The 240,587-nt window shown below is 30.7% G+C and overlaps 8 protein-coding genes across 16 annotated transcripts in view; 3 read left to right on the plus strand and 5 right to left on the minus strand.

The window, feature by feature from the left end:
• LOC122271957 (ionotropic receptor 93a) overlaps positions 1–29,626 on the plus strand; it is a 43,262-nt gene extending 13,636 nt beyond the window's left edge. Inside the window, exons 5-14 of the mRNA XM_087153509.1 lie at positions 117–281; positions 2,415–2,516; positions 7,074–7,259; positions 10,331–10,437; positions 12,438–12,525; positions 12,605–12,760; positions 19,907–20,054; positions 24,719–24,936; positions 26,607–26,893; positions 28,505–29,626. Of these exons, the coding sequence (XP_087009635.1) occupies positions 117–281; positions 2,415–2,516; positions 7,074–7,259; positions 10,331–10,437; positions 12,438–12,525; positions 12,605–12,760; positions 19,907–20,054; positions 24,719–24,936; positions 26,607–26,893; positions 28,505–28,781 (1,734 nt within the window). The 3' untranslated portion in view covers positions 28,782–29,626. The remainder of the gene's footprint in view (positions 1–116; positions 282–2,414; positions 2,517–7,073; positions 7,260–10,330; positions 10,438–12,437; positions 12,526–12,604; positions 12,761–19,906; positions 20,055–24,718; positions 24,937–26,606; positions 26,894–28,504) is intronic.
• Positions 16,415–18,687, minus strand: LOC147803168 (uncharacterized). Its single transcript, XM_087153510.1, has 2 exons — positions 18,394–18,687; positions 16,415–17,277 (listed from the first exon to the last, which is right to left on the minus strand). The coding sequence occupies exons 1-2, from the start codon at positions 18,533–18,535 to the stop codon at positions 16,475–16,477; spliced, it is 945 nt and encodes a 314-aa protein (XP_087009636.1). The 5' UTR covers positions 18,536–18,687; the 3' UTR covers positions 16,415–16,474.
• Positions 29,627–38,660: 9,034 nt separating the features above from the next.
• On the plus strand, positions 38,661–66,523 carry LOC107448259 (cathepsin L-like peptidase). 3 transcript variants are annotated; one of them, XM_087153511.1, is made up of 9 exons: positions 38,661–38,821; positions 43,251–43,366; positions 48,854–49,006; positions 50,694–50,849; positions 54,670–54,793; positions 57,765–57,859; positions 62,488–62,648; positions 63,837–63,947; positions 66,396–66,523. In XM_087153511.1, the coding sequence occupies exons 1-9, from the start codon at positions 38,800–38,802 to the stop codon at positions 66,493–66,495; spliced, it is 1,038 nt and encodes a 345-aa protein (XP_087009637.1). In that variant the 5' UTR covers positions 38,661–38,799; the 3' UTR covers positions 66,496–66,523. The 3 variants fall into 3 exon arrangements, with proteins under 3 accessions (XP_087009637.1, XP_087009639.1, XP_087009640.1); XM_087153513.1 differs by having other exon boundaries at positions 38,696–38,821; positions 43,302–43,366; XM_087153514.1 differs by having other exon boundaries at positions 38,764–38,865.
• A 28,595-nt stretch (positions 66,524–95,118) lies between these two features.
• LOC107446615 (CCAAT/enhancer-binding protein gamma) lies at positions 95,119–101,576 on the minus strand. 5 transcript variants are annotated; one of them, XM_087153518.1, is made up of 3 exons: positions 101,546–101,571; positions 100,068–100,229; positions 95,760–97,829 (listed from the first exon to the last, which is right to left on the minus strand). In XM_087153518.1, the coding sequence occupies exon 3, from the start codon at positions 97,823–97,825 to the stop codon at positions 97,391–97,393; it is 435 nt and encodes a 144-aa protein (XP_087009644.1). In that variant the 5' UTR covers positions 97,826–97,829; positions 100,068–100,229; positions 101,546–101,571; the 3' UTR covers positions 95,760–97,390. The 5 variants fall into 5 exon arrangements, with proteins under 5 accessions (XP_087009643.1, XP_087009644.1, XP_087009642.1 ...); XM_087153516.1 differs by lacking the exon at positions 101,546–101,571 and adding an exon at positions 100,839–101,028; XM_087153517.1 differs by lacking the exons at positions 100,068–100,229; positions 101,546–101,571 and adding an exon at positions 100,839–100,997 and having other exon boundaries at positions 95,119–97,829.
• Positions 101,577–105,650: 4,074 nt separating this feature from the next.
• LOC107446616 (cytochrome P450 3A8) lies at positions 105,651–135,523 on the minus strand. The gene is made up of 14 exons (XM_087153520.1): positions 135,359–135,523; positions 133,266–133,362; positions 130,873–130,925; positions 129,352–129,448; positions 129,146–129,262; positions 127,700–127,788; positions 124,748–124,893; positions 122,909–123,024; positions 122,273–122,432; positions 118,901–119,064; positions 117,593–117,681; positions 111,081–111,224; positions 107,599–107,761; positions 105,651–105,858 (listed from the first exon to the last, which is right to left on the minus strand). The coding sequence occupies exons 1-14, from the start codon at positions 135,436–135,438 to the stop codon at positions 105,781–105,783; spliced, it is 1,593 nt and encodes a 530-aa protein (XP_087009646.1). The 5' UTR covers positions 135,439–135,523; the 3' UTR covers positions 105,651–105,780.
• Positions 135,524–143,228: 7,705 nt separating this feature from the next.
• On the minus strand, positions 143,229–198,442 carry Pdk (pyruvate dehydrogenase kinase). Of its 3 annotated transcripts, none has more exons than XM_071184342.2 (12): positions 197,921–198,442; positions 168,362–168,500; positions 166,710–166,778; positions 163,660–163,844; positions 162,088–162,174; positions 160,565–160,642; positions 159,227–159,303; positions 157,487–157,588; positions 155,756–155,863; positions 154,343–154,456; positions 152,931–153,109; positions 143,229–143,386 (listed from the first exon to the last, which is right to left on the minus strand). In XM_071184342.2, the coding sequence occupies exons 1-11, from the start codon at positions 198,021–198,023 to the stop codon at positions 152,933–152,935; spliced, it is 1,239 nt and encodes a 412-aa protein (XP_071040443.2). In that variant the 5' UTR covers positions 198,024–198,442; the 3' UTR covers positions 143,229–143,386; positions 152,931–152,932. The 3 variants fall into 3 exon arrangements, with proteins under 3 accessions (XP_071040443.2, XP_071040445.1, XP_071040447.1); XM_071184344.2 differs by having other exon boundaries at positions 152,986–153,109; positions 197,921–198,417; XM_071184346.2 differs by lacking the exon at positions 143,229–143,386 and adding an exon at positions 146,053–146,087 and having other exon boundaries at positions 152,986–153,109; positions 197,921–198,417.
• A 4,654-nt stretch (positions 198,443–203,096) lies between these two features.
• LOC107445212 (tetratricopeptide repeat protein 1) lies at positions 203,097–215,934 on the minus strand. Its single transcript, XM_016059559.4, has 6 exons — positions 215,442–215,934; positions 213,229–213,402; positions 211,591–211,627; positions 207,795–207,943; positions 204,962–205,016; positions 203,097–203,492 (listed from the first exon to the last, which is right to left on the minus strand). The coding sequence occupies exons 1-6, from the start codon at positions 215,679–215,681 to the stop codon at positions 203,377–203,379; spliced, it is 771 nt and encodes a 256-aa protein (XP_015915045.1). The 5' UTR covers positions 215,682–215,934; the 3' UTR covers positions 203,097–203,376.
• Positions 215,935–215,970: 36 nt separating this feature from the next.
• On the plus strand, positions 215,971–228,736 carry LOC107445213 (cytochrome c oxidase subunit 4 isoform 1, mitochondrial). The gene is made up of 4 exons (XM_016059560.4): positions 215,971–216,089; positions 220,062–220,344; positions 227,287–227,418; positions 228,479–228,736. The coding sequence occupies exons 2-4, from the start codon at positions 220,074–220,076 to the stop codon at positions 228,613–228,615; spliced, it is 540 nt and encodes a 179-aa protein (XP_015915046.1). The 5' UTR covers positions 215,971–216,089; positions 220,062–220,073; the 3' UTR covers positions 228,616–228,736.
• The last annotated feature ends 11,851 nt before the right edge of the window (positions 228,737–240,587 follow it).

Genomic DNA, 240,587 nt, shown 5'->3' on the forward strand with positions numbered 1-240,587 from the left:
ATCTTATGCACCATAAAGTTGACTTTTGTCCCAATTTATGGTTTTGTTTTTCAACTAATATTTATAACTTATGTCTCTTTGCTCAATTTTAAAATGTTAAACAAATTTTCTATCAGCTCGTACGAAGCAGCATGCATAACATTAGAACAAAACTGCTTGTGTCTGACTGCCCTCAAAAATGGCAGGAGATCTTGTTCGAAGTGAAAGCGTATGAGATTGATTTGGTGGTCATCAGCCCTCAAGTCGATGTACACCTCAAAGATTGCCCTCTTGCACTTGAAGTAAGTCTCTCGCAAACACTTTGTTTCTTAATTTTAAATATAGCTGTTTGATGCAAATTATTTGACTTGCGCAGTAAGTTGAGAATCTTTTTTAACTTCGAAACTACCCAAGTTGATTGGTTTGATGTACCTGCAAAAAATCTTGACACTATTTATAAAACTGTAAGAGTAATGAATTTATTTATTTTACACCACAATTAAAAGAAATTACGTCTTAAAAATGATCTAAACTTATATTTATTTACCTAAAACTTAAATTTTTTCTTTTTAAAATGCGATTTATGGGAAAGTACTCCCCCGTTTCAGTTCAAATTTTGTAACTCGTTAAATAAAATTACATTTTTTAAAATGATGTGAAACTTTATATGACTTACAGTTCGAAATTTTTTCAACTTTTATTAATTAAAATAATAATTAATTATTAAAATGTAATTTTTGAATTGAATTATCTTTGACAATTTTTTTAATTGTGCGTGAAAATTTTTCAATGAGCCAAAAAAATTCCCGAGATACGGCGAAATATGCAAAAAGTAAAATTAAACATTAAGGGATCCAAACCTTGGATCGCTCTCCAGACTAAACTATTAGGACCCTATTTCCTAAATTGCGGCTACCCCTCCCCCCCCCACTTTGAAGTTCAAGAGTACAAATCTGTTGAGAGGAAGATACGTTTTTGCGTCTGATTTCTTAACTTAACACGTCGTCTGCACTAATCAATTACCCTATTTGATGTCATCCCCTCGAACCAATAAGATTGAATTCTAGCATGCGAAATTCCGATCAATAGATTAAACGTTATTCAGGGTGTTTCGTCCTTTTTGTAACATTTCTGTTACATAATATAAATGTTTTTTTCGTTCATCCTTATTATTTATCAAATGTCAGTTACTCACAGGTCTAGTTTATGGGCCATTGAACTTCTAGTTTGCTAGTTTTTTTTTAATAATTCTACCTGAATATTCAGGTACTGCTGAACACTCACCCCGGTTGCTTGCCGGCATTGGCTGATCAGAGTCACATAGAAAAATCCAATACCTGATCTGCAACACTAGTACCATACAAAGGACGTTATGGACTTCCTTCAAAAGCCTAAATGATAAGATCTATAAATGTCGAAAGAGAAAGTACTTCAGGAACTCTCCATACCTGCATGAGAAGCAAATGCTTAATAGGATTGTCGATCTAAGAGGGAAGTCAAAAGTTGAATTGAATGATAATCCATGTTAAATGTAATACTCTGAAGAACAGCAGCCCTTTTCTTTGGAAATAGATCAGCCATTTTATTTCCATACATTCTACTGTACGAGGGGGTCCTTTATAAAGAAATTATATGCAATATGCCTTTAACATCATCTCTGCTCTGATTAACTTACGTTTGTACACTTGGTAATTTAAGATGGCTAGTAGTGCAGGAATTGAATCTTGGAGAAATTCTACTTTCCCTAAAGAATTTCCGAACAGTGACCCAGGAGAAACCCAGGATTCGCTTCCTGACCCCGAAGAGTCAGGCAACCAATATAGACGTGAAATAATCTTCAGCAAGAAAATGTCATTCAATGGTTTCAAGAGAAATGATTTTTAAATGTTCTAGACTCATGCCTTGCATGCTCAACCCCATCTCTATATCTAGCCTCCAATCTCAAAAAATATAATCAGCTGGATTTATCAGAAATAACGAGTTATTTTTTTCTACAATTTGCAATATTTTTGTCATTTTTCTGACTTCTTAAACTCTTTGAATTATATTTTTATAGTGTCAGAAAGTCTTGACCAGAAAAATAAAAATGGGACAAATGGTCACCATCCCAATAGTAAATCATTTAAATACATTGAATAACCTGTTTCTATCAATGTCTGATACAGCAGCAATATATCGCTCCACCCTGTTCTACTGGAACTGTTGTTGTGTCTATCTACGCAGAAAATTATGAAGAGAACAGGGTTTATTCCCCCCAAAAGTATAAACACGATTTATGAGCCAAAGTTAGGAATAAATCTTGTGAAATAAACCATATGTATGCTAATATCTGGAATTATATGACAATGACTGTTAATTTTCTTTCCTTGTTTTTTTTTTTTTTACTGTGTTTTAATTTTGATGCCAATTTCGAAAAATTTATGGTGTATAAACAGGTCTTACCAACGGGATCCCATGGCCACAAACATGAAGAAGCATGTTCTCCACTTTCAGCAAGGCAAAGAATGCTTGGACAAACCATTCTCATGGATATTGATGTATGTAATATAGTGCGCATTCTAATTTAATTGGATAATCTTCATTTAGGAGCAAAAAAAGAATTAAACTATTTAAAAACACTATTTTTGTCTGGATTAAATTCTAGTGTCGATCTTTAAAACTCATTTACTAAAAATTCTTGTGTATGGTTTTCGATTTTCGAAAACATTTCCTCCATATATACATATATAGCGCAACAAAGACAATAGAGAAAACACGAAAAATAATAAAGATTAATGAAAGGTAAATAAATTATTAAAATAATATATATATATATATATATATATATATATATATATATATATATATATATATATATATATATATATATATATATATATATATATATATATATATATATATATATATATATATATATATATATATATATATATATATATATATATATATATATATATATATATATATATATATATATATTAAAAAGCAGACAAACAAAATAAAGAAAAGATATTATCTTTTCATCAGCTCACACTATTATATTCGCAAAAAGGAGTGCTTTTTAATATTGTATCAATAAAGCAAAAGCAAAATATATCAATACAATAGTGCAAGGAGCACTCCAAAAAAATTTTTGTGACGAAAATAGAATACAATAAATAAATAAAAAAATTTTTACGTTCTATTTTAGTTTCAAAATTTTTTTTCACTAGTGTATTGACATATTTTGCTATGGCTATATTGATACATTATTAGAAAGCATTCCTTTTCGCCGATATAATCGTGTGAGGCGATGAGGAGATTATAGATTTTCGTTATTTCGTTTCCCGGCTTTTTAATTCATATATTTTTTTATATAATTTATTTTAATAATTTTTCTTCTTCTCTTTTCAATAATCTTTATAATTTTTCGTGATTTCTCGATATTTTTAACTTCTTTAAAAAAATAGCGCTCCTAGAAGGAATTGTCAAAATGAAACGAAATTTACATATGTAAGTACAACGTTGATACAAGTAAGTGATTAAAATATTATGAATGACTCCACGGTAAACGTCTTAATCCTTTCTAAGTTATACAAATCAGCACACAGCTTCTACAGCTGGTGCAACGCATGCAATGGGGTATCATCGCATACGTCCCACAATCACTTCTAAATTAGATCCACTGCACCATGACAGCCCAGTGATATCTTTTAGCCGTATATGTTGCCACTCATGGCAGAACTCCTAGGAACTATTTTTCAACTAGATAATGCTCGGTCACACGCAGGAAGAATGTCACTGGAATGCCTCTGCCAATTATTACTTTTCCTTGCTGTGCGCATTCCTAGATTTGTTACGGAGCGAATGTATAGTTCGTTCACCAGAAGTTGAGACTTGGCTCCACTTCCTGGGACGCAGAATTCATTTCAGCGCGGGAGTTAGAAGAGAAACATCTCCGCTGTTGAAATTGAGACAACCCTTAATTTGCGCCAAACACAAAAAGTGAATTCTTTTTCAGTCACTTACTTTGCTTTATCATCTGTTATTATACCTTTTGTTACACTTGCTAATTAAATATAGTTTATATTTAAAGACTGCTGTTCTCCCAGCGAAATTTCTCATAAAGGACAAACTATTCACTCAAAAGAAAGAAATATCATAAAAAAAGGGTGCAAAATATCATCCAATTTAAGAAAGTATTTATTGTTAAAAAAATGCACATAAAGTTTGCGAAATAAATATTTTTGCCAAACGATCGCCAAATAGCAACATTGTTCGGGATTGTTCACAACCTTCTCCCAAAAATAGCGAAATAGTATCGCCGTATACCACGTGATGAAGGCGGAGCCAAGTGCCAACTCCTGGTGAACGAGCTATATCTGGAATTACTTGGGGTGGTAAGTTGGGCAACCTCCAAGTGTAATCAATTTAACGGTGTTTTGACTGTGGAACGAAATGCCGCAGGGCATCATAAGGAACTCGTATGCCCTGATGCTCGAGCGAGTTGCATCCTGAATTCGAGCTAGAGGTAGATCAAGAGGGTACTAAAACCTTCCTTCATTTGTATTTTTCCTGTTCTTTGAGTCACTTATTACATGAACACTGTATTTAAGTGTGTACAATTTCGTTTCATTCTGACAAAGATGCGCTAATTTGTATGGCAATGAGCGTAAGTAAGGAGATTATCGACGAATTTATTAATGGGACAATCCTGGACCCACCAAATTCAAAGGGGCTGTAGCTGAACTTCTCATACACGTTCGGTACAAGTATAAACTTCGTAGATTAATGAGGTTTTCCGAAGTGAATATTTTTTGTGGTGTGTTCTAAAACTGAATGTCATCAATAGGGTCATTAACAAATATGGTCAGGAGATGTAGATCAATAACTGTCAGATCAACATCTCCTAGAAAAGAGAAGGCCTCAGCATGGATCAATTTAGTAGTACAAACATCAACTGCGCAGTGGATGAAAAATAAGAAAGATGCGACTACGTTCTGGCTACTTAGCTGCGCAGTGGAGGAAAATACGAAGGATGTCATTACATTTGAACTACTAAAAGATCAAATTTCTTGTTTATGGTAACCCGTGCTGAGGCCTTCTCTCTTCTAGGAGAATAATGATCTGATATATTTCGTTTTTTACTTGAGGAACTGAAACTTCTCCAGAATGTCTGCAGAGGTAGAGTTCTATCGACTGTCTATGGTTTTCGGTGGTTTAACACTAGATTGCCTAAGGATGTCATTTTGACTGCTTCTAATTTCAATTAGAAAAACAATGATGTATATAATGACACAATTTCTTAGAATTTTGTGACTTTTTGTACAAATAATTTTTTTATAGTTAATATTTACTAATCACTTGTTATATAACTGTAAAAAATTTAAAAAAATGTTAAAAAAATAATTTTAAGCAAATTTATTTACCCATTCGCAATACAGTCATTTTGACTGCTTTTGGGCAATGTAGGTATTACCAATTTTCCATCTTTCTAGTGTTAAGGAATTGTCAGAAAGAAAAGGACGTTGGAAAATGAATCATGTATCAGCGAAAATACTTTAATGGGATACTTGCAAGTGATGAAGTGTGGGTATCTCGATCCTGATTGCATGTTGAAACGTGTCATTTGTTTACGTTAGTGACTGTTCTTTTTACTCTTTCTCGAGTGAGCTAAGCTCGTCAAGTATTAATTCCCTTAAATGTCACATTTCATGTCCGTTCACAAAGCTTTCAATTCTTTGACTATATATTTCTTACTTATCACAAGGAGATGCGTGGAGACACGTGAAACATATACAAAGTAATTACGTATCGAAGTTGCCAGATGCACAAAACAAAAATATATCACGGTTACAACAAATGCATAAACAAATAACAACTCTTAAGTTAAGTAAAAGACGTAGACGATAAAGAATTATATTTCAACAAATTCGATGCGCGATACGGCGCTGTATTAAATTAACTTCACGTTAATTAACATTCTTTCTTGGGTGGAGAAACTTAGCTCACCTTTAACGCGTCATTTCGCTCACGAATGGTCATCTGGAGCTGACGTCATAGATCACGTGCTTGGGCATCAGTAATCTTCTTGAAGTGCAAGTACCCAGTCGTAAGAAGCGATAGAAATGTTGATAGAATTCGGAAACTTCTGTTTTCAGATCATTGATTGGCTGTTAGAATAATCGGTTGCCTTTGCATCACACTAACATTCATCAAATTTTGAGTAATATGAATTGTACTAGATAAAAGGATAATGTGTGTAACATTTTTTTAAATTTCTTACAGTTATATAACAAGTTATTAGTAAATATTAACAATAAAAAAATTATATGTTGTACAAAAAGTCACAAAATTCTAAGAAATTGTGTCATTATATACATCATTGTTTTTCTAATTGAAATTAGAAGCAGTCAAAATGACTTCCTTAGGCAATCTAGTGTTAACAGACACATTCTTGTGGCTCTTCAATGTTTAATCACTTGACTTGTGTCTTTTTGAAATTTTTTTCTTTCCTAGATTAAAAATTCATATGAATGGACGTCATTTTGGGGCACAAAAACACTTGAAAAGCTGACCAAATAAAGTCTGTTTCAGTTTCCAAGGCTAGTAATACCACTGAAAGTGGAAGAACCGTGTGGTTTCCCGAGTGTATAAGAGACAATCTTGAATAATAATTCTATTCGAGTAAAAAATGTTTTAAAAAAATCAGTCACATTACTTAATTTACGCACCTAGTATAATGTCGGTTTGCTAATGAGTGTTTGGTAAATAATAGATTGATTTGAGTAATTAATACAGCTCCAAGAAATGGGTTCTTGGACATGGTTAGGTGGTATTCATTTCTATTTATTGAATGAGTGTTTAGTTGGTGGTGTGTTTTTTAATTAGGGTCCTTTGTTTTTGATTAGTACGAGATTGAGTAATAAATAGTGAGCACAAAAATATACAGGGTGTTACGTCGTTACAGACCTTAATCCAGGTTTTTTAAATTCTTATCAGAAATGAAGAGTTATCACTGCGGAATATAATTTTTATCACTTTAAAATTGAACATAGTAATAGTTTATGTTATTTAAGTAAACTATAAATTCTGAAATAATTTCTTTGGTTCAGAGAACCCTTCAGAATGAGTGTTGTTCATCCGGAGTGGAAGAGTACACCGTGTGGAAGAGTTTTCCATCTGAGAACGGCACACAGAGCCTGAAGCCGGTGGCTCTCTGGGCTGATGATGCCGGTGGACTCATCAGAATGGAACCCATTGATCTACAGACAATCACAATTAGGATAGCAGTCTTGCAGGTAACTATCCTACAGTAATTGATGAAACACATTCAGTTTCTGACATTTTCTTCTCTTTTTCCCAATTTTTTTCAAGAAATATGTTGGATTATTTTAGAGGTGTTTCAGATTAAAGGTTAATAGATTTAGAGGTATTTATGTCATGCGATTTCTAATATTTATCAATAAAGTTTAAAGCTTTCAGAGGTTTAAGGGACTGGCAATATGTTACGAACGAAAAAAAATGTGTTTTTGGACACCCTATATCAGAAAATACAGTAAGAAATTTGTAATTTTTTATCGATCACTTTCGTTATTTTATTTTGCGAAATAATTGCATAAAATTTCGTAAGCCCACTTTAAGTATTTATGGAGATACAGACATATGAAACAAATAAAACATAACAAACGGACATATAAAACTTTTTACTTTGCATTTTTTTTTTGCTATAGTTTTAAAAATATTTAATGAAATGAAACAGAATTTTTGGAGCAATTTATACTTAATAACAAAATTGTCATTTTAAAGTATCAAAAGAATTCGTTAAAAATTACGCAAGATATGAGCATTTAAAAAATGTCAATCATTCATGCAAAACATTTGAAAAAAATTTTCATCATTTTGTTGCGAATCGTATTTGGTAACAGATAAAAATATTCCGATTAAATATCTAAAAATTTAAAAAGTTTCAAGCAATTTATTACGTGGTCCTTGCTGAATTTTAGGAGAAAGTTCTCAACAATAATAATCTGTGCGATCTGCCAAGAAAAAGAAAAGAGAGGGAATCACCCTGTATAACTTATGATTTAATGATCGGATTTTCACGTACTTGAACTCATACTTAGTGGCTCGAGAGGATAACCAAAAACATCCTAATTAATTACTGCAGACGGCATTTTAAGTTACGAAATCAGACACAAAAACAAAATTTCTCTAAATCAACATAACTTTTTTTTGTCTCCAACGGATTTGGATTTCTGTACCCCAAGATATAGGGGATAGCCTTCATCTGAGAAATAGTGTCCCCCATAGTTTTGGTCAGGAAACAGGTCCGAAGTTTCGACCCCTCAATGAATTTTACATTTTGCTACGTCTCACAGTGGGCCAGAAGACCTTGAATTTTGGCCAAAAGTCAAAAATTAAATTTCAACTAAAACATGTTTAGTCAGCTTTAATATCGCCCAAATTAAGTATTCATAATCATTCCAAAAATTTTAGTTTACTTTTTGGACCGACGAGAGTTCAATGTAGTGAAAAATATGTTAAAAAAAATTTTTTTTAATATAACTTTTAAATTTTTATTTCAGAAATATATATGTAAATTTCCCCTTTCTGTTACATTTTTATCAGAGTAATTAGTCTGAAAATATAGTATAATTTTTCAATTTGTTGAATTAGTTAATACTCTTGACAAACTTATAGTTTATATTTTATCATTTGACATTTTACAATGTTTGACTCACTTTCGAAACTTATCTCCAAAAAGTTCCACTAGGTAATTAGCTAAACTTTTTTTGTTGTCTTATTTGATGTTTCTTCTTTCAAAAAAACCTGCCCCATTTTGCCCGTATTGCGAAAGTGGACTAAATATATCAAAAAACAAAAATTTTCTTTTTTTCATTTTTTCGCGTTATTTTGTATAGATATTCATATAAAATATTATTATTGTTCTAAATGAAGTTTATTTATTGTGAAATTGCATCCTACAGTCTGAAATATTTGTTTTACACAATGGTTTCAAATTTTTTTTTATATAGATGGCGCTGTTTTTCAATTCCTTAACATCTTATGATAATGCAATGGAAGATATCGATTCTTCTAAACGAACTATGTTATGTTTATAGTGAAAATAAGCCATTAAATTTCGGATTTGATTATTAATTTTCGGATTTAGCATCATTTATAATTTATCGTATATAAATGTATTGAATAAATACGTTTCACAGGTGAGTTACAGGTGAAATGCATAGAAATGATGCAATATTTCCATTGGTAGATCTAAACAAACATGAACTCGGACTTGGAGGTTATAATTTTAAAACAAGAATTGGTTGATTAAGTTCACGGAAGATTCAGTTATGTGTCACAATGCACAAATTTAGCATTGAGCCATATTATGGAAAAAAGAAATGTAGATATAAAGATGGTAGAGTCTGATGACTTAAGTAGATTAATGAAGTCTGTGAATACATTGTTATGCAAATTCAAACAAAATGGGATGCATCAAATCGGATGAAAGACAGATTTCTGCTATATTTAATTATTTAAAGGTTCAATATTATTTTTTTATTTTTGCTCGCCATATTTCAGTCTCCCTTTTGTTTGTTTTTCGGGTATTTTTAGTGTATTTCAAAATTTCAACTATGAATTCAATTAACCTGCACATAAAATCCCCTAAATACAAATTTTGAAACAAATTTTATCGAAATACTAATTTTGGCCACGAAACCTTGGATGCTGGCCCACTGTGCGTCTCGATAACTTTTTAAGCAAATTGAAAATATTTTGCGCACATATTTCATAAAATTCGTTTAACCATAGATAATTTCATGCAAGAAATAACTTTAAGTTAATATTTATTAACTTTTATTATTTTTACTGCACTTTACGTGCTTTGCTTTTTACTGCACTTTACTTACTTTGCAGTTTGCACTTTACTTGATAAGCACTTGCTAAAGTGAAAATAAAATCTTTGCTGAAGCATACAGTTACTTTTCTGCCAGCTTAAGTTAACATAATGTCATTTAGTTATTTTCGCTAACTACAAAAATCAAGTGAATGCAATCAAACAAACAAAACATTAGTTAATCGAATCAATCATCAATCCATTAAATAGCTATAATATAAGGAATCAAACCGTTTAAAATAGTATTACAATTAAAGGATAATTAATTTAATTAGAATTAAATGAGAATATTATTGCATGGAAAGGCAGACTTTTGACTTTAATGATGCAGAATTCGTTAATGTGTAGATAATCCAGCTTAAATAGGGAAAGTCCTTGATTCCGTACTTGAACGAAACAAATCAATTCATCCGCTGATTATCTAAGAAATGAGCAGATGTATAATTAATGAATGTGTCTTTATAGTACCAGCCTTTCATAGCCCTGAATATAAGCGATGATGGAGAAATTGAATTGGAAGATTGTGTCCTCAAAGAAATACTTCGTTATGTCAGTGGAAGACTCAAGTTCAAGTATGTCATGGCTTTCTCATCATCTGTCTTCCCTACCTGCAAAATCCTTCCTTCTAAAAACAGAAATTCTTTTCGATTCAAAATAAAAAATATACAAAACGTTAACTTTCATTTATAACATTTTAAAAAATATTTCTACTCTGTTTTCTTAGTGCTTCAACTTTCTTCTTTTCCATTTTAAAAAATATTCTTAGCTTTCATTTTACTGGATTTAGTGCATACACGCAATTCCCACTTTTTTTAGTAAATTTCAAACGAGTTATTCTAGAAACTGTGTTTTATATTTAGTAAAAATTAAATATGATTTGTTTATCTACATTAAGAAATTAGCTTGGCTTATAAATAAAGGCAAAGCAATCTTATAAATACCACATTAGACACAGAATGTTTTTGCGATACTATTTCTGTTTTTTTAGCAGTGTCTTAACTTTTATTATTTTCTTTTTATTCAAAAAATAAAGTGTGTCCTTCGAATTGCTCTTGATGAACAAGAAACTGATTTTTACTTTTCTACTACTGCTAAGACACCTGAGACTGTTACACAAACTTTTCTTATCATTCAATATTTTATTATATTCAATTCAATAGTCTATTCAATATTATACGAACCATAATAAACTAATTTAAATTTTTCAGGCTTTGATTGAATTAATTCCATTCTTTAAATGCAGTTAAGCTTATTAATGAATCAAATGCTTTTCCTTTTGTAAAAACGATTGTCCCCCCCCCCGCAACAGAACATTGCTTTCCTTTCATAACAGGCGTTAAAAAGCCGACTTCTTTAGGAATATCACTGTTCGGTTTCGTACCCTTTGAACTCGACCCAGAAGACAAGAGAACTTCTGGATCAAACATTGATAAAAACTAACCTTCATGAAGAAGTTTTTGATAAAACTGACCGGCCTTTGCGTTACATGGAGAGGGAAAAAAACCTCATAATTTGCACAAAGATCTTCTGATTACATTTTACTTCGTTGTATTTGGTGCAAGTCGGGAGCAAGCCCACAACTATCGCTGGATTCGAACCTTCGGAGGCTCTATCCATTGATCCACCGTGGATCTACTTCTTTTCCTTGTAGTTATTACACACACTTTTTGGCATTTTATTAAAAAAATGAGCTATGAATTAGAATGCTCGAAATATACTCAAAAGTCAGTAAACATATTAAGAGTGCCCAACAGCGTGGTGTTCCTTTATGACTACCTTTATTATGGACTTTATAATCTCTTTAAAAAAATATGAACTCAACTTTTTGCAATGAGGGGACATAAATTATATTTAAATGCGAGAAAAATCACTATCCATCTCGGAATTATCATTAGCGCGATCAATCAATGAGAAAATGCTTGATTAATTTACTCAAAAGTCTCTATCACTCTCAACAATGAGAGGTGATAGTTCTCAAAGTTTTGTTTTCGGTTCTCAATTAAATAGTCATTTGCCTCAATATTTTTCATTAAAAAATATAACATTGAGGGCAGTTTGTACAAAACACCTTGCATATATTAAATTCTTTTTCAATCTGTATTTCATTCCCGACTGTTTAATATTATAGAAACAAAATCATAAACTTTTTATAATGACCAGTTGCCAGTTGTAGCTTTTTTGACCGGTGAAAACTTTTAAAAACTGTTTTAAATTGAAAATTTTAAATGATTAAAAAATGCTGATATTAATAAAGTAAGTCATTTATTTGAAAGCCTTTCTCAAAATAGGGTAAACATTAAGAGGTTTATTTCTTAAATGCAGAAAATGTAGAGAAACAAAAGTGAAATAAAGTAATTTTCAAAAGTAAATGTTCATAATAATCCCATATTAATTTTAAAAAATAATATAATGTACTACACAGGGTGCGGATTAAATGAAAAAAAAATTTGCCATTGAGCGGTGATTGGCAGAAATTTTTTAAATCGCCATTAGTCGCCTTGTGGTCAGTGACAAGAGTCGTTTTTGCTCAGTATTTAATGGGGAATTAATATTACACTATTGGCTTTTGCAGATATCGCTTGGTATTAGCTCCATCGAATGATTGGGGGACCAAAGTAGATAAAGTATGGAGGGGAGCCATTGGAATGGTCATCAGAGGAGTGAGTGACACTATTTTTTATTCTTTTTTTTAATTTGAATTTTTACTTAGAATGACTTGATTTTTCTTTTGGTTATTAGGAGGCTGACGCCATTCCTTACCTGACCGTAACGCCGAACCGCTTCGAAGTCATCGAGTACACAAAGCCACTGTCCTCCGTCTATTATGGTTTACTGATAGCTTTTCCAGAAGAACCTCCGAGAGTTCTCATCTTTCTCCGGCTCTATGCCAAGGAAGTAATATTTTAAAGCTGATTTTCGATGGATCACATGAAATGATGCTCTTTTTTTGTGAATAATAGGCTATTTTTAAAAATTCGGTGAATTTTTAACTGTTAGGTCAAGTTTAGCCTATCGAAAGCCAGCGCTGTCTACGCCTATTTTGAAAATGGCGCGAAACGTCGAAGAGAAAAGTCACACTTTAGTAAATAGTGAAAGCATTTGCAGTCTAATTTTTTAATATTTAAAAGCTTACTCCGATGCTGCATTACCTGGATCATAATAATTTGCAAAAATTGAGAATACGACAGTGATTTTGATAATTTTTATCTAGAGGGGAGGGGGGGGGGAATGTCGCCAACTTGGTAATTTTTAAAAAAGCCTAGTAACATTTAAACTATTTAAGTTATTTGTCTGTTCTAAAGCCCAGATAATTATTATACGGCAAGATTATGTATGCAGTTTAAAATCATCGCATTGCTGCAAGTGTTAGGCACTTAAACTGTGTTTTTTTTATTTTCCTATGCGACCGAAAACAGCGAAGGATGTTTTTTTAGTAACTGTTTCGCCAAGGAACATAAAAAAAATTGATTTCCATACACTCGAAGCAAGGCTAAAATTTGTCAGTTAGATGTGTTATTAGTAGCATTGAGTCGCAAAGAACTATTTGGGCGTTAGAACAGACTAATCGCTTAAATAGTGGAAAAACAGTTATAATTCTTTCAAAATTATCAATTTTGCGAGATTTTTCCATTTAGATTAAAATCATGAAAATCACCTAATCATTTTCCACTTTTGAAAATTTTAATGATTCCAGACAATACAGTGTTGAATTAAATTTTAAAAATAAACAATTATATCACGCAAGCTTTTTATTTTTATGGAATTATGGATATTTTTCATGGTGATATTCCGCCCCATTTCGGTAATTGCCACAGAAAGCACTCGCAAAACATAACCTAACAGTCAGGAACAACTATTACAAACTCACGATAGTTATATTACATATTATTCAGAAAAATGTTATATCATGTAATGATAGGGCCTACGAAACACAGATTTAACATTCATTTATTATTTCACATTACAGATTTAACATTCATTATTTCTATCGATTTTGAATCTATAATTTTTTTAAAAAAGGCTTTTTTTTAAATCTTCTTTTTTAAAAAAAAGCCTTTAAAATAATACACATCTTTTCATATAATCCTATATCGTGCACGCTAAAAAATGTTCAAACACATGGTTGATTCAGTTACCATGAAATGTATCTTGAAACGTGAGAATTTCTCTTTTGTCTCACTGAAATATATATTCTCTCAATAATATAATCTCACCTATACTTACTTTCTTACTTATCCTCTACGTGCCTTGGGAACTTAAGGCCTCCAACGCCTCCTGTCTCTAGCAATAGATCTTGCTTCCTCCCTGCCAGATATTTTACATTCTTTCAATTGGCCCAAAAACATGCACTGGATGGTAAGCCTGGGTCTTCCTCTTGTTCTTTTACCATCATGGGCCCATGTAAGCGTAAAAGATTTAATTTTTTCTTTGGGCATTCTAAGGATATGTCCGAGCCAGCTCCATCTTTGTTTTTTAATTTCATCTTCTATCGTTTTTATTTTAGCTTTCTTTAATAGATTTTGACTTGATACTTTGTAAGGCCAGAAATTTTTTTAAAAAAATCTTAAACATTTGTTTTGAAAGGTTTCTAATTTTTGTATTTCAATCTTAGTCTGTTTCCAGATTTCTGCGCCATATAATAGTACTGCTCTAACAATAGCTTTGTAAATAACTATTTTTGTCTTTATTTCAATATTTGACTCTCTCCAAAATTTATGTAATCCCTTAAAACATGTTCTTGCTTTGATTATTCTCTGTCTAATATCTTCACTATTTCCACCTTTTTTTATCTACAATAGAACCTAAATAGCTAAATGACTGTATGTCATCTATTTCGTGATTTTCGATTTTAATTTTGTCATTTTTCTTTTGATTTATTCTCATTACTTTAGTTTTCTTCTTGTTTATGAATAAACCTACACTATTTGAATACTTGTTGAATTTGTTTTAAGCTGAAGGTCTGTACATTTGAATGAAATAAGCACGATGTCATCAGCAAAATCAAGGTCTTCTAAACTAGTTGTGAAGTTCAACCTTATTCCTCTTTTTTCATCTCTCAAACTGTTTCGCATAATCCAGCCTATCACCAGTATAAATAAAAATCTTGATAAAACACATCCCTGTCTCACGCCAGTTTTTACCGAAAATAAATCAGTTAATTCTCCATTTACTTCTATACATGCTTTGCTGTTATCTTACATATCTTTGATTATGTTAACATATTTCTCTGGTATATTATAAAGTGATAAAATTTCTCATAATTTCTCTCTCTTAACTGAATCAAAGGCTTTACTGAAATCAATAAAGTTTAAATATAAAGATGTGTTAAATTCTAAACTTTACTCAATGATATTTCTAAGTGTGAAGATTTGCTGCATTGTTCCATTTCCACTGCGGAAACCTGCTTGTTCTTCTCTTAAAATTCCATAAATTTCATGTTTTAGTCTATTCAAAATTATCCTTCCAAATATTTTTCCCGGTATGGAAAGTAGGCTAATGCCCCTCCAATTTTCGCATTTTGTTAGATCGCCTTTCTTGGGAATTTTCACTATTACTGCTTCTTTCCATTGTTCTGGTATTCTTTCATTCCTCCAGATTTCATTGAAGAGCTTTTGCAACTGTCTTGTAGCGGTTTCAAAATCCACCTTAAGGCTGGGACACACCTGTCATGCAGCGTTCCGATCCGACTCATACCCGATTTTCTTTAAAAAGTGTGACCGGTGCGGGATCGGAAAGGAATGAGCACATGTTTCATGTTCACAACCTGCTTCTTTCCGATTTTACGTTAGTTCAACTCGAGATCGCAAACAACCGTGGAACTGTGCAATAATGTTGAAGCATTTTAGCAATCGTGATTTAGCTATTGTGGCTATTTGTTTGGACGAAGAAGATCGAAATAATGAAAAGAGTAGTGGGAAACGTGAATATTGGGTACATGATGCATGGAAAAGAAGACACGAAGAAGGGGAGTTTACCACACTTTTACCTCATCTGTTGGACGACGAGACGAAATTTTTTCATTACTTCAGAATGCCTATGCACACCTTCAATCAATTGGAACTTAAACTCAAAGAACATTTAACCAAGCAAAACACGTATTTTAGAAAAGCGATTACTCCTAGACACCGCTTGGCAGTATTTGTAAGGTAAGATACCATTTCATTTACACTGTGGTCTCTTGTCAAAAAACATCAGACATAATTTATTAGATAATGCATTGTAGTTGTGAAACAAGACTTTGTTCATAAGTCTTCATTAAGCAGTTTAACTACCTACATATATATTGTGAAACAAATAAAAAAAGACAATAAATAACTATTATAAATGTAGGCCTATATACATATATAATATGTATGATTATAAAACATAATTTTCCTAACCATGATGCAAATTGCTACGTCAAATAAATTGTCAAAATTATTTTTTTCAAATAGTTTAAGAAAAGTTCAGAATATATTAGTTAAACCTTGTTTTATGACAATTATATTTCCAGATAAATTTGAAATCTTTAGTTCGATTTTAAAAAGGCATAACATGTACAAGAAAATTACCAAAAGAAATGTATTATCATTTAATTACAATTTCACAGTCCAAATATGAAATATGTTGTTAAAGCTGTAAAAAATCTACGTTAGTGCAGTAAGTTTCTTCAGTGTCAGCGGGATGTGTTGGTGTATGTTGAATACTTCTGGAGAAATGTGCGGGTCTATTTGAATGTGCATACAATCCCTCTTCTTCCGACATTGTAATAGACGTTTCAGAGGAAACATTGTTTGTATGAATCATTTCAGTTTGTTGGTTTTCAAGAAGCTGCTGTAATTCGTACTCTTGGACAATATTGAAGATCTTCCCTTTAGCTGAATGAAAACGAACTGGATGCAGTGATTTCAGACTTGTAGCGATTCCAGCCAAAAAAGCATCAACAGGGTGCTGTCCATGATTTTTACGTGACTCTTTTTTCTTCTCAGCTTCTTTCTCAGCCAATAAGTATGCCATTAGCTGAGATGATGGAGACTCTTGAGGTTTCACTTCAAGCTTCCTTTTGCGTTTTACAGATAGAGGTCTATGGTCGATGGAAACTCGACTGGCTGGAGTTGTAGGTGTTAGCAACGACACGGATTCTGCAGTCTCTTGAGATTCATTCTCATTTATAATATTTAGTGTCTCCTTGGTGGAGTTCTGCTGATGAGAATCATTGAGTTGAGTTTCATCAGTATCGTCCTCTTCATCAGGAACATTACTTAGACCTTTACGTTCGGCGAGATGAGGAATCAAAAATTCAAGGATAGACTCAAATTTGTATCTATTGATTGATGTTGCCGACTGTCCAGATTTGGTTTTTCTTTTCTGTCTAGCTCTTCGCAGACTGTCTCGTATTCCGTTCCACTTCTTTTTACATTCCTCTTCTTGCCCTAAAAATGATAGAAAGTTATTAATATAAGTTGTTTATTACAGGTTTCTTGCTACAGGAGATTCTTTCAAAACCATATCATTCAGTTACAGAATGGGAAGAAGTACAGTTGGTTCCATTATTCATCACACAAGCAGAGTGGTAATTCAAGTACTTATGAACGAAGTAATGCCGAATGAGGACAGGTGGAATGAAATAGCGATAGAATTTTGGAAAAAGTGGCAGTTTCCCAATTGTATTGGTGCAATGGATGGGAAACATGTGACGCTCCAAAATCGTCAGGAAGTCTCTATTGGAACTACAAACTCCATTGTTCTTTTAGCTCTAGTTGATGCTCGTTACAATTTCATATTTCTAGACGTGGGAAGCTACGGAAGAAACTCTGATGGTGGTGTTTTGTCTAATTCTAATTTTGGTAAAAAGCTATCTCGAAACCAACTTAACATCCCTGACAAAAAGTGTCTCCCAGGAACAGACACTAAACTTCCTATGGTTATAGTTGCAGATGAAGCTTTTCCCCTTACTGAAAACATTATGAGACCATTTCCTGGAAAGAACTTGTCTAACGAGCAGAGAATTTTCAACTACAGATTGAGTAGAGCAAGAAGAATATCGGAAAACGTTTTTGGCATTTTGGTGCAAAAATTTCGAATGTTCATGAGACCTCTCCAGGGAAGTCCTGACAACATAACGAGTCTTGTACTCGCAGCATGCATCTTGCACAACTTCATTCGAAATGACGAAAACTAACCAAGTGCCTGAACTAACTCATGGTGCTGACATAACTCCAGTGGAGAAATCTCGCCTCCAGCACTTTCTACGTCGCAGAGGAGGGGAAAATCGTGAAGCATTTAATGTAAGAGAGCAGTTTAAACAATTCTTCAACTCTGAAGAGGGTAGTGTGGAGTGGCAAGAACGTCGGGCCCTCATAAGTTTATAAGTTTATTGTTTTCCAAGCTATGCATTTTTTCAAATTTGTATAATCTAGTATAATTATTAATAATATAATAATAATAAATGATATAATAAATAATAATATAATAATAATAATGATAATAAATAATAATATAATAATAATAAATAATAATATAATAATAATAATAATAAATGTTCTTACCTTCTACATTCAATTCCTTCGCAACTTTTTTCCAGATAATGTCCTTGTAGTCAGAGTTTCTATACTGTTCTTGAGTTTGATCATACAAAACTGGAAAATTTCTTACACTTTCGATCAGTTCCTCCGGTTTTATAGCCGCCATTTTTCGCCAAGCGATGTCAGAAAACCATAGAACACAGAAAACTATACAAAAACAGCTAACGACAAGCGTCCCGCATCAAGTAAACGAATGGTCTGCACTGTCTGAGCGTGATCGGACAACGAATCGGAGACGGGTGGGAGTAGAACAGGTCACGTGACGGACAGGTGTGGCTTGCTGCATTCAAGGCCGTTGACTATTCTCCTCTCATACAGTCGTCCGGCCGTATGACCGTAGTCGGATCGGAACGCTGCATGACAGGTGTGTCCCAGCCTTTAAGCGTCTCTGCCACGATTCCAGCTCTCCCTGCAGCCTTCTTTGGTTTTGTGGCCTTCAGGGCATTCTGTACCTCATCCAGCGAGATATCTCCCAAAGAAAAATCTACAGTAGATGCTACATTTAATGTAACATTTGGAAGTTGCTCAGAATTTTCAACATGGTCAAAATATTTTCTCCATCTTTCTTCGATCCTCTTATCCGTAGTAAGTAACTTATTGTTGTTTTTGTCTCGTATTGCACATTGCGAATTTCGTTTATTTCCTTTTATTTGTTTCACTTTCTGATAGAAAGTACTTATTTGTCTTTTTTGCCCTACATCTTGAGCTTCAGTGGCAAGGTCTGTGAAATAAATCTCACCTTTATCTCACTAAAACTTCATCTAAGGTAACGTCATCTACATATAATCGTACTTTATATCACACTTTAATCATGAGAATTAAAGTTTTTAGCTTATTATGCTACAATGTTTAAGCTTAAAATCTAGTTAACTACGCCACTTGAACAAGTTTTAAAGGAAGTATTGTTAAAGATTTATGTGGTATCTAATATGTATTTTTAACAAATTTTCAAAATCTAAAAAAGTGCAAAATTTCTAGTTTTATTTAAAGTTAAATCAACTATGTAAAACAACGAAAAATAATCAATGGAAGCTTTCACACAATTCACACTTTGTTTTCGATATTTATGACCCCTCCTTCCCTTTGTTTGAAGTGTCATACTTCACCTTGTCACAGATCATCCTAACTCCCTCACGTCATATGTCACGCTATATTAGATAAACATGCACTAACAGTTCGAATACAAAACACGTATTATAGACATATTTAATCTGCTGATTTTACATGCTTTAATTTTAACCAAAATGTGCAATGTTACACTTAATGTGTAATGCCACATTGTGTAAACACCCTCCCCTCCAGTCGTGACATAATTTATGGGGGGCTCAAACAAATTACCCCCTTTGAATTAAATCTTTTTTTTAAAAAAAATGAAAGATGGCTGCGCAGCTCAAAATATTTTTTCACCAACTTACTGTTTTTCATATGGCGTCCAGACATCAAATAAGAAGCCAAAATTTCCTTCTTTTTTTTCCAGGTTTGGCTTTTATTAGTGGGTGTTGGATTGTTGCTCAGCATTCTGTTGAGCTGGATGCAAAAAACAGATACAACAGCCAGGGAATCTAGAATTCTCTCCTCATTCTCGAGGTGCTCCTGGGTCATCTTTGGTGCTCTCTTACAACAAGGTAGTCACAAATATTTCATTTGGTTGATTCAGTACTGTGGTTACAAACTTGGAAGGGAGTCGAGTATCGCAAAGTAACAACCCAATGCAGGAATTGCCATCGCACTAGAATCACGTCCCCATTGTGGACGGGCTCTTGACTGTTCATGTAATTGATCTTCATTTCATGTTTCTGGCCCGCAGTGGACTGATCGCAAAAACAGGTTCCTAGTTGAACACCAAAGTCAAGCATCACTGGCTACGGTCAGTAAGTGGGTGTTTGACCTCTTTGATCAGCCTGCGTAGGGGAGGGAGCGCGATATCGGTCCTCTTTAAACTGTTCTACCGTAAAGTGTTCTACTTCGAGGGCAGGTAGTCGGGATACCAAAGCAGGGGAGCCATCCCCTCTACAGAGGATCAAAATTGCGATGAGATGTCTTCAGATCATCCTCAGTGATGTTCCTCAGACCGTCGCCAGTTGTGCGGCTCTAGTGTGACATAAATAAAGCACCTACCTACCTCATTTCATGTTTCGATTCACTATTGTCGAAAATAACATTCAAACAGCCCCAGAAATAGCTGCTTTACAGTTATTTATTGTTTCAGCTATGGAGTAGGCGAGACTTGCAAGTGAGACGCCAAATAAGTAAATTAGAATAATGCAGCTAAATCTGAGTCTATTTGAATGCAATATTTCACAATAGTTATTAGAAAACATAAAATTGATGTCATTTAAATAAATAAAATTATTGGTTCAAATGTGCACGAGAAGCCAATTCATATAAAAGAAGCCCCTCTAGTAGGTAATTTGGAGACTGTAGGGCTGGGGGTGGCGTTTTCATCAAGCAACTTCAAAGAGGAAATTCAATTTAGTAACCGAAACCCTGACCTTTGCTCTGTTTTTAGATCAGAAATTATTGCTATTAGGAGGGCTCTTGAGTTTGCCCTTCCTACTGATTATAGTTGCATTTGGATTTTGACTGACTCTGAGTTAGGCTTAAGAGAATCTGTATGCCTCCAGTGGATTAATTCACACGTTAAAGTGTACGATAAAGAGATTGCAGATACTCTTGCTAGAAATGGTTGTGATCTTCCAATCGCCCACTCTGTTGAGACAACTCCTTCGGAAGTCCTCTCGCTCCACAAAAGTAATTCACTTTCAACCAGCTCATAACTAGTACGCTGCAAAGGGTCCACTGTTATGCGGCGGCCAACAATCGGCCTTGGCAAGATCCAGGGGTGGTCGCTTAAAATTCATGAAATTTTATGGAATGGGGAAAAAGATTTCTTTCTCCCTGCTTCCTTTTCGTTAGTCCTGTTCACCTCCTTCGTTGTTTAGGAGCCTTCTGGATGCAGCTGTTGGATGAGCAGGAAAGAATTTTCCATGTCATAAAGCAACAGGGTCTTTTGGACATGGTGCAGACTTTCCTATACAAGGGGGATGAGTACCAACAACATTAACTTCTAATACACATGATGACACTTTCGTATAGGGTGCTATTCGATTCTTAATTCTCATGATGTTCCGTCAAAATTTATAACCGCTATACTGAATTGACCATCAGGCCACATTTGACCTTCTAAAACATTTCATTTTAAAAGCTTTATACGAGAAATAAATAAAAACAAATTTGGAATAAAATTTAGAAAGAAAGAAATACAAATCAGAAAATTTGCCATAAAAAGCAAATTACAAATACTATTAGTTAAATAAAAGGGAAACAGGAAACATATCATGTAAATATCCTCTTCCCTGTCCATCTTGGAATGTAGTTTACATTTTTGAATTTCATTTTCCAGAATATTTTTTCCTTAACAAATTTTTTATGATAAATTATCATATGGTAGCACAATACATTTCGATTGAAAAGGAACGAAATGTCAATTTACAGAAATCTTAAAAATTGATAATATGCGGATGGTCCCCCAAAAAAAGAAGGTTGTTTGTAATATTGTGGATGACCCCTTTACTGTTCACAAGAAAATAGTAATGTGTGAACGACCCCTAGTATTGGTCGAACCAAAATTCAATTTGGGGCTGTTCCCCTGGAACAACGATCTTCGGCCAACAACAAAATGGCGAAATCACAATCGGGTGCGAAAAACACAATAAAAGCAAGTTAACACTCACTTATTTATATGCGCAATCCAGGGATTGTCTTTTTACGCACTGAATTCTTGATCACAGAACAGATCGCAACACTATTTGATGTTTAACTTAGAACATAAACATCAAAACATCACGATGATGTCCGCCGCCATCTTGACAAGATATGAGATAATGTAAATAGAACACCAAATATTTATCACAACGCAACCAAATCAACTGTGTATCTTTATGTCACCACTATTTAAGTAAATATCGCAAAAACAATCTTGAATTCACAAAAATAACACTATTTTACACTTGTAAAATCGCTCATCAAAACAAAGACAACCAACAACCTAAAAATAGTCTGCTATCTGGTTTTAAAACACACCAAACACCCGGAAATATCGGCAGTCAACAACTTACAGCGATCCCTAGTGTTGAAAACACCATTTGTTTATCTAAAAACAACTGCATAAAAAAAGCTTTTTAATAATTATTTGATATTTTATTTAACACTAGCCGCCTAAGGCGGTCAACTGTCCGCCACGCTGAAGGTTTTCACAAATAAAGTTTTTTAAAACATAGCAGGAAATCTGAAGATTAGTGGACAATTAAAGTGTTCCTGTCCTGCAATTTTGTCTTCATATCCAGTTCTGCTGCAGATGTGTTATAGCTCTTGAGGATGTTTGAAATTATATAGCTACAACGCTTAAGAAAAAGAAAACTAAAATGCCAAATACATGAAAAGAACACGAAAACGAATAAATTTTTTACGGTATCAATTTTTATTTCTATATAATTTTTTATGGTATCAAATTCTATTTCTATATCTGTTACGTCAAGCACCCAGGTATTATAATTTGATCTAGTTGTGCTTGTATAATTTTGATCTAGTTGCGCTTTCTACGTCATTTTGTTAACATCGTTTGGTTTGTTATTTAACATAGTTTGGTTTGTTATTTCTAAGTTAACTTTCAAAACATTGGCTGGCATCAGCATTTTTATTCTTTAAGTTGTTTATTTTTTCTTTTGGAATTCGTTCCTTTTTAGCGAAATGTTTTTCAACCTAATCGAATTCTTTGCCGACTGTTCTCTGTATATATAAAGAAAATAAAGTAAAAATTTTTAAAGTGTTGTGAAAAGAATTTTTAGTTGTACAAAGTACTACAATATCGCTACAAAAATTATCGTCTTCGCTTAAGAAAAAAAATAGAGCGTGGAAAGAAGAAGAAAAACTTATTATAACAATTATAAACAGCGACAAATATATCAAAGCGAAGCGTTCTATTTACGTATCGAATATGTTGCCACATTTTTAATACAAAAGTTAAACTTTTCTCCACTTTAATAAATGTAAACTAATGCGAACTTTACAATTAAATTATTAATTCCCTCGTATATTATTGGTTTAAGTTGTCGAAAATTAATATTTCAATTGTAAGGTTCGCATTAGCATACATTTATAAGAGTGGGGAAAAGTATATGCATTTTTTAATAGTTTTTTGAATATGGCTCTTTGAAGACGAAAAAGCAGACGAAAAGCATAGACTTACAAAATGACTGATAACTAAATAACTAATCCAAATTTTTGAAAAAGAAAAAAAATACTTCTTCATTATGTCAAAACACAATTATGTGCCGAGTTTCGTGCCTGGGCGAGGCTTCTGGGGCGATATATTGTGATTACAGACACACACACACACAGCCGCTTTTATTATTATGTATAGATGTATAGATTAGAAAGAATTTCGATAATTTCTTTACATAATTTTAAATATTGTTATTTTTTATAGCAATATGCAAAGTTTGAGCATAATTGATACATTACGGTCTTAAGAAATAGAATTTTAAATCAATTTTTTTTAAAAATCAATTTCTCAGGAGCTATTTGACCGTTTCACACGATTAGAATCACAACAGTTTCTACCAAAAGCATTTGCTTTGTTTTTTATTCAAGACGTTCAAAAATGCCAAAGGTGATTTTCTATATTCAAATCTGGTACTTTAAATAATTTCTGTCTTGTATCTATCTGGAAGACATTGGATATAAAGTACTGAACTAAGGTATACATGCTGGGAAATCCATTAGCATTTGAGGATGAACGAGTAAAGTTTCTGATGTTTGTATTTGAAACCCAACATTTTGCCCTCATGCCGAATAATGTAATTATGTGGCATAATTATTTGGCTTTATCATTCCCCAACTATGGCAATCACTAGTTCACCTTTGTACTGAGAGTTCATTCCTTCCATGGTACTTTATTAGCCTTTTGCCTAGTTGTTAAACTCAAGTAATATAGAAAAAAATCTTGTTCCACTTAAAATTTAATTTCGAAAAACATCCTCCCACCCAAGAAATAAAAATATATTAAATAAATTCTGTTGCTCATTTAAGTATAAAATTCAATGATACAATTTGAAATTATAACAGCCTCCCTCCCCACCCAAATCTTTAAAATACAGTTTTTTGTTTCTATCACTTAGACTATTAGATTTTCAGCAACCATTAGAAGCTACGCAATGCGACTCTTAATTACCCCCCATGTTCCCATAGCATTATTCCAAAGCAATGTAATTTCTAATGACTTACCCAGGTAGTACATGCCTTCCTGTGACAACATCAGGACGTGTTCTGATGTCCACTTGGTGGCTGGCAGTCTTGATCCTTACAACCACTTACAGTGCCAATCTGATTGCTGTACTCGCATTTCCCGGCATCAAGTTTGTCGTGAAATCTCTGGAGGACATGGTCAACCACGACTCCATTAAACTCGTCATCAAGGAAGGCTGTCCTGTACTTGAAGATTTACAGGTAAACTCCAGTATTTTTAACAATCTGTTTTTAAATTAAGAAATATTCAGTTACGAGTTGTGCGATTTCCTGTTACATATATTGATTCTTCATGTGAAATTGTGACAATTTTTCAGTCAGTAAAATGATCAAAGCTTAACCCCTCTAAGTGCGTGCCCATTGACCTCTCAGCAAGAGAAAAAGAGTATTCAAAAAGGTAGGCTTGGTGGCGATCCATGGCAACACGTCGGAAAAATGGGCAAGGGAGGCAGAAGCAATTCCAGGGAAAACCCTGGTTGATGTAGGTTGGGAGTCAATAAAATTGTAGGAATATGCATTTTAAATTGCAAGGAATCACAAAAGAGCGTCATGCATTCATAAGCGATATAAAGGATAATTTAAAATAAAGCGTGGCTCTCAGAAAGCTGAGAAATAGAGCCACTATAGTCAGGATCTGAAATGAGTCCTGAGTATTGAAGAAGAAAGAGATAAACAAAAAAGACAATGACATTGATTAAGCTGCTTAAGCTGCATTTTTGGAAATGATCGAGTTATCAGTCTTCACTTTTTAGCAGACTTGCCATCAACACCAACTGATTTTAATCCATTTGATACTGGCTGTATGAATATTCAGGTCAAGAGTCAGGGGAGAAAAAGAAGAAAATTAAAGAGATAGGTATCTGTTTTCCCTGAGTAAAAATCACTTTGCGGGAGGGACCGACGGTACGTGGTATTGGTCTGTCTTAAAGTACTCGATTTCACGCAGGTCGTCGATCTACCAATGTGCAGCTCTAGTCAGTGATCGGAAAACTACATTATTTTTGTAGTTTACTACAATTACTTTGTTACAAATGTAGTAAGCTACAACTACATTTTTAAAATGTAGTGACTACAAATTACTTTGTAATTGTAGTAACTACTTCACTATTTTGAGAAGACAAACTTTGTTAAGGAACTCAATTTACATTTAAGTGAAAAATGACTTTGAATAAGAAATTGGTTTACATTAATTCATCATGTTTAATTAATTATTCATGTTTATATGAGCCAATTTTGTTATTCCAAGAAAGTTTTTCGAATGTGCTTACTTAAACCTTCAACTTTTCATTTCTTTTCCGACAGCGATTATTTATGAAATCCTAAAATTATCACATACTTTTTCTTTGTTAATTGTTTAATGTTCTTTTATTTACTCTAAGAACGTCGAAAATGCATTCCCTTTCTTTTAATTAACATCAATGTTTCACGAATGTGCATGCACATGTAAAAATGGGACCAACGTGTTACATTATCTATTTTTCGTCATGGCTAGTTTAAATATTAGTTATACGTGATTGTGAATACGTCATTTCTGTCCACGCTCAGTTGCAGTCACAGGGTCATTTTCATTGCATCTATAGACAGATTTGTACCCATCCAATTCGAAAAATTAGTTTCGTTACATCCGTGTTTCTTTTCTAAACTAACGATCAAATTAGTTGTCAGGAATCGCCGCTACTAAGTACTGTTTTTTATGTATCGCTCTACTCACTACATTACTTTTTCAAAAAAAAAGTAGCACACTATGAACAAAAAGTAGCGGTTGTTTCACTTCTGGTGGTGTGCTACTTCCAACTCTAGTACAACGTAAACAAAATGCTACAACTTCTTCTCTAAGTAAAAATTTTTTAAGTCTTAGTTTTCCATTGCAGGAATCCGACATAGAGTTGTACGAGAGAGTTAGGAAAACATTTCTGGAGAATCCCCGGAGGAGCAAGATAATGGATACTGTGGAGGAGCGGTGTTGTGCCATCGACGATGTCATTGCCAAGAAGAGTGTCTACATAGATGATTACAACTATCTGCAGTGGATGGTGGATGAGGATTACAAGAAGGAGAATCGGTGTCGAATCACCATACCCCCTTACGAGTTTTCTAGAATGGATCTGGCTGTTGGACTGCGGCGGGGATCTTTCCTCTTACCTTTACTCAACCAAGAGTACGTGTTTGTACTGGGTTTTCTTCTTTATAACAGCCGACTAGTTTATGACTACTAAAGTAGCCTTGAGCTTAATCACGATGACAAGGGAACTCCTGTGAAAATTTGCCTCCGTGGAGGACATTTCGATGAATCTAACTCGCATTTGCTTTTAATAAAGAGGAAGACCACGAAAATTTTTCATGGTTAGCCTGTCGGCAAAGGTACTCTAACCCATGATCGATCTACGAGTAAGGATATTTTACATCAGGTAGCATTTTATGTAAGCGTTATCATTATTATCCATTGGGAAAATAGATGTACTTCTCTAGGTTTTTCTGACCGTAACATTTTTCACCCCCCCCCCTTTATAATTCTAGGTATTTTGAAAAACTAATCTTACGTATTTTTAGATTCCTCTGAGAAACGATACACATTTTTAAATTCCTTTACATCAACGGTTCCCAATTTTTTTCGACTTGGGAGTCATAAATAATAGAGTTTGTTTCGGTGGAACCCCGATTTGATAATAATAGCAAATGAAGATTATTATGTAAGTATTAACTATTAAAAGACCACTTTATTTAGCACTTTTATATTTAATAAAATGAATGAAATCTTTTTCATCGTTTAATCTTTAATAATCTTAAATTACGTTTCATGTTCTGCAGTTGACTTCGCAGTCTTGGAGATGAATCTAGTCTAGCTAAAAATTATATTTTATATTGCTATAAAAAAGAACTGGTATTAAATGTTTAAAATGATTATTGGGGAAACATATTTCTTTATTAAAGAATTCAGATAATTTATTTTGATTTAAAAAGCGCTATGTGTAATATTATTGCAGTTTTTTTTTTATAAATTCGTGTCCTTATTTTAATTTTTTATAATTGTTGCTAGAAAAACTTCGAGAAAAAATAAAAAATTCAAATTTAGAAATTTTAAAGAGTTCTATAATTAGCTTTTTTTACAATGTGTGTTAGTGTAAAAGGATTTTCTCAAAATCAACGTTTTTCAGAAAATGCATTTAAAGTGCGTAATTTCAAAAAAATGCTGAAACAATTTAATTTGAATAAAGTTATTAGTAATCATAACAACTCAGTTTTACAGATTCAAAGATTTATTACTTTAAGTGTTCTTATTTAATTGTTCTGGTGACATTTTTAACTATGCATCTGTTATCGTGAATGATCGAAATCAAGAGAATGTCGACTTTCACCGGTGAATGTCAACAATCGCATAGTCGCTTTGGTAAATGTCCGAAATATTTGTTATATCCGATTTGATATTAATTTAATCGTTGATATTATTATGTTTCTTCGATGTTTTAATATCTGCTGAGGATAGATTAGGCGAAACATCAGTACCGGTTAAACGCATACTGGGCAGTGGCACTGAACCTTAAAAAAACATTGATGTAAGGCGTACCGATCAGTGGCACTTAACTGGACCTAGTATATATTTCGGACATATACCAAAGTGGCTATGTGATTGTCAACATTCACCGGTGGAAGTCAACAACCACCCATTTCTGTCCTTCGCAGTAACATACCTACAGTGTCGTTTTCAGTTGTCAAAATTGCACCAGCTGGATACTTTAAATTCCTCTAAATAGAAATGAATTGTTTTTAGGATCCAGTTGATGAAAGAGAATGGTGTCCTGGATCACTGGTACAGCAAGTACACGCCCAACAGAGAGGAATGTTATCAAATGGAACAAGTACTTCCGGGGCAGAGGGAGGTGAGGGTGGAAGATTTACAGGGACCCTTCTTCCTCCTCCTCTTCAGTTTCATTGCCGGTCTCCTGACGCTCATAGCAGAGACACTCTACAAGAAGTACTCGGCCAGATGCAAGAGACAAATATCTGACCGTTACTCTCAGAGTTTCAGAAATACCAATCCATTCTGACCAAACACATTCCTATACAGTGCTTCAAGACTAAATTATTCCTTTTACGCAGATTATTGAAATAAAAGCACTATTCAATAGGAAATGATTACACTACAGAAGAGAGTGAATGAAATTTCTAAAAGGAACATTTCTGAAAAATTGATTTTTGGATAAATATTCTATCTTAGTCTCATTTAATCATACAGCATTGATTTATGATACACCGAGTCTTTAAATTTTGTATACATTAGTAGAGGAAGGTTCCAAATGCAAGTGGCATCAAAAGAGTTACCATAAAAACCTGCTTTTCAGCTACAAGTTAAAGTGCAAACATTATGACACGAGCAGTTAAAATGAGTGTTAAGAATTTACCGTTATCGCTAAATGTAAACATGTGTATAAGAAAGAAGGAAATTAAATACGAACACTATATCACGAGCAAACTAAACTTTTTCCACCAAGCTAAACTGCGAACGCTATGACGGGAACAGTTGTAGACTTATAGATTTAATCAACTATGCGGCAAGAAATAGAGCTAAATCATAGTCTTTATTTCCTATTTTCAAAGTTTGATCTTTAAAACTAATTTATTTAAATTCACATAAGTATCACTTCATCTTCGCAACTTTTCAAGTATTAAAAAAATATCTTTCAGAGTTCCAAAAAGTGCTTTTGTCCATATCGGTCAAATGCAAACTTGATTTGTTTCGCTGAACATTCTTCATTCTAAATCTCCTGCGTCAACCATCAACAAAGTTGAAGGTAGATGAAGGAGACAAGTAATATGAAAATAGTTTAGAAATTATTGAGTATAAGGTCTTTCATAATACTGATTGTAATAAAGCTCTTTCATTGTGATCATATCTCTGTCTGAAGCTATACTTCACATGTCAAAATGTTTGATGGTTTTCCGTTGATGAACCAACATAATCTTGATGGTAACCATCAATAATTTCATTATGAACCCTTATCTTTTTGATTGTTACCAACATAAGTAACTATCAATGTAGGACTGATTTATGATGGTCCAACATAAGAATAGTTTTGATGGTTAGTTCATGTTGAACCATCAGAAATTTCCATCATAGTTTCCTAGAAATCAATTGTTGGAACAATCATGAACAAGCCTCACACCAATGTAGGAATTTGGCCAGATTTATGATGGTCCACCGAATTGTTTTGGTGGTATATTCCATCAAAGCAATTTGGTTTTTCTCATAAAATTATCATAGATATGTGCAGTTGGAACCATCATGGACCATCATGAATTGTTGGTTCATGAGAATCAATCTTCTCTTGTTGGTTAACCATCATAGTATTAAAGTAGCATTTTCCATCATAGAATGATGGAAGTTTGCTGTCATATCAAAAAACCATGAGCTCATAATGGAAAATGTTGGATGATGGTGACCATTAAATGATGCTGCACCCCCACGAATCGCTTTGAAACCAACATAATCCATCAAAATGCTTTGATGGGACCATCAAGAATTTTGACGTAGGTAGAGAGATTTAGCACATTCAAGTAGCATCCTTTCATGTTCATGGGGTATAGTGGGGTAGGAAACTGCCGGCTTGACGCTCCGGAACTTTCTAGGGAAGCTTCTAGGGAACTTTCTAGAAATGTAGTTCCAGGACGAAAATATTACAATTTTCATTTTATTATCTTAACTTCTTTTTAATTATAAAAAAAAGCTTTAGTACAATCCGCTAATACTAGAAAATATGTGGCTATTTGTAAATTACAGTTATAAAACTTTTTCCCTTGTATTGTTTCTAGAAATGAGTGTTGATAAGGAAGAAAAAAACAACTCAATATGCAAATAGTTCAAAGCAGTTCGATCAATAAGTTTCATTTATGTATAATTCATAAGTCTGTAAGTTTTATTCTATACATTATTAAAAAAAAAATTTAAAATGTGAAATTAAATATTCAAAAAAAATATATTTAAAATTGTTTATCGGTATACGGGGAGAAAAATTTTAGGGTTTACAATAAAATTGAAGTAAGAAAATTTAAGAAAATAAAACTTTGATAACTTCAGATGACTTGATAATTGTTGATCAAAAATTATCTTTCATAATATTAAGTTCCACCCTCCCTCCCTCTGGTGCCGTGACTTGCTAGCCCTAAAACACTGCTCGTATGATTTTGTTCTAAGTACGTATGTACTGATTCCCCTGCATTTACTCTCTTATTTTAGAACATAGATGCAGGATGATACGCAGAAGTGCTGAATCCATCGATTATTTAAGGGTTTTTTTTTCCAGCCAACCACCAACCAACATTATTAATAATATTATTGATAACTAAATGAAGATTGCCCTGATTTCCTATATTAAACCTGAAAAAGTATTCTGAGTGAGAAATAATTTTCACGGCACAAATCAAAACATCTAACGAATCAAATTTGAATCATCATCCAAAGGTAGGGGACAAATCAAATGATTTGTAGGGACAAATCAAATTCATAGAACATATACACTTAATCGACCGATACACTTAAACTAGGGACTAAAATCATTATGTTTTTTTAACTAACTTTATGTTGCTTAAATTAAAATTGATTTTTTCAAAATGGTATTTTTTTAAAAAATAGAATAAATCCTTGCACAATTCCAGTCTGTAATCAAGTAATAGGTATTTTTTTTAAACTTTTCGTTCTTTTCAATTTTCTTTAAACTCTTTTATTTTTCTCCTTTTTTTTTCCATTTTTATTGAAAACAAGTTTAGACATGTTTTAAAAGCGAAGGGCAGCATTCCCATAATTTTTTCATTACTTTTTTAAAACTAAAAAGAAAACTTGGATAAATTTGCAGATGCAATCATAATCTGGAGCGGTTCTCCAGACCTTTCCTTTCAAGAAAAAAAACTGTATTCTTTCAAAATAAAGATAAATATATTTGATATCGTTCGGCATAAATGTTATTGTTCGATGTCCACTCCTGATTGTCAAAATAAACCAAAATCAACAATTTTTTCTCTTACATAATCCCTTTGAGTGGGTCGTAAACTTTTATTTCCGGATATCAACTGTTGTATTTTTAGCTCTTACTGAAAAACACTCATTAGCATAATAGCTGCAGTACCTTACTTATTACTGAGATTAACTAAGCAACATAAAGATTTTCTTTATTGTTTTCCTAGATGAATTAGCATTTTTTTCATTCATTTAGTTTTTTAGTACAAAACTTTTTTTTTTCATTTCATTTTGTACTTATTACCAAAATGAAGCATCGTTGACATCAGTAACAATATGGTATTTTTTTTACTGTTTATGTATTAGAATAAGTAACTTTTTTCCATTAGCATTTCGATAACTCTTAAGTGAATTTTGTATCCATTACCAAAATGAATGAATTGTAATTCTCGAAAATAATGAATATCAATACTAATATTTTTAAAATCCTTTTTAACGAACAACATAATATCGGTACTTATTTCAAATGCCGTAAAAAGTCTAATTACTTTTAACGCCTGTAATGCTTAATTAAATCCGGTATTAAATACTTCTGATATTGCCGTTATATGTACTGAGGTAATGAGAAGATATTATACCAAGGTGCACAAAATAGGTACTGTGGTAATAGATTTTTTCATATACCGCCTTCCAAAACGGATAAATACCCTAATATCACCATCCTAAACTAGTATGCAACTGATATACGGTCTGAGTTCAACTTAAAGAAAGTACTATACGGTCTGAGTTCAACTTAAGGAAAGTACTATACGATCTGAGTTCAACTTAAAGAAAGTACTATATAGTTAGAGGAGGTGTGGTGGCTCAGGGGAGAGTGCGTTCGACTTCCCATGAGGTCGGAGGACAGCAGTGGCAGGTCGATACGAGTTAAGCAACCAGCTCGCTTACGTAAAATATCTTCAGTTCTAGACAGATCATGGGTTAGAGTCTCCTTACCGTCCGGATAACCATGTAAGATTTTCGTGGTTTTTTTTTTCATGTAAAGCAAATTTCTCCCAATATTTGATCCAGGAGTTCCCTTGTCTTCTGGATGGGGTTCAAAATGACAAGGCTACGGAGTTGAACATTAATAGTCGTAAACTCAGAAAATCGGTTCTGTTGTTCAACGACGGTTATAAATATAGTAACAGATACTATATGTATAATACTTTCTTTCAGTGAGTTAAACTCAGATTATAGTAAATCTAATATTATGAAACTGAGCCGAAATATGCAACAAATGATAAAAAATAAAAATTAAAAATTTTACTGAAAGGTTGTATATTAGCATAACTATATTGTAATAGAGACCTTTGAGGGCTCAGGGGATAGAGCTTTCACCTTCCAATGAGGTGAACTAGGTTCGAATCCCAGTGATGGCTGGACGATACGAACTTTGCATCCGGCTCGCACCGAGCACAGAGCTTAAGTCAAATATCCGCAGTAATAGGTGGATCATGGGTTAGAGTCCCCTTGCCCTCAGGAAAGTTTTCGCGGTTTTACTCTCCACGTAACGCAAATGCAGGTTAGTTCCATTAAAGGTCCTCCACGAAGACAGATTTCTCCCAATGCTTGATCCTTGTCTTCTGGATTGGGCTCAAAATGACAAGGCTACGGAGTTGAAAATCAGTAGTCGTCAACCCAAAATTGGATCGTCTGTTCAACGACGGTTATAAAATATTGTAATAGAATACCTAAACATACAGTATCATTTAAAATGTGTTGTTCAGAATTTGCCACAATCTTTCGATGGCTTAATAGATAACTTCACTTCTATTTCATTCTTTCGTGTCGAGTTACCATTATTTAAGTTTGTAGATATAGGCTATAATCCTTTGAAGCAAACATTTTTATTAAACATATTTTTCATACTTTTTTCCTTATTTTGTATTAATTCAGGTCAAAATAAGTGAAAAATATTATATTTAGAACTTTAATAATGTATGGTTACGGTATGCAACATGAAACACCAGTGTCAAACACTGCTCACATTCAAACAAAAAAATTTTTTTAGTTTGTACTCATTTTAAGTTATTTAGATCAAAAAATAACAGTTATTCATCTTCTAAATTTCTTTAATTGGCACCATTTATTATTGATACATTTTTGATAGTGAATGGAGAAAAAAAACTACTTTTTTGGATTTTCTATTTTAATACAAATATAATTTTGATAATCTGACTGATATTTATAGTAATTATTAGACTGCTTTTTATAACCAAAAAAATACCTAAATATATTTTTGCTTGCAATTAGATAATCTGAAAAAAAAATATATATATATATATCATATACATCTCATCTGTATCAAAAGATTAAAATCACATATATCAATAAAAGTAACGCGAGGTATAACCTATCACAGATAACCAAAAGCTTAATATTTTATAAAACTAATTTTTGATTCACTAAAGCTAAGCTAATTGCTTTATTATAAAATATTTATCGAATCTTATGGAAAACTCATTCTTTGGGATGTAGCGCTTGGTCAGAAGTAGTTTTAAAAATAGACAGTTAGGTCCACCGTGTCTTCAAATGTATTTACATCAAATTTAGTGCACATTCGTGCAGAATTGTATTTGTATATTAAATTTGAAAATACAAACAGACAAACATTCTGCTTTATCGATATAAATAATATATTATACGAGGCATAATATATAATTTCATTGCAAATATATATCTTTGTTAATTAATTGGAAATTTTATAACAAAATGAAGAATGTTGACTCATTATTTTTTATGCTTTTTCTTGCATCAACTGATTTATTTAATAATTATGTAATTTACAAAATGACATTTCGTGACCAGTTACTTACACAAACATATCTTAACAACTAATTGCAATGTCAATAATACAAAGGCGTCTAATATTTTAGTTTTCATCACTTAAGTTTGATATGTTTAGAAATGAATATTTTTTTTAGTATTATTCGGAGAAACGTAATATAAGATTATTGAATCACTTTTTTTTTTCTAAATAATGAATGAAATCAATAATGTTTTTTTTTTCTATCAAGTGGTTGAAACCGTAATTCTGATTTTAGGATTATTTAAATCGTTGATACCCTGGTTGACTATAAATCAAAACAATGATTTCTCTAAATGACACAAGCCTTGGGAATGACAGGTGAATTAATTTCACATAGAAGAGGACATATTTGATAGGCATTTTGATGACATCTTCTGCTTTATGAAATAATAATTATTTCTCTGACACGTGTCATACAAGTTGTAATAGAGTTAAAATGCATTTTAATTTTTGATATTTTAGTTCAATTAGCGCATCACATTACATCAAAGTTTAATTACATAATAAAAAATTTAGTGCATGAAAATTTTGATTGAAAATAAATTTTCTAGTATAAATATTATTATTTTTATCTGCTTTTCTATGCTTAATCAGTCTTAGAAAAATTAAGATTTTCAAAAACCATTCTCTTTTCACGAAAAGCGAAAATCTGCGAAAAAACGAAAATGATCTATTACGCTTTGACTGTTTTGTGTGTAAAAAACTTATAATAAAAATTACATTTTATTTTATTTTATTTTATTTTATTTTATTTTATTTTATTTTATTTTATTTTATTTTATTTTATTTTATTTTATTTTATTTTATTTTATTTTATTTTATTTTATTTTATTTTATTTTATTTTATTTTATTTTATTTTATTTTATAACCATCGTTGAACAAACGAACGAATTTTTAGGATTTTCGACTTCAAATGGTCAACTCCAAAGCCTTGTAATTTTGAATTCAATCCAGAAGACAAGGAAACTCCTTTATCAAGTATTAGGAGGAATTTGCCTTTGTGGGGGACTTTTTGATATTCTAATATGCTATTCTGACAAACCCAGGGTTCGCGCTAAGCGTTCGACTCCTCGCCAAATGCGATAAAATCGTAAATTTAGGAATCAAATTGTATTTTGGCGAAAGTATTGGCGAATGGTTTTTTTTCCACTGGAAAGAAAAATATAATATATAAAAAATTGTGAAGATTTGCATTTGGCAAAGACTTTCGAAAATTGGTGAATACTTTTGATATTTGGTTAATTTACTGGCTAATAATTTGAAATCCTTAGCGTGGGTCCTATATACCTTATTTTAAAAATTCTCAAGAGTGAGTCTTTCTAGTGTACCAGTAGATTATTTCTCTGCTGTGTGTGAATAGTGATAGACGTTACAAACATATATAGTCAAGTGTTTGGATATATCATATCACCAGTCAAATAAATGCTGTTGTTGCATATCTCAGCTGTTAAGCAACGCTAAACCAGATCTCTGAAATTTGTCACTTTAAGAAAGTCTAATACTAGAATTGGGTTTGTGAAAAGATCTTGTCTGGACCAAAGAAGCCCCAGACAATCTAGTATTTGGTCAGGGGTGGCCTGATGGTCCGTACACTTCACACAGCTTTGGACATCTTTTTTTCCAATGAAATAAGATAGAGATCTCAAATGTCTTCAGAGAAGCCTGGTGATGGCCGTCTGGTCCCGCCTACAAAACTTGAGTCATAAACTTTCCATGTTACCATTGGTGAACAGGAAAGATGGTCCAAGAAGCATTTTCAGCTTTTGAGAGCAGTTCTCCAAATAAGTTATTGAATGTGCGTCCAATTATCTACCAGCAGTCTCTTTAGCCAAAATATCTGCCATCTCATTACCATCAACGTGGGATGGTTGAAAGTGCACTTCATAAAAGATGCTTGTTAATAATCACCTTCTTTATGACCTTTAGAAAGGTGCTGAATAGAAGATGTAATTCATATTTTTAACGAATTAAAATCAATCAATCAATAAATAAATGAGAATTGTTGGTAGTAATTATAGTTACATATATAAAAATTATGCTTAAATATACGACTTTTTCGAAATTTGATTTCTCAGGAACTATTCAACCGATTTCAATCAAATTTTGTATTTTGCCATGTAAAATGACATACATTTAAATGACGTAAAATATTGTATACTTTACAACTCGAAATCTTTTCGACTATTATTAAATAAAGTAATAAAAAATAATAAATTATTACTAAAATTTATTTCTTGCATGGAATTAATTTTGGACAAACGAATTTTATAATGGTGTACAAAAATTTTTCAATTCGTGTAAAAAGCTCTCGAAATTGACGAAATTCTCAAAAAGTAAAATGATCATTAAAGGTCCAAATTCTGGATCGCTCTCCAGACCAAACTATGGAGACTCTATTTCCCAGATTACGGATAACCCCCCCCCCCCTATATTTTGGGGGGTTGGAAATCTAAATCCGTTGAAGAGTAGGCATGTTTATTCAGAGAAAGTACGTTTTTGTGCCTGGTTTCGTAACTTAAAATATCGTCTGAACTAATAAATTAATATGTTTGAGGTTACCTCCTCAAACCATTAGGGCTGAATCCTAGAACGTGAACATCCGATCATTAGATCAAAATGTATTTAAGGTGGTCAGTTTTTGTAGAGCTTTTTTCCTAATTAAATATCGACATAAAATCATCATTAAAAATAAATACATTTTTGATATCATATAACATGAAAAAGCCGTGGTGGTTCAGGGGATAAAGCCCTCCAATGGGGTCAACTGGGTTTGAAAGCGGCGATAGCTGGTCGGTTAAAATTCCGCACCCGGCTCGCACCGATCTCAGTGATTAGCGTAGAATATCCTCAGTGGCAGACGTATCGTTGGTTAGAGTATTTGGGTCCTTGACTCTCAAGCCAACCGTGTTAGGTTTCCGCGGTTTTCCTCTCCATGTGACGCAAATGCGAGTTAGTTTCATCAAAAAGTCCTCCGGGAAAGCGAATTTCACCCAATACTTGATTCGGGAGTTGCCTTGTCTTCTGGATTGGGTTCAAAATGTCAAGGATACGTAGTTGAACTGTAGTAATCGTAGTAGTAAATCCAAAAAACTGAGTCGGCTTTTTAAGCGATGGTTGTAAAATAAAATAAAAATGCATGCTTCGTGACATTTTATGCTCGAATTCCGATGATAAAAAATGACCAATCTACCTAATAAAAAAAGCAATAGTCAAATAATTTTTGATGTCGGATTTCTTTTTAGAGTTATTGATATTTTGTGATTTAATGTAATCGGAACATTCGAAAAAGTTTTGTTAAGCATACAAATTGGTATCCTATTTTCCAGATTGCGACTCTCATTTTGACGATCATAACTGAAAGTCCGATGACAGACATTCATGTTTATTTAAAGAAAGTACGTTTTTGTTTCTCATTTTGTTATCTTAAATTTTCAAAACGAACGTATGAGCATTATTTAAAATTATCTCTTTAAACCATAAGGATGATACTATCTTAAAAGGTGAAAATTGGTCAATTAGATTAAAAATCTTAAAGATCTTCCAACATCAAGTTGGGCACTGAAATGTTTTGTCCCAACCTTTAATCGCATATAAGTAATAAAATTTCAAAAGGTCATGTTGTTAAATTTTTATTCATCAAGAAATACTTGACTCATTTTACTCAAATTTCGTATCTTATTATTTAAAATTGTATAATTCAAAATGATGTAAAAAATATATTCAAAATTGTTCGGACATTCCCTTTAAATTAAGTTAAAAAATTAAAAGATTATCAACAATTAACTTTCTTCCTCTAATCTCTCCAGATTTGATTGGCTTAAGTCTAATCCCAGCTCCAGTTAATAACATAATCCACAGACATAAGTTACTATTCATTCATTTTCAATATTAATTATTAATTTAGAAAACAAGCTTCTCTGAGATGAGATTCTCATTTACCAAAGAATTGCGTAAACATTATTTTCAGAATAAGAGGTGATAAATGAGGCTATTAAGTAATCTGGTCAATGACGGAACACACTAATAATGGTTATAAAAGACAATTTTATGACATCGGTGGCACGTGTGACATCACTTGTGAAAGAGTTTAGCTCTACATGAAATAATTATTCGTTTGATGGTTGTAAATATTTGTTTGCATGGCAATCAATGCATTCATTTTATGATAACCCTCAAGAAAATACAAAAATATAAAACGATTGTACAGTAGCTTTTAAGTCATTACAATTTGAAAGGATCCTTGGCAGAGAACTTTGAAAAGCAATGGATTATTTTTATTATAAAAGTAAGTCTTCGGAAGGGACACAACTTTCTATGATGAACATTTAAGCAAGTATTATGATGAATTTTTATGTAAACTAATTAAAAGTTTCATTATAAAACTAATTAAATATATTTGCAAGTACCAGATAAATTAACCTACAATAAACTTTTTCTGCATTATATCTTCGGAGATATTTAAGACAATAAAAAAATGTTTGACAATACTGCAAAACTCGTTTATTCAAAGATAATTCAATGTTATTCAACAATTCAATAAATTCGTTTATTCAAAGATGTAGAAAAAGAATTTTTGAAGAAGTTTACTAAATTATTTTTATAGCTTTTAAACTATTTTTAAAAAATTTTAGAGTCTTTTTTATAAATTATTTGAAAGAACGAAAAGTTCTCGAAATGAAAATCTGCAGATATTTATATAATTTTTACTGTGTCATTTTAACTGAGACGTAATTTAAATTAAAATAAAAATTTATATACCTCACAATTAAAAACATTTTTGGCCATCATTAAATAAAATATTAAAAGAAAGTTAAAAATTATATTTTGCATAAAATTATTTTGAAATAAGCGAGTTTAACAAATTTGTATAAATAGCTTTTGAGAGATTTAGAGAAACATACTAAAGATAAATTAGCATGTGAGAACTAAAACTTTCCAAATCTCCTCTGCCTAAAAAACTATATTTTCCAAATTGGAGTTAAAACCCTTTCCTTTTGTGAGAAAAAAACGTTTTAGAGACAGATTTTAAGTCTTAAATTATCGAAAAGGGAGAAAAAATAAAGGCACATTTAAGTTAAGTCCCTCGAAATATTAAGATTGAGTTGTAGCTCATGAAAAGCAGATCAAAAGTTATTAATATTCTGTTTTTCTTTCCACTACACACACACGTCATAGTAGTCTGTCTGTACACTTTAAGAAAAGGGTTGAAGGCCAAATGAAATGATTGAACAAATCCATTAATTATTATGAAATCTTAATTTAATTAGATTCCATAATAATTAAGAGATTTGTACATTATTAGATTAGCAGATATATTAGATTTGGAATTAATAACTGTAGTTATTAATAGATTTGTTAATTAATTATTACCTAACTCTTATGGAAAAAAGAATAAAGATTTTTGAAGGAGAAGGAAAAAAATTGTTGAGAAGTGTTTTTAAAAAATATTAACAAATTTAAAAATTTAAAAAAAAAGCCGAAAAAATATCTCATCATCAGCTTATGCGATTATATCAGAAAAATAGTACTTTTTAATATTGTATTAATATATCCAAATCAAAATATGTTAATACAATAGTGTGAAGAGCACCAAACAAAATTGAAACGAAAATAGAATTTATTAAGCAAAAAATGTAAAATAAAACAATAAAACGAAAAAAAATTCAAGAAAATGCGGAATAAAACTCAAAATGTCATAAATAAAGTGAGTAGTAAATTCAAATGTACTTACACAAACAAGCATTCTACAAAAGTGATTTAAAATGTTTTCCTAATAAGTTTGCCAGATTACAAAATATGAAAATTGAAGCCTCAACTTATCCATAAGGACTCAACTTATCGCGCGTTCTTACTGAAGAACAGAAATCCGTTTGTTTTGTTAGTTACCGTGGATTAGTACAAATCTGGATGTGCACAAGGTAATAATTATACTGGATAATTCAAAGTTTATAATTAATGAAATTGAATTTTAATTATCAAATTTCTAGTATTAATAAGGTTGAATTTAGAGAAATGATTTGAAAAAAATAATTAGTTTAAAAAACTCTTTGTTAAATATTAAAAGATTTTTAGTCACGTATTTGAACTTGGTAATAACATAAATTTAGTTAACAAAGAAATTTTTTTATTATAATATTCAATTCACTCAATGATATTGTATAGAATTCAATTACATCAGCTGATTTTATTGAATTTTGGAAGAGTTCTTCTATTTATTTTTTAAATGAATAATTATTACTACAAATTCTTTAAATTCTATTCATTTGATAAAAAAATGGTTCTTAAATAATTGTTTTTAGAAAGATTAGAATTCCATGTAACTAGTTTATTCAAGTTCAACTCAAAATCATTTCTTTTATCGTATAAATCAACAATGCAGATATTTTTTTCCTTTTTAATACTTTAAGTCCAAGAATCTAAAATTAATATTATCGTCATGATTAAGAAGCAATAGTAATTCCATGGGGTAAATACTACTTAACAAAATTGAATAATTTTGAAAATATTATAAATTATATAGAAATTATAATTATATATATATATATATATATATATATATATATATATATATATATATATATATATATATATATATATATATATATATATATATATATATATATATATATATATATATATATATATATATATATATATATATATATATATATATATATATATATATATATATATATATATATATATATATATATATATAATTTCAAAATGATGATAAAACAAAGGTAAGTTACAAACGAAAAAAGGGGGAAAAAGAAAAAGAAACATAATAATAATAAAAATAACAAACAACTGGGGGAAGAAGAAAAAGATTAATTGAAACAAAAAATGAAATAAAAATCTTCTTCTTTTTTATATTTTGTATATTCAAAGTATGCCGGCCAGGTGGTCGAGTAGTTAGCGCGTCTGACTGCGAAGCCAATGGCTGCGGGTTCGAATCCCGCTCTGGGCATTGATGTTTCTCTCTCTTTCTCTGTTGTCTTCTGATGTATGAATGTGGCCCACCCTATGAACGGGTATTTGTGGCGTGGGTAATGTTGCCGTGACTTTGATTCACAGGGGCCCACTGGGTAACGATAAATAGGCAACACTCCCGGTCTAAGGCGAAAAACGAAAGTTCAGTGCCTGCCGTTATTAAAAATTAAAAAAAATAAAAAAATATTCAAAGTATATTCTCCCCCCCCCCTTTTTTTATGTGTCTGTAATTTACCTTTGCTTTATCTTCATTTTAAATTTATCTTATGAGTTCTATTTACTTGCAGCTTATGCGCAATAAATTATACTTATTGTTTTCCTTAATTTTTTTCGTGTTTTTTTGTATTTATTTATTTTGCTGTATGTATATATATATATATATATATATATATATATATATATATATATATATATATATATATATATATATATATATTGTATATGTTGTTACCGGCAAAGTATGAAAATGTGAGAAGTATTACATACTTTGCCTAAGCATTGTATAGAATGCCCAGGCATTCTATACAATGCAGGATGCTATTTAGGCAAAGTATGAAATAAACGTCCTGATGAGGTTATTATGTAAATGATGTGTATGTTACTGCGAATGAGCGAAATCGGTGATTGTTGACTTTCAACGGTGAATGTTAACAATCACATAGTCGCTTTGGTGAATGTCCGAAATATTTATTACATCCGGTTTGATATTAATTTATTCGTGGATATAATTACATGTATTCGATATTTTAATACTTACTGACGATAGATTAGAAGAAACATCAGTGTTTGCAGTATCGGGCAAATGTATACCGGCAGTGACCCTTGACTTTAAAAAAAACATCAGTGTAGGGTATACCGGGCAATGGCACTTAGCTAGACCTAGTATATATTTCGGACATTTACCAAAGATCCAGTCATACTAGTTCTAGTTAAGTGCCATTGCCCGGTATACATTTGTCCGGTATACACTACACAGATGTTTCTTCTAATCTATCGTCAGTAAGTATAAAAATATTGAATAAATGTAAAACTACCGATTTCGATCATTCACAGTAACATGCATTTCTCAAAAATAAAAATGTTATTCTGAAAAAATACTGAGAGTGCCATTGAAAAGCACTTATTCAAAATGTGGAAAGAAAATTAAAAAGTTATGCAAAGCAAAGTTTTAGCCTTTCGTATTAAGGGAAACAAAATTTTCTTATAAAAAATATGAAATTAACCTACTTGTTGCAACATGGCAGGCTTGATTGACATTTTGAATTATATTTCATTTTATTTTTACATTTAAATTTCATTAAATTCTTCCCTTTCCGTGTAGCACAGTAAAAAAATAATTTTTGTTATTAGTCAAAAGTCACGAGCCACGCGTTGAAAGTCACGCGTTAAAAGTCACGAGCCTCGCCAAGTGATATTTGAAACGAATCGGAGATGTATTTTGTACTTTGCCGGTTTCTCATTTGGCGATCTATAGAATGCCTAGGAAATGTGTGAAATATAAATCATTTCATACTTTGCCGGCTAATTTTAGACATTCTATACAATGCCTAATCATTCTATACAATGCCGGATTTCATACTTTGCCGGTAACATATATATAATGAAACTGTGCCTATCTTTTGTAATCAAAAAGTTAACAAAGTATTTCTTGTTACAATTAGCCCCATTTTTAGTTTAAAGAAAAGCTTTTATGAAAATATCTCTTATTACACATTTTTCAGTTTGCTCTGTTTTCTTTTGGCAAATTCTTTCTTTTATTCACTTTCTACCAGAATTTGAAGGATGCAAGACTTCCAAGTTTAACCCCCAACTGGATGACATTTGGAAACTCTACAAGGTATGCCAGGACAATATTTACGTGTATCATTCACAGTCAGAAACTTCATTAAAATAAAATTATTTTTCATCTGTCATATTGCCTTATAAAAGCAAATTAGTTTTAATTCATATTGTTAGTTATTATTTGTATAATATTCTCAGTTCATCTCTTCATTTTTTTTAATTATTTTAATAACAACTGTTAGCTTTAAATAAATCTCTTAAGCATATTTCATTTCTTGAACCATTTCTACATTAACAATTTTGCTACAAGCCGAATAAAATTGGAGAAAATAAATATCTGCATCCTCACTATAAAGTTGCTTTAAACTTCTGTAACATCTAATTGTATCTGTGGACTTCGGTATTTTATTCACTGCTAGGCAATTTCTAAGGGAGGATGATAATAGCAATCACAAAATTGAAGGTTAAGAAATGGAAAAATTAACATAAATGCGAAATACTGTAAGACTTGTAATGCTTATACAAATTTTGGGCTGTCAAACTGTTTTGTCACATGACAGCGCTGATAAGAACTAGACGCGTATTGAGCGTTGTTGTTCAAAATCAAAATTTTGTTTTTTTTTTCTAATGGCAGATTAAAGACAGTAACAGCATACATAAACATCGAATAAAAATAAGAACAAAAGATGCTGCAACAGTGTCTATTAATCACAACATGTCTCTAGCTTCCCAATAGCGTTCAGTGATAGAATTCTTGAAAAATGCAGGGGGCAGCGGAGAAGTCCATGTCCTCACCAGAACTGCAAAGGGTGCATACCGGGGAAGGAACGATATCATATCTAGACAGATGTTTCCGCAGACAGAATCAAAATTTAAAAGGAAACAATCAATTGACGAACTTGCAATTTTCGATTTGTCATCCCGACTTCATTTAGATAATTTCAGATACCAAAGATTTCGACGTCAGCCGCAGTATTGTTTTAAGGCTTTGGAAATCATTTCAAACAATTGGAATGTGAAGCAGACGTCACGGGGGTGTCGTGTTCCATGTACGATGCCTGCAGAAGACAGGCACATAGTGCTATCTGCAAAAAAGAAACGGCGCGGTACAGTCAGTTAGGTAGCAAATCAGCTTCAAGCTGCTACTGGCAAGCGAATCTCCCAAAAAACTGTAGCCAGACGCTTGCAAGCAGGAGGATTACACCCCCACCGGCCTGTGGTGTGCGTACCATTGTCCAGACGTTACCGTTGCCCCCATTTGTAATGGTGTCTGAACTTACATACTATTCTCAGGTGAGAGTAGATGATCTGAAGTGAGATTGGTACTACGTATAGTCGAGTACACATACATAAAATGTATCCAGCATGAAGTATCATGGTATGAGCTGGCATTATGATTAATGACCCCTCTATGCGCTTCCAACTGGGACTATGATTGGCCAACGCTAGATGAATGTTATTCTGCTGCCTAATGTTCGTTTGTTTCGAGGTGCTGTCGATGATAAATTTGTTTTCATGGACAACAACGCAACATGTCACATCGCACAGTCGCTGGTCGAGGAGCGCGTACAGAGCGAGAATATTCAACTCCTCGTATAGCCAGTAGGTTCTCCAGATCTGAACCCCATTCAAAATATGTGGGATTCTTTGAAAAGGAGTGTTACTTGTCCATAATTCCCTGAAATAAACAAGAACCCCCTCATCCATACACTGACAGAGGAATGGGACAAATCGCTCCAACGGCTGCTAAATTGTGTAGTGCAGAGCATGCCACGACGTCTGGAAAATTGCATCGCTCTCCGTAAGTGGTCATACCCTCTATTGACATCTTATTCCGGGATGCCTACAAGTGGCATTTCAATTTTTCCTTTTCACTTATTCAGTACTAAACGATTATTTTGTGTCTTGAACACATTTCAAATCTTCCAGGTTTCAGAGAACAGTAAGTTATCTTTTTTTTTAATGTCCTAACACTCTGGTACTCTTTCAATTTTTTTATTTGGCCTTTAACCATGATTAATTTATTACTTGCTATGCGACCATTTGTGGTCCGCCTTTAGAAATTATCCAGAAGTGTATTTACTGAGACCAAACACCGTTTACCAAACCCTTTTTCAAATCTTCATGTTACACCGACTGGACATTAACATCTTATATAAAACATGCTAAAAATCAACGAAATTTCCTTTTCGTGTTGTTAACAAAAAAAAATTAAATATCAAGCAACATTTAATTTTGATATTCAAGTGACTGAGCAATCATACGCATGAGCGCTTAATCATGCCTACATTTTTTCAAATATCAGAGGGAAAATACCGCTCTCGCGTGGGAAGCGAAAATCTGAAACAAACTGAACTAAAAGTTGAACAAAAATGAAAGATTAAAAGCTAATAGTTCATATCAGTTAGCAAACTGTTCCATAGTTTGGGTTTAATTTTACTTATCAATTTTCTCAGTTTTAACAACATTGAATTTCGAGCTATTAGGAGGCTCCAAAACCTGCTCGCTTTGTTGACCAACTCATGTGGTTACCTCTTATTCATCACTGAAAACCAAGCCACGGTCTAATTTTATTTTTTTAAAAACTTAGATTGGATTGCACTCTCTTGCATTAGGGGGAGTACTAAATTTTAGCCACCCAATAACACAGAAAAATGGGTCCCTCCCGAGAGTTATTACTCGGCGAAGATGGGCCGGACTGTGAAAAAGCAGTTGCTGCTTGTGCGCAGATTTTTTCCGAATTTGCTTTCATAAACATAAACCGTTCTTCCCTCTTGAACTTCCCAAAAGTTTTTTTTTCATAAATTGACTAAAAAAAGATCATTTTGTTCTTAAATTATGTAATAATTATACTCATATGTCAGCACATTTTATATCTATATTAATTGTTACGAAATAAAAGAATAGCTGATTTTGAAAGAAAATAAAATGAACTGTGGGAAAAAATTAAACTCAAGAGCACAGAATGTGCGGCACAATACGAAGTAAAAAATGAGAAGTTATTTTACTTGTAAATAATAACGATAGCCTTATATGCTATAACAGTTGGCATAGTTCCTATCTTCTTCCTCAATTTTTAAGAATTTCGATATAAATGTTTAAGATTTATATTTGCAACTTCTAATCGCTCTCTCATTTTTTTAATTTATTCATTATTTGTCACTTTTGACATAAGTCAAACGCGAGTTTATAAAATAAAAATCACTAGAAATATACATTTTTCTACTGAAATAAATAAAACATTAGTACTTAAAATAAAAAAAAATGCTTAAAATTGCATTAACTTTCGAACAAATACGATTTTCGAAAAAAAAAACTCTTTAATTTTGCATTTCAAAATGATCCTATAAACACGTCCAATTTCAACTCTGTTTTTTCTTTAAACGGACAGTAGATCGAGCAATATAGTTTTTTTTTATTAAAAATTTAACAGTTGAAATTTCTCGAACTAATATTTGAATCGCAATTTTTGTTTACTCGTTGTACATTTTTCTAAACACCTTCGTAATTTCAAGTTAAGCCTCCATTCTGAGCAGCAAAGCAAAATGAGATACATTTCGTAGAAAAGCAATCGAAATTGAAATAATTCACAAGCAAACGGGAATTTCGAGCAAAAAACTCATAAACTAAGCAAATAAGGCTAAAATGGCCTTTTTAGCAGGTCAAATTCCAGCACTGTGCATGCATTCCTGTGGTTTGGAGAGTGGTACGCATGGTATTTTTTCTTATAATTTTAACAGTTAATAGTTCTCGGACATATCGAATATTATTTCGATTTATCATATTATTAAAAAAAGAAAACTGTGTTAAGTTCATAAATTAAAATGGCCTTTTCAGCATGACAAATTCCAGCATTGTGCTTGCATTCTTGCGGTCTGTAGAGCGGACCGTATGGTATTTTTTCTTACAAATTTAACAGTTAATAATTCTCGAGCTAATTATTTAGTTTTTTTTACTCCATCGCAATCCTTATATACTTTTCAACATATCTTAGCAATTTCAAGTTTCTAAGTCTGATAGTTTCAGCGCAACGGATCAAAATGTAATGTAAAGTTGGACATCCAAAACCAATCAACGAAGAGACTTAATATAGAGAGAACATCTGAAACATTCATAACTATATTATTAATTTTAACTTTATATAAATTTATATAATAAATTTATTTAATAATTTTTTTATTTATAATCTCGACTTTTTTTATTAAAAAAAAGTTCCATAATTAAAACTTTGACAACTTCTGATGGTTTTATTATTAAAAAAAAGTAACCTTTCATAAGTTTAAACTCCACCCTCCCTCTCCCGAGAGGGCGGTAACTTGCTTTTAGGGAAAAAAAAACCTTTTTATTACTACACGAACTATATTTAAGTTTAAAGAATATTTCATAGTAAAGAATATTTCATAATTCATAGAGAGAAGTGCGTTTGATGTACGAAAATCGATCAGCTATTTCATTTTAAATTCTTCCTTTGATTTTTATTCATTTTGCGAGTGTCATATTTGAAAGAATGTGTTATGAGTTTATTTTAAAATAACTGTGCCTCCAAACACTTGAATTTACAATTTTGTACTTATAAATTGAATACATAAAAAGTTTGATGCGATGTATTTATAATTATGAAGCTAATAAAATTACCTTATATGTGACATCCTATAGGCTATGTTGATGGGCGCTCTGTTAGCGAAGTCGACAGAGGCGCAGCTCACATCACCAGAGGTTGTGAGTTCGACCCAGGCCTCCGATTAAACAACCGTGGCTTGATCCGTGGTGACTCAGGGGATAGAGCGTTCGCTTTCTGGTGACGTCGAATTGCAGCGATGGCTGGTCGATACGAATTGAGCACACGGCTCGAACCGACCACAGTGCTGGCGTAAAACATCCTCAGTGGTAGACGGATCGTGGGTTAGAGCCTCCTATCCATCAAGTGAGCCGTAGGGGTTTTATGCAGTTTTCTTCGACATGTGATGCAATTGCAAGTTAGTTCCATGGAAAAAGTCCTCCATGAAGGCAAATTTCTCCCCATACTTGATCCAGGAGGCTCTCTTGACTTCTGGATTGGGTTGAAAATTACGAGGCTGCGGAGTTAGGCAAAGGAATTACAAGGCTAACATTAATAGTCGTAAAACCAAAAATTAGGTCGGCTTTTCAACGACAGTTTTGAAACAAAAAACAAAAAAAAAACATGGCTTGCATCCGCAGCAACGTACACGTAAGACCTACAATGGCTGTAGCCCATCTCGTTGGTTTCTGCTGTGAAAGTTTGGAGAGAGAAGTAGAAGATCAGATGTTGTGCGAATGGTCTGTCCGAGATCTAAATGACATGATATTCCTGGCTGTTAAGAGACCTGGAAAGGTGCTGTGTGCGACACAGATTGATTTTGGCCTTGCCTCTGTTAAAGCGATTCTAGAAAAATTCACAAAATCTTAATTCTAAAAAAAACTTTTCATTTTGTAAACATTTTTATCGATGTACATGTTAATTTACATGTCTTTTTTTAATGAACTGCATATTTAATTGTTTTTGTTCATTCTTTTTTTACAGAAATTGTATTTGAAACATTACAAGGACAAAGCCGAAGACGATCTCCGAAGAGGAAACTTGGAAAAAATAGTCAACGAGATATCGCATCATAACTTATTGGCAGATTTAGGAATGACTAAATTTACTAGAGGCCTCAATAAATACTCTGACTTGGTAAATATTCTTTTAAATACTTCATTAGAATTCCCTCATTTCTACTTTTTGCCATTAGTCTTTCCATCATTCCGTCCATCATCATTTTTTTTTTTACTTCTTTTCATTTTCCCTTATGTTCTTCATTTCTTCTTTACTTCTTGCCTTTTCTAACGAACTTTGTCCATTATTTTATTCCTCCATTATTCTTTTCCTCCATTCATCTTTTCTTCCGTCTCCTTGCTTCCTTTCATACCCCTTCATTTTCCTCTTTCCTGCCTTACTTCCTGCTTTTTTTAATAAACTTTTACTATATCTTGCTTACTTTATTCATTCATTCAATTATTCTTACATTCTTCCATATTTCTGTTTACTCCTCCTTCATTTCTTCGCTCCATCTTCTCTTCCTTCTAATTCGTTTCCTTGCTTCTTTTTTTTTTTTTTTTTAACTACGTCATATTTCTCTCTCTTTTCTTATTTCCTGCCTTTTCTAATGCACTCTTTCTTTCTTCCTTACTTCATTCATCCATTTATTTGTTATTTCTACCACCATCCATTCCCTCCATTCAAATTTTCAGAGCATTATTAAATTTAATAATAAAATTATTATATAACATGACATATGAAAATAAATATATAACAAATATATAAAAATATATATAATCATAAATATAAAATAAAATTTTATTAAATATATAGCGTGATTGATGATTCTCGGGGAGAAATTTTAAAAAGATAAAGTGTTTATAACAGTGATTTCTAGATTTTTTTCGCCCAACTCTAAGTACCTACAGTCTCATTCAGCATTAATTGTATTCTATTAATAAAATAAAAAAAAATTTTATGGCGATAGTATAGCGATTTTATTCATTTTCAAAAATTTCAAATTGTGCTGTTAGGAGGCGCATAGCTGGTGTGACTAGTTAAATTCTCGTCTTCCAGTGTTTCGATTCCTTCAATTCCCCGTGCTTAAGGCTAAAACACTTATCGTATTGTATTATCTCCGATCAAGCCTTAGTAGAACCACTACTGTAATGCCATGGTTTCAAGGCCGGTAAAGTACCAGCAAGTGAGTAGTGTGGTACGGAGATCGGGTTACAACTACCAGCCTCTGCCTTCCGATGAAAGCTGGAGTAACGTAAGGCATGCATCAGCATTTACTTCGGATCTTATTAAGGATGAATTCCAAACCATCACCAATAGCTCTAAATGTGGCTAATGGCCTATATTCACAGATGTCTCAAAAATGCGAAAAGAGAAACAGATTAAAATTGAAATGTATGTTTTACTCCATTCGTATGAGGAAACTTGAAAATTTATTCTTCCCAAGTTTCAAAACTAATAACAATGCTTTTCGATAGATGGCGCTGCTGACTGCTATACTCTATAATATTTTCTTCCGCATGACAGACTATTTCAAAGTAAATATTTATTAAGTCGTAAATTATCAGTACACCATAGTGTTGCTGCAATAAGGGGCGGCTATGTTTTACAGTTTTTCGTGGTTAACAGCCTCACATGTTAATCATTTTTTAATTATTTTTGTCACTTGTTGCCAAACTCTTCAGGCTACCTTAGAGGAACGCAACAGACCTTTTATCTCTTTCCGCTTTCCTTTAATTGAATTTTTAAATCATCGGTCATTTTGTGTTACCCCATCAAGCACTATTTATTACGATTTATTGATTGGGTTTATTTTTTTTTTCAGACCAAAGAAGAGTTCCAGAAATATTTAACTGGTTACAGACCAGAAATTGATACAAAACAGAATAAAACACATCAGAGGTCAAAGAGAGCTAATACATCGTTGCCAAAGAATATTGATTGGGTAAAAAAGGGAGCTGTCACACCTGTACCGGATCAGGTAAGCGTAAATGTTTAATACCAAGCTCCATGTATCGTTTAAGGCCGTGATAGCCTGGTCGGTAGGGCACTGGGCCCATGTCCGAGTGTTCGTGGGTTCGAACCCCACCGGTCGAAGACTCCCCGCGTAGTAAAGTGAATGATGCACGTTAAATCTGTCGAGTCGCAAAAGTCCTCCATAACAAATCAAAACCTCTGGGAGTACTGGATTGGAGATCGATCGTTCTCTGATTCAGGTCAAAATTACGATCTCTGGATGAATGAATGGGTGTATGAATGGGTTCGCCCTATAAGCGGGTGCGACGCATCGTGTGGCAGAAGTCAAATTCTTGGCCATAGATGGCTCCACTGGAAAACAAGAGCAATCGCACCCCCTCTGCCTAAACAGTCAACAATGTATCGATTCTTGTTGTGATGGCCTCTAATGAGCACAGTTCTATAGAGAAATACAGAGATAGTTTTATAGAACGACGATTATAGCCACTTTGATATTTAAAACCATTTGCACTCAATGTCTCAGATAATTGTTCCTAGATGGCGCTTGAGTTGTATGGCAGCAGAAGTTTTAGGAATCATACCCACTGCATGTGAATCACTCACTTACTATTGTCGAGGGTACTGAGAACTGATTTGTGAGTTTTCGCAGGAGAATATCTTTCACTCATCAGGTTCTCATTCTCCCTCGGCAGTGATAGGAAATACGCAGATATCATGAATTATATTTACTTAATATATTTTCATTTTCAATGAAATAAAAAAAATAATCGTGTTTAATTTTTTTCATAACTGTTACATCTCAAAAAAAAATATTAAACCTGCTTTTCTATCAATAAAATCAATAAGGGCATCTTCGGATAATTATTTTTTGTTTTTCTTAGTTCTGCATGGAGTATTCTTTTAATTTCATTCTAATCGACGAGTGGAACAAAGAGGACCACATCTTCATAAATCACAACGAAGCGATATTATATTAAATAATCATATGAAATATTTAATTTTACATAAAGGGTTTAAACTAGAGTAGTATAATAATTATTTAAAAGGTCAAAGTGGAAAAAAAAATTTTAATCGTTTTATTTCTTTTACTTTTTTTTCTACTAATAACGTTTCATTTCATTTTTTTCTTGTTTGAAAATAGTTTTAACATAATTTTATTTTATTTAGTGCATTAAGCTATTGATATTTAAATTACAGTAATAATATAGTGTTTTAAGAAAAATAATTTTAATAAATAGTACTCATAATAATCAAATTTATGAATTTTCGTTCATTAACTTCATATTTTGTTACTTAACTTGTTTTATAAACAAATTCAAACTGTAGTTATCATGAAAATATTTTTTAAAAAATTTTTTTCGGCATCTTGCACAGATTGCTAACATGAACAACGGTTTTAAAATTAATCTACCAAAAGCATTCTGCGTTAACATTCGAAAAGATTTCTCAATCTTTTCTAAATTTAGAAGCATGCTAGCCCTATTTTATATCTTTTTAGAAAATTGGCTTTAGGAATTGACGACCCACTCTTGTTTTTATTTTATAGTTTTGATGAGAATTTATGCTTCGATTTTGCTCAATAAATTATGCGAAATTCTGTAAACACCTCACTGAATTTTTTTTCCTTTCCACTTTTTAATTATTATATCTCCCCTATTTTGAATTGGCCGTTCATGCGTCATTTCATCGTTAGTTTTATGCATTCAAATCAAGTTAATTTTATGTTATCTGATAATTTCTGTTGAAAATTTTTAATTCAAACATCTGTTGTTGTTTCGTTGCTGTTTCTAATCCCTAAGAAATCCATCCTAATTAGACCAATTCCATAAGTCCAAAAATGTCAAGAAAGTCTGAAAACAGATGAGGTTCTGAAAAAACCTCGTCGATCTGAACTAGACTCATGGTACAGGGGAAAGTGTTCTGTTGGCCTAAAGTGACCTGGAGCACCAAAGGTAGAAGACTGATTTAGCTCCATAGTTTCACCTGCTAGCATTAGCTGGGCATAATGGAATGGCCTTCACGCCTAGGGTGGCCCTACCAGGAGCTAAGCTCCCGACGTACTTCGCCCATTCCGCCCAGTGGCACCCCCTCGCCCCGGTGAGGCAGCTAGCAGGATTTGAGGGGGATTCAAACATCTGTTTTATCGTAATTCGGTGATTTGGTAACTAACTCAGTAAATTACGATAAAGCAGCTATTTCTGATCCTATTTCAATGCAATTTAAAACAATAATTATTCAAAGCCTTCAAATTACCATAATTTAGATTAATTAGTGGTTGAAATGCGCATGGAAAGTCATTCCGTAATAAGGATATATAATATTTCTCATATAATATCTATACATAATAATAAACGCGGCTGTCTGTCTGTCTGTCTGTAATCACAATATATCGCCCCCAGAAGCCTCGCCCAGGCACGAAACTCGGCACATAATTGTGTTTTGACATAATGAAGAAGTATTTTTTTTCTTTTTCAAAAATTTGGATTAGTTTTTTTAGTTATCAATCATTTTGTAAGAAAATCTATGCCTTTTCGTCTTCAAAGAACCATACTCAAAAAACTATTAAAAAAATGCATATACTTTTCTCCACTCTTATAAATGTATGCTAATGCGAACCTTACAATTGGAATATTAATTTTCGACAACTTAAACCAATAATATACGAAGGAATTAATAACTTAATTGGGTATACTATAGCCTACGTCACGGATCGTGTTATTCCTACTAAATTTAACTAGTAAACAGCATTTTCTGCGAACCTCATTTCTAGCAACAAGTAAAAGCATCAAACGAAGTGTCTTGTTATAAGTCGCTACTCGCCAGGTTGGAATTGTATTAGTCTAGTTCCTTTGGAAATAATTTACATTGTTGTTTTACCGAAGTTTATGAATTTAGTAAACATATTTAAAACTCAGTTTATTAATTAAATTAAAAGGTAAATGTTATTCCTAGTAAGTGGAAGTAGTTGTGCTTTTTTCATATTATACCCAATTGTAATTTTCGCATTAGTTTACATTTATCAAAGTGGAGAAAAGTTTAACTTTTGTATTAAAAATGTGGCAACATATTCGATACGCAAATAGAACGCTTCGCTTTCATATATTTGTCGCTGTTCATAATTGTTATAATAAGTTTTTCTTCTTCTTTCCACGCTCTATTTTTTTTTCTTAAGTTTTATTTTATTGCTGTTTCTTAAATATGTTATTAACTGCGCTTTAATTTTCAGCTATTGGCCAATGATGATTTCGAAAGCAACTTTTGTGTTCTTTTACAATTTCTGATGCCTTTTTTTTTAAAAAAAAAAAGCAAGTCTCCACCTAATAGTTATATTATAGGTTAGGTTACCATAGGCCTTAGGTTACCATAGCAAAGTTACATCTTCAAACATCCTCAAGAGCTATAACACATCTGCAGCAGAACTGGATATGAAGACAAAATTGCAGGACAGGAACACTTTAATTGTCCACTAATCTTCAGATTTCCTGCTATGTTTTAAAAAACTTTATTTGTGAAAACCATTAGCGTGGCGGACAGCTGGCCGCCTTAGGCGGCTAGTTAATAATATTTCTCAATGTAAATAGTAAAAATTTCTAAATTACAACAGATAGCTCTCAGCGCAGCAATGTAAAAGGATTAATTGTATTCAGTTTTCTCTATGGCACTGTAAAATGAACATCATTCTTTGTTTTTGCTATTAAATATATTGTGTTAAAGGCGTTTGTAATAATTTAAAATCCCGAGAGCATCGTATTTTAACAGCCACTTTGACTCTAAAATCACTGTTCTTATATCACTCATAATATAATTTCATTCATCTCCATTAGGGTCATTGTGCCAGTTGCTGGGCTTTCGTTGCTCTGGGATCGCTGGAGGCTCAACAGTATTTCAAAACTGGAACTCTCAAAAGTCTCAGCGTTCAAAATATCATTGACTGTGCTACAGAAAAGGGTAAGAAGAGATCATTAACAGTGATGTTCAAAATGAATTCAATACAGTAGGGGGGGGATTCATTTGGGACGTTCTTAAATGAGTCGCCGCATTATCAAAGATTTTTAATTTTTGATTAAGGAGAAATGTGTTGCTATAATATTCATTTCTTTAAAAAAATTAATTCGATTTTTTTAAAGTTAAGTCATCGATACAGAATATCCCCTTAATTCAAGACCCATATTTTCTTCTAAAACAAATGCCTAATTATAGAAAATGCCAATAATTTACAATTCAGAATCGCTTACAACGCCATCTGAAGGAAAGCTGCAGAGATAAGTGTTCGTTTCTCGAAAATGATACGAAATAGGGGGGAAAAGTTATTGGCGATCGAAATGAACTACAGATGGCGCAAAGCAGAACTCTCTACCTATGGCAACACTTCGTATGGTATCACCATGAGCGTGTAGTCATTGGAGAATGATGTACGTCAGATTCTGTCTCAATTTTCAAACTTTTAAAGTTTTGATGCTGTATGGAACTCAAAATTGCATTAAGCATAGTTCGGAAAGAAAGCTGTGGGGAAATTTTGGAAAATATTTTTGAGAGTTAAGTATGAAAAATAATATGGTAAGACAAAATTTTGAAGTACATTCGCAAGCAGAGAGAAATGTCAAGATATAGGACCGGTCTTCTGTATTCAAGTCTTGCGATCACGAATATCGCTTGAGTACGAACACACACCTAGCGAGCATTAATGCTAAGAAGGAAAGAAAAAATGTTCACAGCGTGTATTCGTTGGTTCGGGATTTCATATACTGTGAATCTTTGAAAACAAACACTTTATATAAACTACTAAATACAAAACACCTTTATTTTCAAATTTCTCTTTAGCTTTGCAACCAGGCAACCATTATTATACCTATGTATGCTAAACTGAATAAAGTTAAATGCAGGTGGAGCTATTTGTAAGACAATCAATGAGGCTTCTCGGTTACTTTCTCCAAATAATTTTCACGCTAAAACCCGGAGTTTTTTTTTTTTCTTCAAATTTTCAAGAATTGTATTGAGAATTTATTCCATCGCCGACTTTGGTATTTCTTACCAATTTTTTTGTTTAATATTTAGAATGATATTGAAGAGAAGAGGAAATAATCTATTAAATTTTGAACAAATAAATAGTCAATATGGCCGATAACACTCTAAATACACCAATTCACTCATTTCAATATTTTTAATTCACGATAAACACTGCGCTCTGTTCAAAAACGTATCATACCAAAATCTTATGAGTGGCGATGGCGAAAGAAAATTTAATCCGTTACTGTTGTTACCAATGCCACTGTCGTCCAATGCCAGCCCTCCTGCTTGAAATCAAGCGAAATTATAAGGCAGAGAGTGCTTTTCTTGTTTTTTTTAGTGACCAATAATATGACTTCAGTCACACACAGGTAACAGCCCGTTTCACAAGGTGGACTGAGATGGCACCCTTAGCATTTTTTTTCATTCATCCACAAATCGAAGTTTTGACATGAACCACTAAACGATTTATCTCCAATTCAGAATTCCAGAAGTATTTATTTGTTATGGAAACTTAAGGGCTTTATGAGCCCTAAAGACTTCGGCCGGTGGGATTTGAACTCCCGTTCTCCCGAACACGAGTCCAACGTCCTACCAACCAGGATATCCCGGCCCCTAAATTTAATTATAATCATAATAATGAAACTCCTTACGTTAAACGAGCCGGTTCAGCCTTAAAAATCCAATCCAATATCGCTGGATAAATACGCTAGAACTTTTTTAAGGTCCGTTTCGGTGCTAGAAAACTTGTCGTTTGCATTCAGTAAATCGTCCATGGCTGCAGGTCACTCGAAATTTACGGGACTGTTCACGATTCATACAAAAAAACAATTGCTGAGGTGACTTTGGAGATGCGAATGGGCTCACGATTGGTGACTCGAAATCAAAGTTTTTGTTTACCTCTCTGAATCAGCGTGAGTGATTTTATCACATGCAGTGAGAATGGACCAATGGACTCGAGTGGACTCCCAATAACACATAAATCTGCACCAATCTTTATCATGGATCACATGCAGGGTGAGTAAATGCAGTGATTTTAAACTTGGAGAGAAGATAGAGTGCATCATAATGATTGATAATTGCATAGAAACCCATGGCCATAAACGTCATTGTACGCCACTAAGGGTGCTCTCCTATTATGGAGCGTCTATTCATGTGTATCTAATGTTATTTTTATCCTATTATGGAGCGTCTATTCATGTGTATCTAATGTTATTTTTCTAAATTATCTTAATTTAGGTTGTTTTGATAAAAATTACATAGAAATAATCTCAAAAATAGCTCTTATATCGTAATTTAATAATTTTGAGGCCGATTTGGCGAGTAGTTTATGTTGGAGAACTTGATTAAAGTGAAGCCATCTTAGAGTTAAGTTGACCATTTTGCTTCTAAGCCTATTTAAATGCAATTTTCGACAATAATTACTTTAAAGCATAAAACTATGAGAAGTATTTTATATAAATAAAAGTTCAAAGGCTCTTGAATAGGAAGTTTATTGTCTCTAGCGGTAAACAATGACACTTTTGGATTGCTTAGCAATTCTGAAGCTCTGCTCCAAATACTCATCCAAGCTTGTTATCTCCTTGGAGTGCTGAACCGAGTACTCATGTTTAACATGCTTGCTTTAATATGCTATTCAATACATTTATATTTTAACAGATTATGTACGTAATTATTTTTAAACAAACTCTAATCAATTTTCGGTACATTGTTTCAAAAAATACATAGCCGAATCGATTGATAAAATTTTTACAATTCCAGCTAATTAAAAAAAAAAAAATTCAAAAGTTAATTGAAAAAATATGGGAATACTGTAGCATTTTCATCAATTTCTGAAAAAAAATGTAAAAAAAATTATTTTTTGAAATTTTAAGATAAAAGTTTCTAAAACTGTTTTCTAATACATATTTAGGTCATGGTTGTGATGCAGGATTAATGATTACAGCGTATAAATATGCAAAGAAAAATGGCGTCGATACACGTGATGTTTATCCTTATAAAGAAAAGGTAAATATTTATTTAATAGGGGTTCACTTGGAAAAGCAAATCATAGTTAAAAACGTAGCATTTAAGTAAATTTACAAATGTAAAGTGCGCGAAATAAAAAACGGACCACCCTGAATAATTTTTAATCTACTGATCGGATCTTCCCGTTCTAGGACTTAATCTAAATGGCTCGAAGAGGCGACCTCAAATATTCTAATTAATTAGTGCTGACGATATTTTAAGTAACGAAATCAGACGTAGATACGTACTTTCTCTGGATAAACATACCTTTTTTTTTAGATGGATTCGGATATCTGACCCCCAAAATATAGGGGGCAGTCCCAATCTGGGAAATATGTTCCCCAAAGTTTGGATCTCCTAAGATTAATTTTATTTTTTGCGAATTTCGAAATATCTCGAAAACTTTTTAAGCGAATTAAAAAAAAATTGCAGACAACTATAAAATTCGTTTGGATGGAGATAATGGCAAGCAAAAATCAAATTTTTGTAAGTATTTATTAATTTTTATAATTTTATTTAGTAATAATCGAAAAAAAAATTTGAGTTGTAAGGTATAAAATTTTTTGCATCCTATTAAAGTTTATAATTTTATATGTCGAAATACAAAATTTGAGCTACAGTGGTCAAATAGTTATTGAAAAATCAAATTTTTAAAAAGTCGTATATTTAAAATTCGATTTCTCAAGAGGCATCCAACAGATTTCAGTCAAATTTTATATTTTACCATTTAAAATTACGCACTTTAAGATTATGCAAAAAAAAAAAAAAACAATACCTTACCATTCAAAATTTTCTTCAATCTAAATAAAATAATAAAAAATAATAAATATTTACTAAAATTTATTTTTTGCATGAAATTATATTTGAACAAATGGATTTTATAGTTTTTCAATTAGATTAAAAAGATCTCGAGATTTAGAAAAAAATCAAATTAATATTAAAAGGGTCCAAACTTGTTATCCTTCTCCTGAGCAAACTAAACTGAGCTAACATCAGCCTGAGGAAATATTAGGGAGAGTAATTACGCATGCGCACTTCGAGTACGCGTGCGTCAGTCCTGATAAGATGCGCATGCTCCCGGAAAAAATATCATACTTATGTAAGTGAAAATAATACTGAAAGAAAACACAAATAATTAAATTCGAAAAGGATAACTTCTTTGAAAAAAACGCGCTAAGAAGCAGCAGAAATTTCATAAAAAGTATCAATACAGGAAACGAAAGAAATAAAAACAAAAACATGACCACCGAAGCCGACGTCTTCAGGGGATACCGGCCCCGGTTGACCACCGAAGCCGACGTCTTCAGGGGGTACCGGCTCCAGTTTTTAATGGCTACCGGGGCCGGTAGGCCGGTACCCCCTGAAGACGTCGGCTTCGGTGGTCATGTTTTTGTTTTATTTCTTTCGTTTCCTGTAAGTGAAAATAAGAGATTTTGCAAAAAAAACGCAAGTTAAAAACGCTAACATAGTGGAATATCATTTTAACTTACAAAATAATATAATCAAAAATAATCACAAAATCAGAACAAACATTTACAATAGATGTAGACTACTTTTTTAAAGATGCGATTCATGCTTTGCTTTACGTGAAACTGTGACTCTGTGAACAGAAAAATTGGGTAGATTTTGATGAATTCCGCCATAAAGAATGCAACTTCTTCCTTTTCTGCTTAGTATTATTAAAAAAAATATTATAGAACTTCTATTGATTATTTAATTTCTTTGAACTAAATTATATAGTTGAAATAAATATAAATTATAATTTTGAAATAGCTAAAGTATATCTAGTTTCTTATGGAACTAAGACAATTAAACAATCATAATGTTAAACAAAAACCAATAAAAATATTTTTTTATTGAATGAATCAATGGTTGAAAGATCACACGATTCATTTCTGAATTTCATCAAATTCGCATTTCGTGTCCATATTTTTTAGTTCGAAGGTAGACTTAAACAAAAAACAGCATTTAACAGCTATAAACGGCGTTGTAGTTTTATCTTTGTAGAGTAAATCCCACCAATATAACATAAGTATAAAAACGAGGATCACGGGAGAGAACATGGAAGTTGACGTAAAAGTGCCAAATCTCCCTTTATTCAAAACAGAGTAACTTTGTTAATCTTTCAACTACTGTTGACTGCCACGTTGCCACCAAGTTCTTCTATAAAATATTTAGGATTGTTTTACAGTGTGAATATTATCTGAAAAGTTTGAAATACAACATTCTATAGAATGCCAAATGAGAAACCGGCAAAGTATGAATCTCCTATTCGTTTCAAATGTAATTCAAAATGCCATGAATGCAAAAGTTGTATTTAAAATATACATCCGTCTGTTTGGTAAGCAAAAATATAAAATTACAGCTCACCAATTTTGTTGTAACAATATACTTTTAGTTGTAAATGTTATTTCCGAGAATTATTGCTTAGAAAAATGATTTATGTTCACTTGTAGTTGTAGATCTTAATAAGGGAAATTATTTGGATGTGGGAAGTGGTGGCTCAAGTGTTCGTTTTAGTACATATATTTTTCATTGTATAATTTCACCTGTTTTATGCCAAGAAACAGCAATTATTGCATAGGAATCATCGAGGTTAGTGAGTGTCAGCGAACCTAGTTATATATACAACTATAGTGAACTTAGATATTGTATATGTAAAAACAGATATTCAAAATAGTTGATAAGAGTAAAAACAGTGCCAGGTGTATAATTACGCTTAAAGAAAATTAAATTATATTTATGAAAAGTAACTTCTATAGAGTTTTGACTTAATTCATAGTTCGCTTGTTTTGTTTGATAATGTTCGCCTTTCATAAATCAATTAAATATTCCTCCTTGGTTAGAGAGTAATATTAAATTTAGAGGTAGAAATAAAAATTTTATTAAAAATTCACTAAACACTACCTGAGCAACAATAAATTCTGTTTAAATACAGGAGGAAACAGAGTAGTTAAATGGCGATTCATTAGAAACAGCGACGAGCTTCATCGGGTAACCAGACTGTTTTTGATGTTTCCATCTTGTTTTTCTCACTAAAATGTTGCTTAATCTAAATAACGTGAAGTCACCAGGAAGAACAACGTATGATAAATAAAATAAAAAAGTATTTTAGCTTGTGTCAGATTAGTTTCTTTGGATTATGCTCTGTTTAATCTTATAACGTAAAATCTCCGAGAAATGTTTGCATCAGAAAATAATAAATAGAAAAAATGGTAATGTTTTATCTTTATTAATTTTATTAAAATATACATTTCGGTTTAATGCATTACTTTTTTAGTATTAGTACCTATTCGTTATTTACTTTTTTTACGCTGTACGTAGGGTATTTAGCTAGCAATATATTAAAATTATGAATCTTGGAACTAAGGTTGGAAGCTAAGGTTTATTATTCCATCCATATTTATCAAGAATTATCATCCATTGAAATCATCAAAGAAAAATTGGTAACTCCAAAAAAAATAACTAATTGGCAGCGAAAAGAAGGATAGCTCATATAATAACGATATCTCAAAAAATCGATAAGTTTTCGCTGTAAAAAAATAATTCTCGTTGCTATCTTAAAACTCAATATGCATTATTTATATGCATTATTTCGTTTTTTTTTTAAATTTATAAAATAAGTTTTGTATAAACGAACAGTTGTGGCCCCTGGCTGGTAGGGTGTTGAACCCATGTCGGAAATATCGTGAGTTTGATCCCCTCACGCCGAACACTCCACGTGTACAAAAGGGTCATGAGTGCCAGCTAAATCAGTCGGGGTCACAAAGTCCTCAAAGTTCCCATAACAAATCAATACCTCTGAGAGTACTGGATTGGAATTGCTGAGTCGATGGTGTGTAAATGTGTCCTCATTGTAAAACGGGATGTGAAGTATGTATGTTGTCTTCGGATCCTCTTCAGGGATACTTCCCGTGCAGCTCTAGTAAAGAATCTAGAAAGAAGCCCAGTTCTTAGAATACGCAACAAATAAGGTGAACTGCTCAGTTCAGTATGAGATACCAGAAAAAAAAACTTACAGTTTGAGCAACATACTCAAATTGAACAGAGCATCCTATTTACTAAGATCCAGCTCTTCAGAAGAAAAGTGACTGTCACGGGTATGTCATCTGTCTGGCGATTCTACGTGTATGGTTGTGTTCCTTCTTTCTCAAAATATGTTAGCAGATTTAATCAACATAAATTATATTAATGTATTTCAAAGGAATATATTTATTACAGTACCGTTTATCAATAATGTGAAATACAGAACAAACCAATGATAAATAAAAAGAGAAACATTTTGTTCTCCTCTCCAAATGGGCTTGGGAGGACAGAAGGGTTCAAGAACTTCTGCCCGTAAATGTTATTTCTTCTTTTATACGCATGGAACACACCCAAACTTTATAGGGTTGGTTTACATTATGCCCACGGAAGCTAGCCTTCTTCCTTTATGTTTATTGTTTGGCTTTAATGCGACGTAAATAAAAGTACCGTACCGTATAAACGGACACATAAATAAATTGGTGAAACGGAAAAATATAGTTTTTTTTTCAATCTTAATCAACGTTACTAGCTGAAAAATGAAGGGAAAAAAACTATTTTCTTGAAGTTTTCTGAATCCATTGCAGAGTAATTGTTATTTTCAGGAAGGGAAGTGCATGTTTGATGATTCAAAAGTGGGGGCTACTTGTTCTGGATATAAAATCCTGCCCAAGGGAGATGTGGAAGAACTGAAAAAGACGGTGGCAACTATTGGTCCTGTAGCAGCGGCATTCAACGGACACTTGGACAGTTTTCATGACTACAAGTAAGGATTTTAATTTAAAGAAGACATACAATCTCTGTTCAAAGGCTGAAGTAAAGGGAAGCAAATGAGTTAATGTGGTTACATTTTTACTATGTTAACAATTTTTTTAAAAAAAATAGTTTATAACTTATTTTTAAAAACTAAAGAATACAGGTTTAATACTCATATTTTGAGAGTCAAAAATATAGTGTGAAAGATAATAAAATTACATTTTTTCCGAGAAGTACGCTTCTGTGTATAATTTTGTAAATTAAAATATTTTCTGCACTAATTAATTATGTAATATATTTTTTTGACCGCCGACCCAATTTCTTGGGTTTACGACAACTAATGTTCAACTCCTTAGCCTTGTAATTTTGAACACTAACCAAGAGGACAAGGGAATTAACTCCAGAATCAAGTACAGGGAGAAATTTGCCTTCTTGGATGACTTATGGATGGAAGTGATCCGCATTTGCGTTACATGGAGAGGAAAACCACGAAATCCTCCCACGGTTAGCCTAATGGCAAAGGGACTTTAACCCATGACCCGTCTACCACTAAGAATATTTTACGTCAGTACTGCGGTCGGTGCGACCCGGGTACTGAATTCGAATCGACCAGGAATTCGAACCTGGGTCACCTCATTGTTAGGCGAGCGCTCCATTCCGTGAGCCGGCAGGATTACAGATTTTTGTTTTATTTTATAACTGTCGTTGAAACAGTAAACCCAATGTTTTGTGCTTACGACTACTATGGTTATAATTTTTTCTACTCGTTGTAATTTTTAACCCAACCGAGAAGAAAAGGAACTTCTGGATAAAGTAATGGGAGATTTTTGCCTTCGTGAGGACTCGCATTTGCGTTGCATGGAGAAGAAAATCGTGAAAACCTGACAGCAAGAAGAATCTAATCTACCAGGATATTTTACGCCAGCATTGTAATCAATGCAACCCGGATGCGGAATTCGTATCTACCAGCCATCGTTGGGATTCGAACCCGGTTGACCTCATTGGCAGGCGAGCGATCTTCCCCCTGAGCCATCACGACTCATTGAGATTATTTGTAGCTCAATGCGCGAAAATCCAATCAATAAATCAAAAATAATTTGTTTGCTTTTTTTTTCTTTTGCGGTTAAATAGAATAAGAGCGTGCAAAGTTCTGAAGACAAGTCATAAAAGAAGAATGTGATTTCTTTTGTGATTACAGAAGGGGAATCTACGACGATAAAGATTGTAAGAGCGACGACTTGAATCACGCAGTTCTCGTAGTTGGTTATGGAACTGAAGACGATACAGACTACTGGCTCATAAGGAATAGGTAATGAATAGTTTCTTTCTTTTCTTTAAAGAGATACCTGCAATAATCTCGATTCTGACGGGTTGTTGAAACGTGACTTTTGTCTACGTTAGCAACTGATCTTCCCATTCTATTTCGAGAAAGCCCAGCCCGTCCAGTATTCATTCTCTTAAGTGACACATTCTAAATTCTTTTACGAAGATTATTTCTCAAAGATTTCCATTCTTACACTCTGTATTTACACAAAAACAGGCACGAAGCCACGTGGAACATAAACGAACTTAGGTACGAAAAAGAAAATATATCCCAGTTGCAATAAAATACAATAATAAATCTAAGATAAGTAGAGGAGAAAGAATTAGATGGGGCTCTGTACTTAAATTAACTTATCGTTCATCAACATAGTAATGTATGTAGAAAAACTTTACTCAACTTTAATTCGCTATTTTAAGATGAAGTGGCTGGGTGGCGCAGTTGGTTTGTCGTCGGCCTTCTGAGCTCAAGTCTGCGGGTTCGATCCCTGGCCCAGACACCGGATTTTCGGGATGCAGAAAATCCTCAGAGGCCATGTCGTATGATTATGCGGCATGTAAAAGATCCCTGGAGTGCCTTATTGGCTCTTGGCATTTCCGGCAAAATTAAATTCCTAGTGCACTTTAGCATCCAAATAGAGTCTCGGTGCTGCCATCTAGTGTGGCAGAAACTAGACGTCCAAATTAACATGACTAACGGTATCTCACCCATTGTGGTGGTCCTGAAAGAGTGAATACCACCTCTGGAGAACGCACTAGTTCTGCTCATCGGCAAGACCGATTGTGCAGCTCATTGGAAATAAAAAAAAAGATGAACTGACGCTGACGTCATAGGTCACATGTGTGGGTATGGGAGCTCTTCTTCTTCTTGAGGTGCAAGTACCCTGTTAACAAGTTTAAATATTGGACTATAGAAAGTTTAAAAAATTAGGCTTATTTTTTATTTAATTACTATCCAACATGGATCTTATAGTATAGTTCGTTCACCAGGAGTTGGCACTTGGCTTGGCCTTCGTCACGTGGTATCCGACGATACTATTTTGCTATTTTTAGGAGTAGGATGTAAACGATCCGGAACAAGGTTGCTTTTGGAGATCGTATGTCAAAAATATTAATTTTTCAATTTTTATGTGCATTTTTTGACATTAAATATTTCATAAATTTAATGATATTTCTTTCTTTTGAGTGAATAGGTTGTCCTTTTTGAGACATTTTGCTGCAATGTATTTAATTAGCTGTAGTAACGAAAGTAATAGCAGAAGATCAAGCGAAGTAAGTGACTGAAAAAGAATCCACTGTTTACGTTTGGCGAGCAGTAAGGGTTGTCTCAATTTCAAGCGCGGGGACGTTTCTCCCTATACTCCCTGTCCTTAAATGAACTCTTCGTCCAAGTGCCAACTCCTGATGTACGAACTATACTTAAAATTTTTCACGCTCCAAAAATATTACGTAAAAAGAGGATCTGCTGAGCACATAACTGAAATTTTCAATCGCATCCAGAAATTTGAATATATAAAATGATTCAAAATGATACATCCTAATAACTTTTAGGCAGTATCATTCGTTCACTAAATATTAATATCATAACAGAGAGTAGCTCACGAGAAAAATTGTAGCATCATTGGACGAAAAAGTGGGGAAAAGATAAACCTTTTGGATGATCTATATTTTGTGAGGCAATGGACAACTAGTCATATTTTTATGATGTAGTGAATTATTCGAGTTTATACTCAAAATGTAAATATTCGCCAAATAGTCATTTTGGAGTGTGCTTCTCCTCCTCACAGGGAAAGAGAATTTTCTATCGCCTTCATTACTAATTTAAAATTTAAAGTGTAGAAAAAAGTGAGTTCAGACATACCATGAAGTTTCAAATACTGATAAGAAAATTTTAAAATGAAAATAATTATGAGCTTACGCAAAGGAGAAGTTCTCTTCCAATAATTTGTTTGCATTTTGAAGTATTTTTTACAGCACTTCATGACAGATTTGCCTGAGCTTATTTTTTCTTTCCTTTAAATCTTAAATTATTAATGAAGGAGAATTTTCTTCTGCTGTCCTCCTAACAAATCCCCTTTTTGTAGCTTTCAATAGCAACAATGTTGAGGTAAATATTTACTGAGAAAACAGTTAAGAGCCATAAAAAAGTTTCTGAAAATACAATTCAAAAATCGCATTAAAAAAATGGAATTTCCAGTAAATTAAAAGTAATGGATATAATTTCGCTGCACTTTTAGGGGCTTACTATAAAGTGCAGCATTTCTAGTTATATGTGCGTAGTTAAATATTTAGGAGTGGTTCATAAGGTAAGTGTAGAAACATTTTAATATTTGTTTTTGATCTCGATATTGCGCTGAATCCAATGCAATGAATAAAATTTTAGGTCCACGTGAATTCATTAAATTAGGATCAACTGTATTTTTTTTTTCTTTTTTAGTTGGGGAAAGTCATGGGGTGACAATGGATACATGAAACTGCTGAGAAACTCAGAAAACTTATGTGGAATTGCTACCAGGGCATCGTATCCTATGGTTTGAGAGTTAATAAAAAAAATTTCTGCAGCAACGTTTTGCAGTTTATTTTTAATTTGCAAAATTACTAACGTATATCTTTTTTTGATTTACAAAATATTTTTTTGGAAACAATGAAACAGCAAAAAAAAAAACTTTAAAATAATTTGAACATTAAAAATTCTTATGAACTTTTAAAAAAAAACGTTTATTTATTTATTTATTTTTGCAAATAATTTTATTCGCGGTCGTTAGTTTGAATTTTCGAGAAAATAAAAAATTGGGCTGGTATTTATTTCTTTGCAATCTATAGTTCAATGAGTTATTCATACAAGACAACGGAATTTTTTATGATAAATACTTTCTATTCGTGTTCATCTGTAAAATGTATCTTGTTTTCGAGTTATAACTTTTTCTTAAAACGACAATCAAGGATCGCTGTTTAAACTGATGTGAAAATAACCTTATATATAATAGATTGAACAACAATTTTAATGATCAATTATATCTTGATTCTGAATAATAACTTTTTCTAAAAATGAAAATCAAAGAGAGGTTTTTTATTTATACAAAAAGTATCATTATATAAAACAGCAGGTCCTTCCCCTGCACGAAATGGCCGTTTCGAGTATCACTGCTTAGAGCAATGCTGCCTTTGGCAATATTGCTCTAAATCTTCAGCATTAATATTTAATAAATCCGTTAAAAAATCTTCCTCAGACTCATCTACAGTTACCAGGTCTACTCATCACTTGGCGATTCCATATAGTCTTCGATCTGCAGGAATTCACCTATTCGTGACCTTAAGGGCACGAAAGCCGTAATCGGCTATGCTGCACTAAACAGGGTGATAATTCGTGGGAGCATGTTATTTGGCAAAACTGTTAATTAGAACAATACTTCCTCATCAATCCATTAGTTTCAAAATATCGAAGTTTTTTTCTTTTTAGTGTTTTAAGTTGGCGCAACCAAAGCAAATGGATTCAATTTAAACTTTTTGTCTTGATAGAAATGTGATATTTAGCATAACAGTCAATTTTCGAATAATTACTAATATCAAAATAAAAATTTGTTACGTTCTTTTATTTTATCTATTAAAGAAACGTGATCCCAATTTGAGACATCCTGATAAAAACGTGTTAGTTAGCATTACGGTCAGTTAAACCCTGATTAATTATAAAATATCTAAATGATTCTTTTTTATTATCATTATCGCATAAAGAACACATTGGTGACTTGGTAAAAACGTTTTAATTAGCTTTACGATCCATAATAGCACAGATAACTGCATAGGATCGAAAAGAAACTTTTTTAGTTTTTATTTTTATCACATAAAGAACACAGGGTCAGAATTCGGTAGAAACGTGTTATTTAGCATTACTGACAGTTCTCAACTCATTACCCCTAATGAACGCCGATAATTACACATACCGAAATGAAACTTTTTTTTTAGTTTTTTATATCTTATAAGGAACACAAGGTCCAATTTTAAGACTTTTGTATTCGCAAAAATGTGTTAAAACATTATTATCGATTTGGCTAATTACCCCTAATTACTCAGATCATCATAATTGCAAGAGATATCCTCATAATTTCAAAATATCGAAATGAAACTTTTTTTTTATTTTTTCGATTTATTTTGTAAAGAGCACGTGATCCAAACGGACGCTTCCGTCTTTTTAAAACATATTATTCAGCATTACTATAATTAGTTCAATGATTACGATAATTGCGAAATATCTATCTCTTGTAGTTTTTCTCATAATGTCATAAGGAACACATGATCCAAATTTAAGACTCCTATTATCACAAAAACATGTTATTCAGCATTACAGTTACATTCCTCCGATAATTATCAACTATTATAAACAATTGTAAATGAACGCATCATTTACAACTGTCCGCATAATCACCTATTTTCATTTTTCGGCAAAATGCCTTTATTCAAAAGATAAACTTGTCGTTCAGGATTTTCGTTCTCATGCAACCACACCATTTTCAATTCTAAGAATGTTTTTTATAACTTAACCTCCATTGTTCTAGATACAGTGTACTAGATAAAAAAAATTTAAAAAAGGAACACCCTGAATAATTTTTGGTTAAATGATCGGATTTTCACGTACTAGGACACAATCTTGATGGTTCGGGAGCCTAACCTTAAATATAGTAACTAGTTAGAGCAGACGATATTTTAAGTTACGAAATCAAACACCTTAAAAAGTTTTTGTTTTTTTTTCATTTTGAAAAATATTTTTTTTGTGGATTTAAATTTAGAAGTCACATGGAACATGGCAGCAATCTGGAATTTTTTTTAATTCTATTTATTGTATATTTCACCTTAACTCACACTTTATTATTATTCATCATTTTACTTAACAATATTGAAAATTTTAAAAATTCGAATTGTAAGATAAGCATTTTTGTTATATTATTTTAAAAAATGCCTTTGTAAATGACAAAACACAAAGTTTAAATGTAATCGATCGAATAGTTTCTGAGTGATCAATTTAATAAAAACCGCACATTTGAAAACTTGATGTGGCGAATACTATTTGAATGATTCCATTCAAATTTTGTCACTTGAAACTGCACTTTTTAAAATGTGAAAATTCACAGTTAAATTTTTTTCGACTATAATGAAATTACGAAATAGGAATTTAATATTAAAGATCATTTCTTACATGGAATTATCTTAAGATAGAAAACTTTTATAACTGTGTGCTAAGATTTGCTCGAAAAGTCAAATTAACATTAAAGAGTCCAAACTTTAGACTTTTTTCCCGCCTAAATTATTGGGACTCTCTTTTACAAATTGAGGGTGTGCCCAACACCCTTCCAATATTTTGACAATCAGGAATCCAAATCTGACAAAAAATAATACTTGTGTTTATTCATAGAAAGTACCATTTTTCGTCTGATTTCGTGACTTGAATTATTGTCTGTTCTTTAACCAGAGTCGTAAAATTTTCCAACCATAAAGAATGAGTATACAAAAATTCGATCACTACATCTATTAAAAGTTCATCGGAGTGTTCAGTTTCTTATTTTGCATATACTGTACAGTCCGCAAAAAAAAAAGATATCACCCTGAATAACTTTCGTTCTAATGATCGGATTTTCACGAACTAAGTGTTAATCTTAATGGTTCCCGGGGGTGACCTCAAATATGCTAATTAATTAGTGCTAACTATTAATTAAGTTACGAAATCAGACACAAAAACGTGCTTTCTCTGAATAAACATGTATTTTTTTTACATATTTGGAATCCTGACCCTTAAAATAGGGGGGTAGACAAAATTTCGAAAAAAATGGGTTGTAAATTAGGTCGCAATAGGGATTTATATATCTGGCGATGGTTTAAAAATATGCCAAATTACCTCGCCATAGAAGGGGAAATAATTTATAACAATCATAAAGAAACTGAATGAATGACAAGATGGGAAAAGATAGTGCTTCTCGTTGCTAAGCAACCAAAAGAATTTTTCACGTTGCTTTGGCTTTTTTTTTTTTTTTTTAAATCTCCTCTAAAAAGGAAATTTAAATAAATTAATAAATTATTTTTGATTCTCCAAGATTATAGAATCTTTGAATTTTTATCTGACATTATTTATTTTTGTAAAGCTGTTTTAATGTAATTTGTATGACAGTTTTGAATTAAAACCAAATTTTCATAAGTTATCATAAATTTATGAAGAGTTGTAGGGTTAAATGCTTTTGCCCCGCACTTCGAGTTTCTTAGGAAAGGAAAAAAAAGTGATCTAGCAAAGGTGGACCTGAAAAAAGATAGCTATTCTGATGCATAATCGCAAAATTTTATAGAAATCACGGTATTTATTTTCGATAAAATTGTAAAACTTAATAAATGTTATAAGGCATTTTAAAAGCATTTTGATATATATATATATATATATATATATATATATATATATATATATATATATATATATATATATATATATATATATATATATATATATATATATATATATATATATATATATATATATATATATATATATATATATATATATATATATATATATATATATATATATATATATATATATATCATAATAAATAAAAACAAAAAAAACACGAAGAAAATTACGAAAAATAATAAGTTTTATTTATTGCGCATAAGCTGCAAGTAAATAGAACTCATAAAATAAGTAAATAAGTTCAAAATGTAGAAAAAACTTGGGAAAAATTACGGAACAATAAAAAAGGGGAGAAGAAAAATAATAATAAAAATAAAACAGCAATAAACCGGAAAAAAAATTCTAAAAATATCCGGAAAATAAAAGATATAATCTTTTCATCAGCTTACACGATTATATCAGCAAAAAATAGTACTTTCTATTATTGTATCAATATAGCCAAAGTAAAATATATCAATGCAATAGTTTGAGAAGCACTCAAAAAAATTTTACAAAAAAATTACAAACATAATGGAACACAATGTAAAAATATCAAGCGATATCAGAAAATTAAGTATAAAGAAGAAACAGAATAAAACATGAAACGAAATCTATAAAGCGAGCTGTGAATTCAAATGAACTTATTACATGAACGTGAAATTTTTAAAGAATTATTTAAAATATTTTCGAAAAAGATTGCCACATTACAAAATATGAAACCAAAAGCGGAAATTGAGCTAAAAGCTTAAATAGAGGGGTTTTGTATTAAAGTGCGTTCTTACTGCAGTGTTTTGGTTATACCTATTTTATATAATGTGATTATAATGCTTTTTGAATTTATTATTCTGTTTTTATCGGAGAAAATAGTAACTTCGTTAAATCATGAAAATTCTTGGAATTAGACATGAAAAGTTATGAATTTGAAAATCTAAAATGTAACAGATACCCTGTATTAAGGAAAATAAAATATTTCATTTGAAATCTATTTTTTTATTCAACATTATTTCATTTTATGCTTTACAGAATATTAAAACGGTGCGGAGATCAAGGAGGTATGTAAATAGGAAAATATATTAAAATCCATATCTTAAGTTCAGAACCTTTTTTCATGGCACTTGTTAACCAAAATGCTGTAATGATATTGTCAGCATTTCAATTAAAAGAACTAATTCGTTCTGTTTAAAACTATCTCTATCACACGACTTTTTTTTTCCCGAATGTCGCATACCTCCCTTAACTATATCCGTACTTTTTCAACTACGATTAAAATAAAACTTTATTTTAAGGAGCAAGTCAAGAATTTGTACTTCTTAATATTTGCAAATGATATTAAGTAAACTTAGTTTGCAGTAAAAAGAGTTGATGTTATTTACACACTCCTTTCGTTAGTTCTTTAAAAAACATGATTAAACGAAAATTAGGTTTATAATACCCTTAATTAAACAAGAGTAACAATTGTTACAGTTTTTACAATAATTTTTCAACTCTGACACTCTTTTCATGAGATAACTTCTTTTGCCAACGATTTTGTCCCTTTTTTTTTTTGTTAGTTGAAACCAGCTTACGCATTCTTGTAATTTTTACATTTTATCTTTGAAATTTCAATCTCGAAAAACATGCATGAAGTGACGCCTAGTCCAAAGAATCTAAGTTAAATAGTTGTAAGGCCGATTATTACGAAAACAATTAACTACTCTGGTTCAATGAAACAATTACAGTAAAACTTGGGTAAGTTGACCACTTCATGTGCATTGTTTTAGTGGTCAACGTAGACAAGTGGTCTACTTATAGAAGGGGTGGGACATTGTTTACTTTTTCGTTTCCTACATGTTGCTATACATTAAAAATTTTTTTTTACTTGACTTAAAAATTTGATTTAGCAAATGGCCAAATGAATATCTCAAGAAATGTGTTTAAACCTAAACGAACTTCAATTTGTTACACAGAAATAATTTTAATATTTAACTAACTTTTAAAAAAAAATTATTTTGTTAGTTATGCATGTGAAGTGCTTAATAAAAATAATTTCTTAAAATATCAGAACACGAAAACATTGAAAACTTTAACAAAACAAAATTATTTTAACACTTTAAAATTTATTCTGTTATTACTACGCATACAAGCCTATTTGCTCACTATTGCAACTGGAAGAGCAACTTTTCAACTAACACACCTGTTTTCAATGAATGAATGAAAGAAATGGTCAAAAGCTGACTCCCTACAGTTTCCCCAGATGGTCAACTCACAAAAAGGTTTAGATTAGCTTTTTACACTATTTCACCAAACAAGTGAAATATTAACATACATTGCGAAATGACAGAAAATTTTCTGAATTTTTTTTCTGGTCAATTTATGAGGGTTTTAGAATAGAATTTCATAATACTCCTAGACAAAATTAACTTATTTCAGTGGTCAACATACAAGATAGACAGGTGGTCAAGTTACAAAGGTTTTGCTTCTTTATTATGTAGGAAAATTTCCGTTCTTGATAATTGAGGTCAACTTATTCAGGTGTAAAACTTACAAGTGTGGTCAACTTGGCAGGTTTCACTGTATAAATAAATCATTAATATTCTTGTTTTTTTTATTACGAAATATTAGGAGAAATTTGTATACATAATTTCTTCAAAACGTGTGTTAAAACTATGATTATAAGTTATTTAAGAAGAAAAAAGTCAAATGGAGTAAAAGAACAATTTTTGAGATGATGATTCTAAAAATAGCACATTTTTCAAATCTTTTTGCAATTTTTTATTTTAGTAGTTGTTTAACAAAACAAGGCATATCGAACATTTTCCTGATATAGCAATATTTTTTTGAACTGTGCAAAAGTTGAGAAATTATACAAACAACTTTTAAAGAAAATATTTTCCACTTTTTAAGACAAAAGGGTAACTTAAAAGGGTTAGCGCACAAGATTAACTTTGAATGTTGAATTAAAATTGCATGCCCATAGTTTTTTGTTCATTTAAAAAACAAAACAATCTGTTAAATTTTTCCCCTGTGCGCACATACGCATTTACTTTTCATTACTCGAATAAATAAGAAGTAATAAAAAAAATAAAATTAATAATTTATCTTCATTTTTCGTAAACAATAGTATTTTTAGTAAATACTCAGCTGTTCTGCTTCGAATTATATTGAGTGTGATCAGTAGAATATTTTTAATTTCTTAACAAGATTTAATTCTCAGATAGCTGGCAATAATTTTAAGTTTTCTTTCAATAAGAACTTAGCAATAAATTAAAAAGTAATTTTATTTTAAAGAAAAACATAAATTAAAGTACTTAAACAATTGATTAGTATATTATTGGAAAAAAATAAACATAATAGAATTTAAAAAAAAATTGCATTAAAATTCAATAAAAAAGTTAGAAAAATAATTCTGCGAAACACGCATAGACAGGTAATTTACAAATTTATTTTAAGATTAAGGCGATATATAAGATGTAAAGAAGTTTTAAAAAACTCTACTCTAAACTCAGCTGCACGACAGCTCATGGAGGGCCAAGGCCTACTATGCCCATCTCAGTTTTCTGGACCTAGGGCTCTGGGGTGCAGGAGCAGATGTTCCGGTCAGGTGGTCAGCCGAACGCGGAACCCCCAGTGTTTAGTTCCCAATCATGCTTGGTACTTATTTATCGACCCACTGAAGGGATGAAAGGCTGAGTCAGCCTTGCCCGGCCCGAAGAACGACAGGGCGAAGCGCTACCGCTCAGCCACCGGGGGAAGTTTTAAGATGATTAAAAATGTTGACTACGCATTCGTATTAATAATTATAAAATATGTATATATTCAAGAAATTGATAAATATATTATTCCAAATCTATGCATACGTGTGTATATTATTGAAATTGTATCAGTTATTGAAAAAGAAAATCAAAAATTAAAAAATAATCACATTAAGTAAGCACAATCTGGTGCAAAATCATATTCTATCAGAAGCACGCCTTTATAAAACTAGACATTCGTTGAATAAAGTGTTTTTTATTCAAAATGTTTTATTCATAATTTCTTTACTAAATTACAAATACATTATTAAATGACTAAAAAGAAACATCGTATTTTATAGTTTGAAAGAAATAAAAATAAAAAGATTAGCAAACGATTATTAGCGAAAAAAATATGAATGAAATTTTACACTACGCGCGCGAAGTCAAGTTCCTCGCAAGTTTATCACATTTTAATATTAATCGCCCCATTTAATCATTTTTTTATTGTCGCCAAATTATTTTCTTAAAAATAATTAATTTTAATTTTTTTCAGCTTCTAATAAATAAAAACAGTTGAAACTTTAGATTTTTCTATTGAAAAATATGTAGATTATTATGGTACAAAAAAATTCATACCTTATAATTCAAAATTTTTTCATCCTCAATTTAATTAAATAATAAAAAATAATTAATAATTATTAAAAATTATTTTTTTCATGAAATTATCTTTGGGTAAATGAGTTTTATGAGTGGGTGCAATTTTTTTTGAATTGCTTCATTAGTTTTGAAAATATGACTGAAAACGCAAAAAGCGAAATTAACATTAAGGGGTACGAACTTTGGATCGCTCTCCTGACCAAACTATGGGGACCACATTTCCCAGATTGCGGCTACCCCCTATATTTTGAAGGTTAGAAATCCAAATATGTAAAAAAAAATACATGTTTATTCAGAGAAAGTACGTTTTTGTGTCAGATTTCGTAACTTAATTAATAGTTAGCACTAATTAATTAGCATATTTGAGGTCACCCCCGGGAACCATTAAGATTGACACTTAGATCGTGAAAATCCGATCATTATAACAAAAGTTATTCAGGGTGATATCTTTTTTTTTTTGCTGACTGTACATTCGGACTCTCACCAGTGTATGTCGACAATCACAGATATGCTTTGGTGAATGTCCGAAATATTTATTACATTCGATTTGATATGAATTTATTCGTGGATATAATTACATTTATTCGATATTTTAACCCTACACTGATGTTTTTTTAAGGTTAAGTGCCACTGCCCGGTATACCCTACACTGAAGTTTTTTTAAGGTTAAGTGACACTGCCCGGCATACCCTACACTGATGTTTTTTTAAGGTCAAGTGCCATTGCCCGGTATATATTTGCCCGATACTCCAAACACTGATGTTTCTTCTAATCTATCGTCAGTAAGTATTAAAATATAGAATAAATATAAATATATCAAATAAATATAATAGTATTAACGAATAAATTAATATAAAATTGGATATAACAAATACTTCGGACATTCACCAAGCGACTAATTGAATGTTGACATTCACCGGTGAATGTCGACATTCTCCAGATTTCGGTGTTTTACCGTAACATATATATATATATATCTGATACGATGCTCTCTTTTTAAGCAGACTTCATAAGATCCTTAAGATACGGAAAAGGTAGCACAAAAACTTAAAATATTCAATTTCATTAACTCAAAATATCGGGTCTAAATTTTCATTTTAAAGTTAAGGATAACTACATAGTTATAATATTGATACTACAGTTCTCTTACTCTTTTAAGGACCACATGAATCCTGTTACAATATTAAAATACATATGTTTACTTTTACGAGCATAAAACCCTCAAGAAAATACTGATCAAGACCCAAAATGTAAAACAGTATAACTGATGATAAAAATTTTATTAGCTTCAAAAAATATGAAGAGGGAAATAAAACTCGACATGTTTCGAGCATTCAAAAATAGGTACTCATTCTCTAGACTCGCCAGACTTGAATGACTAGTTACGTCAATTTTTGGACGCGCAAAACATGTTTACTTTTATTATCATCTATTTTTAAATCAATGAAGTTCTTATCTTTTCTATTTTGTTTCAAGGGTTTATTCATTTAGCAACAGAGTATATTTAATTACTTCACGCGATATTGAAATAAGTTTTACGTACGATAAAGGTATAGGTTCTTAGATTGAAAAAGTAATAGTTAGTCACTACTTTCTAAAAATATCGATGCAGTACAATTTCTTTTTTACTGCTGACCTTAATAACATTTTTCAAGGACATAAAAAAATTATGTTTGCAGTTTCAAAAGTTGAATGTGAAAATGAAATATCTCCTAGCACCAGGAATTGAAAGTAAATAGTTACAAGGACAGCTATGTCAAACAAGTTACCGTTTCCATCCTACTCTAAGTTGCTTGAAAATGGATTTTTTATTTATCTATTCCAAAGTTTATTCTAGATATATTTTAAGGTATACTTTAGGCATACTTCGATCGAATTTATTTTCACACCCTTACTTGCTTAAAATTGTTAAAGAATTTGCTTAAAATAAGTTATTCAAGCTACGTGATTTAATGCATTTATAGTATAATAGTAAACGCGGCATCCATCGCATATCCTTAACTTTGATACCGCTATCATTAAATTAATCGAATGAACTTAGATAAATGATAATAGTTAATTTTTTTCTCGTTTTAGCTTTTAAGTAATAATATGTTTCGTCCAAACAAATTTCAATCCTGGATATAACGAAATTAATGAGAAGGTTCCTTGGAGCAATGTCATTCTTATCCTCCTCTTATGACGAAATATAGGAAAAATTGGTATTCACACTTTCTGTAAAAAAAAAAAAAAAAAAAAAAAAAAAAAAAAAAAGTATGTTAACCTTTTTGGTATGTTTTTTTTTCTTTAATCAAAATAGGTTCGATATATAATTCCGAATACATTTTCTTAAATCAGATTCCAAAATTGGCACGGCTTCGGAATCGTTTTACAATTTTAAATTTTCAGTATTTGCTGTTTTACAAAATAAGGCATTTTCCGAATAACAAATTGTGCTATAATAATATCTTGGGAATTGCGATAAAGTTGAAAAATAATTTTAACAAAGGTAAATTTTTTCAACATCTTTTTTTGAAAAGAGCAGCTTTCTTAAAGTTAACGGTGTAATATATAAGTTTAAACGTCAAAATAAAATTGCGGTTCGAGTTAGTTCATTTAAAAAACAAATCAAATAGTTGTGGTTTTTTGAGTTGTACTAATATGTATTTTCTTTTCACAAACCAAACAAACAAGAAACAATAAAGTAAATAAATAATATGTTTTCTCAATCTTATAGAAAAGGGTGGATTTATTTGCTATGATCAGTCAGACATTTTGCACTGAGAAAAGAACATGCACATAGAAAATCTTCTTAAAATCTTATCAGCTAACTGGTTATAGTTCTGAGACTCGAAAAAGAAAAACTTAGCGATTACTTAAAACGAGTGTTAATTTGAAGAAAAACTTTAAGTACCAATAAAAATGAAACAAAATAGTGTAATATAATATCGAAAAAAAATCTACTTGGTAGCATAGAGAAAGGGTAAAAAATTAATCTGTTAAAGTTCTTTGAATCACACGTAATTAAAAATTCAATTTCAAAATTAAGATATTAGGACGATACCTAAGATACTGAGATATTTCAAGATGCTCAAAAATTTTGGCCACGTAATTGACAGCAGAGTTGGCCGTTGATTACAGTAATCGATTACAACTGTAATTGATTATAGATAATTACAGCTATGTAATCAATTACTTATAATCACGATTACAAGTAATCAATTACTTGTAATCGTGATTACAACTTTCAAAAAATTTTGATTACAGCTGTAATCATAATTACAATTTTGATTACAGTAATCAATTACTTGTAACCACGATTACAAGTAATCAATTACTTGTAATCGTGATTACAACTTTCAAAAAATTCTGATTACAGCTGTAATCATGATTACAATTTTGATTACAGTAATCAATTACTTGTAATCATGATTACAAGTAATTGCGATTACAAGTAATCACAACAAAAACGATTACAAGTAATTATGATTACAAGTAATCAAAATATATGATTACATGTAATCATGATTACATGTAATTTGATTACATGTAATTTGATTACATGTAATTGTGATTACTTGTAATCAAACTATACGATTACAAGTTATTACGATTGTATACTATAGTCAAATTTTTTATGTAAGTATTCATGTGTTTACATATTTTTATGTACATAGAATGTACGCACGCATGAACGTACAATTTGCGATTCCTATACATACAATGTATGCACAAACGTTGTTTGTACGTACAATATTCATTATTATATTGTAATATACTTAATGCAATGCGCATATGCTTAGTACATATAATTATGCATTTATGATACATGTACGCATGTATGTTAGTTTGTACAAAAAGGTAATGTTTTGTATCTTTGTATACATAGACAATGTATGTATGAACGTATATGAAAATAATGTTTATGCGTTTGCATGCTTTTATGTACTTAAATGCATATATTGTATAAATTTACGATAATAGCACGTATATACAATGTACGTTTGTATATAAAATTGTACGTATTTGTGTACAATATGTAAAAATGTTATTTAAAGGTACAATATATGCACATAGTTGCGTAAATAAAATGCGTACATGTATACATGCATATTTATATGTACATCGATATATGTGCACGCGAAGTATGTACTTATGTACAACTTACGTATGTACTTGCATAACTGAATACTTTCTTAATACTTATGCGCATGTAATGCATGGATGTACAAAAAAATAGTTATATGCACAATGTATGCATGTGCATACAACGTATACATATACATAATTACAAGTAATGTACAAATACGTGCGTACATTTAAATATATGTCATTACAATATACACATACATTGTGCATACATTAAAAAAATTTATATGAGTAAAGTTATTAAAATTTGTTTTAAAATTATTCTAAGGTATATGAAACTCGATCTCATATTTTTTAGAAAGCAAACGATAATTTTATTTGGAATCTCTAAATATTAATTCCACACATAAAATTTACCGTTTTTCTTACCATTAAAAAAATTTCTATGAATCATGCGTTATGTTATAAAAAAAATAAATCTGTATTGTCAAACATTTCATGAAAATAATTTTTTATTCAGAGAATTTCAAAATGATATAGAACAATTAAAGCTGAAAACTAAATTTAAATATCGTTTGATTTTGTCATTTAAATTGCTTGAGTCATTAAAAGTTAACTTACATGCATTTTATTTATTGCATTGTACACATATTTAGACATAAATGTAATGTATATATGTATACGTGTAATGTATGTACGCATGTACAATGTATGTACATACATTCATGTATTGTACGTACATATATAGTACATATGGATATGCATACATGGAACATACGTGTATTGTACATGTGTGGATACATTCATTGTACATATATACATTGCACCATATGCATAGATAGGGATAGCATGCATGTACACATGGAAAATTTGTACGAAAGAATTATGCCCAATATATTTATGCACATACGTACTGTATATGTACACACATATGTACATTACATGAACATTATATGTTCATTTCATCATATGTACATTATATGAATATACATCTGCACGCTATATGTATATACATCTGTACGCTATATGTATATATATCTGCACAATATATGCATCTCAAATGTGTGTATGTATGTACGTTATGCATGTCGAATGCATGCATGAATATATGTGAGATATAAATACGCCCAATGTACGTACAATATTGTACGTACATTGAGCATGAACATATTATGTACATATACATAAATACACTGGACATGCATATCATGTACATGTATACATACATATATTGTACATCCTTCAGATATACCTATATTGTACATGCATACATATATTGTACTGTTCATAAATAAATTGCACATGCATACATGAGACATACATTGTACAGACAATGTATGTATGTTCGTACAAACACAAGTACTTGTATATACATGCGTACATGAACATAGATATACATTTTACATACACAAATATTTGCATAAAATGCATATATTCATTGTGTATAAATGTACATGCCTACATTGTTTGCACATACATACGTAATTATTATCTATATACATACGTACATATATTTTATACCTACAATATAAGTGTATGTACATGTGTGTGATACTAAAATGTCTGAACATATGCTAGATAAAATCATATGTACATACATTTCAGTTACATTCATTTGCACGTATACAAATACATACAAAATGCAGTACATGTTAATACGTGCAAAATGTATCATTATAAAATACATTCTACTATCTACTGTAAAATATAATCATTTATAAGAATACAATAGTCTTGTAATCGTGTAATTAGATTACATGTAATCATAATTACATGTAATCAAATTACATGCAATCAAATTACATGTAATCATATATTTTGATTACTTGTAATCATAATTACTTGTAATCGTTTTTGTTGTGATTACTTGTAATCGCAATTACTTGGAATCATGATTACAAGTAATTGATTACTGTAATCAAAATTGTAATCATGATTACAGCTGTAATCAAATTTTTTTGAAAATTGTAATCATGATTACAAGTAATTGATTACTGTAATCGACTATGTAATCATGATTACAGCTGTAATCAAACTTTGTAATCACGATTACAAGTAATTGATTACTGTAATCAATATTGTAATCATAATTACAGCTGTAATCAAAATTTTTGAAAATTGCAATCATGATTACAAGTAATTGATTATTGTAATCAAAAAATGTAATCGATTACATTTTTGGCCAACTCTAATTGACAGCTCTTTATGTTCGGTATTGTTATATTTGCTTTATGGAGACATATAACAGTACCTAAAAATGTGTCTCTCATTAATTTGAATTGCGTTGTGAATTTGAATAACTAGTTAGTGGAGAAAAATAATTAATATTCCTTGATAATTACTCATCACTATCGAACCGTTTCATTAATTTAATTATGAAATTAATTAAGAAAAATTAGAATTAACAATTTACTATTCTAGTTCAAGTCTAAATCAACACGTGTGGATCGACACGTGCTTCACTAATACTTAAATCTAATTGCATCTAGGCTTAGATTTCTTAATAAAATTATTTATCTTGATTTAATATTTTATTATTTTTATGCAATCAAAGTAATTCAAGCATTTTCCTCCAAATAAATTATTTAAGCTAATCTAAAATCAGGTTCGAGCCTGTCAGGAAAATATCCAAATATATAACTAAAAGCTACTAAAATCACAATAACTGCCTAAAGTGAATCAATTAATAACTGCTAATAAATGAGAGTTAAGTTTATATAAAATTACAATATTTATTGAAAATCATATTAATCATGTTCAGCTCAAACAATTAAGTATAACATTACTCATGTGGTTTAACATTCTAAAACAGCTAAGTATAACATTCCTCATGTGGTTTAACATTCTAATTTAAACATGACAATGAAAATCATTACTAATCATTTTAATACAATAAAAAAAAGATTCTCTGGAGCAGGGAAAGATAAAAAAAAATATTAAGTTAAATTAGCAGGAGCACGTGGCACAGCTACCACGAAGTTAAGTTTAATTATTAGAATTACTTATTTGATAGGATCCTACGGATTTAATAAATAAAAAAAATAAATTAGTTTATTTGAATTTAGCGTTAAACGAAGCAATATGAAAAGAAATAGGAAAACTTATCGTGATGTCCATCGGGAGATAGGGACGCGTCCGTCCCGTCGCGTTAACTTGATTCGGACCCTGCAGGCGCCAGTCACGACCATCACCTCGTGAAGCTAAGAGAGAAAAAAAAAAAAAACTCTCCCTTCGTAGATCGCGCGCCACACCGTCCACGCTGCACAGGTTCGATGACGACATTATTTCGTCACAGCTATAGCTACTACCTATTGGTGGTTCGCTCGTACGTCAGAGAGGGAAAAAGAGAACTTGAAAACAGGGAATAAATAATTAATGAAAGGGATTTAGGGAAAACAAACATTACCTGCTCCAGGTTGAAATAATACCTTAACCTGCTTCCAGAGATTTAATACCCTAATATAATACATAGTTTTTCTTCATTTCCAAAATACTTGATTATACATTCACATACTTTATGATGTCTGGCTTTTAAAGCAAAGCCCAGCGATATAACATACCAACCGGGTAAGGGAAAAAATATATATATTATGTACATAGACATACATATATATATTTTTAAGCAAAAGAAGACTTTTTCAAAAAAAAATTTTTTTTTTTTTTAAACTTTCAGACTGACGTCACATATTATAATTTGAATCTGCCTTATTACCAAACATCATAGACAACATATCATAACAAATACAGTAAATATGACATAACCTTAGAGAGGGGAGTTCGGGGATCTGAGGGGAGGAATTGCACCCAAGAGGACAAATTCTGGAAATTGTCTTAGCTAACGAAACTTTGTCATTGAGGATGAATTTTTTTATTAAGTGTTCACAAAAGATCCTCTTCTGTTTAGCATTTCACCTGCTTGGAATGTATCTGTCATCTTTCGAGGATTCACTGAGGGTTCCTGGATTTAATGGTTTTTCAGGAAAGGAAAAAAAAAAATCCGGGATTCAGAGTCAAATACGTCTGCCAATCTTCCATCATGTTTTTGGTTTTTGAGTACTAGTTCGGTGTGTGTTGAGGGTTCCAGGCGCCATGGAAGCCTTTTTCCATCATCATTGCTTTGGTAATCAACTATTTATTCCTCGAGTGGCCAATCCGGGGATTTCAACATTTCATCACGTTTAGCACTGAAGGGGAAGTTGTCTTGTAAGGTAAATTCTCTCCTTTGCCTCACAGTTGATCAGGCTACGAGAGCAGTAGATAGGAATTTCCTTTCGTTTCAGGTCTCTGTCTGGTCTTACTTCTTTTGCAGTTGGACCACAAAATAGTCAACTAGATTATCTGAGGTAAAGTTTATGTTATGAAGAATTTCTTAAGGTGATTCATCATGTTTGACAGTCCTATCAAGAGTTCTTTCTATTTGGAGCTTTCAACAAGATTTCTCAAGAATTTCTGTTGAGAAGGGAACGGTGAGGGGAAAATGGAAGAACTTATCCTCAAAAGATACAATTCCAAGCTCAGAAAAACCCAAACACCCAAATTAACATTTTTAACACATATACATAAAAACATTCGTACAAAAATTTATGTTATTTTTTTTTTTTTTTTTTTTTTTTTTTTTAAAAAAAACCTTATTTGTTTTGTTTTGACCTTACGTTATAACCATGCGTGTTGTCTTTTTTCTAGTTAGTTTAAATCTTTGTTTTTCTTAAAACAATTCTCTACTGAATGACCTATACGTTTGCAGTAATTACAATATGGAACTGGGCAATTCTTTGCTAAATGTCCCAATTTTTTACAGTTAAAACATTTCTTTTCAGACTGATTCTGATGACGATTTCTAGCACTATGTGTTTGACGCGGCTTCTCTCTATATTCCCGATTGTTTTGTTCGGTATCGAGTTTTGTTTGCATTTTAGAAATTGTTAGTGTAAGCTGTTCGATTTTTGTATTTAGATCATCTATTTTGGCTGCTGTATTATCTTCCGATTTAGCTTGAATTGCTGCCGCTAATTGCATTGGCTCAATTAACTTAAAATTTTCCTCAAACGTAAGAGTATGTTTTTTAAATTCATTATAACTATCTAGTGCGGTCGATGCAATTCCTCTTAACAATTCAACCCTTAAACCTTGCTTAGCAGCGGATAACAAAAGTTGTTCTCTATAACTTTCAAACTCTTCACCGCCATTACTTGGAATACAGTTATATGATATCCCTTCTAAACGGCTGAAAAACTGGCATGCATTTTCACAAGGCAGCTGATATGCCTGTGTTAATTTGGTTATAAACGAAGCCATATTCGATTTAGTTTCAAATCTTTCCCTTAACGATTTAACTAACAATTTAAAATCCTTAGTGTACCTTAACTCTCGCTGAGTGGATACGAATTCCTGAGCTTCGCCGATAAGGCGTAACGAAAGAGCCAAAATTTTGTCATTATCATCCCATTTACAATAGTCAGCAATCGAATTAAATTTATTTATAAAAGCAGAGAAATTAGAATTTCCGTCAAACGATGGGATCACGGGTAAGAACTCAGAAACTGTGTGACTTTTAACTACTGGAATAATGTCTATTGTTTTTACTCCCGTAGAGTTTGTAGAAAGACCTTCTAACTGGTTATCGGTCATTTCTAGTTAAAGAACGGAAAAACCAACACTCAAAAAAAAATATATAAACTAAAATTTTTGTCTTAGTGAAAGTTTACCTAAAAATAATTGCTATTTCGAAAGCATTAATCTAATTAGCTTTGTAACCACTAATATCAATCTCATCAGGGGAATATATCACACATTCACATAAATATACCTTAATACCAGTAATACTAATAACAAAATAACACACAAATGAAAATAATATGCATCAAATTCAAAATCATTTGCTGAACATGACGTTAAAAGAATGTTTTTTTTTTTTTCTAAATATTACTATTTACTGAAATAAAATTTTTCCTAACAGGTGTCTCGGCACCATTTGTTATATTTGCTTTATGGAGACATATAACAGTACCTAAAAATGTGTCTCTCATTAATTTGAATTGCGTTGTGAATTTGAATAACTAGTTAGTGGAGAAAAATAATTAATATTCCTTGATAATTACTCATCACTATCGAACCGTTTCATTAATTTAATTATGAAATTAATTAAGAAAAATTAGAATTAACAATTTACTATTCTAGTTCAAGTCTAAATCAACACGTGTGGATCGACACGTGCTTCACTAATACTTAAATCTAATTGCATCTAGGCTTAGATTTCTTAATAAAATTATTTATCTTGATTTAATATTTTATTATTTTTATGCAATCAAAGTAATTCAAGCATTTTCCTCCAAATAAATTATTTAAGCTAATCTAAAATCAGGTTCGAGCCTGTCAGGAAAATATCCAAATATATAACTAAAAGCTACTAAAATCACAATAACTGCCTAAAGTGAATCAATTAATAACTGCTAATAAATGAGAGTTAAGTTTATATAAAATTACAATATTTATTGAAAATCATATTAATCATGTTCAGCTCAAACAATTAAGTATAACATTACTCATGTGGTTTAACATTCTAAAACAGCTAAGTATAACATTCCTCATGTGGTTTAACATTCTAATTTAAACATGACAATGAAAATCATTACTAATCATTTTAATACAATAAAAAAAAGATTCTCTGGAGCAGGGAAAGATAAAAAAAAATATTAAGTTAAATTAGCAGGAGCACGTGGCACAGCTACCACGAAGTTAAGTTTAATTATTAGAATTACTTATTTGATAGGATCCTACGGATTTAATAAATAAAAAAAATAAATTAGTTTATTTGAATTTAGCGTTAAACGAAGCAATATGAAAAGAAATAGGAAAACTTATCGTGATGTCCATCGGGAGATAGGGACGCGTCCGTCCCGTCGCGTTAACTTGATTCGGACCCTGCAGGCGCCAGTCACGACCATCACCTCGTGAAGCTAAGAGAGAAAAAAAAAAAAAACTCTCCCTTCGTAGATCGCGCGCCACACCGTCCACGCTGCACAGGTTCGATGACGACATTATTTCGTCACAGCTATAGCTACTACCTATTGGTGGTTCGCTCGTACGTCAGAGAGGGAAAAAGAGAACTTGAAAACAGGGAATAAATAATTAATGAAAGGGATTTAGGGAAAACAAACATTACCTGCTCCAGGTTGAAATAATACCTTAACCTGCTTCCAGAGATTTAATACCCTAATATAATACATAGTTTTTCTTCATTTCCAAAATACTTGATTATACATTCACATACTTTATGATGTCTGGCTTTTAAAGCAAAGCCCAGCGATATAACAGTATCTTAATGTTCGTTGCAGTGACTTGTAACACATCAGACTTATAAATAGTCAGCTGTTTTGCATCAAATAATTTTGAACAACAGAATGCTTTTAATTTCTGAACAAGATTTAATTCTCAGCTAGCTGTTAAATAATTCTAAGTTCTTTTTCAATAAAAACTAGACAATAATTTAAACAGGAATTTCACTTTAAAAGAAAACCTAAATTAAAGTAGTAAAGAAATTAATTAATGAAAAAAATGAATTATTATTGAAAAAATATACATTTTAGATGAAAGAATAAGATTTTGAGAAATGTTAAAATTTAATTGAATAGTTAGTAAAATAGTTCTGCAAAAGACGCTCGGACAGGTAATTAAAAAATTTGATTTAAGATTAGGACGATTTATAAGATGTTGAGAAATTTTAAGATGACTAAAAATGTTGACTACGTATTCGTAGTAATAATACGTATTCGTAACTATAGATAGAAAAAATTTATAAATATATTATTCCCAATTTATGCATACATATTTATATTATTGAAATTGTATCAATTATCGAAAAAACAAACTAAAAAATAAAATATTATTACATTAAATATAATAATCATCTGATGTATAATCACATTCTATGAGAAAAATGCTTTTATGAAACTGGACGTTCGTATAAAATATTTTAAAATATTAAATTATCCGTCTAAATAACGTCGAATAAAATATTTTATTGAATAAAAAGCATTTTATTCAGAGTTCTTTACTAAATTACGAATAAATTTTTTGGACCACTAAAATAGAAACATCATATTTTATAATTAAAAAAAAATATATTAGCGAAAAAAATTTACGAATGAAATTTTACTCTATGCTCGCGTAAGTCAAGTTCTTCGGAAATTTACCACATTTAAATATTTCTTCAGTGCCGCCAAATTATTATTTTCAAAATAATTAATTTCAACTTTTTTTTGCTTCTTCTAAATAAAAACAGTTTACATTTTAGATTTTTACCTCATAATTCAAATTTTTTTTATCCTCAATTAAATGAAATAAATAATTATAAAAAAAAATATTTTTTGCATGAAATTATCCTTGAGTAAACGAGTTTAATGAGCGGGTGAATTTCTTTTTAATCGCTTAATTAGTTTTAAAAATATGACTAAAAATTCAAAAAGTGGTTTTGCATTAAGGGGTTCGAACGTAGGACTCCTGACCAAACTATGAGGACCCTATTTCCCAAATTGCGGTTATCCCCTATATTTTGAAGGTTAAGAATCCAAATATGTTTTTAAAAAAATTATTCAGTGAAAGTACATTTTTGTGTCCGTTTTCATACCTTAATTAATAATTAGCACTAAATAATTAGCATATTTGAGGTCATCCACAAGATTGACAAAGTGTTACAACAAACAAGTTGAAACGTGGCATTTGTTTACGTTAGCAGCTGTTCTTTCCATTCTGTATCCATTGTCTTAAGTCCCGCAGTGGACTGATCGTTAAGACACGGTTCCCAGCAAATCACCGAAGTCAAGCATCACTGGCTGCGGCCAGTGTGCGGGTGGGTGATCACTTGGATCAGTCTGCGTAGGGACCGAGGGTGTGCGGTATTGGTCCTCGTTAAACTGTGCTACCGTAAAGTGCTCGACTTCGCGTGCAGGTCGTCGGGCTACCGAAGCAGGGGTCCCATCCCCTCTGCAGAGGATCAAAATTGTGATGGCATGTCTTCGGATCATCCTCCGGGATGCTTCCCAGACCGTCGCCAATAGCCAATTGTGCAGCTCTAGTGCGACGTAAATAAACAACAACAACATCCATTCTCTTAAATGACACATTCTAAATTCTTTCCAAAGATTCCAATTCTTTCACTATATATTTGTACAAAATCTTAACACGAAGCCATTTGGAACATAAACTAATTATGGATCGAAGTTACCAGGTACACAAAACAAAAATATATCACGGTTACAATAAACAAATTGTAAATATAAGTTAAGTAAAAGAAGTAGACGAGAATATTTCAACTCATTCTATGTTCCGATACGGTTCTGTATTTAATTAACTTAACGTTAATCAACATTTCTACTAGGAGGAACTTAGCTCAACTTTAATACACCGTTTTGCTGATAAAGATTAGCTGGCACTGACGTCACATGTGTGGATAGGGGAGACTTACTTCTACTTGAAGTGCAAGTAATGAATTATCAAACTTATAAAAAATAAAGCCAATATCATTCACGAATCTATAAAAATTTTCCTACAATTAATTGTTGTAGTGGCTTATCCTCCAACTGCCTGACGAAATAAGAGACAAGATCCAATAGACCAGGGGTGGCGAACCTTTATACACCAACGTGCCATTTTCTCTAAAAAAATTTCTTAATGAGGTCATAGACGTGCCGTCAAATAATTTTGACTTCGTGATTATTGAAAAAATAATAATACTAAATACTATCAACTCAAAACTCTTTATTTACATTGAAAAAAATACATTTTGCAATGTCTCAGTTATACGCGCAATTCAACTTAAAGTAACATCAGTGTGACTTCTGTTGTTGCAGATTAGATGACAAATAACTTATATTAGGTTGTAAGATGTTAGTTTAAGCAGGACTGTTGATTTTTTTGCTAGTTATTTATTGTTAGCTTGGTTTTTACGGTAATTAATTGTTTTTTTTAGTATTAATTTTTTTATTAATAATTGTTTATTATTTTGTTTGTTTTTTGTGAATTTTAATTTAATTGTTACATATGCTTCAGAGCGTAATAAAATTTGTGTAATAACAATTCATAGTGTAACAACAATTGTGATCGGTGAAGTGCCCAGAATATTGTGTCGCGTGCCATAAATGGCACGCGTGCCATTGGTTCGCCATCCCTGCAATAGACCGTTCATCCCCAGAAGATGCAGTCTGATATCTACAATAGATTATGAAAAGAATCGTGTCACATTAAGTAAAGAAATAAGACAGCGTGCATCCATTTTCAGAATTTATATTTATTTCACCATCAAAAAAATTTTTTTTTTCATTTTTATTATTCCTGGGGGTGACAAATTGAATGATTTCAGGAATGCCAACTTCTGGTAATATTTTTCCAAAATCACTTCAAAAAATTTATTTTTTTAAGTTTAGGGAAAGAAAAATAAATGATGGAGATAAGTAATTAAGTGGAATATATAATAAAAATATAAGAAAACTAATTATATATCATTTCTCGTAGCAGTGCAATCTAATGCATTATTTTTCTCTTAAATGACACTAGCTAGTTAAGCATGACGTTCACTCCCATCCGAATTCAATGCCTTAAAATTTAAACTAACTAGTTACTATGATATAGTATAAAAAACCTAATAATGAAAATATAAATGTAATGATGTAAATACGAAATAAAGTAATGTGTATACGTGTATAATGTAAATACGTTATAAAGTAAAAAACATTTCTTTTTACGAGGTGGCGTTACTTTTCAAAAATAAATAGTTGATTTCAACAATTTTATAAGGATCAATGCTCAAAAGTACATTTTAAGAATTAATCATCATGTACAGACATTAATATTGCCCCCCCCCCCAGCACTGAAACAAAACAAAATATTGTAATTATGTATATATTGTAATTTATATATATTGTAATTATGTATATATTAATAAACTTGTAATTATGCTAGTTGACAACACACGATTATTAGAAGTTTCAAATCACCTATTTAATTGATGGAGAACACCATTTATGGATGTCACTCTAAAAAAAATTTAAGACTGAACTTATTTTTTGACCCATTAACACGATCTGACGCACGAAACTGGAATTTTCAGAAATTTATAGCTCACCGACTCGAAACTGTACCTTTGTAAATGTAATGGCACATATATTAAATCAAGGATTTGATTATTTTTCTAAAAAATATTTTTCACTTTATTGATTTTTTTTACAGCAATCAAGATAAAGAAATAACAGCTAACTCTATACATCTTTTTACACCAAACACTGAATAATAAACAGTAATTTTTTCATGAAGCTATTCATATCTAGGTACTTTTTGCTTCATCCTTATTTTTTGATCAACATTTCAAAGCTTAGGGGTAAAATGAAAAGTGAAGCAACACTATTACAAATTTTGTGTAAGCAAGCACTGTTTACAGACCCTCATTTTTGGCATAACTTTTATGTCTTTGAATACTTGTGTAGTAGAAGCCTCAATTCCATTTTGGTGTGATATTATTATTTGATCATTTCGCGATAATTCGGAAAAATAACAATGTTTTCATTAAAATGTATAATTTTATTTTAACAGAAAATATTTACTAAATTTTTAAGGAAGAAAGGTTATTTTAATTTAAAAAACAAATGGAAAAAGGTTATTAATTCATGAAATTTAGTCTATTGATTTTTCTCAAGACTGATTTGAGTCCCTGGTACAGAAGAGTGTCATCCTTTAATGATTCCTCAATTCTGGACTTTTTATCAATTTTTCATCTTTCATAGTTTTTTTAATTGATTCATCAATATTCCAACTAGTTATAAAACAAATTGTCCAACATTTGAATTAAAATTTTATAATGTAGTGTAAGTCCTACATTAAAAATTTAATGAAAAATTAGAAGAAAAATATTGAATATTAAAAAAATATTAGAGGTCTTAAAAAAAAATAAAAGGTCTGATAGAAATTTTAGAAAAAACCTCAGTAGTTGGCAATCCTGTAACACCAGATGGACTTTTAACTATACATAATAAGGATGAAAAAGGTTTATGTACAAAGAAAAGAAAATGAACATTTTTGATGCACATATATAATACACACCTAAGTATTGTTATTTAAAACTCTTATCTAAGACAGAAATCAATAAATAAAAATGCTTGAACCAAATCACAAAACATAGACACACTTTCATTAAAAAGTACAACAATAACTCTATGCAGATGTATAGAATACAGCAACACTTTTTTACAACTTAATGAGAAGAGAAATGATAATTTGTAGATTTTTACAAACTACAGAAGGCAAATTTTAAATTCCATCCATTTTTATTTGTTTAAATTATGTGTGACCATCAGACATGGCTCGAAATTAACGAAGGTCTGTTGGTTCTGCGCCACTAAAATTCGACTTGAACCATGATACAATTATTCAAGGTGGTCCGTTTTTTATTTTGCGCACAGCCTACCTTTATTTCTCAGACAGGCTGGTACCCATTGAAGTTGGGATAAGCTTCAACAGGATACAACTCTTGTCTTGACAGGTTTCACCTACTGTGCCATATCATTTTATTACTAAAGTAAATAAAAAATGAAATTTTTAATTGCAATAGAATAATAATTCTCTCTGTTAATGTCTAAACACAGCTCATAAAATTTTAATATTTGAATAGAATAATAGTTGTGTAAACCTAAGTCGGATTATGTGTTAATCACAGAGAATAAAAATTTTAGTCTTTACAATCATAATAATCTAAACCTCAGTAATTCAGTCGGATTATGTCATATCATACAATATAAACATAGAGAGTGGAACCATAATTATTTAAACCCAAGTCAAATTATATCTTCAATAATAGAATTTCAGATAACCTGAAGTAGGTTTGAACCCAAGATTTTCCAGAGTTGAGGTCTAATGTAGTTGGAATTATTAACATAACAAACTACTAGAAAAAGAAACAGTGTTTAAAGTGGGAGGCTAATTTAATACAAAATAATCAATTATTTTTCCAATACCATCAAGCACTGTCATTGCAAACAAAAACTTGAATTGTAATATAATTTTTCATGAATACAGACGAAAAATTTAGTGTTGCTGTTGACTAATCCAACTTTTTTTTTGTAAAATTTTAAATAAATTAATTACAGCTACAGCCTATTTCACTGCCTACGTTACCTGGTACAAACTTAGTAATTTTATAAAATAAATTTTGGCGTAACTGTTACAAAAGGGTACCCACTCAATTTCAGAAAAAAAAATCCCTGACTTTCTCAGGTAAACTCGAATGAAAATAGAGACCCTGTTTTCATCCAAAAACTTTGATTCTTTTATTTATAATGAAAAATATTTAATTTTCTGCTTAAAAAAATATCATTAAATGAGGAAGGAAACATTTCAGATTGACTAAACTTACTACAAATAATTGTAATAGATGTTAGAATCATTTAACTCAAACCTCAATAACAGATTGCTATTACTGACAATTTTAAGACTGGTTATTTTCCAGGTATGATATAGGAATATTTCAGGCTTTTCAAAAAAAAAAAAAATGCAACTTTCCCTGACTTTTAGAGTTAAAATTCCCTAACAATTTCAGGTTTTCCTTGTTCTCCCTGACCCGTGGGAACCCCGTTATATGTTTTAGTTTAATTTATTGCATCTGACGAGTTATACATCCCAAAAGACTTATAATAGGTCAATTCTGATATTTAAAACTCCGCACAGAATAAAATTTAAGTGAAAATAGCACCACTGATAAAAAAAATAAAGTTAAGAAGCAATGAAAAAAGCATAAAAAGAAAAGTTTCTCTCTTAACTATAATCTGAATACTTTTAATGTCATTCAGTAAGATCTATAGAAATTGATCTAAAACTCAACAATGAATAGTGTTGAATTTCCAACTCTATTTAAAATGGAAATATTTATATGGCAGTAAAATGTTGTCAAGAGTTTCAAGAAAATATTAAATTTCCACAGCCTAAAAATTTTTATAATTTAAAAGTCTAAGGTCACTCATTTTTTTATGTTATACAAATTGCTTACATAAAATTTGTTTTTACTCTGTAAGTAATTTTACAAAGATTAACATTTTTAAAATTTTCATTAAAAAAAATTTTTTTAAGATAAGCAATGTAGCCAGTTTTTGTTTAAAATTGAAATTACTGAAAGTGCATATAGATAGAATGTATACCTTTTCTAACACACATAGAACATGAAAAACATGACAACTAGTACACTTAACTATCAAGAGAAAATGTAGGTTAGATACAATTACAATTATAATTTTAATATTTTTATAACAAAAGAAGAAATAAGGAAAAAAATTTATTATATATATATATATATATATATATATATATATATATATATATATATATATATAAATATATATATATATATAAGAATTAGATAAATTTCTAAAAAAAATTAGGTTATATTTTTTTTAGGTGATAGCAATAGTTTGTGTCAAATTTAAATTGCATTAAGAAATAAATAAAGTGCTGAACGTATGTAGTGGTGCAATTGTAGAGGAACCTCACCAACAATTAATAGTGAAAAACCGATGATTTAAAAGTTGAAATTTAAGCAAAACATCCACACTTTGCCAATCAAAAATGTTTCCTCAAAGCAAAAAAATTAGAAAAATCCTCCAATATTAATTTCACCCAAACACTGTCAATTCAGATTTTTATACCTTCTGTTATCTTTAAAATAGTTTTAATCACAAAAATATTGTGAAAGTGGAAAAAACCAGAACTGTCTTTAATGATGAAAAGTCATGCAATTTCTATGCAAAAATTAAATCAAAAATGCGCTAATTAGTGTGACAGTAATAGAAATACGTATAATGAAAAATAAATAATTGACAAATAAATAATTTTATGAAAATAAATTATACTTTCTTAGGTTCCAAATAGCACAAACTTTTACAATCACCTGATATAAATTATTTAAAATTGTACATTTGCAGATGTTTTGAGAATAGTTTTCAATTTAGATTTTGCATTAAAAATATATGAAAATAAAGTACAATTATACAACAAAACAAATAATCACTAAATTAATTACAAAAAAGTTAAATCATACATAATAGAAATTTAAAACAGTAAAGATGACACTAAGCCAATCAAAAAATGCATTAACCAACATTACCTTACATTGACAAGCAACACAAGTGTGGTTAAAATGTAAAGAATATGAGAAAAGCAATTCGGAAAGAAAAAACTTTTCTATTTTTCATGACTTAAAGAGTCGTTCCACAGTACTTCAATATTGGGAACTCAACATTTTGAAAATCTTGAATTGCCACATTTATTATAAAAAAACATTTTTTTTTAGTAGCATAAGAGGCCTAAAAATAATCAAACTAAAACTAATCAATAGTTAAAGCTCAAACGCGGTTCGAGCGCCAACTATTAATCAATAAGAATTATTAAATCAACAAAAATTGGATGAAAATTAAAAACATTTTTAGAGGAACAAATATCCAATATACAGTAATATGCTGCTGTGAACTCTACATATTTGACTGATTAACTTCGTATCAATAATTATTTTCACAAATAGAAAGAATGAATAAGTCAGTAAAGAAATTTATTCTGCATTTCCTTCTAAATAGCAAGTTTTTTTCTTGTATCAATAAGTGAAATGAATAACCAAAGTGCAGAAAGTCTACACATTAGTAGAGTCATTTGGAGGGTGCAATCATGTGATTAACTCTACAGAAGTATAGTAGTAGTTCATTTTATTTAGAGTGGACAATACACTAACTTCAAATTGCTCAACTTTAGAGTTTAATTAAAAAGCGCTTCAACAGCCTACAATTGCGAGACATAAAAACTGCCATTTATTTTTAATAAGCCATCAATCTGTGTCTCCACTGAGGATTGAATGCTTCAAATAAAATTCAGAGACCATTCAATTTTATTTTATAGGCCATTATTTAGTTTAAAGGGTTGTGTTTAAGAAAAATTTTGTTAAATAATCCACAGTTCATGAGAAGTTTTTCTTCCTAGGCAAAAGGAAAGACTTTTTCCCAGTTAACAGTAGATTTGTTCCTATTGTTAAGAAACACCACCTGCTTTTCTTTTTAGATTAAAGACTTTTTTTCTCCTATTCTTTAAAAGTACATACTATGGAGTTTTAACACTGAAATATTTTAAAGACAAATACAAAAGCATATTTTACATTCAAAAAGGATATGAGAATTGCTTCTCTATGCCATTAAATGAGATTATTTATAGGATCCTAAACAAAAATTTCAAGGATTTTTCACTTAATTTTTTCCTCTCGAGTAATTACACACTCCTCGAGTATACATACTAATACGAAATTTAATATTCTAGAATACCAGATTGAGATTATGTCCGTGTAATTCTAGGCAGCTAGAGTAAGAAATGTCTGTTTCATAACTGGGTCGTAAAAGGATAATCTCGCAGTTATTTAACCTTGATCAATACCTTCCTTAATAACTACAAATATTTGCTTTTAAATATTTATCAAAAAAATTATAATTGATAAAAACTATGGACAACTGACATTGTTTTGGACAAAATGTGGTGGAAAGGACAAAAATTAAACACTTTTGATAGAGAGTTTGGCATCTTGAAAAAAAAAACTTATGAATGAAAAGTATTTTTAAGAAAATATGGCATTCATTCGGAGAAATATTGTGGAACGACCAGAAATCAGCTTAGTTAGTAGAGCAACTTTTTATTTCCCACTCGTTGATGTTTTCAGTGGGGAAATAAAGTTGTCAGGTTTTTCCACAAATCGAGCAGTTAAAATTGTAAATTGCTCTGCAAAAAAACAACAGCTAAAAGACAGCAAACAGTTTTGGCATTATGCTTTTTTAATGATTATTTATTACGTAAAAAATTCTGATCGAGATAGACTCGTGTAAGTCAAACACACTAAAATGTGATTTGATAAGGCAACAGAAGCAGTAACCAAAGCATACATTAGTATTTATTGAAATGAATAGGTATTCTCTAGAAAACTGAAACAAAAACTATACTTGAAAGAATATAAACTCTCTTTGCTTCATAGTGGGAAACAGTGACATGCTTCAATCAATCTAATTCCTTCATTAGGACAATAATACCTGCAGGATGAAATGATGAAAGTGCAGCAGTTGCCAACAAAAAGAAAATGGAGGGGGAAATAATGGGAGTTAAAAAAAAAAAGCAGCCTTACATCCATTTCAACTATGAAGCAAAAGAATTTTTTTTAAATTTTCGTTTTCAAACAAATTAGCATTTATTATTAATTAAAACGGTAGATGGATTTCACAACTTAGTTCTAAAAACATTTAACCTTTATCTAAATTTAAACTAATAGGTTAAAACTATGAATATCTTTTCCGGTGAGTAATTTCTAGTGGTATACAATGTATCGTTAAAGCCACTAGAAAAGACTTACAGTTGAAAACTAATACAGACACAAAGGCGTGCATAAGATATTTTCAAAGAGGATTAAGGATAACATGCTGAATTTTCATAGCATGTGTACAAAATTCAAATACTTATATATTAATAAAGATATGTTATTAATGTGTTGAAATGTGTTGTTTTTCTTTCAGTTTGTTTTGGTTAGCATAAACAAAGAACTCCTTTTTAAACATTAATTTTTATATAAAATATTATGTAAAGTGAAAGTAACTATAACAAAATATTAATATACCAACATTTAATTTGGTTAAAATCCTGTTATCACCATGTTTAATGTGTGTTTTTAGAATACTTGCAAAAAATAAACACAAAAGAATATTTTTGAGTACAAATATTTAAGTGAGGAAAATTTAAAATATCATAATTTGAGGAATCATTATTAAGGTCAATTACAGTAAAAACAATATTAAAAGTATCAAAACCAGTTTGAAGAATGGAAGGTATAATGAAAAGCAGTTTTAATAATGGAATAATTAGTATCCAGCCAGTTTTAATGCTTTTAACCTAGCCTACATGAATACAATAGCCTATGTCACAAGATTTATTTTTCGACTAGATTTACCGGGCAAGCTGTAAGGGAAGCACAGACAGTCTATCTGTTAATGATGTCTGTTGTTACTGGTGGGATTAATAGAATATTTGAAAAATATATGATTCTTCTCAAATGAATCATATTTTTTCTCATTACAATAACTCAAGCATTGTTGATTTCATTAAATTTAAGAATAATGAAATATTATTCATTAAGCATACTGTTTTATATAGAATTATCATTACCATATTCTGTTTGTACTTCCAAGTAAAGCTTTGTATATAAAGGGTTGTATTTTACATCATATTTTTCATTGCAATTGACCTTAATATTCTTTAAATTTAGAAGAAAAAAAATAATGTTAATTTGCAACCCTTTAACTTTTTTTTAATAAGAAATCTAAAAAAAAAAAATTCAATGGGACAATACCTTAGAAACTATCTTACTTTTTACATTAGTTAGGAAACAAAATATCTCAATGTTACGCTCTTCTTATGCACGCCCATGGTAATACATATACATAAAACTCACACAGAGAAGAAGTAGATAACCAACTATATTAAATAATAAGAAGTGAATTGGTTAAAAAGGAATGACACTTAAAGAGATCCATTTGAATGGTTGGCATTGGCAATAATGGTGGTGTGGTCTACTTCATCCTTTAAATAACTTAATTCTGCGTCAGTCAAGTTCTGGCCGTGAGCACTGCCTGCGTGAGCCAGGAACAGATCTTTGAGAAAACTCAATTCTTTAGTCAATATTTTAATTTTAGCCTCCAACATTTCATTCTCTTCTCTCAGCTGATTAACACGCTCCACAGTTTGCTGTGTTTTTAGTTTCGTTTTGGAGCGAGATTTCTTCACGGCTAGATTGTTTCTTTCACGACGTTTCTTGTATTCCTCACTGTCTTTGTCTAAGCCGGCACGCTTACTCGACTTTCGGAATGAGTCGGAGGAACAGTCGGAGGAGAGGTCATCCATTTCTCGTTTAATTGAATTTCTCGGAGCCATCACGTCTAAGACATCAACAATCATTCACCTAAAAAGAAGTTACACATTTTATTTATTTTGATAATAAAAAACAACTTTCTTTAATGAGTAAAATTTTAATATTTGTGGGTTTAATTTTGTATTTTTTTAACGCCAGGGTCTGGTGAGCTTATAATATATTTTTGGGAATGAGGAATTCTTAATTTAGTTGAATGAAATTCCAGTTTTACTAATGCATAATACATGTTTATAAAATGTACTGTCCCTGATTTCACATAATTATATGTGCAACATTTTAACAGTTCAAATAATCTCTTTGGAAATAGGTCACTGTTGCTACTTTTAATGTTGATGAAAAAATCATACTTCTAAAAGAAATATTAACAAAATAGATTTCTGTTAATTAAAATAACACAATAATTATAAATTCATGCTCTTATCCTTAAAAAAAAATATTTTTTTCAAATGCTCAATAAAAATAATGAAATATTTATAATGTTGTTTGAATCAAGACTATTTACAACATTAATATAATATAATACAGTTTAAATTATAATATGAAATTATCTAATTAGATAAAAAGATACGATGGAATAAGGAATTATTTTAGTTGAATTTAATATATTTTGTATTGTTACAAAAGTAATCATTCATCAAATGATACTCTCACTTTAAAAATTTTTAAATAACTGGACCAAAATCACCAAATTCAAAAAATTTGAAAAAAAAGGCAAACTCGTTAAAAAGGGGAAGAAATCATCAGTTTAATATTGAACAAAATTTTTATGCTTTCCCCGCAGAAATTTTCCTTATTTTAGGAAAGATCAAAGACTTTTAAAAAGTATATAAGGAAAAATATTCTCCAAAGTTCTTTTATTTGTGAAATTGTCAGTACAATAAATATGAAAGTATATGTATTAAGGGTCCCCTTCAGACAGAAGAGAAATTTTAACTCCTACAGAGAATTATAAGTCTGAAACTTCCTTATTAATAATTAATATTTTTCAATAATTTTTGTTTCATCTTATTCATCGAAATATATTTTACAAGGATCTTAACAGCCTGGTAGGTAGGGCGTTGGGCTAGTGTTTGCAAGAAGGGCGTTGTACCACCCCCTTCTTGCGATCACTAGCCCCATCGTCAAAAGAACCTCTGTGGCGACTGGTGCACGTTAAATCTGTCAGTATCCCTAAATCCAAAAAGTTCCCATAACAAATCCCATAAGTTGTGATATGTGATTCTTAAATCGTGTGAATAGGAACAAAAATAGGTTGGGTCATTAAATTTGCACATGTTCATGGAACTTATAAATATGCACGTATATGGAATTATTTTTCTGCAAAAGGTACACAAATTTAATAAAGGTTTACAGATCCCATTATTTTATTTTTTCTGGGAAGATTTCAATTTTGCTAAGATAATTAAAATTCTTTTAAAAGTATCGAATTCACAGTGATGATTTTTGTGAAGGCAATTGACGATTTTTGCGCTTTTGCACAGGCGATTTATGTGAAAATACAGAATAACGGTCGTAAAATCTGTTTGTATTAGGCAATGTAGAAAAAATAATAGTCTTCAATTTCTCTACAAAAGAGTTTCTTAAAAAATTTTCTTTTGCTTTTTACACAATTTCAGGCAGATTGAAGTCTAGACTTACTTTTCATTTTTTTAACTTATTAGGGATTCACATGGCCTAGCAAATTAGCATTACTTTGGAGGTTACTATTTATTATTAAAAAAATAATATAAATGGAATATACTTAGCTCCTTTTTTTCATATTGTGAAATATTTAGTAAATGTGTATAAAATGAAACACTTGGAGCAATACAATGAAAAACCACACTTTTTATCTCTGACATTTTTAAATTCAAACTGTTCCTTAATATTATTTCCAAAAAAGCACTTCAGAAGTTTCTCGAATTTCCTCAAAGAACAGCATATTATATAGATTATTGACTACATTAAAATTGTAGAGTTTATAATGAAAAAAAATTTAATTATTTCCTGGACAGTTGAAAAATGTGGCTTATTATATAGACCTAAGCCTTTCACATAATGGAAACACAATAATATTTAATATTAAGCAATTTTGATAAAATAAAAGAAATAATGATTACATAGAGAACGAAATGAAACAATTGCTTTCAAGAAATGAAATTCATATCATTTATGGATTGGTATACTAAAATTTCTAAATTAAGAGCAAAAATAACACTGAGTATAATATATCAATAAAAGAAACAGTAACAGTCTACAACTAATTTATTATTTTTTTAAAAAACTTACCATACACATTTGTGATTTAAATTTTCAAACTTAGAGATATCTTAATTTTAGGAACCAGCATATGGTTCATACCAGCTGAATACAATCAGTGTTAATAATATAACATTTTGAAATAATACATGGTTAATTAAATTTTTCCATAGACATTCAATTGTCATAAACCTAGAAAAAGTAAAATTAAATGTATTTATGGACCATTCAATGAAATATGCAAAAAATAAATTTGATATAACTTTAAAGTTTAATTCTTTAAATATAATAAAAATAGAATTACATTGGAAAAAAAATTAATATAGCGTTAAAGAGAAGACAAAAACTTAAAATATGCGCATATTATTTTAAACGTTACGTCATCAATTTGCTTTAAATCCCCAAAGCGAGAAACAGAATCACATAAATTTTTTTACATTACAGTTATAAACAAACTTAAATAAGTACAATATGCAATTAAATAGCAACATAAGTTCAAGTCGAACATTGCATCACAGGGTTAACCACCTTTTGATGACATGAGGATTTTTATTTATATTTACGACAAAACTTTAATAAAAAGACACTTCTTTAATAATAAATTGTTATAGACAGAAAATTATAGATATAATCAAAGATCTTAAATAATCTAAAATAATATGACGAATATTTATATATACGGCGTGAACCTGCCAAATGCCACAATTGCATCACCGCTCCTATTAACAATGAAACTAGTTTCTTCTAAAATATTTTCGCACACGAAATAAGAATACGTAATTAAAGAGGAAATAGAAATACCTTTACGAAAGTACGGAAGATCAAGCAAATTTATTGCATATAAAATTTATTTCTAAACTGGTCTTACAATATAAAATCAAATTGAATTCAATCAACTATTGCAGTATTTCATTTCTTCTATTTTTCTTTTCTTTTTTTACTCTTTGATTTTTTTACTCTTTTTCATTCAATCAATTCACATGCGTTGCCATCTTTGGTTAACAATGGATTATACAGTAAAAACCGAAAATATCGTATCATTTTTCGGACTTACGACGTTGTGAACCAACCGATTTTGTCTTTGCATTATGTAGCAGTACTTAACGTCTAATTTTAAAGCTGATATACCCATACATAATATAAAAAATGTCACAACATTTTTTTCTTTATTCATGAAAGCCTAAACCGCGCATGCAGTACACACTGCCCGGTTTAATAGCAAGACAACCGCATACGCAGTTTTCTCGGTTTATCTGCTTTTTTGCAACAAACGACATCGTTTCTGGGGAGAGACCGGTTTCATGCCTTTAGTCCTTCTCCCTTCCCTCTCCTTCTCTTTTCAGTAGTCTTTTCTTAAATAATTTTCCTTTTTATTTAATAAAAATATTTTTTTAAATCTCCGTGATGCTTTTCTGTAGAACTATGTTTAATGTAGTTTTCAGTTCCATGTAATTTTCTAACTTAAAATATTTTAAATTATATGAAAATCAAGAGAGAAACTAACTTACTTCCTACCTCTATGACTCTCCACACACTCATGGAGAACGCATGCGAAGTGCTGCCATAGGTAGAGAGTTCTGCTCTACGCCACCTGCAGCCCATTTCGATCGCCAATAATATTTTATTATATCGCATTAGAGCTTCAGAATAAGCAATTGGCGATCGAAATGGGCTGCAGGTAGCGTAGAGCAGAAATCTCTACCTAGCAACACTTCGCATTCTTTTACCATTAGCATGTGGAGAATTGGCGATCGCAACACGCGAATACGCCATCTGGGGAGAGACCAGTTTCATGACTTTAGTCCTTCTCCCTTCCCTCTCCTCCTCTTTTCAGTTGTATAGGAATGTACTACGATATTTCTCCTTTTCTTAATATTTTTCCTTTTTATTTAATAAAAATATTTTTTTAAAATTTCCATGATACTTTTCTTTAGAACTGTGTTTAATATAGTTTTCAGTTCCGTATAGTTTTCCAACTTAAAATATTTTAATCTATATGAAAATCAAGAAAGAAACTAACGTACTTCCTTCCTCTATGACTTTCCACACGCTAATGGGAAAAGCATGTGAAGTGTTGCCATAGGAAAAGAGTTCTGCTCAACGCCACCTGCAGCCCATTTCGATCTCCAATTATAGGAGAAGGAAGAATTTTTGTTTCATTATTGGTTTTCAAATAGATTAAAAATTATTAAGTTAGGAAACTATATGGAACTGGAAAAAAAAATGAGCATAGTTCCAAATGAAAGATCTGGCTAGATTTTACAATGAATCAAAACTTTTGTCAACTAAATATTCAAAAAGACTATATTGTCTTTTTGATAGTTTTACTCTATAGAGTAAAACTATCACCGTGTTGAAATCACAAATCTCTGAGCTTGAAAAACTCTTTTCCAAGACAAAAAACTATTAGAGTGAATTATCGATCCAGAGAACTTTACCGATGAAAACATTAAGTTAAGTGCGTGTGTATTAGCGTAACTGATACTAATATTAAGTACTTTTTGTACCAAGTTCAAGATCGATGGTATTAAATAAAAGTACTTAATGTGATATATTATTCAAATTTGTGTATAATTTTAACATTAAATTTTATAAATAAATATAATAAGTAAATCAATCCTATTATGTATAATTATTTTTAACGACTTCCTATTATCTACGTCCAATGACCATTAACCCTTCCGACTGTCACAAATACATACCAAATGAAAGGCTATAAATCAGGGTAAAAAACTGGCAACCAAACTAATTCTTTGAGGTACAGAACGCAAAAAAGTAAACGAACCACCCTGAATAACTTTTGATCTAATTATCGTATTTACACGTTCTAGGACTCGATCTTCATGGTTCGAAGAGGTGACCTCAAATATGCTAATTAAATAGTACAGACGTTATTTTAAGTTACGAAATTGGATTTCTGACCCCTAAAATATGGGAGTAGACCAAATATTAAATTATAAAAGTTGACCAAATATTGGACACCTGAACGTTAATTTCACTCCTTGTGCATTTTACCGTATCTCCTGAAATTTTTAAGCGAGTTGAAGCAAATTTGCACACAATCATTAAGTTTGTTCAGCCAAAGATAATTCCATGCAAAAAATAAATCGTAGTAGTTATTTATTATTTTTTTTAACAATAGTCGAGAAACTTTAAATTGTAATGTATAAAATTTTTTAAATCATTTAAAAAAATGTGCTCTAACTTGGCAAAATTCAAAATTTCAACAAGGTCGATCTAAGTGCCTGTTAAATTACGACCTTTTCAAAATTCGATTTCTTAGAAAATATTGGACAAATTTTGCTCAAATTTCATATATTGCCATTTAAAACTGCATTCTTCGAAATGATGTAGAAAAAAACTATTTATCTTACAATTTAAAATTGCTTCGTTTATTATTAAATAAAATAATTAATATTTACTAAAAGTTATATTTTATATGGAATTACATTTGGATAAATGGATTCTATAATTGTGTGCAAGAGTTTTCAATTCGCTTTAAATGTTCACGAGATATAGTGAAATGGGCAAGAAGTAAAATAACATTACGGGGTCCAAAGTTTGGACCGCTATCCTGCTCCTGACCAAACTATTGCGGTTATATTTTGGAGGTCAGAAATTCGAATTCGCCCGAAAAAAAGGTATGTTTATTGAGAAAAAGTACGTTTTTTTTTTTTTTTTTTTAAACTTAGATTATTGTCTGCACTAATCAAATATTATATTTGAGGTCACCCCCTCAATCCATTAAGATTGAGTCCTAGGATGTGAAGATCCGATTATTTAATCAAAAGTTATTCAGGCTGGTCTGCTTATTATTTTGCGCTCTGTACCTTTTAATTTTATTAAGCTGACTTTTGATTATCCTGCTAGTGAAAACTAATGTCTTACAGGTTGGTCTGGTTTGACTCACAAGGGAAACTAGGGAAGTGTGACTCGCCAACTTTGAAATAAACTAGAGGGGTGTATGCCTTATGAGGAATAATTTTAGGGGGCAACATTCGTTTCGGTCCATAGAAGGTCCTATAACAGATAAAAAATAATTCAATGTAAAGAAAAATCGGTATTTTATTACTACAATGCAGATTATTAGTTATTGTAATTATCTCATACTTCAATTAATTTTGTAGTACTTTCATGTACTATATAATGCATATTTATTGTCCAAATTTATTTCGAAAATTTTGTATGTCTGTAGTTTTTCAGAAAAACCTGTTAGGTTAATTTTAAGAAAAAATTTGGCATCAATTTTTTAAAAAAAAAATTTTTTTTTTTTAATTCTCCAATATAAAAACAAGTGAACAGTGATAAATTTCATTTATATGAGAGTCGAAATATAATGCGCATTCTCCCAAACTGGTGGATTTTTTTGTGAGTATAGCTTATGTTACATCCAAAAATGTGATTTATAAAAAAATCAATATTTTTCATATTGTTAGATCTTTCAAAAAAATCTGAAATAATTTATGTGATTGCCTGAAATTAAATTGCATTTTTAAAAATATTTTAAAATTTTTTCGGCGGGAAATTTGAACTTAAAAAAATTTTTAATATTTCAATTCGATTTTTATTTCATAAAAGATCAACTCAACTGTACTGTATACTCAAAATTTGAGATGATTTGTCACTTTAAGGTGGAAAATCCGTTGATACCTATGTCCTGTGAATTGTTCAATACTTTGTCAAAACATTGCTATTTTTATAATATTATTCATGCAATTATTTTTATATCTGATATCCTAGCTAATTTTTGAAATATTCAACTTTTAAAATTGGCATTCTCCAATCTTGACGCATAGGTTAGAATAGCGCCGCCATATGGAATAGCACAGACCTAAAACGGGTAGTCTCTTTTTATATGGCTGCTCTTCTCTAAACTATGTTTCAAGATAGGAGGATGCCAACTTCTAAAGTTAAATATTTGACAATAAATATGCATTATATAGTACGTGAAAGTACCACAAAATTAATTGGAGTATGAGATAATTACAATAACTAATAATCTGCATTGTAGTAATAAAATACCGATTTTTCTATACATTGAATTATTTTTATCTGTCATAGGACCTTCTATGGGCCGAAACAAATGTTGCCCCTAAAATTATTCCTCAAAAGGCATACATCCCACTAGTTTATTTCAAAATTGGCGAGTCACACTTCCCTAGTTTCCCTTGTCAGTTCCACTCGAACTCCTGAAATCCTTGAAATCCGCAACTCCTTGAAATTAAGATTCATTCTGCCTTAACTTTCAATATTTTACATTCACATATTTTTTCTAGATTATTGTGTCTGTTAGATTGTTTTACCTCATTTTATAGCTAAAGAAAATGGTTTTAGAACGCAATAATGATCAGTTAATTGAAACTGCAGCAATTTATGATTTATCTTTATTATTAAAGACTGCCAAATTGATTATGATAAATATACTTTTTTGAAAACTTTTCAAACTAATTTAAGATTATAATTTGGTCCGACGTCCGGAAAGATTTGTTACACGAAGTGCGTTGTCAGCAAATGACATTGTTTTTTACATTGGTTGGCTTTTGATGCAAAGAAATCCGAAACTTTAGGATAAATGTGTTTGTAAAATGCATTTAAAACAATGAATACTACAACTTTTAAAAGTAATAAATAATTTACTCCATTTTTATTACAATTGCAACGTAACGTCTTAAATACTCAAGAGGCAATTTCTCACAACCTACAAAAAGGGTAGCCTCTTTTTTGTGAGTTTCAATTCGAAGATTTAATTTCTTAGTTTCAGCTTCAAAATTATTTCCTTTGGCTGGAGCATCGGTTGTCGCATTTGAAACTCTAATTTCTCCTAAAATTAAAAAAGAGAAGAAAAAAGTTGACCAAAATTGTTATTAAAATACAGGTTTAGCACACATGAAAGGCCGAATTGATTGGTTTTGCTTCTTTTCTCTCAAAAAAAGCTACATAATTGTCTCTCAAATAAAAATAACATTTTCTTTATTCAATATAATAATTCTTTTATGAAAAGGCAATTTCTTTTTAAGGACCCTTAGGAATATTCGCCATAAAAAAATGACATAGGATATTCCTATGGGGTTTTGCCTATGGTAAAATTTTGCCATACACTTTTCCCATATACGTATGGCAAAACCCCATAGGAATATCCTATGAGATTTTTTTATATGGCGAAAGTGTATGGCAAAATTTTACCATAGGCAAAACCCCATAGGAATATCCTATGGCATTTTTCATACGGCAAATTTTTGCCATAAAACTAAGATGTGCTACAGTTTATGAAGAAATATTTTTCCATAGGCTATGGTACACCTTTGCCATACAGCATATGGCAACATTTCTCGTTGATATTTTACCATACATCAAAAAATAATTACTTACAAAAATCTTTTGCAATGGATATTATTGAAAATGCAAAACTTAATAATTGTAGAATAAATATATATCCAGAAAGCTTTTTTTTTAAATTTCTTTCATAAACTTCCCCTGTTTTACTTGAAGAATCCTTTCTGAATGCTGCTCTTATTCAAATAAAATTTAAACGGTTAGTACTAACCGTTAGAAAATGGGTCCGGTGATCAGAGCAAGTGGGCAAAATATTGGTTATGTTGATTAGGAACAAAATATATTGAGTACAGGCCAATGGTGACGTGCCATACAAATCCTTATGGTTACCATTGGTCTATGGTATACTGCCATTCAAATCTTTATGGTTACCATTGGCCTATGGTATCTTGCCATACAAATTTCTATGCTAGCCATAGGCTTTTGGGGTTTTGCCATACAAATCTCTATGGTAACCATAGGCGTATGGTATCATCTTGCCATATAAATTTCTATGATAGCCATAGACTTATGGGGTTACGCCATACAAATCTCTATGGTAACCGTAGGCGTATGGTATCTTGCCATACAAATTTCTATGGTAGCCATAGGTTGCCATAGATTACCATAGGCTTCTCTATGGCAAATTTTCCTTAGGGCAACACATGTGACTATCATTAATAATCAATAATTGGGTATCTGCGACTTAAGTAGATGAATATACCCTTGAAATCAGCTGGTTGTGTTTAAACAAAATGGAATAGATAAATGGAAAGAACAGTTGCTTACTACAGGATTCAGCAGCCTAGTTAGGTTCAAGCAAACAAACTTCCAGCCAATCAAGTCCGACACCCACGCTTAACGTCGCTTACAGGTACCCAGTTATTGTTATATCAATATCCGATTAAGGTATAGCATAAAAAATATTAAAGCAGGAAATACCGATAAAGTGTATGCCTGGCACTTGATCTTAAAGTACCTAAATGTAGTAAATACCGAGCTAATTACGTATATATATATATATATATATATATATATATATATATATATATATATATATATATATATATATATATATATATATATATATATATATATATATATATATATATATATATATATATATATATATATTAGGTGTGATAATTACAGACTAATTTATTTATAGGGCACATATTGAAAGAAAACTATAATAAGAACAACAAAAATTATTATAGATCAACTTTTGTCTTTTTTAAGACTGACTTACCTTTGTCTGAGCGCATGTCTTTACTTCAAATTTTCTGAGCAAATGAGCGAGACATATCTTCATTTCCAATAGTGCAAATCGCATAGCTACGCAATTTCTCGGACCCGCTGAGAATGGAATGTATACCAAACTGTCGCGATCCGATCGTTCTTTGCTAGAAAACCTTAGAAAAAAGAAACAGGACGAGTTAGAGATATAAACAACAACTGCCATATTCCAAATTCTATTCACAACTTCGTGAAAATATAATGCTTGTACTTCTGATATAGCATTTTTTGAAAACTCGTGAAACGATTAAAAATATTGAAAAAACTTTTAAATTGTGAGGATAGAAAAATAATTGAATAAATAAGTATTGTGTTGTACAATGCGCAAGAAAATATATGTAAAAAAAGGCACCATCCTGAATTACTTTTGAACTAGTGATCGGATCCTCACGTTCTAGGACTCAATCTTAATAGTTGGATGCTTCACCTCAAATATGCTAATTAATTAGTGGGGCAGACGACATTTTAAGTTAAGAAATCAACCACAAAAATGTACTTTCTCTGAATAAACCTGCTATTTGTTTCGTTGAAATTGAAATTTAAAAAACGCGTTGTATTGTATAAACATTACAAGTATTATAATATTTAAAAATAAATTATATACTTGTATTGTAAACATTACATAAATATTATAATACTTATAATTGTAAACATAACAAGTATTATAATATTTAAATAAATACCTCTGGGGGTGCTGGATCGGAGATCGATCATTCTCTTCAGGTCAAAATTACGATTCGTGGATGAATGAATGGATCCGCCTTTTAAACGGGTGTGACGTATGGTGTGACAGAAGTCGAATTCTTGGCCATAGATGGCGCCACTGGAAAACAAGAACAATCGCACCCCCTCTGCCTGAACAGTCACACGTCAACAACAACATTATAATATTTGATGGTTTCCTTTTTCAAATTTAGGCGTAAAAATCAATCTGAAATAGTAACTCGGAAATATTCCGACGAATTTTAACCCCTAGCGCCATCTGTGCTTAGCTTTACACGGTCAACCATATTTATCTTGCAATTTTACACGCTATGCAAAAAAAATAATGAGAAATTATCATGACAAAGTAGAGTTAGTTTCGAAGTTAGATAAGGGTAAAAGTAAAAAAAATTAAAAGTCAAATTCATAATTTTCATACACCGTTTAAACTGTAATTCTTTTATGAAAATAAAGGACAAAAGTATCACACGTTTTTATACACAAAATGTGATTTAATACTTACAGTTCTAAACTACAGACCAGGATCAGATGAATCAGCTGAAGAATGGTCATTCGCTATACTGTGGTCAGTATTCGCTAATGTCAAGCGTGATGGGTGTAAGCATGATCGCCAATTCCTCCTACGACCCTACTAAAAATGTATTTCTGAGGGTTCAAGTGATAGAATGAAATGATTCATTCCGAATGAAATGATTCATATTTCCAATGAAATGATTCAATGGGAGGTTCTAATCCAAGCGATAGCTGGCTGATTGGAATTCTGCTCATGGCTCACACCGACTAAAATGCTGACGTAAAATATCATCAGTGGTATACGGTTGGAATCCCCTTGTCATCGGGTTAACCTTGTGAGGTTTTTGTCTATGCAAATGTGGATTAGTTACATAAAAAATCTACTTTGCCCCAATGCTTATAGAAGGAGTTTTGGGTTGGATTCAAAGTTGCTAGGCTGTGGAATATAGCATCAATACTTGTAAATATGGTTAGGCTGCTCAACGTCAGTTGTAAAAAAAACATGTATTACAGTTATTTGTTGCAAATTTTGAACATTTATTGGGAATCCTGTGTTGCTGCAAAAAAAAAATCACTACTTAGTATTGATTTTGTAATTGTTCCTCCCGTACCATATGCATTCGTGCTTTAGCATGTCACTAAAGAGCCTACGTTCTCATAGAAAAAGTGCATGTTTTAGTACACTCCTCCAAGTTTGTAGAATCATCCTGCTAGTGAGAGTTCAAGTGACTTACGCCAAAAATATTATTTCAAGTTATTTCAAAACTCAACTCCTCAGACAATCTGTTTAACATAATACTATTTTCGTTAAATTTTCTTTTATAGACATAGTAAATTTCTGGAAGACGAGAAAATTAGCAGAGGAAAAACTCCTAAAAAATGAGTTAACTGGTATTTAATATTGTTTATATTAGACTATGTTTTAAAAATCCTATTATATATGCAGAATTTTAGTTAATTCAAGATTGATTAATATCCTGAAGTATACATTACATTCATTCGAAGATGTCCACATAATTCAGCTGAGTGTCACATTCTTACAAACCAACTCATATCCAATAGCTATGGATTAACTCACTTCTACCAGACAACGAATGAATTAATAAATCTTCAACGGTAGTGTCTCAGGGGATTGAGCGTTCACCTCCCAATGGGGTGACCCAGGTTTAAAGCCCAGCGGTGGTTGGTTAGTATGAATCCAGCCCCATCTTGCACTGACCGCAGTTCATACATAAAAGATTCTTAGTGCTGGACGTATCGTGGCTCAGAATATTCCTTCCGTCGCACTAACTGTGGATGATTTTCGTGTTTTTTTCTCCATATAGCGCAATGCGAGTTAGTTCCATCAAAAAGACTTCAACGAAAGCTAGTAGGTCCCAATGGTTGATCCAGGAATTGCCTAGTCTTCATGGTTGGGTACAAAATTTCAAGGCTACGGAATTTAACATTGATAGTCGTAAACTCAGAATCAGGTCGACTGCTCAACGTTGGTTATAAAATAAAATAAAAATCTTCAGAATTAGCAGCGAAGACAAAGCGATGTGGTTTCCCGCAAGTCTAATGCTATTTGAGTTTTACTGCACATGCACAAAAGTTTTTTCGTTAAAGAGATGAAACTAAGGTTAACGTAAGACTGGTAAGACTTTTCGTGGACCTTGGGAAGATTACTTCCCATCTAGATGATCTTGCAAAATACATTATCAGGAAGAGAGTGCATAACTCATTATAATAGTATATTATAATGAGCCTTTCTATTATTACAATGGGAACACTAATTCGAGTATCAGTTTAGTGCTGTCATCTATGATGTACGATCAGCCAGTGTGCCAAAGATGGTTTCCAACAATAAATAATGTATGAAATGCAGCACAATTGGACAATAAGAGAGAAACCGCTATAGGTGGGCAGCACCCTCTTGCATTGTTAACATGCTTCTCATCTTTTCCTGGAAAATAATCACCATTAAATTTAATTTTCTTTGCGACTGTAAATGGTTTCTTGGGAAATATACTTACCACCCTTTTAATTGTTAATAAAATACGAGTAAAAAAATTTAAAAAATGGGATAAATTCAAAAGAGAAATATATGACCCACGATAGGTTGAATAAAATTTTTGTGTTTCCTAAAAATAAATATTAAAGGGGGCTGTCCCTATATTATATTTTATCTTACCATTGTATTAATAAATTTTCCATTACCTATCAGGATCGAACTTATATGGGTTTGGAAAGTATCGAGGATCTCTGTGTAACGCATAGATTGGTATAGTCACAATGGTTCCCTTTGAGATGGTTATTCCTGTATCCCCCAGAGTGTAATCAGCTTCTGCCATCCTCTCAATCCTACAAAATAAAGAGAGAGAAAAAAAAGACTAATTTATGTCCAAAAAAATTTCACAGTTAAAAACGTCTTTACGTCTTAGCAGATCACTTTGGAAATAAGCCGCTCTAAGAGGCTATAACGAAGGCTACAATGAATCATCGTCTTCTTTAAATATAACAAGCATCACTGGCCATTTAATGGTATTTGTGTGTCTTTTTAATCTGGAAGGCGTTCCCGGATTCGGTCAACACATTCAGAGGAGAGATGAAAGACTTCAAGAGGAGGAAAATTTACCATACTACATGAGGTCACAAACAACGTTCAAAATTTAAAAATCACAGAAAAAAGCATTGAATCTAGGAGAGTTGAGATTTATAATACCTCACGTAAGCACTTGTGTGCTATTTGTCTTCGCTTGAAGGAATCGTTTTTGGGACGTTTGTGGTGATTAGATTAAATAATATTAAATAAATTGATTCAATAAAACTAATAATCACAACAGTTTAATAATAATTAAAAAAAGAAGAAATCATATTAAGTTACAATGTAAAAGACTGACAAGATTAACGACAGCAGCATTTTAAGAGAGGTGAATGTTCACCGGCTAGCAAGCCCGAATGAATGTTTATATTCAGCTGTTGCCAGATTCTGGAAACTAAAGTTTGAACACAAGAGATGTTGCCATCACATAAAAAGGTTGAGGGAAATGTTTTGCACTGCCATCTGGCGAGCAGAGTTCATCGCCATTTGGTGAGAAGGTGGTTCACCACAGTACTCCCCCCCAAGTGCCTTGGCACTGAGGTCACAGATATTTGGAGTTGAAACGGACCCTCCTCCCAGATCGAGTCACGTTTGTCTTTGGCAGAACAGTGTTCGTTTCAGCATTTACCATGCTGGAAGTTGACTCTGGGGAAGTAGGTCTGGAGATAGGAACGGATGCTTTGGAAACACTTTTTGTTGAGCTGGTTTTGTCGAAGTTCACAGAAAAACTGGGTTTTAAACGGTCAACACTAATAGTTGTCGGTTTGTTGTTGATGGAGATGGTTAAGAATTTTTCAGCTCTTTCTATGACTTGAAAGGGCCCGTCATAGGGAGTTTGGAGTGGTTTCTTAACACCACCATGACGGACAAAAACATGGGTGCAGCTCGCAAGGGAAGGGTGGACAAAAGAGCCTGGCTCGCTGTGTGAAGATGCTGGGGTTGGAGCTAGAGACTGCATCATGTTCTTCAGTTGTTTAACAAACTCGGACGGGTGAGGTTCGTCGCTATTTGATGTAGGAGCAAGGAATTCACCTGGGAGACGAAGTGTCATACCGTAGACAAGTTCGGCAGAAGTGCACTTTAGGTCCTCTTTAAATGCAGAGCGTAGTCCAAGGAGAACAATGGGTAGGGATTCAGTCCATTTAAGTTTGTTGTGGCACTTGAGAGATTGCTTGAGCGAGCGATGAAAACGCTCTACCATGCCATTGCTGACAGGGTGGTAGGGGGTAGTTCTAATATTTTTAACCCCAAGCAATCTTGTCAAAGATGTAAAAAGGGAAGACTGGAATTGTCTCCCTTGGTCCGTCGTGATGATGGAGGGAACACCAAATCTGGACACCCACTGTGACACAAATGCGCGTGCCACAGTCTCAGCTGTTATGTCACCCAAAGGAATGGCTTCTGCCCACCTTGAAAAACGGTCGATGCAGGTAAGAAGATAGGAGAATCCTTCAGAAGGTGGCAGGGGTCCAACGAGGTCTACGTGGACGTGGTCGAATCGACGAGATGGCTGAACAAAAGGTTGTATCGGACTACGGGTGTGTTTAACGACTTTAGATTTCTGGCAGTCCACACAAGCCCGAGTCCAAGTGACAACATCTTTTGCAACTGATGGCCACACGTAGCGATCTAGAATTAGCTTCTTGGTAGCTCGTATGAAAGGGTGAGACAGGTTATGCAGCTGGTCGAAGACTAATTTTCTGAAGGCAACAGGAACGAAGGGACGCAGCTTGTCTTTTTCAATGTTGCACCAAAGTTTCAATTGACTTGGTATGGTGACGACTTTCAGCTGAAGCGAGTTCTCGTTGTTTTTCAACAAGTTTTGCAGCTCGGTGTCAGTTTCCTGCGCTATAGCTAGATCCTCAAATGTCAGGACTTTTAATTCATTGATTCGCGATAAGGCATCAGCAACGACATTTTCAGAACCGGATATATGCCGAATGTCTGTACAGAATTGAGAAATGAAATCGAGGTGTCTGAGCTGTCGTGGGGAGCAAGAATCTGAATTTTTTGTAAATGCAAAAGTTAAGGGACGATGATCGGTAAATATAATAAAATTTTGTCCTTCTAGCTGGTGCCGAAAATGTTTAATTGAAATGTAGATAGCTAGAAGTTCCCTATCGTACGTGCTGTATTTCATTTCCGCTGCACTCAGTTTACGAGAAAAGAAGGCCAATGGTTTCAGACCATCGATAGTTAAGCAATTTAAAACAGCGCCGACCGCGGAATTTGAAGCATCTACATATAAATGCAGATGTTGGTCGGGGGCGTGGTAAACAAGAGTCGCAGCGTCAGCCAGAGCGGATTTACATTTTTGAAATGCAAGATCTGTTTCCTGAGTTCAGAAAACTGGCCGTTTGTCGTTCTTTTTACAATTAGTTAGAAGATTATTTAAAGGCGCCTGTGTTTCAGCTGCATGGGGCAAAAAGCGTCTATAAAAATTTAACATGGCTAAAAATCGCCTGAGCTGAGAAATTGTCTCAGGTTTTGGGAATTCTGAGATTGCGATAACTTTTTCGGGAAGAGTTTTAACTCCTTCGGATGTTATAAGGCAGCCTAAAAACCTTACAGAAGATTTACCGAGGACACATTTGTCAGGATTTAATTTAAGACCATATTTAACGAGGCGCGAGAACACTTGATGGAGGTGCTCTACGTGTTCTGTTTCAGACGAGGAGGCAATTAAAATATCGTCGAAATATGGTACGCAAAATTCGAGGTTAGATAAAACTTGATGGATATGTCGTTGAAAGGTTTGACCTGCATTTCGAAGGCCAAATGGCATAGTGGTGTACTCGAATAAGCCAAATGGAGTGGTTACAGCAGTCTTTGGAATGTCCGCAGGGTGAATAGCAATTTGGTGATAAGCTCTTGCTAAATCAATAGTAGAGAATATCGTTTTTCCATGTAGGTTTTGTGTACAATCGTGAATGTGGGGAATTGGGTACTTATCGGGAACAGTAATTGAGTTTAGTTTGCGGTAGTCACCACAAGGACGAAAGTCACCATTCGCTTTTTTCACGACGTGAAGAGGGCTTGCCCACGGACTTTTTGATGGTCGAATTATACCTTGAGAAATTAAATATTCGAATTCTTTCTTTACAGCATTTTGGACATTCGGCGCGAGTCTGCGGGGTTTTGAAGAAACTGGAGGGCCTTTCGTTTCGATATGGTGAAATACCTGAGTTGTTTGGTTATTAGTAATAGGTTGGGAAGGGTTGATCAACTCAGGATATTGACTTAAGATCTTATCAAATTGAGTATTTCCGACTAAAATAGCTATATTAGATGATTCGGAGTTGATATTTATAAGTTGACCGTTAGACGAAAGTTTAGTATTTGCATCAATAACTCTATGGTTTTTAGCATCAACAAGTAAGTCAAAATGTTTTAAGAAATCAATTCCTATGATAGGTTGTCGCACGTCAGCAATAACAAAAGGCCAATTGAACTGGCGTCGCAGGTTTAAATCAAGCATAATACGTTTAGTTCCATACGTTGGTATTTTCGTGCCGTTGGCGGCATACAAAGTTAAATTGTTTAAGGATTTCGAGTTAGAGGCATAGGTTTTTGGAATTACAGAAACGTCTGCACCAGTGTCAATTAAAAAAGTCATTTTAGAGGAGGAATCGGCCAATAAGACACGGTTGACGAGGCGGTCGTTGTTTTGGCCAGGAGACGATCGCCGATTTAGTTTTCCGAAACAAAACAGCACGGCGGCGTACATTTCTTTGCCCTATTACCGAAGTTTGTGTGGTAAAAACATTGACCATTAATTGGTTCTTTAAATTGCCGGTACTTTTGCGAATTACTGCGTCGTCTAAAATGTTTGGCTGGTTGATTTCGAGACTCAGCCATTTGCTTGTGAACCAACGTAGTTAACTCACTAACTTGCTTAGATAATTGAGCTATCTGAGCTTCCATTTCGCCTGAGGTTTGTTGTTTATCTGTTGTTGCAGCGTTAATCGAATGCGGATTCCAAGTTTCATGAATTTTGTCTGCGACGATAGCTAATTGGTTTAGCTCTTGATTTAGGGCTGCCAAAATGGATTGCGTATTGTTTGGCAATCTACCCAACCATAGTGATTTAAGCAGCGCTTCTCCTACGGACGAGCCAGCTAAGGAACGCATGCGCGCAAGTAACTGTGAGGGACGCTGATCGCCCAATTCCAAACCTTGGAGTAATGTGCGAATTTTCGAAGATTCGCTCTCGGAATGCGAATCTATTAAGCGCTTTTTAATAGCAGAATACGGAAGATTGTCAGGTGGAGTAATTAGTATGTCACTGACAGAGGTTAGTACGTCAGCGTCAAGAGCTGCTACCACGTGATTAAATTTTGTTAGTTCAGTAGTTATATTAGCTAATGAAAATTGAGCCTCCAACCTAACAAACCATAGCGTAGGATTTGATTTCCAGAAGGGGGGTGGTTTTACAGAGACATGTGCAATTTGTGCCTCTGGGGTGATGGGGCCATCATCACCAGCCATTATTACAAAATCAAAATTTGCCAAAAACAAATGAAAAAGAAATTTAGAATGTTTTTTAAGGGTGAAAATGAAGAATTACGATCCGGAAATATTTTACGTGAATTTTGTACACATTTTTAAGCTAAATTCAGAATTTTACAGATAACACGGTAAGTAAACAATTATGCGTGAACTGAGTGCAAGAGGAAACACAAATACACAGTATTTCTTAAAAAAAAAATCAAAGAGTAAAAATTAATTAAACATACCATTTTGAAGCAGCTCGAGGATCGATTTCACGTGCACATACGATACATGAAAAAAAAAAAAGAATGCTTGCATCTTTATAAAAAAAATTATTGTTAACCTTAATTTTTAAGAAAAAATTTAGAAATATTTAAGGTCCAGAGCAATCGGCATAAAATTTGAGCCGATGATTAAAGATTTAGAAAGTTACGCGTTATATTCATTGAGGGTCACCAATCTGTGGTGATTAGATTAAATAATATTAAATAAATTGATTCAATAAAATTAATAATCACAACAGTTTAATAATAATTAAAAAAAGAAGAAATCATATTAAGTTACAATGTAAAAGACTGACAAGATTAACGACAGCAGCATTTTAAGAGAGGTGAATGTTCACCGGCTAGCAAGCCCGAATGAATGTTTATATTCAGCTGTTGCCAGATTCTGGAAACTAAAGTTTGAACACAAGAGATGTTGCCATCACATAAAAAGGTTGAGGGAAATGTTTTGCACTGCCATCTGGCGAGCAGAATTCATCGCCATCTGGTGAGAAGGTGGTTCACCACACGTTGTAAACAAGAAAATAGATCTTTTGTTATTAGGAAGTAAAAAGTATCTTTTGTTGCTGTTTTCCAGCTTCCAAAACCTGGCTGAGGTTTTCGCGATTTCCCCCACCTCTCTCAACTTTGTCTGTGATCTAATCTACCTCTTGATGCCTTCTATCAACCGCCAAAATTTGTCATTCGAATTGTAGAACACACTGTTTTGGTTAGATACGAAGGATATTGAATTTTTTCCAGATACATTATGTGTAAATCCTTTACAGAACAGGAAAAAATTATGAATATTAAAAACACAATCACTTAACCTTGTCATGATTTGTTCTTTCTCACGGAAATATTGTAAATAATAAATTAAGATCTCTCAAAAAAATATCTACTTCAATAAATTTTTAGTGAGATGAATTGTAATACAATCATCAGTTAAATCTGTTATAAATTGCCAGAAAAACGAATTGCGCTGATACAGCGAACTAAGACCCCATACGACACCAGAATTTTATGTGTTTTGGACAGCGTTATGAACAGACTTAAACCTTGCCTAGAAAAAAAAAAACACATTTTTTTCGAACAAAACTTCTCAAAAAATCACTTTTTTTTCATTTAATATTGTTGAAGGAGTGTCTGACTATTTTTTTAATTCATTATGATTAATCCATCATTTGTATATTTTTTGATTCTTATAAACAAAAAAATTGTTTTGAAACTTTTGTTTATAAAGCAACGCTAACAGTAGGGGGTGCTATTATTTTTTTCAACCCACAAGTTACATAAAATATTTCAATTACGACCTTTCGAATTTATTCCCCAAACTAGCAAATAAAATTCATATTTGAAATGTAAAATCGAACCTGAATGCAGGAGGATAGAGTCTCAGAGTTTCAGCAATGATGCTGTCCAGATATTTCATCTTCTGTACAGATTCATAAGAGATAACATCCTGGGGGGGGGGGGAAATATCAACTCACATAAAATAAAATAAAGTAAAATAACATGTAGGAGCACAAATATTGCATAATCAACAGGAGCAAATGATCACTACGTTGCGAAGACTATCATCAGTGCCTATGTACGACACTGATACATATATATATATATATATATATATATATATATATATATATATATATATATATATATATATATATATATAAATTGCCACTGGCACTGATATATATATATATATATATATATATATATATATATATATATATATATATATATATATATATATATATATATATATATAAACGCCGAAGAGCCATTACATTATGACCGCCCTCCATCCATAACAATGGGCTCGCCGAGGTTTTCATGGTTTCTCGCCCAGGAGCAATGTTTTCACCCATAATCCTCATAGAACAATCCCTGACGTCTCTAAGCTACTTGAACATAGTTGCAGACCAGGTCCACCCATTCATGGCAACAGTTTTTCCTGCGGGGGATGGTGTTTACCAACAGGATAATGCACCATGTCATACGGGTCGAATTGTCATGGATTGGTTCGAGGAACATTCCAGTGACTTTCAAGTCATGTCTTGGCCCCCAAATTCACCTGACCTTAATCCAATAGAGCATTTGTGGTCCTACTTTGAAAACCAAATTCGTGCTCCCACGCTACCCCCTCGCAATGTGAGGGAATTGCAGGACCAGTTGGTGCGCACCAGATACCTCAGACTACCTATCAGCACCTTGTGAAATCAATGCCATGACGGATAATGATTAGATATTTTTGGACTAATTCGAGGACATATCATTAAGAATTTAGGACATTTCCTGTCCTGAAAGAATTTCACAGCTTTTTAGAACAACTATTAAAATTCGAGTACTATCCTCAAGATTTGAGAACGTCTGGTTAGCTTGTCTTAGAAGCGAGAAGACCTTCACTTGGGTCACTTCAGTAATCCTTAGGAGCGAACCCAACAGAAGCAGAGGAGGTAAATAAGAAAAATGTTACAACCGTCCGCCTACTAAACAGTGATAAGGGGGGAAAATAAGAAAAATCTCACAACGTTCGTGCTACTGAAAGATCGGATTTATCGTTTATGGTAACTCATGCTAAGGCTTAAGGAGATGTGAGCCTATCACGGAGTAATAAATTTTTGTCACGATTTCTGTTATTTATATTTTTTGCCAGACTCTCTTGCCAAATAACTTACACCGCTATCCTGGAGGAGTTGTTTTACTTCTGCATATGCCTGTTCTTGAATGTCCGGGTGCAGTGCCATGAAATAGCAAGCGATGGAAAGAGTGGTGGAGGTAGATTCGTAACCAGCTAGAAAAAATACCACGCATTGCGATACCATTTCATCCGTAGACAAACCTAAAATAGATTGAGCAGCAACATTAATGTGGAACTTCCCGTTTCCTCTTTTAGCTATATGTTTATAACTCACACATAACAGGTGATTGCTAAATCCGCGCCTGATTTTAATACAATACATTCTCATAAAAAATTGTATTTGTGAACTCATGAGGGACACTCATACCGCATACGAATTTGAAGATGCGAACGAGAACCTGATAGGCAAATTTTTCGAGGGTAAAAATATTTCACCCATCAAGTTCTCGTTAACATCTCTGATGTCACACACGCGAATTTTTCGCATGCAATGTGATGAGGCTTTATGATTAGGGTTCTATAAATTATGGAGAAATATTTTTAAATGAAAGCAGAAATATTTTAAGAGCATGTGAACAAATTGTTAATGACTTAGAAATCAATTAAAGTTTCATTTGGAAAATGTAAGTTCTTCATTTTCTGCCTTGTTTCAGTCACACAATAATTTCAATTACATGTAAAGATATTAACAGGTAACTTTATATCCATTTTCAATATCACAGCGATTTCATTGAATTGAATTGAAAATTAGTTCAGAAGCTGAATGCTATAAAACTTGACTAGTGAAAATTTGGCCGTAGCAGGATACATGTCTTTCACGGTATTAAACAACACAGATGGCATTTCCTTTGCTTTTCTTGGAAGCTTTAGTTGAGTTTCTTGTAATTCCAGGTTAAAATATTTTCAACGCATTCTTCGCAGACCGCATATTCGAGTTTTATATGCTGATCACTATCACTCATTCCTGAAATATTTTTGACCTACACTGTTCTTCCTTGTCATTTAAATTGCCTATTTGTTCTGGATCGAAATCTTCAAGAGCGAAGTTTAACCCCTTCCAGACCTGCGAAAGAAACTCATCCCCGCATTATCCGAGATTATGCGTACTAAAGAGTACGCATACGTATAATAAGAGAGCACTGCATTGAGATCGCATCCATGTGATCTTGGGCCACTAGAATCACAGAGTCTCGTTTCTTATATGATACCGTGGGTCATAAAAAGACAATCGTGCAATGTGATTACAATCCTGAAGCGGTTAATGATGTTTGGCGAAATCTGGGTCCTCGTTTTTTTAATTATTTCAATTTTTACGAATAAATTGCTCAAATGTTTTTGGAATTCAAAAAAAGAAGTGAAAATTGCAAGGGGAGAAAATCGTAAACACAAGTAAAAAGCGGCTTTCAAGAGAACACCCGTCTCGCTTCGTGGCAGGTACTATGGTTACGAGGAAAGGATACTTCGAATGATGGTGTGAGGTGAATAGTTTTGTCTTAATATTGGCATAAGTTGTCGTGAATAAACCAATCGGCACCTTCTTTCCTCTATTTCACTCCCATTAGAAATGTGCTCTCGCTTGTTACCATAGTAGCAGAAAGCCCCAGACCTATAGTCTGCAGGAGCTCTCATCAAAGCCGCACTATACACGGATAGCGTTTTCATTATTATTAGCGTAAACAGCAACAATCTCAATTCATTATTATTAGCGTAAACAACAGCAATCTCAAACACTTGACCTGCTGTACTTCCTGTTAGGAACTTTACAGCTGCTTACTACAGCTTATTTTGGGAGGTGATATTTTCGAACAGATAATTTTGTTTTTAATAAAGGAATAAGTTATATAATTTCTGACTTTAAATCTGTTGCATTTCATGAGATATTAAGTAATTCTGATGAGTTTGAAGCAAAAAACTGCTTTAGTTAATAGATGTTTACTAGTTTAGTTACTAGATGTACTGTTGAAAAGGGTGACCCGATAGCGAGATTTAGAAAGAATTCGCTTTTTTTTTTATCAGTCCTGGTTTGGCCTCTTTTTATTATTACTTATTAGTCTTCTAGTTGCAAGCCGTGCACCCCCTTACGTTAGTGTAAGCATATTATTCAAGTTTATTTTACAAATTATCATTTAAGTTTAAATTTCGAAGCTGGTATATTGTTGATAAGGTAATAAGTGTTTTATAACGATTCCTCTTTTTTTTCAAATCACGATTCTTACGCCTAGAAAAGACAGGACTTCTTCAACTGACGTTTCCCTTTTTAAACACACATAATAAATAAAGTAAAAAATACACGTATACAAAAAACACAAGAATCACGTTGCGAGCCAAATGGCTTCAAAATACACCTGTATTAGTAACCCGGAAGTAAAAGCAGTAAGGGATTATAACACAACCTAGTTGAAAAAGTAAAACATATGAGGATATTCAGCAATCATTATGTGGATGATTGTACAGTGGACGTCTTTCTGTATTTTTCACGCCTTTGCACTACTTATAGAGTCCTAATAGAATGACTTTCCATAACTATCATTCACCGTTTTACCTATTCGCAATCGCAATGCTGGAATACGCCATCTGGGGAGAAAACCGATTCCATGTCTTAACCCCCCCTTCCTTCATTCTCTCCTCCTCTTCTCAGCTGTATAGGAATGTACTACGATATTTCCCCCTTTCTTAATATTTTTCGTATTTACTTGTAACAAATATTATTTTTAATTTTCACGTCGCTTTCTTTTAGATTTACGTTCAATGTAGTTTTCAGTTCTATATAGTTTCCTAAATTGAATATTTTTAATCAATCTGAAAATCGAGAGAGAAACTGGCGTACTTTCTTACTCTTCACACGCTAATGGTGAAAGGATGTGAAGTGTTGGCATAGATCTTCTCTACGCCACCTGCAACCCATTTCGATTGCCAATTTCTAATTTGCCCTTCATGTAGGAATAACAAATCTGAATTAACAAAGTCGAATGGATATTAAGGGTCTTCAAGGGCCCTGAGTTTCCACAGTGTTTGTTGAGTGAGATTTTGAGAAAGAAAGTGATCACTCACTTGAATAATAATTGAGATCATTTTGTTTGGATTTCAACATTTAGTTAATGTGAATTACTCACAATAATTTCCTCAATTGTTTGTGGATAGCATTCATCTGTATTCGGCATAATTTTTTTTAACGTAATTCTATTATTTTTTTTTAATGTAACTTTGACAGGACGCAAATTTTTTCCTCGAATGGCCATTCTCACTGCATGCTGTTCATGAGCTTCTAAATATTTCTAAGAAGAATAGAGTTTCTGATTAGTGATATTTTCATGAAAATATTTTTTTCACCAATCACGTTCTCAATCTCTCTCAACGGCGTTTGGAACCGCATTTGCAGTGTGAATGACCTTTGTTATTTGTAACCTACTTTTTGTAACAGGATTTTGAAGTAGGGCTTGATTATCCTCCATTCCTGCACCATAATTTGTCGTTAAATCGTCCACTTCCTCAAACGATTGCTTTAACTGCCCGTTGCTTTCTACCTCTTTACAGGTGTCTAGCAGAAGTTGAAGAAAATCATTTGCTGTCTGTTTGGAAAGAAAAAATGGTTTTGTTTATATAAGTTGAAATGTAGTATATTAAAATAGAACTTTTTATGTCTCCCCCAAATCTATATTAATGTAAACTTCGCATCTTCCCAAATTGAAAGCAAAACTTAAACTAAATGTATTCTCCCAAAGACGTGAAAGAATTTTCTCGCATTAAAAAAAGTAAAAAGACGTCTAACAGTTTTTGTTTATATGAGCAGTTCAGTTTGACTTAATTTCTCATTTCTGGCCAGCTTATTGCCCAGTTTGCTCCATCAATTTCATTGCCAATGGAAAAAGAATAAATAAATAAGCTCCAGCAATTTTGTAATAAGAATGTTGTATAAAATGGATCCAGCAACATAAAAAAAAAGACTATCGCAATAAGTTAAGTATAAAAAGGTTCCCAATAAGTTACAATTTTTTGAGCGTGGTCAGTTCTAAGCATAAAAATTTAAAGAGAAAATCCAACTTACTTTTCCAGTTTTCCTTCTTTCATCAATTATTTGATACGTTACTCGAGAAAAGAAATTCAAGCTCTCCGAAGAAAAGAAAGACTCGCCCATCAACTTCATGAGTTTCGGAAAAAGAACTAAAGATAGGAAAACAATGTTTCTGCAACAGTACACGAAGAAGATTTTATTAAAAAATACAAATTGATGTTAGTCTGTCGAAGTAAAAATAGACTCCTTTTCTTCATTCTATGCTACACTTAAAATTGTAAGGGAGTATGAATGTAACGACTAAAGCATACATTTAAAAAAAAAATTATTATAATATCACATACTTTTTTTCATTGAAACGCGTGACTCATAGTAAAATTACTTAAAACATATAATGACTTGAATTTTTAGCATGGAAAATGGTGGGTCAAAGAAGAGATGAAAAAAAGTGTTATTTACAATGTTGCCATGCCAGTGATTCAGCTTTTCTGAACTCAGTGCTGAAACAAAAAGAAAAGGAAGAGAATGTGGCAAGTGTGATATCTCTAGCTTTTATCGCGGTAGTGTTGCAACTTGCCTTCGCTATTGAAGTGGGTGCTCCTAATTAAAAATTTCCAAATAAACTGTAACTGTTACCATGGTAACCGTGACTGTTAACATCGTTTCACTGTAACTATTATCATGGAAGCTCTATAATCTTTTTAACACTAGTGTTAGGCAGGCGCATTTCTATAATCTTTATATAAAATTTTATTCAGTTTTTCCTGATTCATCGCCATGCTTTACGAGGAACTACGCAGCACATTTTACAGGTCGAAAAATGAATCTCATGGAATTTGGTTTTATTTTTACCTCATTCATAAAAATTGATTACATGATTTTTTTTTTCCTTCTTTTTTTCGAATTTCATTCCTAAGCTCAACAAGGCAAGTGATTAATAGGGAAAACCTCCACTCAGATGGTTTGATGACACACAAAAAAAAAAGATTTAAAAGCATTTAAAGTAAATAATTTGAAAAAAATGAAGCCTTAAGGCTTGATTTTAATAGGATAGACTCCATAGAAGATAGAAATTTGATACATAAAAAAAAAACTAGTTGGAGTTGCCCTGATCTTCTCTGGGTTGTAGTGCCAAGAAGAAGATTTTTAAGCGGGCGTTTTTCGATCCTTTTCCTACAAAATTTTCGATTATCGTTTATTAATGAACAAAGTTATTTTATAACCACCCTGTACCCAGCATACTTCCATTAATGCATTCAGAGCTATCATATTTGGTGAGGTTTTATGTACGAGGTTGCCTTATATGTCACTGGTATTTTATTTTATAGCAACCGTTGAATAGCCGACCCGAGGTGTACGTTCAATTGTAGTTCAACATTAGTAGAGCTAGTAATTGGTCCCTGTAGTTTTGAACCCAATCCAGAAGACAAAGGAACTCCTGGATTAAGTTTTGGGAGAAATTTGCCTTAGTGCAGGAATTCTGATGGAACTAACCAGCATTTGCGTTGCAAGGAGAGAAGAACCACGAAAATCTCCCACAGTTAGCCTTGTGGCAAGCGGACTTTAGGCCATGATCCGTCTGTCACAAAGGATCATTTACGTCGGCACTATGATCGGTGTAAGCCAGGTGCGGAATTCGTATCGACCAGTCATCGCTGGGATTCGAACTCGGTTTACCTTATTGGAAGGCGAACGCTCTATCCCCTGAGCAACCACGGCTATTGTTGTCACTAGTGCTAAAATATTTTTTAAAAAATAATATATATATATTAAAACTTTTTTCTCTAGTATTAAAAAAATAATAAGTGCATAAAAATAAATAAAAACATTATATTAATATGATAGGAATCAGGAAAAATGAATGAAACTTACCGACTCCTACCAGTCTCCAGTTAAATCCGGGTGAGAAGAGCTTACTGGCCATTCGGACGAATTTATTGTTGGGATCCTGTTGCGAATCCAACTTCGTAGAGAATGCAGAACTGGCGATGACATCCAGTGTAAAAGCACCAAATACTCTGAAATTATTGGAAACGCACATCAGGACTCTTTCTTATAAAACATCTGCTTCTTATTGAAAACGTCACATATTTAAATATTAATCAAAGCAAGATGAAAAGGAAGGATCAAATGAATGATCAATATGCCAATAAACATTCTTTCTATGGGGTAGCAAAGTTAAGAGTCAACTAACCCTACTGCCAAAACGCAAATATTTGTCTCTCTCTTTGCCCATCACCAAGAGGAACAAGAATATTGGAGCAAGAACTCATTCCGTAATAAAAACCGTCGATAGGATTGGAGAATTTTTACAGAAGAATATACTTTACAAATCTGGTTCTCATTCTTCATTGACGGCAATGGGAGGTGCGAGAAACGCATGCAATGAGAATGGTCTTTAAAAAGATTGTTGTTGTACTTCACACTAGAGCTGCACAATGATCTATTGGCGACGGTCTACGAAACATCCCTGAGGATGATCCGAAGACATGCCATCACAATTTTGATCCTCGGTAGCCCGACGACCAAGATTGAGTTGCTTACAATGAATGGATGGTTGACTGAATGAAAACAATTACAAGCGTCCTAAAACTGGGTCCGCAGTAGACTGATAGTAAAAACATGGTTCCGAGTTGAACATCAAAGTCAAGCATCACTGGCTGCCGTCAGTAAGCGGCTGGTGATCACTTTGATCAGCCTGTGTAACAACCGAGGGTGTGTGGTACTGATCTTCGCTAAACTGCCCTACCGTTAAGTGCTCGCAGGTCGTCAGGGTACCAAAGCAGGGGAGCCATCTCCTCCGCAGGGCATAAAAATTACATGTCTTCGGGTCATGTTTCCAAGAACGTCTGCAATAGCCCATTGTTCAGCTCTAGTGTGACGTACCTACCAAACTAACTACCCTAAAACCGAAAGAAGCTTAGAAAACTTCCGGTGTATCCCTCCGCTTCTGTTATGCTTACGAGGCACACATGTGAGCAGGTTTAATATTCTAGGAAGTTTCATTATTGTAATTTGTGTCTAAATTTACGCTTTATCTAATCACTCATAAGAGTTTTCGGCAATTTATAAATTCTAACAGGCCAAGAGCCTAAAACAAATATAAACAAAATTAATATCACAGCATAAATAAAATGTAAGGTTAGCCATATTATGAGTATTATCCCTTATTTAGCTATACTTATGTAAAATAGCATCATTGGTTATTTTTTGGATAACATCTTTGCAAGCTTGCGGAGTCTTCCATTTATTGTTTGTTTCGCTGAAAGAACGCGTTACATTGTAAACACTACAAGTATAATCCTATTCGATGGAGGGTTTTTTTCAAGCTTAGGCGCAAAAATTAGTCGAAAGTAGTAATCTGAGAGTTTTACGACGAATTTTAATCCTTTGAGTGACATCTGCGCTTAGCTTTACACAATCAACCATCCATAAGAATAACGTCCAAGCACTGCGCGTTCTCTGTAAAGATAAAAACATCGAAACGAACATTAACACGAAGGTTCTCCTTCTTCTTCTTGAGCACTACAACCTATGATAGGCCAAGGCCATCCCAATAAGTTTTTGCCATCTTGATCTATTCTGTGCCATGGCCTTCCAGTTAGTTATTGCTATCATCTTCAGGTCCCTCTCAACTGCGTACAGCCATTTAGTCAGTGGACGACCCCTTTTTCTTGTACCTCCTGATTTAAAAAAAGTTACTTTTTTGCGGGGTCTTCAGATCTATAAAGGTATTGCAAAGGTAGACAGAATTGTGTAGGGAATGCTTGAAAAATATGTGTTGACCACAGGCTCAGGTCCAACCTGTTCAGTAACCGGAAGATTTAACCAAGATGAAAAAGACGTGTACACCTTCGACTGGGGAAAGCAGGGAAGCTCCCCCCTCACATAGTAGTAGCCTTCCAGTGAACGAGAAAATCCGATTCGAAGTCCGTCGTGAGCGTATCACGATGTTGAGAGGTCACGTGGGAAGTTGCCATTGTAGTGTAGTTTAAGCCTTAATACTGTTTGCGATAAAGACGATTTGTTTGTCGAATTCAGACGAACTCAGGAAGTGCTGCCATATACGATGAAGTCTCGTAGCATGGGGTTCACCAATGTAAAGAAATGTGAGAGCGCATTCGTCAGCGGCATCGAATCAAGGACTTCTTAGGCAGTCATCGGGTGCTTTAACCACAATGAATAGGATGATCAGACAAAAGTGAGTCTGTCAACGTCAAGTTGAAAATACCGGTTCTCGCCCGATCTCCGTAGACGAGCATATCAGTCAGGACCACTTGGGAACACCGATAATCGTTACCTCGAACGCTCTATCCCCTACGGTTTAGGGGATAGAGTATTTCGCTCTTATGAGGTAACCCGGGCTCGAATCCCAATAAGGGCTGAATGATATGAATTTTGCACCAGACTCGCATCAAGCAAAGTATTGACATAAAATATCCTCAATGGTAGAAGGATCATGAGTTGGAATCCTCTTACCATTGGGCTAACAGTGAGGGGTTTTCGTGGTTTTCATCCCCATGTAACGCAAATGCGGGATAGCTCCTTAAAAAAGCTCTCCATGATGCTTGATCCAGGAGTTTCTTCGTCTTCTGGATTGGGTTCAAAATGGCAAGACTATGGAGTTGAACACTGATAGTCGTAAACTCAGAAATGACAGGCTGTTCAACGCCGGTAATAAAATAAAATAAAGATGAGTTAGAAAACTTTATTCTCCCTCTCGTAAAAGTCGTCGAAGATTTCACTAGAGATATTCTCTCAATATCGATGACACGTTATTTTAATACAAAACGTGTTTTGATAATGCAAAATTCTAAAACTCACCTTTTCGCGTCGAAAGTTTCACCCTGTTCCGCAACTTTTGCAAGGTTGTTCATCAGAGTTTCGCAGCAATCTCTGAAAATTCCCATCATCTGAAAAAGTAAAAATTACGGGTTACAGATGTTCTTTTAATTTCAACTTAAGCAAGCTATTGCGCCATTTGAAATAAGATGGATAAAACGCAAACTTCTGAACAATTAAGTTTACTTGAAAATCGATCCACTGGCATGAAAAACATCAGGCTAACTGAATAACATAAAATATTACATGAAAATTGATCACTTGGCACTATAAACCTTAGTCGAACTATGAGTTAGCATTGAAACATACAATTTGAAAAATGTTGAACTGATTGAAATGATTACTCAATATAATTCTTGTTTTATGCAGAAAGTGACGTAGATTAATAAAATCACTTTAGGGGAAGTCTAAACTGTTTAGCCGATCCTAGAGTCAAGAATGTATTTCTGATCAAGGAAACAAACAACTTTTGATATCATATAATGACTCCCAATGTTTAGGATAGATTAGCTAACAGAAAACCCCTTCCGTTTGCGATTCCATAAATCTTAATAGTGTTAAAAAATAAAAAATCATTGAAATAGTAAATTTGAAAGAATCTTATGAGCTCTACGCTGAGCTTGAATAACTTCTAAATAAATACAAAAATATTAAATGGGTAGATTTCATATATTCGCCCTAGATGCAGCATAAAGACTGTAGTAGATTTTTAAAAAAAATTCTAGTTCCAGCCCCCCCTCTCCCTCAGTTGCGTTGTTGTGATCTATTAATCAAACTTTAACACTTACTGATATTTGAGCTAATTGTTAAACTATATTGATATAGAGTAAAACCTCCAGGAAAAAACCATCTCTGTGTATAGCGACATCCTCTATTTACGACTATTTTGGGGAGCTCTGAATTTTTTCCATAGATTTTGTATTGATTTGTTGTTGTTGTTCATTTACGTCGCTCTAGAGCTGCACAATGGGCTATTGGCGACGGTCTGGGAAACATCCCTGAGGATGATCCGAAGATATGTCATCACGATTTTGATCCTCTGCAGAGGGGATGGTACCCCTACTACGGTAGCCCGACGACCTGCACGCGAAGTCGAGCACTTTACGGTAGAACAGTTTAACTAGGACCAATACCGCACACAAATCAACGAAAAATCATGTACCCTCTATAACATTTTGAAGACAATGGAGGTAACCCAAAAAAACGACAAAAACCTCTATTAACGACTGTATTTTGTTTCACTATATTTTGTTATTGCCCTACATTGTTACATAGTATTTAAATTATAGTGTCAAATTGCATTTATCTGACATTGTTTAATTAACTATATTGCTTAATTATATATGGTTAATTGTTTAACTGCAATAGCCCTCATCTGTTTTCCAAACTATATTTAATCATAAATCCAATAGATATAAATTCACTTACTCTTTTCATTTTTCCAGTAGAGAACGTGGGTGAAATGATTGTTCGAATCCTTTTCCAGTTTTCTCCCTTTGCCATGGTTATCATATTATCCAATTCTTTATTGCCTGTTTCACTGAACTTTAAAAAAAAAAGAAAAAAAAAAAAGAGCAAGATTTTTATGAACTTCCTATCTCTCATAAATAAATAAATAATTTATAGTGACTTACCCTGTTCCCTTGAAATACTTGGATATCCTTCACTAAGATATTTCTTAAAATGGATGGATCTCCAACTGAGAGCATGGGTTTGTTAGTTTCGAAATGCCTGTTAAAAAATTAAAAAATATATCACCCTGAATAATAACTTTCACAAACTGATTTCCAAACTTAATAGTTTAAAAAGATGTCCTCAAATATGCTAAGCTAATTAGTGCTAACTGTTAATTATGTTGCAAAATTAAACGCAAAAACGTATTAATTTCTTAATGAACATGAATTCCTTTCGACGGATTTGGATATTTGACAATTTGAATAAATGGAGTCGCAAGTCTGGAACATATATTCCCAACCTTGGTCGACACAAAACTGTACATTTCCGAACACAAAAGTACAGTTTTGTACTATGTATTACCAATATAAACGTCTGACATTACTATGGATGATTGACTGAATGTAAACAATAAAAAAGAACTTAAAACCGGAGGAAATTTAGAAAACTTCTGGTGTATCCCTCCGCTTATGTTATTCTTACGAGGCGGTCTGTGAACAGGTTTAATATTCTATGAAAATTTATTAATGTAATTTATGATTAAATTTGCGCGTAATTTCACCATTCAAATAGACTTTCCTGTAGAACAAATTAAATAAAGAAGAAATATATGAAAACGAAGTAGAGTTAGTTTCGAAGTCTTAAGGGTTTTAAAAGTAAAAAAAAATTAAGAATCAAATCACAGGTGGCGCTATGTTTAATTTTCGCCAAGGTAAGACTTCCGGTTTACTACTTCCGATTGTTTTTCACGTATAAGATTGAAAAATCGTTCCATTCAATGTTGTTATACTTGTAGTGTTCACACTATAACTAATTTTCTCAATTAACCTCAGATAAAAAGAAATAACAATAATTTTGGAAGAACTCACAACCACGCTATGATGCTACCCAAACAATAACTACAGGCGATAGCCACAATTTTCTTAAAATTTTTTTTCGGCTGTTATAATTTATAAATTACAGAAAACTCTTACAAATGGTAAAATTTCACGTAAATTTGATTAAAAAAAATCGTAATAATAAAACTTCCTGCAATATCAAGCCTCGTAAGCATAAAATAAGCTCAGGAACACTATTTCCAGTAGAAAACCGAAATAAAGCATCACTGGCTGCGATCAGTAAGCGGGTGGGTCACCACTTTGATTAGTCTGCGTAGGGACCGAGGGTTGCCGGTATCGATCATTATTAAACTATTCTACCCTAACTTCTTGAGCAGGTCGTTGGCCCACCAAAGCGAAGGAGTCAACCGCTCTGCAGAGAATCAAAATTGTGTCTTCGGATCCTCCTCAGGGGTGTTTTCCAGTAATAAAATACCTACCTACCTGAAAATGGATACAGTTCAAAATGCGTGTTTACGAAAGCTCATCAATGATATGTTATAATAAAAAGTAATGATCAGGCACATGCTTTACTTTTAAATAAATATAAACTTTTCCTCAGAAAAATAATTATAATAAATTAATTAATTAATGGATGCTCACCCATATATGGGTCCATATTTTAAATATCTTTCCAATTCAACTTCATGCCCCGGCTAAAAACAAAAATGTATTTGAAAAAAAAATCATGCAGCATTTTGAAACAGTAAAAAACATGATAAATAATTTCACAAAAATACTTTATTTTCAAAGTATTTTCAAATATAGTTTTATCTTTGTTCTTCTCAGAGTCTTCAAACTTGTTTTCAATGTTTAGGTTTTTAATATCTTTGTTGGAAACGGAGTAAAAATTATATACACATTGAGTATCGCACATTAATATTTAAACTAAAAAAAAAAAATATTGAGTATGGGGAGATTAAAAAAAATCAAAATGATTTTGATCATTGTCCAACTGAGAGAAAATGAGAGGTAATTGTTAGAAATACATTAAAATTCATCTGATATTCAAACTGGTTTTGGCGGATTTAATCAAACTTTCTAGAATGAAGACTCATGATAACACTCCTGTTAGATTTCGATAATATTTTTCGTCTCCTATCTGCATACTTTTTTTTAACTTCGCTTTTTTTAAAGGATTCTAAATAAAGGCTGCCTCTAAAGCTTTTAATAGGAACATTACCTAGTTAAGCTGCAGATTTACTAGTGCATGATTCGTTAAAATACGGAATCAAGAATTCTTAGCGATTTACTTGGTAATGTGCGCCTCAAAGCTCTCCGTATCGTTAAAGTTCGAATGTTTTTCTCGCATTCTATTAACTAATTTATTGATTGTATTCGTTTCAATTGATTCTTCAGATAAATAAGTTAAAATTACGTTATTTCCTTAATTGTAATAACATTCTAAACCGTTCGAGTCTTTACATTATAGTCTATAGCAGGGGGGGGGGGAGACAACCTGTGGCTCTTTGAAGGATTATTAGTGGCTTTCGATAAACATACCCGAGTTCCCTTTTTGTGCTAATATATTTAAAAAAATTATTATCGTTCCGTATGTGTTTCAAAATGTCTTTTAAATGACTGACAACAAATATGAAAGACTAAGTGCAACGTTATAACAAATTTCATTTCCGACCAAGTTAAGAATGATCTGACTCATCGAAAACTGCGAAATAGATTTCAAAATAGATTTCAAGACTTGAAATATTTTAAATCGTCTCTTGATTTCTTTTCTGAATCCATTTGAAAAAAGCAAAATTCAAGGTGAATTTAGCATTTCCAATATAATTATGACTCAAAAAGTATCTGGAGAATTAGAATTTATAGAGATGCAAGAAGATCAAGGTCTACAATTAAAATATAAGTCGACGTCGATTACTGAATTTTGGAAATTTGTACCAGAATCGAAGTATCCTGAATTAAAAAAGGCTGCTTGTCTAATTATTTCAATATTCGGGACCACGTACTTATGTGAATCATTTTATTCCTCTTTAAAATTCGTGAAATCCAAACACCGATCAGTATTAACTAAAGCATCTCAAAGAATTACTGAGAAGTGCTATCACCCATTATTTACCAATTTTAAAGAATTATCAAGAGAAGTAAAATAAATGTGTTTAATTTTTAATATTTAAATTCAATACACATATTTTGTACTTTTATATATATATTTTCAATAAATATAATTTCTGTAAAAAAAAAATTAATACCTTTTTTGCATACCTTTTACAGAGCTATATACTACCTATTTAATTGCGGATCGCGAAAAATTTCAAATTTTAAAAATGGCTCGACTATTAATGAGTTTGGCCACCCCTGATCTATAGGTTGATGATTGATTTTTCATCTACTGTATTGATTGTAGCAACTTCGTTTTTCAGATAGCGAAAAATAAATAACACTATTTTAGTTTAAGAGTACACAGAAACGTTTCTGCTATTTCAACAAAGATCTTTATTTTCACTTTAACGAGTGCTTAATGAGCAGATGATCTGGTTAGTTTGTTTTGTTGATTATCAAGGTAATTATAGAACTATTATTTTGTCATTTTTACGGATCATCCTACTTAATCTGAAGAGTAGCTAGTTAATCTGTAAGTTGGTGGGTGGTTGTTGACAATCACATGGTCGCTTTGGAAAATGTCCGAACTATATACTAGGTCTAGTTAAGGGACACTGCCCTGTATACATTTGCCTGGTATGTCCTACATCAATTTTTTTTTTAAGGTCAAGTGCCACTGCCCAGTATGCATTTCACCGGTACTTCCAACACTGATGTTTCTCCTCTAATCTATGCTCAGCAAATATTAAACTATCGAATAATTATAATAATCTCAACGAATCAAATGAGTATCAATATCAAATATTTCGAACATTCACCAAAGCAACTATGTGATTGTTGACATTCACCAGTGAATGTTGACATTCTCTTGATTTTAGTCATTCGCGGTAACATATTCTTTGTTTTATATTATCTAAGGTCAAGGTCCACCATACCTTGGTTACGATGTCCAGAAGTGTTCCAATGAAGGGGTAAGGCTTTACAAAAGGAACATTTCTTTCCTTCCAATAATTGTGGCTTCGAATAGAGTACCTTAAAAGTAATGGTCAATATTCAAAATTTATCATCATTATAAGAATTTTTTTTTTTGTTCTACAAGAGCGAAGATGAATTTTTAAACAACTTAGCGCCCCCTCCTCTGCTCGTTCCGCTCGCCAATCCCCATAATTGCTTCTCATTAATCATTTTTTCCCCTTAAACGTCAATTTTTTCTAAAAAAAACACACAGTTATTGTAGAATGAAGAGGAAAAACAATTTCGCAAATTAATCGTAATGAAATTAACGATTACTTATATTTGAAAATATTCATCTGCACTTAAAGAGAAATAATGATAATAATAAAAATAACGAAATAGCACTTGAAATTGCAATTACTTTTAATGAATTTAAATTATGATGAAAACTCTAGCTAAAATTATATTAAAAAATCGTCCCATCAGCAGTTCGGATTTAACTCTGTAGTTACATTATAGGTGATCACAGATCAAACCAATGTTTTTTTTTCCCCTCAAAGCTTAACGCTTAATAATTCTCGAATGTCAGTTTTTTTTTTATTCCATCGCACTTCCTTTGCATTTTTCTACAACCCATCACACGTTCAAATTTTTAAATCTTATAGTTATTGCTTAGAAAGACAAAATGTAACGTTAAATTAGAGATCCCCCTTTTTTTAATATTCAACATTATTACGGAGCAAAACAAAATGAAACGTATAGAAAAAATATTCGCGACAAACCGCTTAAAATTGCAATAACTTTCACACAAACTGGAATTTTGAAAGAAACTCTGTGTTAAGTTCATAAACAAATAGGACCCTTCCCCTAAGCCAAATGTCATTCCAGTGGCCTGCAGAGCCGGCCGAATGGTATTTTTTTCGTCAAATTTAACAACATATAATTCTCGAATCAATTTTTATTCCATCGTACTCCTTGTATACATTTTCTGCAATCCATCAGAATTTCAAGCTTCTAAGTCTAACAGTTTTTGTTTAGACAGACAAAATGTAACGCTAAGTTAGACATCCAAACAACGATTTTTAACATCGAGAGAAAGTTCTTACGAAGGGTAAATAGAATATTAATTTTTTGTAGTTTTTATTTTTTAAGTTAGGTGCGCCAAAAATAATCGAATTTTCGCGTACTAAAATGTAATCTTTAAAGCTTTGGAAGTCATTAGTTTTGCTAATATGAGGCTCATTAAGTATCGATATTATAAGACACAAAAATGTACTTTATCTGATTATCGTAAATGATGTCACACTAGGAGGGGCTGCTTCTAAAATCGAGACAATTCTTGAGAAAAAGGAGGGTGGGAACCTGCTCTAAGAATATCACACATGTTGATTAAAATTAAACGTTTCGAATCAATAGCTTAGTTAATTTATTTAATTAGTTTTCGTTATTTTTTTGCGTGCAAATAAGTACACTTCGAATCTTTACAGTTGGGATCACAAAGGTTAAACACATAAAGTTTAAAAATAAAATTTGAAATGTGATATATATCGTGTATTTTGTTTATGAGCTGCTATTTAGTATATATGTTTATAGAATATAGCGTGACATGTGACAGGGAGGGGAAAACGGTGAAGTGTCACACTTGGTGATAAAGGGTAAGAAAGGGGTTAAAAATATTGATAGAAAGTGTGATATGGTGTATGGAAACATATTCACATTTCTGATCCTCATTCTGAGTGTGGTTAGAAAATATAGCTCCAACAGTTCTATCGGAGGACAAACATTTAAGTGCCATTGTGAAATTTACTTTTTGCTTATTCCCTGTATTTTTTTAAACTATTTTAGAGAATGAAAAATATTTGTAATATAAAGACATAATTTTTACACTATTTTGAAAAATTCAATTTTAAAGGACAATAATCAAAATTTGAACAAAATCGGTTTCTTAGCAATAAAATTTTACGAAAATAGAATTTTTTTAAAAATTGTATGAACTGTATTAGAAATGTTTTATAAGTTAAGTACTTTTGTCATAAAAGGTTACTAATAGTATCGTTAAAACAAAAAGTTTTACCTGTAAAGAAATATAATAATCAAGAATGATATCAAAACAGTGCTAAATGATAATTCTCCGAATATTGAAAACATATTCATATTCAGGGAGGGATTTGAAACTAAACGAATAAGAGCTTTGAGACTAAAGAATCACGATTTCTATTCAGTTGGTTTCCTTATTAAAGCAATAGAGATAACAACAGCGATAAATGTTCAAGGTCTTATTCATAAGTTTTCGTAAACATTAATGTCGTTCATCTTAGATTAAAGTTAAGGATTTCTGATTTCATTTATATTAAATTTGAATTTAAAAAAAAAAAGCTGAAAGATATTTTGAATGGTAGGCATGTCAACAGTAACTGTGAACCACAAAATTTTTATGAGTAGGAAAACAGGAAAATTTTCTTTAAACAAAAAAAAACAAAAAATAAATAAAAAAGGGAAAGGGAAAAAATTACAGAAGTCATCACCGCCGGGATTTCAAAAAATTGTCCCTGAGAACATGCTCTTACTGTTCCTCATAAAAAAAAAAACTTTTTATAACCGTTACATTAACACGACAATCAACCTACTACAGAGAAAAAAAAATCAAAAGCAAGCAAATGTTTTTTTAATTGCATAGCAACATCATAAAAAGAAATTAAAAAATTAGAAGTAGAGACAGCTATTTCGATACTATTAGCAAGCACTAGCATCAAAGTTGAGCCCCGAATATTTTTTTTATTATTAAATCAATTAAATCCAGTAGCCTTAAAAAAGTACTATGCTTTTGTGTGTGCAGGCTAACCCACAAAAGATTTGCAGTACTTAGACAACCACCAGTTGCCTCAGTGATTGACAGTAGACAACCACCAGTTGGTTGCCTGAACCTAAGTGACCGAACACCCCTTTCAATAGTGATTTTTTATATCGTTGAACAGTCGACCCAATTTTTTGGGTTTACGACAACTCATATTCAACTCCGAAGCCTTTTAATTTTGAACCCGATCCAAAAAACAAGGGAACTCCTGGATCAAGTATAGGGAGAAATTTGCCTTCTTGGAGAACTTTTTGATGAAACTTACCCGCATTTGCGTTACGTAAAGAGGACACTATAAAAAAACCTCTCACGGTCAGCCTGACGATAAGGGGTCTAACCCATCTACCACTAAGGATATATCACGTCAGCACTGTGGTCGGTGCCAGCCGGATGTGGAATTCGTATCGATCGGTCATTGCTGAGATTCGAACCCGATTCACCTCATTGGAAAGCGAACGCTCTATCCCCTGAGCCACCACGGCTCCCAACAGTGATTTTATATTTGATAAACTTTGCAGATCAAAATCAATGAACGAGAACTGACGGTCTTCCATATGCATACTTTTTTTTGGACTTATTAGAAAGCGTCCAGCAAGCTGTCCTTGTATTCTTTAATATTGCATGGAAGGGCAATACAAATGGAGAAAAAAAAGCTATCACCATTCCATTTCAACTAACTGAGAACCTTTCCAATTACAGACTTATTTACCTGGCCGCAGTGTCAAAATGGATGGAGAGAATCAGAGAATGATGGTCAAAAGATCTTGACGAGAAAAAACTTTTATCGGATTACAAGGTAAGCCTCAGACGGAAAAGAAGTACCATCGAGCTTTCTTGTCCTCTCCAGTGCAAGTATGGATTTCATAGGCTGTTGTTGTTAATTTACGTCGCACTAGAGCTGCACAATGGGCTATTGGCGACGGTCTGGGAAGCATCCCGGAAGATGATCCGAAGACATGCCATCACAATTTTGATCCTCTGCGGAGGGGATGGCACCCCCGCTTCGGTAGCCCGACGACCTGCGCGCAAAGTCGAGCACAGTTTAACGAGAACCAATACCGCACACCCTCGGTCCCTACGAAGACTGATCCAAGTGGTCCGCACACTGACAGCAGCCAGTGATGCTTGACTTCGGTGATCTGCTGGGAACCGTGTCCTAACGATCAGTCCACTGCGGGATGGATTTCATAGGCGGTTTATGTGGATATTAAAAATGCTATTAATATAGGGTACGGAGAAAAAAGGGTTGTTTCCCTCACTGTTTGGGATTTAATTGAATGGTTGTTCCATTCAATTATTTGGTTTGCTTGGTTGTTAACTTTGCACTAAGAGACACACTAATGAGCTATAGACGATGGTTTGAGGTTCATATTTATAAATATGATCAAGAGACAAAACTAAGGCACTCTTATCACATTTCAGATTAGAGGTCAAATGGTGATAGTTAGCAGTCTCCGCACCATACAATGAAGAGCCGTGGTGGGTCAAGGGTTAGAACTCCCAAACCTGGGTTCGAATCTCAGTGATGGCTAGTTCTATACGAATCGACCGCTGTTCTCACCTAAAATATCCTCCGTGGTACACGGACCATGGGTTAGAGTCCTCTTGCCATCAGGCTAACCATGGGAAGTTTTCGTTATTTTCCTTTCCATGTTACGCAAATGCGGGATAGTTCCATTAAAACGTCCTACACTAAGGCAAATTTCTTCCAACACTTGATCCAGTAATTCCATTATCTTCTGGATTGGGTTCAAAATGACAAGGCTACGGAGTTGAACAATAGTAGTCGTAAACTTAAAAATCGAGTCGGCTGTTCAACAGCGATTATAAAATAAAATTAGATAATATTAAATTGGACCCATAGTGGCTCAAGGAATAGATCACTCGGCCTCCCGCTCAGGTTAGGTTTAGGGTTCGAATGCCAGAGTTGGCATAGCAGTTCGATACGATACCCGGCTCGAATCACCCACAGCACTGACACATAATATTCTCAGGGGTAGACGGTTACATTCCCCTTGCCGTTGGGCTAAACATAAGAATTTTTTTTTCTTTTTATATAATGCAAATGCAAGCTACTTCCATCAAAAAATCCTCCACGTAGGCTAGTCTGTCCACAAGAGTTCCTTTGTCTTTTGGATTGGGTTAAAAATTATAAGAATATGGAGTTGAATATTGACAGTAGTAAACCCATTTTATTTATAACTGTCCAACGCCTGTTACAAAATAGCCTATAATTTTGGAATGCATTTTGCAAACTATCCTTTTTATTTACAATGCAAAGTATTGAAAGCAAAGGTGATTCTGAGCCCTACTGAAAAATCCTGAAAATTTTTTGAGTAAAATCATTAATAATGCAATTCAAAAATTAATATCTTTATAATTCGCGATCGCAACACTCGAATACGCCATCTGGGGAGAGACCGGTTTCATGCCTTTAGCCCTTCTCCCTTCCCTCTCCTCTTCTTTTCAGTTGTATAGGAATGTACTACGATATTTTCCCTTTTCTTAATATTTTTCCTTTTTATTTAATAAAAATATTTTTTAAAATTTCCATGTTACTTTTCTTTAGAGCTATGTTTAATGTAGTTTTCAGTTCCATATAGTTTTTCAAGTTAAAAGATTTTAATCTATATGAAAATCAAGAGAGAAACTAGCGTACTTCCTTCCTCTATGACTTTCCACACGCTAATGGGGAAAGCATGTGAAGTGTTGCCATAGGAAAAGAGTTCTGCTCTACGCCACCTGCAGCCCATTTCGATCGCCAATATAAATCATAAATATTTTCAAAACAAGAAATTCTAAATAAATTATATGCAGCATAATTTAAATAAATAATTATGTATAAGTTAATATTTTTAAATAAAATATACAAGAATTTCTATACATAAATGTGATCGATGATTCCTTGAAAACTTCTGAACCTTGGATTTCCGGAAAGTTTCGGATCGCGGTTAGTGAAAAATCCGGATTTTTTCCGAAGCATAATCATCTCTGTGAAAAGTTAAAACTTGGATACTTTTAGAAAACAATGAACTGCTTCAAATATATAAAAAAAAAAACAAATACCTCATCAATAATTTTATTAACAGAACAATAACAAAACATACATAAAAATGCTTTTTATTATAATACACGTATAATACATTACTTCATACACGCATTTACACTAAATACAGAGAGTTGCTAAAAATAAAACTTAAATATAAAGCACTAACATAGCTAAATACATCTCTACATAAATAAAACGATAACTGTGATTACAAAACAGACTAGTACAAATCTAACTTGCAAAGTTACACATTTGAAAAGAAAAAAAAATTCATAACATAATTTACTCGTATTATAATTTCCTACTGGAACCTAATCCCTTTTTGTTAACTGTTTAGTTTATATGAGTTTTGAGACTAACGTTAAGTTTTATAGAAGTGGATGTATCAAGATTTATTTTGTTTTTAATATTTTAACATTGTGCAGAGATTAACCAGGCTGCACTGAATGGATTAATCGGGTTTAGAGTATAACAAGATGCCACTGCATTAAGTGAAAGAAATAAAATATCACAATCATATCACAATTTTATACAAAATTAAAATAAATAATTTCAGACATGCAATTAAATAATTTCAAACTGAAACGTTAATTTCCTAACATAAATGCAATTGGGAACTACAAATTGTTACATAATATTTAGTACAAAAAATATTGCTTTAGTTATTTTGGGTACTGCATCATTTTTATTATTGTTAAATTTAACAATATTGCATTTACATTGCAACATGTTATAACATAATAAAACTGTTAGGAAATAGATTTGGTTTCTTTTAATCATATTCTAATCTAAATCAGCAGCGTGTTACTAGTTAAGAAATTAAACAAAAAAAATATACAGTATTAATTATGAGTTCCATATCCAATTATCTTTTGAGAAATTTCAAACTCTTTAGCCAATTAAAATTCGAAATTATTTTTTTTCTACTTAAAAGAGTAATTCTCAACAAGCTTTAGTTGCAAATCAGTAGGTATTTTTTAAAGAATTGAAGAAAAAACTCAAATCAATATAGGTTCCTAATTGATATATTTTTCTTTGATAGAGAGAAATAAAATCAGCAGGCATTATCAAAAGAATTGAGAAAAATATAAAAGTAAAAACTTAAGAGAATTTTATACAACAAACATCAGAAAATTTAATAATACAATAAATATATATATATACACAAAACAGATAGATTATCATTATTCCTTCCATAAAAGCTGATAACTTTTTAAACAAAATCACCAGTACATTGTAAAGAGCGTCAGAGGCAGACCATAATCAAACAATACTATCTCACATTTATTACACGGGGTGTGTGTGCAAATTGGAAAATTAAACATACGTCAATAGCAGCAGAATGCAAATTTTTTTTCGCCCTGTGTAGACAGTTGTATCAGGTCCACAGGGACTCGGAGTGGACCGGAGCTGTGCTCTCCTTGAAACTGGAGCTGAAACTCTACATTTTCCCAGGAATTTCATTATGTTCTACAGATAGTCCACCACTTCTTTAACTGCATTTTTTGTTAGCCAAGTTGTTGTAGAAAGATTATTCCCAGCATTAAAATGTATTTATAAAGATGCAAAATCAAATAGGATGGAGAATTTAAAAGACTAAATTGTTTTGAGAATAAACAAATAACTCAACTATGAATTAAATTAAATTTGTTATTAAATTATTTATTTTTTGAGTTAACTTAAGATTGCTTTTTTTAAAGTTAATTTATATAATAAAAATTTCAAACTGAAATCTGATACTAAAAAGTGCACATAAATATATAATAAAATGGATAAGCTTTATTAGAGCCAGAGCGGAGCGGGAGCGTCGAAAATGTTTAGACTCCAGGTCCCTGAAGGACTATTATTGTTTTCTTACGCAAACTAAACACTTGTAGTATCTGAACCAGATCACAATTAACAAATAAATCAAGTAATGCAGAATTTTAAAAACTATATCTTTTGATTTAACATCGATCAATCAACACAAATGGATTAAAAAAAATTCAATTCCTCTTTCAGTCTCATAAAAAAAATCAACGAATGTTTTATCACCTCTTTAAATTTCTTTAAAAAAACTTTTTTTATAAATAATATCACAGACACTTTAAATCTATAATAAAAAAAGATTTTAAAAACATACAATTCCTTTTGTAACGTTATCATCTTTTAAATTTAAGGAAAGAAACAAAAATACATAATTCTGTCACAAACATTTTTTAAGCACAATTAGAACCTATTAAAAAAACCATTTATTATGTATAACTCAAATAAATACCTAAAAAAGATATTTTTAGTAGTTATATACTTACAAATAAAATAAATAGATGTTGAAAAACTTAGAATACAATTTAAAGATCGAATTAAAATTGAATACTATTGAATTAATACACTCAAAAATTTATTAGATATATTTGTGGCAGAATTTTATGTGTATGAATATTAAGAAATTGCTCAGTCATAAGAAATTCAATAGCTTTTTTTTAAAATATTGGTTTTACCAAAAAACAAAATAATAATAAATCATAAAAAATAGTAACTTTATTGAATTGAAATTGATTCAAAATTCATTATTTCATCAGAATTTTAAAATTTTTTCAAAATTAAGAATAGACATTCAAAACAAGAAGCATGCAGAATTTTGGAACTTAAAATTATAAAACAAATCTTACACACATTGAATAACGATGTAAGTTTTACATACATTATTCAATATATAAAATTAATCCCTACTTATGAGATTATCGGCAAAAAAAGTTCATAATAATAAGCGTTTGCTTACAATCTAAGATTTTAGAAAAAAATATTCCAAAAAATAAAGAACCATTCAGGATAGTTGACTTTGTTATTTCCATAAACAGAACTAAAATCAAAGAAAATTATGGAAAATCAGCAGTATTATACAAATTGAATCCTACATAGCTACTATATAAGTTTTACTTATATTATCTATACAATAACAAAGGTTTTCTCCAAATTTTCAACAAAAAAAAATTATAAAAACAAGCAATTGATAATCATTAGAAAATAAAATTTTTAAAAAAATCTTACATAATTACATAAGTTTTATTTATGCACTAATAAAACTTTTCTCCCCATTTTCAAAAAAATTATAAAAATAAGCAACTGATAATTAAAAGAAAAAAAATAAAAATAAAAAAGAATCGGGAACCATTAAGAATTTGGACTTGCACATAATTTCCATGATCGGAACTGAAATTTGGGAAAAGTATAGAAAATCAGCAGTACTGAACTCAAATCTTATACACATTTAACAACAACATATTATTATAAGTTCATTTTTATTTAAATAATCAAATAAAGTTCATCTATGCACAAACAATAAAATATTTATAAAAATAAGGAATTGCTGAGATTTTGAAGAAAAATATTGCAAAAAACTCAAGAATGAGAAATAGGATCATGTTATTTATATAATCAGAGAAACTTAAGCGAAATCTACAGAGTAATAAACAACTCAAATGTTGCACACATTTGACAATCACACATTATAAATCTTATTTATATTAAATAAAGTTCACCCATGAATCCCTAATTTGTAAAGAAATTCTAAAAATAAGGAATTGCTGATAGTTTCAAAAATAAATAATAATCTTAGTACACTGAGGAACCATTGAGAATCAGAACTGAAATCAGGCAAAATCTACAAAACGGTTAGAAAAAATAAACAGAGAGAAGGATTAAAACAGTGTGAACTGATCAAAATTTGATAAATATAAACATTCATCCAGACCTAGTTTAGTAACAGCATATACAGTACTACACCAAGCATATTTTTTTATCAAATGGGAATAAATATTAAACAACATAATTTATCTTTCAACAAAAATAGGTTGTACGATTTGTATAGTAAAGTCTATCTCTAAAACTCCCAGAAATTGTAAAAGTCTGAGTAGAAACAATCTTTTAATGTCCATTAAAAACTGTTGGATTTTCTGCAATCTCAATTTTAAAATATTGGCAAAACGGCTTCACAGTTCACATCACATCAAAGTTAACCTCTTTTTTTAAACACACTTAAGAAGTGATACAAATTCCTTATTTTTCTTTTTGTACAAAATATATCACTTATGGTTTGTAGGTGAAACAAAACAAAAATTAGCACAATCTCAACAGTTAAGAGTACATTCATATTTTAGGAGAACAGAAAACTGATGCTAATCACTGTGTGCTATTCTCAGACAGAAAACTAAAGTGCCCTGGAAAAAAAAGCAATCATTATTTTCTATAACTAAAGTTTCTTATTTTCTTTAAAAAATAATAATAATTATTAACCATAAAAATACACAAGTCTTAAAGAGGTGAAAAAAGTGTTTACTTTGCATTCCAAAAATGACAGAAGATTTGAAAAACCATTCAAAGACAAACAGAAGGAGACAAAAACATGGTTTGCTCAGGAGGCTACTATTTATGTTCACCCAGTTTCAAACTTGGTTAAAACTAAACTCTTGTTAACACCTTTGGATTTAAATCGAATATGTAAATTTGTAATACGGCAAGGCTTGGAAAGAACATTGGAGTAAACAAAGAAACTTTCCCCTCCCAAGAAAACCACCCATTAGTATCCGTTGACCGTAAAACCAAAGTTATACTTAATAGACAGCGTATTTGTTATACCCATTACACCCATTTACTGACTACTGATCCTGCACCTAGTTGTTCTTTATGTTGTGTCGACAAAACTATTAACCAACTGCAAACGATTCAACCATTTGAGAAACAAACTCTTTGGCAGCCCTGATCTTAAATCCTTGCTCGGGGACACTATTATCATGATATGACCTAGATCATTCCAATGATTAGTATATGACATTTGTTCTAAAACTGTGCCTGGTTGGTGTATCACACACAATTTTAAAAGCATTATTTTATAGTTTTTGCCTCCTTTTTAAGGACTTTGTAACTCATTTTAAAACTTGATTTGAAGTCTGCATATCAAACATACTATACATTTATATCCGTTCTGCTTTTCTTTACTTGATCTTTCTTTTTAAATGCTCAAGCATTTTCAGGACACTTGAAATACAGGATTTTTAAAGTAGAAGGATCTTCATACTCTGCCTCTATTTTTCAACATAAACTTTAGAGGGCGCATTTCAAATTGTGTGGACTGTACGAAGCAACACTATTTTAAGATCCAATAAAACATTTAAATTGTGTCAATGAAATTGAGCAGCACTTCAGTCAACAAGAAAAATCACACTAAAAAAAATAGTTTTTGAGATAAATGGGCGGATGTTTTCCTCTCCTTTAAGAACTTCACTACTGATGACGCTGTAAAAGTAAAAATAAATTTCATATGCTAATACATTTATCACAATGATGCAACTCATTTTCTCAACTTGAAAGTTGTATTTTTATAATCCCTCCTAAAAGGTACATTCTTTATTAAATAAGCAAATAGTATCATACTTGTGGTCATTCACTAAAACAATTTGATGCTAAAAGATTACTATTTATAGATATACAACACAATTCGCTTTACACATTTAGTGAAAATGAAAGAAGCACAACAGAAGGTTTATAGAAACAGGCAAATATATCAAGAAGTATACATCACTCCCCACTAGTGGTCATCACATGGAGGGTAGAGTTTGATGTGAAAAGATAGGTTTCTATAAATATTTTTAAAAAATCAATCTTAATTTTTGCAATATGACAAGTATTTCTCAAGGTATCTCTATTTTAAACAATCTTGCAAAACAGCATCACCAATGTAGCAAAATGCTGAAAACAACCCTATCAAATTTGGGTACTTTTTTCTGAAAAACTCAATAGAAATAGGGATTCGATAATACTCACTGATCTCAGTTTGGCCTCAATGACTGCATTTTTTTAAAATATTTCACTGGCAGAGTTTTTGACTTTTGAACTGATATTAGTTCTTGAGCTCATATATTTCGATACTCTCCTTATCAGGACGAGAGGAAAAACTAGCCATTTTACACCTTTTTGAAATTTCATAAGTTTTTTAAAGAAAGTTGCCAAGCTAAACCCTTTAAAACAATACACAAAAACAAACTACAATTATTTTAATGCTGAGCATTGAAAAAAGTGGCCTGACCATCAAAACTGTTATAGATCAAATAATTACTTTTAATTATATATTGAGCTGCTTTTCAAAAGCAGTTTACTTCCACAATAAATACTGTTTCTGAATTATTGGTTTACAACTGAAAACATGTGAAGCTGATGCTTAAAACTGCCATATATTTGGTATGAAACAGACAAAAATGGTCAAATGAATAAGAGCTAGTTCGATTATGAAATATGTTAGCTATTATTTAATAAATATTTTCTAAATTTTGCTAAATATTTTCAGAGGTTAAATTTAATAATTAAAAAATATATGAAAACATTATTTTTGAAAGTTGTTTTCCAGAAATCGTAATTTTTTCTGATTTGAGAAACTTGATTTTTATTCCAAAGAGGGAAAAATTAACCTAAAATGATATTTTTAAAAAATATGTAAGTTAAAAATTTTTTTTAAACAATAAAACCTTTTTTTCGGATGTTGGGGGTATAGAAATTGAGTTTTTTGTAAGTACAAAAATTGCTTTTTTACACTAAAAACTGAAAATTTTCAAGCGTGATTAGAAAATCTATTTATTTTTTTCTTCTGTAAAGATATTTGATCGTAAGACTAGACAACGCATCATAAAGTAAATAAACATAGAGTTAAAATTGTTGAAATGGTCTTCGTATACCTAAAACAGAATTAACACCTCCACAGTTTAAATTCATATGAAACCTAAAATTAATTGAAAATGTGTCTAACTGTGCAGTTCAATTAATGTATCTAACCTTACAAAACAATTGATAACACAAATTTCACAACAAATACTAACTAAATCTGTGCGTACAATAAGCAAAACGTACCTTAATACCTTCGTTTAACAGCTAAGAATTAAACAAAAGTAATACATATTAGACAAGTGAATCAAAATGATTTTGACAACAAAGACCAACATAATATTAATACTAGTCATAGGTTCAGACAAATTTTTAAATGATTCATTGTTAAAATTAATCAAATTGGATCATAAAGAATCGAATGTAATCACTAATCATAGATTAGACAAGTATTTTAATTAAATTAATGCATCACTACTCAGACATTTAATAATTTAAGACAAGAAGAGAATATTGTTTTATCTTTGAGTTGGAAAATAAATTTCACACCAGAAAAAAATTGGATTTTTTGACTCTATTATAAAATTAAGAATTTATTCTGCTCATAGCTAACCGAAGCTGCAATTTCAGAAGTTTTTTTTAAAACTAAATTACACATAATTTGATGGAAAATCTTTGATCCTTCATACTATTAGGGTTTCCACTTAATTTAAGAAATAGTACTCTGGGTCTAATTTAGGTTCTCTAGGAAACTTTCAACATAATTACAAACAAGAGTTTAGCCATACACAGCAATTTTTCATTAGAAAAAAAAAACATACATATGTTTTTAATTTTATATTTCAAAAATAAATTTTGCAAGAAATAAATTCCAGTCCAGGTTGTAGATATTCAGGGTTTTCATTAGAAAAACAGGATTTTTTTTTTCTTCTTAAGTTAAAAAAAAAAAAATTGCGAGAATTTTTTTTTTTTATATACACTGGTTATCATAAATTAAGGAAAATTCACAAAAATCGCGATAACTCAAGAAATTACACATGGAATTTTATGAAACTTACCCACAATATACAACACATAGTAAGGTATTAAACAACATAAAAAGAAATTATCAGACATTAATAGTAGTATAGAAATTAGCACATGTATAAAATAAACAAATTGGAAGTATCGGTTTGCAATAGAAAAAGTACCTTTAATATGGAATATGATTGCCTCTAGAAGCAATACAGCACAAACAGCGATGTGTGATGCTTTCAATTATGCGGTCTATCAGTTCAATAGGAAGTGAGAGCCATTGCTCTTGTAAAGCAGTTGCAAGCGTGGCAAGGGTCTGAGGGGGCGGATTGATGGCAGATACACGCCTCCCTAGAGCATCCCAAACGTGCTCGATAGGATTCAAGTCCGGGGATCGAGCTGGCCACTCCATGCGAGTAATTGTTTCCTGTTGAAGATAATCATCAACAATGCGAGCTCTGTGTGGTCTTGCATTATCGTCCTGTAACAGGAAGCAATCACCAATTGCCCCGGCATATGGGCGCACATAAGCATCAAGGATGTTGTCTCGATAAACCTGAGCATTCACGGTTCCCCTTGGAAAGACATGGAGGTATGTGCGCCCTCCTAAGGATATGCCTCCCCAAACACAGACACTGCCTCTTCCGTATGCATCTCTTTCACGGATGTTTGATGGATGATAACGGGTCCCAGGTTCTCTCCATATCAAATAACGTCTACTGTCACTTTCTAGACTAAACCTGGACTCATCCGTAAAGAGAACAGGCCTCCATTGATCTGACGTCCAGTGGACATGTTGTCGGGCCCACTGCAAACGGTCTCTCCTATGGCGTGATGTGAGCGGCACGCAAATGGCTGGTCATCTCGCATACAGACCACCTTCGTGGAGCCTTCTGCGCACAGTTGACGTTGACACCAACCTTCCGGTGGCTGCAGCAAGAGAGGATCTAAGATGTGTCGGAGTAGCGGTTCTATTCCTGCGTGCACTTAATGTCAAATATCGGTCATGGGCACTGGTCGTAACAGTTGGCCGTCCTTGACTGAACCTCCTAGATGCCGAATCTGTGGTTTGAAATTGCCTCCAAAGTCTATGAACCACAGATGGACTCACATTTAGCCATCTGGCCACTTCTGATTGACTCTGCCCTGCCTCTAGTCTCCCGATGGCTCTCCATCGTAGTTCTTCAGGCAAATGATGCCTAGAGGTCATTATTACGAATTGGCTATCTCAGATTTTCAATGTCGCAATCACAGTAAAATTTGTGTGCTTTCTCTCAAACTTGGACTTTTATGCTCCAGGCAGATGACGTAAGCCGAGTGCAGCGCCACTAATTTGCATATTGCAATTTTACTCAGCTACTCTTAGTGGACAACATATGCAAATTTTGCACGGTTTGGCTTACTTTTGAAAGAGTTATCGCTATTTTTGTGATTTTTCCTTAATTTATGATAACCAGTGTACTTTGGAATATTGAAAGAAATAATTTTATTTGATGTTAAAATTATTTAACTTGAATTTTAATAGTTGCTTACTAATATTGATATTTTCTAGGATTTTTGCAGAATTTTCTAGGCTTTGTAAAAAAATTTCCATCCAGTTTTGGTAAAAAATTTCTTTCCTCTACCAGATCAGAAGAAACACTGAACTATTGAGTTTCGAAAAAAACTTGTAAATAACATAGCTTTTTCAACTACATATAATTATTATATTTCTTATTATTATTACATTTGCTCATTAATATGTATGTTTTTGTAAATTAGAAAAACAGTGGAACTTGGCACCTAAAGGAGAAAATTACTGAATTTCAATTTTTAAAAAATTCATATTATGAAATTTATTAAAAAACTAATATATTAAAATAAAGTTAAGAAATATATGCATATTTTAACACCATTTAAAAAAATAGCAAAAAATAAATTATCTGTAAAAGAATTTTTCAAAATAAATTCATAAAATTTTATTGATAAATTTATAAAATTAATCAGAAAAAGTTTACACTTAAGAAATGTATCCATCTTAAAAGGAACAAAATAATAAGTAAATGAATGTGTGAGGATAAGAAATACTTAAAAAGCTATACTATAAAGAATGAAGTAAATTATATTCATATGAAAATACATGGTATTTAACTAGACATGATGTTGAACACATAATATTTAGGTAGGTGAAGGTACATCTTGTTTTGTTTCAACTCAATCAAATAGTAATTATTGAAATAATTTACAATAAGCAATTAAAAAATGATATGTGCAGTGAAAAAAATGACATGCAACTATTTTTAAAGATAAAGACGGATTTCAGAAAAAACAAATAGTTCAATACAAGATTTAGTTTCAAATTTTAATTAACAAACTGCATTCAGAAGAAGCATCATGCTTTTTAAAATAATAAACTAGTTTTAACTTTTACAAAAAATAAAATTATTTGTCAGAAAGTCACCTTAAAACGTCACCTTAGACAGAAATTATAGTGCCATACCAAACATAAAGAAGATAAGAAAAAATATTCTGGATAAATTTAAATGTTATACCCTAAAAGAACAAATTCATTTACCCCTGAAAAAGTAATTAACCAAATAACAGAAATTCGAAAAATATTCAAAATCAATATTTTTTTATTTAATAAAAACCATAACTATTCAGCATTTATAACAAAAACTAAATATCACTAAAAAAAAAAAAAAAATTTTTTTTTCATCATTTATAAAAATTTTAACAAATTAAGAATTTTTGAAAACAAAGAATAATAATTTAAATTTTTCTTTTCATTGCATTTTAGTTTTTTTAGTTTGCATATATATATTAAGTTTCTTCGAGAAATTCATAACCATACAAACAATGATTGTCTGATCTCTATTGTTCTTTTATTTTCTCTCAGAAATTTTTTAATAATTCTATTTTTTAATCAACTTCATTAATCTTCACAAAAATCTGAAACTTGCTTACAAGGTAAAATTTAATAGAAAAACATAGCTCTTTTATTTTGATTTAGAAATATACTATTAATCTGAAAAATTTAATATTAATTTTATCAACATTTCTGTAGCTGTAATAAAGGACAAAATAATTTTTTTTCTTTCTCTAAATTGATTTTTTTTCCTGAAACTATGCCCAAATATAATTTGAAACAAGCTTTCAGAAGAGGTCTTGGTATTCAAAATATTATCCAATATTTATAATGGGATAGAAGTTCATGCAGAATAATAAATATTCTAAAATTATTTTTTTACAAAAAGCAAAAAAAAGTAATGCATAAATAAATTACAAAGGAATTCTTCCATAGTCTCACTTCAAAATACTCATTTCAACTTGCGTGTTTTTCCATGTAACAAATAAATGTTTTTTTATCTAAACTTATTTTCGCTGCTAAATACGTACTGTAAAAATTTTGGTATGATTAAAAATAGCACTAATTATGTAAGCTTTGATACTGAAAAGACAAAATTTACAAAAAGGGACATATAGGTTAGAGATCATAATATTCTTTATTTGCACATACAGTCATATACAAAATCATCCAAAAAGTACTAGGAGGTATTTTTAGCCTCGTTGTTCGAAAAATATATAGTAAAATACATTGGAAATTTTGTAACCAAATATTTGGGGGGAAAAAAGATGATTTAAATACTTTATGAAAGTAAATATAAGTAAAAAATATTTAAACAAGTAAAATTGGAGATTAGTACTAGTAATAAGTTACTTTTAAGGCCAAACAAGAATGATTCTAATGATTTAAATAAGAATTGGAAATTTCAAAAAGAAATTTAACAGAAAACCTTTTTTTATAATATATTTTTTATTATATAAACTAAAAAAATATTAATTAGTTCTCTAGATAAATTATTTAAAACCTCTTATTACTTTTGGCATGCCCTATATATTGCTGTAATTCAAAGTCATAATGGGAAAAAAATTTTACTAATAAAACAAAGAAGAAACAATATATATATATATATATATATATATATATATATATATATATATATATATATATATATATATATATATATATATATATATATATATATATATATATATATATAATATATATATATATACATTGCAATAATAAATCAGTTGCTTAAATACTTTAATAGTCAAATTTTGATATTTAAAAACGAAAATTGAATAAGAATGATTAAAAGTACTTTTCAAGAAAGAACCATTCTCAAGTTTTTGAGAGAAAAAATCCAATGCATGCCCATTACATTATGTCAAGATTATTTTCATGCATAAATTGCAATAGTTAACATTTGTGTAGACTTTAAAAAAATATATGTAGCATGCAAAAATAATAATAACCTTTTCATTAACATTATGAGTAACTTCAGCAAGAAAAAAATATTTATGAATAATGCAAATCAAATTAAGAAATTAGTCATGCTATAGAATTAAAAAAAAGGCTTCCTGATTTTGAAAGTTTGAAAACAAATCATTTAAGATACCTCTGCCAGTATACATTTTTTTTTATAAATGAAAAAGGAAAATTCTCTTTTAATTAAGAAATTAATTCGACTGCCACTTGCTATGTGACAGGTTTGTAAAAAAATACTCTGATAAATCGTTTTTAATAGATAAACTAGTTCATATGTGCAGGAAAGCAAACAGGTTCTACTCAGAGCTTTGTATATCAACAATTAAAGAAGTGCAAATGTTATTTTTGAAAATAAGGTAAAGGACATTCAATACTGGAGGTGCCTATAGAATGGGTCCTTTCAAAATATCTGATCATTAAAATAGGGTGTGCTTCAAATAAACATCATGTAACACTAATGCACATAATTTCATCCAACCGTTGAGATTTCACGTTAGTATGTGAAAATCTGATTATTAAACCATATGTAATAAACAACACTATTTTTGAATTTTTTTTTTTTTTGTGACATTGGAAAATCTTTTGAAATCCTGTGACCACTAAAGTCAGAAAAATGAGCGACTTTAATGACCACTGCCCTTTTGTACAATAATTTTGAATTTTAGAAATGCTATGGGTAATATTTTAACTCTGATAGAATTTTAATTGGAAATCAAATATTATTTTGATGCAACATAAATATATTTAACTGATACTAACATTTTTTAAAAAAAATTTTGTATGATTCTGAGAAAAATTACAAACACACTGAAATTTCGAAAAAAATCTTCTCGTTAAGATTTATTGTTGCACAGTTACGGAGAAATTGCGATAGACCTGATCAGTGGTCGGAAATAACAGACTACAAAAATTGAAACTACTGTAGTCGCTACCCTTTTTTCAAAGTTTGTAGTGTAGTGTGCTACTTTTTTAAAAAAATAGTGTAGGGAGTAGTGCAATACAAGAAAAAAAACAGTGGCTTATAGCGATTCCAGGCAACTACTTTTTTAGTTTAGAAAAAAAATAGGGTTCTAACTAAACTATAGATGGGTACAAATCTTCGCAGGTCTGCCTATGAAATGACCCTGTAGCGGAGCATTAACAAAAATTACGTATTTAAATTTACATACAATAAATACTTAAACTAGCCATTATAAAAAATAGATAATGAATCACTTTAGTCACATTTTCACATGCAAATGCACAATCGTGAAACATTGACCTTATTTTAAAATAAAGGAACATATTTCCAATAAACTTAATTTCTAAGAGGAAATAATCAAAAAATTGCATGCATTTGATAATTTTCCAGTTCTTGAATTAAATATTCGCTGTCAAAAAAAAGCATAAAAAGTGGAAGATTGAATGAAAAAATTCTAAAAAAATGATTTGGAATAACAAACTGGCTCATATAAACATGTATTAATATTTCTTAATTATCCCCTCCTATTTAATGTAAGCTAATTTCGTATTCAAAACCATTTTGAACATGGGTGTAAAGTTCATCTCCTTAAAGTAGTGAAGTACTTACTACAATTCCAAAGCAGTTTTTAGTCACTACATTTAAAAAAAAAAGTAATTTGCAACTAAGTAGTTGAAGAAAACTACAAAAATAATGCAGTTTTTTTCGACCATCGGACCTGACAGATATGAAGCAATCGGGATAAGTTATTTGTCTGATAATATATTGGAAGGTCAAACTTTCAAGTTTCAGGAAGAAGGGAAGAGTGGAATATCCATACCTTCACCTAGCTGATATCCTTCTCTTATCATTGAAGGTAGTAAATTGTCGCATACCCATGGTCTGGTTCACTGGGTGAAGTGATGTGCTCCAATCATGGGTTCCCACAGAAGCCCTGTAGTGCTTGGAGGATGTTTTGTTGAACACTGGTAACAGCTCATTCGCTTCATCCGATAAAGCCTGCAAAAAGATAGTTTATAGTCACAAATCTTATGGATTGTTTTTTTTTATATATACAACAAAATCAAGTTTGCTGATCATAAAGGAAGGAGAACATTAAATGTAAACCTCTCATAATATCAAAAGGAATCAATATATAAAAATAGAAGGGAAGTTCAAAACGAATAAAACTATCACAAGGGTGTTTTGGATTGTGAAATATATTTTTCATATTTATTGCTTTAAAAAAGAGAAATCAATTCATAAGGCTGAGAGAAGAGTACCTTCCGCCAACTTTATAAATGTAGATGGGAAGCTATGATGTGTGCGTTCATCTGTTAACTTCAGAATATATTAAAAAAATAAGGACTCTGTTAAGTTAGATGAGTGTTACAGTAAAACTTACGTGAGGTCAAGAAGAAATGCCAACTTTTGAAAAGCTATTTCCTGTTGTGTACTATGAGTTTCAATCCTTTCTCTTCAAGTTTCTTTGTAGTTCTTATAAATTAGGTTGTTTATAAGCACAGAAGTTTAAGTTTATGGCTAACTCTTTACAACAAGTAAAATTTTGGATATACTACTCACCTTTCCACCAAATACTGTATCCCAAAAAAAATTTTAACATAACATTACTGGGAAAACATGACACTATAAGGAACATAATAAATGAAAGAAATTTCTATTTGCTGATATATATGTACGGCGCAAAAAGCAAGGCGTGACAAAGTGAAAAAACCCTTAGAATTTTACGTGCAAAAAATAGATATTAAGAAATCAGTTTATATACCATACATGTTTCATATTTAACACAATTTTTTAAGTAAAATTTATAACTAAATTTCTACATATGATGAATATCACACCTTTATGGTAACAAATTTAAGAAAAATCTTAGTTCTTACAAGAGTCCCGATATTGGATTTCTAAACCATGCAAATACAAATCGAAATCTGTAACTTAAACTAGGCAAATACGATAATCAATGCATGATATTCAAACCGCGTGAATGGGAATCTCAATGTTAGCGGATCCCGGAGCAGTTTCAAACATTGAAAATGGTGAAAATCTTCCAAACTAAAAGAATAAGATGGTGGATTTCTGCCCATTAGTAGGAGAGTCATGTGCATGTAAGCATCTCGTTAACGGGTTGTTCAAAATTGTTACGACATTGATTTTTAGTTTTGTTTCATTTCTGACAAAATTGCCTTAACTAAATAAAAAAATTTAAAATAAAAATTTTTTTTGTCAGCTTACTTTTAAATATATTATGGCATCTGTACCATAACCTTCTGCTGATGTGATTATAAGATCTCCTTGAAAGTACCTAGCATAGAGTCTCGATAAAGGAAGTCCATAACCATAGCCAGCCTACAATACAAATGTCATATTGAGTCACATCTATGCTATGTTATTAAGTAAAATCTGTTGATAGTGAAACTGTGTTTAAAGTAGGAGCTAATTACTTACTTGCACTAAATTTGAGTTTACTTTATGCTTTTTTTTCAGTGAAAACAAAAAAAACTCATGCAAGTGATTTTTTTAAAAAACATTTCTTAATCTGGCAGTTAAAAGTAAAACAATTTATGCTCAACTATAAAAATTTCAAAATCATATTTTTAAAGATATTGTTTAAAAAGTGCATAACTCTTTTTTCCTTCAACTGGAAAGTACAGTGGTTCACTTTTTTATGCATAGTTGTGAAGTAAACTCAAGACTATTTCAAAAAATTTAATGAGCTTACAAACTCCATCGGTGTGAAGTTAAGTTACTTGGTTATTAAATTATGTCTGTTAAGCCATGTGGTAAGATTATGTTGTTAAATTATGTACTTATAACAAATATAAAAACACAAAATAAAATAAAGTTTAAAATAAAACACATAATAAAATATATGAAACAAAAAAAGTGCAAAGGTAAACTGATCAATGTATGCAAATGAAATATGTGTCTTCTTTTTTGTTTCTTAAATTGGATATATTTACTGTTAAAATACATTTGCATGATAGATCTTAAGCAATATGCATTTTTAAAAAATGCCTTTTTAGAACTTAAAAGAAAAAATTCACAAAAATGTGGTGTAATGTGGATATAATTTTTTGTACTCATATATTATTACTTTATGAAATAAGAGTGACAAAAAATTATTTTGCATTTAAAACAACTATAGTTTAAGATATCGATTTTAAGTTGAAATACCATAAGATATTTTATAACTAGATATTTTATACCATATATATTTTTTAACAAGAAAATAAAGGTGCACTTTGCTTTTAGCTGGAAGTGGGCTGGGTGTAGTAACTAAGCACTTTGTTTATTTACAGAAATTATTCTCCAAACTCTGGTATTTCAATTGCAATATTTATTAAATCTACATATGATATTAAGATAAAACTCCAGCAAAGAAAGTATTTTAACTGAGTTTTATCCCCTTCTACTGCAATATCTGGAAGAAAAAAAATTCTGAATGGCAAGAAACAACATCAATTTTAACCTTTTCTACGCAATGCTTCATTTCCAACATCACAACAAAATTTCTTTATTTTCTTGGCATTCTTCATTTAGTTTTATAAATCCTGATTGAAGCTGTATTTTAGGTACATAATTAAACCACTCACAAATACTATAATACTAATGACAGTTTATACACAAAATCTTCAAGAATCATACCAAAGGTGTAGATTCAACAGATGATGAAGGTTTAGGAGCAGTAGAATACATGTAATGAAAGAGGGTTTCTGTGAGGGAACGAGGAATCCCACCTCCCCTGTCAGACATCTGTAATACAAAAAACAAAATTTTGATTATTAAAAGAGAGACAAAAACGTAAGACTTGTGCTCATTAAACGGCATGGCATTTTGGAGATGCAAATCAGACTAAAATTTTTACACCTCACTATTTAACATTCTCGAAAAAAAATTTTTAACTGACACAGTATGAAGAGCCTTTCACGGAACCGAAACTATAAAAGAATGTAAAATTTTTTAACTCGAAATAGATTTATAGGAAGAATACTAAATCAAAATTAATTTCTCTTGAGATTTCAATGTAGTGACACCTCCATTAAAGACCACTTTTATTTACGAACACTTCTAGGAGGCACGGAATTTTTTCTGTTAATTTTGAATGGAGATTGTTCGCCCTTGCGAGGTTTTACTCTATTTCCAAAAGTAATGATTTTGGAGGTTAAAATAGGGATGGCCCAGCATTATTTATTCTAAATTGAAGAAAAATGCAATTCCTCAATATCAAAACACTTCCACTCACTGTTTTTAGAGAGGCTCAATAATCTAAGAGTATAAAGCCGAATTAAAAACTCGACATGATTAGCCGTATTACATAACATGAGTAGCCATAAAACATTATATAACATGAGTAGCCGTAAATATTTGACCACAAATTTTGCAAGAGGAAATTTCATGCCCTGCAGGGATTAGTAGGACTGATACATGTGGCAAATTTAATCATTAAGCATTATTTATGTAATGTTCAATCAGTATCGAATAATTGGCATTCATATTGTTGATAATCTTAATAAAAGAGGAATCAACAAATTTATTCTATTGAAAAGAATAATAGCTGTTAAGAATGAACATAAAATTCATACAAGTTACAAAAAAAATTAAAAAATGCAAGCTCGCAAAAATAAAAACCAGCTTGGCTCACTTATTGTGCACATGTTATTTCGGAGCCATTTTACAGTAATAGTCTTTTAATTGTTCAGTCCAGATTTCTACTTTTTTTACAAATTAAAGATACAGGGGAAATATAAACATACTTGAAAGCTACAGAGAACTTCTTTGCAGCTTAATACCTCACTCCTGTTACTAATGCCACTTGAAATCTAGCAAATTTTTGAGCCAGAGGGTGAGCTTCTTGTCTTTCAGTGGCACCATCTATGGCCACGATTTTAGACACATGCACATCACAGCATGTTTTTTACAGGAAGAACTTAATCACACTCTATTCATCCATCTGCAGATTATAATTTTGGCCTAAACCAGTGAACGATCCATCTCCACTTTAGTACCCCCCCATTGGAATTGATTTTTTATGGGAACTTGGACGACTTAGTGACGACTAATTTAACGAGCACCCATCACTATTTAATACACGGAGACTCTTCAGCTGGCTGGATTTAAACCCCCGTTTTCACAAACAAGTCCAACGTCCTGTCAGCCAAGCTATCCATTCCCGCCTCACTCATAAATTTTTGATACATGAAATTTTAAAGTTTTTCATAATCCATACTAATAGTAGTAGAAAATGTAGAAAACCTGAAGTAGTTAACATCTTCATGAGCATACAAAATAAATTTTTCTTTTTTAATATGCATAACTCCATTCTGGTAACTACAAAAATAAATAATGTTATTCAAGATAAGTAAATAATGTACTTACTTTGATAGTGAGATCTTCTTTACCAAGAGATACAAGCACTTTAATGGGAGGCAACTTGTCTGCATCACTCCCATGATATTCAACAACAGCACGCATAGCATTCTGTCAACAAAATATCCAGACATTATACATCAAATTTAGTATTAAAAAAACTGTCAGTAATTCTTATTAAATTATTGCTTAACAAACGCTAACAAATATTCACACAAAACAAAATATAATTTGAACAAGTTAGAATGATGCAATCGCACAAGCAAAACAATTGCTTTAAAAAATGAAAAATATTTATTACCCTCTTAATTTTGTAAATTGTGCAAGAAAATTTAATTTTTACTTCAAAATTTAAATGATTTTTAGATTAACTTTTAAAAGTAAAATTTAAATCATTTTCAGATTAACTTTTCCATGCAATTTAACTCCCATATAAATAATTTTAATCTAATGTTCTCAATAAAAAATGGTATTCTTAATCAGAACAGAAACTGATATCTAGAAAAGAAACAATTTCTAAAATACTATGTTTAAGATGTGCAACTATTTATTCAACATGCATTTAAAATAAATATGTAATGATATTTTAATTATTTAATCATACAGGAAAAACAGGTTAGTTTCAAACTTCTAAGAACAAAATATGTTTACAAACAAGAAATAACCAAATGCATAAGTCAATATTCAATCAAGAAAAAAACAATGTGTATTGTTTACTTATTTTCATTAAAACTGCAACTTGTAACTTTAGTACCATTCATTCTAGTGATTCAATGTAAAAAAATGCATAGAAAATAATGTGTCCCTTGTTTAGATAGCAATATCAGAATTGCATACAAGTACAAATTTGTATTTTTCATATGTAAGACCAGAGATGCCAACTTGCTCCGGACAGCAAATATTTATTTTAAAGTGGTAGTTTATCAATTGTGATTCTTGGTTTAATAAATTCAATTTAGTAGATTTTTATCCACTACTATTTCTAAATAATTCGTAGGCTTATATAATTCACCACTTTATAGTACTTTTGTCGTGTTACCTGTTAAAAAGCAAACAAAAATAGTCAAATATTGGCAAAATTTACTTCGTAGTTATCTACCGATTTACTAATGATTTCGGCCTGTCCGGAGCAGTTGGCATCTCTGTAAGACCCTTATAACTTCTAAACTATTGGTCTGATCGTTTTGGGATTGGTGTAATTCAATTCAGCATGAAAAAACTCTAAAGAAATATCCTTTATTTACTATAATTACTGGGCGACAATTTATGTATGAAAATGTTATATAAGCTTGTTTAAAAATTTTACTTCATTGCATTAGAACAAATCTACCTTTTGCTCTCACTCCTTTATTAAAAATGAATGAGAAATTATCATACTGGTTTTTTTCTTAATTTGATTAAGATCAAAGATCACTTTTTTTAAAAATCAAATAATTAAAATTACTGATTGAATGATTATTTCATTTCAATTGCTGGCCTTTTGCATCATTTACATTAAAAGTATTAAAAAAAAATTGTACTAAGATTGTCAAAATAAAGTGTTCAGTCTTGTCATGATGATGCTTATCTATAATTAAACCATTTAACTTTCTAAATTAAACTCTTTACGATTTTCTGTCTTAACTTTAGAATAAGATCCACTCAAATGCTTCTCCAAATTAAAAAATATAATTAGGATGGTTTAAAATCAAACTAATAAATAAAATTCAGAAAAGAACTATGGAAGAAAATTTTATAATTCATACTCACCTTAAAAAGTTCAAACAACATATGATATAAATGTGATGGTACATATACAACTGATATAGGCACGCCAGGATCAACAGCTAAAATAAGTATGAAGTTATTAGAACAAAAGAAACATAATGAGAATTTCTTTCATGTCTAAAAAGAAAAACTACAAATTTTTAATAAGATAATGAAATTGCAGTAAGAGCTCAAAATAACAAATATGACATATTACGAGAAATTTGTTATCATGGCAAGTTAGACTCATCACCAGAATGTTAATGTTAAAGATACAAAAATTTTATTTATAACAAGTTAACAGTTTCTTTTACTCTAATACTTTCTTTTTTTTTTCTTTAAAGAAAAAAAATTTTTTTTTTCATTTTATACAAATAATCCCAAGAAACAGAAGCAAAGAGGTATTACTAGAAAAAAAACTTCATTCGCTTAAAAAAAAAGCGATGCTCGAAGCGAATAAGTTTTTAATCAAGTAACATTTCCATGCTGTTTAGGTGAACAGTATTACACAAAAGAGGACAAAACAAAAGATACTTTTATTCAAATCTAGCATTACTACAAGAAAAATAAAAACCAACATTATTTCATATTAGTTACTTCATGCAATCTAAACGTTTTATGTTTAAAAAGCATACATGTATGGACAACTATCAGCAGAATTATATTCTGCCACTTTTATATTTATATTCTGCTGTGCACTTAAAAAAAAAAACTAGATAACTACCATGACATACATCTGCTGACTAGATAACTATCTTGTCCCTTATTTCCCTTCTCTCAACATTCAGTGATATCAAGACATCAATAACTATTGCACGCTATTACACTAAGGTACTTTTAATTACCATTTTAACCCTTTGAGCGTTAGTCTCAGCTTTTTTTCAAACTTTTAGCTCCAAACTTTCCTGCAAACATGGTTTCCCCCATATTATTCAATGGGAGAGTAGTGCATAGCATGGAAATTTTTTATACAATTTTACGAAGGGGGCTCAATGATAACATTAAATGTGTTTATTAGGACCACATTTTAACTAACCAGAGTTGATCAATTTCTTTTAACTCTTAAGCCCCAGTCATGAAGTGAGTGAAATCCTTATCATGGCTAAATTAAAGTTTCAATACTCATGTTATCAGTGACAGTATGGTGAGGAAAAATAAAAATAAATCTAATTACAATGTATAAACATAGCACATTATTATTTATGTAAGGAGGAGAAAAAAATCTAAGAAAAAAAAGCTTTTAAATTGACTAAAGTCGACAGAGGTGTCAAATGAAAGCGTTCCGATAATCAAAATTTCATTATACCATGCATAAAGGTTATCTATTTTAAAAATGCATACCACAAATTTCTTCAATTTCAAGGCTAGGAGAAGCCATATAATACTGGTCACAAAGGAACTGGGCATTTTCATAAGCATCTATAAATAAACAAACAAAGTAGTATTCAGCATGTGAGAGCTTCAATTATGCATAGTTACTTTGTTTTAAGAGAAAAGTTTCACTTCATATTTTAAAAAGTAACAAGTAATAAATTGAAACAAAATATTTCCTTTATTAAAAATTCTATATTATCTTCTAAAAACAGGCAATTAAGGTGTTATTACTTTTATAAACTTAACAACTATTTTTTTATGAATCTACTCTTTAAGAGAGAAAAAGTTAAAATCAAAGAAAAAAAAGTTTGTCAGATGCAAATAAAATATATATATGGGTGACTGTGAATGATAGAAATGGGTAGTTGTTGACTTCCACCGGTGAATGTTGACAATCACATAGTCGCTTTGGTATATGTCTGAAATATATTACTAGGTCTAGTTAAGTCTCTGGTACATCCTACACTTATGTTTTTTTAGGTTCAGTGCCCCTACCTGGTATACATTTGCCCGGGATGCCCTACATCAGGGGTGGCGAACCTTTATACACCAACGTGCCATTTTCTCTAAAAAATTGCTTAATGAGGTCGTAGACGTGCCGTCAAATAATTTTGACTTCGTGATTAATGGGCAAAGAATAATACTAATTACTATCAACTCAAAACTCTTTATTTACATTGAAAAAAAATACATTTTGCAATGTCTCAGTTATACAAGTAATTCAACTTAAAGTAACATCAGTGTGACTTCTGTTGTTGCAGATTAGATGACCAATAACTTATATTAGGTTGTAAGATGTTAGTTTAAGCAGGACTGTTGATTTTTTTTGCTAGTTATTTACTGTTAGCTTGTTTTTTACTCTTAATAATTGTTATTTAGAATTAATTTTAAATTTTTTTATTAATAATTGCTTATTATTTTGTTTGTTTTTTGTGAATTTTAATTTAATTGTTACATATGCTTCATAGCGTAATAACATTTGTGTAATAACAATTCATAGTGTAACAACAATTGTGATCGGTGGAGTGCCCAAAATATTGTGTCGCGTGCCATTGGTTCGCCATCCCTGCCCTACATCAATGTTTTAAGGTCAAGTGCCACTGCGCAGTATGCATTTAACTGGTACTGGGAACACTGATGATTCTCCTAATCTATCCTCAGCAGATATTAAAATATCGAATAAATAGAACAATATCAATGAATAAATTCATATCAAATAGGATATAACACATATTTCAGACATTCACCAAAGAGACTATGTGATGGTTGACATTTACCGGTGAAAGTCGACATTTTCTTTCTTTCATTCATTCACGGTAACATACATGTACATATTTAAAAATTGGTGTGCCATAATTAATAAAGGAGCTTCTTTATTAAAACTTAATAAATCAAATATTTTATTTACTTTGAAAATATATGCATAAAAATTAAGTACTTACTAGAATAAATAAAGATTAAACATTAGTTTATTTATTTCAGTAACTTACCTCTTAAGACAGATGTAACATTACAGTTAGGATCAATGCAGCCAATATGTCGAGGATGGCCATTTAAATTAGTGCCAAACAGAGATGCTGCAAAAATATTTATATTAAATTTCAACATAGGCATCCACCAACTAAGTATTTGATATTCTTAAGAAATGTTTTAAGAATGAAGTGCATATCATACATACATATAATTCCATGTCAGGAAAAGAAATTATAATTTTTACAAGTCTTATTTATAAATAGGAATAAAATTATAATACTCACATTTTGTACAAAAAGGTTTCAGAAAAATATGTTTTTGACTAAATATATTAATTATTCAAATGTTTTACAATTATGAAACTTAAAAATCAAAACCATTTAGTACTTAACATTTAATATTATCAGAAGTACCAAAAAAATTCTGCCAGAAAATGAATATTCTATTGAGATATATGAGCGATGAAATCTTAAACGTTAAATAGGATGCCAATTGCAATACTAATGGCATATTACTTGAGTGAGGAATAGAAATGAATTTGCTATCCTTCAGTTGATTGTTTTGGATTTTATAAAAAATATAGCTGGTTGAGAAAAGATGGGGCAAAATGATTTAAACAAAATGGGTTTTTAAAATCTTTTTTTTTTTTTGGAAATAGCAAGTATTGAGAGAAATGAGGAGTGAAACTCTGACTAGATTTGAAAGAAGGCTGTTGCTCTGTGGTATCTTTAGTTACAGACAATCTAAATTAGATAACATTCTGCTTTTGCAATTAAATAAATCAAATTAAACATATTTTTAATTTGTCACTTCATTATTTATTACATACAGTGGTCATCAAAAGGCCTTTAAATGTTTATTGAGATCATTAGAAACTGAAAATATCACAGAGCAGCAACCTTCTTTCAAATCTAGTCAGAGATTCCTTCCTCAACAATCGTTGTTCCAAAAAAAACATATGATCTCTCAAGAGACAATTTTGTTTCACAGCAATGAATCATTTCTCTCCCCCCCCCCCATCTTTTAGACAACCAGCATAAGTATTGCATTTATCTGAGATAGTGAGCTAGTTCAGCTCCTTACAAACTATAAAAAGCATACAGTATTAATTGAAAAAAAATACCTGAAATTTGGATTGGCTGTAACATCTAAAAAACATTTTTTGTAAATCAGCAGCTAAATAATACATCGAATTTTAAATAAACTTCTTTAATATTCGACTCCTCAAGAACTATTCAACCGATTTCGTTCCTCAAATTTTGTATTTTTAAGAAATATAAAATTATATTCTACAAATTGACACAAGAAATTGTACACTTTAGAAACCAAACTTTTTTTTACAGGAATGTTTGTTCGGAGAAAGCTTATTTTCATATCTGATTCAGTAGCTTAAAATATGTTCAGCACTAACTGATTAGCATATTTAAGACTACCCCCTTGGACCATAAAAATCGAGCCCTTGTTTGTGCTAATCCGATCATTAGATCAAAAGTTATTCAGGAGTGTTTAGTTTTTCACAAGGGACGGGGCACACAGTCTTTAAAATAAATATATAGAAAGAAAACAAAATAAACATCATGGAAACTTACTATGTTGATTAATCAACATGCGTATGGAGATGCGGCTCATATAGAATCGATCTAAGAAATACTGTATGCTGTGCTCAGTTTGTTGATCCAGTGGGCATACCTCTTTCAGCTCAATCACACCCTGAGCCATAGTTGGAACAACATCATTGTGGCGGTTGTGAATTTTCAAAAGGCGATCACAGAAACTGTAAAAGAATCACTTTTTAAAAAAAAAAAATTATTAATTCATGTGCCTTAAGTAAACTGTAATTTGAGGGTATTTTTCTTTGTAGGAAAATAAAAAGAAGCAACAGCCTTGCCTTAAAATCAAAGTAAATCTATTATTTTAAAATACCATGTAGCTACCAAATAATTTAAAAATTAAACAGTTTTTAAGTACTGCCAAATTGAAAAGATTCTTTCACCAAAACGAAAATTAAAACAAATGAATAATTCTCAATTGCAGTGTCCAAACAATTCAGCGTTAGAGTAATGTTTCAAATATTAAAAATAAGATCACTAACACAACTTTTGACAAAACTGTGGCTTTTCATCACATTAATATTTTGCACAATTTTTATAATTGACAAAGAGGGAACTGACTTCAAACAGATTAAACAGAACTTAAAGACACACAAAACAGTTAAGTTATTAAAATAGTTTATAATCTATCAAGTGTTAGGAAATATTATTTAATATGATGACAGAGCTTTCAAAGAACAGCCTAAAATATTTTAGAATTAGAAAAAAATCTCAAAACAAGTCTTTCTTCATGTCAATCTGTGTGCCTGATAATAGATTGAAAATGTTAATTTTTAACAATCATCAAATGAATCAGATACTCTATAAAATAAAATAAAAACTTGGATATTGTGTTTAATATTTGCTTATGAAACATGAGGACATATGGGCAATTACACCATTAACGAATGTTGTATCTGCAGGCCTTAAATGCATATAATTCAGTTTTTAAAAAAAATTGGGAAGATGAAAATTAAAAACTCAAATTTTTTAGAGACTTTTATAAGTTTAAAAAAATTTTAAATATTAAAAACTAATTGTTATGTTTGCAACAAAAAGATTTCAATTTTAAAAAAAATTCACATTTCTAAAAACTATAACAAGTGTAAATGATACCAAGATTTATCTTTTCAAAAAATTAATAGAATATAAATTGTTTTAACTAAGTTATACGCTTTTAAATTTAGCAAACACGAAACATGCAAATAGTGGAATTGCCCAAAGGTAAATAACGTACCAAAATTAGAAAAAATAGGAACAAAAATCTAAGCCTAATTGACATCCTTCAAAATAAAACTTTCCATTTTTCACAATAACATATATTTACACTAAATAATATAAATATGAAATTAAATAACTTTCTTAAAAATAGAACTGTAAAAAAAGTTTTTACAGTTTTTCAATTTGTGTAGTATACTTATATCTTGAACCATAGAAAGAAATTACATAATACTCACTTTCAAAACATGTGGAATGAGAATTATAAAATGAAAAACTAATTAACAACTAATTAATAATAAAAACATACCTTGTCTCCACTTAATATTAAAGTGTGAAAAAATACTCTGCATTCATAGTTTTATAGCAAATAAAATAAAATGTAATAAAAATGCAAACAAGTTATTATTTCTATGGAAAAACTTATAACTCCAAAAGTTGTATGAGCCTTATTTCATTAAAAATAATCCTAAAAATTGAAAACATAATCTAATTTTTATTGACAAACATTTCTATAAATAGCAGATTTTCTGAACCTCTTTCCAATTTACAAATTTAAACTATTATTTTGGAATAACATGAACTTCAGCTTATCAAGGTACTTTTTAGGCAATAATTAGCAGAAGCAATAGAGACCAATAATTTGAACCTAATTTTACTGGCTTGACTTAGTAATTCTGTGTAAATAGTATAAATATATGTATTCTGTGTATATAGTATAAATATGTATTCTGTGTATATATTATAAATATGTATTCTGTGTATATAATATATATATGCATTCTGAGTGTCAAATACACCAAAAATCCTAGAAGGGAAGTGTAATTCTCTAGTGAGGAAAATAAAAGCCTGAAAACAGATTAATGTAGGTAAAATTGAAACTAAATTTTAAATATAAAAAAAATCCTTTATTATTATTGGTTGAGAGAGAAAATTCACTACTTTACCTTCGATTAGCCCTATTTAAAAGCTTTGATAGTTAAAATATATGATTTGAAATTCTTTCTTTTGTCCAATGGATAAAATATTAGGAATTTAAATGATAATAGATGAATAAAGAAGTAGAAAAGTGGTAAAAAGGGACCCAGAAATATTGAAATCCTGAGTTTCTAACAATCCGTTTAGTGGAATCACTGTTACCCCCTAGTTTGTCTAATTATATATCTTGAATTGTAACCGTTTTATTAGAGTAAACAATGCAAAATAAATCGTAAAAAAATTTATTGCCGGCAGATCCTTTGTCCTCGTCCTAGCGATTAATGCTTTAGGCTTCAGCCAGGATAATGAATTTTACCATATTTTTAAAGGAAACACATAAGATGAGTTTTCTTAAATACTACAAGACTATAAACTTCAATAATGTTTTTTTTACTATAAGTATAACTATATTTCCCCTAAAAAAAATATGAAAAAAGAGGTTCTCTATATTTGAACATCAGTGACTAAGAATTTGAATAATTAACACTTCCTTTACTACACTAATTTATAACTATTTTTACTACACTAACTGCTTTTCTGTTCTGTACTAAATTTTATCAAAGATAAATTCACACAGAAAATATGAAAGCAAAATTTTCTTCTGTTTAACATCAGATTATAACAAATTTAATTTACATTGTTTTATACCATAAGAAAATACAAAAGCTAAGATAGATTTACAATGATAATAGACAAAAATAATTAACTGATCTATAGGATAGACTAACACATTATTTAAATATTAAAAACAATTGTAAAAATTTAAAATTTTATATATTTTTTTGCTTCTAAGTATAGTTTAAGTAGGGCACTAAATATTGCGAACTTCATTAGAAACACCTGCTGGCCAATACCTTTCTAAAGTCTTCTTATTAGATTCTGAAGTTTCATAGACTAAGATTTCTTCAAAACTTCTTTCATACCTATGAAATAAAGAATATACGTACTATGAATAAACATATCTGTACAATAAAATTAATCCTATATAAACATATATGTACAATAATTTTAATCTGATTACTTAAATTAATGATTATAATCCTGTAACTGGGCCCCTTTAATTCAAGGGCTTCAAAATTCTTAAGGTTTTGAAGACTTACCAATAACATTTAAAGCATGTAAAAAAAACTACATATACACTATTTTTTTTTCTAACCTTTCAATATTGTAAAAAAAAATTAAAGCAAATATTTGTAGTATATTAAAATTTCATATTTTGGCATTTATATAAATATTTCGAAAAAGTATTAATATATTTGATATTATTTTTGAACTATGAAATTGAAATGTGTTAATTTGGGGTCAATCTTTTAAATTTCTGATCCTGATTTTAAAGTACTATTGAATTAGTTTGAATTTTAAAGAAACTAGGCAGTGTATTCATTGCAGAAAAAAAATGGGTGAGAATTTCTCACCCTTTCTCAAAAACAGGGTGAGATTTCAAAAAGTTAAGTGAGATTTCTAAAAATTAAAGAAACACGAATAGACTTGGAAAAAAATTATTTCTTTAATTATGATACATTTTTCACATCTTCTAATTGAATATTTTTGCTGCATCATCATATGGAAAATGTCCTATATCTACTTTTTCATCGGCTATTATATTTATTTGGCTGAAAAATATCCGTATTTGTTTCGTTTTGACCGTTTCTATCGACATTTGTTTCATTTTCATTTGTCCGTTACGGAGTAGAAGATGTCGCCTTAACAAGGTATTTGTCCATCTTACATTCATGCATAAAAAAATGCAAACGTCTTACACGAAGAAACCTTACCTACGGTGAACACGTGGTTGCAGAGAAATGTGTTCTGAAAGGGATTCGGTGGTTCGGGGGGGGGGGTGTTCTGCTGTTCGCTCGCACCGGTTCTGAACAATACTGATAAATAGGGAAGCTAGATAACAAAGACCGATGTTCAAAATAATGAAAGATCAAGGAAGAAAAGTGAAACGGATTTTATTCAAAAAGGCAAAAGACGAAATTTTTTCCAAAATTCGTGCATTTTGAAATTGATTATTAGAGTGCGCGAACTTCTCGCGTTAATCATTTTTTATTGCGAGAAAGGACAAAAATATGCGAGATTCTCGCGTTCTCGCGCTGTAGTGAAAACACTGCTAGGTATTACATATTAAATATTTTAATAGTTAAGAATATTACAATGCATTGAATGGTTTCATGCTAGTTAGAAAACTTTTTTTTAAACCTACATAAAGTGTAATACAGTAACTAGTTTCCACTTTTTCTTAAATCTTCGTTTTTATAAATAAACTCCATGACTAATTAAAAAAAAAAAAACATAAAAATACTAAGCAAAAAGAGTGTTTGGTAAATGACCTAATTTTTTCTGTTTAAAAATTTTTTTTGCACAATACAATTTTCACTATTATTTGAATATTATTATTGTTTATTTAATCACATTTATATTATATATAGCATCTATAAATACAATTACAGCTTAATACGTGGTTTTATAGTAAGGCAATAAAAAAATGAAAAACTGTTGTTACCAGCTTTGCACTAAAGCTACAGATGGCATTCGAAGTAAACGTTCTGGAAGTAGATGGATTTCTTTCATTATGTTGGCTAAGCGAACAGGAAGCTCCTTACGCAAAAATACAAAAGATGTTCTTTCACAAGCTTTGCTTCCTGTAAAAAAAAACATGAATACCTATTATTATCGATCAAAAGGTTAATGTAATTTTGCATACTCATTACAATTCCCAGGAATTTAAAAAAAAAAAAAATTTAAAATTAAAATATTCTGGTAAAAGAATAAATTTTAAATTTGCAATTAAAGTGAAAGAGAGATAGTTGAAAAATATTCATTCTGTTTTCAAAGATCTACTCATTGTTAAGTTCATGCATCAAAATCTATGCAGTCAAAATCTAGCACTTGTCTTTCTTTGGATACAAGAAAAATAGTAATAAAATAACCATAACAACTTTTTCACCCTAACCAACCAAAACAATCATGTAGGTTCCTTTAGAAAAAAAGACAGAAAATTTTAAAAACGTGTGTAATATAAACTAGTATAACGCATCAAAAATATCGAAAACGTGATTTAATATAAATACAGTAAAAAAAAATGATAAAAAGATTAATCACCATAGAAACGAGAAATATAAAAGTACTCGCACCATTATGCGACGCAAAGGAAAGTTTTTTTCCCTGCAATATATCTCTATTTATGTGTATCATAGGTGTTGCAGGGGCCAAATTTTTGAAGGGGGACAAAATAAAATTAGAAAGTCACAATAGTTTTCTAAATTTCACACACAGGAAAAATTTAAAAGTGCTAAATGCCTGCAAAAAGATTAATTATTTTTATCTCTTTCTTGCTTTTTAACTTTAAGGAGTTTAAATCGATGATAATTCGAGAAAAAAAAATTTATTTATCTGAAATACTGAGTGAGACTCAGATATTTTTAATTATTGAGGGGGGGGGGGGAATAACCATCGCCAAACAAGCCCATGAGTCTATAGTTGTCTTGTTACATTTTTTTTCGATAACTTTGGTAAAACATTATAAAAGAACAGCAATAATAAAATTTTACATTAATCTTTCATAATTAAATAAAATAAATTCAACTGTAATATTTATACAAATTTTACATTATTTATGTTATTCATACTTAACATTGATTATATTAAGTATGCATATCATATACAAATTTCACATTTATACATATTTAATACAAATTTTTCTTTCAAAAAAATAATAAATAAAATGAAATAATTTTAGCAATATTCCAAGAAAAAGAAAACATTTTTATGGTTTACAAAATCAAGAAATGAATGGGAAAATTTCGAAAAAAACAGCATTTTTTGGAATAGAAATTAGCAAAACAGAATTTTTTCTTTTAAGTTATAAATATTTTACTAAATCAATATATCAATTCAAACTATAGTTTTTTCGGTACAGTAATAACAAGGTGCTTGGGATTTGTAGAGTAAATAATGTTTGTAGTATTCGTAAATAATAGACTTATGTTATGCTAATAGTAAATATAAGTGCCAATCAATGGGTAAATAAATAATTAAAAGGCTTGGATCAATATAGTGAGGAACTACTTTGTTGTTTTTTTCCTTGATAACATTTTTATTCTAATTGTTCATTTAAGAATTTATTGACGGGTAACTCACAAGTTTTTCGAACTTGCATAAATTAACATCACAATATTCCCCAAGATCTTATTGTTTACTTGGAAGAGTATTTTTTTTCTCACCAAAAACACTTTCGCGAACGAATTATAAATGTAGCTTATCATTCTATTGTCTCTTTACTTAACAAATCAATACTACAAAATACTTTCGAAGAAAAGAAAAAAAAAAGGCTAACTTATCGATTTAAAATCCTTTAAAAATAAATAAGCATTTAGAAAAGTTGAATTTATGGGCGGGGCAGAAACAAAGTTCTTTTATGAATAATCGTTGTATAGAAGATATTCGAAACTGTTGTCCCCCTACAGCGTGCTAATTTATACTAATTAATTTAAAGTGAAATTTAGAAATGAAATTAGAAAATTTAAAGTGTTTTAATCTATTTTTTAATAAATGGAAACTTTCTGCATTATTATTTATTATTCTACTATAAGCGAACGCTGCATTATTTGCCCACAAAATATGAAAAAAATTTAAAATTAATCACGGAATGTATAATGATTCCAAGTAGATACAATTTTTAAAAAGTTCAATATTTTTTTTTGTAAATATTTAATTTTTTCTGTCCGATTTAAAGCCCAGATAATTCTTTTCACCAAAACAGATACATAATTTAAAAATATGAGTTAGCTTCAAATGTGAAACAGTGTAATCGTGTTTTTATTTTATTTTTGGTGAAAAATCTTTTTTATTCTTTGAATACCCCTTCTTCATAGACTTATTACTAATAAGAGATCATTTATGGGCATAAGGAAAATTTATTTGAATTCTATAAGTTTCGGTGGGTCCTAAAATCAATGAAAGTATGCAGTTATTCTGGAAATCGTAAATATTTAGTGCAGCATCTGACGCACGCAAGCTTTCAGATGGAAATTGAGTGTTTTATGTTGAATTGTATAATATTAGTACGTTTTATTAAGAACCTTGAAATGACTTTCGATGTCAAAAGGGAAATAACACAGAGGTGATATGACGTCATAGTCACTGAAATGGATGTCACTTATGTTCCTTTCTGAATGCTTTGATTGATGAGTGCTACGAATATTTACATAAATACTTAGTTGCCATTCGTAGCACAACTGGCAGTTGTACGAAGTAAAGAAATTCTCAGAAAAGAAAAATCTTTATACTTCGTAGAGAGATTTAAAAAATAATAATAACTATTTCATTTCTGCTTTAATTATAGTATTACTTAAATATTACTACTTAACTTTCAAGAAACTAAACTTTTTCAACGGTTTTGAAGTCATTTATTTATGAATAATGACACACCATTTCAACTTCAAAATTAAACTTTTCAAATGTGATAAACGATGTTTCTACTACATTGATATTAAAACAATTATTTCAACTTTTATCACGAAACATTTGTAAAAAAGAATAATAATGACATTTCTGGGTCTTTAACAAGTAGAAATGATTTATTAAAAAAAAAAAATTAGAAATTGAAAAAAAAAATAACGTTTAAAACAAAGAAAAAATTATTAACTCCAAAAAGAGTGTTTATGAAATCAAATTTTAAAAATAGAAAAATCTACCATTTAAAAGGAACAAAATTTCGCTCCTTCAAACATTTTAAACTTGCTATTCCAATTCCAAATTGAGTCGTCTATTAAACTTCGTTCCTAAAAATAGAACTATTTCAAGAACTCATCAGAACTAGAAGATTCCATTAAATGAAGTTATTTTTAAATACTCGTCTATTTTAAAACCTTTAATGCAAAATGAAAATTCTTCTTTCTATTTCTAACACGGTGAATGTCTATGAAGTTAATATTAACGTAGCTTAGCAAGACATTAAACGTAGTTAAAGTATATGGACCGATGATAAATATTTTTTTTAATTGTGACAAGTGAATGGAATGGCGAAAATTTGTACAAAAAAATCTTTTTTTTTTATATTTATAAACACTAACTTTAATCAACAATTATTAAAAGTACAATGTATGTTTATATTACACCACACCAGGGTTGAGAAGCTTTTGACAAGTGAAGAAAAGGATGAGACCCTGGATAATCAGTCAATACGAAACACACGGGTCATAGAAACAGAATACACTCTAATTCAATTTTTTAATAATAATTGGGGAAGAAATGTGTGTTCATCTCAGACTCAATTCAATATTGTTAGAATGAAGTGGTCCGTTTTCGATTATGCAATTAATAGAAAGTCTGTTTACTTAAGCTTGGGAATCACTGCAGGTTTTAGAAGCCTGTAAAAGTTGTTTTTCTGCAAAAGCTATTGACGCCCAAAGAAAAACAACTATCGAACACCCTAAGGGTCACCAGATTTGAAAATTTTTGGGTATCTTAAATTCAAATTACTATACGGAATCATACGCTTAATAGATTGTTTATGGGTAAAAAAAAAAATTATTTAGTTTTTTAGGCATACTAAATTGCAAGCGGCAAGATAAAAATTAAAGCTAAAATAAAATAACTAATACATAGGAGAAAACAACATTTCTCATAGAATGCAAAAAAAATTAAATGAACTGTTATATCACCTTTTCATTAAAAAATAGTAATACACTAACACTATTGTAAATTAATGAGAGATTTATAAATTTGGAAATAGTGTCTGAAATTTACATTTATAGCTCTTATATTTTACGATCTTGTCTGACTGTTTACACCAATTTATTCAACGGATATTTACTTTTTTTAATTGCATTCTAGTATAACGAGTTTGCTTTTTCGATTTCATTAACCTACTTTATCTTTTTGGAATAAATAACCTCACTTAAAAGCTAGTATATCTAAACTTGAATTTCATTTTAAAAATAGTATTAGTGTGAAAATAATCCACCAATATACTTGATTAATCTCCTGGCGATCAAATAAGCAGATCTTTTTTTTTAAAAAAAATTACAAGGCTACTTACTTGAAGAAAACTAGCGAAATTATCAATAAATTTCTATATCATCAGATTAAAAACAAAGCGCCCTTGAGACAAGCTTTCAAGTGATAGTTCAAGTTCGATAGTCTTACAGCGGTTTTGCTTTTACAAATTAAGTATAATGATTAATTGCTTAAAAGACATAAATTCTACTTTACTTTTAAAACGTATTTAGGGCTCCGATAATAATTAACGAGAGTCATCTTATTAGAATACATTTCAAAGGAACAAAAACTAGAGACGGTAGCCAAGGGCGCCGGCAGCGGGGTGCAAGGGGGTGCACTTGCACCCCCCTGCCTTTTTTTAAACAATTAAAGAGATACAGAAAAAAAAATTTAATAAATTTTTTTATTAAACATATTTTTATTGAAAAACAAATAATTTAGTAATTATTGATGCATAACAATTAAAAAATTATTTAATCAAATAAGAACTGTAATCGTCTTGTTTGTTGTCCAAATCAGTTTATAACTTTTTCAATGAGTCATCTTTGATTCTTTTCTTATGCACACTGAGCATGCACAAACTTGATAGATATCTAAGCTATATTTTTAAATTTCATTTCATAAAATATAAGAAATATTATATTTTCTATTAGTTATTTAATTTAGCAAAGGTGTGTAACACAAACTGACTTCTCACAACTGTGAAACTTCATCAACACAATAAATACCAATGTTAATCGTGCGCAAACACATTAGTATACGAAACTACTGTTTGTAGTTATTTTTGTTTCAAAGTCAGTAGCTATACCAACGCCATCAATGCAGTTTCTCGTGGCAAAATTTGCAAGTACACGAAATTCGTACTTTTTTGAAAAATATCTTGTTAATAATGAGGAAATGTATATTGAAAAAATTAACAAATGAAAGTATATGTAATAACAAAACAAAATGTAATAACAGAATATTTAAAAAAAAAAAAAAAATTTCGGGGGGGGGGGGGGTAGTTTGTCAGAGGGTTGCACCCCCTTTTATATTATTCTGCCGGCGCCCTTGACGGTAGCGGAAATGTTCAATTCTGATTCCGAACTTAGGTTCGTACTGACTTAGTTTTTATGTCATATAAGTTAAAAATACATTTTTATATCAAAATTAGTATTCAGAAGACCTTGATAATTTACACTAATTAAAGGAACTTTGAAACTTTTCTTTAAAATTGTGAAAAATCTTATTTTGTTAATGTGTAAAAAATAGAATCTAGTTTTTGTGATTTATCTCATAAGTCAGACATCAGTTCAAACTTTCTGTGAAAGGTCCATATTTAAGAATTGCAAAAAATCCTGCAAACGAAACACAAAAAAACATGTCTTTCAAGGAATTTTTGCTTTAAAATCACGAATTTAAGACACTATTGATTTTGTTTTCCAAAATCCAATTTAAGTAAAACATCTATTTTCGTCATAAAATATTTTGTGACAGGATCCGTTTTTACAATAGAATATTTTATGAAGGTTCCGTTTTCACGATAAAATATTTTGTGAAGGGGTCCGTTTTTACGATAAAATATTTTGTGATGGGACCGGTTTAGCATCCTTAAATTAGAACAGACGAAAATAATAGAAACTTGTGACAGAAATTTGCGTGAATATAAATGAATGTCAATTTTGGGGGCAAGTCAATGTCAAATTCAGTAATTTATTCATAATATAAATCGAATAAAACATTTCCGATCCAACATTAGTCTTATAATCAAAGATCATTACATTGTAAATCCAGTCTAGATGCAAAAACAGATGTGTAAATATTTTATTCAAAAACATTGTTGTTATTTTTAACCTTGAACTGACAGATTATGAAGTCAACCAGTTTTCTCCAGACGAATTGGATAAGTGCCAAAACAAGCGACACACAAACAAAATAAAATTATCAACAGTTTGCAAGATACGTAAAGATAAGAAGTAGAGTAATTCAGTCAATTCATTATTATTTCAAAATTCAACAGAGGTTCGTTAAAACTAATATAGCGCTTCCGAGTAACAAAAATATTTATCCATATAGTTATTATGACTACAGAGGATGTTCCGCAATCTCCAATAATTACAATCCTTAATAATCGTGCCGTCGTGGATAAAGTGTTCACCCTCCAATGAGGCGAACCGGGTTCGATTCGAATCCCAGCGATGGCTGGTCGATACAAATTCCGCACCCGGCTCGCACCGATCACAGTGCTGACGTAAAATATCCTCAGTGGATGACGGATTATGGGTTAGAGTTCCCTAGTAGTCAGGCTAACCGTGGGAGATTTTTTGCGGTTTTCCTCTCCATGTAAAGCAAATGCGGTTTAGTTCCATCAAAAGGTCCCCCACGAAGGCAAATTTCTCCAAATACTTGATACTACAGGAGTTCCCTTCTCTTCTGAATTGGGTTCAAAATGACAAGGCTACGGAGTTGAACATTAGTAGACGTAAACCCAAAATTGGGTAAGCTGTTCAACGACAGTTATAAAATAAAATAAAATCCTTAATAATCACAATCCTTAATGAATATTTTTAAAATCCTGGTCAAAAATAAAGTTTAAAAAAATAGGCACATTAGAAATCAGGGCTCGAAAAACCGCCCGTCCTCGGCGGTCAAAAATACCCTGCGGACAACAAATTTCTCGAATCCAACGTCCGCGCGGACGGCCATTTTTCCGTTAATGTTCGTGATATATTTTCAATTTTTGTTATCTTACAAGAGTCTAGCTCAGGGATGGGCAAACTTTTTTGATCGAGGGCCAAAAATCAAGAAAAAAAAATTTGGTGGGCCAAGTAAGATCTTCAAAATTTAAGAAAGAAAAAAAAAGTGATGTACAAGTTTTAATTTAAATATTTAGTGGGATGAAGGAAATTGCGATTTCATTTCTAAAAGTTCCTTATATTAAGGTTCGAAGTGAGATGTGCTTATTTTAAGGAACAAGGCTAAATCCTTTTCTGTTAGTCTACTTCTGAAATAATTTTTTCTAAGGTTCTTAATTGAAAACTCTTGTCCACGTATATAAGATTAAGCAAACATAGCACTGATTTTCTGGGCGTGAAATTTTAAATTTTGGAAACTAGCTTTTGGTAATGATTTGTCAAACTTAGGCATATTTAGAAACAACTGCTTCAGATGATTGTTAGATTGCCCGCGCTTTGGAGCGTAAAATGCGCAGTCTGCCAAATGTGAAGCACAATTTACCTATATTAGATTCCATAAGTCAGCTCCTCGAGAAAGACAAACTCTAGTTGGAGCCAATCTCCGGCTATTCTATAAAGAACTTCTGCTTTCAACATTTTACCAATTGAAGCTGTCTGTACTAACTATTTCCATCAATTTATGTTTTGTAGAACAAAAATAGAAAAAGTAAAAATGTCATCAGTACTTTGTTAAAAAAGGAAAAACAGAAATAATTTTAAACATACTCGACAATAAAATGGATGTATATTGTTTATATTTGCTGCTGATCGGCAAATAAAAATTCTATCCGCGGACCGGATAAAATCTTCCGGTGGGCCACAGTTGGCCCGCGGGCCGTAGTTTCCCCATCCCTGGTCTAGCTCCTCACTTCTAAAATGGCCCTCTAATCTCGAAATACAGCAACATACTGCGCATGGTGGAATGGATGTTTTCTCTGTCTGGGAGTACTGCAGCGGTTGAAAAGGGCTTTTCAGCAATTTAAAAAAAAAAAAAAAAAAAAAAACACATTACGTATTGGTCTTAAACAACAAGCTTCAACCGCAATTATGAACATCTACCTAAATGGAAAACCTCTTTCAGATTTTCGTGCAGAAACCTCTGTAAATCATTGGCTTCATTGTGGAACTGGCAAACGTCATATTTGATTCATTTAAAAAACGCAGTACCATCGGATAAATTGACATGATAATTGACAGATAACTTGACCTTTGTTATTTAAATTATTTCATTAAAGAAATACTAGGTTTTACTATTAGTAACCTAGTAGGTATTTCTTTTATTACTGTATAATGTTATCCTAGTATTTGTAATCCTAGTAACTACTAATTTATTGTGCAATTTATATAAATTTTAGTAATAAATAAGAGAAAATTATATTTTTATTTATTTAGAAGCGACGGGTTAGTTCCAAAGGAGGACGGGTACATTGTTGGACAAGCCGTCCTCGGGGACGGGTAAAATTTCTGAGTTTTTTCGAGCCCTATTAGAAATCATAAATTAATAATTTGATCCATGATGACACACAGTGATTAAAGCCGTTTTTGCGAAGAACAACGGTTCGATTATCGATTAGATTAACAAATTTAAAAATAAAAAGTCTATATTTCAAAGCTTAACAGACTAATATCACCATATAATCTGCATGGTACCCTTAGTTACAGGGTTCAAAGCCGAGTATATCCGAGACAAAAGTCAATTTATTACTCTCATTGTTGCCATATATACAATTAATTTAATAATGATTCATATATATATTTATAATCCAATACATCATTAAAGTTTTAATTAATTATTACTTATTGATAATGATATAGGAATAATTTCTCCTTAAAATAAAATGCATTTGTCGTATGAAAATATCTTGGACAGGGTAGGAAGTAAACTTGAAATATTTCTGGTTCCTTATAGGTTAACATTATATAAAATAATCTCAAATCATTTGTTTTATCAGATAATAAAATTTTAAGCATACTTATATATTATCCTTGATTCAAATTCATATGAATTATTTTCAAAAATTGAAACCATTCGTTGTTAAGGATAACTTGATTACATGTTTCTGTACCTTGAAATACATCTACCAAAATTAAAATAAAAAACCTATTAAATTATCTTAGTATTCAAAAGTAAGATACTACAAAAAGAAACAAAAGCCATGACGAACACAAAGAAAAAATATATAATTAACGAAGAAAGAAAAGGGGGGATACAATAGAAAGCGGACAATAAATAAGTACCTAAATTTCGCAAACATATTTCAAAGCTAAATATTCACAGTCACACGGTATACGTCGAGATTACTTATTTGATGTGTTTATGACTTATAGAGATATATTAAATAAATAATAACAAGCAAAGTTTTTTTTTTAAAGTAAACAAGATCTTCAAAATTAGTTTTCATATATTAAAGCAATAATATCAAGAAGTCTAAAAACATGTTGATCAAAAAAATCGTGGATTTCTTGCTAAAAAGTTAGGACGATCTCTCACGAACAGGGTGATTTAAAATTGCGATCCGCAGTTTCATCTCTTGACGGAAAAAAATTTTCTGTAATCAATAATATGTTCAACGGGCTTTCATATATAATAAAAAAAAATTCTCTCATATGTAATAAAAATATTTAATCGTTATATTGGAAGAAAAAAAATTAATAAAATGGCAATCTTGCAAACTTTTTGTATAGCTAGAAGTTTAAATTCATTTTAAGTATTACTTTTTCACCCTATTTGGTCTCTGATTGGCTGAAAAATTGAATTTAAATTGGAATTTAAAAAAACGTCAAATATTGCTGAATATAATGAAATTAAAAAAAAATATCAATAAATACATAAATCATAAACTAAGCAAATTTTGTCAAATGAAAGTTCCGAAATTCAAACTAACTAATTAAAATCGTACACTAAAAATTTCTTTAAATGTTATATTATAAACTTAATCATGAAGTTCAACTCAGTTTAAGTTAGTATTGTACAGGTAAAAAATTGCTAGAATCTGTCAGACTATGGATTTCAATGAACAAGGTTCGAGTAAGAGTCAGAGATCACGAGTTTGAAAAACCTCTGAAAGAGGGAGTTCGAACATTTAAAAATAATTCAAAGACAGAATTTGCATAGTATTAATTTTGAGTGTGTAAGTACCCTCATTATGCAAGTGTTACTTTGTATATATATAGATATAACAAATCAAGATTGGATTTGGAGTTTTGTTTCTTTTGATTTTCATGACTGTATGTTATTGGATTCGTTGCCTCATGTTATGGAGAGGATTGTTTTCCTTTATGATGTTTAAGTTAAGTTATGATTTTTCTTGCTTAATAAAATTTATGATTAGTTAAAAGATGACTTTTTCATTATGCTTGCTGGGCATTTTCCACAACGCACTAAACTCTGCCAGCAAGGTTATGGGCCATGCCTGCCCAGCTTAGTTAAGCTTTTGTCGTCTTTAGAAGCAAGTTTATTATAACGCTACTGGGGCCGTTTAGATAGATTGGAGATGGCCGAAAATGACAGCAGCTCCATATTGGGATTTCCAAAGCTAAATAATTTCAATTACAGTAGTTGGAAAATAAATATGAAAGTATTACTCATCGATAAAGGCTCTTGGGAATTTGTTGGTGGTACAGAGAAGCCATTACCAACTGATGCAACAGACAGAGACTTACGCTCTTATGAAATGCGAAAAGCTAGAAGTTACTCTACTATATTCCAAGGAATTGATGAGCAGTTTCAACCGCTGATAGCCGACACAGAGGACGGAAAAACAGCGTGGACTATTTTGAAGGAAAACTTTGAACCTACCTCCCGAGCACGGTTAGCCGGACTTATTGATGAATTCTTTGAATTGAAGTTTGATCCGGACAAGGAGACTATTGGAATTTTTTGCAAGTTAGTTAATGAAAAAAAGAAACAGATTCATGACGCAGGTTTTGTAATGCCAGAAAAGCTCACATGTTTCCAATTAATTAGAAGATTGCCAGCAGATTATGACAACTTAGTTCAAATGCTTTATCGACTAGAAGATAAAGATTTTTCGATTTCTAATGTTGAAAAGGAGCTCCTAATCGAATCTGGAAGGATACAACAAAAGCAGAAAGACAGAGGAGAGGACATAGTCGCCGATGCTTATACTACTTCATCTACTAGAAAGCAAGCCTATCGGAAGTTGAATGGAAATAAAAGCAGTGGTCGCGTCCTGGGCAATGATACAACAACAACAATTATGTGTTCCTACTGCAATAAGAAAGGACATAGTGCGGAAAGATGTTTCCTGAAGAAGAAAACCACGAAACGGAATTCTAAAACTCAAGATTCCAAGGAAACTTTTTACAGTGATTTGACTACGATAAGAGATGCTGAAATTCGCCGAAGGAAAGACAAGCAGTTTGTTGAATTCCTGATTGACACTGCCAGCACAGCTCACTTCTGTACACAAAGAGACTAGTAACTTCAAGACTTTGAATCCTAGTCAAGTACTTGTTGGAGATAAAAATAGTAAGTCTGATATTTTTGGTATTGGTGATATACATTTTAATGTTAAAGATAGAGATAAATTTGTTCCCATAAAATTAGAAAATGTATATTTTGCACCCAATATGCGTAGAAATTTAATAAGCGGTTCGAATATGGATTTAGCAGGGATTACTGTAAAATGGGGTAACAACAAAATGACTGTATTTGGTAAAAACCATAATTATTTATTTACTGTACCTAGAATTGATAAGTTGTATATACTTAAAGGCTATGTTGAAAAAGTGGTAGTAACTAAAGAATTAGCATTTAGTACAGGTCTAGATAGGGAATTGGTTCATAGACGATTTTGCCATTTAAATGTTGCAATGCTAAATCATATGAGTCAAAACAATGTTTTGAATGGTTTAGATAATTTGTGTGGTAAATTTGATACTTGTAATACTTGTAAAATAACTAAATCGACTAGAACTAGTTTTAAAGTATATCACGGTATAATGACTAAAAGTGTATTAGAGAAAGTACATATGGATGTTTGGGGTAAAAGTCCAGTAAATTCAGTTGACGGAGCTGAATATTTCGTATCTGTAATAGATGATTTTTCTCGTTATGTTGAAATTTTTACTATAAAACATAAACATAAAGTTTTTAATTGCTTTAAACTGTATTTAGCAAAATATGAAAGACAGTTAAATGTTAAACTTAAATCTGTAAGGTGTGATAACGGCATGGAATTTTGTAATGTAAAATTTCAAGATTTTCTTAGTGAATTAGGTATACGTATGGAGAGAACTTCAGTATACACTCCAGAACAAAATGGGGTAGCCGAATCTTATAACAGAGTAGCTGGAGAGGGAATACGCTCAATGTTAGCCGATAGTGGTTTAAAAGGTAGATTTTGGTCAGAAGCACTGCATTGTTTTGTTCACGTAAAGAATCGTAGTGAACACAAACTACTGGAAGGTAAAACACCGTTTGAAATTTTCTATGGTTATAAACCGTCAGTTAAACATTTCAAAGTATTTGGATCTTTAGCGTATGCTCATATCCCTAAAGTTCAGAGAAACAAACTACAACCAAATGCAAAAGTAGGAATTGTAACTGGATATGCAGTCAATACTAAAGGTTATAGAATTTACTTGCCTAAAGATAGGAAAACTATAGAAACTATACACGTAAAAATTGATGAAAGTAAAAACGGAGTTAAAACACTATTTGGTAAACCTAGTAATGAAAACTTTTTATTTATAAATCTGAATTCAGACATCAATTTTGATGATAACAATGAAAATGAAATAGATAAGGTTCATGCTAAATCTCCAAATTTAAAATTAAAACCTTTAAAAATAACAGAATGGACTAGAGTTGAGAGACCGCGTAATAAAAGTAGCAGAATAGATGTTTACTATTACCCTCCAGGCGATAAAACTAGATTAAGATCAAACAACCAAGCTAAAGAATATTGCGATAAAAACCAAATTGAGTATGATCATTCTAAATTTAATTTTAAAGCTTTAAGCAAAACTCAAAATTTAACTTCTTCCCATAGTGACACTGATAGCGAAAGTGAAGATTCGCCATATAATTCTTTTGTAGATAATCAAATAAGTGATATATTTGAAGGTGAGGTATATAATATACTATAGTGTTCGAATTAATTGGGACAAGCAAGATTTTCTCATTCGAGTTGGTATGGGATTGCCAATGATGCCTTGAACCGCTTCAAACCAGTTATATCTGCCTTGAGCTGCGGTGACGGATGGACCTTCACTATAATTTACTCGTCTGACTGGTTTTAGAGTATTTGTAGTTCAGTTGTGAGCATTTCAGTGTGGAAACTGGTGGTTACAATTTTGAGTTTAGTCTAACACAAGTTATGTGCTTATAAAAGATGGATATTAGTCCGAGGAAGTGCTCTAAAATTATCACTCTTAATGAACACACTTCTATGACTGTAAGAGACATCGCTACAGCAGTTGGTGTAAAGAAATCTAGTGTTTCCAGAATTCTTAGAACATTTCAAAATTCCGGCTCATCCTCTCCAAAAAGAAAAGGAAAATGTGGACGCAAACGGAAAACTACTCCAAGAACTGATAAAAGTCTAATAAGAAATAGTAAAATTAATCCAAGAAAGACGAGCACAGACCTCCGAAGGGATTTATTGGATTGTGGTGTTGATGTGAGTACTTCAACTGTGCGAAAAAGTCTTCTAGAAGTTGGACGTAAGGTGAGAAGACCAAGGAAAAAACAATTTCTAACTCAGAAAATGATGAAAAAACGTTTAGCATGGGCCAGAAAATGCCAAAAATGGACTGTAAATGACTGGAAGAAAGTGGTTTTCAGTGAAGAAACACATTTATTTGTGCAGGGATACAAATCAATTGTAGTTAGACGAAGTGAAGGCGAAAGTCTGAGACCAGATCATATCCAACAGACTGTAAAACACCCTTCTAAACAAATGTTTTGAGGTTTCTTCACAACAAATAGCACTGGAAGCTTAGTGCCTCCAAAAGGCATGATGAATTCAGCCAAATACATCAATATATTAGATAGTAGGATTGTTCCATTCATGGAAACATTCGACTGAACATTTCAACATGATTTGGCCCCTTGTCACAATTCCAAACTGGTTCAGAATTTTATACGAGAAAACAAAATACAAGTGCTTGATTGGCTTGGTAATACACCAGACCTAAATCCCATTGAGAACCTGTGGCATATTCTAAAGAATCGCTTAGCCAAGAGGAATTGCACGACAGGAGAACAAATGATAAAAAGTGCTATTCAAGTGTGGTTCCACGACGATGAAGTCAAGAACATGTGCGCTACACTAGTGGAATCAATGCCAAAACGTTGTTCTTGAAGTCATATCTCTTAAAGGAGGACATACTTCATATTAATACAGACATGTATCAATGTAACTTAAGGTATGTAATGATTAAAAGCTAAAGTTTCAATAAATCACTTTTTTTTCATCTGTCCTAATTAATTCGAACAGTATAGTAGAAATACCGAAAAACTTTTCTGATGTACAAAAACTACCAGAAAGAAATCAGTGGAATAAGGCAATGGAAAAAGAGTTAAATATTATGAACGAAAGAAAGGTATGGGAATAAAAACCCACCTATTTCCTATTACTTTAGCATTGGGAGGTTGATAAACCTCCCAATGCTAAAGTAATAGGAAATAGGTGGGTTTATGCAGTCAAAAGAGATGAAAACAATAATGTTAAACAATACAAAGCTAGACTTGTAGCTAGGACTGGGCGATATTAGAAATTATATATCGTGATATATCGTCAGTTTTGCATCGCGATATAGCGATGTATCGCGATATAGCATTTTTGAATTTCATTTACTTTAAGGCACAGAAAGTCAGATTTCTATCAAGACTTCATACGCATATTGATTTAAATCAATTTATAAATTTGAAAATATATATGTTTTGCTAAAGAAAGATATTAAATAAATTGACTAAGATGTACAAATCTTACTTAAAATATTTATTGAAAAAATGTGTGTAGATACAGAATGAAATATTTGCACTTCTTTATCGTTTATAAGGTATAAGCAGTCTTAATTTAAGTTAACCCCTAAAACACCCTTAATGAAAAAAAATATTGTTATTAAACAAAAGCTGATTTTAAAATTTCAAAATATATTTTAATTAAAATAAAAGTTAGATTGACTAAAAGCCTAAGTTAAAAATTAAAAATGTTCGAATTTTAAACTAAAAAGTAAACATAAGATTTGTAATAATTTCTTAAAATTTTCGTTCTCTGAAAGATTTCTCAGTTTAAAAATAAAAAGGGAATTTATAAAGATATCTAGCTGAAATTATTGAAAGAAAATTTAAAAAATTAAAAAAAAAGTTTGTTAAGAAATTCATTATACACTTAAAACAAAGTGTTAAAAATATTTTTTTTTTTAAAAAAAGAAACTTTTTTCAACAAATCAATATTTGCTTGTACTATTATGCGTAAATAATTACAGAATTATTAAATTCGATCGTAATGTTCAAATTCTTAATGAAGAAGTAAACACAAGTTTTGTTATATTTTCTAAAAATGATCACGCAAATAACAAAAGATTTCTTAGTTTAAAAATAAAAAAATAAATAAAAGTGAAATTTATCAATATATTTACCCAACAGCATAGGAACAAAATTTAAAAAATAAGTTCGTTAAAAAATTATTTGTATGCTTAAAACAAAGAGCTAAATAAATTTTAGAAAAAAAATGCTTCTTAAACACTATTTTTATTATTATTTCATATAAATAATTAAATTAAATAATGACCGAATTATGAACAAAAACAAAGTATGGCAAAGTTTCTTAATTAAATTCTTAAAAATAAAAACAAAAGAATTGTGATATTCGGTAATATATTTAGCTAATTAACTAATAATATAAAACAAAAATTAAAAAAAAATAATGATTTTACTCTCTAATAAAACGAAGTAGTAATTGATAAAAAAAAAAAAAAAAGAAATGAATAAAATTCGCAAACTTTTCAAATTCTTTTGAACAAATAAAGTTTATTGACTTATGTCCAAAAAATAAGTTTTGTTTTAACTTTATTTCTAAAAATAAAAACAACTCAAGATTTATAAATTTAAAATCAGTAATAGAAGCCCATTAAATTATTAGAAGTTTTATCCGAAAGGTTTTTAATAAATTAAAAGAAAGTAAAAAAATAACCTAACAAATTTATTTACTTTGTAATTTAATTCCTTATGGGTGCCTTAAATTAGATTTCCGATAATTTTCACATTTAAAAATATAAAAAAAGTTTTGTCAGAAAATAAATAAAAAACTTGCCTAATTAATGAAGAAACTTTTCTTTATAAATTCTTTTCAATAATAGATTGCGTTCAGAACAAGGTTACGACGGCGATCACGAAGTTAATCCCATTGAAAATAATCTACAAGAAACGATTTCAAATCGCGAAGGTGCGAAAACGAACATGTGATATAACGATATAAGGTCTCAAAAGTGATTCTGATTCTACCGCTCATCAGTCAAGGCCGTCTCAACATAACGAAACAATATCGTCTTCCACAGCACGAGTTGGCATCGGAACGTAAGAGAAAGTCCTTGCGTGTATCGCTATATCGTTATATCGTCTTCTTCACTCGACGGCTTAAATCAGATTTCTGATGCATCGCTTGGAATGAAAGTTGCTGTATCGGTTTGCCGATATAGGCGTTAAATCGATATGTCGCGATATATCGATTTATAGCCCAGTCCTACTTGTAGCACAAGGTCTTAGACAACAGCATGGTGTTGACTTTCTTGATGTATTTTCACCAGTTGTGAATTTTTCAGTAATTAGATTGCTATTTATTATTCTTGTGTCTATGTTATGTTGGAAATATGCACAGCTAGATGTGAAAGCTGCATATTTGTATGGACATCTTAGTGAGGTAATTTATATGAAGCAACCTCCAGGTTTTGAAATTGAAGGTGAAATGAATAAAGTATGTTTACTTAAAAAGTCGATATATGGACTTAAACAATCAGGTAGAGAATGGAATGCTGAGTTAGATACTATACTAAAATCGATTGGTTTCGAAAAATTCAATTGTTGTAATTGTGTGTATAAAATGAAAAATATTATTTTATTAGTATACGTTGATGACATGGTGTTATATTGTAAGACTAAAACTATTTTAGATGAAACTATTAAATTGATTAAGAGTAAACTTGATATTCAAAATTTAGGAAAAGTCAAATATTTGTTAGGTGTTAACTTTGAGAACAAAAACGGTAGTTTGTATTTACATCAAAAAACTTAGATTGAAAAATTATGTAAACGATTTAATGAATTACCTAAAACTCATGTTACGTTACCAATTAAAGTAGGTTTTAAATTGCCAAATAAAGTAAATGAAATTGTTGAAAATAAAATAATGAAGAAATTTCCTTATCGTACATTGATAGGGTGCTTATCTTTTATAGCAAATCGTAGCAGACCAGATATTTCATATGCTGTGAACGTTATGTCACAATTCTTGAATTGCTATAATTACCAACATTGGACTGTAGTTGTAGATTTAATGAATTATGTAATAAATACTAAAGAACATAAACTTTGTTTATCAAATCTTAATAATTCTTCTTTGATAGCTTATTCAGATGCAAATTGGGGTTGTCATTTAACAAACAGATTTTCTACATCAGGTTATTTGATATGCTTAGCAGGTATTCCTTTTAGTTGGAAATGTAGCAAACAAAAATGTATTGCATTAAGTAGCATGGAATCAGAATTTATAGCTTTAACAGATACGGTTAAAGAACTTTTATGGTTTACAAACATATGTAATGAGTTAAACATAATATCAAAAATTGAAAAACCTGTTTTGCATTGTGACAATCAATCTGCAATTTATTATTGTAAAAATAATGTTGAAAATTTAAAGACGAAGCATATTGATATAAGATTTCATTTCGTGAGAAATTTGCTTAATGAGGGAAAATTCGAAATTAGGTATATTAAAAGTAATTTGGCTGATTTTTTGACTAAGGCTTTAACTAAGACTGAATTAAATAAAATTAAAGGAATTTATTTTGAAATGTTCGATAGGGCCGCATGTCAGACTATGGATTTCAATGAACAAGGTTCGAGTAAGAGTCAGAGATCACGAGTTTGAAAAACCTCTGAAAGAGGGAGTTCGAACATTTAAAAATAATTCAAAGACAGAATTTGCATAGTATTAATTTTGAGTGTGTAAGTACCCTCATTATGCAAGTGTTACTTTGTATATATATAGATATAACAAATCAAGATTGGATTTGGAGTTTTGTTTCTTTTGATTTTCATGACTGTATGTTATTGGATTCGTTGCCTCATGTTATGGAGAGGATTGTTTTCCTTTATGATGTTTAAGTTAAGTTATGATTTTTCTTGCTTAATAAAATTTATGATTAGTTAAAAGATGACTTTTTCATTATGCTTGCTGGGCATTTTCCACAACGCACTAAACTCTGCCAGCAGAATCTAAAAACATTTTGTGTTTCTCTCCCCCTTCCGATTTATCCTTTTTATCACACAAAAATATCAAAACCATTTTAATTTGAATTTTTTTTTTTTTAATATATATACAGGTAAATGGTTGCTCTTGAGATAAATGGTTGCTTCATTGGATGAATGTTGTAAGACAGAAGTAATAACAGTGGCTATTCATTCTAGAACAAATGATGAATAGAATTTCGTAAGAGAACAGCGTAACTTTTTTATACTTATCGATCTTCCTTAATCTATGTTTTGATCTATCTATGAGATAGTGTGATTGAGTAAATAGTTTAGAGTTTTCATAAAAATAACGATCATAACCTCACGGTTTATGATATTCAAATCCGTAATAATAGCTTCTTTTAATTGCATCATTTAGAACGGAACTAAAAACATCAACATCTGTTTGATTCTGGAAGATTTGCGGGATTTTAACGGCGATTATTAAAAACACCTTCAAGTTTCACAAGGCTTCTTTTTATTTCAATTCCACTTTCCTCACTCATGACTTCATAGATTTCGCTAGCGTTTTTGTTTCTTCCTCACTTTAAAATATTAATTTGTGAATCCAAATGCGCACACCTTTTAGGCTTCATTTTTAAAGTGGATTCTAAAAATATATATATTTTGAAGTGATAAATGGTAAGTTAACAAAATATCAAAGATAATAAATCACGATTACTTCAAAATGTTTAACAAAGCGTTATAATTTAAATAAACCTTTCATTACATTTATTTAAAGTTAGGGGGAAAAAAACAATATTTTAACAACCACTCTCATACAAAAAGCATAATTTTTATCCACTATAATAATGATTTGAAAAGTCTAAGAATATCTATCATACCTCTAACTAGTTAACTATTTCACAGACAAATGCAAAAAGAAGGCAAAAATAGAGTCGAGGTTAGATGCTCACAGGGGAGAGATTGACCAGTGTCAATATTTTCGATAGTTGTCAATATATATTTCAGCAGATGCAGTTTCGCAGGAAGCAGTTTAACTTGTTTGTCCATTCAGACAACGCGTTGTTTTTTGTGGCAGCAAAAAATATGTTCAATTTTTAATGTTTCTTTTATTCAGGTAGTGCAATATTTATTTGTACATGAAGTAATTTGTTATTTTTTAATACGTAGGTAATGTTCTTTTTTCTTCCCTACTAGCTAGACCTTTATGGCACGGATATAGTCTAATGTTTGTTTTCAGTAAAACGCAAAAAGGAATATAATGGCGGAGTGACGAATAAATTCGGTGGCCATCTCATCTTGAACTTCAGTAGATGGTCATCGAGGAGTGAAGGCCTCTTTTTCTTATGCGCATAGATATAGCAGAGATCGTAGGGTCATTTAAAAGAAAATAGAAGAAAAAGTAAGAAAGGAAGATATACTTCAGTTAATGCATATTTACTACCACGCTTAATCCAAGTAAATCGTAAAAAATACGAAATAGATAGAATCTTTGGTTTCGTTAATGGTTGTCGTTTGGTTTCAAAATTTTAAGATGGAAGCAAATAAAAAGAAATCCTTTAAATTGGAAAATTAGCATTTTTCATTCAATATTAAAATTAATTTTTTCTTAAAAATAAAATTTTTTTAAGGATCGTTGCAAACCCTACTTATTACATTCCTATTCATCCGATAAAACACTAAACTCCTGAACAGAACCTTTATTCTATTTTACAGATTCATTATTTGATGAACATCAAGTGGAGAAGATTAACTGAAAATGATGACTGGATAAGATGTGCATGCAGTGGCTCATTGAAAAACAGTTCAAACTTTTAAAACCAAAAATGTATTAAAAGTTGTTTTGAAAACTGACGGTTTAAATTGTAACATAAGCTATTGTTTATTAGATTCTTTTCACTAATTTTCCATGATTCAATTCATTCTTTACAACTTATCAGCATCGTTAACTGTATGAAATGTGTTCTTTTCCATATTTCAACTTCACTTTTTCGCAACAGTATTGAGTGGCCAACTCCGGGGCTAAAGAGAATAGAAGGGCTGGTTCACTCCTTTGAAGAAACTCTCGCCGTGCCAATCCTCCGATTTCCTCTAGTAACGCCACTTTGGCCCAAAGCTCGCACTTTTACTTCAAGAACAGAGCGTTCGGTCTCTAACTAATATTGGAGCATTTCTTTTTGTGACACATTCTAAGACATTTGTTATTTTCTACAATGACTTTCCTCAGCTTTTGCCGTGAATTTACAAAATTTTAAAACTATTAACGAAATGCCAGTTTGCGCGATTGCAACTTGCAAAAATTCTGATAGAGAAACAAAAGAAAAAAATATAATTTTCCGCGTGTTCCCTAAAGTAAATGAACAACTATGTAAAGAATGGATTCCGAAATGACACAGTTAATATAAAACAGCAATACGTCTTTTCTATCGTTAAGAACTTTTATAAAAATTCGTTATCTAAATAGAAACCGCCTCGTTACTTCAAAGAGAAAGAAATGTCAAAAAAATTAAAAAATGGATAAAGTCAAAGAAAATTAAAACGTAAGTAAAAAGTATAAATAAAATATATAGTGTACAGTTGAAATTCTCCTAATTTCATAACATATTTTTTAATGTAGTTATTCTAAATATTTATGATTTTTTTTTAAAAATTATATTCTCTTGAATTTAAATATCTATTAACTATATCGTCGTAAATTTAAATATCTATAAACAATTGTAAATGTAAATTTAAATATCTATAAACAATTGTAAATTGTAACAAAATGTCATTATGAACCTAAATTATTATTTTGCTTCAGTAATTAGCGTTTAAGGTTGATGTTTCCTAATGATTAAGTATGAACAAATTGCTACTAACGGGATATTTTAAAATCGGGGATTCTAAATTTAACTCAACTTATTATTATAAAAGAATATGTAGATAAAAAAGTGTCCATATATGCTTTCATTTTTCTTAATAATTAAAGTTAAAACTGAACTTTTTAAAATAAAGTATTTATAGTGTCATTTTCGCCAACTAGTAAAATATTATTATAAGTTTAAAATGATATTTTTTTAATATAATGGCCAAGAAAGTTTTTTTAAACTATGTTTATGAATGGAAATAATGTGTTAATCACGTACAGTTTGAAAGCTAATAACCAGAAAAAGTCTAACTTATTTTTACAAAGAGAAAGATGCAAAGTTATCATTATATCTTTCGAGATCTGTGGACACAGTGACGTCATGAGGAGGGAAATCGTAGCTTCAGCTCTAAGAGCGGAGTGAACTAGCCCTTCTATTCTCTTTATTCTGGCCGGTTACATAGAAACTTGTTTCGAAAGGGTTATCAAAATAAACTCCAGACCTTTTGAATTAATGGACTCAAGTTACTGTATTATGTTTACCATCTTTTATTGTATTTCACTTTTCTTATTGTGATGTAACTACTGTCCAATAAATTTGCCATTGGAAATTTAAAAAAATAACAAAATATTTTGTTCTCAATATTTCATTATTTTCTGCTCAAAATATATGTTGAGGGATGTATGAGAATTTAAAATGGGAATAAACATTTCTTGTATTGCTATTCTAAGAACTTTTATCTCGATTTGAAAAAACTATGACCATCTTTCCTAGATTTACCCTATGTTTGTGACAGGTTTTCTTCTCTTGTTCATTTAAATAAGACATGGTTTGACACATATAATTTAAAGTTCATCACAAGGTTAAGAATTACTCTATATTCATTTAACATTACCATAAAAAAGTATTTTTTATTTAAATCTACACAATTGATTATTAATTATTGTGTAATTGTATGTCATTAATTGAATGTTCGACCAAACGTACTATCGGGTACGGACAACCAGTAAAAACTGAATCTTTTACCTGGCTAGTTTCGAGTACCCAGCAAAAGCACTATTTATTGCTTGTTTACCTGGTGAAAATTCGATTTATTACTACGTCAGTTACATAAATAATTAACTGATGGACTACCTGAATATCAAAAACTATTATTTTTACACATAATTAAAGTTGACTATAAGTTTTAATGTGGACGTACCTAAAATACGTCAGTGTTACGCTGAATTGGATACCGAGAAAAATTAGCCAGATCCGGGTATCCGGTGTTGGATATCGATTCTATCGATTCGATATCTTAACAATTCATTCTGTAATATCGATTTTTCCATAGTTTCAATAATACTATTCCTTTTCAATCAAACATAGGGTCAAAAACTTCAATACAAATAAATAAGTTTTATAATATTTATTTGAGAGATGTCTTCGAATATAATTGTCAAAATAATTTTCATAAGGACTAGCTTTATACTAACCGAGAAACACAGTGGTATCAATTTTTCCGACTTCACTCATTTTCCGGAGGATAAAATCTAAAATGGTCTTGATCAACAATCATCTGCAGCTTTTAAAATTTCAGTTTTCCTTTATTTTTATATAGTCTCTGTTATTTGAGTCTTCATTTACCGAAAAAATACTTTTATTTGCATTACTTTTAATAAAATCAATTTACAACATGTAGGAACAGGCAGATTTATAAGAGAGTTGTTTATTAAGTAAGGGCAGTTAAGTTGTGTACACTAATAGGTGAAGAGTGCGTCTCAACGACCCTTGGGAATATACTGGGCTCAGTTGCAACTGTGTAGGTCAGGGATCGCCAAACTTTTTTGATCATCGACCCCTATATAATTTTTCGAAATCTCCATCGACCCCCACAAAAGTAATTTTCTGTTAATTAAAATAAAACTCTATTAGATACTGTGTTTGCACATTTATTTTATGATTTTAAACATTTATTAAAGTAATAGTACATTGTGTAACAATAGTTTTATAAAAAATATATTAATATTGAAATTTAAATACCTTATTATTAAATAATAAGTAACTATGCATAAGTAGATATAATAAGTAAAGTAACTAAAGATTTGCTGCTTCTTGATAAATGAGATGGGTGTGCCTTGGTAAATTTTAATTTTCGTCAAAATTGGTCAATTTTATAATTTTCGTAAAAAAATACTAAGTGTGCTATAGTTTTGTCGCGGGCTGTACTAATCCATATTATTAACGCTTACCTTCTTTTTTGTGCATTGATAATTGAAATTGATACCTTAACTAAACGAATGGTTTTATCGAAACAATAACTAATTATCCATAACTATAAAAGTTTTAATAATGACACTGCAAATATTCACCACAGTTTGCAAAGATAGCTGAAACTGCGTATGATATTTGCATTTGTAACGTCAATGCTCGTCACACGTGACATTTGGACAAGCGCACATATGCATATGACTTATAAAATGCGCTGAGTTCGTGCCACTGCGCGGTGGTACGTAAATACTTGTTTCACCCCAATAAATATACGTATATTAATTTATGTTTTATAAAGAAACTGGTATTGAGTCAATTATAAAAAAAATTCACAAATTTTACATACTTAATTAGGTATATGTGATTTGCGTATTGAGAACTGTTTTTTTTTTTCGACCCACAATCGACCCTTCCGATTTGGATCGACCCCCATTCGCCCCCCTGTCTCAGATCGACCACCGCTTTTGTTAAATAGACCCCTGGGGGTCTATATAGACCACTTTGGCGACCTCTGGTGTAGGTAAACTGTACAATCAGTTCTGTGTCTTTAGAATGTTCAAATTTAATAAATCGCCGAGAACGGTCAGTAACATGATTTTAGTAGGCAAAAAAACGTGTCTGCTGCATACATTAACCGGCAGATTCGTGAAGTAGCAAAATTCCCTGCCACGCTGACAGGGAATTTTGCTGTTCTATGACAATGACTCTCTCCGCAACTCAGATCCCAGCTTTATTGAACTCTTTTGGTTAGGAAGTTTTGGATCACCCCTCCTTACAGCCCAGACCTTGCGCTGGGTGGTTTTCACCTTTTCGAACATTTGAAACATCATTTTGGTGGCAATCACTGCAGCGATGACGAAGACGTGAAAATTGCCGTGACCTCTTGGTTAACGGCGAAGGCGGCTAGTTTGTATGGAGAGGGTATTTTAAATGTAGTTGTAAGGTATGATACGAGTTTAAACAAACCTGACAACTATGCTGGGGGGAAAAAAGAGAAACGTATGTAGACTCTAAAAATAAATTTGCTTCTTTAAAATTTTCTTACGTTTGGTTTTTAGTCTCAAAAGCCGGTACTTAAACAACCCTCATATATTACTGATGGATCGAACCGATTTAAACAACTAAAAATAATAACATGTTACATTATTATTTTCCTCTTTGTCAACCACTATTTCTAGAAACAGCTACAATGAGAAATAAATGTGAAATTGCTGTTTAAAAGTAGACATGTAGAGTTATATTGATGACTCATTTCGCAACTCATTGTTTTCATAGCACATTAGCAAAGTTAACTTCCATTAGTTAGTATTATGAAGGGATTATACTTAAAAAAAAAATTTTATAGAAAAATGTAAAGGTTACTTATAAAATGAAAATTAGTAACCGACCCTACTACATCACTGCTTTACAGCAATAGCTAGTTTTATCATGAAAAACTAGTCAATTCCATTACAAATAAATAAGTAAATAGCAAAATAAAAATATGTTACGTTATGAATGATGTCAACGTAATAGCGTCGTTTACGAAAGCAAAGTATTTATAGAGATTCTAGTTATATTTTTATCCTATAAGTTGGGCGAAAGCAGGATTATTTGATACACAGCCAAACAACACTCTTTTGAGAAGGAAAGCTTTCTCTAATTACTCTCTCTCTCTCTCTGAGAATGATTTAATGTCACAAAAAAAATTTTTTAAATTTAAAAATGAAAAAACAAGAATAATCAAAAAGTCATTGGCCTATTATGTTGCGTGTTACAATTCTGTACATTAGAATTCTGCAATATAAAGTAATCACACTGGTTGGCTTACCTTAATTTTTTTTATACCTCATTGCATGCCTGCTGATTAAAAAAAATAATAATAGTCAAGCATTTTTATTCTAAATACAAACTATTTTTATTAAGTGCTGTTTAAAGTCTTTTCATGAAAAATAAATAATTTGACATCTATTGCTTGCAAACTAAACCAAATTTTAAATCTCAGTTAACTTATTTATTTCCTAACAAAATATAGAAACAAAATGTTTTTTTAACATTATTTTGGGTTAAAGCTGTGTTTAAATGAAAAGATTAAAATATAACGACCCTTCCTCCAATAATTTCATCTAAGAGTGACGAAAAATTAACAAATTTTACAATCTTAATAATTTAAGTTAAACAAAATTTCTTCCACAACTAAACATCATTTAATAAAACTATGTTCCAATAGTTACCATGGAGAAATTTAAACGGAAAATGGTAAAAACTATAAATCTAAATCGAATATTTGTTAATCGAATAATTGAATATTTGAAAAAGGTTATATAACAGATATTTATTGTTGATAAAAAAATTTTTTTATTTTAAATAATGTTTGCATAAAGCTTGAATATTTATATTTTTCAAAACAATTGGTACACATGGTATTTTATAAATGATAAAAAAATATAAAAAAAATTGTAAAAAAAAAGAAAGAAAAATTAGGTTTCTAGTGCAAAAAAAGTTTGTTAAGTTTTTCACTAATATAATGTTAATAGGAAATAAACTTAACGGATGGCTTGTAACTATAAAATTTACTTCGATACATGAAGCTGTTTAAAAAATTTCCAAAATATATTTTTAATAAGTCGTACACATTCTACTTGTCTTTAATCTATTAATTGTTAATAAAATAAATAAATAGAATGTACGCGCTGTTTCAACTCCGAGTCTAAATTTAGAACATTTATCTGATAATTTGGAAATAAACGCCAAAACGAATCATCTGGCGTATAAATAAAATGAAATATCATTGGCGCATGTAAGTGTTTTGAAATGACTGAATCAACAGCGATTAAGTTACGACATTCTGTTGTTAACGCGTATTTAACCTCTGAACACACCTCTGCCTTTCCTCCACTTTGACCAATCAGAGGCCGGGATTTGCTGTTTGGAATTGAGACTTCGCTCAGTGACAGTAGAGGAAGGGGAGTGTTATAACTGGAAACGACTGATGAAATGAAAAAAACTTGTCTTCGTAAACTATTCTACTTGCTCTGTTATTTATTGCATCATACATAACAAATTTTATCAGTAGTAAGATAATAACACACGTTTTCTTAAATGTCAGAAGAAAAGAAAAAACATTGTTAAATTAAGTCAGTGATGATAATAGGGGAAAAAATATATATAAATCACCTAGATTTCATGAGAGTACAATTTGAGATAATCTGACACAATTTAATATGACTTGGATCGAAAAACTAGGTTGATTCGACATACAATCCCGACGGAGTGATATGCCATTATGTGGCCTATATCTGCCTAGGGGGCAGGGTGGTACTAAAATGCCCTGCTCATCTTGTGCTTCATTAAAAATTATATTATTTAATACAAAGTTTCACCAGATACTAAATTAAATCAGAATAAAAATTTACCACCCTAAATAGGTTTTACCATCAAGTTTTTGAGAATCATTGCAGACAATTAATTAGGTCAAGAAATCAGAAATAAAAGGGTCCTATTTGCGAATTAATGTACCCTTTTTTAGAGATCTTCTCTATAAAGCGCAATCTAAAAAATACTGAATTTTAAACAGTTGAAATATTGGGCCCGTTATTATTTTTATATTTTACGCATGTTTTCACTCACATATAAAAATCTTTAACCTACAGATAATTTCAAGCAAACAAAAATAACATTAAAAATTAATATTAATAAAAAAAATTAAAAAGATTCTGAATTTAAGCATACTAAGATTCCGAATAGAGTGGATAAACAGTACCAAAGGGGAAGAAGGAAAAAAAATCCTCCATAAGAGGACACTATACTGCAGAAGAAACTTTTTATCACAAATTCTGTTTTGTTTGCTGAACTAACTTTTTCTATAGTTCACTTATTAGTTACTAGAGTAGAGGTGAAACAGAAATTGCGATAAGTTAATCACATGGTAAAGCGTCCTCTTATATCCCTACCTTATAAGACCTAATTGTTATTCAATTTAGTTATGTAAATAAGAACTTTCGAAACTTAGCTAGTTTATTGTTTTTTCTACCGAGTTATGCTTATTTTTGTTTAAATATAATACTGATAATTAACAGATCAGTCATTAAAACATGCATATTGCATTAGAATGCATTTGAAAATGTTTGGACAAAAAGTTTCATTAGGGGATGCATTTTCAATTTTACATGCTCGACATAACAAATAAAAGTTTGGAGATTTTTTTTTAGCCCTGGTTCATGCAATTTAAATACAAACTCAAAACTTACTGAACAACAAAAAAATTATTAATTAAAAATATATATTTTTTTACAAACATTTAAACTTCATGATCTAAAAATATGTATTATTTTCCCCTTAATTATAAAGTTATTTTCCTCCCCACCATTAAGTTAGAAGTTTAACGCCATAAAATTTTAAGCTCAGAAATAAACACTACACTAAGGGCTGCTACTGAAAACCAGAGATTTTGTTGAAGAAAATCTCCTCTACTCAAGATCAGGTACACAGAATATGTCTGATCAGATGAAAGAGATTTGAAGGAAATTCATTCAGTCACAGAAAATAAAAAACAAAACAAAAATTAAACTAAATAAAAACAATATATCTAAAAAAACAAAAATTGTTGAAAACTTTTTTCCCTTCAAAAATTTTAGATATGCATTTTTTACAGTATTTTTTAACATATTTTTAATTTCGTAAGCCACATTAGCTGTTCAAAAAGAAAATTTTTGTTAAGGTAATTATAACACACGTGGAAAATATGTTAATTTGTGAATCTTTTATTTTATACAACTAAAATAAATAAATAAGAAATTAACGGGGGGGGGGGGGGAAACGAATATGTTAACTACTTTATTTATTATTATAAATTTCTTATGTTTATAAGTATGACTTTAAACTTATAACTATTACAATTTGAATATATTTGAACTATTACAATTTGAATATATTTTCAGTTTGATTATTTTTGACGTATTAAATTATTCAAGAATTGGGTAAAATTAAAATGATTTTGTTTCTTTGTTACAAAAATTATAAAAAAGTTCCAAAACATAAGCTTTACTTTTTGAAAAGTTTTGAAAAAGTTAATGAAACTGATAACAAACAGCAACAACAAAAAACTATAATTTTAGAAGAAATTTCAAATCAAGAAAACTATGCTCTAGAGAAATAGTGGGCTCTGAGAATTTTTGTACCCCTCTTAGAGATTACATGTAATAATGTAATGATAGCCTGTCACATATATTATTAAGCAAAGAAACCTTAAATTTATTGCGTTCAGTATTTTAGTCAAATTTCCTACTTTTTGTCAAGAAATGATTTTTCCCCCCTCCTTAAACTTAAGATTAATCAGCAGTGTGATAAAATCAGTTTTATAAACTAACTCATGCTTAAAAAATGAAAAAGAGCACATGTTACAGTTTTGGAGTAATAATATTACTTTGCCTGCAACAAAAATAAGGAAACAAGTTTATCTTTTCCTTCAAAAATAAATATAAATGTCTTTCCATATAAAAAAAGCTTACTAACAGACTGAATTAAATATCATTAATACTTGCAGAATTTATATACACAAATCGTGCATAAATATCTAGGTTTTGGATTCAAATGCTTTTATCCCTCATCTGAATACAAAGATGCGCTAATAAGTAATTCGTGTTAAAAAAACACATAACAATAAGCTTCATAATTGTTTTGCACAATGTATACCTAATAATATAAGTAGAATATACCTAATCTACAGAATTTCAAAAAATACATACAGAATTGTTCAGTTAAAAAATGCGTTAAACAATATTGCTATACCCGAAAAAAAAGTTTCAAGAAAATTATTAACTTACCAAAATCAATAAATTGCTTTATTGAAAGAGGAGATGGGTTGAATTGAGAATAAAAGTCTATCATTTTAGATAAATCTTTAAACAATTTCATCGAAGTCTTCATTTTGAATTTCAATAAGTTCGTTCAACGAAAAGAAAATTAATAAATAAAACACGGTAGTAATATTTTTTCGAAGTACAATTCAAATGTCGCACTTCATAAAAATGCTTTTAAGAAACCAGATAAAAATTCATTAAAAAAAAATTAACAGAATTTCAAACAAATGAAATATTTGCAAAGAAATTTACAACAAACAGATAGATTCAGTACTACACAAAGCAAGCAAAATAAGTACAGTTAAGTTAACGTCACCCATACGTTCCGCACATCAAATATACAGCTTAACGAACCCTTGCCTAAATATCAAAACATAACATTACATGTCCTTCAGATTTCAAAGCAATAAGAGCCAATAAAGATTTATTAAAGTATTTTGTTTTTTCTTTACTTTTTTTTCGATATTTAGTTTCGTTCTTCTTTTCACTTCAGTTCACATCTGTCGAAAATGCAGACGATAGTTAGAAACGCAATGACTAAGGGCTTATTCTCACTACCTTTGATCATCCATCACGCAAGTGAGATTGCTTAGAAACTGCATGCATGTGATCGCCTGTGCGAGATAAGGAATATTCTCACTTGCGAAAAACTCCATGATCAAGTTATCGCTCGCATAACCAGCATATTTAATATCAATTAAGTTCTAAAATAGCCAAAACTTAATAACATCTAAATGAAAGCAACAGAAACGTTTATATCCAGTAATTAGTTCGACTTGAACTATTACCAACAATCAGTTTTGAGTAGTACCGAATTCAAAATAGCTGATACATTTAGACATGAATAATGATATTAATGTATTTTAAAAGTTTAATTAAAAAGTTAAGGAGCATTCACACCAAATGCGGTTGCCGTATCTCCGATCACAGTCGAGAAAATATCGGAGAGACTGATTAATAAGACATATTTTCCGCGAAAAACTCTCCCAATTTCAAGATATTTGTAATCATAATCTAATTAGGAGGGGGGGGTTAAATGATTAAAATGTGCAGTCACTTAACCAGGGCCCGACTTAGCCTAATTGGGGCCTGGGGCAAATACTTCCTTGGGGGCCCCCTGCTGCTTCAGGACTTTAGCAATGAAGAACCGAACTTAATGGAGGCATTTAAATTTTTCACTTCGTTATAGATAACATAACAAGATTATCGATTAGAACCTAAAATAGCTGTAAAGTCCCTCCCTCCTCCGATGGTCAGACGAAATATCGTTCGTCCATTTTATTGACTGACAATTCCATGTCCATCATGACGACTGCTGTTTCTTGATTGTCATCTAGCTATTAAAAATTCATATCCTTGGATTAAGACGGAATTCAGCAAAATGTTCGCAATTACAATGGCCCAATTAAGCCAATCAAAAGTCCGTATTTTTGCAAACATATCGCATTTTGCAAAAATACAAGCTTTTGATTAAAAATACAAGCTTTTCATTGGTTTCGATTTTGAAAATTAAGCTGAATTACGTCCTAGAAGGCCATGGATTTACGAAATAGAGATTTTTTGTGTTCATACGATAGATTAATGAAGAAGCAAATATAAAACTGACTGATTTTGCACTGTACTGATATTTCGTTTAAAAAAAAAGGTTCATTAAAGAAGAAAACAAAAATAAACTTTCTATTCGATTTAGGGGCCCCCTCTAACGTGGGGGCCCAGGGCAACAGCCCCGTATGTCCCTGCCTTAGTCAGGCTCTGCACTTAACAGAAAACCCACACAATTATTCCTTTTTTTTTAAAAAATGTCAGTCGATTTTATCCCGCACAGTCACAAATATTCCCAAAACATCTTTGAGATAACTCTTGATCAAAAAAACAGGATATTCCCAAATCCAACGGAGATCTCAAAGTTATCTGAACATCCAGGGGCCCAACAGGTATTTGATCAGCATCTGATAGATATATGTGGCTTATCACAGATGTCCATGAGATAGCCTGTCATTAACAGTGATATCTAAGTGACTTATTCCAGGTATCAATTGTATACAATATGGAAACTTCAGAGATGTTCTTATTTGATATTTGAAATATCTTAATCTTTCAAAATCTTGATTCTACTAAATTTAATAATTTTATGAATAAAATTACATCTTTCACTACAAAATGTAGAATATAAATAAAATCCTGTTAAATCTTTTAATTTTACAGAACAAATTTATGAAATTTCAATTTTTTGAAAACAATTTTTAACTAAAAATTAAAATTTTCACAAATTATTCATAATTTATAAATAAAAAAAAATATCAGAGAAATATGGAAGTGTAAAATAAAAAAGTGTTGATGATAGAAATTCTTAATATTGAAATCAAGATCCTTCATTAAAAAATTGATTTTTGAAGTTTTTATTCAATTTTGAAAAATAAAAGTTCAATATCTTTAAAGTTCAATATTCGGCTTGGTGCATTGGTTAACTGAATGTTTGTTACAGGCCTATTACCAAATTACATAGTTAGCAAATGATAAAGAAATCTATGATGTACAGATCAACAGTCATAAATGCACAGAGGCACATAAATATAAAGATTTTGAGGAACAAAGGAATACTCATGTTTTATTAATAACCTACAAAAAATGACATTTCAAGTAGCTGCAAATAATAATACCAGGGGTCTGTCTAGGTTTTTCTGAGAGGTACCTATTTTGTGAAAATTTAGACATAATTTGTGAAAAATGAAAAATTATATTTAAAAATCCAACACAAAAATATGGATTTATCATTTCTTAAGGAATACAAAAATACAATTTTAAGAAAAAGTATTTTGTGAAACTACCGTTTTTCCTAAAATTAAATTTGTGAAACTACCTTTTTTCCTAAAGTTGAATTTGTGAAGGTACCGCTAAACGGTAGTAAATTCGGTCTGGACAGACCCCTGATATACACTTAAAAACTATTTTAATATAAGCTTTTCATAAACAGCTAAAAATTTATTTTTACAACGTAATATACTAACATATGTAATATATTTTTGAAACAAAAAGAAGCAGAATTACAGTCAAACGTTTTAATCTACTTCTGATGACTGCTCAATGTTTACTACTATATCATACGGTCTGTTGGGATAAAGTGGGTACATGGGGTAATGTTAAAAACATCTAAAGAACAAATCTACATAGAAATCTAAGAATAAATTTCAAAATTCTCAATATTATGAATTGTTTTCTGAAGATGGGGTAAAGTGGGTATGTGGTTAGGCTTAGGTAAATGTTGCATGATAGGAATATTTTTTTCTCTCTCTGTGTTCGCTTTAGTAAGTATATGTTCGGTATTTATAATGAAATAGCTAAAAAATAATTTGTTTGTTCGGTTATAGCCCTACAAATTAATTTTAATACTGAAAACAATTCTTTTCAAATTACATTTTTTAGAGAGAAGTAATAATAATAAAACAGACACATTACACAGTTAAAAAAATTACCTAAACAGCATAATGGTACAACTTAGTGAACACATTTAAAGATATATATGAGTTTGAGTTTTCACATAAGTTTCTGTCTTCACAAAGCAGTTTTTTCATAAGAAAAAATTTATTTTTAAATAACTAAATTGAATAAAAATAAAAGACTGTTATAAATAGTAAAAAATAATTTAAAATACCCCGATAGATATAAATTTTTACACTCTCATTTATATTTCAAATATACCAAAAACTATTACACTTTTAATGCTTTTTGTATAGAGTTCAACAAAATATACTGCATCCGAAGAGAAACCTAATTTTGATAGCCATGAACATTAATTCTTTAATTTAATAATGCAAAAAATTTTTTTTAGCATTTATTTTTTTAAAAATATAATCAAACATAATTATCAAGTATCAACTAATATAATTTGTTAAATAACAAATATTAATAATTTTTAAGCCGGAATCTGAAACAATTAACTCTATGATGAGAAAAGATATCAAGAAAACCAAAGAAAAAACAATGGGAACAATCAATGAATTACTAAGTTAACCTGACTGATGGAAAATAAGAAGGGCTGTCACTCTAGATTCGTATACCTACAACTCTTGAGGTTTTTATTTTTATACTATCTTAACATCGATTTAATCCGAGTATTTTAAAACAATATCATCGAAAATAATCACTCCAAACACACCAAAATTGTCTTGCCACAAAATTTTCAAGTTAGTTAGTAACAATCGCTCAAATAAAAAGACCTAATATGAAGAAAATCCATTCTTTTGGGCACAAGAGATTTGGCAAAAAAAAAAAAAAAATCGAATTACAAAACGTGACCGCCAATAACCTCATCTTATTTTCTTTGCTCAATAGCGGAGACCATTCATAATACGGCCATTTTAAGGAAAAAAACTCTTATGTTCCCCCTCATATTTTAATTCAATTTACTCCACTGTATTGGTATATAAAACACTAGTCCTTTTTTTTTTTTTTTTTTTTTTTTGTAAATTAGAAAAAATGACAAAGCATCAAAAAACTGATCACTTATTTTGTTATACACCACAATATATGAAGAAATAGTTGCTTAAATCTTTAAAAAGTTATAAGTTTTTTAAAAATATTTGCTTTTGGATGCTTTTTTTCTCACAAGTCTCCATATCTAAGGTTAAAAAATAAGTTGTTTTACCCTTGGAATTCCTAAAATTATTAAAATTATTTTTGACCATAAATAAAAAATAATAATATAAAATAGTTTTTTACATGAAATTATCTTTGGATGAAGTTTTTATAATCGAGTGCAAAAATACTTTGATTCACTTCATTAGTTCCACGATATAAAAAAAAGTGAAAGCATGTTTTATTTTAAACCAATAAGAGGTTTAAACTTTTTACCACTATCTTGACCAAACTATTGGAATCCTATTTGCAGCTTAATCCAATTTTCTGAAAATTCAAAATCCAAATTCGTAGAAAAAAAGAAAATAATGTTCATAAAGAAAAATTGCATTTTTGTGTCGTCTGATTTAGCAGCTTAAAGTAACAACTGCATAACTTAATTAGAATATTTAAGGTTAGGCCCTCGAGGTTAGATCCAAGCATGTAAAAATCAGATCATCAGATGCAAACTTGAAAAAGTTTTGACTTTTTTTCCCTTTACTGAATAAAAACAATCCAAAATTACTTAACTTTTATTCTCAAGTTTTATTCACAAATAGCTACAAATCATAAAATGCAAGGAAAAATATATACATTCAACATTAATCAATAATTAAGAATGTGAGTTTAACTCTGAGATGATTTTACAAACAAAAATCAGTTTATTAATGGTCCAGAGACCAATGCTTCTGCCACTCTAAATAATTGAAACAGATTTTTATAGATATGACTAACAGAGAGTTAAAACCATTTAATTTGAAGAAAATATATGTTGTAGTAAATAAATCAAAATTTATGTATCATGGTTATTTCTGAAAGTTTATACTGTATCCACCAGAATTCGGATCTTGAACCATTTTAAAATTATTGGTTGAAAGCCCAAATGGTTTTAAGCAAATATTTCCAAGGTCTTTGAGCTTTCCTGAAAGAAAAAAAAATGCAAATAAACACTCATAAATTAAAAATAAATAAACAAATAACCAAAAACAATATTCATCGATTAACGCTACCTAAAAAATATTTACGAATAATCCATGTTATATTTTCAACAATTTCAAACTTTTTTTATAAAAATTATGTTAGTCATTTAGATATGAAAAAGTAGAGAAACACCGGCAATCATTTTGTAATTGATTCATGGTCAAGTTTGACTTTTAAATAGCATTATTTTTAATTTGATAAGCTAACAGTGATTAAATCATGCTAAAACTTCCACATGGACTATCATGGATAACATGTATCTCAGGGAACTGATTTCAGAAACTTGCAACAAAATTTTCACAGCAAAAAACCATGAGACAAGGTAAAATCAGGAATGATTTTAACAACTGTGTCCCATACCCACCTGATCATGTTGGGCAGAAATTTGATGCATCCAGTATTTTTAATAATATTTAATTTACACTGTTTTGAACCACTCTTAGCGTTCATATTTTGCTGTTACTGGACAGCTAATTAGCAGTCCAGAGGCTGGTTGATGTGAAAATATAAACAAATGCCATCAATTTTGGTTGAACCCTAAAGCACATGCCATCAACCGAGACTGAGCCGCATTTTGCAGGAAGGAACATAGAAGTTGGTGCTTGTCTAGTAATTTACGGCTCGTGACAAACCAACAGACATGTTATTAGAATTAAAATTCTGAAGAAAGATTCGGATTCCCTTGCAAATTTCAAAATGTCAGCTATCTTGTTCTTAATAAAGAACTGCAGAAAATGAATTGTTTCTTTAAGTATCAAACAATGTATTAGTGTCAAAAACAATCATTATAAATGTTTTGTGACAGGCATTGCTAAAAGGTCCCATCTTAAGAAGAACTCTTTTTTATATAACTGAACAAGACATTCCAATGGTAATTCAATTAGCTTAATTTTAAAGGTTAAAATATTACTTAAGAAGAAATATAACAAAAATTTAACCAGCTACATCAAATAAAAAGAATATAAATACCTTCATTATTAAGGCGGCACATGTTTCTTTTTTTTTTTTTTTCAAATATTTCAAGCAAACTTTTTCAAATCTTAGTGTTAGTTAATTTTAAATTTCAGTCAATTATTTTTCATATGAAATCTAAAGCAGGTTGCAATAGCACAGAACAAACTTACATATAACGATACATAAAGTTAAGGAAACATTTGGTTTTAATATTTTTTACAGATTCATTTTTTTCCTGATTATGCAATTTAAATCCATACATTTTTAACTATAAAAATTTCAATCTTTTCCTCAGTCAATTAAAATGTCCCTAATATTTTCACAAATTAAACAATATATCCAGACATTTATATATTTTTAGTTATCTGAAAAATTTTGCTGACTTTTCAAGGTTATCCAGGCAAATAAACACTCTGTTAAAAATAAAAAAACAAGGTAATAAATTTAAATATGTACCAAACATTTCTTGTTTTAATTTCTCATTTCTTTCAGCAATTTCAGCAGGAAGAGTCTAAAACATAGAAGGATACACAGAATGTTATTTTACATTAATGCATTGAACATATAAATCAATGCCTACGGAGTCACAGCAGGAATTGAAACATTTTTGATTTCAGACAAAGTATTAAATCAGCTCAGAGAGTCAATTATTAAAACTCAGTTCAAATTTTAACTTTAATGTGATTTTATGAACATATTATTGCCATATTTGGTGTATTTTTGATCTAAGTTATTTACTAAGAGGGATAAAATTGTCCGCTTATGAGAGTGGTCCATTTAAGGGAAGGGTACACTAATAATTGCAATGATGTAGAAAAAGTTGAATAATCTTAAATAACTATTTACAATAATATTTATTTAAACTTTAAAAAATACTTTTTTCAGTAAAATATATGAATTTTTTTTTTATATATGTATACATAATTCTGGATGTAGCTCCAGCTTATATAAACAGACATTCAAGTTAGTTATATGATACGGAATAGGATCATTTAGTCCTATGTCACTTCCTTAGACAGTTTGACTATCAGGTTTACCCCCCTAACACCCCACCATCACTTGATAGGAAAAATGGTCTTTGAAAGTGCACCTCCCACTATGCACAGAAGCAGCAATGCATACTTGTAAGGCAGGAGGCTCTAGAGAGTTGTCTTATTCCCAATTGATCATCTGCCAAGTGTCTACATTAATGTTTCATTTATATGAACACCTCAATGACGAGATTTCTGCTCTCTTTTTTAACCCAGCAATGTGTTAAACATAGTCTCAGAAATGATAATAAGTATAAAGGCATTTTTAGTGGGGAAGAGAAATTGGGAGCATTTAAGACATCATATCAGCTATCAGCTTGTGGGGTCTTATAACCAGTATCCTCCAGATCAAAAGATGACACTTTCTAAAATATTTCACATTTTCTCACCCTTTCTTTGCAAAGGTAAAGGAAGGTGAAAAGAGAATTTATAGTTGTAAGATAGCTTAATACTTTCAGTTCTGGATAAGATTACATGCCGTCATGTGGGACTACTTTGTGCAGGATTTCGCAGTTTTTGAACTTTAGTAGAATTATCGATATTATATTCATAACTGGACTCAGACGAGTGAATTTGATCAATATTTGGCATTATTTGTATGTAATATTTACAAATAATAAGCCAAAACTTACCTTGCACAAAGTAGCCCCCAATTGGGGTACTTTGTGCAGTGATAGGAATTCAGTTTAATAATCATGTTTTTAGTAAAGTATTGATATAAAATTGTTAAAAAAGTTAATTGTTGACATTTTTAGTGACAAAAACATCAAGATATGTAACGATATTAGTTTGAAAATAATTTGCAGCGTTAAAAAACCATTTTTTATGAAGAATTTATTCTTAAAAAGAATGTTTATTTCAAAACATATGAGTTTAAACAAAAGGAAACCATATGCATTTTTGAACATTGAAATGGATGAAATTTCAAAAATAATAATTATTACATATTCATTAACATTTATAATATTGATAAATTTGAACATAACGTGCTTGAATGAACACGACAGAACTTGCTCTTCAGTTTCTGTCAAAATCACCTGATGTCCTATAAAACATATTTTTATGTGTTAAATCATTTGATTAATTCATTAGAAAACCTTTGTAGAAGAAAAATAATAGTTTACCAGCACGTTTCATGTGTTTCTTGTGAATTTCATTAGAGATAGTATTTCTGTGGATTTTGTACTTCCGAGAAGCTTCTGCAATCGACATACCACCAGCAACTGCTTGCAAACATTGTTGCAGCTTTTCTAAAGTGTAATAACGGTAATTTCTCGTTCGAGGTATTTTTTTATAACGGTTGACAATTTTTCTGTCGGAAAAATAAAAATGAATGAAACTTCGCACAAAGTAGCCCCACAGTGCATTCATTTTCATTTTCCGCTTATTTGTTAATAATTTTAAATTTTTTTTAACGCTAACATGATATAATTGTTTATTAATGTATAAATAAAAAATTTGCACTTACGACAATTGTTTTATCAACGTCTTTGCATTTCACAGCTAAAGTTTCCACGCACACTTTTCGACGTCCGACGTTCTCGGAAAGGTGTTGACATTGGATAAACAAAACACACTCTGAGATTGTTTTAAAATTCGAAAAAATGTTTGTAGTAATAGAGGAGACTTCTATCTTCAAATTCCACACATTTTTAACGTGAAAAAAAAACATAATACTGAATAACAGCACTTGAAAAGTGCCAAATTCAAATTTGCACAAAGTAGCCCCAAATGATGGTGCTTTAAAAATGGTTGCATATTTTTTGTCTTTAGAATTTAAAGCAGAAACAGTTTTTTTTCTAATTTAGAAAAATTGGCGTCCGGTTTGTAGAGATAGAAAATAACGTTTTAGAGAATAAATGACTGTCTGTGTCCAGTTACTGAAGCGTCTGTTTTGAGGAGAAGGTACATAATGGTTGATGCATAGAAGATACACAGGGAATTAAAAATATGTACATAATGAGAGGCATCTGCTTTGTAGGAGTGTTCATAATAGGAGGTTTCACTGTATAATGTACGTATATATATTAAAATATAAGTGGAAAAAAGTCTCGAAATTTCGTTTAGTTTTTTAACATTCAATGTTGGAATCAAAAAATTTAGGTCTTTTTCCTTTTGGTTGCGGACATAAGTATTTTATAAAATGCCTTATGAAATTCATTGCATCAAAATATGAAAAGCTTAATACTTTCAAAATTATACAGAAATTATTGAATGTTACTCTTTATGGAGTAATAAAATAAATAAAAAATACTTACAGCACATGCTTGCCTTGCTTCTGAATTATTTTTATCCAACTCAAGAACTTTTTTATAGTCCTCTAAACACCGATCCAAATTGTCCATCTTTTTATGAAGTTGAGCTCTTCTTAAAATGGCTCGCAGGTAATCCGGGTTTAGTTCAATTGCTACATAATTCCGATAAAAAAATAAATAAAATTGGAATGAAATACAAAAACATATAGAAAAACTTAGAAGTTCAAAAATTCTATGAGACTATATTTTAAAAGTTCACAGTTCAGGATTTTGTAAGGAAATACAATTAAAATTAATAAATCATTTTCACTAAACCATAACCAAGGTAAAATGTAGTTGTAGTATACCCCCCCCCCCATGTATCCAACTGAATATTACAGCACCGAATTTTAAATCATGTCATAAAAAATCATCTTGATTTTACTTCTGTAGGCAACTAATATTTTTAGTCCAACATGCTAGACACTGACATGACAACAGTGAGACTATATAGAGATACAAGAGTGACTGAAATTTATGTAAGATTTGATGATAAACAAAGGAATGTAGAATTAGAAATAACACCAAAGAATATGCAATTAGTGAAAGTTGTTGAATATTATGCATTTTGTATCTTAAAAACGAGAGTGGCGGTTCTGACCCAAAGTGAAAAATTATAGAAAAGACTATGCACATGCAGAAAAATAAAAATATATATCTACAACACATTTCAGGAAATTCAGAATTCAGCACAACATTTTTATTAAAAAAGAGAAATATAATTGGCATAAAATTACTTATTAATTGCTTTTATCTGCAAAAATAGTTTTAAAAGAATTTAAAACCCTTTACAAAAGCTTTTTTTATCGATTAATAATTTAAACATTTACGCACAAGATTTTAGTTTTTCTTATAAATAAATTGTTTTTTTAATAATTTTATGAAAAAACTCTATTATTACAGCAGAAATCATTTATAAATATCATGCATTTAACAAGAAAATAGATTTAATGAGTGAAATGGGATGTATTGCTTGGTACAATTTTATAAATGTATTAGAATATACTCTTTTAGTAAGCAACTTTTTCACCTTTTACTTTTTTTCATATTCAATCTTTTAAATTATTGAATCATAGTTCAAAAATTATTGACAACAAGTGCAGCCTTCAGAGAAAGAGAGAATGCCAGCCAATCAATCTCATTTCCAGAAGATAAAGAATTTTTTTTAAAAGGGTTTGTATATCCCAAGGGTAGAACCTAATTGGCTGCAAAAGCATATCTAGAAAATGCCCAAAGTAAACAGACACTTTCAGTAAATCTTCGCATGTGCAACAAAATGAGTATTCTCAATTACATTCCCACTTGTAGAAAATTATATATACTTTTCTATCCAAAATAAGTAGTGTGTCAAATTTTCTGATTTATGAAATTTAAAAAATTATGTAAATTTAAGATAGTCTCTCTCTCTCGTTTTATTCTTAAAAAAAGGATATCGAAAATTAAAAATAATTCGCAGATAGCATGATAATCTGTAATGCCTGCTGCTATGCTGTGAATGTTTGGCTGTCAGGCTTGGAACTAGTATTAACCTCTTAAAACACGAGCTTTTTTCGAAAAAACTGGCAAAAAAAAAAAAAAAAACGATTTAGTTCATTTTTGATCACAGAAAATGAATTTATGGGTCTGGGTGTGTAGCCAAATCTTTCGATAAAAAATAAACACATTTCAGGTATTCTTTAAGCACTGAAAAAATATTTTTAATTCCTATATACATTAACAAACTGCAAAATAATTTTCAAAGACTTTACATGATCATGATAAATCACTAGTTTCTGACAAAGAACTATTTTCTTAATTATATTAGCCACCATAAAAATATCGAGATTTTTCAGTTCGATTTCAGAGGGTGTAAAATGCAGCAGAATTGTACATGAGAATGCAAGAATCCTTCCCACTGAATACAACTCAGTATACGCACATGCGGACCTGCAAGTATTTAATCAAACTTGTAAAATGATTGGCACTTTCATATGCTACAGACCAATGGTACGGCAAAATGGATTGTGTGTGAATGAATTGTGAAACCGTTAAATAGAACAATGTGAAATCCAAGATTTTGCATAATGTGCAGCGAAAATCTCGTTTTCGAAAAGGGAAAATTAAGCACTTTTTAAAAACACTTAATAATAAAAGCACCTTTAAGGGCTTTTAAAAATGTAAAGCCAAAATAAGCACCTTTAAGCACTTTTTAAAAACGCTGCTATGCACTATGATGGGTATACTGTAAATTATTTCTAGCAATTTCATTTGTGTGTGTGGGGGGGGGGAACTAAGGAGCGGGGGTTGGTGTAAAAGTTGTAAAAAAATTACTGTTCAAAGTTTCAACAATTTTATTAGAGGTTCACTTTGAATTTCAAGATATTAAAATCAATTAAATCAACTCAAGGATCACCACTTTCATAGCAGAACTTTCTGATAAATTGGCATATTCAAAATCGTCAGAGTCACTCATTATCGGATAACTTTTTCAAAACAAGTAACAAAAACACTTCAATTTATGGTTAACTGTTTACTTTTATGATATTTAACACAATAAAAATGGATATATTACCTTTTTCAGACCAAACAAAGAATTCCCAACAAACTTATAGCTAATTATCAAATGCACCACACAAGAAAAATACTGTATAGCAGTGTCTTTAATGGTGAATAAATTTAATTATAAACTAACATATCCATTTTTACTAGAACGGATCTCAGATGGGCATTAGAAATAAAATAACATGAGATACAAGATAGCCGTGTGAGACATGGGCAAATGCATTACAGGTTCATTTTGCATTGAGATTGCACTGGTGAAGCAAAATTTTGAATTTGTTTGACGGATTTAATTTTCATTTGTTGCAGAGCATACTATTTTATGACTCACTCGTTAATTTTCAAAATAAGCTTAAAACATGATTTAATAAAATAAAAATATATGTTTCAGTATAAAAATAGCAAATTGAAGAAAAATTTAAATAATAAATTTTGAATTTTGCTTGAATGTTGTTCTTTACATCTATTTAAGTGCCTTAGTATGAAATTTTTTCTAGATAAAAATATTGTTAAATGTTCTTCAATGAAATATTTACAATAAATGTATCTAAATATTTCTTTTGAATTTGCATTCACAAAATAATAATAATAAATTCCCTATATAAAATGCAGATTCTTAATAAATATTTTTCTTCAAATCAATCGGACAAAATATACAAGATATAGTTTTAAAATAATAATAATAAAAAAGATGTTCTAGAAAACAAACATTTAAATTAATAAACAATAATTTTAAAACATCCTTTACTTTACCTTCCTTTACATATTGCTTCATCCAAACTTTAAGGATCATACTCAAAATTTTTTCCTTCCTAAAGTATTTGACTTCAAGATTTTAAATTTAATATGCAGCCAAAGTGATATTTTAAAAAAAATAAAAATAAAACATTTTAATAAAAATTCTTTGAGTCTTAATTTTATGTCAGTTTTTCATTTTGAAAAAAAAAATTAAGAAAATTTGTTTAACTTTTCATTAATTATATGTAAGGACAGAAAATGTTTGTAAACAAAATTATATTACTCAAGATTAATTTAATTAAAAAATTAATTTCTAAATATTTCTATGAATAGCGACTTTTTTAAAATAATGATTATACACTTTCATAAACTTATAACTTATAACTAGTATGAACTTTTATAAACATTTTCATCATACAATTTTCGATACAAAATATGAAAATATTTTATAGACACATACTAGAATGTATATTAAAAAAATTACCTTTATTACAATCTAATAGAGCAGCATCTTTATCGTCCTAAAATTAAATACAAAAAATTTTTTATCTATTTTTAATAAATTAAAAAGACATTTAAGATAATGCTAAACTCATAAAAAGGGGAAAAGAATTCCCTATCCTAAACATCATAAGGGCATAATATTTTTTTCAAACATACTCTGATTTTCAGCCATTAAAAATATTATAAAAATTAGATATAGTTTTTAAAATTAAAAATGTTGTTTAAAAACATACTTTTGAAAATGCAACTTATCAGCAAATCTCATAACAAGTGTTTAGTAAAAATTAATTATTGCAGAACTTATTTGGTATATTGAAATTTATTGTAGATTTTAAAATATTTCTTGACCTATAATGCCAGTAAATGCAAAGGTAATTTCAATAAACTAGTCTGTATACATATTTTTTCTAGAGAGGGGGTAGATAATATTTCTAAACACATCACCTTTTTCCTCAATTTAACTAATATTTAAGATTTACTATTATAATAATAAAATTTTATTTCAATAAAAAAAAACTTTTAAAGAAATAACTTTAAATTGAATACCAATTTTCAGAATTTGAAAATCAGTCAAACCTTTTTAATAATCTCATAATTACATAACACCATTGTCAACTGGACATTGGATACTGGAATAATAGGTGAATGTGGTTTTATTCAGGAAGTAGTTTTATTTACACTCATTGAAATTCAGAAGTAACTAGTTACCACATTAAAAACCTCTCAAAATACATTATACACTTTTACATTCTAACAACTAAATATAATTTAATTTGCCTCTGTCATGAAGAGGAGAAGCAATTATTTTGAGCTAAAATTTCAATCTTCAATAAGGTTTAAATCATGTCTAAATAATGATACATTTGAAAACCATTAAAATATTTGAAATTTTGCGTGACATTGTTTCTTTTATTTTAAAGATTTGGTTTCAGTTGAGTATCTGTTTTTAATGGTGAAAATTTAAAGGTTTACAATGCTTTCACTTTAACAAGGTTCCACACCTCAGGGGTCGGAAAACAATTTCCACATTTGACGAGGGGTGGCTCATTCTTCTTAAAATGTGTAGCTGTATTTTTCTGTATAGAAGTTCAAGAAGTTTTAACTATAATACTACACCATTCAAATTTAAAAAAATAATTTTTGGCATCATTTGATGGAAAGAAGGCACAAAAACTGTAAGCATAAAAATACTCTTGTACAGTCAAAATCAAGAAAAAATTATTAATTTTCAAATTATATAAATTCAAATAATTAATGACTTTTAAAAAATACTTAATGCTTAATAGTTATTAAATAAAATTTGAAACAAAACATAAAAAGATAGGTAATTATTTTTCAAAATAATTTTTTTTTCTACACGCATTCTTTCTTAATTATATTTACTTGGTAATATGTGATAAATATTTTATCAATACAGTAAAGACATAGAAAGAAATTATGAAAAGTTCTTAATGTATTGTAACTAAAATAGGAAGAAAAAAATTAATATCTGTTCAAATTATAAATTCTTATCTTAAATTTGTAAAATGAAAACATTTAGCAAAAAAAATAAATTATATGACAACTTTTTCTTTAAATTATACCTGTTTAGGTCAACATAAATAAATGAAAGACTTACAAGACCAATTCTTGCAGCAGCTCTGTTTGAATAAAGTATTGAGCGTTCATTCTGGCACTTTAGAGGACACAAAGTCAAAGCTCCTGTATAAAGAACCATAGCTTCTTTGAAATCCCCAGCTTTGAAGCACTCATTTCCAGACTTCTTCAGATTTAAAGCTTCAATTTTTTGTTTCTAGTGAAATATAAATATATTACAAAACAGAAGTCAATAGTATTTAATAATTTTATCGTGAAAAACAGTCTCTACAAACTGATTAAGAGTAATGAAAGCGAGATTTTACGGAAGGAGACGACATAGTGAAACTGATAAATGTTGTATTCAAATTTTCACGTGATTTAATAAAAAGTTCTTTATTCTTAAAAAAACTTAATTGCTATAACATATTTTCCTCTAATAAGTTATAAGATTCAGTATTAGAACATTTTGACAACAGGTCATTGTGAGCCAGGGGGTCATGGAGATCGAGCAACCATTGAGGGTGTTTCACAATAACAGCTGAGGGTTGGCATATACGTCAAAATATTCCTCAAGTTTTGCTGACTTCCAGGCAGGGGCCCACAGGGAACCAACTCAACAATTATAACTCATAACTAGGGCTGCAGCAAGAATATCCGCAAAATTATAATCCTTTTTTTTTTTATAAAATCCGTGAAATTCTCGATATGTTTTGATTTGTGCGAAAATTGCTTAAAATGTGAATTTTTTCTTTTATTTTTAATTTTTTTTTTAATTTAGCATAATTTTTTACTTTCTTGAAGCCTTAAATTGAACATGGAAAATTGATTTGATATTTAGGGGAGTAAATCAATAGCAAAATGACAAGAAAATAGTTCAGCGATAACCACCATCTTGTCAAGTAAGGTGGTCTTTCTACACTTAGGGAGGGTAATAGACTGATAGGATTACCTTCCTGAAGTCAGTAAGAGTAGAAAAGAAATTGGAATCACAAAAGAAGGAAAATGTTATAAATCAAATCTTTGACATAAAAATTATTACACAGGCTATTGCAATATGCAATGAAATTTCTACTGCCTTCTTACATATCCAGAAAATTTTTTCTGGGTGGCTCCTTGTGATTTCTTAAATAGGGATCAGTTTCTTAGATGAGAGGGAGATAATGCTTTTGTAACTAGCAGTTTAAATGTAGAATGTTTGTGTTTTCACAGCAATTACTTCTTACAAAGCAACGGTCAAGGAATTGTGCATTGATGAAGGAAAATTGATAAAATTTTGGAAATCAAGGACTAAACGCTATCCAAAATTGGTAATTTAATGTTTGTCGGTGCCTACAAACAGTGTGGACGCAGAAAGATCGTTTTCTAAGTATAAAAATGTATTAAGTGATGAAGGACGAAGCATAAATGAGAATAATCTGACAATATACAACATTTCTTACCAAAATTTTGTTAACTTAAATAAAAATATAAATATTGCTTGAAATTAAATGAAATACTTTTGTTCTGTATTTTTTAAGCTTTCTTTATTATTTGCACAATTTCTGTCTTTTGCATCATTTTTATCGTAAATTTTTTATATTTAGAATCTGTGCAATTTTCCTTGAATTTTGGGTCTTTTTTCCAGCAACAAACTTGCAACCCTACTCCTGACCACCCATGGACAACCTATAAATATATTTTATAAATTTCTGCAAGTTAAAAAACCCTTTGGCGCCTTGTCAAAGATAGTAGGCATGAAAAGATACTGATACAGAAATATCTCCCAACCGAGTTTCTGAACCATCGAGTCATCGCCACATTTAATCAATGTGGCGACGCCTAGATGATTAAGAAACTCAAGGTATATTTCTGTATCGTGATCTACCAACTACAATCGCCAAGGCGCCATATAGATTTTAAACTTGCAGGTTTTTTTAAAAAAAACATGTAGATGTTTGCCCGGGAGTAGTTACGAATTGGTCCCTTTCAGTGGTGTTTTTTTTTTTTTAAGTTTCTTGCAGGCCGCTGCATGAAAGTTGCCATGACTTGGCGATTATTCTGCCACAGATCACGATACGGAAATATCCCCTGGTTGCTGCTAAGAGTTTTTCACGAAGGCACCAATATGGAATTCTTCCTCCAGACTTGGACGACTCGTGTGCCATTAAGAATGAAGTGCATAGGTTTATGAAATAAGTAAATTAATAATTTATTATCACCAATACCAACCAAAAGTACACATAAACTTATATCTAAACTCATTTAAACAGCTACCTCTAGTTCATCTTCAGACATGTCCTTCTGAGCTTTCAACAACTCCTCTTCGTCTACTTCAAAATCGTCCTCACTTTCAGATTCACTCTCATTAGCATCGAAAAATTCTTCATTAGTTTCAGTTTCTTGATGTGAATCAAGAATTTGATTGTCATTAGGAATACACTCTTCAACGCTACTCATGTTAAACGAATCTTTATCAACAGTATTTGAAGCAGTCGAATTACTATTGTTTTCCATAATTCTAATTAAAAACTTCCGAATACCGTAAGAGTAATTAATAAGAAAATATTTCAGCTAAATAATTGTATAATTTTTTTCAATAACCAGGGCCTTCGTTTTCAAGAAATAGAATTAATATTCTGTAAGAAATCTTTAGTCACTGCTGTTTTATTATTGGTGTTAGGCAAGCATTCTCGAAGTTTTTACTTATCTTATTATTAGCTTATAGCTAGCATCGATATGATCACAAGCAACATCCCATCTCAGTCTAATTGTTTTTCATGCAAGCTATAAGCAAAGCAATGAAGCAAAACGTAACCATCATCGCAAACACGGGAACTTCGCAAAAGTAAACAAACTACGTAAATAATCTAAATAAGATTAGTTTTACAATTTGAATTTGTGATTATATTGTGGCGCATTTATGTAAGAACCCTTTGCTAATTTCATATCTCTTTTTCATCTATAATGAGTATATGGTTTCGATTTAACATCCGATATTAAACATTTTGTGAAAACTTAGCGTTGAACTGGAAAGTTTTAATATTAGAAGAAGCTATCTTCAATAAAAGCATATGGTTTAATCCCGTGCTTTTGATGTTAGTTAGTTAAATGTAGCTAAGTTTTAAGCGTAAAAAAAATTTTTTTTTCGGAATAAGCTTACGATAGGGAGCTCCTCTTATTTTGGAAAATTTTTATGATCTTTCATGAAAGAGAAAATAACTTAAAAGTGAAATTTTCTCATTTTCTCTTAATACAAAATCACGATAAAAGAAATAATAATAAAAGAATGACACATCCCATACACAGTAAACCTCAAATTTATTATGCCGAATTTAAGGGACACCCTATTGAATGCTAACTTTTTTTCTCCCATTTTTACGAAGGAATTAATTTGTAATTATCTTCCTACTTAAAAACTGTAATTAATTTGAAAAAGCCTTAAAAAAGACAGAGGATACAAAATCAATGTTGTTACATAAATATGCCTTAAAAAAAACTAGATCACTCTTAAAATAACACACAATGTAGTTTTTTTATATGATTGGTCTCTGTTAAACTAAAAAAAATTTTTTTTCTCTTTATAATCCTATTGGACTACTATATTAAAATTTTGCACAAACATTGCTAAAAGGACTACCATATATTTGAACTACTACAACGCATGATTTATTTTAAGAAGCTCGTCTCTTTTTCATTGTATAAAACATTTCAAGCAGATTAGCCATACTTTAAAATAAGATGTATCATTAATAATAAAATCATGTTATAAGGAATGCACAACGTTTGTTTGATAGTGGGACACAAAAAATAAAAAATGTAAAATTTACTTAAATTCTAATTAAAAGTAGCATGTATGAAGCACATAGTGAAGTGTAAAAGTTGTAAGAAATTACATTTTCCTGCAAGTATAGAACTCATAAATATAATTATAACTTGAAAAATGAAATAGTTATTCTGAATGGTTCAAGCTTGCTGTATCTTAAGTAAATAAAAGAGCAGGATGAAGAGAATTTCTAATACATTGATTTTTTTTCGAGGCTGAAGAAAAAAGACTTTTAATTTTTACATTTTTGTTCATAAAAATGCTTTCCTTTATATTTTTTTAATAATATTAAAAATTTGTAATAAGCAAACAGGTCTGCAGACCTTAGGTTGTGCATACCTCAGTAATTCTGTGAGAATAATTGTTAAATATGAATGAATGTTAAATCTGAGTTGAAATTTGATTATTAATTGATTATTCAAATAATTAAAACCAAATTAATACATCAATCTAGCTCAGAATTATTTTCATTTTCTCTTTCTGTTATAAACACAGAAAGATAAAGTTTTGTTCAATTTTGCCCATGAAAGTTTTGGTGTGCCATTTTTGTATTTCCCTCTTCTATTTTTTATGATGGAGTATTGTGCACCCTCTTATGGGTTTTGGCATATTTAATGCTCTACTTCTACTGTGTTCAGCAGATAGGCTGAATTGTTGCATCCCTAATATTATTGTAGGTTTAGTTTTATTTATGTATTTCATTAATTGTAAAATTCAATTATAAAGCAAAGCACCTTCCTCATCTAAAGTATCAAAAGCAACTTGCAAAAAGATTTTCTCTGGAAGATCTTAATGATGCATTTGTTTAAAAATGTTTATCCTCTCACTGAGAACAAAAAAGATAGTTTTGTTCTATCAAGTGTTGTACAAAATACAGACCATTAACAGATTCAGTGGAAAAAGGATCAACTGTAACATTTGTAGAACTTCAATTCTCTGTGAAGAAATGACTATTTAAATTTGAAATTAGTTTTTATGTTACTAGAAAAATGGTTTATGAAGTTGTTTAAAAAATATTATTTTCGTTATTTATGTATATTGTGTAAGGTTGGGAAACACTGCAGATAATTATACACATAATCACTGAATGTCCCCAGGGCTAAAGAGAATACAAGGGCTAGTTCACTCCGCTCTTAGAGCTGAAGCTACGATTTCACTCCTCATGACGTCACTGTGTCTACAGATCTCGGAGATCGCAAGCAAAGATATGATAACTCTGCATCTTTCTCTTGTAAAAATAAGTTAGACTTTTTCTGGTTATTAGCCTTCAAACTTTACGTAATTAACACATTGTTTCCGTTCATAAACATAGTTCAAAATAAAAATTTCTTGGTTATTATATTAAAAAAAATACCATTTTAAACTTATAAAAATGTTTTGCTAGTTGGTGAAAATGACACGACAAATACTTTATTTTAAAAAGTTCAGTTTTAACTTTAACTATTAAGAAAAATGAAGGCATATATCGACACTTTTTTTTATCTACATATTCTTTTATAAAGATAAGTTAAATTTAGAATCCCTGATTTTAAAATATGTCGTTAATAGCAATTTGTTCATACTTAATCATTAGGAAACATCAACCTTAAACGCTAATTACTGAAACAAAATAATAATTTAGGTTCATAATGACATCAGAAATTTTACAATTGCTTATAGACATTTAAATTTACGATGATATAATACATAGATATTTAAATTGAAGAGAATATAATTTTTAAAAAAAATCATAAATAATTAGAATAACTACATTAAAAAATATGTTATGAAATTAGGAGAATTTCAACTATATACTATACATTTTATTTATACTTTTGACTTACATTTTAATTTTCTTTGACTTTATCTATTTTTTAATTCTTTTCACCTGCCTTTCTTTATGAAGTAGCGAGGCGGTTTCTATTTAGATAATGAATTTTTATAAAAGTTCTTTACGACAGAATAAACGTATTGTGGTTTTATATTAACTGTGTCATTTCGGAATCCATTCTTTACATAGTTGTTCATTTACTTTAGGGAACACGCGAAAAATTATACTTTTTCCTTTTGTTTTTATATCAGAATTTTTGCAAGTTGCAATCGCGCAAACTGGCATTTAGATAATAGTTTTAAATTCTTGTAAATTCACTGCAAAAACTGAGGAAAGTCATTATAGAAAATAACAAATGTCTTAGAATATCTCGCAAAAAGAAATGATCCAATATTAGTTAGAGCTAGTAAGGCCAAACGCTCCGTTCTTGAAGTAAAAGTGCGAGCTTTGCGCCAAAGTGACGTCACTAGAGTGACGTCAGAGGATCGGCGCGGCAAGAGATACTTCAAAGGAGTGAACCAGCCCTTCTATTCTCTTTAGCCCTGGAATGTCCCTGTCTGATAAATCTTATGCAACTCTCCATCGATTGCAATTCTAAGATTCCTCTTTTAGCAAATTTACCCTGCTTATCCAATTCAGTAGACTGAGAAAGAGCTGTATCCTAATAGGGCTAAATTTTTGTAAGACAGGGACATTTTTTGAAAGAATGTTTAGTTTTTGGACTTTACTTAAATAATCAGTGTGATCTGACTAATAGATTTTATATGATAACTTAGTTGTAACATTTAAAACTGCAATATTCAAAAAAAATTTTACTGAGACAGGGGAAAAAAACTATAGGTGTTTATTTTTGTTTAAAGCGTTTATTGTAAATATTATTATTATTGTTTTTTTTTGTTGTTATTTTTTGTTTTGTTATAAAGAATAAACTAACATATGTTTCAAAAATAAGAAAAGTCAAAACTTATTGAACTAGTTTGTAACAATTTATAAAATTAAATTTAAGGTTCCACTCATTAACTTAAGAAATTCAAACTAATAAATAAACAAATGGCTATGTTAGCGTCAAATTTTATCATAACAGAAAATATTTCACAATTTTAATAAATTGCCACAGCCTTGTCGCATAATTTTAAAAATATTTTCACATTTCTATTTATGTGCTTCTTTAATGACTACTAATGTGTCTAAATTTTGTTTCAGCATTAGTAATTGAATATTATGCTTGAAATGTGTACTAATTATTTCTTTGCTATTCCAGATAGTCTTTGATATGGGGTTTACCCTTGCTAACATCCTGAGCAGGCGTTTAATGAGGAATGTTCCCAATTCTGTGCAATCTCTTGCAGCATTTCATGGAAAATCAAGAATTGGTGACAGGGATATTGTGGGATTTGGAATGAATGGTTCTTACACTTACATTGATAGAGTGGATTATCCCATGCCTGCTATACGTTTTAGGGAAAATACTCCCGAATCAAAAGCATTGAGGGAAAAAGAAAAAGAAGATTGGAAGAAATTGACTCTTGAAGAGAAAAAAGCACGTAAGAAATTATCCCTTCTTATGAAAATTTCTATTAAGTGTGAATTCTATTTAGTTAGAAATCTTTAGGGAAAAAATCAGAAGACTGTCAAATTTGAAAAATATCTCCCCAACTCCTGAAAAATAATAAAATCTGCTGAATTTTAAAAACATTTCAAATATAAGAAAATTTTGTAAAATTTTGCTGTTTAAATTTTTTTAAACGTTCACACTCATAATTTCTATTCTTATTTGATAAGGTGGGGGAGAATAGAAGAAAAAAAAAAGAACTTGTTAAGTACATCTACTATTAAAATGTCTAGTTATGGGGAGAACTGAAACAACAATTATAATGCCTAGTAATTTGCTTATGTAATATTGTAGCTTCAAAATCATCCTTTTACAGTTGCTACAGCATTATGAACTCTAAAATGTATCCAATTGTGACATTTTAATGAAATAATTTCCCAAATTAAAAATGGATTGTTATGCACTCCAATTTCTCTTAATTTGTTTTCAATGAAACCTTATTGTAATCAATACATTTTTGAAGCATCAGATCTAAAATGCTTTATTATGATAAGTAAAAATTTGGCTCTTCTAGCTGGCTAAAAAATTTGTGTACATATAGTAAATGCATGAACCTGTGCTTATAAAATTCTAATGCAGCTAGAATTTAATGTTACCAGAATTGTAATTCAATGACAGTCATTTGCTACTTTTCTGATTTAATTCGCAATAAGAAGGAAAAGTTCCTAACTACTGCATAATTTCCTATTTATGTCACAAATAGTGATGTATACTCAAAATTTCTATTCTCCAATGTGACTGTCTGATACTAATATCTAAGAAAAGATGAAAATAGTTCATGATCTTTGTTTGCGCCAAAACTTTCTATCTGTAATTCTTTGCGAGCAACCTGAAACAACAGAAAAAACTAATAATATTTTTTTAATACTTTATTTAGTGAATTAGTAATGGGAAGTCAAGTGAGCCATCTATTAAATAAAAACTAGTTTACGGACATCCTTTGAAAAATCAGGAGAAATGCCATGGAATTTAAATTTTTTGAAGAAAAATAAACTAAAAGATCTATATTATCGAAAATATAATCTAGCATGCTATATTAAGAACCTGTGACAAAATAATTAGGTATCTGAAATAAGAATAAGAACAATTATTAGCTATCTGAAATGTTTCCTGGCATTTCAAGGTTTATATGAATTTACTTTGTCTTTGCAATTTTTACCGCACAACTTGGGGTTTTCAAAAATGACTTTTTATCAATCTATATAAATTTTTTCATATCAATCTGACCAACACTTCACTCTCTCAACGCAGCACTTCCATTTCACTCTGTCAGCAAAATTTTACTATTTGTCTTCATTTATTTTAGGCATATTGAATTTGGCATAAACTTAATACAGATATCTGCAGTTGTTTTTTAAATTTTGCAGCTAAGTGTTTTTGAAAAGTTTTATTTTTATTTCAGATAGCTAATAATTGTTACCCTATATGCCATTTATATTTAGACATTCTATGTAGAACAAAGCTTAAAATAGTAAAATTAGTAGTAAAGTGTTACATAGGGATGCAGTTATTGCTACGGCAGTTATTGCTACGTATTTCCGCGTGGCTTTTAAAATTTCGATGTTTTTAGCACAATATTATTATGGATCGCGAGTAACGAATCGCTCATTTAGCTAACCATTTTTTGACGTGGTGTATTTGTGCCGATTTTATCGCAAATCAAATTATTTAGGAATCGATATTTTGGCAATTATTGCTACACATTTCTACAAGGTTTTGAAAGTCTTAAATATTTCACTTTTTGACGTGCTTTACTTATGCTGATTTCATCCTAAATATAAAAGGATTTTAATAGTTAATACTACGCTTTTCCACGCAATTTAAAAAATCTTGTTATTTTTATTTTATTACTGTAGTTTCACGGCACGTAAGTTTTGAATCGCGCATTAAAATAATAAATAATTATGTGCTCTGTGCCGATTTTAATATGCATATAAAAAAAATTCTAGCTCTTTTTTCTTCTTTTTTTGCCGTTAATTCTACTTGCAATTTAAGAGTCGCACATCATAATTCGTATTAACATTAACAAGATTTAAAAATCATCCATCACGATTGGTATTCACTAGATTTAAAAACACAAATCGCGATTCGTATTTTGGCGTTTAAAAATAATATATTGTAATTCTTTTCACAATTCAAAAATCATGCACCGCGATTCATATTCTCATGACTTAAAAATCACATATAGTGATCATATTCACGCGTCTTAAAAATCACACATCTCGATTCGTATTCCAATTTAAAAACCGCGCTTAGCGTTTTTTATTCACGCAATTTAAAAACCACCCATAGCAATTCGTATTCAAGCGATTTAAAAAGCTGGAAAGAAAGAGCACCATTTGGGACAAATTCCCAAACTGATTAAGTTATTTTCCCAAAGTTTAATATTGCCCACAACAACAGCTTCTGTCGAAAGACTGTTTTTCAAAATGAATTTGGCATGTTCATGAGCAGTGTTTAAACAGAAGCAGTCTACAGAGCAGTGTTTAAACAAAATCATTAAATTTTCATTTAATCGCTAGAAAAAGTTAACACATGATCAAGTAAATATAACTATCACTATGTTCGAAAATTTTGCAAATTGAAGGATAACCATTAAGAAATTTTTTAATCCATTTTCTAAAAACACGGACCATTTTATATCATTTATGATCAAATACTGGGAAATGATTTGTATGTCATTAAATCTTAACAGTAAAAAAGTGTAATCAAGATAAGTATCATAAAGTAATGTAAATTTTAATTAATTGTTAATATATGTATATTAATTGTAAATAGAGTTATATGTTAAAAAAAGTATCGTATTAGTTTTTTATTATTAAGGAAAATAGTTCCTTCAAAATGAATGTTTTCTTTCTTTCTTTTTCTTTCCTCTCTCAGCCACTGCCTCTTATAATTTATTTAAAATAAATATTTTAAAGTTGGAGTACTAAATGTTGAAACTTATTTTGAGCTGAAAGGGTTCTGTTTTAATTCTAATCATTTTTGACCCTATATAAACTTTCTTTAAATCAAAGTATTTAATTTGCATTTATTTTAATAATTAAAATATTTATTTATTTTTAAAAATTTAATTTTTTGAGCAAATTTTTTAATGTTAGAATTTTGCTCTTTTTATCATGTAATGTGATAAAAAGAGCATAAATTTTCCCATTGTTTTTAATGATTTCAATTTATCTGAATTCTGATAAATTAATTCTGATTCTGTTTTATTTTCTAAGTAATCAGTTTTGCAGTTTCTAATTTTAACATTTAAAAGTATTTAATTTTATGCTAACATTTTACAAGGTTAACTGATAAAAAGAATTAGTGCCTGAAACAATGATATTTATATAACAATTACTACCTACAATTGCTGTCAACATGTTTGTCTAAATACTTTGGTATGCAGCCCATCGTTGGTCAATCTCCTGTGCATGTGGCCCTTCACTCAAAAAGGATGTGAACCTCTTGTGTAACATAATATCTTTGTTTCGTTTTCCATAAAAGTATTGTTGAACATTAGAGGAGAAATAATAGTATTTTTATGTTAGTAATCTTTTACTTCTGTTGTGTATATATATGTACATACACAGTGGAGCGTGGGTTTTACATTGTACGTCAAACACTTTGTATAATATCCTGCTTTCTGCATCATTTTTGCTGGCCTGGGAAAATAATTGCCGATAGCCATAATCTTAAGTTATCCTGGATTTCATATTTATATGCCTTTCTAACTGATCAATTTTTTTTTTAAAAAAAAGGAGAGACATGTTTAATAGCTATGTAAAGATGTTCTAATATTTTTTCGATTCTATCTTATTTTCCTTTTGTCTATAAAGGGGGATTTCACCTTGAGTCACAATCAGAAGTGTCAGGACATAGGCGAAACATAAGGAAAGTGGTAAAAGGAAGCATGGGAGCTTAAGTTGTAAAATTTGCGGGTGGAAATTTTTCCAGCAAATTTCAATCTTTAAATCGTTGAACAATTAAATCTTTTTAAGAACCTTACACTAAACAACTATTTAGGTAATCATTTCATTTTCTTAATTCCAGTTACTACTAAAGCAAAAATAAATATTCTAGAAGTCCTGAATTCCATTTCTTCAGCATTACATAATGTCGACTAAAATGCATTTTAAATTAATGTAATGAAGCAGACTTCTCGCTATTTAAAGGGAACATCTGACCTTTGGAAGATCTTCCGAAGTAGGTGACACGACTGCAACACCTTCAATATCTGATTTAATACTTGCTCCCAATGATAGTAATAAAAATGATGAAGATTAGTAAATACTGGAGGATATACTCACAACTTTTTATGCTTTGAAACTCTTGATCAGAAATTGTGAAACAATATTTATTAGTGAATGTAAACAAAAAAGGCCAATTCGCAAACAATGGGGAGTATTACGAGGTATAGTGTTAAAATTTTATCTAAGCCGAAAATGAGTAAAGATTACACATTTTGTCTATAGTTTGTCTCATAAGTGCCAATTTTTGAAAAATACGCTTGGATTTTTCCCACACCCCGATTATATGTTTTCATGCGTTTTTAACATCTAGACAGACAGAAAACGTAAAATCGGGGTTTCACTGTGTGTATATATATATACACCGAAAAGCCATTACATTATGACCACCCTCCATCCATAACAATGGGCTAGACCAGGTTTTCATAGTTTTTCGCCCAGGAACAATGTTTTCATGGGGCACATTAGGACCCATAATCCTTATAGAACAATCCCTGACGTCTGTAAGCTACTTGAACATAGTTGCAGACCAGGTTCATCCATTCATGGCAACAGTTTTTCCTGCGGGGGATGGTGTTTACCAACAGGATAATGCACCATGTCATAAGGATCGAATCGTCATGGATTGGTTCGAGGAACATTCCAGTGACTTTCAAGTCATGCCTTGGCCCCCAAATTCACCTGACCTTAATCCAATAGAGCATTTGTGGTCCTACTTGGAAAACCAAATTCGTGCTGCCGCGCTACCCCCTCCCAATGTGAGGGAATTGCAGGACCAGTCGGTGAGCGCTTGGTACCAGATACCTCAGACTACCTTTCAGCACCTTGTGGAATCGATGCCACGGCGGATGCTAGCAGTCTTGAGGGCTAAAGGTGGTCCTACATGTTATTTGCAGGGTGGTCATAATGTAATGGCTCTTCGGTGTGTATATATATATATATATATATATATATATATATATATATATATATATATATATATATATATATATATATATATATATATATATATATATATATATATATATATATATATATATATATATATCAGTGGTTCCCAAACTTTTTGACCCATGGAACTCTTTTTATAGTCAAACTTGCTTGCGTATACTTGCCGGGCGGACCCCCAAGGGAAAAACTGCTTACCTATACGGTATAAAAATTACAAATAAAAAAAAAGCATTTTGTTGAACTATTTATTGAACTATCTTTTGTTTAAAATAAAATAAGAAAAATTAATGACTTAGATGAACATGATGAGATTTTAAGAGTGTATTTATGTCAGGCTCAATATTTGTGAGCACTAATTTCTAATCATTTATTATTATTATTTATTTGTGATGAGGTTCATTACGGCACTGAAACTGAGAGAACAATATCCTCTTCCCAAGTTTTGTTTATACAGAAAAAGTTTTGCAACAAACGCAGTTTTACGACTTTAGTTTTGATTAAATTTAATTGGTCATCTTGTAGTTTCAAATTAGTTTCGTTAAGTTTGGCAAATGTACTGAAAATACATTCGCTGCAGCTTGTTTTAAGTTAGCCAGAAAACCTCGGTATCTTCCTCCCATTGCCGGAGCACCGTCAGTAGCTACGGAAATGATATTAGTCAAGGGTATAGCATTTAATTCAGTCAATAACGTTTCACCTTTCGTATCGCTTTCCAAACATTTAACAAATAACAATTCTTGGTAAAATTTTTATTCTTTTACAAATTTTATATAAGCTAAAAGTAAAAGCTTCGTTTCTTGGATAAGTAGACTCGTCAATATGTATAGAAAATTCAGATATTTTTAAGTACTCACATAAAGAATTTTCTATGCACTGAGATATTTTGTCAATCCTTCTTTGTACATTATTATTACTCCGTTGAATTCTTTTTACAATGTTAAAAGCTGGTTTGAGCAACCCGGTGAGTATTATCTCACTTACAGCTAGTAAAATAAGTTCTTCAATAGTGTGAGGCTTTACGGTCTTTGCAATCATGTAATATTTAGAAACATGCAATCCATCGTCACCTCGCTTTGATGTTGTCCTCATAAGTTGTTGCAGTGACAGTGTTTTCAGTTATTTTTCCTTGACTGTTTGAAAAATAGTTAAATCTTTATCTTTTTTGTCACTATGGATTTTTATCAATTGTTCGTTAAGCTTGGAATGTGTCATTGAATCACTTGCTATAGTTTTATTACATAGAAGACGCACAGGTAAAGTACTATTTCCTGGTGAAGAAATAAAGACATACTTCAAATATTCAACACTGTATTTTCAGCGTTGTTTCTTCGACTCATTCATACTGTTATCTCTTAAAAAGGAAACAAAAGATATAAGAAAATTTGTAAATCAACTGTTTAATTTGTAACAAACCACTGTTAATAATTGTAAGCAATCACTTTTATTTGTAGTTTACTTAGCACGTAAAAATCGCTACTATTTAATTTATTTTAATTTCGATAATAATAAAAACCAATCACAATTTTATTATTTTATATTAAACCTCACACGGACCCCCTGACGTTGTCCAGGGACCCCCTGAATGGTACCACGGACCCCTGGGGGTCCATATGGACCACTTTGGGAAACACTGATATATATATATATATATACATATATAAAATTTTCTAAATTTTTCTTTTTTACTCCAGTATACAGGCACAGCTTTTGTTTGACTTTTTCGGAACAAAGAGCTCCTAATGGTGATTGGAAGTACATGATCGGCGGAACTTTTGCTTTTATGGGACTCATGTTATGGGCTTATTATCTTATGAAAATTTATGGTAAGAGTTTTGAATTTTTCATAATCATTCCAAGAAAGAAACTGCTCCAATTTTCTATATTTTTTTTAAAGTTTAAACTTGCATGTCATGCAATATTTTGACACTTGATCTAGATAAATGTTAAAATTTTTTAATGAGTTTGAAGATTATTAGGTAACAGTCAGATCCACACACACTTAAATGTTTAATAATTAGTGATTCATTATGTATATGCATGCATTGCATTACATTACAGTACATTTACTTTTCTCAATTCTTTATTCTTCTTCATTGTTAGCATCTACAGTTACTGCTTTTCTTCTCTAAGCATTCAAATGTTTGCTTCATGTATTTAAATTTTTTTAATTTTCAGGCATTAATTAAAGTATGCATGTTATGGCCTAAATGATCAATCAACGATTATGAATTATCACTAAGCAATTACGCATAGTTACCATTTCTCAGTCTAGCCTTTATAATGACTAATTTTTTTGACATCTCGTCATTATGAATGAAACGGCAATTCCACAGTAGAAAGAGCGTTGTAACAAAAAATAAACATTTAATAGAATCCCTCCATTAATAAACTTTTTGTTTTTCTATTAACTGTTTTAGATATAAAAACAAATATTTTATTTTTTATGTATTTTGTTATGGTAATAAAAAAAGTGAATTAAATTTTGATATACTTTGTATTTGTGACATCAGTCAAAGACAATTGTTCCTCTCTTTTCCCTCTTAAGTATGGCCATTCCAATTTCTCTGTGCAAATTTCACCTGAATTTTCATTTCAGTGTAAAACTTACATTTAAAAAGCAGTTTACGCATTATCATTAATTTCCATTACAAATCACAATTTCTTATTTTAATATTTTATTTTACAGCAAATCATTTGTTTACATAAAAAAGGGGAAAAGAGACATTTCCTATCTTTAACATTTAAACTAATTGTATTTTCTTTAATGTTTAAGAAGAAGAAAAAAACGATTTAAAGGAGTTTGGAGGACTCTACACTTATTCCATGTCGCGAAACTCGCTTTATGTTGTTCTTAGTGATTGAAATCATTCTTTGTTTGTTTAGTTTACCCACCTCTGCCTTATTCAATGACTCCAGAGCATCAATCGAAAATGTTGGAAAGAATGATTCAGCTTAGAGTAGATCCAATTGATGGCCTAACTTCTAAGTATGATTATGAGAACAACAAGTGGAAGGATTAAACCTCTTCTCCTTGTATTATAAGGATTTAAAAATTTTGTAAAGGAATATTTTTTCAAAAATTATGTTGATGAACATGATGTAAAATTTTATATACTTTATAAATAAATAATTAAATAATAATTACTGAAGTTGCATTCTCAGTACTAATTAAGAGCATAAAATTATTTAACCGAACTGCTTAATGCATAGATTTGAAAAAACAATAAAAGCAAAAGAAGATAGAAATTCATAGTTTGTCGTACTATGTTCAAATTATATCCAAGAAAATGTGTACTCCTTTTTGCGCTTATAATTGTGTGAGCTTATCAAGAGATTATATCTTTTCATTTTTTTTGTTTTCCGGTTTTTTAGTTTATATTTTTTTTACTAATTTTTCTTATCTTTTCACTAATCTTTATTATTTTCCATGTTTTCCTTATATTTTTAACTTATTTTATGAGTCCTATATACTTGCAGCTTATGCGCAGTCAATAAAACTTATTAATTTTCTTCTTTTTTCTTCTTATCCTTTTTGTCTTTATTGTGCTATATATATATTTAAGGAAATTCCTTTTTTGTTAAAGGACAGATCTTTAATATTACACAGTAAGTGTTTGGCATTTTGGTTTATAATACTTTCGTTACTTTAAAGATAATTTTGTACTAGCTAAACATTTGAACTTTATTGACGTTTAAAAAAGAAAGAAAGTTTCATTTGTATTGACAGGGTCCGAATTATCTAAACTTATCAAATTCTCAATCAAGAATTTGAACCTGCGAGTTTAACATCATAATTCAAGTTGTATTTTGAATCATGATTCGAATTGAATTCATGATTTGATTTGGAACTAAAATAAATTCAAAAGTAATGACTGCTAGGTGTATTCTCAGTGGACAGGTGCATCACATGGTTCGATTCAGTTTTTACTTTTATATTTTTTCACAATTTTTTGGTTGTCATCAGCATGAAATAAACAAAAGAAATTGTTTGCCTGTAAATTATTTAACTCTAGTTTAACAATATTTTGTTTCATTAAAATTATTGATATTGATGATAGACTTAAATCTTTTATTATATTAAAAAGTATTTGAGTAATAATACAGCATTTTACAATAAAGATATTAAGTCACTCTTTTTCTTATTGTAAATAATATTTCTTTTTTATTCACTTTTAATTAAATTGTGTTTGCTCACTATTTGCAATTAAAATAATAAATATAAAATAATGATTGAAAATTCTAAAACAATATTAAGAATGAACTTTCCACACTATTGCTAAAATGAACTATTCACCTTTTTGGCAAAAGATATTAAATAAGTTTTTTTTAATTAATTTAAAAATTAAATGAGAACTTCAAAAAACAATTTTACAGATGAAAATTACCATGATAGCTATGAAAAATAATCAGGTTCAAAAGTTTTACTTATAGAATCATAAATTAAACATGTGGTACTCAGTATGATCCTGTATTAATACAAAAATTATTTTGGAGTCTTTTAATTGAATAATTTTTAATTTGAATGTTGCAATCATCTTTCGGAAGCAATCGGGGGGAGGAGCGCGTGAGAAGAGCTGTGGCTTGTATTTACATAAATATTAATAAATAATACTAATTATAACTTCAAATTTGTAAATCTTTGATATTTTTTTTTCTTCTAAATTGAAAATTCATTTTGAAAATAAAAAATATACATTTGAAAGATCTGATTTTAAAAAAAAATGACAACATAAAAAATCTCGCTCTCTCTTAACTCTCTTACTACTGGTCTAAAAAAAGTTAAAATTATTTCTGTTCAAATTTACTGGTCTTTAAATCTATGTTAAAAGTTACTATTAATAAGGGTTAATAGGATCGTTTTACTTAAAACACATGACCAGTTTTAAACATGCCTTGCCTATCCGTGAGATCTCTTTTTTAATTTGCCCCTTTTCTTTTTAAACGTTTATCTGCTGGTTGCAAAAAAGTCCGTTTATAAAGAAAGAGATGTTTGGAGGCAAACTGTTAAATCAACCAAAAGAAATTGCTTACAGAACGACAATTCGTTACACTTTTGATTAAATAGCTTTTGGACTAGTAAAACGTATGGCTATGTTCCTTCGATTACTTACCAAATTGCAAATTGAAGTTCACTCAGAGTTGAGTAACGTAAAACTTCGTTAAAAATTAGACTTCTTGTTTTTTTTTTTTTTTAAAGTTTTCCTCGCGAAAGGGTTTTTCAGTCATTGGTGTTTACATTTGCATGATAATCAATCACTAAGAAAAACCAAATACGCTCTATTCAATATAATATATTGATTTTAAAAAAATTATATAGCAATGCTGTTTTTTTGTGCATTTTTTAATGCAATTTATTGAAAATATGATTGTCAAGGTCCCCCGAGTGCCTGAAACAAAACTTCATAACTCTCTCTCGTAATTATATTCTATTAGTTAAAATTCATATATGCGAGAGAGAGAGATGAGATAGGTTCGTTTACTGAGAAAAAGTTTGGGGTGGGCTCGACCGCATAACTTTTTATAAACTTTATTTTATAAAAGTTTTACTTCTTTTCTACAAACATTTGGTTCAATTATCGAGTATAAATAATTTAGAATGTATAAGGTAAAAAAAATTGCAGCGATCTTCTGTGATTTTGTTTGTGAGTCTAACAGTAATTGTCAAACAACTTTTATTTAGCGTAAGATTTCGATTTTTTTTTAAATTTTTGCTTTAGAAATCTTTGAGTTACAGTTTTTCTCTTAGCTTTCTGTTTTACAAGTTAGTGATAAAAAAGTTTTAATGACTAATTTTCTTGTTTAGAAATCAAAGGTCGAGCTCTAAGACTAAATATTAGGCCTTTATTTTGAGCTCGGGCGTGTTCGGACCTGCAAAAGCGAGCTCGAACCCACCTCGAATGAAAGATCAGCATCCACTCCCGGATATGTTACTCGTTTTTTCTCTTCGCTGTTTTTTTTTTTTTTTTTCTCATCTTTTTCATTATGACATTTGAAACTAAGAATTTTCCCATCGGTCACCTCTGTGGGGCATGAATTGGTAGTTGTTTGTCATGAACTGGTAGTTGGCCAAGGAAATGTTTAAAGATATCTTGAAATCGTGTCATTTTTTCTTTTCTTTTTCTTTTTTTTAGAATTAAAACAAAAATAAAATAAAATTTTTTAGAAAATTCTACAAAAATTATATATTTAATTAGATGCAAATATATATTGAAAAATTGTAATCTTATAAGGGGATAAGCCTCTTTATTCTTAAAATGTGAGTTGGCTCCCTCTGCCCTTTCCTTCCTAGTCCGCAATCCCTGGGCTGTCTGAGACACAACAGAAAACATTGTTTTATAGTTTTTCCAGTTTAGTTAGCAGTGCCATCTGTTTACAAACTTTTTAAGAAACTTTAAAATTTGGTGGGAATGATTAAGTTTGTTTTGTAAGCAGTATGCAGAAATCTGTATTCCATTTCCTTTGTTGTTTTTCAAGTAGTCGGTAATTTTTGGAACACTTGGTGTATCAAAAAGGGGGTTACCTATTGTAAGCTATTTTTAGCAACTGTTTCGTTTCCCCCTCCCCATTGTCAAATTTGCGTTGTTGTATCTGAAACAATTACAAAAATGGTAAATTAAAAAAAAGAAAAAGGAATTTTGCAAATGTTGCTGCATTGTGGGAAGATGCGATTTATAAATTCATTCACTTACAAAATTTCTACCTCAGGCTTCAAAATTTTCACAATAACATGTAATTTATTTTTGTTCAAAACAAGTTTTTTTAAAAGTAAGTTAATTACGATCGACGTGATTTTGTTCTATTGGCTCGTAACGAAAGCAATTTTTGTCTGCGCAAAGATTACTTTCAGTGATTGTAGAAAAATTAATTTACTGGATAGTGGTAGCAGATTGTTCTTAAAAGTAATAACTCATTTGTTATAACCACAAATGATTCCTATTTTCAGAAATTCAATAATTGAAAGTTTTTGATTCAAGTTCTAGCTGTAGCGAAAGTTTTCACCAGCTTTTCTTTTCAGCCACCACTTTTTTATTGTTTTCTAAAACAACAATATTATTTCAGGGCTCACACGGGTCAGGGAGAGCAAAGGAATCCTGAAATTATCAGAAAATTTTATTTTAACTCTAAAATGCAGGGAAAGTTGCAATTTAAAAAAAAAGAACTGGGAAATAACCATCAGTCTTAGAAAGTCAATAACAATAATCAGTTATTGAGATCCGATTTAAATAATTCTAACATCCATTACAGTTATTTTATAAAATTCCACTTTTTTAGTGAAACTTTTCTGTGTTTCCATTCCCTTCTTATTATTTGTTATTACAAATATGCTCACAAAATCTAATATTTGATATTACAAATAAAAAAATTAAAGTTTTCTGATAAAAAATAGCATGGTATAGATAAAATACGGTGTGGATTTTCATTAAAATTTATCTCATATACCTGGAAATGTCGGGGAACTTTTTTTCTGAAATTGAGTGGGAACCCTGTTATTGTGTAAGCACGGATCACTTTTTTGTAATTATGTCCTAAGTTACAAGAAAAAAGTATGTGTTAACTTAAAAAAGAAAAGAAAAAGCATTCATCTTATAGCTGAAATATTAAATAATCAAAACAAAGTTTTTTTTTTTTTTTTTTTAAGATTTATGAGCTAGCTACTTCTGACTTTCGATTTAGGTTCAAATCTAAGCTATAGCTGGTCGATTTCTATTTTACTATTAGGTGCCAATATAAACTATTCCAATTTATCAACACAGACCAAGAGTATTTATGTATTATACCGACGACCATTTTCGATAGATCTCAAAATGACCGCTAAAACATATCTTTGGTGCCTATTATGTATAAAGCCGGTACTGTGCGAACTTATCCTGGAAGAGAGGAGGCCTCGGCACGTATCAATTTACTAGTCTGACTGTAACGAACATGAACTGCGCAGTGGAGGAAATATGTCATTAGGTTTGGGATTACTAAACAATCAAATTTCTTGTTCCGTGCTGAGGCATTCTATTTTCTAAGAGGTATTGACTTAGCCAGCTTAAGACTTGTTTTATAGTTTATTTTTTGTAAAACGAATGTTAAAGCGTGTTCCCCCCCCCCCCCCCCGATAGAATGATCAAAATTTGGGATCTACCGACCACAGAAGATGATGCTGTGGCTGATTTCAATCCTGCCTTTTTCAGCAGTGATTCATTATATTTCAATAGCGTTTTTGTTTCATCCTAACTTCGCATGTTATTTGCAAGCTCTAAAGTGTACACTTTCCCCCCCCCTCACTTTTGACAAGGATTCTATATATATATATAATACAAAAATTAAATACTTTTATATTAATAAAAGAATTAAAACTCTTTCGTTTTCATAAAATGTCTTTGTTAAAGAATAAGCGTAGAGAGATTCTATTTTGGGAATTCAAGACTGAAAACATACCATTGAAATATAAATAGATTTAAATTTCAAAGGAAGAGTTATTTTTAGTATCGTTCCCTCTTTCACTTCCATATAAGGAAGCAGTAAATGATTTTCCTTAATGCGTAAGGTTACAAGGAATGTACGAAGTGTGCCTTTTTACCTCAAATCTGTGTTTGGTATAAAACGTAAGAACACTAGTTTTTGCGTGTCCTTTTCATCATGATGTGATCCTGATAAGCTGTTCCGGAATTGTCCGGAGTCTTGTCCACTCCCCCTCCTTTGCAGGAGTGGGGACGTGAACTGTTATCAATACCAGCCTACCTTTAAATAAACCTGTTTAGAACGTCTGATGGCTTACGACTGCATTATTTCAAGCTAAATACAACACTGATAACAGGGTTGTAGCCCTGTTATTACATATATATATATATATATATATATATATATATATATATATATATATATATATATATATATATATATATATATATATATATATATATATATATATATATATATATATATATATATATATATTAGGGCGGCAGTGATTAAGGAATACAATTATTATCTATTCATTCCTGTACATTGTTTAATGTGCAAAATTGATAAGTAGAAAAAGGAACACTTTGACTTTTTATTTATTTATCGGATTTTGACATCGTGTGGCTCGATCGTAATGGTCCGAAAGCCATTACGATTGAGTTAAAGTTACAAAGCCGATATTTCAAATAACAAAAACATACTTTCTCTGAAAAGAACGTATGTTTTTGTGTTTTTTTTTTTTGTTTTTTTTGTTTGTATATGGGAGGTAACCACAATCTAGAAAATATGATCCTATATGTATCCGGCATTAATAGAGCGAGTAATTTTGTTTTTGGACATTGGCTAAAGATAATTACGCTTAAATTATTAATTATTGTCTTTTATTATGGTAAAAATGAAATGTATATGGTATGCAACTTTTTATCCAATTTAAATCTTGATAATTTTAAAATTATCTCTCAATTTATAAATTTTTTAAAAATTATTAATTTTTTTAAAAAAATACGAAATTTTAAGGTAATCAGTCGAATACTTTTTGAGATATAAAAATTTTATAAACATGATTTATTCGAAATGGCAATAAGTAAAATTGACATAACAATGACTAAACTTTCGATTGCTTTCCTGCTTAAGCTGTTGAACCCTATTTTCTAGATCTCGGTTACCCCCTATATTTTCAGAGTATTCGAATCGGTTAGAAAAAAAGTAGAGATTTTAATAACGTATGAAAAATAAAATATGTGAGAGGGTAGAATGAATAGCAAATGATCCAGTGTTGCATGTTTATTATTATTCTACATCACATTGTGTCAACAAATGAAAGACTAAAAACTTCATTTCTCAAGTTCTTATTATGCACACAAACATCAGTTTGAAAAAAATTAACTGGCTAATAAGTATTTAAGAAATGTTAACATTTATTTTCAACACCAACCATTCATAATTTCTAATTTACATTATGTACAAAAAATATATCTTATGCCATTTCAAATAACATAACAAACAGTATTTTAAAGGTTCAGGTGGTGTAAACTGATCATACTTCAAAATTAAAGATATGACTTTTTTTTTGACGATTTTTTAGTTAGCTTTTAATGGCTATGAAGTAAGTTTAATTTTACAAAAATAATACAATAATATTTTAATAATAGAAAACAGTTTTTATTTTTATTTCGTATGGCAGTTTCATATTGAAACCCTTAATAAAGTCCCCTATTTTGTAGATAATCTTTTCTACACTGTGCATGCTTACTTCGTTAAGTTATTATTATATTTTAGCACGTCTCACAAACAGCCGACATTTATTTGTTCTAAATACTTTTGGTGCAGTAATTTAAGGTTATATCACGTCATAGCATTAAGCTTAATTCATGCAAGTATTTTTTATTTACTTTAGGAGAGTTACACTATTTACGAATGTCGTATTTGCTGACTTTAAAAGCATGTAACTCAGTTAAAATTCAAGCAATTCTAATAATTTCTTTGAAAATAAGTCTCAGTGTCATGAGCTTGAAAAAATTTTAAAAATTAGAAACTAGCTATTACAGACTAACACATTTGTTGCACTCGTAGCAGCCGGTTTTTATTTTCATTAATTAAATTTTTATTAATTTTCCACAAATTGGAGTGAGTGTAAATGACACCAAGACTTATTTTCACAAAAATTATTAGAACTGTTTTAATATTTTAACTGATTTATATGCTTTTAAAGTTTGAAATTCATAGATGACGGAATTGCCATGTCTGATTGTGAAGATGAATGTTATCTAATAAATATTGTACATATATTAATGACGCAATACATTTGAACTGAACTGCGCTTTTTATGCAACTATTATTAAGTAGAATTGTATTACAAACTTAAAATTCCATTTAGTTATTTTTTCTGATGTTAAAACCTACGCAATTTCCTTTGATTATTTATGCTATTTTACTTCAAATAATTTCATTAAAAAGTATATTCCGTAAGCAATTTAGATATTGAATTAAGTCTATTCAATCAGTCCAGTCATTTAGTATCAAATGAAAAAAAAACTATGATTTCTGGATAAATTTTAAAAAAATGATAAAATTTCTGGTTAAAAATGTGTTCTTTTTCTTCGATTTTAATCTGGAGCATTAATTAAAAATGTCATTAATTTTTGTAAAACTGTTTAGTTGTGTAGAGTAGTTGCTTAAATTTAGCTTATAACATGAAAATAATACTAATTTCAGATTTAAATATAGGTTCGAGAGGTTCAAATTTAATGAAACAGATTTAGGAACTGATATTGAGAGTATAAATGTTGAATTATAAGAAATACATTTTCTGTCAACAGTTGCTATGTTTGGCTTTATTTATTTTTTAAAATTAATTAATCGAAAGTCAAAAAAAATTTCCAAAACGAAGTTTTGTTGAATATCTATGATTAATAAAAAAATTAGTCTGCCAAAAATTTTTGTTTTAATTATTTTTATTATGTTTGTTTTATTAAAGTATGCTATACAGAATGTGTTATGAAATAATTATTTATCTTTTAATGATTTATAAAAAGCATGTTATATAAAATTGTGATAATTTTCCTTAAAAAAACATTTTCATAATCAAAAATCTAAAAAGTATGACCAAATTATACCACCTGATCTTAGATTGACTCTTTTTTCAAACCTTAGATAATTAATTTGTTTATTTAGTATAACAACATCTTAAACATTATACGTGCTGAGTAAGAAAACAACACAATGATGGATATACATCATTCCTTCTTAATATTTTAAAGACCCATTTTTAACAATTATATGTAAAAAAAGAAAAAACTGTATGTTTGATATTGAATATGTACACACAACATTTATAACTTGAAAATAATTATGGCAGGATGTTTCATAAAACTCTTTAAAATGGATGAATTGAAATATGTCTGGAAGCCACTTTACATTATAATTATTAGTACTTATTTAAGAAATTGCAATGATGGAAAAACCTCGACTGATATTTTAAATCAGGGATCTACAAAATATTTTAGCCTTAGCCTCCTCCTAGAAGTCTCAACCTGGTAGGCAGAAAAAAAAGCACCTCATCCAGGGGCGAATCCAGAAATTTTTCCTGGGGGGGGGGGTCATGGAGTCAGACCCTATTAATTTTTTTTATAAAGCACATTTAATTTTACCCCCGCAATTATTTTTTTTTATACTTTTTTTTAAAAATATTTTTTTTGAAAAAAAAACTGGTGTTTTTAATGTTAGTCTGCTCATTTATTTTTTTCTTAATGAGCAATAGAACAATACATAAATAGTTCAAGTATTCAAAATCTTTAAATAATAAGTGTAATGCGTTTTTTAGAAACTTTGGCAAATCTGTCAATGACTTTTTCAGCATTCAAATCAATTTCTCGATGAATGTTTAATAATGCGAGTCCATTTAATCTTTCTTGATTTTGAGTTGCTCTGAGCCAAGTTTTGAGACGTCGAAGAATCGCGCTTCAACATTATTAATGTTTACAATGAAACTATGACGAATTTCGTTTTAATCTTTTGGATTATGTTTCTTGAAACAGTAAAGAACATAATTAGATGAAGGAAAAAAAATCGATTTTTCCGACCTACCTAGGTGTATATGCCCCCTAAAATAATTTTTAAAATATTTTATTTATTTTGAAAACTATTAAAAAAATTATTATTCTTATTTTATTTTTAAATTTTTTTTTTTTTGGGGGGGGGGGGGGGTCCTGACCCCTATGACCCTCCCGCTGGATCCTCCACTGACCTCATCATTAATTATCATAAAATGCAACGATCGATTCGAAATGGACAGTTTAACCTGAATTTACTGTACTTAAATAACTATTCGAACGGAGTTAGATATTTCTTAAAAAATTAATATGTAAGGATTAGTTTAAAATTTGCTCAAAGGATCGTTAACCACTACATTCTATTTAACAAATTGATTGGAACTCTTCAACAATTTTAAAATTGTTCTAATTTTTTCTAATTACACTTATGGCATTGTAATATAATATCATGCGAATATCTTTTTTCAATTAGTTATTTTTTTAAATTGACATACTTCGTCACTTACTTGAATCATTTTTATCAACATTTTTAATTCATCAAAAGATTAACCCCTTGAGAGAGTACTGTTAATTTATAAACTATTGATAGTATTCTATTATACATTATATAATTGTATTTACAAATAAAAAAGAAGTATTAAAAGTTCCTTTCCGCCAATTTCAAATTAAACTTTGAATCATTAATATTTTAAAAAAATCTATTTATAATGGAATAATTATTTAATTACTTTAAATTCGGGTTCCGAATCAAATTGGACATAACAGATATATAATATTTAAGGAGCTTTTTCTGGTGCTCTTTTTGTCACTGCTTTTTTTCCCGGGTTTGTTTTTCCTGTGATTCTTTGACTTCACCAGCAAATGCGTTATTCAGGGCGGAAGCTAGATCATATCTGCCCTCTGGTTGAAGAGCTGCTCATTTTTCATAGTTTTGAGACCGTTATAAGCATTTTCCAATCCCTTTTGATATCCTAGGCTTCAGCCTGGTAGGACATTTTGACTCGTTGCATAACTCGTCATACCAACTTGCTGAAGTTAAGAAATGTGAAGCATCTTTTGATGTGACAGTACACCCATTATTGTTAAATCCTTTCTTTTATTACCATAAAAATGCATTATGTATGTTAGCCATTTTGTTACTTCTGATTATTATTTTGTTAAATTTAAGAGACAGGCTGTGAATAAAGGAATGTCCTAGTTTCGAATAATTTAATTCAGAATATTTATAACAAATAATACATCAAAATGAAGTTGAACGAACCTAATTTTTTTGACGAATGATCAATAGGTGAACTGTTACTTATATGGCACACATTCAACTCAAAGTCTAATTCTTCCATTGCCTTGATTAACAAGTTCGGAATATTCAAACTTTGATTAACAGGTGGAGGAAAAATGAAACTTTGGGTTGCAGGTGTGCCATGTAACTATAGGACACACGTGGAGAAGAACGAGGCTAGTTTGCCTTCATTTTGATGCATTTGTTATAATGCGGGCACACCATTGAAATTGAGACTTAATTATAGTATAGACACCTTGTATAATCAAGACCTGGCATGTCTGCTGACGAAGGCTGTAGTTTGGAGACCCCTGTATCAATTGGTCTTTTGAAACACCCTGCATCTGAGAGCAATAATGACACCATTACAGAGGAATGTTCGTTGTGCTGTCTCTCTCTCTCTCTAAAAGATCGAAAAACGACATTTTTAAGGCCACAAAAATATCAGAAGTGTTGTGATCTGTGATTGATTTTAAAAAGAAGGTCCAAAGGTGCAATAATAATGAAAGAACAACAACAATATGGAATCTTGATATGAGACTACAAAAAAGCCTTCTGACTTCTATAGAACAATTACAACTAAAGTTGTCTTTATTAGTCAGCTTAATAACTATGTTGATTTCAAAACGGTATATCACAATTAGTGCTGTTCAGAATAAAATAGTTTTTTTTTTTTCATTTGAAAAATTTGAAAATTCGGGTAAGTATCTTTAATTTTAGGCATATACTGCTGCATAAATACAAAATAATTCAAAATCACTTATAAAGTTGATCTCATTTATTGCAAACCCTTATTTAAACAAAAAGAAAGCAAGAAAAAAAAAACAGACTAAACGGGAAAATTATAATATAGGGTCGGTTTAATGTTAAAAAGCCTAGATGAACGTTTGTTTTCACCAATATAGCTTGGATTTTTAGCGAGAAAATTTTCATAAAATTCTTGAAAACAGTTCATAAGAAATTATATGTGGTCTTAGCAATAATTAACAAAACTATATAACCAATGAATAAGTTATTTATCTCTAGCTGTTGTCGTTTACCTTGAGTTAAGCTCGAATGTTCTTTATGCAGAATCTGTAAGTGCTAATAAAGACCACCGAAGACATGGAGTGTAGCTGAGAAATTTGAGACTGTCCTAGAGTTGCTGGGTTATAGCCAAAACATAGCGTTTATCAGGCCATGTTTAATGAAAGTCAAACAGCAATCA

Source organism: Parasteatoda tepidariorum, chromosome 10, assembly GCF_982258835.1.
Source record: "Parasteatoda tepidariorum strain Cologne lab strain chromosome 10, Ptep-v5.0, whole genome shotgun sequence".
Classification (NCBI taxonomy): domain Eukaryota; kingdom Metazoa; phylum Arthropoda; class Arachnida; order Araneae; family Theridiidae; genus Parasteatoda; species Parasteatoda tepidariorum.

Excerpts from the sequence above, each read along its gene's own strand:
- LOC147803168 (XM_087153510.1), bottom strand. The coding sequence starts at position 18,535 with ATGGCGGCTATAAAACCGGAGGAACTGATCGAAAGTGTAAGAAATTTT. Across the intron at positions 17,278-18,393 it reads GAAGGAATTGAATGTAGAAG|GGCAAGAAGAGGAATGTAAA; the intron begins GTAAGAACATTT and ends TATCATTTTTAG.
- LOC107448259 (XM_087153511.1), top strand. The coding sequence starts at position 38,800 with ATGGATTATTTTTATTATAAAA. Across the intron at positions 50,850-54,669 it reads TCACACCTGTACCGGATCAG|GGTCATTGTGCCAGTTGCTG; the intron begins GTAAGCGTAAAT and ends CATCTCCATTAG. Across the intron at positions 57,860-62,487 it reads TTTATCCTTATAAAGAAAAG|GAAGGGAAGTGCATGTTTGA; the intron begins GTAAATATTTAT and ends TGTTATTTTCAG.
- LOC107446615 (XM_087153517.1), bottom strand. The coding sequence starts at position 97,825 with ATGATTGTTGATGTCTTAGACGTGATGGCTCCGAGAAATTCAATTAAA.
- LOC107445213 (XM_016059560.4), top strand. The coding sequence starts at position 220,074 with ATGGGGTTTACCCTTGCTAACATCCTGAGCAGGCGTTTAATGAGGAAT. Across the intron at positions 220,345-227,286 it reads TCTTGAAGAGAAAAAAGCAC|TATACAGGCACAGCTTTTGT; the intron begins GTAAGAAATTAT and ends TTTTTACTCCAG. Across the intron at positions 227,419-228,478 it reads TTATCTTATGAAAATTTATG|TTTACCCACCTCTGCCTTAT; the intron begins GTAAGAGTTTTG and ends TTGTTTGTTTAG.
- LOC107446616 (XM_087153520.1), bottom strand. The coding sequence starts at position 135,438 with ATGAATATGTTTTCAATATTCGGAGAATTATCATTTAGCACTGTTTTG. Across the intron at positions 122,433-122,908 it reads AAAGAAGGAAAACTGGAAAA|ACAGCAAATGATTTTCTTCA; the intron begins GTAAGTTGGATT and ends CTTTCCAAACAG. Across the intron at positions 117,682-118,900 it reads AACTCCTCCAGGATAGCGGT|GATGTTATCTCTTATGAATC; the intron begins GTAAGTTATTTG and ends CCCCCCCCCCAG.
- Pdk (XM_071184342.2), bottom strand. The coding sequence starts at position 198,023 with ATGAAGACTTCGATGAAATTGTTTAAAGATTTATCTAAAATGATAGAC. Across the intron at positions 162,175-163,659 it reads CATGTTGATTAATCAACATA|CATCTCTGTTTGGCACTAAT; the intron begins GTAAGTTTCCAT and ends ATATTTTTGCAG. Across the intron at positions 157,589-159,226 it reads TGTTGTTTGAACTTTTTAAG|AATGCTATGCGTGCTGTTGT; the intron begins GTGAGTATGAAT and ends TTTTGTTGACAG.
- LOC107445212 (XM_016059559.4), bottom strand. The coding sequence starts at position 215,681 with ATGGAAAACAATAGTAATTCGACTGCTTCAAATACTGTTGATAAAGAT. Across the intron at positions 213,403-215,441 it reads TGTCTGAAGATGAACTAGAG|AAACAAAAAATTGAAGCTTT; the intron begins GTAGCTGTTTAA and ends ATATTTCACTAG. Across the intron at positions 203,493-204,961 it reads ATTAAAACAAGAAATGTTTG|GAAAGCTCAAAGACCTTGGA; the intron begins GTACATATTTAA and ends TTTTTCTTTCAG.